General features: G+C 38.9%; 2 protein-coding genes across 7 annotated transcripts; one reads left to right on the top strand and one right to left on the bottom strand.

The window, feature by feature from the left end:
• Nucleotides 1–33,339: 33,339 nt before the first annotated feature.
• Nucleotides 33,340–100,577, top strand: HAPLN1 (hyaluronan and proteoglycan link protein 1). 2 transcript variants are annotated; one of them, XM_084882181.1, is made up of 5 exons: nucleotides 33,340–33,707; nucleotides 74,549–74,674; nucleotides 90,701–91,069; nucleotides 94,018–94,320; nucleotides 96,855–100,577. In XM_084882181.1, the coding sequence occupies exons 2-5, from the start codon at nucleotides 74,575–74,577 to the stop codon at nucleotides 97,142–97,144; spliced, it is 1,062 nt and encodes a 353-aa protein (XP_084738307.1). In that variant the 5' UTR covers nucleotides 33,340–33,707; nucleotides 74,549–74,574; the 3' UTR covers nucleotides 97,145–100,577. The 2 variants fall into 2 exon arrangements, with proteins under 2 accessions (XP_084738307.1, XP_084738306.1); XM_084882180.1 differs by having other exon boundaries at nucleotides 33,345–33,707; nucleotides 90,698–91,069; nucleotides 96,855–100,576.
• A 43,121-nt stretch (nucleotides 100,578–143,698) lies between these two features.
• On the bottom strand, nucleotides 143,699–246,476 carry VCAN (versican). Of its 5 annotated transcripts, XM_084882176.1 has the most exons (16): nucleotides 246,392–246,476; nucleotides 245,825–246,086; nucleotides 233,978–234,053; nucleotides 226,715–227,089; nucleotides 222,807–222,981; nucleotides 222,594–222,721; nucleotides 207,883–208,176; nucleotides 198,204–200,744; nucleotides 179,218–184,440; nucleotides 175,877–175,990; nucleotides 173,893–174,006; nucleotides 169,110–169,268; nucleotides 167,535–167,617; nucleotides 150,545–150,689; nucleotides 145,837–146,019; nucleotides 143,699–145,689 (listed from the first exon to the last, which is right to left on the bottom strand). In XM_084882176.1, the coding sequence occupies exons 3-16, from the start codon at nucleotides 234,045–234,047 to the stop codon at nucleotides 145,562–145,564; spliced, it is 9,732 nt and encodes a 3,243-aa protein (XP_084738302.1). In that variant the 5' UTR covers nucleotides 234,048–234,053; nucleotides 245,825–246,086; nucleotides 246,392–246,476; the 3' UTR covers nucleotides 143,699–145,561. The 5 variants fall into 5 exon arrangements, with proteins under 5 accessions (XP_084738302.1, XP_084738301.1, XP_084738304.1 ...); XM_084882175.1 differs by lacking the exon at nucleotides 246,392–246,476 and having other exon boundaries at nucleotides 245,825–246,357; XM_084882178.1 differs by lacking the exons at nucleotides 179,218–184,440; nucleotides 246,392–246,476 and having other exon boundaries at nucleotides 245,825–246,362.
• Nucleotides 246,477–288,358: the final 41,882 nt, after the last annotated feature.

The following is a 288,358-nucleotide window of genomic DNA, read 5'->3' as shown; positions in this document are numbered from 1 at the left end:
AATTACTTCAAATGTGAGAACAGCCGAGACCGGTTTGGCTCAGTGGATAGACCTTAGGCCTGCAGACTAAAGGGTCCCGGGTTTGATTCCGGTTTGGGGCATGTACCTTGGTTGTGGGCATATCCCCAGAAGTGGGTGTGCAAGAGGCAGCTGATCGATGTTTCTCTCTCATCCATGTTTCTAACTCTCTACCCCTCTCTCTTCCTCTCTGTAAAAAAAAAAAAACAATAAAATATATATATATATATATATATATATATATATATATATATATATATATTTTAAATGTGAGAACAAAGGGCTTTCTCTGTCATCAACTGCATCATTATCTGGTCATGCTCTCCTACACTTTTTCTTTTTTTCAAAAGAATAGTATAATTATGGAAAATTATGAGAGATACTTTTTAGAAGATGAATTCCATGTAGTTAACACATTTTAATTTCATGCTGAAATTTAAGCAATGTGGCTTTTTTCATTAAGCAGTTGCCTTCATTGTACTGTGTTTCTTACTGCCAGCTTCCAAAAGCTTACTTCCAAAAGCCAAAAAAGGAATCTGCTGTGAATTGTCAGAACACAGCAATTTTGAGGGAGATCCTTTCCCAGGATGAGAATGACCACACGATCTCTCTGGGAAAAGCTGTTTCAGTTATCTTTTGGACCTGGGAACTCCTATGTGTTACTGTGAGCCTTGGAAAAGTCTTGGAAGCTTTAAGGGTTATAACAGAAAAACCTTTTTAAGGGACAGACCCTGTCCTCTAACAATTTAAATCTGGCAATTTGGCATCTAGTTATACAATGAGAACATTTGTTTTGCTAATTTTCTGAGAATGATTTTTTTTGTGCATGATGGCATTATTTACCAAAGATAAATAGAGCCCTAGGACCCTAAACATCCCCAAAAGTCACAAGAGTGGAATAAAATTAATAACAGACTGAAACCCACATTGGCGTGCCAAGTGAAGAAAATAATGAGTACATATGTCATCAAGAAAAATTCAGTCTCTGTTATGTAGCTATTCTGAATATTACACTCATGGAAAGAAGGGAAATGAAAAGTTTTTATAATATATGACAATTTTCGGAAAGCAATCAGTAAACTGATATATTGGGTCCTCCTATTAATTGTGGAAAATACAAATATACTCCTTGCCCTCAAATACCTTATAATCTAACTAGAGATAGAAGATTTTAAAATATATAAAGCAACAAAGCATCATAAAATTGATACTTCAAAGTTTTATAAAATATCTAATTGTTGGGTTTAAAAGAAAGTATATACAACAATACTGAGAGCAGCTCATGAGAAGGGGGAAAACTTAATTTAAGTGGACCTTAAAGAAAGTGTAAATTTTTAATAGAGAAATGTTGACATCCTCTGGGTGGGAAGAAATAAGTGAGCCAAGACGTGGAGGGAAAAACAACTTGAAGGAAGAGCGATTCATTAAGCTGGATTAGAATGGAAGGCTTGTGTGAGAAAAGTAGACTGGCTCAAAAGGTATTGGGTCGGCAGCTAAGTAATTGCGGGTTTCACACATATATGGCTTCAGTTGAATTTTTAGGTTTGCAGACGTAGTACAAATGTAAAACACATTTTGTTATTTGATAGTTGGCTATTCAGCTGTTAATCAGTAAAAAAAAGTTTTTTGATCTGTTTTGTAGTTTTCGTTTGGCATTCGTTGAAAAATGGAAAATCAAAAGGAACATTTTCGTCATATTTTGCTTTTTTATTTCCGCAAAGGGAAAAACGCATCGCAAGCTCATAAAAAGTTATGTGCTGTTTATGGTGACGAAGCCTTAAAAGAACGGCAGTGTCAAAATTGGTTTGCCAAATTTCGTTCTGGTGATTTTTCACTCAAAGATGAAAAACACTCTGGTCGTCCAGTTGAAGTTGATGACGCCCTAATCAAAGCAATAATCAATTCGGACTGTCACAGTACAACACGTGAGATTGCAGAGAAGCTTCATGTATTACATACATGCATTGAAAATCACTTAAAACAACTTGGCTATGTTCAAAAACTCGATACATGGGTTCCTCACGAACTGAAAGAATCACAGTTAACGCAACGCATTAGCAGCTGCGATTTGCTAAAGAAACGTAATGAAAATGACCCATTTTTAAAACGACTGATAACTGGCGATGAAAAATGGGTTGTTTACAACAATATCAAGCGGAAAAGATCGTGGAGCAGGCCAGGTGAACCAACTCAAACAACATCAAAAGCTGATATTCATCAAAAGAAGGTTTTGTTATCAGTTTGGTGGGATTACAAAGGAATTGTCTACTTTGAACTCTTACCACCCAACCGAACGATCAATTCTGATGTCTACATTGAACAACTAATGAAATTAAACAATGCAGTTGAAGAAAAGCGGCCCGAATTGACAAATTGAAAAGGTGTTGTATTCCATCATGACACTGCAAGGCCACACACATCTTTGGTCACTCGGCAAAAATTAATGGAGCTTGGTTGGGATGTTTTGCCACATCCACCATATAGTCCTGACCTTGCACCATCTGATTACTTTTTGTTTCGATCTTTACAAAACTCCTTGAATGGTAAAAATTTCAATAATGATGATGATGTCAAATCGTACCTGATTCAGTTTTTTGCTAATAAAAACCAGAAGTTTTTTGAACGTGGGATTATGATCCTGCCTGAAAGATGGCAAAAGGTCATTGATCAAAATGGGCAATACATTACAGAATAAACTTATTTAGTTCCATGAAAAAATTGTCTTTGATTTTCTTTAAAAAATCCGCAATTACTTAGTTGCCGACCCAATATATAGAAGATAAATTGTGTGGGAGCCCTCCCATGCAGTATAAAGAGATTAAATCCCAAAGGTGGGGCAGGCTAACCTTATAAAGATGGATGTACGCAGGGTGAACTGGATGAGGGAAAGGCTGAAAACACAAGGAACATAACACGAATCTCTGTGTGGCCCCTTCCTATTCGGTGCAATTGATCTCCCAGCGGACGGAGCCGGCATGTGTCGGTGGGAATGGAAAGGAAAGGATGAATGCAGGAGATATGGCAAAGGAATGTCTGATTAGAGGAAAGGATATCGGCCTTCTGTGCCTGGGGGACTGGAAACATGTGATACAGTAGCAAAATGTGGACATCAAAGGAATGCTGTGCATAGAGGGAACGAGAAAGAATTTGATTCTAAAAACATGATGTCAGAGAGCAGCCCAGAGGGCAGCGCTGGAGCACTCTGTTTGATGTCTGCCTTCACAGTATTATAGGTAAAAATACATGGGTGGGGGGAGACCCAGAAGGGAGTGGGTATAAGGAAGATACTGAACTGTATGAATATGCTAGTCTCAGTACACCAAGCAAGAGGAAGGGGTGGCAGCGATGGAGAAAGAGGCTAGATGGACAAGTGGTGTAGAGAAGAGAGAGAGGTACAGGACGGTGAGCTGTGACAGAAACCAAGGGTCAAGGGTGTTTTCAAAGGGCAGAGCTCAGCCAAGTGTCCTTGAGACTTCAGGCGTCTCTGCTCTGTGGTAAGCTTGCAGGTAGAGACTCTGCCCTTCAGGCTCAACTATGCCAAGGTCCAGATGGATAAACTCATTCAGGGGAATATTTCAGATACATTTGGCTGCCCACCTAAAGCCACAATTATCCATTGTCCTCATCTATGGTAGCACCAACTTTATTATTATTATTATTATTATTATTATTGATTGTTTTACAGAGAGGAAGGGAGAGAGATAGAGAGCTAGAAACATTGATGAGAAACATTGATCAGCTGCCTCCTGCACACCTCCTAATGGGAATGTGACCACAACCAAGGTACATGCCCTTCGCCGGAATCGAACCCGGACCCTTCAGTCGGTAGGCCGAGGCTCTATCCACTGAGCCAAACCGGTTTTGGCATCACCAATTTTTTTTTTTTTTATCTCAATAACTGGCAGGAAAAGAGGAAATAAAGAAGAAAGGGAGGAAAGAGGGGAGAAGGAGAAAATATTAAATTACTTAAGATGCTATAGAAAATTTAAACAATGTGAGTATGTCGTTTGCAAAAAAAAAAAAATTCAAGGTCTTCTGAGAGGGCATCTGAAAAGACTAAAAATGCTGCATTTTTTAGCAGTTAAGTCCTCCATCTTCACTATAATAAGTCAGAAAGAAAAGAAATTTTAAAATATCTATAGCTCAATACATTGAATTGAACTTTGCAAATTTCATGAATTGTTATGATATCCTTTAATGTAATTTAAAAAAATACATCCACAATAGATTAGGCACAAATGAAGTTTTTGTAGCATTAATTTTGTGTAAATGAAAATGCAGGATGTATTAATTAGTACTTTATAAAAAGTTTTCTCTTTATTAATTTAAAAGTGCTGTAATGACTTGAGTTGCCATATTTTTTTTTCCAGTTAAAGCAAACACCAGTAGCTTCCTAATTGAATAGGCGTACTGTTGTATTTTTAAATATTCATTGAAAAATTCTCCGGCGTGGAATTGAGCTATTCAGTCTCTTTCCCCCATATGTCCTTTAATAATTAAAACTTCAATTTCACTTTAAGGAACATTTAACACCATCTTTCTCGCTTTTCTTCAAATAATAAATGTGATTGCTAAATCAACCATAGACTCATAAAGTTAAAATAAATCTCAGGATCATCAAGTCTTCGAATCAGAATAAAGGATATTACCTAAGCCATTGTAATCAGAGACACGTTTCAATAGTTTTTAAAATAACTTTAGGTTTTTAATATCTATTGGCTTTGCAACGGGCTACCAAGTTAGTTACTCCCATGTAGGCTCATTCTTACTATTTCTCTAATAGCACAGGTTCTTTGTTTACAATAAAGGGACTTAGAGATTTCCTAAAACACATTTTTAGATATAAAAGAAATGCATTCACATATAAACCAGCAAGTATGCCTATGCCAGTTAAAACTGGCTTGAGTTATTAACAAATGAATCCCAAAAGAATAGTGCATTTTATTTTTCTCATATAAAACTCTAGGAATGTGCAGTGAGGATAATTGGGCAACTTCTTCCAACTTTTATTTCATTTTATAAGGTCTCCATGCAAGATTTCCTCTTGTTCCAAGATGACTGCCTCAAACTACATTTGCCCAAATACTGGTAAATGTGATTTATTTATTTTTTTAATATATATTTTATTGATTTTTTTACAGAGAGGAAGGGAAAAGGATAGAGAGTTAGAAACAAGGATGAGAGAGAAACATCGATCAGCTTTCTCCTGCACATTCCCTACTGGGTGTGTGCCCACAACCAAGGTGCATGCCCTTGGTCAGAATCAAACCTGGGTCCCTTGAGTCCGCAGACCAATGCTCCATCCACTGAGCCAAACCAGTTAGGGCGTAAATGTGGTTTCTAATATTCTATATTATAAATGACTTCTCTAATGAATTCTATTACATGTAAACTTTGTTTATACCTCCCATTCTCCCTCATAATAAAGTCCTGCTGCCAAAACACCATTCAAACTGGCGTAACAAATAACTCCACCAACAGCATACAGCAGTGCCCTTTTTTGCCAACACATGCCCTTGACAAAAATTGCCTGTATCATTCTTTCAATTATTTGACAAGTGGAAATGTTTTCTGGTCATTTTAATTTATAATCCATTGGTCATAAGTGGCCTTGACCAACTTCTGTGAATACTAACTACTCATATTCATTCTCTTGCAAATTGACCTGATACTCTGATAATTTGTTTGAGGCTGGAAATGGAAAATTATATGAAAACTCTTTGCATATTATAAGGTACTCTATAAACATGAGAAGCCATTAGTGTCTTATTAATAATAAGAGTGTCTTTCCTTTCTACTTTTCAGATTACTCTTCAGATCAAGTAAAACATATGTGACAATGCTTAGAAAACTTAATATATTTTATGTGTGGAAATAAAATTTGAATATACTCAAAAGCTGCTAAATTAACACAGATGGAAGATGGGGGGGGAGGGGAAGGATGTGATATCAGTGTTTCCCGGTGTCATCGCTTTACTCATGCCACATCTCCACACTTATGCAAGTCCACATACATGGCAAAAGTACGTTTTCTACCAAATTCCCTTCAAAACCCCCATTATCCAGAGGGAAAACAGATTTTGGGGGTAGGGAAGGTTTGAAAAAAAAAATGGAGCTGCTTTTTAAACTTCTAAGAAGAAATTGATTGTCACTATGGATTTTGAAACTGACCTTACTTTTCTACCAAGAGAAAATAGAAGCTATGTTGCAGAAATCCCCTCAATATCCCTTCCTCACTTTATCTAAATCTACACACATCATGTCTTGTTTTCCTGGGTACTTAGGGCAGGAAATGCTTCTCTATACAATGCCATGCATGGTCATCTCAGGCCAAGGCTGCAACAACTCTGTATGCTTTTTGTCTCTCAAATCGATATTTCTAGCTAAATCACACTGCAGACCTTTGTATCTCAAATTGATATTTCTAGTTAAATCACACTACAGACCAGCTAACTTGGCATTCACTTCAAACAAAAACTGAATATTTTCTGCATTTCATTGTCTTAAGGAAGCGCATTATATACTAACACTTTGCCAAAAACATAATATCTTTTCTGTGTGTGGCAATAAACATTTAAATGCATATAATTCATGTTAACAGGATATGCAAATTTGGGACACAAAGAAAGGTAATGATGGCGATTCTATTTTGTTCTACCTTATTTATAAATTTTAATATATTTTAATTATGCTGTTTGAAAGTACAATGAAATACATTTAAATTATATGTGATTTGATCAGAATTTGAATAATGCTATTGGACTTATGCTATTTTTTTGGATGTTAATTTTTTTAGTATTACTTGACTTGTAGTTGCTGGTTATTTTGTGAGCCCAGTAAAAGAAATTAGAGGGGAAAAAATATCTCCCAGTACTAAACAATCCCAATATTAAATATGCTACACAAGAAATGAAATGGAATTAAAAAAATAATAAATAAATATTCTTGAATAAATCATAATTATTTTTGTTAAAAGAGTCCAATGTAATTTAGTCATTGGCTACTGAAAATTATAGGGACCTGTTTAAGAGCAATGAAATTTTCCTAAAAGGCTTTGCACCCATAGAATGCAGAGCACAACGTGGTTCGTTTTGCAGTTGGGAAAAACAAGCATAATGATTCAAGTGCCATCTATAGGAAATGTTCAAGTATGGTAAGAAACCTTGCAGAGTTGATTGATAAGTAACCTTTAGATAATATATTTCTTGTATAAAATAATGTAAGCCTTTAGACCTTAATTCTGAAATGATTAAAAATTTCTCATGCAAGATAAGCTGTGGACTTTAGTTCTGACCTTTCTTGCTATTAGAGATGGCTTCTCTATAGATTGTCTCCACTCTGGATCCATCACAGTGACTGCATGTGGCTACATCTGATGCATTTAGTGCCAATCTCCTCATGCTGAGGATGTGTTATGAGTGCCGCGTTAACAGCTGTGATTGTTGTTTGCAATTATCATTACTTTCCTCAGAGGTGGTCCTCCCCTGCTTCAACTTCTAAGCAATCATTCGCAATGTTGACTTCTCTCAATGCTGTGGTAGTCAGGACTGAACTGCCTCCCAATGGGTCTCTCTTAGGGAAAAATGCTTAAAGACTACAAATGTCAACTGTGTATTTCCTGAAGCTGCTGCTATTTTATAATATGTAAAATGGGAACCTAGATGTTTAAATAAAATAACTGTTTGATAATAAACTGTGGAAGGAATAACTCTAAACTAATGTCATATCTCAACTGAAAATTCTGATTTAGTAAGGACTGCCTTTGCTTCTACAGATTGTGAATCTATATTTAAGTCTATCAGAAAAACAGTTAAATATTCATTAGCAATGTCTACCCTCATTGCAAGGGTAGGGATTCAAATCTATTCATTTGGACTAAAGGATTCTAGACACATCTGATTGCCATTGAAAATATTATATTATCTGCATAATAAATGGTTTTTAAATCCATCATAAAGCAGTGTAATATATACAGCAGTAGGTTAACTGTAATCCTCAAGGCAGGGCATATGAAATAGATCACAAAGGAGTCTACACTCAGGAAGTGCACCAAATCACTTCAAATATTTCATCAAAGTCTTTACAATAAATTTTGTTAATCTCTAAGAAATCTTAGCAAGAAGTTTTTGTTGCTAAAATGAATGGCTTTGGAAATATATAGATTGACTACCATATATTTAGTCTCACAGGATATGTGAGATGTGAGACTAAATGAAGAAGGCACTAAAATTCAACAACCCAAATCAGGACTCACTTGAGATTCAGGATTCAAAAGGCCTTGAACCACTCCATTTTAAGGAAAACTCTGTTATTTGACCCCCATAAATGTTGGCTGACCCTGCCATCAAAATATTATTGCATTGGCCTCAGACTGAATATTTCATGCAAGATACCTATCAGAGGGGCTGAGGACAGAGACATGGATGTCCCAGAGATAAAAAATAAAATAAAAATCAGAGTATATACCTGTATTTGCTCCTGTTTACTAATAAATGTTTGTCTGTGAGGCAGAATAGGGGTCTAGGCTAAGACTTGCTTTCATCATAAAATATCACCAGGTAAATGAAAATGGGAAAAGAACATGTAGCTTTCCATTAAGGTGACGTTGTTTGCCAGTCAAATTGGCTTAGATTAGTTTACAAACAGGGTTACTCTTTTATTCAAGATGATTATCTCACCTTTCTATTTTTCTCAGATACTTTTTATGTGTAATGCTTGGTTAAAAATTATCTCCTCCTCCACCATCCTTCTCTGTACTTGTTCCTTGCAACATTTTTTTTACCTATTGTATTTAATGAGGCATTTAAATAGAATATAAGTTTGTCAAATTTTCTCATAGGTTTAAACTCAGAATTTGCAGTTTTTTACAGTTTGCATACGTATCTTAATATGGTAAAGGCATATCCATTCATTTTCACAGGCTAAAAAGTAGACAAATTTGAGCCACTTAAGGATAAAGCACAACAGGAGTTACAGTTTTGAAATACAAACTTTCTGCCAATCCCAACTCCAAAGCAATGCTGCTCACACAAATGAAAAGGCACATATGAGTTGTACATTTAAAATGTTCAGCTTTGTGTTTGAAAGAATACATTATTTGTTGTTGGATAATTATTGTGGTACCTTGTTACCCCAGCCTTTACCTTATATTAATTCACAGGTTAACAAATCAAGAACCTCTGGTTCAAGTGGTCCAGTTTAGGCAATGATAAGGCAGTTGGTGTCAGACTAATTCTTCCACAGAAAACTAGTCAAACCTTGGACAAATTATTTCTAAAAACCAAGCAGCTACTTGAAAGCATTAGGAGGGGAACAAAAAACACAGGCAGAAACTGAGGAAGGGAACTGCACTGAAGGATATTCATATTTAATGGCTTTTCCCCTGAAGAAAATTCTCAGCAGCAGGTTACACACAGGTAGAGCCCAAGCAGAAAACTGGAGTCTTTGGAGATAAAGAATCATGAGTTCAATTAAAGTTACACCATTTTATGTAAATATTATGAAAGTTGAAGTATAAGTTTGTCATATTAGAAATACTTATTATGCAGAAAAATGATCTTTATATGGGATGTCTTTCCTTTCAGACAATTGAAATATTTAACAAGAGTATTGAACATATTGATTTATAAATTGTATATTTGTAGGTGTTTATTAATTTTTAAACACCATCAAATATTATTCCAAAGTATTTTAAAAAGATGGTAAAAATTGTTAGACTTAAAAATTACAATAGTAAGATTTGTAAGCTTAAAATAAGAATTTACTCTTAAGGAAGAACTCAGCTTTTGAATTGTGACTTTATAAATTGAATTTGAGTTATTAGACTCAAAAATGAGCCTCTGGATTGTTTATGAAAAAATAAAGAAAGAAAGGAAGAACCTTCAAAGATACTAAAGATCTTACACTGTCAGAGACAAGGGCATGACTACTGTTAAGAGACTGCCGGATGGAAGGTCCAAAGTTCAAGCAAATGGGCAAGAGAGGATCTGAAGGCGCTAAGGAGCCAGAGGGAAGAAGGCAGGAAGAGACCAAATATAGCAAAAACAGGAAAAGATCTCGATAATCACCAAAGTCACCCTTTGTTTTAACCCAGGAGAAAAAAATAGGTCAATAGCCATCATTCTCTTCCTTTTTATCAAGTTAAAACATATGGAATACTGTAAGCACTCAGCTATAGGGGCAAGATAAGGGCCATAAGGAAAAACGGCACCAGAGTAAATGGATGTAACCCTACAGATGCATCATTACTCATTCTTAGAAATCAACTATTTCCATTCTACAGCAGAATGTAAAAGAGTTTGGACAATAAAATGTACTACAAATTGATAAAGTGAATGATGCCAACATGAGACCTAACAAGCTATTTATTATTATTTTCCTGAAATACTAAGACTCTCCTAGTCAACTTATGTGTATTTCTACAGACTATCTTATCCATGGTGGGCAGAATAACTACTTTCCCTTTACCATGTGACTTCTAACTTCACTTTTTGTCCTTGATGCTCCAATACATAGGAATGTACATAAGAATCTATCATACTTCTTACATATCTGTTTCATACCTGTTTTAAAATCCACTTTAAATTGTTTGGAAGCTTAAATTTTATATTTAAAACAAAATAATACAAATTATTGAACAATAGAGCCTGCCTTGAATTATTTCCATTTCTATCTTGAGATGTATTTTCTTTATATTAAGATTTTTTTTTTGCAAAGACTATTAGAACCTTCTGACTAACTATAATAGAAACTTGATGAAAACAACTTTTGATTTTCCTTTCTAATTTACTCATAATACCTGGTAATGCTGCATGTTCAAAAGCATTGCTGTTGTTCGAGTGATAGATAACGTTTATGCATAAGCACTATAAGTGTCCTCAAGTAGGCAGGACTTGTAGGATCAAATGTCATTCAAGCCCCATATTATTGATTTTAAAATCTAATGATATAACCAGCGGTTCTCAAACATTTTCCTTCCCTGAACTCTTAGAATATGTAATACATCTGTGTCAGTAGTTGGGGGTCACTATGGCTATAAGGGTCTGAGGTCAGGAGAATGAATTTTTAAAAAGCCTAGGTGATGCCAAAACCGGTTTGGCTCAGTGGATAGAGCGTCAGCCTGCAGACTGGAAGGTCCCGGGTTCGATTCCGGTCAGGGGCATGTACCTTGGTTGCAGGCACATACCCAGTGAGGGGTGTGCAGGAGGCAGCTGATCGATGTCGCTCTCTCTCATCGATGTTTTTAACTCTCTATCCTTTTCCCTTCTTCTCTGTAAAAAATCAATAAAATATATATTTTTTAAAAAGCCTAGGTGAGCCAGGCCAGTGTGGCTCAGTAGTTGAGTGTTGACTCATGAACCAAAAGATCACTGGTTCAATTCTGGTCAGGGCACATGCCCAGGTTGTAGGCTAGATCCCTAGTATAGGGCATGCAGGAGGCAGCTGATTGATGATGTTCCACTCTCATTGATGTTTCTCTATGCCTCTCCCTTCCTCTCTCTCTAAAATTCAATAAAAACATATTTAAAAAAAAAAACCCAAGTGATTTTTAATATTAATGTTCACTCCCACCTTTTTCAGAATAACATGTGCAAATGGTAACTTTATGGAGGAGGATGATAAGCAATTTAGGTGAACAATTTGCTTGCAGTAAAATGTAGAGATATAAAATAATCCTATTTCACAAACAAAGCATAGTGAGTTAGAGCTTGGACTCTTGAGCCCAATGATGGATTCAAAGATGCTACCACTTATATGTCCATGGCACTGAGCAAATTCTTAAGAGCTTGTGCCTCCATTTCCTCACTTTGTAAGACAGAGAAAACAATCAAGAAGATACCAGTTTAGTCTTGTGAGGACTGAATACATTGATACTAGCAGAAATTTTTGAGATTATGTTTGACATTCTATATAATAAAAGGAATATGCAAATTGTCCCCTGGACCAGGAGTTCAACTGGAGTTTGACCAGGGGTGAGGGCCAGCCCACCAACCACCCTTGGCCCCTTCCTCTCCTTCCCTCCCCCCTGCCAACCTCACAAATCCCCCCCACCTAGCCAGCCTGGCCTGATTGGCCTTGATCAGGACGGGCCAGCAGGACCCCACCCATGCACAAATTTGTACACTGGGCCTCTAGTAAATAAATAAATAAATAAATAAATAGACAAATTCAGTTAGTTTAAGCTGTTGTTGTAATGGTAGAGGTTGTTTTTTAAACGAATACTTGAACAGTTTTAAATTATTTTACATGTTTGAAGATGTATATATATATATACACACACTAACAGTAGGTCCTCAGGTTACATCAGAGATCTGTTCTATGGGCCAATATAATGCCATTTCACTGTAAGTCTGAACCCACCTACATAAGCACCTATGTCACTCACATGTAGCACATGTAGCATAGACACAGCACGAAGTGAAACAGTAAAAAAAAAAAAAAAAGAAAAGAAAGAAAAAAAAAGAAAGAAATAAAAGAAAGATAACAATTTCTGACCTTTACTTGTGGTAAAAAATAATAATAATACAGTAATAAAAACATAAAGCACATATATACATATGTCCAAATGACAGAACTTTTTTTAATAAATAAATGGGAGATGGCAACATAACCAGAAAATGACATATATATTCTCTCTCTCTCTCTCTCTCTCTCTCTCTCTCTCTTGTTTCCATAATAGAAATTTATGCTGAAATAAACCAGTCAAAGAAAGAAAAGTATGATATGATTTCAGTCATATGTAGAATCTAATGAAAAAAAACTGAACTAACAAGCAAATAATAGTAAGACTCATAGATAAGTAGTAGACTGACATATCATGGGCAGGGCTTAGTGGGAGGGTGAAAGGATTGACCAAAAAAAGGGAGAAAAAACTCAGTGTGGTGATCGCCAGGGGGTCAGGTGGGGAGGGAGGTGGAGGAGGGTTTGGTGGGGGAAATGGTGTTGGATGGAGATTTGACTCAAGGTGATGAACACACAGAACAGTGCACAGATGATGTGTTGTTGTAGAATTGTGCACCTAAAACCTATATATAATTTTGTTACCTAGTATCACCACAATAAGTTCGATTTTAAAAAATGGTAAAAATAAATAAACTAAACTATAGAAATTTATTTTCTCATAGTTTTAGAGAAAGGAAGTACAAGATCAATTGAGCCAGGTACCTCCTCATCCTCCAAGTCTAGGGAAGTCTTACTTCTTGGCTTGCAGATGCAGCCTTTTCCCTATGTCCCCACATGGCCTTTCCTTTACGCACAAACCAGAGAGGCGGGTGGGAAGTGCTTCGGAGAGGGAGGAGAGAGATATCTCTGATATCTCTTCCACTTGCTATAAATCCAATAACCCTATTGAATTAGGGCCCCATGTTAGGACCTTACCTAACCTTAATAGCCTCCTTAAAGACCCTATCTCCAAACACATTGGGGTTTGAATCTTCAACCTATGAACTTTGGGGGGGGGGGGGGGGGGGACACTATTCAGTCCATAATAACATATTATCCAGAAGGTAGGCACTTTTAAACAAAACACCACAATATTCCTTCCTACTAATAAGCCCATGTAAGTTTAGCTGAATTATTCACTAGAAGAAGAATTTTAATGGCATTGGAGAAATTAAATTCTTACTTCCTAACTTCAGCTAAAAAATAGTATTTTCAAATCAAACTGAATTAATCATAACTGTAATCCAATATTTTGCCTATATCTTACCCAAACGATTCCTAAGGAAGGGTGAGTCAAGCAGAGACAAGAGGCACAGCCTGTGGATAATTAAATAATAATCACATGACAATGAAATCAGCATTATCATGGGGAGCTGCCTCAGAACATACCTGCCTTTCCCACTGATCTCTCCAACTCCATTTGTATGTGGCTACCTTTGGGGACTATTAAAATATCTCCCTGGATTTATCCCATGGCCTTGCTCTCTTTTCAGAAAATTATACAACAAATATTTCCCTGCCAATCCCATTGGCTGCCAGAGTACATCAACTTCGCCTCCCAGCGAATAGCAAGCAGTTTTCTAGCAATTGAGCCAGATACCTCTTTATCCTCCAAGTCTATAAACCAAATTATTTTGCAAAAGAGAAGAAAAATATAATGAACCAGACAGTATCTAATATACGGATGCCACTTAGTTTTGTAAATACTTTTTAAAAATAACTTTTACTTCACCTAATGGTTGCTGTTAGTTTTCCACTACTATTTCAAGGTCTCTTCTTTATTTTTCAAAACACACTAAAAATGCATGATTCTAGAAAAACAATTTGAGTGAAAGTGTAATGCCCATGTTAGCATATTGAAATGATAATAATGCCCAAAGAGCAACAAAAAAGGGAAAAAATACATGAACATTTGAATGTTGATGGTGACATGGAGAGAAAACAATGTACTGTTCAATGTAATAAATAAGTTACAAAATTAACTTTGAGAAAATAGGCAAAATATAATAATTTATATATAAAATCAATGGAGATGGCTAATATTGGTTCACAAGAACTGATTTATTAAAATTTTAGGAGCTTTGCTAGCCAGTTGTTAAATCATTGGTAGCTTGAAAAATGACTAATATAGAAATATTTATACCACAAAAAAACAACAGGAAATTCTGCAAACCAGGACTTTTTCCCAAAGACCAAGTAGTTAAACATTTACCAGCATGCCACCATAATAGTCAGTGCAATTTACTTACCCATGTTTATGACCTTAGTTTTAAGCAGACTATTATATAAACATGACTTTTTTTTTCTTTTTTCCACATCTTTCCACCCCCAGTTCATTCCAGTTCATCTATACAAAACTCTCTTTTTTGTAAAAAAAAAAAAAAAAAAAAAATTGTTTAGAACAAAGAGGAAAGAGCCACATTGGCTTGGTAGCTAAGCTCTTATTTTGAAGTAGTGATATATCATAGTCCTGGCATGAAGAGAAATATGCATACCAAAGAATTCCTGTATCTACATCTGTAGCTTCTTGTGTACACAGACCCCTATGTTTGCCTATCAGTACTATGTCGAGTGCCCAGTATTCTATCGGTTAATAATTCCTAGACGGTAATTGACCTGAAAATCAGGCAAAGTCATTATGAAATCAGATCCTGAGATTTCCTTCCAGAGACAGCGAGGCTGCAAATCCAGGCTGGGATCCAGGAAAGCGACATTTGAAGGTGTCCAGTGACTGCGGCCAGAAATCCTCCGCCTCCGCCTAGGAAACACGGCCCTAAGGGGGCGCACAGGGTGAGGAAGCGTGTCTGCGGGCTTTGGTCACCTGGCCAGACATTATTTTGAACCTGCCTATTCTAAGGAGCAGTATTTGCCCAGTCTCTCTAGGTCAGATTTACCTTTTGATTTCGCATTTGCCTCTTCCAGGAACCCTGATCCAATTATCTTCCCTTCGGATTTGTCCAGATAATTTTACCTCAGCACTTTTCCTCTTTGAAAAGGAATATGTGACTTGCCAGTTGATTGCTGCTGGTTTTCTTGGCTCATGCTTACATTGTCGCCTCCAGCTTCTAAGTAAAAGCAGGACTTTGCTGGGTTGGGACTTCCCAGAAGATCACACTTCTCTTCCAGGACATGCTTCCCACTTTGCCACCTTTCCCTTGGAGCTCCTTAGAAATGCCCAACCAGAAATGTAAAGGCTTTTTAATATGCTTGGGGGGCTCCCTATGTCTCCCTGAGGAATGAAGAAGGAATTTAAACTACTTGCTATCAGTGCTTCATTATCTATGGGGTTAATATTTGCCTCACAACTTCAGACACCAAGCTAATCCCTTTGCTCATTGGAGCTCTGATGTGTGACTGGCACGGTGCTCACTGCCAGTATCTGATCCATTCCTCGATTCCTCGGAGACTTGTCTTATATGAATCCCTCATTCAGTTAGACTACGTGACTACATGTGCGCGCCGCTGTCTGCTACCAGAGGTAGTCCCAAATTGTTCTTTTGGAAGAGATTTTTAGAACATACACACAGGGTAGTAGTATATTTCTAAATTTAATCACTGCTTCTCCCTGTCCATACATCTGAATTTAGTGATTTCTTTCCAGAGAGAGAGAGAGAGAGAGAGAGAGAGAGAGAGAGAGAGAGAGAGAATGAAATTTTCCAAGGCAGGATCTATAGGAGCTACCAGTGAAAACGATGGGGAGGTACCAGGTAGAAAGAAGACAGTGGAGACACCACCAGCCCCTGGAAACTAGCGTTTCTACACTAAGTCGGTGTGCAGTTTTTCCGGTTTGAGATTCACTCCTTCGAGTGGCCATCCAGCTGTCCATGTGCCTTTGGTTTGTATTGACTTTGATGTAGACCCCAGAGAGACATCGCAGAGTACACACAACCCTCTCCACTCACTGCTCAGTCTGCTAGCGCTTGACAACAGAAAGCTCAGGATACTTGAAAGCTTCCAGAAGAGAGGCAAGAAGGTGTGATAGATGCTTAGAAAAATGCTTGGGAGGTAGAGAGGATATGAAGAGGAACCTCGCCCTCTGTCCAACAGGGCGAGGCTAAAAGCACAGTGCCTTGTAAAGTTCAGAAAAGTGCTTTTTCTGAGTGATTAAACGCAAAAAGGCACCACTCTTTTTTTTTTTTTAATATATTTTATTGACTTTTTACAGAGAGGAAGGAAGGGAGAGAGATAGAGAGCTAGAAACGTCGATGAGAGAGAAACATCGACCAGCTGCCTCCTGCACACCCCCTATCAGGGATGTGCCCGCAACCAATGTACATGCCCTTGACCAGAATCGAACCTGGGACCTTTCAGTCCGCAGACCGATGCTCTAGCTGAGCCAAACCGGTTTCGGCAAGGCACCACTCTTAATAGAGAAAGAGTTGCCTCCTCTGGACAGATGAATTATAAAAAGGCCCAGGAGTGCCAATCAGAGTAGCATGGGTTTTTCTTCAGCACATGGCTGGCTTTACATAGCAGACTGGGTCCATATTTTATTCCCTTATATACCTTGAATGCTTTTTTCTAGATACTAATTTAAAACTCTTGTATTGAGATGCCCCTATCTTGTGTCTGTATCTCCCTCTAATCTGTAAACTCGTCAAGGACAGAAACCACGAAGCATTGATTTGGGTGTCTCTATACCTAGCACAGTGCCCACTCTACAGTAGAATCCTAATAAATGTTTAACTGTCTGTCCCTTGCAAAGCCATGGCATATTTACAATAGCATTTGCCTCTCTGTTAAACACTTCTAACTAGAAGAGGAAAGCCAGTGGTGTGGAGACTTCTTTGACACACAAACACACACACACTCCATTCGACAGAATCAGTACAGAGCCTTCTCTTTAATTAGGCAAGTTTAAACAGCAGCATTTTGAATTATTAATGCACTCCCCTTGCCTTTCACATAAGCACACATTCAGGTAGATGCTTAAAAATAAACTCCTCCAACCTTAACCTACTTTGTAAAGTCCTGTGTTTCAGCATATCATTTGGAATATTAAGACAGGAACTAACTAGCTAACAGTGCTTATTTTAACATCTATCGCCTCGGACCAATGTTTTTCTTAAGTACATAAAAATGTCATGTCATCACTGTAATTGATGGGATTGTACTATAATTAGGGACACAATAATATGCATAGTAAATGTTTAGATTTATAATTTAGAACACAATAATCAGTAAACTAAATATTTGTAGTTGTTTTCAGGTATTTTTCCAAAAAGGTATGTGTTAGGAATTCCTAATGACAGCACGCCTTGAAACCCCACAATCTGCTTGAGTTTTAAAGGCAGGGATGTGTAGAACCCGGGCTGTTCTGATATCTTCATAATGTGTTCAGTTTTTGTAAGTAGTCATTTATGTCAAAAGGTAACAAAGCATAAAAGCTATGCTGGGGTGGCAGTGATTTTGTAAAACTGCCTCGACAATGAAATTAGTAATATACCTCACTGTTTGATAGCATTTCTCTTTCAGATGTTATCTACGTGCACTTTCAAAACCCTGGGGGAAAAGATATTACATTTTAATTTTACGGGTGAGCTACAGTAGGTTTACCATACATTAATTGAAATTCCTGTGTGCGTGGTCAACATGATATCCTCTGATTACCCAGACTTAAATTTTGAAACTTAATTTGTTTTAACTTTGTAAATAGGGAAGAAAGAATGAAAAAATAAAGTATGTGAACAAAATATAGTTATAAGAATAATCATCAGGATATTGCTTATATAAGAAAAAATAGAAAGTATCACACATGTAAGAGGACATAGGTTACATACATTATGGTACAGCCATGCAATAGACCACATGTGTCAAACACAAGGCCCTCGGGCCAAATCCAGCCCGCCAGGCCTTGCAATGTGGCCCGCACCGCGCTGTCATCACTGCACTCCGCTGTCAGTTTATGACATTGTCAGTTTATGACTGTTCAGTAAACCATTCGGCCCGCGATTTAGGCTGGATTTTAGATTTTGGCCCCTTCTCTGATTGAGTTCGACATCCCTACAATAGACTATACTATGCATCCATAGAGCAAAGGTTGCACAGTTATATCTACATTTTAAAGGGATGTAGTTTGTTGCTCAGTTTAAAAGTCCAGTTTAAGAATATGTGTACTATAATTCTTGAAAGTCTTAAAAATGATATTTCTGACAAAATAAGAAAAAGTTGAGACTCTTGTGACAATAGCTTTTTTCCGTCCCTTTTGCAGCTCAACTACCATAGTCTGGTTTTTGAGCCATTCACTTGACTGTTCTCACTAAGGATTAATGCCATCTATAGTGTCAACTCTACAATGAGGAGGTAGGAGGAGGAGAAAGAAGGAAGGGAGGGAGGGAGGGAGGGAGGGAGGGAGGGAGGGAGGGAGGGAGGGAGGGAGGGGGGAGGGAGGGAGGGAGGGAGGGAGGGAGGGAGGGAGGGAGGAAGGAAGGAAGGAAGGAAGGAAGGAAGGAAGGAAGGAAGGAAGGAAGGAAGGAAGACAAGGAAGGAAGGAAGGAAGGAAGGAAGGAAGGAAGGAAGGAAGAAAGGAAGGAAGGAAGGAAGGAAGGAAGGAAGGAAGGAAGGAAGACAAGGAAGGAAGACAAGGAAGGAAGGGAAGGTGAAAGCTGGAAATTCAAAAGGTGGATATTTAATAAGATTATCCAAGAGAGCTTGTTTGTTTGTTAAGTAAATCATTTAGCATGAAGTAGTTAAAAATCTCTGTGATTACAGTTCATGGCGTTTTTCTAATAACTTTGTTATTAGTTAGCATTATCTCATGTGAAACAAACCACTTGAGATACAAATTTTCTAGGAGGAAAACACACTAGATAAACTACCACTTTTATCAGAAATCAAAGGTTTCCTTTCCCCCCATACTTGAGCCAGCCAGGCAGATACCTCCTAATGCAATTTGGAGCCTTCAGGGGGTTCTTCTTTTGCATAATTAGCCACATTTTAATGCCACTACAGAATACATGATCACCTTTACCACGGATAAAGCAGAAAATAGAAAGGCAAACATAAAACAAGACAGTGACATTGGAGAACCTCAGTTCAGTCTCCCTGTGGAGGGAATAACCAGTCCTTCCTCCTGTGTTCCCCTTTCACTCTCGCACTATCACCCTCACACAGGACATGCACGCCCAGTCACCAAACGTGTGGAGGTTTCCTCCACACCAAGAATCAGCACCCGATTCCAATGGAGTGGGGGCGTTCCCCCGCCCACACACCTAGCACCGAGCAATGCTTGGGCATGAGCTGGGTATCCTAGAATTTAACTCGCTTCTGGCACCACATACCAGGTGATAGCATCATATTCCTCAGGTTAAGGTTCAGTCCTACAAGATTGCTCCCACCCCACTGCAGATACCAGCCCCAAGTCCAAGTTGTTTCCTGGGCTCCTGATGCAATGGCTACATTCTGGAGGGTGCAGTGACTCCCTCCAACTCAGAATGTCAGTCACACACCCAGATTGTTACTTCCACTTGACTGGCCAGCTAGGAAACCGGGATTCCCACAGCTCCCTTTGGGTTCAATTAATTTGCTAAAGCAGTTCACAGATCTCAGAGAAACGTGTTACTTACTAGATCACTGGTTTATTATAAATCATATAACTCAGGAACAGCCAGATGGAAGAGATGCTGAGGGTGAGGTATGGGGGAAGGGCTGGGAGCTTCCAGGCCTTCCCCCAGCAAGACACTCTCCCCACATCTCCACTCTGCCCCCATCCTTAGATGAGGTCCAAAAGTCACCCCATTTACAGTACAAAAGATACCTTGTCCCTTTTATCACTTAAGAAATTCCAAAGATTTTAGGAGCTCTGTGCCAAAAATGGGGATAAAGATCAAATAAAGTATTCCCCCATTGCCTGTGGGGGCCATATTTCAAGCCCCCCAGTGGACGCCTAAAACCACAGATGTTACTGAACCTTTATATAGACTATATTTTTTCTATACATAAATAGCTATGATAACATTTAATTTATAAATAAGGTATAGAAAGAGATTGACAACAACAACTAAAAATAATATAGGACAATTACCACAATCCTATCTAATGAAGAGAGAATATGCAAATTGACCATCACTCCATCACAAAGATGGCCACCATAGACACAAGATGGTGGCGTCCAGTCCTCTCAGCCCTGCCGAAGTCCCCCAGTCCTTTCAGCCCCTCTTGGGGGATGGCATGCACGCAATGCGGCCAGATCCACCCTCAGACCCCCCACCACCCAGGGCCAGCCCAAGGCCCAGGCAAGCCTCAGAGGGCAGCTACCCAGCCACCCAGAGCCACTCAAGGCTCAGGTAACCAGGGCTGGCCGAGGCTTACACTGCTGGCAGTGGCAGCAGCAGAGGTGTGATGGGGCATTGCCTTCCCCTGATTGCCAGGTCTCCTCCTGCCCTTGAGGGCTCCCCCTCCAATGCATGAATTTTCATGCATCGGGCCTCTAGGCTACTATAATAAAAGCTATATGACTGTGGTCTCTCTCAAAATATCTCGTTGCAGGTTATTGACTTTTTCATTTAAAGGAATCATTTCATGGCGTCTCTTTGGCATATCTGAATTGCCAGCATCTCTACTCTTGTGCTTTGGGACCCTTATTAAGTAAAATGAAGGTAACAAACACAAGGCTGCAACACAGCAACAGGCCATGTGATAACTGAGCCAGCTGCCAAGTGACAAACATGCACAGTGTAGAGACTGGTGAAATAGGGATGATCTACATCCCAGGCAGGACAGAGCAGAGCGCGTGAGATTTTGTCACAATACTCAGAACAGTGCACAATTTAAAACTTGAAAATTGTCTATTTCTGGAATTTTATATTTTCAAACCACATTTAATTGCAGGTAACAAACTAAAGAAAGTGAAACTGCAGATAAGGGAGGATTAGTGTATCTATTTCTTATTATCAATGTATTCACAATATCACAATCACCTTTAAGTAAAACACCCTCAGACCCACCTCTTCTTTGTTTCCAGGCTTAGGTGAATGGGCAGATTGTAATTACATAAACCATCCCTCCCGAAAAGGTCTCATTGCTTTGATGACCTTTGGGTTGCTAAGCAACTCCCTTTTCTCGCCCCCATGTCTGTCCCACTCATCAGTGCTCATCAAACTCTGGCCAGGTCATCCCACGCATGCCATAATAAAAACACAAAGTAATTCACGGAATTTCCACATTCCACAGGCTCTTTCAAGCTTTAAGAATATTTTATTTCGCTCTCCTTTTCTTAAACGTTGCAGAAACAAATCCTGTAGTTGATTTTGTTTTAATCTCTTACCTGCTTACCTTCCTTCAAGGAGTAACTTCTAGTCCTTTCTAAGGTTTAACATATCTTTTTAGAGTTTTTCTCATTCTTTCTCAGATTTTCAGGTGGATCATCTGTGCCTATGTAACAAAATGATAGCACATCATATTGTCATTTTACTGGACCAAGGGTACTCTTTCACATGATAAGCCTTAATTCAAAGCCCTGTCCTATAAAGGAGTTAGTGTATTATTTTGTTTTTACAACAACCAGAATAAATAAGTTTAAAACGGTCCTCCCAGGGACACTTTAACAACACCAAGAACAACAACAAAACAACTCCAGAGACGGGAACTCCAAATACTATGGCAACCAGACAGGAGGTATTTTTGAACTGACAGGCTGCTCTCTGTGCCTCAAATTATACCACTGGCTTTACTCTTTTTATAAGTGTGCTCATCCCAGCTCCAATACCATTTCTTATTAATAGATCTGGAAGGGAGATTTTTGAGGAGAAATGTGTAAATTAGGGTAGGAAAATTTTTTCTCTCAAGTGTCAATGCCATGCAAAGAGTCAATTAAGGACACCTCGCAGACATGAAATGCAATTTTAGTTATGAAGTTGTTTTTGTTTTTTTAATTTACTTTTAAAATAAAACAATTTTTGAAACTTTTGACAAATATTTGACAAATAACTTACAGCATGCTGGGCCCTAACGATAAAACAGTGAACATAATGGACTTAATATGTGCCCTAGGATAGTTAAAACTCTACCAAGGAAGGCAAGATATCAGACATGTCACACAAATACCATGTATAGAAATTCAGGACATTGAGGGAGTATACGACAGGGAAACTGAAGCTGTAATTCTTAAGAAAAAAAATTTAGATATCATTTCCTTGTAATTGTCTTACAGTTTCCATAGTTCATCATTCTTTCCAAAAAAAAATTACCATGAGGAAATACATTTGAAAAAAGAGAACTTAATCAAGGCCCTTTTCTGATTCTTGTTTGCATGTAATTCTACTCTTAATTTCTCAAAATGGTTAGAACTTGGTAGGTAGTAAACATGTATTGTAACTACAACAGCTAAAACCAATTTAAAATGTAGCTGTATTGTGATTGAAATTCAAAAACAGCATAGTAGAAATATTTCAGCATTTTGACAGATTAAGTGGATTTTTTCCCCCAAAAAAACACTATTTCTCAAGTACAAATAAGACCAGAAGTGATCACATCTTCTTTTACAAATATGCTGATATACACATCTTAGGAAGAGAGAATCATATGATGTCTCTGAGGGGGAAAAAGAAAAAATATGTATCTGATAAGGCAATTAGGGTTCTTTTGTAACTTTCCAAGCACCAAAATTTCCCAGGTATAAACCTTTCCTTCACAGAATATATGTTCTGTTGAACATGAGGACTCAAAAACCTCTGTAGAATATGGTTTGAACAATATGTAAAAGAGAAGCTCACCTAAACTATATATATACATACATATCAATAATATAGGCTTTACAAGTTTATATAGATACATGTGCTTATATATATGTGTGTGTGTATATATTCTATTTTTATTATTTCCATTGTCTGCAGGACAAGTGAATAAGTCAAAATAGCTTTAGTAACTGCTGATAAATATTTTGATGCAAGAACACAAGCTAGATGACTCAAAACTTTAAGAAGACATTATTATTTTATTTTATTGATTAAGCCATCAATTAATTGTGATTGCCTAACTATGACGAGGTAAAATCTGCTTTTATTTTGGAGTGAAAACAACGAAAACCTTGATAAAAATGTTCATCCCGTCAAAAAAACAAACATGGATCATGGATTATTCAAACCCTCCCTTCCTAAAGACCAAGTAAAGAAAGAATGGAAATGACAACCATGGATCTTATTACTTTTCTCATTCTTTGATAATAGCAGCATACAGAAAAATTATAGACATTAAAATTAGGTATTTTATTTAATAAATTTCTTCTTTTGTCCTAAACACTAAGGGGAAAAAAGATAGTGTTTGACAGCCAGAACTTTGAAGAATCAGTGAGGCAAAATATGCTTCAAGTTCAATTATTTTTTAAATGGTGCCAGAAAGTCATTTTCAGAGTTAACTTTAAAAGGGTAGTCACAAAATGATATAAATATTTCACATTGAGATAAAAATAATGCTATGAACCTTAAGTTCACATGAAATTATGCAGTTGAATAAAGATAATTAATTATGTTTCATTGAAATATTACTAAGTAGAAAATAACACCACCATAGTAAAGATTAAAAGAAGGCTAACTATTGCACATCAGTAGTAGTGAAGCAGCCTGCATAATAGTCCACGAGGCAGAAATGAAGCACTACTCTTAATAAAAGGCCAGGATTAGACCCCTAATGCATTGAGTTACTTTACCTCAAAACTTTTCATTTATACCCTTTTACAGAGAAGCTAGAAAATATTAGGACATATTTTTAAAAAAATAACACGTATTTTAAAAGCTCACAAATTGATGCTCTGTTATGTTTTCTAAGTAGTTTCTAGGACTGTATATTTTCATTCAGGATGGGATCTCACAGAAGCTCACTGTTAGCTTCTTAAAATATCTAGAGGCATTAAAAATGGAAATTCAGTGGTTGCCGGGAGTTAGGTGGAAGGAGGGATAAATAGGTGAAGCACAGAGAATGTGTTGAGCAGTGATAATATTCTACACTGATAATATTCTATAATGGCAGACATATGTCATTATATATTTGTCTGAATCCTTACAATGTACAACTCCAAGAGTGGATCCAGAAGTAAACTAAAGATTCTGGGTGATAAGGCTGTGTCAACATAGGTTCATCATTTGTAATAAAGGTATCCCTCTAGGGAGAAATGTTGATAATGCAAGACACTATCCATGTGTAGGAGGGACAGGACGAGTTTGGGGAAATATCTATACTTTCACCTCAATTTTACTGTGAACCTAAAACTACTGTGAAAAAGTTAAGTATTTTTTAAAAACAGAAATTCAACTCAGCAAAGTACACAGTTTTTTTAAACTGATATTTCAGTTGTGGGAAGGGCCTTCTGAACTCTCTACACACTATTCTGAGTACTCTATGAATAAGTAATACTCAAATAATACAAGCCTCTCCCCACCCCCCACACACATATTAGGAGTCACCCAAGTCTGATAAACAACTATATTACTCAACTTGATCCCAAGGTAGTTTCTCTGACTCCAAACAACTTAAATAATTTAAATAGTAAAGAGTGCCATTCTCAGGCCAAGTATAATAAAGCAGTGTAGGTTTTTAAAGTCTAGGTCACAAAACCAAATACAGGTTCTCGCTATCTGAAAGTATAGTGTTTTTATGAAACCTTTTGTAAACCAGGATAGTATACAGCAAAGAAGCAATTATCACCTATATATATAAAAGCCTAAGCAACCAATGACCGGACAACCGGCCAGTAGCTATGACACTCACTGGCCATCAGGGGGCAGACACTCAATATAGGAGCTGCCCTCTGGTGGTCAGTGCACTCCCACAGACAACCACCCATAGCTGGCTAACTTCCTTTGGTCCCAAACCCCCTTCCCCGCCAGCTGGCCCCAATTAGGACTGGGCAAGATGCCCCAATGGCCTGATTGATGGCCAGGCCGACGGATCCCACCCATGCATGAATTCATGCACCAGGCCTCTAGTTAATTCATATGGAAACATGTTTGAGCATACACAGACCCCAAAAATAACCTACCAAATTGTATCAAATACACTTAATCATGTCCAGTTTTATGCTAAGGGGAACACCGATAGATACCTTATGGCACAACTTGCTAAAGGCCTCACAAAAGAAATTGAGATAAAGCACAAACGTTCCCCATTAAAGCTATGGCAGCATGAGACTGAGATGCTGGGTGTGGTTCCCAGGAAGGAGCTGGAAGGTCACTGTCAATGCTTGGGGAGCCTGCTGCTACTATAAGGCTCAGTGCAAAACAAAGAAATGCTGGAAGTTATCTTCACTTTTCTTCTTCTTCTTCTTCTTCTTCTTCTTCTTCTTCTTCTTCCTCTTCCTCTTCCTCTTCCTCTTCCTCTTCTCCTTCCTCTTCTCCTCCTCTTCCTCCTCCTCCTCCTTCTTCTTGTAAAAGTATAAATCCTCTTCAGGTTTCTCTCAAGTATTGAAAACAGATGGTAATGTAATTCTTTCATTAAAAGTAAAATGAATTGAGGGATGCCTGTACACATCTTGGTTTTTTAGAGTTTGACTCTCCAACCAGCCGTGGTGAAAATGTTTTTGGTGAAAGAAGTGCTATGTACAGAGTTATGACAGAATGAAATAGCATTATAGGCATGAAGAACTGGACCCCTACAAAGGAGAGCTAAGAGTCAGGGAAGGCAACTAAGTTGCTATTGCAAAGAGTGGGGTTCAAATAAAAAAAGCATTATTCAAAATGAGAGAAAGGTGACAAGTGTGAGAAACATTTCAAGCTTTTTTATAGAGTCAACAGAATCTTGACAGGATAATTTCCAACTTGTAGGAAAGATCAAACATTTGTAATGCTAGGCATTGAGAGCAGAACTAACAGGGAAGAGGGAAGGACCAAAAGCCATAAAAATGAGTTAAGTCAGGTCCGCAAATCAAAACACATTGCTCTTTTTTTTAAAAGAAGATAAATCTGAAAAGTTGAACTAGAAATCACTTTCCAATTTTTTCCTGATAACATACTTCCTCTATGGTTTGATGGGATTAAATTCAATAAACTTTTCTCTATCCCTAAATGTACAAGGCATGGGAAGCAACATTGGAAGACTGAAGAATTAATTAGACATGAATAATCAATTTGCTCATAGTATAATATATAAGAGAGATAAATATATGCCTAGCTAGTGAACTTAATTGTACTAAGTTCCATAATAGAGAAATAAGGTAATAAACAATGAGGGGAAAACTAATTCTTAGCCATGTTTTATAAAAATACATTAAGTACAAGTGCATTCTAAATTCTTTGATTTGTAGAAATGGTTGGCAAACTTATAGACTTATACCAGGATACCAGGATGACATTGAGACAATTTCTTAATCTCTGTGTGAATTCTCAATATATTTATTCAGAAAGTCAAGAATTGTCTTAGCTCATTTTAGCTTACCTTTAATTCTAACAACTTTCTACTTCTATTTAACTCTTATTGAAGGGGATACAGAGAGTTTAGAATAGAGAATATTCAGAGGGAAAGACTTCCTAGAGATTAGATTCTAAAGTTACTGACAATTCTTTCCGTTACAAGCTGAGAGATAGTCATCTGAACTTTGTAAATTTTCAAAACTTTTCATGTTCCCAAATTACCTGCCTTTAAGCTCAAAAGAGATCCAATTCCAGGTGCTTGCACCAGCAAGCATTATCTAATTGACATTTAGAGCAGGATTACTGAAGAATTATTGTGCATTTAGCAAGATGGCTAATAGCAGCTAGACACATAGAGAAATACTTCCTCTTTTTCATTTCTTCATTTCTTCTAGTTTAAACTTTTGTGCCTTAATTTAGACATATGCTGAAACAACTTGATTGTGGTTAAGAAAGGAGTACAGGTTTCCTATTTATAGTAGAATCAATTGGCTGGGCTAGTCTATGAAAGGAAGTATTCAAGATAAATATATGTAGGGTTATTTCCACATGCACTGTTCAAAGACTTCTTCCAAAATCCTTTTACTTCCTCAATGCTTAAAATAAATCACAGTGAGCTTTCTAATGACCTCAATGCAAAATATATGACTTGTGTATATGTTTTATATATAGACATAGATAGGCACTTTTAGCAATTATTTTAAATACTGCCTAGTGTCTGCCTGAAATTTGGATGTCAGGAGAGAATGAATTTTGTATTTCTGGTGAGATGAGAAAAAAATTTGATTTTATCTATCAAGTTTAACATAGACTTGGAAATAACATTTCAAAAACATACAGATATTTTCTCAAAACCATTTAAATTAGAATTTAGTTAGATGTTAATATTCTCATCTAGTCTTCTGGTAGAACTGTCCCTAAACTTGACACTTGACTAATCTCTCCTTTTTGAAATTGTTTTTAATAGGTTTCTGATACAACACAATCCTGTCTTTCTCTGTATCTTTCTCACGACTCTAGAGTATTTTCCTTCCCTTTCAAATAATCAAAGCCCTGTACTTTGGTCTCTCCTACGTAGTCTTGCCCTATGCCAACCTTGATGCATTAGCTAATTCAAACTCATTTTATCCTAAGAAGGACTATATATAAATCATCCCAGCCCAATTAAACTTGGCTTCCTTTTCTCTGAAGGTTGAAAGAAGAAACAGTAAGAAGAAAATACGATAAGAACCACATTTACTGATAGTTATAATTGGTTTAAATTAAAAATAACTATATAAATGCAAGTGAAAAAAATCAATATTCTAGTGGCTGACAATGTAATTCTAAGATAAAGCCTTATTTTTCTACTAGCCTCAACCTATTTTCTTAAAGGAATAAAATATTTACCTTCACTGATTATGATTTATACCATCACTCATCAGCCAAGCGTGGAAGAAAAATATGTGTTATGTTTCTTTTAATTCTATGAGATCAATAACAATGACACGAATTATTAATCAACCTTTGATGATTTATTATTTATGCCATTGGCTATTAGATGCAAAATACTCTAAATTAAGTTTTTTTGGTGGTAATCACCTGCTGTTTTATTTTTAATCGAATTTATTGGGGGGACAATGGTTAATAAAATTAAATAGGTTTCTATAAATACATCATCAGTATATTTTATTGCGTATTTACTATCCCAAGTCACCATCCCAATACCTTCTTCTGCCTCCCCTCACCCCCATCTCCCTCTGGTAATCATCATACTGCTATCTGTGTCTGTGAGGTGTTTTGTTTTGTTTTGTTTTTAACTAGCTTTTTCAATAATGAGCTTTTCTTCTTTGTTTATATTTTCTCTACTGAATATTAAAAAAATCTTAAATCATCTTCAATAACAGCAATAAACATTTTTGGTAAGCTTCTAACAGCAAGGCTGTTCGATGAAACGTAAAGATGCAAAGATACAACTATCGTCCCTCAGAGAGTTTACAATACACTGGATTAAAACAACACACCACCTACAAGCATGAAAATACAAATAAAATACAAGGCAATATAAAAGTGGCAAGTGCATGTTCTCAGCAGTGAGTGATGTGGGATTCTGAGAAAGGAAGAGCTTTTCTAATATCAAGAGAAAGAGACCATGACAAAGGACTTAAAGCCGGAGCTTAGTGCAAAATTAGTAGAATCTGTACTAATGAAATAGACATCCATTTATTGGGGATAAAATGAAGAAATACTTTTGGCATTCTGGATAAAAGAAAAACATGAGAGAACAATTGATTACAAGAAAGGTGCTGTGAAACCAAACCAAACAACAGACAAGAAGGGGCGAGCAGGTCCTTATTCCCGGGAGTTGAGGAAATCTGTCACATGGCACGATATTCCTATGGCTTCACTGGCTTCTGAAAAGGCTCTGCTCTTAACAGTTGAACAATTTATTGCCTAATTATTTTGTTTGCCCTTTTGAGGAGCCTCTCTGCAGGACACTTTCCCAGAGTGAGCATACAAAAAGCGGGCTTCTGGAATGTCACCCCCACCACACACATACACACAGGCACACACTGCATTCAAAGCAAAATAACCTTTTATCAAATGCTTTGTGACCATTTAGAGAATATTGAATTTGTGTTTTAATCGTGGAGTTCAACAGGAATATAGCCAGTGGGAAGGACTTAATTACAAATTATGTCTTTCTCATGGTTAGGCTGGTGTTCTCAAGGGAAACCTAATGAAGTGCGGAGCCCTCAGACAGGAAAGGTCAAATGGCTCCCTCCCCACTACCCCAAAGTGCACATAGCTTCACCTTTACCCCAGCAGATGGCCTAGCAGGTACAATGCTAGCCTGAGGTGGAAATTCCAGGGAACTGCACTCACGTGGTTGTAGTTCTCTGCAATTCAGTGGATAACTGAAGAGCAGCCTCTTTCAGAGTTGGAAGAGGAGATGGTTTTAAATATTAATGCATATTTCATCCTAAGTGTTATATGCTGGAAGGAATGCCATTCTGCTGGTGAATATTCTACATATTCATGATATGTTAGATCGGTATTCTTTAAATGGTGAAAATGTTCCTGCTATGTTTATAGGATGCACATATTTAAGTTTGTATTAGGTTAAGCCCGATAAAATTGCCTGTTTGGATTGGTCAAAAATAGTTGAATGTTCCATTTTATTGGGTTCAGTCTGGTTACTCAAATTGTCTAACAATTAGCAAAAGAATACAAAGTTGCATTTTATAACACCATTCTTCTGATTTAATTTTCATTCTTAAAAAATACTTTTGTACATGATCTATTCAAAATGTGCAGATTCTATATCCATTATTTCTAACTTTGTGTTTGCTTTTTCAGAGCCATCTTGATTTTCAATTTTAATTTTTAAGCTTTATATCTCTACAATAGCCAGGTAATTTATAGGAAAATGTGACATAAATGTTAAGCACCTAAGTCATTTTAAAAATATTTGGCGCGTTTTTTTTTTTCTTGAATCTAAAAAAAAAAGATGGCCTTCCTGCCTTCTCCAAAGTAAAAGCAAAAACACCTAAATATGCAATGGAAAACATGGGTTTCCACATGAATTAATAATGTTAATAACTAGAGGAGATTCTTTTTTGTGTGTGGTGATTATTTTATTTTTTATTAAATTATTAAATAATTAAATAATTAAATTATTATCTGTGTACATATCTTACCATCCCCCCCCTCCCATTCATACCCTCCAGAGGGGATCTTTATATATAGACCACCCTTTTGATATGGTTTTCCTTTAAAAAGATATTTGGGGGAAAAGATATTTGGATCTTTAATATACTTTTAACTTACATCTTTGTAAAATAGTTGGTCATGAAAAAGATTTGTTTAACCAAAGCTTATTATGACTTTGCTTGATACATAATAATACTGACTGGTCAAAATAATGTGTTCCTCTGTAAAGCACTATTTAGTGGAACATTCATTAACAAAACACACACAAAAATATAAAAACTTAACATAATTCCAATGAAAATTTTCAATAATGAGTATAAATGAGCCCCAAAAGAATGAAAAGGTACATTAATAATTAAATTAAGCCTGAATAACACTTAAAACACACATATTGACACGTTAAGTATTTGTGATTAAAAACACGGGAGATCTTTTAACAAAGACCAGCAACCAGGCAACTTGGAAGCAGAGGTAGGAAATGAGGGTGAGGAAGAAATGACAAGGAACAACAGAGTGAGTAGCTGCCATTATTTCTTGAAACTTACCTCAAATGAGGTTTTTACCTGAAATTGAAAAGAAAAAAAAAAAAGTCATTGTGGTCTAAGTTGCGAAACAGATGTTTTTGTGTGGCTAACAATGTCTGAAGAGAATGCACTCTAAGTAAATATAGGGAGCAGACTGGAGATAAGGGGACAAAGGGCCATCCATGGGCCAGCTGATCTGATTTATCCTCCAGGCAATTCCCAGAAGTTGGTTTTTTAAACTGAGGGAACACGATCAGTACTTAAACCATCGTTATATGACCCCATAGCCATACACCACCAGCCTCGCCACCTTTATGGAGCTTTAATATAAAGGATATCTGTTTTTAAGCCTAATTCCTTTATGTCCCTTAAAATACATAATATCCTGGACATTTACAAGAAACTGCATAAACGCTCTTTTCATCCTTAACAAGTAGAGGTGTGTCATCTTCATACTGGCAGTTCATGTATTGCAACAGCCCTTGAAATAAGCACGAAATTAATGACATAAAATTGCAAATCCTTTAGGGGCCTGTGGGGAGAAACAAACAAACAAACAAACAAACAACAATGAAAAGAGGTGTCTTGCCTACTAGCTTCTGAAATTACAAGAAAGGGTATTGAATAGCCTGTTGGAGGATTCATTTTTAGTTATTTCATTTCGAAAATAACTGTCTTCATGCAGTGAGGGTTTGTGAGTGGTTGGTTTGTCTTTGGAATGAAAGCTTTCCAAGAGGCACGTGTTAAATTTCTAAAAAAAAAATTCCGAATGGCAGGCCGCGGAGAGCCCGGGCACAAGAACTGGACAACTGGTGAAACACGTCAAGGAAAAGCAGGAAGAGTTGTTATTTTTTATTATTTTTATTTATTTATTTATTTATTTAGACCTCCTTCCCGCCTCTCTCCAAAGAGGGAGCTGCCTGGGTGGCTTAGGGTTTATCTGTAAGACAATAGCGCCGCTAGCCGCCGCCTCCGCGCGCCCCTACAGACCGCCCGGCCTCGCCAGCTCCATAGCCCTGAGGGTCACCTGCCCCACGGATCGCCCTGTCTCCCTGCTCCCCTGTCCGGTTAACGACCCTTCCCTACTAGCCAGTCTGCCCGCGAGAACCCCTGCCCCATCACCATCACCCATCCCTGCCGCACCAACCCTCTAACCCTCTGCTCCCGCATCCTCTGGCCCGGGAGACCCGCTACCCCACTGGTCCCCCGGCCGGCCGGCGCCCAGCAGCAGCCGCGGCGGGGATGAGCCCGAGCCACCCCTGCCCCTCTCCCAGGCGGGTGGACCGGAGCCTGGAGCGTGGCCGCGAGCCCCTAGGAACCCCCCCCCCAGCCCCCCAATGCCCCCCGTGGGCCCCGCGCGCCCCGCCCGGCCGGGGCCCGCGGGCTTGTTTGCTTGTCCTCAGCCCCGGGCCAGCCCCGCGCCCTCCTCCCTCCCGGCTGCAGCTTCCACAGCCTGTGCTTCCTGCGGTGTGTTTCTCTTTTCCCCTCCTGGGCTCCATCAAAGGTGGCTCTGTTATTGAAATATGAAGCCGTTTCCTCTCCAAAACCCTTGGTTACTCAAGGCGGGAATCAATGGACCTATAGACTCTCCCAGGAGTTATAAATAAATGTCTATTTGTTCGGCAGGCGTTTTCCCCCGTGGCCCAGCATCTTCCAGCGGTTATTTTAGGGGCGAGGGCGTGTGTGTGTGTGTGTGTGTGTGTGTGTGTGTGTGTGTGCGCGCCGTGCGCCGTGCGCCCTGCGCCCATCTGGTCTAATCCTGGGGATGGATCCATAAGCCAACCCCACCCATCTCGTCTGCCCCTCGCGTTCCACACTCTATAAATAAAATCCAGGTTTCTGAGCTCAGTCATCCAGGGGTACAACCGCAGTTGTTTGTCTGTGTAAAGGGGATTCCAACCCAATAGCGATACTGAGTCCAGTAAACAAGAAAATACACCCCTGACAGTATTAACTATACCTCTGACAGCGGAAGGCCACCTCCAGCTCTATCTGCTGCGGTCATAACTGCCTCCCTACCTGGCTCCCCTGGATCTACTTTGGGGAACGGGAGGCTAGAAAGCCACAACCTCTCCTCCCCTAGAATTTCCCTTTTAAGCAGAAGCTAAACAACGAAGCGAAAGTTCAGTGTCCTGGGGCGTCTGCCCCACCCCGCTGGCCCCCAGATCACTTCACAGGGCCCCTCGCCCCCATCCCTCTGGGCACACCTAGGAGCGGTGAGGCTGCAGGAGGTGTGGTGTGGGTGCGGGCTTGTGGTTGAGGCTATTGCTTTCCCTGTGCTTGGGGCAGTCATCTAAGAGCTGCTGTTTCACAAGGTCTGGGCACAGAGCTGCCCCTCCCTTCCTCCCTTCCTCCCTGAAGTTTGCATGAAGCGCACGTTAGGCTGTAATTAGGGGATCTGGGAGGAAAACTTTCCTGGTGACGCTTTGCTTTTCTTCTGCTCTTAGTGAGAAAGTCCTCCTTCTTTCCTGGACCAGGACCTCTGCCATCCAGCGCCACAAAGACACATTCTACACACACACACACACACACACACACACACACACACACACGCACTCACTCGGGCGCGCGCGCACACCCTTGCCCAGAGACAAACTTAAGGTGAGGGCAAAGAGCTTTAGCTCCACTTGATCTCCAGGCTCCAACTTCAGCAGGACTTGGGAGCATCTGAACTTCGGGATTTCAGGACAAGGTAAAACTTCCACAGTCTTTTTTTTTTTTACTCTTTTGGCCAAACCTTGGTGCCTTTAAGATTTCAGAAAGCAATACACATCACAATCTATGTATACATTAAGATAAATTTTCTTATTATGTTCTCTTGACTGTAATGGGATATCTCATTTTTTATATATATATAATAGGATTCCTGTCACATAAAATACTGTATTGCAATAAACAAGCTCAGTTAGAATTGGGGTGAGGATTAACTAGTATCCTGGCTTTTGCCAGTGCTACTATAAATCTGGTAGACGTCTGGTTTCCAAGTAGTGGCTTTTTCATCTGTATTTCAACAGGCATTTTTATAGCACCTGAGATGAAAAAAAAAAAAAAAAGAGAGAGAGAGAGAGAGAGAGAGAGAGAGAGAGAGAGAGAGAGAGAGAATAGTATAGGCTGAAGGAAATGCTGAGGAAGGGTACTATCCATTCCAGATTTATGAGTTATGTTTTAGGGAATCTCCCCAAAATGCATCCACACTTTAACAGCTGATAGCTCAATTTTGAAAATGAAATGCATGTTCATAAATACTGCCTTTATAATGATTCAACATGCGTGGGTATATTTTTGGGGGTATCCTACATATATGTGTATGTGAAAATGAAAGTTATTATAATCATAGGTAATAGCAGTTAGGTAGATCATCTTTGAGATGTTACCAATTTTGGTCCAGGCCTTGCCAGTTAACTGTGAACTTAAGGTCATTGAATTATGATACATTTCATGTATTGAATCATATTAATAGATAACGTTAATGCACAACAATTTGTGTTATAGTTGTTAAGATTACTTTTAAAAGTGGATTAAAGAAAATATGTAAGTTTGAGACTGTTCACCACCCTAAGCAAATTTGAACTTTTGGGGGCTTAAATTAAGTTGTTTTCTTCCATTGAATATAACTGCTATGTTGAAAGTAAGATAGTTTATTATTTTGAAAGTGGATTATTTTATTCTCATTTATCACTGGAAAAATACACAAAGTGGCCAGTAAGTTTGGGAATTTTTAGGGCGGAAAGTGTTCCTGTGCATGTTCCAGCGTGATGTCATAAAATCAAACATACTGGCTGGCTCCTTGGAAGCTAACGGTTCTTAAGAAATAAAGCCTGTGAATTAATTTCTAAGTGAAATCTAATATTTATTCATTTTGAATGTAGTTTCTGGTAATCGTTTTTATTTGATTATTTCAGTGTGCTAACTTTGAAGTAATTTTATACACACTTCAGTGACTTCAATATTTTAATGTAATCATAAAATTGGAATTTTGTTCTACCAAAAATAGAGCATAGTAATTCTCCTTGGACAACTTTTAATGTAATGTTTCTTAATCTTTACATCAAGTTTTAACTTCATGTCCATTTATTTCTACCCATAAAGAAGTTTTTCCTCCCATTCTGTAAAATGGGATGTATGACAAAGGTGTGATGAGCATTTCAGCTTTAGTCTTTAGTTATTTGGGGCTATCTGTTACTAATTTAATTGTTGAAGCTAAGAGAGAATGACTACACTTTTGGTTGTTTCTTCATAAAACTGAAGACAGCTTAAAGTAGAACAACTAGATACAGAGAAGTAATTTTGCTTACTTTTCATTAAATGATCAGGAGAAAACCAACCGTCTCTAAGCTCAGTGGCCCCCAGGAAGAATGTACCCAGAGCCCAGTATTCCCGATAGGAGGCCAGTGAGCCTGGACTTTCCATGAGAAACGAGAAAGAAGGGAACATCATGTTCTTACAAAGAGAGCCTTTTATGTCAGCAAGACCCTGTCTCTCCGAGGAGTGAGGGACACTGTAATTTAGAAGCACTGAAGAGGCTTTCACAGATGAATCAGTTCATTATACACCTAGTGGTTTCACCTCCTTTTCATGCCTTTTGGAGCAAGTAACACATCCAAGATAAATGCATTCAGAGTATGTAGGGTTTGCGGAGATGGCCGTCCTACTTTTTAGCTTTCTGGGTGTGAAATGCTGGTATTTTTCTGAGTAGTTGAAGAAGTCTTTGAAACCTTCGGTAGCACTGCGCTTCACCTTTGTAAAGATGAACAAGAGTCATGTTCAGAAAATAACTCCCCTTGCCAGAAAGTACTAATTTTCTTTTTCTTTTCATGCATGTTTTATCTTCCGGATTATATTTTTAAGATAATGGTGCTCTACCAATTAAAATTCCAATAAAATACAAAACAAATTTGAGGGGGGAAAAAACTTGTACATTATAGTTTTTTGTCACCTCTGGTTAGTTTTCCAACAGCCTGGATTTACTATTCGTTACCATAGTACCTATGAGGTTGAATCACCAATCACCTTTTTTTTCAAGTGGAAAAAAATGTAAAATGTATTGTTTTCAAGTTTAAAGGAGTAAATACTAGTAAATACCTGCTCTGTGTTATTAAATGCACTTATCCTGTTATTTAAAGGAAACAAAGTGTTGTTGGGGGAAATGGGGAGGGATGGAAACCTGACTATACTTAGGATCTTAATCAATAGTGTTTAAGGAGGATTAGAGGAAGCAGCTGGTTAAATAAATATTAGGTGTAGAGTGGACGTGATGGTATAAATTAATAATGCAGCTCTTTATTTACACCATGAATGGGAAGGTCTGTGAAGGTTCAGTGTGTGAAGCACGGTCCCTGGGTGCCACCTAGTGGATGAGTCAAAGAAGGCGCTCTCAGCAGCCTCCTAAAAAATCTGAGACTTTCATTCTGTAGACTGCATGCAAACTCTATGCCAGACATCGGGGTAGGTGCTCAGAGTAAAACTACAGCAAGGGGCTTTTATATAATTTCAAAACCGAGGCACCACTTAACACTTGATTAAGTTCCCAGTGGTTGCATTTAAAATCAGTTTACTCTTTGTTGGGTAATTTACCATCAACTTTCTGCCTCCATCAGAATACAGTTCAAAAACTGAAACTTGCTTCCAATATAAGATTTGTGTTGTGCAGAGTGGTCATGACCTACCAGTTCAAAAAGAGTGGGGAGAGGTTGAATCACCAATCACCTTTTTTTTTCAAGTGGAAAAAATGTAAAATGTATTGTTTTCAAGTTTAAAGGAGTAAATACTAGCTTAAAAGTTTAGCAGGCAGTATCACATATTACTATGTACATATTTAGATTTTTTTCATTATATATATAAAAAGATAATAGTAAAAATTGCTTTTGGGTAATGAGGTTTGCTTTATATTTTTCCAAAATATTGCTCTCAAACTCTAATAATTAGCATATAGAACAACTTCCTCTATACCTGCTATTCATAGGTAGCTGTGAAGCAGGAACGTTGCTTCCATTAAATTGTCATAATGGGGGGGGGGGGGGAAATCCTAGACAGAAACAATTACCAAGAAAGTCGGTGTTTGAAAGAAGCTTCAGGATATCATAGAAGATTAATCCATCAGAATATTAAACTGAGAGTTTTGAAAAACTTTTCTCCAGGAGATATATGAATTATCACTCCAATTGGCTCTCAGCAAGATCTATGGCTTAATGGTAATAGTGTTCAGCACATCAGCATTAATCAAGACCAGCTCTGAAATTTATATGGGAAGGTAAAATGCCTCAGTCGGAGGGAAAAAAAATGATTAATTTGTTACTTGCTGAGTCTAGAGGTATAATCCATAAATCGGCCTGCCCAGGTGGAACGGAAGTTTCCTATTTAGAGAACTTTGGTTCTGTGTATGGCAGTGAGAAAGAAGGAAGCTGCTCATCAAGTCACACTAGCACTGTGTGCTGTAGCTCTCTCTTTATACCTGGAAAATGAATTCTATCAAAATCAGAAAGTCAAAATTTATGAAAACGAATCTAAAATATTACAAGAGCCTGGGTAACAGAAACAACAAAAAAAGTTCTAGGCTCATAGTTTTTGTTTTCGGAGAATTTTGAGGCAGGCATCTTGAAAGTCATTTTCACATGGTTGCTATCTCTTAGCTGAGTGGACAAGCGCTTTCTTTCTTGGTTGTGTGGGCACAGATGGGCCTGGGAGGGCAGCTCTGGCACTCCAGGGCTCCCAGAGGGCTATGCTTCCAACAACATGTCTAGTTGGACAGACAGGAAAAGCAAAAAATTCACTTGCATATGGTCACTGTCCTCCGGTTGCTACTAAAATTCAGACTGAGCACAGAGTGAGTTAGTGCTCTCTGTTTCACCAGGCACCATGCTTGGTGTTACAGAATAATTGGCTCAAGGAGTTCACAAGCTAGTGAAGAAGACAGATGGACACACATCATGAATCACTAGTAAAATTTGCCATGTAGGTGCAGTTTGCCTTCTTAATCTCCTGGGACTTCTTCCTTTGAACTTATCCAAACTTTCCTCCCCCTCTCCCCTCCCCCCACCTCATAACCTGAGACTCCTGCTCTCCCTTCAAGCCAGAGGATCTGGTTTATTGATTTCTTGACTGATTACACACTAAGTGTGAATGAGTTTCACTCATGCACTTACATTTCAAGCTTTTTATCTCTTTAAATGTTTTGTTTTCTGTAAAAACAAAATTTTAAACATCTGGAGGCCTAGCCATCTTTACACCAAAGGGTGTAATTAAGTTGATTTACTTCTCCATGGTCTTCAATCTCTCAGGGACTCCACTCCAGAGGGATTCCCTCAAGGCCTATTTATAAAAACCTGAAGGACCTGAGGTCCTGTTAACCACTGGCTCCTTCTAGCTGAGGCTGATCAACCTGTCCTTCCACCCTGCCTCTATCCCCAGGGGCATCCAAACCCACTCTTTTGAACCCTTTCTTTTCACTTTGCCATAATCTACTTTCATGTTCTCTCAGCCTTCATTGCCAGGATTGGGTTGCTGCACCTGAATAAGTAGACCACCTATGGCTTGTTATATTCTACTGTTTGAGCCCATATGCTACCCCAAGTATCTGGGTCTAGAGGAAGAGGACAATGAGAATTCGTATATTTGGTCCCAGAATTCCTCTAAGTCAAGGGGCTGAAAGAGGATGACAGTAATATATACAGGGCAAGCACAGGAATTAGCCGTCACATTGGAAATACTGGTCAAAGCCAACATCTTTTAGACATATGTGGACAGTTACTTAACTGCACTTCGTTTCAGAGACATTTGGCCATTGATGCTTATTGTAGATTCTGGAAAACTAACTGCAGAAAAAGGAACAGTGAAAACTTGCTGTAATCAGAGTCATTTTGTTTAAATTCCATTTTATATTTAACATATGGCATGACAGTCATGTTTTATTAACTGTTTCAGATTTATTTATGTTCTCTTTGATTATGTTTAGTGCTCCCATAAGATACTGATCTGGTCTTATAGCATAAAGGTGTGCTTCCAACTTTTTAAATTGCTAGGACTGATGGATGGGATTGAGAGATCGATTTCCTTCCCTTTCTATTCTGTAGCCTAGAGGAGAGGGATCATTGGCCTGCATCAATCACCACGTGGTGTGAAATTAAAGCGGGACATTGTGTAGGCACCCTATAAATGCTCATTGTTGTTATAAGTGCCCAGCACAGTGCTGAACATGAGGCCTCAGGGGTCTCCTTGTCTTCTATCCCAAGTGCCTATATCTCAAATGTCTGAACACCTCCAAAGCCCAGGCCATTCCCTGATTCTGTCTTTGTGTCCTTATCAGTTGCCTTCCTATCTTTCAATGGTGTTAAATTCACAAACTCTTCTCAGATTTAAATAATACTGATTGGTATAAAGATTTTCATGTGATTCAAATTACTTGATAATTTTAACAAAATTTAAGGAAAGTGAGATTGGAGGTGGAAATAAATGTAAGAGGAATGGGAACACTATGGGCACAAATTTAATAAGGCTGCATTGATTGATGGAGGAGAGAAGTCAAGGATAGTGTGAATGTTTCAAGAGCAGAAGATAACATGAAGAGGGATGCAATTGACTAAGATTGGTAAAAGTTTCTGGAGACAACGGTGAGTCTAATTTAGAAAATGGGACAGCCAAAAACCCATCTGAGTTGTACATATCTTAAGCCCAGGGGAGAGGTCATAACTTCCAAACATTTGGAAGTCTTTAGTATTAAAATGGGAGTTAAAAATACATGGAAGACCACTATAGAACAGAAAGAGTCATCTACCTGTGTTGCCAGAGCCAAGCACTAGACACTTGAGAATTGCAGTGGAGAAAGTGTTAGGGTTGTTGAAAGAGGAATGCACCAGGACAAAAGTGCTGAGGGATTATACATTTATTAGGTCATCTGGAAACCAGATGGGCAGAGCCCTAAAATGGCGCCAGCACCCAGGGATGGGGAGTCAGAAATTATAAAGGACCCTGAATGGGATTTTTCTGGATGGAAAATTTTCTAGACAGGTCTGGAGGGGAAGGATAATGGTTTTAGCAAGTGGAATGCGATCTAAGCTAAAGGGAATATCCATTGTAAAGTTGCCTAAAGGTCAGTTCTCAGTGGAGCAGAATTGATTCAATTATTTGAGCAAAACTAACAATCCAGCCAAAACCGGTTTGGCTCAGTGAATAGAGCCTCAGTCTGGGAACTGAAAAGTCCCAGGTTTGATTCCAGTCAAGGGCATGTACCTTGGTTGCAGGCATATCCCCAGTAGGGAATGTGCAAGAGGCAGCTGATTGATGACTCTCGTCAATGTTTCTAACTCTCTATCCCTCTTTCTTCCTCTCTGTAAAAAAAATCAATAAAATATATTTAAAAAAAAAAAAACACTAACAATCCAGCTTTTTGTTTTATGGAATAGGGATGAAGGACATATCTTCAGTAGTTACTTCCTGCTGACAGGGAACGTGGAGATAATAGGGGGATGGACTTTGATAGTGGTCAGCTAGAAAACTGTATAGATTCCTCATGGTTGTAGAGAGAGGTCATAGCAGCATGATTTCCCTGAGAGACGGCTTGGTGAAGGCTCAAAGTGGCTCTGAAGGAAAGGAAAAATGGCACAGAATACATGGGCCAAAACTGAAGATGAGGAATAGGAACATTAATGGTCTTATGAAGGGAAGTAGTCGGGTATACCAATTTATATATTTTAGTCAGTAGCCCCATGAATTTGCAAAATATGCCAGAGAAGTGGTTAAGCCCCCTCAGGCAGTTCCAAGCCTTGCTGTGATGCTGAGGGCTATGAGGAGAGGGATTATTTGGATTGCCCTTTTGTGTCAGATATAATTGGTTACAAGTACAGGTAAAGACTGATTATTGGGGTCTACATCTACATTGGATGAGAGATAGACGAGAGTACAGGGTCCTGGTTGGGAGGAAGATGTATGTGTTTTCCCCACAGAGGAAGAAAAATCCCGGATCACAGAGACAAGCTGAAAGGTGTAGGGAGAAGAGGTGAACTAAAGGGTGTGAAGTTCCTTTTCCAGTTCCGTGCTCCAAGCTAAAAGGTAGTCACCATAGCGCTATCGCTACCAATAAGGGGTGACAGATGAGTGGTTGAGATTTTATTGCAATGAAATGCTGGAATGGGTTGTTATCTAAGTGAAAGGGAAGGAAAGGAGCAGGGAAGCCTCAGGTATGGATGGTTGGATAAGAAGTAAAATAGACCATGTCCCATGTTCTGCCTTCCAAATTAAGACTGGCCCCATAACAGCACCACAGTAACCTAGAACTGGCCCCATAACAACTGGCCCCATAACAACAAATAAGACTGGCCCCATAACAACACCACAGTAACCTACAGGAAATAACCATTGTCTTCTGGGCAGACCTGGAAGTCAACCCATCGGGACCAATGGCGATTCAGTAGTTCTAGGTTACTGTGGTGTTGCCAGCTGATGATGGGAAATGGACTGTTGTTATATTGCCCTGTGATATATTTAATTTAAATTTGCTTTTTCCCTGTGACCTTATACAGCATAAAGGGGCTTGGGCAATTAGTGGGGTACGTAGAGTAATAGGACCTGGGCCTAGGATGGAGGAAGGAGCTACCGGTATTTTTAATAAGAGATTTGATATAAGTTTGGAAAAGAAGGGCGGCTTGATTTGCCTGGGCTGCAGGATAATTACCTAGAAGGGTATCTGTCTTTTTGAGAAATATGGTTCCCTTTTCCTTCTTATAAGCTAGAGTGATTTTTACCTGACTCTATTTCTTGATATGCATAGGGATGGTAGGATACACCGAAGAGGAGAGGGAAAGGCAGAGCCAGCAGTTCCTGGGTAAGGTCGATTGGTCTGGTTTAGGAGGGAATGAGCAAGGTTAAGTGTTTGTTCAAGAAGGTTCCTTATGGGTATGGGAGAGAAGGGCTGGAGTGACATGAGAAGGAGAGCTGATCTCTACTTCCAGGGCTGGGCTTGTCCCAAGTGGAGGAAAGGGCATGTATGTTCGGGGTCTAAAAAGAAGGAAATCTCACCCTGTAAAATGGTGCTGTTATGGGGCCAGTCTTAATTTGGAAGGCAGAACCATGGGACATGCCCTGATAGTTTAGCTGCAGTTGGGGTAGTTAGAAGTACCCAATAATGGCTTTGCCATCAGGGCTGTAAATTATTTGATGAATGGATTTCCTGTAGGAGGACCCAGTCCCCTGGTGTAGAGGAGCAGGGGGAATGGCTCCCATAAAAGGTTGAGGGAGGACCTGATCAGCAGGATCTCTGAGTAATTGATGGACAAGATTTAAAATGGGGACAGTCTCCTAGAGGAGTCTCTGTGGAAGGGAAGTTTCCTAATAAGAAGGCTCTTCCATACATGAGCTCAAAGGCACTAAGAAAGAGGGTGCACGGGGGGAACAGGGTAATAGAGAATTAAGGAATTCATCTTTTCTACCTTGCCTGAAGATTGGGGCCAGTAGGGGGTGTGTAACTTCTGGAGGGGAAGGACAATGGTCTCAGCAAGTGGAATGTGGTATAAGCAGAAGGGAATGTCCATCATAAAGTGGCCTACAGGTCATTTCCCAGGGGAGGGGAATTGATTCGAGTATTTGATCAAACCTAACAGAAAGATTGGCTGTTTTATTATGAATAGCACCATCTAAGAGGACAGGAAGCTAATGTTCAAGACTGAGACTCCCCAATGGCCGGCAGGAGACAGGTTATATAGGGCAAAATTACAAGAAATCCTTGGTTAGTGGTTAGGCAGCGTGCTGGGAGCTGATTGTTTGAAGGTGAGATAAGGGTGATGAATCAGGTCTTGAAGATAGTTCTGACCGTTTTTTCCTCTTTGTCTGATCTTATGGGAAAGTAGCCCTAAGGTTTGTTCCAACTTAGGACTCAGGAACTGATACATCACTTAAGTCAAGATGTTATTGTCAGCTACTGGAGGTCCAGATCCTGTGACCACTAGGCAGGTGTTCTGTTGATTATTCAGGGGAAAGGAAAAGTCCTGAGGAGGAGGAGGAAGAGGAGGAAGAGGAGGAAGAGGAGGAGGAGGCCTAGACTCAACTCCTTGGGGCTACACTAGGCAGTTAGGGGCTAGGCTCTGACCCTCTAGATAGGGCTCAACTGTTTGGAGTTAGGCTGGGTTCTCTTCAGCTAGGCTCAACTTTTGGGGATAGGCTGAGCTCTTTGAGCTAAAACTAACTTTAATCAAAGCCATAATGATCCTTGATTTTAATGCTTCTTTTTCTTTTGATCATTCCTCTCAGTCTTGAGGAGAAAGGGTGAAGACTCCTCTAGCTACTTCCTGCTGAAAATTCAGGGGCAGAGTGCAGGATTAGAGGAATGAAACTGTCTTATATTTAATTTAAAATATTTTTTAGTTTCCAATCTATCATGAATACTCTGTACCTTCATAACGTTTGCTTTTCCCCTGGGAGGACTGTCTTTAGTCCTAAAGATGAAATATTTCCTCAAAGACATGTGAGCTATAACCATTAGAAAACAATATGCTAAGGATGATCAATATAATTACAGTCCAGGAAAGAGACTTCCCATTCCAGAGGTAGCCAGGAAAAGAGATTACAGTGGGTCTTCCTTTCTCACATCTTGTAACTAAGTAGGCTTCTATTTTTTTCTGAGTCTGAACTTCCCCAGAGGTGTTAATGTAGGTGTAGCATATTGTGTTAGCTGCTGTAGAGACTACTTTTTCCAGAACAATCCTATTGTCTAAGCACCCACATGTGCTGAGGACTCTAAGGGGATCTGCTGGAATTGAGCAGTAGAACGGGTTAAATGGCTGACTGTTCAATTCCATAATAACAGGTATTTAATAAGAGCTATGTCTATGAAAACAAAGTAAAAACAGAGGCTAAGCAGAGCAAATTATAAACCAGCTTCTGGTCTTGCCGACGAGGCTCCGTGATTGACCTATGAACCAGGAGATCACGGTTCGATTCCTGATTCAGGCACATGCCAGGGTTGTGGGCTAAATCTGCGGTGTGGGGAGTGCAGGAGGCAGCTGGTTGGTGATTCTCTGTCATTATTGATGCTTCTCGCTCTCCCTCTCCCTTCCTACCTGCAATAATAAATAAATAAATAAATAAATAAATAAACAAACAAACAAACCAGCTTCTGAGTTTGTTTTTTTTAATATATTTTATTGATTTTTTTATAAAGAGGAAGAGAGAGGGATAGATGTTGTGGGGTCGAACCCTGGGTTCAAAATAAGACCACCGGAGGCTGGTTAATTTAAAAAAAAAAAAAGCAGGCAAGGATTTATTGAACTGGCCAGGACGGCCGAGAGAGCACCACACGCAGGTGGTCTCTACACAACTGCCCCGTTTCAGGGGTAGGCAGTCCCTTTTAAAGGTTTAAATCACAGGAATTTTCCTTTGTTCTAAATTTTAAATCCTAAAGACTAAATTCTAAAGACTGGGGACAGTCCGCAGGGTTGGTTCCCAGTCACATCCTGCTGGACATTGGAATGTGGCCCTATCTTGCAATAGTGATAACACAGAAGCAGAGCTCAGCAGTTAGACTCTAAAGGTTATCTACAGTTTCTATCCCTGAAGCTACTGAGTCAGTGGGAATCAATCTCCTGTGGTCCTGGTCCCAGGCAAGGGAAAATTGCCTTAGCCTCCAGGTCTCCACCTGGAAGCTGAGGTAAGTACCCTGTGTTTTAATCAGATGCAGGGGCCAAACTAGAAGGGTTAAAATTCAAATAGCAGTTTTTACCAAAGTATGGTTGCCACTATATTTCAATAGAGAGTTAGAAACATCGATGAGAGAGAATCATGGATCAGCTGCCTCTCGCACACCCCCTAACCAAGATACATGCCCTTGACCTGAATTAAACCTGGGAACTTTCGCTCTATCCACTGAGTTAAACTGGTTTTGGCAGCTTCTGAGTTCTTAAGGCTGTCAGTTGGGATTTCCAGATGTAAGGCTAACGCATCTTTGGTAGTTTGAAATGTCTCTGATGATGCCCTCAGGTGTCCAGGAAAACTTTCCTCGCGGCTTATACAGCATCAGTCATAGATTGTTCAAATGTGAGTTGTGGCAGTTTTCTCAATTTTATATCAAGCTGTCCATCTTTAGCTTTCATGGCTTTGGAGAAAGACAGTTTTAGTTCTAGACAAAGGATCAGAGAAAAGTGAAACATGTTTGGAGAATCATAGTAGATATTGTAGGAAACAAAAAGAATTCCATTTTATAAGCAGGGGGGTGGGGGGACACCAAAAGCCAATGAAATTTACTAGAATCTAATATCTACAATGTATATTACCATTTTCTACTACAGTGCTATTCTATTAATACTGAAACATAAAATTTTCCTCTCTAATAATTCCTTTTTGACCAAAGATAGCCAAACTAAGACTAAGTTATTTACAAGCTTGTGTAAGGTCAGAAAGAATATTAATTAATCATGTTGGCATTTTTAAATGTGCTTGGTTGGAATCTTTCATAAGGAATCTTCTGATAGAATTTAAATTGCCTCTTAAGGTAAAAAATAAAAAAATAAAAAATAATAAAAAAAAAACCAGGATAAGGACTTGCTGTTAGATGTTGCCTGCAATACCTTTAGATTTTGGGTGAGTTCCTCTCTTCTTGAGTCCCCAAATATCTCAAGGTTCAAGAAGTGACATTCTTGAATTTCATGGTAAGGCTGCTGGAAATCATGTGAGCAAGTACCAGACCAATATTTCCAAGGGTTTTTATTGTTTTCTGTAAGTCAGACTGAATTCCTTAAAGCTGTCTGTTCATATCCAAGTGTATGCATTTCCTTCTCAAACAAGACATTCCAGTCAAAGCCTTGATAATAAAATCCAGCTTTCAATTATGTCCTGTTATTAAAAGAACAGATTCTTATTGATCTTATGCAAATAATAAGTTCTTATTTGTCTTAATCATTTCGTGATTACAATTATGCCTTAGAGTTCTAGAAATCTTTATCCATTTTAAAGGCATAATATGAAAGTTTATTCTCAGAAACCTGTATTTGGGAATAAAGAATCCTCTCTATCTTTCTGAAGATGAAACATATTTGCAAAAGTATCAGAGTAAAACAATGACAAAAATTAATAGATCCGACTATAATGCAATTAACAAAGAAATTTGCTTTTTTCTGCAACATAACATTTTAAGATACCGATTAGAATTACAAATAAAAAATATTATATCAGGACTTTACAAACTCATGGAGAATATAATCTCCTGAATATATTCAGTAATAAGAACATATGCATGCAAATATGATATACTTATTTCTTTATTTGATAAATCTTTCCATGTACTTAGGTATCAAATAAGCCTAATTTGTTTAAATTTTGTCTTATACTAAGAGAGAGAGAGAGAACAAATCTCTGAGGTATAGCAGGCACCCACTAGAATTACCCAAATCAATATTCAGGTTAAAATAAATAATAATCTCCTTTTACCTCCTGAATCTTGGGAAGTTTGTCAAACATACTTGACCAGAAAAGATCACATATCCTTATGAAGCAATATTAAATTATCCATTTGCTCCAAATGAAAGTAAAAGATATCAAAGATAAACATAGGTAACCTATTATTATCAATGACTCAGTTCTTAGGATTGAGAAAATTGTTTTCTTGAGGGATCTAGCACCTGATTAAGAAAACAAAAAAACAACAACACAGAAATGTATTTAAATAAAATATTCAGTCCTTGCTTTCTGTGCAGAAAACTTTTCAAAACATCTGGGGCAGAATAATATAGGAAAACTTTATCCTTGTGACAGTGTGAAAGAACCAAACTCCAATTTTGTATTAGCTTACTTTAGGTATTTAAATTAACTTATTCTACTACTTTTATTTTAATGTTTTTTCATCTTGACCATACATAGATTTTCCTTTCTTAGGATTCCTTCTCCACAAACCTCTACAATTTTCCTAGTCCCTCTTATTCTTCTTATTCAGAAATAACCATCTGCATTTTAGGACAAACAATTTTCTTTAATTCCTTTAAAAAATGTATTTCCATACCTTATACTGTTATTCACTGAAACACACACCATTTCCTTCCATATTAATGTGAATGCATAACTCTTATAACCTTATTTTTTACTGACAACTAAAATGTAAGTAATCAGAATTCTTTAGATTGGCAAGTTTATAAATCATACCTTTAGAAACGTGGTCTTTAATGACAAAGAAAAAACCTTTTTAATTAGCTTGTAAATTTATCTTTTGGTTTCTCTGTTGTAAGAGGTCAATAGTAAGTAAACAGCCTGGCTGGCCTGGTTCAGTGGTTGAGTGGGCGACCTATAAACCAGGATTTGATTATCTGTCAAGGCCCATGCCCACGTTGCTAGCTCGATCCCCAGTAGGGGGCGTGCGGGAGGCAGCCCATCAATGATTCTCTCATCACTGATGTTTCTCTCTCTCTCTCCTCCCTTTCTCTCTGAAATCAATAAAAATATTTTTAAAAGAGACAAAAAATTGTCTTAAATGTTTTCAAAATTAAAAATTAAATAAAAATTCAATCCTGGTTCCATGAATTTTAATCAAAGTCATAAGGACACCCTCAGTTTCAAGAGGGAAGAAAATCATCTCAGGGAAGAACAATGGCAGATGGTGGACCAAGAACTGAAACTTTTGGGGAAAATTGTTAAGAATGCATTTGGCATGTATTTCGCATCATTTTAACCTTTATATTATGAACTCTAAATGTGCACTGAGCTGGATAACATCAATCTTTTATTAATTTTTATATCACACAGTCTTAGTCCTCTGCAGATAGAAGGTATCAGACATGTTGGTTGAATTAAATGAAATTAAAATGTCATTTCCCAGCCTTGATGCTCTAATGAAAGATTTTCATAATGATAACCCTGAACCTAAGTAAGACCCCAACATGTCTGAATTGTAGTTATTTATTCAATTCTGCCCAATACTGAGATAGCTTTAAATATATGTTGGTGCATTTTTTTTCTTGTTGTTTAAAAATCAGTAATCAATGTGTGGCGTAAGTGGTAATTCACCAGAGTACTTGATTAGCCTTAGCCCATGTTGTTTAGTTTAGCATATAAATGAGTTTGCCACAGAATGCAACTGAGTTAAAGTCCATTTTTAATTATTTTCCTGGCTCCTTGATCCTGAAGACCTCTAAATCTTAGATTAGATTTGAAGACCAAAATCCTAAATTTTTTTGGTTTCTCAAAAATGTGCTTCCCCTCCCCACCCAACTTTCCTTTCCACCACCCCTACCACTCCACTAGGTTGGCCATATAAAATACAACCAATAACTGAATAATTTTTAGTATAAGCATGTGTCAAACATTGAATGTTATATACTTATGCTAAATAAATTGTTATCTTAAATTCATATTTAACTGGGTGCCCTATATTTTGCAATGACTAAATTTGATAATCCTATCTATCAAGTTGAAGTTTCTATAGCTAGAATATGGCCAAAAAAAAAAATTTCTCCATGAGACTTCTAAACTCTCCTTCAAAATGTCAACAAATGAAATTACTGAATTTACTTTCATTAGTGAGATAAAAGTATTAAGAAATAAAATAAAATTATATAACTACAATATACCAACCAAATGCAAATTTATAAAACATTTATAACTATGGTGTTTTATACCCTATATTGTAATAGCTACCTTAAGAATGCCAGAAAGGTACATTAGTGATCATGTTTTAGTCTAAAATGTTTTTTAAATAATGTGCATTTTTTAAAAATTAAATTTTAACATGTTTACCTTTTCAAGTTGGCAACAATGACAAAACAATTTTAAATGAAAGAGCACACATTTAAAAATATATATAATGTAAAATGGATATAAATTCTCAAATATTTTAACTGCAGAATATCTAAAAGGGATCCTTTCCCTTGTTAATATGTTATATTGTAAATGTGCTGCCACCTTGTGATGTTTTGAGGTATGACAACATTAACTTAGTACATTCACATGTTAACAGATTGATAATTTGGTTAATTCTAAAATTATCCTGCAAGTGCTTAATTTTTTTTTCATTTTAACCAAAATTTTAATATGTTTTAATACCAAAGAAGAGCTCTTAAGTATTTAATTCAATTATTTTCTAGGAGTTTAATATATTATCTGCAAATCAGTATATCAGTCTTGAGATAGTTACTAAACTGTGTCATTTAGTACTATATTAATTTCTGTTTTATGGATGAATTTAGTTTGCATCTGCATGTGTGTTCAGTTCACTTGTCCTTTCAGCTTGAATTTCCAATAAACTGTTACTCAATATGTATAAAATGGAACTCATTATCTTTCTTCCACATCATGTAATCTCTAAATGGATATACCAATACCATATAATTTATTATCCAAACCAGAACACTTTTGGAAGTAGATTATATGCTTTACTAATTATTTCAGCTAAATAGGTATAGCCAATACTAGCTCAAGCAAACTGGTCTCATTATATATAAATAATTCTAATCACCAAACTAGAAAATTTGGAGTTACCGACTACTGGCTCATCTAACTGAGTGGTAGCCTCTATCTCAGACTTCCTATATTCCTTCTACCTATTTTCTCCCTTTTGTCTTCACTTTCTTCTCCATTGTCCATCATACTGGCCGACATTCTCAGTGTTCTTGTCCTGTTGTCCGCAGAGGGATCCGCCATCAAAAAGTCCTTTTCAGGGAAAATCGAGCTATTCACTTTCTCTGCATGTGTTCCAAACTGCTATAAACTGCTAGGAAGAACTTGTATCACCCTGAAGAATAGGAGCACCATACACCTTCTTGTATCTGACTTCAGCTGTTCTACCATATGTCTTCAAATTGTTTTTGCTTCTTGATCTCTCTATCGCAGATGTCCAGGCTCCCTAACTTATTCTGAAAATAGCCGCCAGCCATAAAGAACTACCTTCTCACTGTCCTGCCACCCGAACTAGTCCCTGATCTCTCGCAGCCCCTCAAGTTCCTTTTACCCTTCTATTAGGAGGGGAAAAAACAACAATGATCTCCTTTATCTCTAGAGTTTAAGGTGGACCTTGCCCCCTCAGCTCTGGGTCCATTTATCCTTCATCATCTCAAAAACATCCACTATCAACTAGCCTCTTTCCCTTATGTAGCTTTATCTTTCCCACTCTGGCTATTTCTTCCTATTGGCATTTAATCATGGTCAAATCTTTTTGTCTTAAAATAGGTGAATTTCTCTACTTTCACATACATTCTATCGACCAATCTTACTGCTACCAGAGCCACACTTAATGAATTACCTCTCTACCCCTGAACTCACCGCAGAGCGCTCTTTCCCTCACCTGCTCCACTGTAAACCTCCTCAGGAGACTCACCTGGGACTTGTTTCCCATGTTTTCTTCATGGCATTTAATGTTGGTGGCCAAGTTCTCTTCATAACAACCTCATGGCTTCTTCTTTGAAGATTTATTTATCGTTATGATCGATCGTATTACAGATGTCCCCTCTGTCTTTTTCCCATGGACCCTCTCTAACTGGCACCCGCCCCTCCCAAACCCCTTGGCTTCTGTGACATCGCACTCTCCTGGCTTTCGCCGGCCTTCTTTGAGGATTCGATCTCCGCCTCCATTTCAGGTATATAAGGAGAAGCCTACCTGCTCCTTGGCAGCCTGCATTCTAATAGCACAGGGCGCCTTGCCCTCACTCTGCCTACCCATTCTGCATCTGCTTCCCTGCATCACACCATCGGCACCTCTGTGCCCGTGACTCCCAGGCCACTGCCTCTGTCCACATTTTCTCCTGAGTGTCCAAACCTCAAGCGTCTTATGGCTGGGCGGTCTCAAACGCATCTCACACTCCATAGGTCCCAAGTGGGCAACTTTTCTTTCTCCTGTGTTTGGCTCCATTTCTTCTCTACTCTGTTTCCAAAAATAAAAACATGGGAGTCATCATGTTTTTATTTTATCTCATAAATATCTCTTGACTATATATACCCTTTTCTGTCTCCATTAGTATTGGGTCGGCAACTAAGTAATTGCGGATTTTTAAAGAAAATCAAAGACAATTTTTTCATGGAACTAAATAACTTTATTCTGTAATGTATTGCCCATTTTGATCAATGACCTTTTGCCATCTTTCAGGCAGCATCATAATCCCACGTTCAAAAAACTTCTGGTTTTTATTAGCAAAAAACTGAATCAGGTACGATTTGACATCATCATCATTATTGAAATTTTTACCATTCAAGGAATTTTGTAAAGATCGAAACAAAAAGTAATCAGATGGTGCAAGGTCAGGACTATATGGTGGATGTGGCAAAACATCCCAACCAAGCTCCATTAATTTTTGCCGAGTGACCAAAGATGTGTGTGGCCTTGCATTGTCATGATGGAATACAACACCTTTTCGATTTGTCAATTCGGGCCGCTTTTCTTCAACTGCATTGTTTAATTTCGTTAGTTGTTCAATGTAGACATCAGAATTGATCGTTCGGTTGGGTGGTAAGAGTTCAAAGTAGACAATTCCTTTGTAATCCCACCAAACTGATAACAAAACCTTCTTTTGATGAATATCAGCTTTTGATGTTGTTTGAGTTGGTTCACCTGGCCTGCTCCACGATCTTTTCCGCTTGATATTGTTGTAAACAACCCATTTTTCATCGCCAGTTATCAGTCGTTTTAAAAATGGGTCATTTTCATTACGTTTCTTTAGCAAATCGCAGCTGCTAATGTGTTGCGTTAACTGATTCTTTCAGTTCGTGAGGAACCCATGTATCGAGTTTTTGAACATAGCCAAGTTGTTTTAAGTGATTTTCAATGCATGTATGTGATACATGAAGCTTCTCTGCAATCTCACGTGTTGTACTGTGACAGTCCGAATTGATTATTGCTTTGATTAGGGCGTCATCAACTTCAACTGGACGACCAGAGCATTTTTCATCTTTGAGTGAAAAATCACCAGAACGAAATTTGGCAAACCAATTTTGACACTGCCGTTCTTTTAAGGCTTCGTCACCATAAACAGCACATAACTTTTTATGAGCTTGCGATGCGTTTTTCCTTTGCGGAAATAAAAAAGCAAAATATGACGAAAATGTTCCTTTTGATTTTCCATTTTTCAACTAACGCCAAACGAAAACTACAAAACAGATCAAAAAACTTTTTTTACTGATTAACAGCTGAATAGCCAACTATCAAATAACAAAATGTGTTTTACATTTGTACTACGTCTGCAAACTAAAAATTCAACTGAAGCCATATATGTGTGAAACCCGCAATTACTTAGCTGCCGACCCAATATAAACCTTATCCTTTGTTACCATGCTAGTTGCCTGAATTCTAGGAAAACTTGCCCATTGGTCTGTGTCTCCAGTCATGTCGCTTTCTCACACACACCCCCACCCCCACCCGCCCTGCGCCCCACTGGAGTTAGAGTAGTCTTTTTAAAGCGTAAATCTTAACTATTTGCCTACTTAAGCCCTTCAATGTCTTTGCGGTGAACATTTAGTGCTAGTGCAAATTATTTAATATAACTTGCAAGGTTCTCAGTGATCAAGTCTAGCTAACTTTTCCAATCTCACCTCTCCTCATCTGAAATAATCCAGCATACCAGCTAACAGGATCAAATAACCAAAATATCAAGACAAAAAACAGAAACAGATCAATATGAGATATAAATATTAGAGTTAGAAGATGCAGATTTTGTATGCGTAATATGTTTAATAAATTAGATGGTAAGAGAATTTTTCCAAAGAACTGGAAATGACAAGAAAACGATTCAAATGGAAATTCTAGAACTGAGAAACATAATAGCTAGAATTAAACAGTCCATGCATGAGTTTCTCAAAAAGTTCAGGCACATCGAGGAGATGGTTAGAAACTGGAAAATAGGTCTGAAAAAAAAAAAATAACCAGACTGAAATCTGAGAGGGAAAAAGAAGGAAATTACTGGGTGAGAGGTGGAGGGAAGAAGTGAACCTATTATGTGGGATGCAGACATTGGCATCCCAGAAGGAGAAATGGCGAACGGGACAGAAACAATCTCTTAGAAATAATAGCTTGTGACCAAAGCCCAACAGCCCCAATAGGATAAATAATAAGCAATCAAAAATAAAAAGTAAAAAACCATGCTCAGGCATGGCATCAAAAAACTGCTGACATTTCAGGCTCTTAAAAGATCCTGGAAACAAAGGACTTCAGATCAACTAACAAGCAGCAAAATTAGCCATTTGGAAATATTGCTTCTTTCCACTTTAGCAAATGCCAAAAATCAGCGGGTTGGCTTGACTGAATTCTGGGTAGATATGATTTGTGTGCTGTGCTGTCTCTGAAAGAGTGAAGTCTTCCAGCACAGAGGGCTGTAGTTGCACCTGGTACCCGGAGAAGCTGGACGGAGATATATGTTAGTGGCAGCCCATTTCTACAACTTGTTTTTATTTTTATTTTTTTATGTTTTTAAATATATTTTATTGATTTTTACAGAGAGGAAGGGGGAGGGATAGAGAGCCAGAAACATCGATGAGAGAGAATCATTGACCAGTTTCCTCCTGCATAACCACCCCCTTCTCACACACACACACACACACACACACACACACACCCGCCCCACAAGGGGATGTGCCTGCAACCAAGGCACATGCCTTTGACCGGAATTGAACCTGGGGCCTTTGAGTCCGCAGACCGACGCTCTATCCACTGAGCCAAACCGGTTTCGGCATACAACTTGTTTTTAGATGCTGTGCCATCCCATTGCTACCTAGGAAAAATTACTGAAGCTGTCTGGGAGGCTTATGCCCCTCTTTGTCACTAATGTGATTATTTGTTTTAATACCTCGTATTTCAAGAACTGGAGAAAGTATAAATACCAATTACTCAGGAAAAAAAAACACCAAACTTTTAAAAGAATAATTAAAAAATGGAACTCAATAAGTAATGTTAAAACATAAGATGCCATGTGCATTTTATAGTTAGTTATGTGAACTGAAGCAGGGACCCAATGGATCTTGTGAGCAGATTCAAACTAGGTATATGGCTTACATTTTTATTTCTGTTTTTTCATTTACAAAGGAGGAGGCTTCTGAACTTTGTAACATTGCCACTATCTGATGTTACTTTAAATTACAAAGAAGAAATTAATATGATGATTGAGAGGTGTATGATCTATGCAGGACATTTTTACAATATTATAACGATTACATCCAGTGCTCTGGAAGGTAGGCCTTCGGACTAAAAGCAACGTTATCACAAAGATTCCGATCATTTCCAGAATATCTTCTCTTCCCAGACACTCAAGAAGTTCAACTCCTCTAATTCTCAGCTAAGCCCTTCTCTTGGAAAGGACTCCCTTACCTTCTATCCTTCCCACCCAAAATAGGGCTAACACTAGCATTGCCAATGTAACACTTTCTCCGGGCAACCTTACCTTGTACTGCTGCCTGCTGCCCGGAAGTAGTCACTTATTTCTCAATTCTCTTTTAATATTCTGTATGCACCATCACTTCAGTTAGCATTCTTTTCTATATAGTTTTACTGTAATTGTTGAAATGTCTTTCTTTCCCTAATTTGTAGCCTCCTTGTTAGCCAATTATTTTATCCATTTCATGTCCTTCAGAGTTCTGACCTCAAAGGTTAGGCTTGGAATCCGAGTTCAAAGGACTAATCTGTTCCAACTTCCCACCCACCAGCGGGATCCCTTGTGTAATGTAACTGACAGATGTTTGTCGATCTGCTTCAACACCTGCAGTGGCAGAAAGTGCTCTGTCTTTCATGGGCAAGTCACTTTTCAGGATTTACAAGAATGTTCTTCCTCTCATTGAGCAAAATCATCTTCCTTAACTTCCATTCATGTTTCTGTGATGCTACATTGAATAATTCTAATATCTTCCCTGGTTCATATCTGGAAAATGTATTTCTAAATGCAAAACATTGTGTTTTGTTCTGTAAGATTTTATTATTTCAGGAACACAGATTTCTACTCTGCAGATCATTTTATTTCTTCTAGCTCCTGAGCCACATTGCAATTATTCTTAGTATTAGCTTTATCACCCAAGTACAGGTTTTGAGTCTTGAAATTCTAAGACTAAAAGGGGAAAAAACTCATTTATAATAACATGACTTGAGAGCAAACCTCTTGATGATTATGCTCAGAGAATTATAGAAAGGAATAAGATAACGTCTTTGTCACTGGAAATGTCTCTTTTCATTAAACAAATAGCAGGTGCGGCAGAGAAATGGAAAATAAATGTCAATGCAGAGTTGAAAACCTTTATTTTTGAAAACAGAAAGCATAGATTATCTGCACTCTTACTGTGACTTTATTTCATTACCAGAGGCCCAGTGCACAAAATTCATGCACAGGGGTGGGGATCCCTCAGCTTGGCCTGCACCCTCTCCAATCTCGGACATCCCTCTCGCAATCTGGGACCGCTGGCTCCTAACAGCTCGCTGGCCTGCCTGCCTGATTGCCCCTAATTGCCTCTGCCTGTTGGCTCGATCCCCCCTACCTTGACCCCCTGCTGCCTGATCAGACCTTGCCCCCCTGCTGGACCAGATTGCCCCTAATTTGCTCCCCTACCGGCCTGATCACCCCTAACTGCCTCTGCCTCAGCCCCTGGCCTAAACCACAGTCTGACCTTCCTCTGCGGGAGAAGACCTAGCAAATCCTGGGAAGGTGCTGCCCCCATTACCTCACTATGGCTGCTGCCACTGCCAGCCTGAGCCTGGGACCTTCACAGCTGCCAGTGACTGCCTGTGCCTTGGCCCTTTGCAGCCTCATGCTCACCCTCTGGAAGGCAGCCTTGCTGTGATTGGAGCCTGTGGGCCTCGGGGGAGGGCCGGAGAGGTGCGCCTTGGGCCTCATGGTGACTGGTTGTTTGGTGGTTTTGATCCCTCACTGCCCACTCTGCTGGCCTATTGGGTCATCCATCCAGTTGTGATGGCCCCTGGCTCTTTATATATATGGATGTATTGTTAGTATTTCAAATTAATCTTCAGGCAGCAGAATGAGAGGAGCATTGTACCATCATTAAATATCTGCATTCTCAAACAAGTCATGTCAAAAATTTAAAGCTAGCTTAATCTGATAGTTATTATTAATGGTAATGCATTAATTGCTCAAAAGTAAATGAAATAGTTTGATGAGTTTGAGATATAAACATTAAAGGATCGCCCACAACTGCCCTCCCCTGCTGGCCATCTGTGATGGCCGTCTTGTGTCCACATGGGGGCAACCATCTTTGACTACATGGGGGTAGCCATCTTGTGTGTTAGATTGATGGTCAATTTGCATATTACCTCTTTTTTTTATATAGGATATTTCCCCTTAAGGATAAAATCATAAGCACACAAATATAATAACTGAGGAAAAGAAAATGCAAGACCTGTTTTGAAAAGAAAGACATATGACTATATAAAACCCATATCCATTAACCCTAAAATGTTACAATGGTACCTATTAGAATAGCATTTACTTGGCTCTAAATATAAATTACCCAACATTTTCCTTATTCTAGGTTCCAATGTACTCCTCAAATATTCTTTTATAAAACCTTTTAGTTCCCATTACAGATGTTTCTTCCATGACCAAGCAGCTAATGAGAATTCCATGGCCTAAATGCTCCAATTTGAATAACATCTTATGCTTTCCCCAAACTCAGAAACTCATCACACTCCTAAAACCTGTTTCTACATCTGTGACTTTGGCTTGTATGATCTCCTTGGGTGGCTCATTTTGTTTCCCCCCTGGCATTTCTAAACCTCAAATTATGAAACAATGTCTCTGAAAAGAGGTATCAGAGATTCTAACTATTTTCTTGCTTTGGGTGTTCTAGGAGCAAACAGAGAAGACCAAGGCATTTCCATAATTTAAAATTGTCTTTTCCATTGTATCCAGCCCAAACAGATAGGACAGAGTACTGATGCCAGGAATGTGTCCCATGCAGCCTTTCTTTTTAAATAAGGTAAAGATTGCTTCCTCAATTAGTTGAAACTTCTGGGTGGTCTTTTAAAAAATACTTCTTTGAAGAAAGTAGTGAACTAATAATACTGTAAATGTAAAATAACATTAGTCCTTTCACTTTGAAGCTAAGAAAGAATGAATAGCAATTTAGTGTTTTTGTTTATTCATATAAAATTTCCTATCTCTGGCTTTTAAGAGGGAAAATTTCTACATAAATCCAGTAAAAGACATTTTTATTTAAAAAATATGTGTATGTAACTGGGCTTAGAATTAGCCAAGTTTAACTAATTGTGTGTGTAAACTACTTGGTTTGCTTCTTTTTCTATGTAAATAGATGTGTATACACATGCTGCATTCCATATTAAAGACAGTGTATGATAAATTTAAAGGATCTGGGAACATATAACACATAAAAATGTCTTTTATTTATGAGAAAGCTGGCCATTTTTGGCTTTACTTCACACATTTGATTCTTTCAGCTCTGAAATCACCCCTGTGTGTTCTCTTGATATTATCCTCCCATTAGTTTGCCTCTGGCAAAATACTAAAGTAGTTGAAGTTGTTTTTGTGGACATGCCATTTTCTTCCAAATACTGCTTTTCCCTCTTTTTGGTTGGTCATTTTTAAAAAAAAAAGTGTATTTCAGTTGTGAAAGCGTGCACTGACCTTTAAATATCCACTTAGGCAGCTGTGCCCTCCAGAGAAACATAGGACAGGCTGACAATATTTGTAATCTTTCCTACACAGACACCCATAACTGGGATTTTCCTTATGACACTAGCTATGTCTACGGAACAGTTTGACAGGGAAAACAGTCACCATTTAGGTGTTCAGAATGTTTATTTTGACCTTGGCTAAGTCCAGTGACCCCAAACCCTCCCCATCCAACCACCCCAAATAGAAAGGATAGTCAAGTCAGTTACAAAAAAAAAAAATCTACCAATAGGGGCCTAATAATTGGGATGACTGGCTAGTGGACTGAGCAAATTTAAATAAAACAGACTGTGTGCTCATTGTAGACTGCAAATCCTACAGGCAAGCTCATTCTAAACAACACTTTTGGCTGTGTAAACACAGTGTTGTACAAAGGATCGTACTTAAGCCTGAATGCAGAACATTGAGTAAAATTCCCCATGGTGCTGGGGAGTTCCATCAGCTCTTGACAGAACGGGCATTGGTTGGCAAATGAATGCTGTCAGGGCCTTCAGTTTGGTTTTCTTGGCTGTGGCTTTCCTAGTGGAATTAGTAGCTCTGCTTCCCTGTGCTTAAGGAGAAAGACCTTCCCTGCTCTGTTCGCCATTGCCGTTTTTTAGGGTTATTGTCTCCCCAGTCTATTTTAATAATTCCCATCTAATGAGCTTTCCTCAAATACCCATCTTCCAAAATTTAAAGGAAAAAAAATGCTGAAAGCTGCAGTTGGCAAATACTATTCCAGGAAATTATCCAAAATTGTGGGTGCCCACAAAGGAGGTCAACAACCATTTGCTTTTCATGTGCATTTAATTATTGGAGAGAATTTGATTTGCCAATGATGCTAGTATTTTGAAGCAACTCGATTTTACAATTGGGAATAGGAGTTCTTAAAGCGGGGACTGTGCCAGTGAGCTCATGCCAGATCCATTGTGGGCACCAAAAGTTCAACTTGTGCAGAGAACCAAATAAAGAATGGCAGGAACCGTGCTGCCACACAGAGATAAACACAGGCTGTGTTTCAGAACCGACAGCCCAGGAGGATGGTGTGATTCAGTGGTGATGGGGATGACTTCTTGGACCAAATATTTCTCCTGTTGCCTAAACTTTTCACTCTGGAAGATAAACCTTTGAATCAGAAACATTATTAGAGAAGCAAGAGGTTATTAACAAGCTAAAAAAGAAAGAGAAAAGAAAGGAAGTGTTGGTTTCAAGGAAAGAGAATCTGAAAGGAGCTAACACTTGAGTCAGGACAGCGGGTCTGAGGTGGGAGAGCCTAGAAAGTGAGGTCCGTCAGTAGCTAGAATATCTCAGACACCAAAGTGTTCTACGGAGAGAAAGAAGAAGATTGAAAACAAAGGAAGGAAGGAAGGGATAATAGAGCAAATTTACTTGGTCTCATCTGGCTTATTTTGTGACCTAGAATTTCTATCTATCCAATATTTGCACCTGAAGGAAACCAAGGAGGTAAAAGGAGCCTTGAAATGTTTCAGTTGAAGAGCAGTAATTACAAATGTTACATATAAATGCATTTGAGACTAAATATTCTAACACACACAAAAAAAATTAGTCAATCTCCCGGTGTTCTCCTTTTTTTCCATTATGTGAATTAAAGAATAGGATGTTCCAAACATTAACACTGACAGAAATAACTTACAAAATAATGATGAGGACATTCTTCCAGGCTACGTGCTGGAGATTCAATTGATAATATACAATGTGGGCATCGCTCTGACCAAAGTAGTTAGTACTTAATTGGGGAAGTTAAATGTCTAATCACATTAGGATGACACTGATGCCATCCAATGGGATTTAAAGAGGCCATTCCTGGTCATTCCATAATGGTGAGAGATATTTGGGGATATGGGTTGCATTTTATATACTTGCCTTTAAAATATTGTTGAATAAATGCTTAAATAAAATGTCAGTAAGTAGCTATTCTGCCTGTGCATGTGGCTAAATAGAATTTTGGCTATACTGGCTATTTTTCAAGGACCTTCATAAACTATTACTAAAAACGCAAATTGTGCTCAAGTGATTTCTAACTGAGGGCCATGCTTTTCTCCTCAATGAGAGAAACAGCAAGCAGATGCATTCTTGGGCCATTTACCACATTCAGGCAAAATATTTGCTAATTGTGCAGTTTTAAAAAATTGATTTTGACTAGATCAGATCACTGAAGTTAATGGTTCAATGAAATTGTCTTTTCCTCTTTTCCTGTTTTTCTTTTTTAAACAACCAGTTGCCCATTTTTATACGTTATGTTTTATATTATTTGAAGTACATTTCCTCTTTTGTTTATATGCCAAAATAGCCTGCTGGTGTGGCTCAGTGGTTGAGTGTCAACCTATGAACCAGGAGGTCATGGTTTGATTCCCAGTTAAGCACATGCCCAGTTGTGGGCTCGACCCTTAGCGTGGGGCATGCAGGAGGCAGCTAATCAATGATTCTCTCTTCCTCTCTGAAATATATATATGCCAAAATACCTGTCACCTTATCTACTTTAATTTTAAAATAGCCAATTTAATCCTCTTTTTAGTTTTTTGTTTGTTTGTTTTTTATCAATGGCATTTTTACAGAATGAAAGTCTTCCCTTGAAATTCAGGTATGAAAGAAAAAAAAAATACAACTACACCCATCCAGATGTGGAGAAAATAAACTTACCCTGTCCTTGAACTTCTCATAATTTAAATGACCTTCTTTTGTTTTGTGTCACTTTACACATCCCATCTGCTTTACTATCTTCTTGGACCCTTTACTTCTCTGACCCTTTAGCCCAGCAGTAGGCTCAGGAAGCTTTCCTAAGTTCACTTGCTGAACTGTGTCTCCAATGGCAGACGTGAGGTGAGATATAGGATGTATGCGCGTGTTTCATTTGTTGCATTGCATTTTCAGTCAGCATCAGCATCATACAGCCTGTGAATGTACTCATTGCTATAAATTACTCTCTAAAATCCAATGACTTTGAGCCTTTTTACCTCATTGCCATTATTACTATGAGCAATTCAGATAAAGTATGTGGATTTCACTACAGCATATTTTTTTCTCACACAAGCCAAGAGAGATTTCCATAAGCTTGGTAGGAAAGGAAAAGCAGAGTTCAGAAAGTCTTGCTAAGGTGATTGATTATATGTGACTCTGGTCTTATTATCCCTTCTACTGTTTCACCATTAATAACAACCACTAGTAGCTGTCATACCTTTTCCTAAGATGGAGGGCAAATAATCCTGCAAGGGGTGGATCAAAGTGCATGATCCTTAAGCAAATTTTAAATTAGAAAGTAAGAGGAAATGAGATAGGCAATATGGTCTGAAGTCTTGTTCTTTTCTTTTCCCCCTATTTGATTATATTGGTTTTGAGTGTGCCATTGGTGGTAGCACCATTTCAAACCCTCTCCAGAGTACCAGAAGAAGCAAAATAGGAAATGCTGATGAATATCAATCCCACTCTCACTAAGCCTTCAATGGCTAGCACTGTGCTTGTTATCCATCAGCCTGAACGTACTCTATCAATAAAGTGGGCTGGGCATTAGTGGTGGAGGTAGAGGAGGTAGACAGTTACCAAGGAGAGTCTATGTAAATGCCTTAGAAGCTCTTATCCTGTATGTTCCCCTACAAATGAATTTCAAGAACGTATATGGAGCCGAAACTGGTTTGGCTCAGTGGATAGAGCATCGGCTTGCGGACTCAAGGGTCGGTCCCAGGTTCGATTCCAGTCAAGGGCATGTGCCTTGGGTGCGGGCACATCCCCAGTGGGGGTGTGTGCAGGAGGTGGCTGATTAATGTTTCTCTCTCATCGATGTTTCTGACTCTGTATCCCTCTCTCTTCCTCTCTGTAAAATATCAATAAAATATATATTATAAATAAAAGAAAGAAAAAGAAAAAGAACGTATATGGAAATACTTGTAGAAAGGTGTAGGAATCGTCTGCTTTTGGCCAACAGTGGTCCTTGTATGTCAGAGTAGATTATTCTTTTTCAAATGAGCAGCAAACCTGCAAGATTTGCCCATGACAAGTTGAGACCGAGACAGGTTAGAAAGGGTCACAACGATCAACACAAAAGGAAGTTAACTCTCGTTCACCCTCCCATCAGCTGTGTTTTGGAACACAGAAATGCCAATCTCTCTTGTCATTCACTGAGCACTCACTGGAAACTCACTAGATGCCAGGATTGTAACAACTAATCAATATGGTTTTTGTCCTCAGGCAGTTTCAACTTTTGTAACACTTTCAGGTGCTTCATCATTCATTTGAAAATTATGATTTTTTCCTTACATTTGTATAAATGGTGATGATTTGTTTATTAGATAAGTTTTGCATTCATCTTTCTTTGTAAGCAGCATATATATGATATGATTAAGACAATCCTCTTTGTCATGCGCTTCTCTAACACAGATGTAATTTTAGGTGTTATTATGAGATATGTAAAGATAAGGTGGGCAACTCGTGGTGGACGTGGCACTTTGTCTAGATTGACTGCCAGCACCAGCCTGGTCTCTAGCCAGTCCCTCTGATTACCCTCCTCTCCAATCCCACTGAGCTACATAAATACATGCAGTCATACAAGTAGCCCAAGCCCTCTCCATGCTCATTTCCCCTGCAGGTGCTGCTTTGGTAGACAGCAGTATCTGACCCCTCCTCTCTCTCTAGCTCTCATCTTGCAGATCCAGCTTTGCAATCATCTTCTTTGCAAAACCATTCCTGCCCCCTCTCAGGCTGGATGAGGTGCCTGCCAAGGCTACTGCTCTGCACAACTCCAGGGGGCGTCATTCCCTTTGCCTAGTGGAGAGATCCTTCTCTTTCTACAGAAGCATCCTGAGTCTGCCTCTGTGTGGTTGGCATCCTGCTCTGTTCTACTGCCTTGTGGCCTCTCTAAAGGGGAGACTACGTTGGGATCTGAGCCTTTTTCCTGGCATAAAGTGGTGCCAGCGTTAATTACTTGGATTGTGGCTTCCTTTGGCACAGTACATAAATGAGGAGCCCCTGAGATATGTAAAGCTAGGTTTTCTCTCCCTGAATCTGTTCAGATTGTTCTCTTAGCCTCTCCGGCTGTCATTTTTCTCTCTTGTGATATCTGACTTTCAGGCCATTTCTCTCATTTCCGGTGGTTGTGCTGCTGACTGACCTTTTAGGGGTTCATTAGCACTAAGGGACTCTGCTTCTCCTCTTCCCAGATGCTGCATTTTCTTCCTTCACCCCTCCCCCTTGTCTGTCTTCTTTTTCTCCTCTCTTTCCTTCCCCACCCCCTCTCCCTCAGTTTCTTGTTCCACTCCTCTTTCATGTTCTCTTCTGCTGCTTCTCATTGGTTGGAGCTTTCACCTTTTAAACAATTCCTTACGAAAGCATTCATTTTTAGAAGCGAGTCTCTGAACCAGCCATTGACATTGTTTCTAAGATATTTATGTCTTTCATAGTTCTCTCAGTATTTGCCGTATTGCGTGCATTAAAAATTATTTTGGGGTATGAATAAAAATTATTCAGCTATTATCTGAATCTGAGGGTGAAGGTGTGTGTAGTGTATGTGAGGTTTTTCTACAACCTTTGAATGGCAGTTCCTTTTTTAAAGAGTTGTACAATGCTACCATTTCCCTTGCTTTCTAGGTCCTATATTCTTGGGATGCCATTTCAAAACCTATACAGAAATCCATCTATGCTAAGGTTTACAGGTGGAAGAGTTTATTCAACTATAATTAGTATACAAATAACCTTCAACTGTCATTTGCCTAGCATTGATGAGAATTGGGATCTTTAGTATAATTGTTCATGGAATGACTGTTTCTTTTAATGGAAATCATGGGAGAGAGAAACTTTGATTTTATGGTTGCTTCTTCTCTCTTAACATTGACAGGGCCCACCCAGAAGCTCTGTCACTCTCACAAGCATGGACTTTACAAAACCATGGTCAAGTTTAAAATAAAAAAGACCTTGAGGAACTTTGTGTTGGTAACTCTAATGCTGGGAATTTGGAGCCAGGTTAACAGAGAGAGTCTGTGGGAAGGGTGGGATGGTAATCTTATGGTATTTTGGACATTGAAAAACCTTTGAGATTTAGGGACACCTATACTGTCCCTACTTTTTCTTGTGAAAATACAGCCCGTATTTTTGTGTATAATACTAATAAATGATTATTTAGTTCTGAGTCAGTTCTAACTGTCTGGCTGAGCTTCAGTGCCTGTAAAGAAGGTGGGCCCAATGACCTTAGTTTGCAGAAAGAATAAATTCATCAGCTAAAAAAGATGTAAATGAGATTATTAAGTTTTAAAAACTTAAAAAAAAAAAAACACTCTCAAAGATTACTGTAACATAAAAGCCTATTAAAATAAATTCTGGGTTTGTGTCTTGCATCACAAAACTAATTTGGAAGCTCGACTTAATGAGCTTAACTGTCAATATTTGCCAAGTTAATTGGAGGATATTGTGGTCTCCCTTTTTGTGCTGTGTAGACCCTGGGGCTGAAATGGGTTTTGTTCCTCATAAGCCAATGAACTGAGTTCTGATGAGATCATGCTTTGACATAGGATGTGGACCAATGGTAAACCTGCTTCAGGGTCTTGGAAGATATCTTAAAAGTGACAGCCAAAATGGTGGGGTCTGCATCAAGCTGAGAGGAGAGGTTTTTGCTGATTATAGATCACTAATGGATTTATTTTAGTTTTTGTCATGACTTAATACAATCAGATACCTCAGTAAATCACCGATCATAAATTTCTTCCTTGAATTTAGAAAAAAATCAGATTTACAAATATTTAAAATCTTTCTACACCTTCTCAGAGTATGATCACCGTTTAAAGTATATGTGAGTTGCCTGATTCTTGTTTGTCGACTAGTTTAGAATTGCGTGTGGGGTGCAGTGGTGAGCTTAGAGATGAATTTGTATATGTAGAAAACTTTTTATTGTCACATTTGCATTGCCACCGAAGTGTCTTGTAAGATGATTTGTAGTTGCATTTTTAGATCCAGTATGAATATAATGTTTAACTGCCAGCTGTTGAAATTTTGAACTTTATTAGAAATGCTAAAATTTTAAATGAAATGGAATCTTAAAATATTGATTTTGTAGCTTAATTAGAAATATATCTGATTTAATTGAAGCTGATGTTATGAACAGTTTTCTAGCTATATAACCATTATTTCTAAATATTTTATTTTAAAAACTTTTGTATCCAATTATAAAGCCTAAAATTAAAGTTTGTAGTTACTTAGTAGTGTGTGTATGAGCTAGATGTTATACTCATTTTTACATAACCTACATTAAAAGCAGTCCTAAAAATTGCCAATTTATTTGTATTTGAACTTTAAAACCGAGAGAGGAGAGTTATTGTCCATGGTTTAAATGATATAAAAGAATAATAAAAAATGGAACTTGTTTAATTTTATTTGCTTTTATCTGCTTTGGGGGTTTTCTTATTTGTTAGTTAGAAAACTATGAGATAGCAATTTAAGCTCTTATTATATATACATATACATATATTCATATATATGCATTATTTTATAATGTTTCAGAAAAAAAAACTGTTTACAAAAGGGGTCTTTCATTCTTTTTAAAGTGACCATGTTTAAGTTCTATTTGAATTGCAATTCACTAGGAAATATTTCTACCTTGGTAGAGTTCTTAGTTTAGTACCAAATTCCTTGTCAGTGTTCAGAAATCACTTACTATTACTGATAATGACAATGAGTTATTTGATTTCATACATTAAGAAAAGTATTTGCAAAGTGTAATTTTGTATTTTTCAACATAATGCTTTGGGGTTGATGCTACCGAGATTTTTGATTATGGAATCAAGAAAGAAAGAATCTCTAGGATGATGTCCTTCCTACACAAGCATGCCTAGAAAACATACTCTTCAAGTGTTTTGCTAGAGTTTGTGGAGATTACTTTAAGCCAGAAACAAACAAAAAATTTTTTGAATTTTTCATTTTAGTAAAATTACACGTGGGCTTATTGCTTCCATAATTTAATCATTATCATAAAGTTGATACACCATGGCAGCATTTTTCACATTAAACTAAAAGACATTCTGAGTTAGTCTGAGAAATGACAGCATAACTAATTTATATTCTAATTGATTTAATCATCTTTTAAGACTAGTTCATGAGGTACTTTGATTTTTTATAATATTTGATATGTAATGACAGAAAATGAATGCTTTCTCCTGCATTCCATGAAGGATGCATTTTAAAGAATAGAGCAAAGTAACTATTATATTAGTTATAGTCTAATTTTTAATGTTCTATAATGTAGTTTGTAACTTACGAATGTCAGAATCCTGCTATTTGTGTTTCATTTGTTTATTTGTTCAGTAGTGCCAGACTATTAGTTACCCAGAAACAAAAATAGAGTCCAAGTAAGTCCTGCACTTAGTATGTACTAGTATATGAACTGTTTTCCCCCTGCATCCTAGATTTTCAAACACCACCACTAAGGAGCCCTTAAATATGCTTTGATTAAGTGCAGGATTGCAGAGTTTGTCCTAAACTATAACAATATTCTCTAAGAGAGAGCTGGTGATGAATAACCAGCCAGGAGCAAAGTGAATGGAAATGCTACTTGAACAAACATTATTGTTATTATCCTTTTAAAAATTCAGGAAAGTTTTGCTGAAGAATACAGTCCTAAAACTCAGTAGGAACAGAAGGGAGGGCCTGATATCTCCAATAAAAAAAAAAAACACAAAAACTAATATGCATAAAGCTTTGGCATTTGTCATCAAATATTCCAGTTGGTAGATAAAAAACTTGAACTTGAAACAGTTGGGTAGCTTCTCTCACAGTCTACAACTAGAAAGTGGCAGAGCAAGAAATAAAACTGAATTCTGCCTTTCCTCCATTACACCCACTGTATCGCTCCCACCTCCCTGGGACAGCTCCAACTTACATGTTACTATTTCCCATCTAGTTATAAATAGTCTCCTGTTCACTCGGTGCCCTGGTTCAGATGATGCATCATGTGATCATGTCAAATATCAAATAATGTAATAAATATAACAATACATATGGAAGAGAGAAGAGAAAAAAAAATGAAGAGTGAATGAGTCAGATTTATAGGCAATGAATGGAGAAATAGAAATATAAAATAAAAACAAGAGAAAAAAATAAAAGGATGGAAAATTTGAGGAGGAGGGTGAAAAGAAAACAGGCTAATTACAAACTGCAGAGGAGGAAGAGAAAAAGAAATGACTCATACATTTAAAAATGCAGTTTATTCTGAGAATCATGAGAATCCTACCCTGTTTCCCCCAAAATAAGACAGTATCTTATATTAATTTTTTTCTCCCAAAGTTGCGCTAGTCTTATTTTCAGGGGATGTCTTATCTTTCCATGCGCTAGGTCTTATTTTCAGAGGATGTCTTATTTTCGGGGAAACATGATAGATTTAACCTCTTAAGTTCTACCTCCATGGCACAAATCTATGACTTGTTGAGACTTCTGAGACTTTAAAGTAGAAAAGAACCCATATAAATAGTAGAAATATCTACAATAAAGAAATACTAAAGAAAGTGGTCATTTTGAAATGACCTAAGCAGTTTTTATACGAGTGGTAATTGTAGGTTATATTACAAATCTTTAGAGATTATAATCTTTCTTAGAGAAGCCATCTTAGGACATTCTTGGTTCTGGGAATTATAATACAGCACTCATTTTCCTGTGGCATTTTTATTTCCTCAAACTCAGAGACAGTGTGCCAAATATTCTCTTTGCTATTCCTTTGCTACTTTTTTTATTGCCCTTCTTGTTTTTAAGTGGCCTTTTCTCTCTCTTTATTTCCCTCTTAATATCTCCACTATAAATTCTTCTCTTTTCCATCTCTATCCACTTTCCACCACATTGTTCTTAGAGAGCAGCAATGGACCCAGAACTGGAGCAGTGAGGGAACTTCAACATTAAACATGCTGAATTGTCAGAAGTCCAGAGAGACTCAGAAAGTGTCTAAGACTGTTTCAGTATTGTGACGGTCATACCAAACTTAGAGAATATAAATCATGGCAAATAACCTTTTTCAATGCCAAATATATTTTTCCAACCATTAGCCATTTTTGGATGGAAATCATTACAAGTTGAATCACCTAGTTTTCTGCATTTTTAATTTTATAAACATAGCAATATTATGAAAAGTTTATAAAATAAGAGGAAAGTATCCATCTGTCTAATATTTTAAGAAAACAATTAGCATGTTTTGTGCGTTTCTTTCCAGCGTTTTAATGTAACTGTTTAAAAAATAAACACATGTGCACTGTAGAAAAAATGAGAGAAATTGGGGAATAAAAATGAACATAGGCAAACATTATTTCCAGGGATTTATGGACTTTCCGAAGCTCCATTGCAGATGAAAAGCACCCGGTAAAATTTTTTTCTTTTTATTAAATTTTTTGGGGGTGACACTGGTCAACAAAATTATACAGGTTTCAGGTGCCCAATTCTACGACACAGCATCTGTACACTGCATTAGGTGCTCACCACCCCAAGTCAAGTCTCTGTCCACCATCACTCTTTTTTTTTTTTTTAACCTCACCCGAGGATATTTTTCCATTGATTTTTAGAGAGAATAGAAGAGAGAGGGAAAGACAGAGGACCCTGCAACTGAGGTACTTGCCCTTGACCAGAATTGAACGTAGGACCCTTTGGTCTGCAGGCCCATGCTCTATCCACTGAGCCAAACTGGCTAGGGCTCCACCACCATTCCTAAAGGCTTTGACCAGTGGTTCTCAAATTTGAGCCTGTCAGACTCCTTTGAGGGAGGATGGGGTTTGTGAAATACTGATCAATAGGCCCCACCCCTACTTTCTGATTCAAGAGATCCTGGGTATGGTCCAATCATTTGCTTTTTCAACAAGCTTCCTGGCATTTCTTCTGCTCCAGGACCCATACTTTGCTTTGACACCTACACTCACTCCAAATAGTGGACTTTTAGAACTCACCTGCCTCTAAGATGAGGTGATCTTTAGGTTACTATTTTTTCTTATGTTTATTTATAAAAATTAGTCAGGTTTGAGGTGGGTCAAGCCAGCTCGAGAATAATAGTTTATTTAGTTTTTATACTTTTTTGAAAATACTTTTCACCCTGGGGAGCATTTATTATTATTATTATTACTATTTCGTGGGTGACAAAATTGAGACCTGATGTAATGGATACAAGACCCAGAGTAGAACTTGTGTTTTCTTCTTCCTGATCTAGGACTTTCTCCAGCTTTCTCCAAAGGCTCATGCCCAGGGCAAGGAAGCAATAGACTGACCGGGCCAGGTTAGAAGGTTACCATGACGACTATGGATGGACACCTTATTCAGGGCATCATAAGTGCTCTTTAGATGCTTCAGTAGTTTGCTCTTCGATAGAACAATGCAAGATGACAGAGAGAGTGCTACCTTCACTTGAAGTTTATATAGACCGACTCCCTGTTATATAGTTGAACAAAGATTTTTTTTTTCCATTCATGGCTTCTCTCTTGAGCATTGGGTATAGTTCAAGCAGGTCTGCATTCTTCGCCATTGTGTGAGTAAATCCTGGGGCTTACGTAAAGATCCAGCTGTCCTGCATACACTGAGCAATTCAAATGCATCATTAGTCTGAAGCCTTTGGCCATCATTTGGGTCAGTGGCCTGACTTCTGGACTGTACATACCTGTAGAGTTAAAACAGAAAACAGAGCTAACCAACAGCAACAAAGCAACAATGACCCAACATAAGGTTGCCATTAAAGAATAAAGTAAGGATAAAATAATCTATAATTTGAGAAGTCTAAAATTTATAATTCTATGGAATAAAGGTCTTTCTAACAGCAAAACAGCAAGAAAAGTAACTTCAGGGGGGGAAAAAGAACACTTTTAAAAAAATTGAGTTAATTTAACCCAATGCAAAAGTACATTTTGCAGTTTTTGTCATTGTTTTGTTCGTTTTACTGCACCACTGACCAGTTTTTAGGAACAAACTGGTCATAGGTCCTCTTTTGCCTGAAAGTAGATCAGATTTAAAAGATATCAAGGAGGAGAAGATTACATCTATTTTTAAATAATTCTGTCAAATAAAATTCTTCAGTTTAAGATTTTGTGGTTTCTTTGCTCCTTCAATTTCCAGAAAACTTTACATTAATTCTCATAATTTTTAAACTAAATTGCAAGCATTAAATTGAAACAGGTTTATGTCATTATACCCTTGATGGAGGAACAAATAACTCTTCTCGATCCTCCATACAATAAGACATGTAATCTTAAAATGGAGTAAAACCTCCCTCAGTTTTGGCTCCTTTAGTCCTTGTAACTGGTCCTCCTATTCATCCTTCCTTTTGGCCCACAGGAGAGTGCTGGGTGCCAGGCATGCAGTGAGGAAAGCCGTGGGACTTAGACTCAATGGAGTCTTGTGCAAACGGGGTTGTGATCAGTGCTACCCACCCACAGCTGGTGAAGAGGGATGGGAGGGGGGTGGCATTTGAGCTTGTGTGAGTGAAGCTTTGAAAAACACTTGAGAACTGGCCATGAAAGCTGGTGACATTCCTCAGGGTACACAAGACAAAGGGGGTGCAGAGTGCAGGCTCTGGGGAACACTGCCCAGACTCCAAGCTCCTCACTTTCCATGGTGGGGACTTTACCACTCTAAAGTTTCCAGAACTGTGAAAGGTGTGTGCTAATATACTTACTTCAACTGAGTTGTTCTAAGAAATAACAGTTGAATGTGTGAGACTTCAAGGACAGTGCCTAGCATGTAATGAAATATGCAACATTAGCTTTCCTGGCACAGGAAAAAGTATGCATGCCTTTCACTTAAGCTTATTTATCCATTATCAAACACAGGAATGTTTAAATAATAGATGCAAAGCCTCATATTTGGCCACCCATTGTTTGTATAATCTCTTTTAAAAGTAAATGCGTAACTTTATTTTTTGTTCTGTGTGAGATCTTAGCACATACCACATAAGCAATGTAGAATAAAATAACTTGAAAACATATATACTAGAGGCCCCGTGCATGATATTCATGCACAGGAGTTGAGGGGGTGTCCCTCATCCCAGCCTGCACACTCCTAAACCTGGGACCCCTCAAGGGATGTCCAACTGTCCATTTAAGCCTGATCCTGATAAAATCACAATCCAGGACTGCTGGCCTGCCTGCCTTCCTAATTGCCCCTAAGTGCTTCTGCCTGCCACCCTGATTACCCTCTAATCACTTGCCTGCCAGCATGATTAATGCCTAACTGCTCTTCTGCCAGCCTGATTGCCACTAACTTCCCTCCCCTGCAAGCCTGGTCACCCCTAACTGCCCTCCCCTGTAGTCTTGATCACCCCCAACTGCCCTCCCTTGCAGGCCTGGTCCCTCCCAACTGCCCTTCCCTGCTGGGCATCTTGTGTCTACATGGGGGCATCCATCTTTGACCACATGGGGCAGCCGTCTTTTGTGTTGCAGTGACAGTCAGTTTGCATATTACTCTTTTATCCTATATATATTTCAAAATTTCTAGTCCTTTAAATTGCCCCTTTTAAATTCTCTTTGGCAAATTTTTAAAAATGTTTTTATTGATTTTTAGAGAGAGAGGGAAGGAGAGAGAGAGAGGAGGAAAAGAGAGAGAGAGAGAGAGAGAGAGAGAGAGAGAGAGAGATCATTATAAGAGCAAAACTTCAATCTAGCCTGCAACCCTGGCATGTGCCCTGACTGGAATCAGACTGGCAACCTTTATGGTTGATGCCCAGGATGATGCCCAACCAACTGAAACCTCACCAGCCAGGGCTGTTCTTAAAGTTCAATTTTCTAGTTTCCTATCTTTTTCGTGAGACAGTTGTTATGCTGCCATGATGGCAAAGATAATTTACACTCTCTCCTACCTGGCATGTATTAATGGCAGTGGGGTACTTGGTAGTGTTCACTGATATATGCCTCATTCTAATCACAGATCACTGAAGAAGTTCTATATCCTCAGCTTTTTAAAATTGAGGATGGTGTGTGTGTGTGTGTGTGTGTGTGTGTGTGTGTGAATGCACGTGTGTGTGTGAATGCACATGTGTGTGCACACAATGAGCCACCAAGGAAGTGCTCATGGCACCAACGTGGTGACATAAGCAAGGCAGGGCACAATCATGCTAAGCAAATGCCATCTGACTTCTTACATGTAAGTTTAAAAAAAAAAAAAAAAGCTTGTATTCACTAAAACACAAGTCAATATTTTAAAATCATAGTAGGTTCAAGTTAAAGAGCATACTTTAAAAAGGCAATAAAACAAATAAGTTAAATTTATTTTATTTGGAAAATAAGTGCAACACAATGTGGGTATTGCTTTTGCTTGAAAGCAAATATAAATGCTGCTTACTAAATGTATGACCTTCAGCAAAAAAAGTGTGTCAGGGAAAATGGAAATATCTGTCTCATGGTATTATTACAAGGGTTGCATGAGCCATTGTATGCACAATCTTAGCATAGATTGCACTTGGCAAATAGTAGATATTCAGTTAAAAGTAGATACTATTATTTACTAGTGGCCCGGTGAATGAAATTCGTGCATAGAAGGAGGGTTCCCTCAGCCCAGCCTGCACTCCCTTCAATAGGACATCCCTCTTGCAATCTGGGACCACAGACTCCTAACTGCTCACCTGCCTGTCTGCCTGATTGCCCCTAACCTCTCTGCCTGCCTGCCTGATCACCTCTAACTGCCTCTGCCTGCCTGCCTCATCGCCCCTAACTGCTCTCTCCTGCCAGCCTGATCTAACCCCCAACTGCTCTCCTCTGCCGGCCCATTTGATTCTGATTGGTCAGTCAGTGTCAAAAGCTCCGCCTCCTAGGCAGCCAGTGGCTCCCCACACTTCACCCAGATTTGGTTCTGATTGGTCAGTCTCTATGCCAGTCAGCATCTCTAGGCCTATCAATGGGGCCTGTTCAGAAAGGCAGGGCTGATCAGCAGCATGGTGGAGGCCTGGAGAGTAATTGAGGCACTGCCGGAAGAGAGAGAGGCAAGTGCTGATCAACAGCTGCCACATAGACTACAGATCAGACTCTGCTTCTCTCTTCAGGCCTCTCTCTGGGCCTGATTCACAGTCCCCTCAGCAGTCAATGCTGGCTCACCGCACCTGCAGCCATAGCTGTCAGTGCTGGGTCACTATGGCAACTCAGCACTGACTGCTGGATTGATTTCTGGTTGGTCCAGCCTCCAGTCATGAGAGATCCAAGGTTTTTATATATTAGGATACTCCTATGCTTGCATATTTCGTTAAACCCTTGGACAGTTAATACCTTAACTCAATGAAATGAGCACTTAGTGGCATACTTTTTAATACTTTGGTATGGAATTAAAGGAGTTATATAAATTCGTGCTGGCTTGCTCATTATTTTATGTTTGTGTATATAATGTCCCAATTATATTCCAATTCCAAAAGAGTCACCTTTATTATATTTGTTCACCCAAACCATGTTTTGGCCTGAAAACAGATAATGTTATTAATCATATTCCATGGACAAAAGTCAGTAGCATCAAAAATAATCATTTCCCCCGCCCCCCCACCGCCCCCCCCCCCAAAAAAAAAAAATCCTCAGAGGCACAAGCCAGTAGTGAACTTCTGACAACATGAGTAACTCAGGTAGAATTTTAAAGGTGACACTTTGTTTCCTGGAAAAATAAGTTTCTCAGTTAGCTTGCCCATAATCTTCTTCCTGTACCACAATGAGGAAAAAGAAAAAGGTAAAAGCAAACATGAAAAAACTGAAGTCCTAAGCATCACAACAATGCCAATTTTTAGTGGGGAGACAGCAGAGAGGTCGTGGTCCCAAGAGAGACTCGGGATCTTTGCGGAGCAGAGGCTGGCCTGCAAGGACCTCAAGGAACAGGCTCAGGGCTCTTTAATATTTCCAGGGAGTCAGACTTTCCTGGAAAAAAAAACAAATTAGTGGCAGAAGCCAGTACTGTGCAATTTCAGTTTTAAAAATAGCCAGGCATTGTGAAGGCTGCTGTGTGCACGAGAGAAAAAGAAAGCCCTTGTTAATAGTTGCCTCTGCTGCCACACTAAAACAGCAGCTGCACTGACTTTTTTGCCCTGCAGAAACTGCAAAGGTCATAAGGTTCGTATCACTCGGAAAGACTTTTTGGTCCTCCCCATGACAAAGTTTGGGGGGGTGGATTGTGTCCTCTTGTGTCCCTCAGTCTTCCAATAGAGGACAGCCAGGTGACAGCTCTGCCTCTCACTCGGGACCAGAGCTGCTCCCCGCTGTCTGTTTCAGCTCTTCATTTGCCTAATTGCCTGGCAGGGACCTTCCTGCAGCTGTGGCTCTGCTGACTGCAGAGACCCTACCTGGCACTTGAAGATGGTGCGTCAGCATTTTAGGTAGAAATGAATGAAAAATCAATCAGGATGACTGCAGTGGTAGCAAGCACAACTATAACCTAGTTTGTCCACAATTTTCATCTCGTCACCCTAGACCCAAGCTGTGTTTAAGATGGTAACTGAATCTGTAACAAAAGTGCTGCTTCTGCTTAATCAAGCTTTTTTTTTTTTTTTTTTTTTTTTTTTGTCCTCTTTTCCATTTAGAACAAGCAAATCTAACCTGCTTAGGAAGCCACGTGGAAAATGAATGATGTCTAGTTTCATGTAAATATTCTTTATTTGCCCTGGTTTAGCATTTGGTGATAAATATCCAGATATGCATAAAATTGTTTTATTAACATATACTTCCAATTCAGAGGTTTAAACAGCTTTTTTAAAGTCGGTTCTATCCTTACCACATATCTCTATCACTTGCTATAGCACTCTATTATCAAAACTACACTGTCTTAAATTTTACAATTCTGCAAAGATAGAGTTAAACACTATTTGGACTCTGGCTACACGAGGGAAACTGAAATTGTTCAAAGCTGCAGTCCTCAGCTCCCAAAGACAGCTTACAGAAACTTTCTGAACAGATCGGGTTAAACGTTTTTACAGACCCATTCTGTGATGATAAGGCGGCAATAAGTTGTGCAGTGCAACACTCTAAAGGTTCCAAGTCTTACAAGCATTTGTGTGATGCTCTCACAGTGAAGAAGAGTCTTGGGGCTGCGAAGATGAAGAGCCTACTTCTCCTGGTGCTGATTTCCATCTGCTGGGCTGATCATCCTTCAGACAACTACACTCTAGATCATGGCAGAGTTATTCACATCCAAGGTAAGAAATTGCAGGTTCTCTTCACGAACGTCAAACGAATTTCAAGTTACTTAGAATTGAGATGCTGGGTTTGTGTTTCTTCATTAGTTCTGCTGCACTGACTTTTTCTTTTTCCTTTCTGCTAATGGGTGAACATGCTCCCTGGCTTTTGAATGCGAGAGCATTACAGTGGAGTTAAGAATTGGGGACAATTAAATTGGGATGGCTTATGAATGTCCAGCTACAGGGAATTGATGTAATTGTTCTGGGCTTTTTAGTACAGTTGCTATCTTTCTTGTAAGTAGTACAGAGGACATAAAGTTTATTTCAGTGCAAGGCAAAAGGGATGGAGAGGGGGGAGGGGAGAGAAATAGGAAGTAAAACTTACGTTGTAAGGTCATACTGCTAGAGTCAGCATTAGGAAAAAACGATGTGAAAATGAAAGTCAGACAAGCTAAGCTTCAGGAGAAAGTAGCTCACCCCATAAAATCTCCTTTGGTGAATATTTAGCTCCGATTGACCAGTATATTGCCTCTGCATGTTTCTGTTCAGCTCAGCTGAATCCTCAGCCTTAGGCTGTAGCAAGCTTTGGGGCTGCAGTACAATGCGGCTATTTCTTCAGTCCCAGCTTCAGATGAGGGACATCCTGCACTCAGAAAGCTAAGAGACTTATGCAATAAGGAAAAGATAGTTCAAAAGGAGCTGCTGCTTCTCTCTTTGCCCTTGTATGCTGAATAATTGAAAGAAGAATGACAGGATTTAACAGTTTAAACATATGATGACATTAATTTTAGATGAACTCAGTTTGGGGACCAGAAGCTTTATAAGTTTGCTTAGAGACATAAAACATCAAGTTATATCTTCAAGGTCAAAAGTGTAGTCTCAGAAAATTGCATCCATTGCTGCAAAGTATGAGTTGTGAAGGTCAAATGATAGTGTAAGTCTGGCTAGAAGTATTTTCCTGTGCTTATTATGACTATACAAATAGAGTTCTGAATTTGACAATAGCTTGCTGTTTTAGACATATCTCTTTTAGTTCTTTTTGCTTCTAACAGCTTTATGTTTTTCACGGGGCTGTGAAAAGGCATTATATAATCATAAATCTTACTATGCAAGCTGCTGACTCGGCTGATTTCTAATGTATACAGTAGAGGAATCCCAGATGCTATATTTATACAGAGAGATTTCTGATGAGGAACAACATCTTTTTAACATCTAGTGACAGAATTCAGTTCAGCCAAAAGGTTAATTCTGAGTCGTGATTAACAATAGCAGGTTTAAAGCTGATTTAAAATTAACTTTAGCTGTGGTTTCAAGTTATTATTAGACATATATATGTTATATTATGAACTATGTACAAACCATTTAGTCTAAAGTTCACCCAGAGTAAGAAAATATTATTTTGGGACTGTAAAAACACTTTAAAAATTACTTCTGGGGAGCCTTTAAATTAGACTTGAGTTTTGTCAGTGAGGAAAACTTCTGTGTCCCCAGCCTTTCCATCCCGTATACTCTGCTGGAATTTAGTGCAAAGGAATTTCTGACATGAGGCATCAGAATTATCCAGATTATTGCATACACTACCCATTTAAAAATAAATAACTTGATAGTTCATTTTAATTGTAAATTCATATTCTTAGAAAGTTACTCATAACTTTCAAGTAATAAAACTAGACAGCCTACCTTTTGCTTGTAGAAACCTATACTGAAATGTAATTTGAATCAGGATTATGATGCTATGTCCATACATCTTAATTTATTCTAAAATTGCTCCAAATACCTGTTCTTGTTATTTTTCACCTAATAAAAAAGTTGTCTTTTTTCCTTTATGATAGCATTTAGGTTGAACATTCATATCTTCAGTCCTCCAGAGAAACACCTCCAAGTGTTCTGGCATAATTTCTGTTGTCATTTACAATGCAAAAATAAAATGTATAGTACACGAGAGAAACATTACAGCAGATAATCTGCATTCCTTACTTGAAATACTAGTTTCTCATATTTAAACTCTTATTTGTCAAACATGGACCAAAATGAATTTAAAGGAGCTTAATCCCTCATAGAATTTTATAAGACTTTTGTAGTCAGATGATAAGTTAGTAAATCTGGCTTTCAAATTCCTGAATTGTACTGATAAGCAGAATGGGCTCCTCTCAGTGATAGGAAATTGTTCAGAATTCGCATTTCTGCAAAAACACCTTTTCTATCTCCCAATTTTCATTAAATTTCTATGTTTGTAGGCCCAAACGACATCAGGGCAATATACACAGTATTCCCAAATTATCCTAAACTTCTTGGATGAAGATGTTCAACACTTTGATAGTATGTTCTTGAGTCTCAGGCAAAAGAGTTACCTAATCATTTTTTGAAGGTTTCCTTCCAAATTTGTTATGGGAGAGTCTATAGATACATGGGAACAAAAACGTTTAATCTTGCTTTTTCTTTTTTTAAAAAAAGTGGAATTACTAAGAAAGGAAATGCAATTATAGAACCCTGTGCAGTGTTTCTGATGAAAAGCATGTGTCTGGTTATGAAAAAGGAAACTCTCCCAGTTTCCCACGGAGAAAGACACAGCCTTTGATAAAAATGCACATATATTCATTCATGTTTTTTAACTTTTTTTTTTATTGAAGCTGTTGGGTTACACAAGAAAGTAAGCTTTACTTGTCCATGGAGTCTGCTAATGTAGTTCCCAATGTAGAAGATAGTCATTTCTTAAAATATAGCTACAGCAAGAGATAGCTGCTGCTAATACTGTCTCTACAACACTTTCAACTAATGCATTACATCCCTCGTTTCCTGATATGCCTAGTCAAACAACTTTTAACTTCTTTGAAACTTGAGACCATCAGGAAGAATTTTATGTGGAGTACCAAATCACACAAAAGTGTCTTTTAAATAAATACTTGGATGGGGTCCAAAAACTCCTTCTGTATACCTTTAATTACCAGTAGACGTTCAGAGATAAAGAGTATACGTTTTTAAACACTGTTTTTAAGGGGACATAGATACCAGAGAAATCATATGACCATTTGCCCATGAAACAATGTACAAAGCAAAATAGTGAATGCAAAACTGCTGGACCATATTCAGGTCAGAGAGCAAATGCTTCCTTCCTCTGGTGGTCAAATGTAAACTTCTGATAAGTTTGAGAGTTTTTCCCCCCAATGCCACTTACTGACTTTAGATATGGGACAATTAATTTCTTCAAGTTTCCTTCCCCTCATCTATAAAATTGGGCATAATCACCATGCATTTCGTAGGGCTTTGTAAGAATTAAATTAGCTAATATTTGGATAAGTGCTTACTACTGAGCCTGGCACACAATAAACTCTCAATAGATGATGGTTATTATCATCATCATGCTTGTTACTTCCTCACTGACATGAAAAAGGAGGCACAAAGGTTGGTGGGAAAGCTCGGGCTTTTCAAACTTATTTGCTAACAGATTCTTAGTTCTAATGAAGTAAACGTTCTATAAGTTGCCTTCTTTGTCCTCTTTAGTTTCACAAATTAAAATTTCCCCCAACAATATTACATATTATCTGGTCCTTTTATTTTCCTTGTAAACACAGAAACTTTTCAAACTTAAATAACTTTCCTTTAATAGACTTCCTAGGTGAACGCAGATAAGCTAAATGTTGTTCTTTTATAATTTCAAAAATGGTTTTAAAATAATAAGAGTAAAATTGTTGCCCTCTATTAAATAAGTAAAATGTACTGTCACTTTCTCAAAAGATAAAACAGTAATAGTTTTTACGGGAAGCATTGTCAGAAGTTTATCTCTCTGGGTAGAAAAATAATGTATATTAGAATCCTTGGCAGAAGTGGACATTCCCCATCCAATGGGTTGGCTCTTTTATCCTGTGTGTCTCAAATAACTCCTCTGCCTCTGCTTAGCATGGGTTACTTTTTTGTTATAACAGCTCCCTTTCTCCATCAGATGGTCAGATTTTTAACACCACAACTGTGGAGTTGTGTCTGGCACATAGTAGGTGCTTAACATGTATATGTTTGTTGAATAAATGGATGAGTGTAATGGAATACATCCAAACTAACATTATCATAATAAGTATTTCTTAAATCCTGTGGCATCCATGGCATTTAGAAATGTAATGACATATTGTGTAGGCTTAATGAACATTAACTAGATGACTGCTTTCATCATAATGTTGATAAAAGCTAAACCATAGCTTAGAGAATTTAAGGACTTAAGATGACTTCAATATATGATATCTAGATCGATGTCCTATTGTACAAATAAAGAAATCAAGACCTGAAGATTTTATATTTCTTGTCCCAGGTAGCATGGCAAATGAGGAACAGTGTATCTTGGCTAATCCTTTCCCCTCTTCAAGTACGGGCCCATTTCTCACCTTCTCAATGAATTTTCCCTGACTATTGCACTCTCCTTCTCTTATGGACCCCAATCTCTCTCACATCTTTTTCTTTTCTCTGTAGCACTGGCTAATGGCTTTAACTATTTTACATAATAATCTGTGTCCATCTCAAGTTCAGCTTCACAAGGACAGAGATGTCTAATGTATCCAAGTCACCTAAATCAGTACCTGGCACATAGTAGATGGTCAGTACATGTTTATTGAATAAACCCAGGACCAAGATCCAGGTATTATTCCTAATTAAGTTCCAGTCAGTCTTTCCAAATGTCAAGGAAATAGTTTCAGTTCATAGAACAAGAGGCAGCAGATGAAGAAGAGGATTATGAGACTGGACAATAGGTTGTATGCATGGCTCCCACACTGCACACAGCATCTTACGCTCCATGAGGGTCCATCAGAGACAGGAGGCAGCAATCTTTCTAATGTGTGGATGCAGCTTTGAAGAGCAGTCATTTTATACTTGGTCACTGCAATGCTATCGTGTTCCTTATGTAATATCTGCAGAGTCGGGATCTGGTGGTACAGAGTGGATCAAAAGAAGTGGAGTGAATTCAACAATGTATGATCACAAACCATCCACTGAGCCAAAGTTTAATGGGAGAAGTAGATAAGTGCTACTCCCACTTAATTTTCTCTCCTCCACTTAAAACTCATTTGGATTCTATGGGTCTGTTATGAAAGGTTAAATTAATTCATTTTGTGTTTTTAAGACAGAGTATGCTATTTGCAGCCACAAATGCAAAATTCACAAATATCAAGTATATTTTCCAAATGGCATTTAGATAAATATATACAGTATTAATAATTCTTTCTAGAAAATATCAGCTATACAGTATTAGAATTTCATCACAAACTCATAAGAATTAGCAACATTGTATTAGATAATTAATTCTAAAATCTCTTTTACTATAGGACATGAACCCAAAAATGTCAGAAGAACCTACTACATTGAATACAGGCTTACCATTTGGTCAAACTAAGACTATCACCAGAAAAATATAATAAAGGAGTCCAGAAAAAAATGTATATGTAGGCAATTATGTTCATATGTAGAAATACTCACATACTGCACACATAGACTTATTCACGCTGTTATAGCAAAATACCATATACTCGCTGGCTAATAAATAACAGACATTTATTTCTCCCAGTTTTGGAGGCTGGGAACTCCAAAAAATATGGTGCTGGCAGACTCAGTATCAGGTGAGAGCTGGCTCCCCAGTTCAGATTGTCATTTTTTCCTCTGTGTCTTCAAATCACTGAGCGGGACAAGGGATCTCTCCCAGGTTTCTTCTATAAGAGTACTAATCCCATTTCCAAGGGCTCCACCCTCATGAACTAATCATCTCCCAAAGGCCCCACCTTCAAGTATCTTCACATTGGGGATCAGGTTTCAACACATGAGTTTGCTAGTGGTGGGGGGAGGGGAATAAACATTCAGTCTAGAGCAAGCATCTTTTATACATGGCCCTTGGGGGTGAAATGATGAACAGAACACATGGCTTTGTCTCTTGAAGCTTAGTCTAGTGAGAGACAGACATTTCTGTGAATTTAAAACTATTGACTGTGATAACTGCTATAAGGGAAATTATGAAATTCTATAGAGAGAAGATAACATCATATGCTATTACCTTTAACAGAAGCATTAAAAAAAAAAGCAGTATCTTTAAATTATGGATGTAAGTCAAACATGGTAATATCTTTCTTCAACTACATAGCTGCTGCACTAGATAGTACACATATAGTTATACCTATATACACATACACAATGGTTATAAATAGAAAAATCAAGGAATGAAATGATTATAGATTGAGATACAATTTTGGTTAGTTGCTGCTGGGCATAAATTAAGTTAAGGAAGATTGGGAGAACAAATTTGGGCAAAGGAGGAGAGACTCAAGTTATCTATTGGACATGCAATTTATGACCACCAGGCAGTTGGATTTACTAGGTTTTATGTTCAGGGGAAATGTACTACTAGAAAGTTTGGAATCGTTAGCAGATAAGTGGTATTTGTAACCATGGACTAGATGAGATCACCTGGGGAAGAAGGAAATGCAGATAGAGGCCAGGAGATGACTCAGGTCTGAGATCTGGTGACCTGCAGCACCAACAGGTGAGCAAAAGGAGGGTGCATAGGTTCCCAGATGCAAATGTTCTCCAAGTCAGAATCCTAATCACTGATGTGTGGCCATTTTTCCTCTATAATTTTTTCCAAAGTCTTAAGTTAGTTGCATATATTTTTAAATTGAGGATTTTTTTTAAACATTAAAACTTGTACTTCTTTTGTCTGTTGAAAAATTCAAAGATCCACTATCTTTTAGCCTGCATTCCCACTGGACAACATCAGTGGGAGCCAGTTCATGCATTAGGATGGGCATGTCCTTCCCATTCCCTGCTGTCCTCAGGACTGTGGTGCTCTCTCCACTCCCTCAGCCTTGCCCACCTGGACACTTGTGTTTGACTTACCTTTCATTTTATTTGAGCACTAAATTCAATACTCGGCACATTGAACGCCATCAATTCATGGTTGTTTATTAAATAAAGAATCACAAGATCCCTTTGCCTCCAGGATTGACTCTGTGACAGTATTATTTTGATAGATTTTATTCTAAATGAAGATATTAACTATATCTGTGTATAAAACCAACAGTGTCCTTTCTGCAAATTACAGATAGCTCGACCTTATACTTGGAAGTGGAAGTGGTCTGAGTGGAGGCAAGTAGATTTGAGATCCACTCTTCTACCACATGAAGACATTTCCAGTAATTAAGGGCTGTGTGGTTAATTACAACTTAATGAAGAAGAATGACTCATGCTAATGTTTTGGTTTCCCCATACCTTTGGAAGCAAGCCTCCAGTATAGTTAAAACCTTGCAAAGTATGTTTATATTAAGAATGTCATTCACCATGTTAGTGAAATGTTCAAATTTCATTTTCCAATTTATTTTCCTGTAGTGCATTCCTTAATCTATTTATAGCCATGCAAACCCAATTTGCTTATTCGAAGTCTAAAATAATAAGAATTAAACATATTTCTTTATCCATAAACCTTTGATAACATATCAGGGGTCTTCAAACTACGGCCCGCGGGCAACATGCAGTCCCCAGGGGAGTCTGATCCTGCCCGCCAGGTTTTTTGGGCAGTGAGCGCAGCCAAGGTGTTACAGTAGGGATTAGTAGTTCATATAGTCCGGCCCTCCAGCTCTCTGAGGGACCGTGATCTGGCCCCCACTTTAAAAAGTTTGAGGACCCCTGATAGATGAATGTACATCCTGAAAATTATTAACCAAAACAAACAACTCTGAGTTGACAAAAACACTAAGATTGTCTCTAGTTGTGGGACAAGTTGTGCTGGACATAGCCGTGGCAGTAATGTTAATATATGTACATTACAGTGTGATGCACAATGGAAAATACATTACCTGAGTCATCTAATTCAGTCCTCCCCTCAACACTGGATAAAGGTGGCTGTCTTCACTGAGGTTGAGACAGGTTCAGTCACTTGCCTCAGTATACGGTTATTATGCAGCGAAGCTGAGATTCAAGCTTAGGCACGCTAGCTCTTATGCTCCTCTTGCACAGGAGCCATACAGCCTCCATCTCCCCTTTCTTAGGACCTTTTAAGTAAAGCAGTGGGTAAACTGGCCCCCATTTTATTCCATTCAGTTAATTTCCAAAAGAAATCAAATCACTACTAAAAAAAAATCTTGCTCTAGCTGGCTTGGCTCAGTGAATAGAGTGGACAGAAGGGTCCCAGGTTCGATTTTGGCCAAGGGCACATGCCTGGGTTTTGGGCTCCATTTCCAGTAGGAGGTGTGCAGGAGGCAGCCGATCAATGATTCTCTTTCATCATTGATGTTTCTATCTCTCTTTCATTCTCCCTTCCTCTCTGAAATAAAGAAATATATTTTTAAATAAAAATAAAATAAAAATTAAAAATGATATTGGTCTTGGACTTGGGAGAAATTTTTCCTACAGGTCACCATGGAGATTTTTCAAGGATTAGAGGAATGAGGCAGGGGTGGGGTGGCAGCTGTGTAAACACATTCCACCCTTATCTCCCAATGATGACTGTCTGGAAGCCCCAAGGAAACTCAAGAGGCAGCAGAAAGAAGTTGGATATATAGATTCAGATAGATTTCTTTTAACAGCTTCTTAGTTGGTGGTCCTGAAATGCACTCTTGTCCTGGTGAGAACCAATGCAATTAGGGAATCATCAAGCATTGATAAGGTGTGGCTTTCTCAGAAATAGTAACTTCTAGGAAGTGTCTCTGAAAAAGCACAGGTAAAGAAGGCCGTGTGGAGGTAGAAGCTGCTGCACACCTGCCACTATTTGTTAGTCTGAGCCAGCTTTTCTGGGCACTCACAGTGCACCACGCAGGAAGAAGTGCTCAACATCTGACCTCATTTAACTCTCACTGGGATCCTGGGAAGAAGGTGGCTTACCTCTATTTTGCTGATGTGGAAACTGAGGCACAGAGAAGTTACGTGACACAATGTAAGGGGCATAGAGTATTTACTTAACCAATAAGCACTCGCTGTTAAAAAACAGATGAAATCATAATGAATGTGAAGAGATAAAACTCACATAGAACTTAATCAGCAGAACAGAGCTAAACTCACTTTTCTACTTCTGGTACAAAAAGAAAATTAAGAAAAAAATTTTTTTTCAGGATATTAACAGAGTTTCAAGTTTATATCTCAGCACAGTGATTTTTATTAAACTGTGTTCAATTGACCTTCAAGAGCTATTGGTGGGGGAGGGGGACTCGGTGCACATTTCAAGCAGAGAAGCTCACCTTTTGTCACATTTATATTGCAAAGGTTTGTCTAAAATATCCTTTGGGGAGAAAAAGTTCCACTGTTCCTGAATTTTTTTTTAATATTGCCATAGATCAACCTTTAGGCTCTAAAATAGTGATAGCATTTATCCTTATTTTTTACTTTGAAACTCGGATATAATAATAACGTGGTATACATTTGTGGTCTCCATCATCCAACACAATACTATATCTTGGTGTTGGGTAATTTCCCATTAGAGAAACGATTTAGCTTAACGCAAGGAAGGAAGATGGATATGGCCAATACCTAAGAGGATGCTTCATGGCACATCAGGTCATATGATGAAGGTTTTGACCGAAAGGACATATGCTGCTTAAAGAAGTTGTAAACACACAATTCTAGGCAATTTGGTTCAGCTGTACATGGAAGGGAAACAGCAGGGCACAAAGACTCTACCATGGTTAGAGAGAAGGTAGGGGAAGGGGATGGGGTGGAGGAGAGAAGTCAGTTCTTACTGTGAGACCAAAGGCAAGGTCACAGATGGTGAAAAACAGCAGAGAGCACTTTCCAGCAAAGAGCAAACTTTACTTATCCCCTTCTCAGCATTGGGCTTTTGCATTTATAGCTCAAAACTACACAACAGTGAGGACTTTTTGGCAATAGCATTTTTAAGGAACATGGAATCTGAGATATGTTTTAAAGACATATTTAAAGATGGCATTGTATTAACAGATCAATAGACCTTCTGCAAATATATACTCCTTCAATAATGACAATATATAGCAATTTTGTCACCAACTTCTTAAGTATATTTTCTAGGTTTGTTTGTTTGTTAAGTTCCATTAACTATTTAACTTCTTTTCATACCATTTTCATTTAGTTTGTGCATAGGTGATACATTCACATGGTTCACAATTTCAAAAATGTGCAGGTATACACTGTGAAACTCTCCCAAGATTCTAAGGCATGCATGTCAAATTTGCGATCCATGGATTTGCGATCCATGGGCCGCATGCCTTGTTTATTTGGCCCGTGTTTGCCTTTGAGTTTGATATGCTTGCTCCAAGGAGTTTTTCCTCACTTTTCTATAGGCTACCAAGGTTATTAGTTTCTGGTAAATCCTTTCAGATAGAGTGTATGCATATATACCTTTTTTTTTTTTTTTTTTTTTTTTTTTTTTTACAAGTGGTGGGAGCACCACATATTCTTAGGGCAGAGTTTGAACTGCCAATGAAAGCGAAGATAGGCTAAGAACAAATCCAAGGTCTCAAACTCAGGTAGTTGAGAGCAGAGGGCAAATTGGATCCTCAGTAAAGCTCCTCTCCTGCCCCCTTCAGGTCAGCCCTTCCTGAAGCATTGAGCCCTAGAGCGCCTGAGAGTCCTTCCTTTGCATTCAGGAATAGCTGGGGAAGAAACTAAAGCTCCGACTCTGACAAATTAAAAGTAATCAGCTCTCCAAAAGGACGGTAAAGCTCAGCCAGGTGGCTCAGTGGTTGAGTGTCAACCTATGAACCAGGAGGTCATGGCTAGATTCCCGGTCAGGGCACATGCCCAGGTTGGGGGCTTGATCCCCAGTTGGGGACACGTAGAAGGTGGCCAATGATTCTCTCTCATTATTGATGTTTCTATCTCTCTTTCCCTCTCCCTTCCTCTTTGAAATCAATAAAAGTATATATTTTTTAGAAAAACAAAAGCAAAAAGACACACACACAAAAGGACAGTAAAGGCTGGATAGAGGAAGGGGTGGGGCAGAGCTAGGACCAGAAAGAGGACTCTTATAAAAGTTTCCAACGCAAAGCTGACCAGACACATCAGAATTATAGCGAAATGATGGGAGCTTCTCACTCCAGGTGAACAACTTTAGGAAAAATTAGATTCATTCCAATCTGAGGGAAACAAAATAATTATAAACCGTTTGAGTTTAATGAGCAAGATACTCCATATTGTCTTCTTATGTACTTACCTACTCAAATGTAATGTGTAAGGTACAATGAAAGACCAATGTCTAAATTACGTCATTCTGCTTAAATATTGTATTTAACACCTCTATTTAATTTTTGAGAGCTAGCTACTAGTAATTGCATAAAGCAAAAGTAGGTGTCCATGTCTAATGCTATAGGGAGGCACAGGCTCTAGGCACACTGGTTGATTTCAGTCACAGACACTAGCCCGTGCCAGGCATTAGGTTGCTGTGAGAGGAACAATGTGAACAGGGCGTGGAGAGGGAAGCCTCGGGATTGTTTTCAGTGGATGGTGGCAAGCGCAGCAGTTAGGATACAGATCCATTCTGGCTGCTTATCCTCGGCAGCTTCGGCTACCCTAATGAAAGTAACAGCTTCTCAAGCGTTAGTCTTACACATTCGAACCCACCACGGTGATAACAGATGTCACGAAAATAAGGAACTGTTTTTAAAAACTGTGCAGTTTTTTCAAATGACTCATTTTGAAGCCGACAGTTGAGTCCCTGCCTCCCAGTTTGGAATATCAGGAAGGAATTAGCCTTCTGTTTGGTGTGATGAAAAGGTTTGGAAATAGGTAGGGGGGGTAGTTTCACAACATGGTGAAAGTAATTAATGCCATTGAAATGTACACTTTAAAAATGGCAATTGCTATGCATATTTTTCCACAATAAAAAAATTCAGATGATGGTGGGATAGGGGGGTATTTTTAATGTCCTATAGTTTAGTACCTTATTCAGCCATATTATGTTCCCCAATTTTTTGTTTTTCTTTCTTACATTTTATCGGTCTAGGAAGTCCAAAAATCTGTAGGCTACTTCATCTATACACTAGTGAGAAAGTAACCAATCAAGATGGGTTATTTCCAAATCCATAATTTATTTTGAAAAAAAAACCCAAAAAACAAAAAAAACCTTTGATCTGTAGCACCTTCTCCTCTTTCTGTTACCTTTACATTTTTGGGCAAGGAATGGCAAAAAAAAAAAAAAAAAAGAGAGAGAGAGAGAGAGAGAGAGAGAGAGAGAGAGAGAGAGAGAGAGATTATATTTTTAATAAAACTGAGAACAATAAATAGCCCAATGCCATATTTCTAGATTGTTTTTCTGCAGCTACTTGTGTGTTGTTGTTTTTTTCTATTTTAAAGACTTTACCTAAATTATAAAGCAACACAAAAATCATTCCTTTGGTCATGCCACTGCTTTTATAATTTGGTGAAACTGAACGGCGTCCTCTGGATTTCACAAAATTTGTAAAATAATTACGAGGTCCTGCTGTTTCCCCTGGAGACAACTGTGGTCTTTGAAGGGCATCAAAACTTTCAAGTCAGTGTCATTGAAACTCACTAACAGAAATAGGGGACTTGTGTAACTTACACACTGAACTTAAGGGAAATTGAAAACACCCAAATAAGCACATGTAAGCTTCCTAGTTTTATTATATTTATTACATATTGGTGGGGGGTTTTTTTTTGTTTTTTTTTTTTAAAAAAAAAGGAAAACAAGCAATGCTCATTCTGATTACCAAGATTTATTTTTATCTTTTACATTATATTTGCTTTGCAACTGCATGTTGATCAAACAGTTTTGATTTAAACATAAATTTAAGTGGTCCAGGTTTTTACATCCAATGATCAGATGCTAGACTTCCTCTAGGCAAGACAACGGGAAGTTTGTCTTCAGTGCTCAGTCCCCTTCCTGCTCTTTGTGCCTTCCCTCTTCCTCTCCAGCTTACTGTGTTTCCTGGCTGATCACTATCAGGACAGCTAGCCCTTGCAAGCCTGATAAGAATCTTAAACTCAAGATCTGTCACTCAAATAGACCTGTCACTCAAATAGCTAAATCTTGGTAGAGCCTGCAATGAAACTTAGAGCTCCTGACTCGCTGGCCAGTGCTCCTGCATGCATCCCACCTGTTCTACAACAGGCCACTCCCCATCCACCTTCAATGCTCTATACTTTGCACCGTGCATCTTCTAAGAACAAGCAAAACTACCAAAATACAATAGTCTCAACAGGTCAAATCAGGAGTTTAGGCTCATGAACATGGCTCTCAGTCACTCAATGTGTTGCAATTTACACATCTATCTTGGAGTTCTTTGAATTTCAGTCAGAGATTTCTGGCATTTATTACCTCAACACCTAGCCCCCCAAAAGCTAGAAATAAAAATGGTAGAAATTTGTGCATTCTGGCTGGTTAGAAACATTGTTTTGTGGAAAGCCAGTGGACTGTTGGTGTCTGCTCAATTCTCAATATCATAGCACAAAATCTACTCACAGTGCTGGAGTAAAATAAACAGTGCCTAAAAAAAAATCAGAAGCTTATACTTCTAAAATACTACAAGATGATTTACAGTTAACCACAGAAAAAAATTAGAAGTCGCAGTCCTTTGCACAAGAGTTTGATCTTTGCTTTAACTCTTTAATTTATAAAACACTCAGATCTTGTATTCATTCTGGAACACCTTATGATTATGCTAAACCACACAATAATTTCCAAGTTTCCTGTATAATGCAGGTGGTATTTTGTATATTTTTTACTCCACATGGATCAAAAATGTATAAGTAAATTACAATATAGGTTAATATATGCCAAAATTATTCTCAGTATCAGGCAGTGTCATATTTGAGAAATATTGTGGAAAAGATTTGCAGTAGGAACAGTTAGCAGTGAGTGGACACTTTGGGTCAGCCATTATTTTAAGTGCTTTATGTGTCTACTATATAGTAGACATTACCACCTAATACACAAATAATAAAGTTGGGATTTAGAAATTGCAGAATGAGCTCAAGGCTACACACCCAGTAAATTAAGGAGATGAAACTAGAACAAGATCTTTATCACATTAAAGCTCTTTGCCTAACTACTGTAATACCCCTATCCCAGTGCATTTGGGCATTAGTTTTGACTTTACAAAGCTTAGAAGAATCATGAAACTACAACCTCTTTTTTAAAATATATTTTTTTGAGGGAGAGGGAGAGAGAAAAAACATGGATGAGAGAAACATCGATCTGTTTTCTCCTGCACGCCCCCTACTGGGGATACAGCCCGAAACCCAAGCATGTGCTCTGATCTGGAATTGAACCAGTGACATCTCAGAGCGCAGGATTATGTTCAATCAATTGAGCCAAACCCACCAGGGCAAAAATGGCAACCTCTTGCAGCTGTGTGTCATGTCTAAACTCAAGTCCCTGCAGGAGAAGGCCCAACTCCCAAGGATCTGGGGAGATGTTCCCTGTGGCCCTCAGACATCACTGAGCAAACTTAGTCCACAGCTTTTTTTCCTCCTCCCAGAAAGAAGACTTTTCAGGTAGAACTTGGATGCAGTCATTGGGGATAGGGTAGGGGGGAAATTATATGTAGGATAGAGTGGGATAGATTTACCTTTCATCTCTTATAATTCTGTGGTCCTAAAATAAGGAGATAAAAAATAGAATCTAAAGGAAATGCTTAATGATATGTATGATTCATTTTAATTAAGCAATTGTCCTCTCTATTTTTTTAAATCTCTTCAAAGTGGGATTATTGATGGCTTTTTCAGTTTCTGAGGATTGGGGCTGACTTATACGTGAAATTATGTTTATTTTTCAACATTACATAATTATGTTTGCTATATGATAAAAATAAAACCATTGCATCTATTTTTGTACACTTTTATATTTTAAAATCTGACTCCTATGTTTGCCATTGAATAGGTTTTGAGATCTGCCTGGAGATGAGTGTCTACTCTTCGTGGCATCTTGTATATCTTAAATGATTCATGGCCAAAAGTTCCTCAGTACCTACCTGTCAAAGGCAGGAAAGGCTACATGAAAGGCAGTTTTGGCAGCCTTTGAAAGCTGTGTATAGATGAGAAGCTTTGTGTTTCCAGGAGTTCTTATATCACTTTCTCATTTTCAAATCTTGCACATCCTCAAGAGACCTTGTCAAGGTCAGAAGCACAATGAGCTAACCAGGGGAAACCCCAGAGAAAGCCAAGATCTGAGAATAGCAGCCGGCTCTCTGGAGAACCGCAGGCCTGCTGACTTGGCAAGCTTAGAACTCTGCAGTCCTCTCTGGAAGGCAATAAAGTCCTTGGAGGAGGGACGACGAGGAAAGCAAAAGGGCAAGGAAATGAAAGGCGGATGTGATAAGATAACTGTTAAGTAAGAAATAGCAGGAAACAAAGGGAGATGGAGATTTAAGGGAATAAAGAAGTAATTATTTGGAAAATAAGTATAACTTTGGATACACTTTTAACATTCAAGTTTTGAGGAATAGATTTCAAAATCTGGAGGCTTTATAAAGCCTTTGCTAAAAATACCTTTTGTGAAAATAAAATATGTACATGCTGCTTAAAATATGTATATGCTCCAGAATGACATTTTAATCATGGGTATATATTTGAATAGAGGCCATATGTGAGGCTATTCTAAGTTCTTTGGCCAGAAGTATAATAAAAGTTAATCAGGTTGTTTTATACTTTTTCCATAAATACAATACATATTTATTGTATTAGATAGCTCACCTATGAAGAGAAAAGTTTGCCTACAAAATTTTGGTTTATATTGATGAAATAGCCCCGGTACTTTGTGAGTTCTTTTCTTGTTTCTACATTTTTATATTTAAATATAAAAAATAAAATTTATTATGAAATCACCAAACTTCAGATGATCATATTTCTCAGTGATTATAGTGCATATTTTTCCTTTTATCAATGGTTTAAAAGACATAGCTACTTTATGCCCTCTAAGTATCAGAGGTATCTTTCTAGGTGGTTCAAAGAGACTACTGTTCAATAATGCAAAGAAGCTTATTACCCAATGTTACTGTTCATCAGATACCCTGTATAGGTAGCATATTTCATTTCATAAAAATGTCTGAACGCATATTAATTATTCTTTTCTTTCTTTTTTAATTACAGCAGAAAATGGTCCCCATCTACTGGTGGAAGCAGAACAAGCCAAGGTATTCTCACATAGAGGTGGCAATGTTACACTGCCATGTAAATTTTTTCGAGACCCTATGGCATTTGGCTCAGGAACCCACAAAATCCGAATTAAGTGGACCAAGCTCACTTCAGATTACCTCAAGGAAGTGGACGTTTTTGTTTCCATGGGATACCACAAGAAAGCCTACGGAGGCTACCAGGGGAGAGTGTTTCTGAAAGGAGGCAGTGATAATGATGCTTCCCTGGTGATCACAGACCTCACCCTGGAGGATTATGGGAAATATAAGTGTGAGGTGATTGAAGGATTAGAAGATGATACTGCTGTGGTGTCATTAGATTTACAAGGTAAGCATCTATAAATCATGTCAAACTTAGAAATTATAATTAATCATTACTCTCTTTTTCATGACCAGTGGTTACCATAAGGATGATGTGAGAAACCAAAAGTCCATTCATAGAATATTTTTCAATTCTTTTGCGTCTTATAGTCTGTCTATAATTCCAAGTTCCATTTTTGAAATGTACACACAATGGTTATGTGCAAAATGCACATTTCTCCTTCGTGCAAATGGCTTCGATTTTGCACATAATCATTGTGTGTACATTTCAAAAATGGAACTTGGAATTACAGACAGACTATAAGACGCAAAAGAATTGAAAAATATTCTATGAATGGACTTTTGGTTTCTCACATCATATCTCATATCTCATGATTATTTGACTGAAAAAGAAAATGCTTTTGGAAAACCATTGTATCTTCCCAGGCAATATTATACATTTAGCAAATGCCTGATACTATTCAAAATTTAAATCTCACTACATACTTAGTAAGAAATTCCAATTTGATACTTTTTATTATACTTCTAAAATTATCTTAGTTTCAAAATAATGACCATTTTTTGAAGGACATCTACTAACTGAAGTACATGCAATTGTATTCTGTAAAGTAACAATGAAAACTTAATTTAACAATAAGGTAAAATTTTATACATATAATACATTAAGTAGATTCAAAAACAAAAATGTATATAAAGCTAAATAATAAAAAGTGTCCTTGTCATCATCTGTGTCCCCTCTTCCCAAAGCCCACACACTCTAAATGCCCCACCAGTGGGGAAACTCACTGGTTTCTCACATATCTCAAAATTGAATCGATATTATTTCAGTAACATTCCGTGATTAATCAAGGACTAATTACTAAAGAAAAATTTTTTCCTAACACCCATGGAAGTCCACTAAATATACTACAGCAAATTTAAACCCAAAATATTGTCATGATTTTAAAAATTATTTTAAATTAAAATGCTCTACATTCTCCACTGTTACCATCTTGAGCCATATGAGAAATGGAACTCAAACCATATAACTTTTTCCTCTTTCCACATTGAGAGACTTCAAGATTTTTCTTTCACTTGATGTTTAGCTGCTAAAGAAATCTCTACTGGATAAGTTAAGCATTTTGATAGCAGCATTCGTGGGGTAGCTGAGGAACCAAGATGTAAGGCCCCAGGGGACAGGGCGCACTGTGGCCCTTCCTCAGGCTGCTCATTAGGTTCTTACCAGATGCCTGGACATGGCTCTTCTTAGGTAGAGCCACCTCCAGCCTTCCCTTCCGTCATCACTGCAGGGGGCACTGGCAACCCAGAGAGTCTTTTCCTCCTTCATCTGGCTCTGGTTCAGCTCACAGATCCCTCAGCCAAGAACCTGAGAAGGCAGGATGAGATCGGGAAGCCTTCCTGGATCTTTGCCTGCCGTGGGCAGTGCCAGCTGGACTGCCCCAGAGGGACAAACGTGCCCTGCAGAACCCTTTGGCAGACGCGACTTGATCCAGGCTATTGAAATTTCTGTAGAGTCTTCCAGGACAACTTATAAAAGAAAACATTTCCTCTGTACTGGTTACACTTTTAGTGAATTGCACATTCATCTTCAGTAGGGTCTGCAGTCTCATAAAAAAAAAAATAGCACATGTGATATAATTCACCAAATTACTGTCAGTGGGACAATGTTTTGTATTTCACATGGTAAAATATTAATTACTTCTAATTATATTCTAAAAAGCCAAGGGAACGACTTGAACAATTACATTAAAGGAATTATATTTCAGCAACTATGGAGGAGACATTTTGATGCAGTGGTCCTTCTTAAAGTCCAGCAAAGGGTACAACTTTGCTTTCATGTGTAATCCTTGTCTTTTAAAATAATTGTGCAGCAATTTGTAAGACAGCTCAATCACCTCTCATGATTATTTGACTGAAAAAGAAAATGCTTTTGGAAAACCATTGTATCTTCCCAGGCAAAGCCAAGTGCCAAGTCCCACCATTTACATTTGCTAAGGGTTCTGCCGTTTCAAGTATTTAACTTAATTCTTTGGCATTAACTGAATCAACAGATGTCTATTCTGTACGTACCATGTATAGGACAGGGGAGGGAAAAGGGATGAAGACTATAGTAAAAATTGAAACAAATAAGAGAGCTCTGATGCTTTTTATGGTGGTGTTTTTCCTAGTAAATAACTGCTTCATTAAGATGAAATAAGACGGTTTAATTAGATTTTTGATAGATATGCAAAAGATTTCACTTTTGGGTGTTTCCAAATTAGAAGCCTTCTAAGTGAAAGTTACTTATCTGCAAGTTTTTAGGTGCACGTATAAAACAAATTATATATCTGCATTTGAGTAACTGATGCTTGTTCTTGCATTTAAAATACAATATTAAATCAAGTAATTATATAAGAATAATTACTAAGAAAATAACATTGTGAATTTTGATAAATACCTTCTCTTTCAGCACTATTTCTACATCCCTTACCATGCTTAGTATTCAATATTGATTTTTTTCCCCAAGACAAAGGGAACTCAGGAATATACTTTTAGGTAGTAACCAGTAGCAGATGGTAAATTATCAAGGAGAGCTATTTAGAAAATATAATCTGCAAGTGAATAATTTCAGAAAGGAGAATTTCAAGGCTTGAGTTGAACTCTTAGCAAAAGAGATAAATCACTGAAGTTATCAAACCAAATAAGCACACTGGGACATGCTCAGAGCTGACCGGCTGTTTGAAGGGGAGAGGGACCATGAGATTGTTTGATTGTTTTATTGTCTGATTGTTATTATGAAACTAGCAGCCCTGCACACGAAACCTCATTTGACTCCTGTTTTAAGTTGTCCAAAGACTACTACTTCATCTGATGCAGATCCTGTTGCTGTGGGTTGTTTTTTTCCAGTGAAATGTGACTTGCCACTACCTGTGACTCTGGTTCCACTAATAACCCCATGCTTTCTCCTTTGGGCAGGTGTGGTATTCCCTTACTTCCCACGACTGGGGCGCTATAATCTCAACTTCCATGAAGCACAGCAGGCTTGCCTGAACCAGGATGCTGTGATTGCCTCCTTCGACCAGCTGTACGACGCCTGGCGGGGTGGGCTGGACTGGTGCAACGCTGGCTGGCTCAGCGACGGCTCCGTGCAATACCCCATCACCAAGCCCAGGGAGCCCTGCGGAGGCCAGAACACCGTGCCTGGTGTCAGGAACTACGGGTTTTGGGATAAAGAGAAAAGCAGATATGATGTGTTTTGCTTCACATCCAACTTCAATGGTAAAAAAATATATATATATTAACTGTACTGTCTTCTTCCCTATGCCATAGACGAATAGGTACTAGGATGCTACACTTGTCTTTCAATCCTATCTATTTAAAAAGATAAGAGCTTTGAAGTATTGCTCCAGTTTGAAAAGATATAAGAAGTTCTTTGATGTCCTAATTTTTTTTTTTTAAATCCACAGAAGTCAAGCAAAAGTGTAGACTCCCACTATTCTGAGGTTTTATTATGTCTGGTTGTTATTATGAAACTAGTAGCCCTGCACACAAATTCGTGTGCGAGTAGGTCACTGCAGCCCTCCTGTAGCTCTCCCATTGCTGTCCTGCTCCCCCTCCTCCCCAGCTTGCTGACTTGCCACTCCTGTAGCTCTCCGCCTCGCGCTTGTAGTTAGCTGCCCCACCCTCCTGCGGATCCGTCTGTGATCCGGTCGTTATGCAGTCCGTCATTAGGCCTCATGGCGTAATGGATAATCAGTATATTCCTCTCTTATTATATAGAGTAGTTTAAGCTATGATGTTGTCTGGGGTTTGTTTCTTAGTGCAAGGATGCTGCGGTTACCATGTGCTCTCCCTAGGCATGACATTCCAAGTGGAAGTAGGGGTGGCTTCTGTGTCATGTTCTCCTTCACTAAATTACAATGTCACTATATTCATTAAATGATCAACAAAGCTCAGGATGAAGAGAACTTTGCAAAAGGAATAAGTAGAAATGACATTGCCGGTGAAAGCAGAAGAGAAGAAATCCAGGTTGCCTCCGTCTTGATGACTGATTCCTCGTATTCAACATCACTCCCAGCTTTACATTGCTCCAGCTAGACACAGCCACATCATGTGGGGGTGAAAATGTTGGTTCCTTGATCAAAAATTAGTGAGAATTTTAAGATGGTGACAGCAAGGCAGTAAGCCAATCATGAGAGTATGTGCCACTGCACAGGCCACACACCCATGAAGTAAGTTCTGACCCCTTCATTGGTATATATGTTCCGCGTTGACGTGCTTTGAAAAAAATTGCAAGGAATCAGGGATCAACAAACTTTCTGTATGGGGCCAAATAGTAATTTTTTTTTATTTACTTTTTTGCTTTGTGGGCCTTCTGGCCTCTTTTCCAACTACTCAATCAATGTAGCTTTGTGTGTAGTAATTCAAAAGCAGCCATAGGCACTATTAAATGGAGGGGTGTGGTTATGTTCTAATGAAACCTCATTTGACTCCTGTTGTAGTTTGCCGGCCTCTGGTGTAGATGATAGAACTAACGCTAGTAGCTAATGTTCCGCTGGCCTCCACTTTCTCAGAACCACATAGTCTTAGTCTAGAAAGAATTGGTAAGCATTCATTTACACGTCAATAATCTATATTTAATGAGGGGTAGGAAGATATTACATTACAATGTATAATCAGATAAGAGAGTGATAAAATTCTAATTGAAATGAAGTCTGAGAAAATCTTCAATTGGCATATGTCACTTCAGTCAGTTGATGTCATATGTTATGTATTGTATACATATTGAAGGAATCTCAGTAACTAACACTATTCAATAAGTGGGTGAGACTAACTTACTCTTTCTTGTGAAATAAAAAAAACAACACACACACACACACAAAAAAAACAAACAAACAACAACAAAAAAAACACTTAGGTATCAGGCTCCTATAGAATGAAGTTGAAAAACATAAGTCATCCTCTGCTAGGGAGTGAACAGACTAGGTCCACATTCTGAGCCAGTATTATTCATGGCAAGTGACTTCCTGTCTAATTTTTTTTTTTTTTTTTTGCATTTTCATACTGTACCCTTTGAAGAAGAATGCCTTATTGATACCTGAAATGAAAAGGACTTGAGGGCTTTGATTTTTTTAAAATAGACTTTTATGTCAGGCATGTTGTTTTTTTTGATCCTTTCACATTCAAATGTTGCCTCTCCAGAAACTTGTGCTGGGGCTCAGTCCCACCACAGCCAGAATTTCAATAGCCCTTGCTTTTACATGGCCTTCTGTCTTCCTTAGCGCCACAGAGGGGCCTTTTAGTCACTAATTAGCGAACAGAAACTGCATCTGCCATTTCCCTTTTCTTTTCTTACAGCTATCAAAGGGCATGTCTGAGCATGGATTAAGGAGCAAAGAAAATCAGCTAATTTAGTGGAGAGCGAATCAGGGGCGCCTTTGACCGAGGATCCTAGGTCCCCAAACCTGCACAGGCATCGCTCCATCTCCCACTCCCCCTGCTTGGGGCTCTCCTCATATTCAACATCACCCCCAGCCTCACCTTGCTCCCTCTAGACTCAGCCACATCATGTGGGGGTGAAAATGTCGGTTCCCTGACCAAAAATCATTGCACATTTTAAGATGGTGACAGCAAGGCAGTAAGCCACTGCACAGGCCACACACCCATTGGTATATACGTTCATTGGTATATACGTCCCGTGGTGATGTGCTTTGGGGGGAAAAAAAAATTGCAAGGAAGCAGGGATCCACCAACTTTCTGTAGAGGGCCACATAGTAAACATGCTGACCTCTCCGCTCCCCTCCTCCCCGCAGGCCGCTTTTACTACCTGATCCACCCCACCAAGCTGACCTACGACGAAGCGGTGCAAGCTTGTCTCCACGACGGTGCTCGGATCGCCAAAGTGGGCCAGATGTTCGCGGCCTGGAAGCTGCTGGGCTACGACCGCTGCGACGCGGGCTGGCTGGAGGACGGCAGCGTCCGCTACCCCATCTCCCGGCCGCGGCGGCGCTGCAGCCCCTCCGAGGCCGCCGTGCGCTTCGCGGGCTTCCCCGACAAGAAGCACAAGCTCTACGGCGTCTACTGCTTCCGAGCCTACAACTGAGCGCGCCCGCGGCACGCCGGGCTGCACGTCATTAAGAACATGTGAAAGGTGTTTTGTTTTGTTGTTTTGTTTTGTTTTTCCGTATGAACTCATGCAAGTTACCAAAACTGTGATAACCTTTTTTTTTTTTTTTTTTACTTACTGTAAAGAGTCATTTTCATAAAGATCGATTCATTCATTTGGTTTTTTTTTTTTTTTTTTTGTAAAGCTATCATTCACTCTATATTACAAATTAATATAACTTTAAGGGAAGTCCCTACATCAGGAGGCTTTGAGCCAAACGCTTTAGGCTATCTCATCTCCTAAGGAAGCATCCTTTCCTGAGCGGGGCATGCAATCATTTGAGGATTACTAGGATTAGGTGAAGGAAAGGAAAGTTCCCCGGAGCAGCAGCTTTCACAAGCACAAATTTTACACATTTGTCTGATTTTTGAGATGCACAGGAAGCAAGCGAGAACAGCAGATTTGACATCAGGCTTCTTTACATAAACGGAGATTCTGAGAGGTCTCACAAAACTCGGTCTCACGAGGGGATAACCTATACTTTTCTAAAAGTTCCTATTGCAAGTCTACGATAGAATGTTTTACTCTTCCAACATCCTGCCTTTTTTGACCAAAATAAGAAGCAGCATTCATATGGACTTCAATGCATATTAAAAAAAGCACAGTTAAAATTCCTTAATGACCCCATTTATATGAAGTATGAAATTTAAATAAGCAGATAATATTTAACCAATGAGAGACTCTACCTTCTTCTAATTAAAATTACACATGCCTAAGAGGAATTGTGTTATCTTTTGAGTAGCTTTACTGAGTTATATTTAAATTCTAAGGGTCGTTGGCTAAGCAGCATTTAGCATCTACTCAGGGCAGTTATATAGATAAACTGCTGGACAGAAAAATTGTAAAATTTAGCAGCTTGATTTTATGTTAGCCTATGAAATATTATTGTCCTATAAAAATAACTTTAAACTATTTAATATTTCCTTCTTATTTACATTACATTAAAACATTTAAATCATAAAAGGAATGAATAACTGCACACTTTCCTAACCAAGAAATAAGGACACAACTTTCAAAATTCTTTTTTTTATTTTTATTTGTATATACATTAGAAAGCCCAACTGGTGCCTGTGGTTGGGAGGGGAAAATCAACCAAGTAGTTCTAAACCTTCCTCCATAAGAAAATGTGGTCCATGATATCACTTTCCTGGCTGGTCATCATTAGGTGTAAATGAAACACTGAAGCTGTCATCACAGAGTTTACACTAAAATCATCAGGGCTGTAAGGGAAAAGGTAAGACCAGCTTCAGAAAAACAACTTTTGCTTAGCAGCTCCGATCTTAAATAAAGCTCTGTTTTCCTATACTTTTTATGACTGTCGAGACCCACAGGGACCAATATTTGTATTCAAATTACATTTTATGGTTTCCCATTGTTTCACAATGCGTTCTGATAAATGGGATTTAGTATCATAATCCAAGTACGACATAGCTGGTGTGCTTTCATGAATGTTTTTTTATGTAGATTTTTCTTCCCTTGAACATGAGTAAATAAATCTATTTCCTGAATTGATTGTGGTTGCATATAAAGCTCTGTAATAATTCTAATAAATTTACTCTCTAAATGTAGAGTCACATGTGTGGAAGATACAGAACAGTTGGAAGTCAATAAAACCATAACTATACTTACATTATCTAGAGAAAACGTTGTAAATAAAAGTAGATTGCTTCTTTTATCAAAAGCAGAGCTGGAAATTTTCAGATGCTTTAATATTAAAAGATGACAATGTATGCATGCACATTTTTACATTAGGTTGGATATGCAAATTGTGCGAAAATTACAAATATAAATCCAAAGAGATTGTGAGGTTTAACTCAAACATTGCTGATACAAATAGAACTTGAACTTTTAAATTAAAAATATTTGAATGGCCTAGAATAAGATGAATATATTATTTAAAGATGGGACTATCTCCAAAAGAGTGATCCTATCACCTCACCTATGGGGGGGAGCTCTTTGGTGGAAGCCCATACTTGAATGATTATTACCCATATTATAAGATTTTTATTGGCAATGCAATTAGGAACAAATTTATATTGAAGATATATAATGTTCAGTTGATTGCTGCAAAGCTCTACCTTTATAATGTTAAGCATAGTAGTTACCATTTCTTAACTTTTGAATACTTACTAGTATAGGAACTGGTGCTGATCAAAAACTCTGGACTGACATTTAGCTGATTAAAATCTAAACTGATGGCACACCATTTTTCTAAGCTTGTAAAAAAATTATTTAAAAAATAAATACTGCTGGGCAGAATTTTTATCTTCTGATTTCCCCTAAAGGATGAGGATCTCCTTACCCTTTTGAACTTCTACTTGAATAGTTTTTGGTTTGTTTGTTTTTTTAATGTTATCATTTTCCATGTTTCCACCAAATGTCTATTTTCCTACTTCATTCCCTGAGAATATTGAGAAAAGAAAGGTTTTCTTAATACCTTTCTGAACAGAAAGTCAGTACCACATTGGCTAATTCAGAAATTGCTCCTCAGACTTGGGTATCAGAGAAATAAGATGGGATTCAGGGTTAGGAAATCTTGTTTTGATCATTTTGTCCATAAAAAACACTTGTAGCCCATATAAGCAACAAAGTTGATCTGCAAGTTTCACTGGGAGACCTACATTTGAAAACCAAACAATAAGAAAGGATTCATATAAAAAGACAATAGGAATGGAAGCAAGTTAATCACATTAACACTGGAAGCCACCTTTTAATGACTGCTGCCATATTTTAGCACAGTAATTTTTAGTCAAATATGATATTTGTAAATTTAAACTTTTTCGCATAGGAAGGGGGCCGGTACCTGTTAAAGTTTTATTTTAAGCAATAATATAGTCGCTTATTGTTTTGGCAATTAAAAGTAGACTCAAAGGAGATTCCAATTTGGTTGCTGGCAGCCATACTGGGTTTCTGGATTCAGTGCTCCAAATAATATGGTGGTCTCATGGAGTAGCTGAACACTAGTAGGGGAGGATTAAAAGGGAATTCCTATCAGTTCTCAGCATCAAGAATGATCAATGGATAACTGACAGTTTTGTTGAGAAGCTAACTATCACAGCTCACTACTGCCAGAGTAGCAATGATGTACAACAGGAGAAATAAAATATATAAAAGTCAGTAAGGCACCTGATTAAAGAAAATCAGTATTTAAAGGCATTTAATACCTACTGAGTACAAATCGGAGAAAAAGAACCAATCTGTATTACAAAAATAATGTTTTCATTTTCTGTAAGATACAATGAACTGGTAAACAAACATTAAAAGACAATTTTGTGTTAATGCAGTATCTTTTATTCTTCTGAGTTGTATAACCTTAGCTATTATTCTTTGTGTCAAATTCTATAAATACATTATTTTTAAAAAAGACATCTACCAATTTTTTTCTAATACATTTGAGTTCAAATTGTAAACACATAGCAATTTCCATTTCCTGGGGTTTTTGCAAAGTTAAGAACAACAATAAATAAATAAAAGAGTATATCTATGGTGTTGTTAAATCAGCAGAGTACTATCCCAAAATCTAACAGCTTTTTTCTTTTTTTATATGATGCAAAATATAATTTATTTTGCTCATTGGTTAGCAATTCCAGAAGTCTGTTGTGTTGGTGATTAGATTAAAATACTTGAGATAATTCATTTCTTCAATTATTAGTTCTGAATTAAAAGATCTCTGTTTACATAATAAAATTCTTCCACTCCAATAACCTAGGGACATATTTTTTAATATTTCCATTCCTTCCCTGAATTTTCAGAGTGGAACGTTGTTTTGGGATTTTCTTAGTACATAGAAATGGATTATTGGATGCAAGGGTCTATTGTTGGTACAATGACTTGAACACAAACACACCCCAAACATTTTGAGTCATTGATATTAAAAAGTGCACTTAAATTTTTTCTCATTCTAATTTGGAATACACTGAAAAACCTTGAAGAAAACTCAAGGATAACATGAAATTAAAGCATCTTCTTTTAGTGTTTAAATTCCCACACAGATGAAGTATATAATTTTTACTTTGCCAGCAAATTAACCTGATCATATACAAAGCCCACTGGGGTACTAATACTGAAGATTCCTATCGAGTTTCATCGTTAGATAAAAACAAGTTAAACTGTTCAGATGTGATGTGTTGTTAGTTCCCAGCCAAGTGACAAAGCTTAATACTAAGACTATTCGTGAGTAAAAAGGACCCTGTCCAAGAGAGTTAGATATGCTAGAAGAATAATAAAAGCAAAAGATTATTGGAGAACATGAGGGAGACATGGATGAACACTGAAAGTGTAAGAAAAGCATATTCCCTTTCCTGTCTTGATTTCTTGGACTGCCCACTTAGGATTGTTTAGAGGCACAATTTTAAATGCCTCTGTAGTCTTTGCTTCTTGTTTGATGATAGATATATCAGGACACTGACAGCAGTCTATGTCCCCAGTCTTAGGGAGGAAATTCACTACACACATTTTCTATGTCCTTAGAGAAGCAAACAAAACTTATTTTCTTCAAGCCAATAACAACTTGTCACCTTCATAGCCACTCATCACTTGAAACAACTTGGGTCAGCCTGGAGGGTGACTCCAGGCCTTTCTTGAAATCAACCAATTTCCTTCTTAGCTTATCTCTGACCATTGGGGCTGTTCAGCATCACCTGCCTCAGCTATTAAGAGGTGGCTCTTTCATTCAGTTGATACCTGACTGCAGCTCGAGCTCTGTTTATTAGAGCAGTCCTCCCCAGATGGAGAGAAAACACAGATTCTCCGTTACCTAACAGTGAAACTATTGGCTTTGTCAAAAAATGTAAGATGGTGATAGAATTCTAAGAATATTTTATTCCCATATTTTTCTTTCTAAGGAAGGGCTCATTCACCAGTTCTTCATCCTGTTTGAAACATACTTTGTTTTGTTTTTATGTTTCTCCTATTGATTTTCATCAATGTAAACTCTGCCTTCTAAAACTCATCTCTAATAATAAAAGTGTGATGTGCTAATTAGACTGGACATCCTTCCAGACAAAGCTGAGGTTACAAGGACTGGCTGAGGCTGTGAGGGCTGTGAAGGCTAAGCCCCTTGTATGAATTTTGTGCATTGGGCCTCTAGTCTATATATAAAAAAGGCTAATTATTGTCACTTCTGCAAAGATGACTAAACTATTTATACATATTCTTGACCAAACTCTTTCTCATCTAACGTACTATTATCGGAGGGCTATAACTATAAATGTGTAAAGTATTTGGGGGGGAGAATCAAATTCCACATTAAAGTCAATGTCTTTTAAGTTTTCAGTTATATCTTAGAAATAAGAGACTATTCCCACTGTGAGCTCAATATTACAAACATGGGGCCTTCAGGAAAAAAAGCCATCATAATGCTGGTGAAATAGAAAAATGGATTGTGGGTGCAGGAGACAGGGAAGAAGAGAGTTAGGGGAGGGATGAGGGAGAAGAGAGAAGAAAGAATCTACCTTTGCCCTAGGTAAGGATATATGGTTTGATAAAATCAGTTCACCAGGTGCTAAAGACAACTTTTTAAAACTCTAAGTATACACATTAAAATACATAAATACATCTGCTTTCCAAAAGCATATTTATTTTATGGTACATACACACGGAAACACACATTCCCTACTACTTATCACTAATTAACTTATCCACATAAAAGATATTGTCTGTTTTATGATCTGAAGACAGGATTTAATACAGTGGTTAAGAGCACAGAGTCAGAGTGCTGAGGTTCAAATCCAGCTCTGCCATGTATTGTCTTTGACGAAATCATATATTTCTTGACCTTGGTTTCCCCAGCTGTAGAGATAGTGACATCTGATTAATGCCTGCCTCACTGAGTTATAAAATTTAAATGAATTAATATAGTATTTTGGTAATAGTTAACACAATATACCACACTGTGCTAAATATTTTACATATGTAATTTATTTAATTCATTTAACCCTGTAATATAGATATTATTTATTATCTATATTTTTTAAATGAGGAAACAAAGGCCAAGAGAGTTTAAATGATTTCCTCAAGTTCACATCGCTTTTTGTAAGTAGCAAACTAAAGATACAAATCAAGATGGTTGAAGAAGTCACCCTCTTAACCAGTGCCCCACATTTAACCTCATAGGAAATGACGGAGCAGCTCCTGGTCTAGAGTAAACACTCTGTAAGTATTAGTTCTTATTAAACTATAGTTTATACGTAGATTCACAGGTCAAATAGACAAAGAAGCCTCAGGTTCCTCATCTAAAAACAGGGATCAGAGTACCAGCCTTATACCTTTTTTTCTCATAATTAAATGAGATTATTTGAAGTTCATTATAACTCATCATTAAATACTACCTTGAAATATCATTATTGTTCATTTTGTTACTATGTATTTCTTTAATATATAATTAAAATTTTCATTTGCATATACTTTTGGTTATTAAGCTAAATTATAAGTTTACAAAAACACAGACTACTAATATTAATTTAATAATTCTCCACTCTCACTTCAAAGGCTACCATAGTGCTATGGATGTAGTTTAAAAATTAATAACATTTTCTTATTATATAGTAATATATATTTATAATAAAAATACTAGAAAATACAGGTAAAAACAAAAAGAAAATGAAAATCATTCATAATCCAAATACTAAGGGAAAAAATAAATGTTGATTTTATTTAAAAGTATTATATTTTCTATGAAGTATGTGAATAAGTCATAATTTTTAATAAAAATTAGATCAAGAATATAGATTTTAATTAAATATTTGCTAAATTAATTATTTGATTAATCAACTCTAAAAAATGCAAAATGTATAAACTATCCTATATAATAAAGAGTTAATATGCAAATTAACAATCACTCCAACACACAAGATCGCTGCCTCCATGTAGTCAAAGATGGCTGCCACAATATGGCTGGCAGGGGAGGGCAATTGTGGGTGATCAGGCCAGCAGGGGAGGGCAGTTGGGAAGGACCAGGCCTGCAGGGGAGGACAGTTAGGGGCAATCTGGCTGGCAGGGGAGAGCAGTTAGGAACAATTGGGCCAGCAGGGGATCGCCTTCCCCTGATTGCTGTGTTGCTTCCTGCCCTTGAGGGCTCTTGGACTGTGAGAGGGAGCAGGCTGGGCTCAGGGACCCCTATCCAGTGCATGAATTTTCATGCATCAGGCCTCTAATCTTTAAATAATAGTCCTGGGCCCTAGTCAGCTTGGCTAAATGGATAGAGGATTGACCTGTGGAGTGAAGGGTCCCAGGTTTGATTATGGTCAAGGCCTCATACTGTGGTTGCAGTGAGCCCTGGTCAAGATGCATACAGGAGGCAACCAATTTATGTGGTGGCTCTCTCACAGCAATCTCTCTCTCTCTCTCTCTCTCTCTCTCTCTCTCTCTCTCTCTCTCTCTCTCTCTCTCTTCTCCTTTTGCTCCTCCCTTCCACACTCTAATAATCAATGGAGAAAATATCCTCTGTTGAGGATTAATAATAATACCTATTGACTGGGCCTGTATTGGTGTAGCCTGCAGACCTTTGGTGGAGTGAGGTAAATGCAGTTTGGGTAGTTAACAGGGAAGCAAACCTTAGGGATGGGGTTATTAATAATAATTTTTAAAAGGTATAAAATTAGTGTCTGCCAGAAAAATTATTATAAACTGAAAGTCAGCTGTGTAATGACCTAAGACTTGGTCATCTGTGTTCTGATATGTGGCACCTCTAATATAAAACACAAAGTTTCTTGAGCTCCAATAATGTCTGTTTACAGTTCTCCACTTCCTACATAGTCCTAGCTCACTGTAGGTCTCAATAAAGGTGCAGCTTGATTGAGGGGGGATAGTTGAAGAGGTGACTCTAATGTGAAAAATGAAAATAATTCTAAGATAAAAGTGATGTTTATTATTTTTTTAGTCTGCAAACTTATCTAAAAAACACCTTGACTTTCATTTATAGCAGTTTTCTTTATATAAGAACTCAACTACTGATAATGTGTTTCCCTGCCAACTGGCAAATGAGAAAGGTCACTCAGAGCAGAAGACTTTTTGGATTAATTTAAAATATACTTTACAGGCCTGGTATAATTTTAGGGAAAGAGTTTTTAATTCAATTACTAACAAGTGCTTGCATTCTTTTTAGTTCATGGAGCAAATGGTTCAAAATAGATCTATTCATCAGTTCTCGTTAAGTATCTGTGCATTGTCTGGGTTGCCACATTTTATGTCCCAATTTAAAAGTCATTCAAGTTCAAATTCTTTTTAGTTGCAATATGTTCAGGATCCTGGGGGAGTTTGTGAACCAGATGGCTGGCAAATATGCAGAGTTCCACCTAATCTAACATTTTATCTTAAAATAATTGAGTTTCTCCTCCTTGTGTACCCTTTAGTAAAAGGCAAACTATGTACTAGGAAAATGCTATCAATGTTGTTCAAGTATTTTAGGTGATTTAATACAAGCAGTCTTGGTAAATATGAGAAGAAATTGGGTTATAAGATGAATCTCCTCATCCACTGGAGCACCTCAGTTTACTAAATAAATGAGTGGGAATGCATGTGACTTGTCCTAATGGAACTTGTGAGAGCCAACAAATTTTACTAGTAAAAGCAACCAACTTCCAGGTTTGACTGAAATGGCTCCTGGTTGACCTAGTCAGGCAATGTTGTGTATTTCAGCAATTCCCTAAGTATTTTCTGCCATCTCACACACAACAAACATATGGGGGTTTATGATGCAACACAATAGTATTATAAAGTGTCAGTTTGCATCTTTCCTCCCAAATACTAAATGTGTTCAGTCACACACTGAGGGCTTCTTCCCTCCAAGTGCTCCTGTTGGACACAAGTCACCTATGCAAATAAGATATTCAGCTCTTCAACAACACTGGCCTACCTGGAAACTGAATCAGATGCATGCATTGCAGAGAAGGGTTACTGCTTCCCAGTAGGTTAGAGGGAGACAATGGGGGATTGTCATGTGGACAGAAGTGCAAATGAAAAGAACCAGGAAGTCTCTACACATTGCCCCTATTGACACAAAGGAGTTGGGTGGGCCTGAGTCAATGTGGTATAAAAGTTAAATGCCCTGTGAGGCCACCAAGCCTCAGCTTTTTCTGCCTTAGAGCTACAGAAGGTAAGAGGTGCTGCATATGCTTCCAGGGATACTTCCTGATAGCCAGGAGCTCTCCCCACTCTCAATGAGCAGGAACAGGGTCCTTGCTGTCAGTCACAGCACAGGCTCCAGCTCCAATATCCCACTTTAGAGTTGGCTTCTGTGGATTATCCTGGCAGCGACTGTCTTAGATCTCCTCTTGCTGACAGATCTACTCTGAAGTGTAGACTGGATGAAGAAAGTTTTAGTGTGCTCAGAAGTAACACTTGTGAGGGAGCAAGAGAAGTAGAATTGAGCTGAGGGAGAAGCTGAATGGCAAAGCTATTGCAACAGAGGCTTCACTCATGCAGAACTAGAATGAGCTGGGGTTCCTGTCCCAACCTTACAAAGGATTCAACAATCTGTAGAAAAGGGCTGACTTAAGAAGGAGTCCAAATACGAAACATAATTTTGAAAGGCATTGGGGGTCAGAGGTGCTTCAGCTAAAGGAACTGAAGACTAACCTTTGTCTAAGGACCCCATGCTATTTTTTAAAACAATTTGTCTTAAGTGCAAGGTGGAGATAATACACTTCAAAGGATAAGGTATCAAAGGATTTACATAGATTGTCAGTTTGGGGAATAGCCTACAGGTGTTTGGCCAACAGGAGGCAAAAATATGCTCTGAGCTGTCTAGCAGCAGACAATCCTATTCAGGTTTGGGGGAAGTGCTGTTTAGCCTTTCCAAAAGGTAATTACATTTGACTCAACCCTTGTTGAGCTTCCCAAGCTTCACCCACATTTTGGTGAAACTCTTGTAATTATAACATGCTGGAATTGGTTCCTGGCAAGGATGGATATTTAAGATTATTCTGACTTGAGGAAAGAAGCAGGTTCTTTGTGTCCCTGAACTAACCAGTCCTTGGATGTGGGCTGCTCCAAGAAGTCTCTTCAGCAGAGATCAACTTTTACTGAGGGACTCAAATGTGAGTTTTCTGCAGCCAACATTCCTAGCAGCTGGGAGAACAAGTACCTCCTAAAATAGGGTTCTTTCCTCCCTGACCTAGGGCCTTTAGTATTGATTCCCATGCTTATTCCTTGGTATTTTATTAAATAAGTTATCAAAGTCTTGCAAATCTTTTTTGTCAGCTCTTTCCACTCCAGTCACACTTTGTACTTGTCCCCCTGCATCATGCTGGGAGCTAACTGTCGTTACAGGTTGAGAAATGAGATGGAAAGGGCAGATCCTGAGGAGAGTCACCTTTGCAGCACAACTGTCTCAGGTGAGGTTGCTTCACGTTTCCAGGCAAGGCAGGACCAGCTTCATCTACAAAAAAGGAAGCCCTGTAAGGACTAGGACACTGAGCATCATCCAAACTGTTACAAAGTCTTCCTTTCCAAATTCTCATGCCTCCCTCCCTCCCAACCACAGAGTAGATCCTGTGAAGCTATACATTCAACTCATCTAATCATCACCAACTCCAAGGTCTTGTTTTAGCCATGACAGCCCTGTGGTATAAAAGTTAAAAATTATTTTTAGATAATCCTGACCATGCCTTGAGTCGAAAATTTAAAAATTCTACTTTATAAATGTTTTTCCCTGCAGCCCTGCAGAGCACTCGGAAGCAGCCAGCCCTTGTTAACATTTCTGCTAGGAGGAACGCTGGACCAATACTGCATTAACATCAAAGTAGCATGTCCGCACCATCACTGTTCACCAGAATACAATGTCCAAAAGACAATGTTCATAACTTCCACAGAGTATATTTAATCCACCTTATATGTCAAATGACTGGTTTCTATGATTCTGAAGTACATTAGCATGGCAATAAAACACTAAGCTCTGATAGATTTTTTTTACACGTTCTGGTCAAACAAATCTACAAATAGCTTCATAGAACAATTAATTATCTTAAAGATATAATTATTTTAAGTAAGCGATTTCCCTATAAGCACATATATGCATTTTTTAAGTATTGGGAGCAGAAAAACTTCCAGCCATTTCAAGGTAAATTCTATCCTTTAAGTATTGGCAATAGCCTCATGATAATAGAGGACTGGTGCTGAGCAGAATGCTGGAGAAATGAGATTAAGATGAACAGGCAGTCAGAGATACAAAACAAAAATGTTCAAGTAACTCAAGATTAGTCTAAGAAAGAAGAGATAATTAAGGGAAAAACCGATGTACCAAGATATAGTAATTTCATTGCATTTAAAAACAGGACTACTTGGATAATTTTTATTTATTAGATTCCCACCATCTTTATAAGAAAAGGGTTTAGGCATTGAATGCTACACAGCAACTGCGTAACTGGCCCTTTATTTATTTATTTATTTTTAATAAATTTTTATTGTTCATATTATTACAAATGTTCCCCTTTTTTGCCCCCCCCTCCATTGCTCTCCTCCACCAGGTTCCCACCCCACCCTCTGCCCTTTCCCCACCCCCCATGTCCTCATCCATAGATGCACAGTTTATGTTCAGTCTCTTCCCACATCCCCCTCTCCCCATTTCCCCAAGAATCGTCAGTTCACTCCCCTTCCATACCTCTGATTCTATTATATTCAACAGTTAATATTGCTCATCAGATTTTTTTTTTAATTTCCTTGGTTTTTAGATTCACTTATTGATAGTTACGTATTTGTTGTTCATAATTTTTATCTTTATTTACTTTCTCTTCTGAAAGAACCCCCTTCAGCAATTCCTATAATTCTGGTATGGTGGTGATGAACTCCTTAGGTAACTGGCCCTTTAGAACTAGCACTGACAGCTACATGGGCTCCTCTGACATTCAGGACAATGGCATTGCTGACACTAAGTTTGGTTAGGAGAAGGTGGTACTGTTTTGGAGTATATAATATTGTATAATTTTATGTGACTAAGTTTTTTCACAATTTAAAATAACTGTGTTTCTACATAAGTAGTCCCTAGGTAAAATTAACTTGGGATTTCATACTTAAACAAAAGAAAACATTGGAAATAATTCTGTTGCTGACTGGCGAAGCTTCGGGACAAAGTGTTTTCAAGGAACAATGCATATGCAGAGGATATTTTCCAAAATATTTTAGAAATCAAGGTTGAGTGCCAACATCCGAAGTTAATGGTCTATGATGAGATGTGAAGTTGAATAAGCTGCTTTTGAAAAAATGATCATAACTTGCTGTATAAAAAGTAAGGTAAAGATACTTTAAACCACCATGTAAAAATTACTTTTTTGGGGGGTAAATATTCCAGACAGGATTTCAAGTGGATAACTAAAGAATGAAAATTAAAAAAAAAAAAAAAAAAATAGAAAATCACTATTATAAACCACTTCTAAATATCCTTTAATTATCTAAAGGCCCCAGACTTGTCTTCGATCTATATCTACAGGGGTTAAGAACAGGTGTCAGACACCCATTTTTGTTCTTATATTTGCATACAGCTCTGGTGGGCAGAGAAAGGGCTGTCTTATTTTTTTTTAATATATTTTATTGATTTTTTACAGAGAGGAAGGGAGAGGGATAGAGAGTTAGAAACGTCGATGAGAGAGAATCATCGGTCAGCTGCCTCCTGCACACCCCCCACCGGGGATGTGCCCGCAACCAATGTATCTACATGCCTTTGACCAGAATCGAACCTGGGACCTTTCAGTCCCAGACCAATGCTCTATCCACTGAGCCAAACCGGTTTTGGCGAAAGGGCGGTCTTTAAGTTGAACAAAGCCTTGGGGTCCCCAGCTGACTGCAATAACTGTCTTTGTGAGCAAGAAGGATAGATGCAGTATGCCACATGAAGCTTAAAAGCAAACATTAAGAAAGCCTGTTCTTAAATATCTTTTGGCATCTATAGTGTTCAGTCACACCATGCCTCTGTCTCTTCATCTTTTCAGCTCTTTTCCCCAAATCCCTATTTCTTCCTAGACCACCACCACTCCACCATCTCTTTATTTTACTGCCCCCAAGATCTCCTATTCTACTCCAATCTATTATACAAATGATTTACCTAATAAGAACACTTTTTTTTTTTTTTAGCAGAAATTCCACTTCCAGTGGTTATGTTCATTTTTTCACTCCACTCCCCAAGCAAAAATCTACAGCCCACAGACAGATCTACCTCACTGAGGTTCAAATCTCTGGACATTGAAGATATTCCTGATCCTCAAGGAGATAGGCTCAGAGAAAGGGTCTGCTCAGGGCTGCTTCTGGCCTGGCCTTGTGATCTACATTATCGGCTTCCCCTCTTCGATGTCCCAAATTGGCCACCAAGGAACGTATCACATCTTTGGGTTGGGCATAATGCCTTTCAGCCATTATTACTGCAGCTTGGTTTTTTGTTTGTTTGTTTGTTTGTTTGTTTGTTTTTAAAAAGTCTATATTCAGTATGTCCGGAGCCCTGCAGGGCCAGACCCTGAGAGGTTCTGGTCTGCTAATTCCCATTTGCAAATGTTCCCTTTGGGAAAGGCCAGGAGGACTCCTGCAGGGGCATTTCTCTCTGAGGCCTGGCTAGTCACAGCCCACAGACTGCTGCAGGCCCTGGTAAGAGGAGGGCAACTTACAGGTGAGTGCTTCTTCAAAACCTCCTCTCCCTTCTAACAAGCCCTGTGCCTATAGCTTGTGAAATGTTACTGTGTGTCCTCCCACCTGCAAGACACTGGGGATCCTTGACTTAACCAAAAATTAATATCAGCAACACGCTCAAAGAAAACCATCGAGGGTGGCATTGGAAGAAACAAGGTCTGTGTCATCAAGATAGACTGCTAGAAGATATTATCTGGTGGGAAAAAACAAAAGCAAAGCAAAAGAAAACACCAGCCTGTACATCTTATATTGTATCATGGGAAAGAGTTTCAATAAAAGCCATATTCAGAGCAAAAACCTTCCCTTAGTTAAGATGGAAACCCTTGAGAATGCTGTAAACATCTTGACAAAGCCCTTCCTTTGCCTTGAGGCATCGGGATTTTCCCCTTGATCCCTGTTGATGTTGGCCTTGGTAGCGAGGATCCTGGGGTGTCTGCCAGGGTCTTCACTGTACACCTGCTGAGCTTTATATCCCGAAGTCTGAGCACTGGGAGAGAGACACATAGTGCCTCCTGGTAGTGGGAGGAAGGCAGAGGGGGTGGGAAGTGCTTTGGGATGACACAATTGCACCCTGTCCTTGAGGTTAGCTTGGACATGAGCAGTGAGGAGGAGGCGGGACCAATCAAAAGGGCTGGGCCTAAAGGTGTGGGCTGTTCAGAGAAGTCTGTATTGAGCATGCTCCACACCATAGGTGCTCTTCCCTCAACCCCAGTCTATGATGAGGAAAACATCAGAGAATCCAAAAGGCATACTTGAAAATACGGGACCAGCACTGTGCCTCCAGAAAAGGCCCAGGGGGGCCCTGAGAGGGGATGGCTGAAAAGCTTGGAAAAGAAAGACAAGAGAATGAAAGCTGCTTCTCAGTGGGATGCTGCTTCTTGAGAGACAGCACCCAAGCCCACAAACCGAGCCTTTATTTTTGTAGCAGATGCCTCGAGGAAAAGGAAGGGCTTGGTCAAGAAGTTTACAGCATTCTCAAGGCTTTCGATCTTACTCCATTACATGCACCTGATCACACTTGGTTTACTTGCAGCCTATATCACTCAGGCAAGTGGGGCCAGGTGTTCAAGCTTACAACTCTAGCTGTTGGATATAATTGTGCTGGGAGACTCTGCCTTCCAAGCTGTGACATGCACATGGCCAAGAGAGGACTGGGTCCTCTCATGAGTCCCAGTCTTGAACCTGTCCACATGCTGTAGCCCCTCTCCACACAGCACCCTCCAAGCTCGTCAAGGTCATTAAAAACAAAGACGACTGGGAGACATTGCACAGACGGGGCTAAAAGCAGTGCAGGGTTCTGGGTAGATCCTCCAACATAAAAAGGCTATTAGTGAAAGACTAGGGAAACACAAGTCTACAGTCCAGTTCAAGCAGGGCACCTGTGTTCACTTGTTAGCTGTGTTGGCGCCCAGGGTTATGGAAGCTGCGAACCACAGGAGGGACTAGCTATGCAGACCTGTGCATAGGAACCCTGTACTCACTATGCAATTGTGGGATAAATCTAGAATCATTAAAAAAATTATTTAAAAAATATATAATTAACAGCTCTGGCCAATTATGTTCAGTGGTAAGAGTGTCAGCCCAAGGACTGGTTTGTGGGTCTCACCCCTCAACAACCATTGGGTGAGTTTGGAAGTTGGTCCAGCCCATCAACTACCATTGAGTGAGGTTAGAAGTGGTACAGGCCCCTCAACAACCATTGGGTGAGGTTCCAAATGGATCACACCTCTCCACAACCATTGGGTGAGGTCGGAAGTGGGTCCCGCCCCTCAAAAACCATTGGGTGAGCATGGGGGTGAGTCCCGCCCCTCAATTACCATTGGGTGAGATTGGCAGTGGGTCCCGCCCCTTAACAATCATTCGTTGATGTGGGAAGTAGGACCCATACCTCATCAACCATTGGGTGAGGTTCAAAGTAAGTCCCACCCTTCAACAACGATTGGGTGAAGTAGAAAGTGGTCATGCCCCTCAACTCCTATTGGGTGACCCGCCCCTCAACAACCATTGGGTGAGGTTCAAAGTGGGTGCCACCCCTAATCCAATGTAATTATCTAAGCACCTCCCTCAAAATATTTAAGTTCTGCAAACTAAAACAATGAATCAAACATGATGTTTTGAACAGTGATAACAGCCAAATTTAAGTTCTTCACAAGCCAACTCTCAGATACTTACAACATTAATCTCAGGTTCTGATAGATATAATAAATTAAAAGCCCATATGGTAAGCAGCCCTAGGCAAAAGATACAAATGTCTGGGTTTTTCCTCAGAGAGACACAACTTACAAACAACTTTACAATGTTTAGTCTTGCATTCTTTGATCTATAGGCTCTGCCATCAGCTATGGGTTTAGTGCCTATTTCCCCAGGCATAAAGACATGTGAGGGGAAAGTATCCAGGAACATACTATTTGTTAAACTGCAAAGGAATTGTGGGAGAGTCACCTTTTCAAAAATAGCCATTGTACATTTGACCTTTACCAGGGAACAAAAGGGTTTCCTTTGGAACATAATTGCATGACCTAAACCACATGCACTCTGGGCAATGCCCTTCACATTTTATTCTTCATAAAATAAACTGAAAGCTCCCAGTTTAAATAAGCGAACTGAGAAGTGTGTCAGAGTCTAAGTTTACTGATGCCTTTTAAAGTCTCATAGGACTGGATTGGATATACAGCAGTGGGGGCTTCTTTCCCCTCTGGCTGATTCAGGTCCTTTCCTATGTCTCTGGGAATTGTCCCTGCATCTCCAACTCAGACCTCAGCCTGCATTGCTAGGGCACTGCTACCAGGCTCTTCCGTTCCCAAGGGTCTCTAGCTGCTCATCCTCCTCCTCTCCTCTCACACCCTGGCAGCAGACCTCTCCCCAAAACACATTTTCTCTAGGTGAACAACTACCTAAAGACACACACACACACACACACACACACACACACACACACGGAGGAATTGACCTGAAATCCCAAGTCACTTACCTGGGATCATTCACCTGACTCCAATGTCCCCTACCTGTACCAGGTCCACCACACCTACCCATTCACCTCAGGCCCCAAATTACACCCAAGCTCACATTACAGTCAAGAATGCTCATTCCCCCCTGTTCTTCCTACAGAGATTCCCCAGGGCCTTTTAAGATACACTTGAATATCACTTATTTTTGGCATATCTGACTAAACTCTCCTGGACAGATATAGAAACTCCTCATCCATCCTCCACATAATTCCCCTTACACATGACTATACACTGCTGTGATTGTTGTTGTTCTGAGTGCTTTCTACACACAGGTCTGCCTCTCTGTTATGTTATAAACTATAGGACAGCAGGGACCAGGCCTAATTATCTTTTGTGTTTCCATGCATCCATTTTATTGGGAAACATAATTTTACTTGATGTCTATTATGTAGGTCCTAACAGGAAGCTAATTCTCTCAAGTGACAATGAATAAGAAAAATATTCTGCTTTGAGGCCCAAAGTGCCTGTATATATCTATTAGTATACAAATAATATGTGAGTGCAATGAGAGAGGCGGGAGGAAAACAGAAAATAAATGGAATTAAGTGGTTGAATGAACCATTAAAGTCCCACACAAATTATGATTTATTTTGGAGGGGTCTTTGGAATTTTACTAATAGATATTATCCTTCTCTTAGGAAAAGGGAGCAGGAATGGGAAATATCTACAATACTATCAACAATAAAAATATATTTTAAAAAAGAAAAAGGGTCTGCTTGTACACATGAACATAAGTACACACACACACACACACACACACACTCCTTCAAGATAGCTTTAAGGGGTCTTTGCCCTTGAAATTCCAGTAGACAGCTTTTGGGCTAGTATCCTCAGACCATAGATTAAGGACACTGAGTTTTTGAAAATGGTGTGAGAGGAAAAATCCCTGTAATCCAATAAAGACTACAGTTTTAGGGGAAGTAAAAGAAAACAACAGGAAAGACAGACAGTGTTCCTTTAGAGCACTCTGACTCAGAAAGCTTTGCCTCAGCATTTGTTTGACTTTTATTTTAAGCTGTTTCTGGCTTATCATTTCAACTAGCTATTGAGGCAGCATGGTTTTTGTTCCAATTGTTGCTGTTTCTTTAGGACAAAAAGGTACAACTGATTAAAGGCTTCTATTCTTTTCAGCTCAGAAGGTAAAAGAGCTGAGATCTTTAGGAGCAAGTTGTCCTTGGGGAAAATGTCTAATGTGTAGGGCAGGGAACTGGAAGAAAAGAAGGTAATGGCTTGAATAGAAGAAAGGTGAGAAGTTAAGCTTATTTTCACCATTTAATTCCAAACTTGGAGGGGCTTTGCAATCCTTAAAACTTGTCAATAGAAGTAGGATTGAGTAGGGGCAAGCAAACATGATGAAATATGGAAGAAAAAAGGAAAAAAGAAAAACCAACAAACACAGCAAATGAGATACAGAAAAAAAAAAGTTGAAATTATATGAAAGGCTTAATAGAAGAAACTACTACTTAGAGCGGATATGACATGCTAGCAGTGTTTCCAGACTACAGGAACCACTGCAAAGAGTAGATGCTTTGATTGGAGTCACTGTAATTCAGCAAGCCCCAGGGTTTCTTTTTGGTCCCATATAGCCTGCAAGGACACAAAATTTATTCCTGGAGACTTCCAAAGATTCTGTCTGATTTTCACCACTTACCAACCTAAACAATGACAGGGCGTTATCGTTTATTTAGCACTCCCACTGTGCCGAATATTGATCCTTATACACGATTTCCCTTAATCCTCGCAACTACTCCAAGAGGCAGCTGGTGGTGGGGGAAAATGGAGGATAAGCAAAGGTTAACCTTCTCAAAGTCAAACAGCTGATGAATGCAGAGATGAAAGGATTTCTTCGCCCAGCACGCATGGACCTGGAATGCATTGCAGCCTGAACTAACTTGTTAGGGGGTTAAACTGAGACATGGAGTCTGGTGTGTAAAATGAATTTCCTAGCACTATGACAGGCCAGACAATGAAAATAGTCCAGCAACTAAAAATCATTTCAAAGTAACGTAGATTCTTTATTTGAGTAATGCTGCTTAAGCTCCCATTCCCTCCCACCCACCTTCTTACCATCCTGCAGCTGTTCTGGTCCTGGCTTCCACTAACTACCTAAAAATCCTCCTTTGTCAGTCCTTGCCATCTTCTCTCTGGCCTCTTTCCTTTTTCTTCTCTTGGCTAGACGTTTTAAGATTCTCCTGATTGAATCCAGAAAGCCAACTACACAGATCCTCTGTGACAGTGGGATAAGCATGCTGCCCTGGATGGACCAGCACCTCCTGGTAGGCTGCTCACCCAATAAAGCTCAGGCCCAGGTGACTTTGGGAAACCTCCAATCTACAGCACTGCCCAGCAGCTGTCATAGGACACTGAAAGAACTTTCCTGAAAAGAAAAACAAGCCTGGCTGGAGTGGCTCAGTCGTTGAGCATCAACCTATGAACCAGGAGGTCACAGTTCCATTCCCAGTCAGAGCACATGCTGATCTTGTGGGGAGTTCTGGAGATAATGGCCTTTCCAAGTTGTCCCATATTGTGCTGAAATGCCTGAGCCTTTATATATCAGTCAGTGAATGTGGGCCACCCCAGGAAGAATATGCACTTAAGTCAGGCAACAACACCGATAGCATAGGAATGACTTTAAGAGAACAATATCTGTAGTCTAGCTTCTCAACACCCCAGCAGGACTTCCTTTCAGGGGCATCTGAGTGGTGTGTTTTCATGTCAATCACATATACTTCCTGGTCTCGTGGAAGCTGCACTGTTTTGGACACTTGCTTGGAATCCAAGCACCACCACTATGACTGCCCATACTAATAATGCCTTCTGAGGTCTGTAGGCTTGAAGAGTACTGCCTTCCACCCAGTTCTTTTCAAGCCTACAGGCATCAGGTGGGTGATTATCATGAAGTACTGCTTATTCTAGAGTACATTAGCTGTAGCTTGTACCAGTCCTTTCCACCTTCTGCCCCTGTGTCCATCCTACTGAAAAGAGTCAGTTCTCTTCATTTAACCATATTCTTGCTTTCTGCAGCATTTGCTCCCAGTAAGAGCAGCAAATTCTCTATTTGGAGGCTGGTGCTATATACACTCATATGGTCACATTTAGCTCCAGCATATTCAGGCGCCATTCTTTAATTCTCATAGACACTACTCAAACATCAGGTTGCAACAGATTGTGTACAGATGATTGGGTCAAATGGACTATGATAGGAAGGGAGAATCTTGTGTCCACTTGGCAGGTTTAGTTATTTTAGGCAGAGTTCATCTTTCTTCTTTTATTTCACTGGACTGTCAGTAGAACGTTGGATAGGTTAAATTCCACTGGGAATGTATACAAAATAGAAGTATATTTTATAATGCATTCCCACAGACTCAAACTTAATATATAACAATAATGTGCTAGCAAAACTGGTACTTTAGGAAAATTGTTTCCCTAGGCAGACCTTTAATGCTATTCATTACCCAACTTCTTTTTCTTTTTCTTTTTTTTTAAATATATTTTATTGATTTTTTACAGAGAAGAAGAGAGAGGGATAGAGAGTTAGAAACATCGATGAGAGAGAAACATCAATCAGCTGCTTCTTGCACAACTCCCACTGGAGACGCGCCCACAACCAATGTACATGCCCTTGACTGGAATCATACCCGGGACCTTTCAGTCCGCAGGCCGACGCTCTATCCACTGAGCCAAACCGGTTTCAGCTCATTACACAACTTCTAATCCCATTTTGTTTTTTTGTTTTTTATCTGGAGGGTGCTTTCCTCCACTTCTTTTGAAGCCTCTCCAATGGCAGGGGCTGGGAACTGGAGCTGAGGAGGATAATGATCTATACTAGGAGGCATCTTGGGCTCTGAGTGTAGGCCTTGAGGTATATCAAGCACAGGAGTTTCCAGATTGAGGGACTTTAAAGGCCAGAAAATTTTCCTAAATTAGAACACAAAGATAAAACTGCCTTTTGATTTTGCTAATAATAATATTAAAATAAAAACTTCTACCTACTATTGTTATTTCATAAAATACAGGACATTTTAATAGCAACATAAAAGAAAAACAATTTTTAAAGGCCCAGTTCCATCCTTAAGGGATGTGAGGAGGTCCTCCAAACCCTGGCACAGATTATCACTATTACACATAGATTAGTGTGGAAACCACAAATCAAAATACTATAGATCATCTTCCCTTCACAGGGGAGAAATGCCACAGATTTGACCTCAATAACATGAAATCACACACACACACACACACACACACACACACACACACACACACCCGTCCCCTTATCCTGCATTGCCAGCATTAAGTGGAGACTTCTTATGACTTCTGTCTTGGAGTACTCATTTAAACAAGGGTGAAAAAGATGTGTAACTTTCTTGGGCCCTTGCTAAAAGGATGAACCACAGATATTACAAGCCTGCAATGGAGCAGTCACTCCAGCTAAAGAGGGATTAGAGCAGGGGTCTTCAAACTACGGCCCGCGGGCCACATGCAGCCCCCAGGGGAGTCTGATCCTGCCCGCCAGGTTTTTTGGGCAGTGAGCGCAGCCAAGGTGTTACAGTAGGAATTAGTAGTTCAGTAGTTCATATAGTCCGGCCCTCCAGCTTTCTGAAGTACCGCGATCTGGCCCCCACTTTAAAAAGATTGAGGACCCCTGGATTAGAGGAACCTCAGTTACTGTTCTGTTACCCTGATAACTAGCTATTTTATCAATATTAACCAGTGGCCTGGTGCACAAAATTTGTGCACAGAGGGGGATTCCCTCAGTCCAACCTGTACCCTCTCTAATCGGTGACCTTTGGGGGATGTCCAACTGCTGGTTTAGGCCTGATCCCACAGTTGGACATCCCCCTGGCAGTCTGGGACTGCTGGCTCCTAACTGCTCACCTGCCTGCCTGCCTAATCATCTATAACTGCCTCTGCCTGCCTGTCTGCCTGATTGCCCCCAGTTGCCTCTGCCTGCCTGATTACCCCCAACTGCCCTCCCCTGTCCACCTGATCTCACCCCCAATTGCCCTCCCCTGCTGCCTGATTGCCACAAACTATTCTCCCCTGCTGATCTGATCTTGTCTCCAACTTCCCTGCACTCCCCCACAGGCCTGATCTGCCCCCAACTTCCCTCCCCTGCTGGCCAATTTGGTTCTGATTGGTCAGTTTCTATGACAGTCAGCATCAAAAGCTCCACCACCGAGGCAGTATTGGCTCTTCACGGTTGACCCAGATTTGGTTCTGATTGTTTGGTTTCTATGCCAGTAAGCATTTCTGGGCCTATCTCCAGGCCTGATCAGAGAGATGGGGCTGATCAGCAGCCCCTGTGGAGGCTCACAGAGAAACAGAGGCACAAGCAATAAAATTGGGTGATGTAGAGAAGATGTGTTTCTGTCAGTCTAATCTGGGGAAAGTAATTGGCGAGAGGGGTGGAAGCAACTCAAGTGCACAAAATCTGAAGAATTCATTGCTTAAACTCCTAGTTAAAATTCCCAAAGAGGTCTCCCTCTCTTGTTCCTCTTGCTTTGCTCCTGCTTCCTTGCACTGGTTTGCTCCATGAACACACTAGCCTGCCATGTAGCCCTAGTCCACACAATAGACTAAAGCTGGGAACATGAACTAAGCTAGCCAGATGCTGGACTGTATTGGATTTTGATATGGAGTAGAAACTCTGGGCAGTGGCTTTGATTCTAGCTCTGCTAGAGACAAAATGGGGATTTTTCCATGGAGGGACAGAGGAAGACAGTACCTTGGAAGGAGACTGTCTAAATGTTACATCACCATAAATCTTTACATAGTACCTCACTCTCCTGTGAAGGCCTCAGGAGATTCTTGTCCGCAGGGCACCCCAAGAATTCTACTTCCACCAGCAACAGGTGGGGATGCATAGGAGACTCCATGATAACAGTTCCACATGTAAGGGGATTGGAAGTAGTCCTATCTATAAGTGAGGACCTAAACAGACTGAAAAATCAATAACATTTTTGGATCCATAAGAGAAAAGATGTCACAGATCAAACTGCTGCTCCCAAGATTGGAGAAACTGACAGGTGAATAAAAGGAGTCTTGGGAACCAGTGCAGAGTTAAGAACACTTGACCAATAATGGACTATTGCAAGAGGCTCAGTGTGAATAAGGCTGCGTTAAAATCTCCAAGGGACTGAGTCAGGGGGCGGGCGTGGGGTTTGCAATATTGTGAGATTTATTTCCAGGAGTTTGACCAGACTTTCGCAGTGAATATCAAAGGAAACTTCTCCCTTCCCAGGAGGGGCAGGAGAAAGGCACCACTTTGAAATATGCCAGAGCACCTTGATCTTAATGAAGCCTGCCCACAGGGGGATCTAGTTAACCAGAGGATAATCTGCTGGGATTTTATCAGAGCCTAACTGACCCTATGAAGGGAAACACCAACTCCAGCAGCCCACTCTCGCCATCCTGCCCCATCAAGAGGAGGAGAAAACTCTGAAGTTCACAGTCAGGAGTCACAGACTCACTAAAAGACTACGACCTAATCATAAAAACTTTAAGAATACTTCCCCTCCCCCCACACCTCACTATCACATGATTTAAGCCTCTGTACAGCAGTCCCTTGGACCTGGCACATCATGTCTGGCTATTAATTAAAAATTACAAGGCATACCAAAAGGCAAAGCCACAATATGGACAGACAGAGCAAGCATTAAAACTAGACATGGCAGGGACGTTGGAATTATCAGACTGGGCATTTAAAACAACGATGATTCATATGCTATAGAACTCAGATAGATAATATACACGTCATGCAAGAACAGATGGGCAATGTAAGCAAACACACGGAAATCCCGAGAAAGAGCCAGATAGGAATGCCACAGATAAAAAGCACTGAAGCAGAAATGAAGAATGCCTTTCATGGGCTTATTGGTAGACTGGACATGGATGAAGGAAGAATCTTTGAGCTAGAGGACATATCCACTGAATCCTCAAAAACTGAAAAGCAAAGATAACAAAGACCCCTGAAAAAAGAAAGGAAGGAAGGGAGAAAGCAGAATATCCAAGGACAGTTAGACAGCTGCAAAAGGTATGACATACATGTAATGGGGATACCAGGAGAAGAAAGAAAAATATATATTTGACTATAATAAAAAGGTAAGGGATTGCTAAAAGCAAGGGAAGAGGAGGAAAGATGAATAGGCCGAGCACAGAAGATTTTTAGAGCAGTGAGAATACTCTGTATAATTGGGTCTGTTCAGGCTGCTGTAACAAAATATTATAGACTGGGCAGCTTATAAACAACAAAAATTTCTCTCTGGAGGCTGGCAGTCTGAAATCAGGGTGCCAGAATGTACAAGAGAGAATCCTAAGGTAAACTATGAATTTTTTGGATGACAATAATGTGCCAGTGTAGATTCATCCTTTGGAAAAATATACCATCCTGGTGAGTGATGTTGAAAATGGGAGACACTATTTATGTGTTGGGGTAGAGGGTAGATGGGAAACTACCTCCCTCTTAATTTTGTTATAAACCTAAAACTGCTCTAAAAATATTAAGCTTTGCCCAGCCAGCATGGCTCAGTGATTGAGTATCAGAGAACCAGGAGGTCATGGTTTGATTCTGGGTCAGGGCACATGCCCAGGTTTCAGGCTCAATCCCCAGTAGGGGGCGTGCAGGAGGCAGCTGATTGAGGATTCACTCTCATCATTGGTGGTTCTATCTCTCTCTCTTCCTCCTACCTTCCTCTCAGAAATCAATTTAAAATATATGTATTTTTTAATTAAAATATTAAGCCTTTTAAAACAAAAGTGTGTTGTTTTTTTTAAAGAAGGATTTAGAGTCCGTCTTCATCTGTCCCTGCAAGAGAAACCACAGGGAACAGAGCAGAACACGTCCCCATTTGTGACACCTAGTGGCTCTGCCTCTGAATGACAACCTCTTAGTCAGAGAAGGAAATTCTGCCCTGAAAAAAACACTACAGCTCTCCTAACTTCCAGAAGAGTTCAGCAGTGCTCCAGTTTAAGAACCAAGTATATTAAAATATAACACGTTTGTCTCTGGGTAGAGCATTTATCTGGGTTCAGCAAAACACAGAAGCCAAAGTGCAGCAACGTGTAAAAATAATGACGATAGAGAACTCCTGTACTGAAAACCTGCTTCTCATCCTCAGGCTGTTCCTCAGCGCGAGAAAGACAATTAAGGAGCCAGCCATCCGCCATTGCACCGTCTTGCAGAGCGGTGGGAGGCCATCTTCAGAAGGAAGCTTCAGGCAAAATAGCTGGTGTCTTCATGGAGGCTGGCTCCCTGGGAAAGACCTGGGAAACGGACTCGGTCTTAAATCTTTCTGCAACCATGTTGACTTGGCTAGTTGCTATCCTCTTTGTGCTTTGCTAAATGGAGAAACTACAAAAATGCATATATTATCATAATATTTGATCCTCATAACAACGCTAAATTTGATCCTCACTAAATTTGATCCTCATAACAACGCTATAAGGTAGGTCTTTTCACTTCCTATTTTGGTCAGTGAGAGTGCAAAGGCTCAGGGACGCTAAATAAAACTCGCCCTACTTAGAGCTAGGAAGTGGCATTGTTGGCACCTGATGCCTCGTCTCTTTGGCTTCAGGAGTACATTTTTCTCTCTTATCACATTTATCTAGAATCGTAGTGTTATTAAACTAACTGATATTCTTTGTTTTGACTCCCTCCCCCAGTATATATTCTGGGTTCATTGCCTCAGGGGAGGGATGTGGCAAAACAGAAAAGAGCCAGGAACTATTTGGGATTTGTATCCCAGAAGTCTGAGTTGGTGAGTTAGAGGATCAGGGCATCAATAAAGACTACAGGGAGAGTGCCAGGAACTGAGGTGGAGGGAAATGGATCTAATATTGTCTTGTGATTGCAGAGGGGGATAAAGATGAAACAAGAGGTGCAGGTCTTGAGAAAAGAGGCCCCGAAGCCCTCTTCCCTAGCACAGAAGAGCCATCACGGCGATGACACGCTCAGTGTGGAAATGCCCAGAACACGTCACTAGGGGCACATGAGTGTAAGAGGCCTGTCTCAGACCCTCCTGCCCTGTGGAGGCTGGAAGTTGCTAGAGTCATCAGAGCTGCAGAAGCCTGGGTTAGGGTTAGATGTGCTCACCTTGTAGCTGACACAGCCCTGGGGCAGGGGGTGGGGGAGTGGCTAAATTACCTGTGTTGGTCAGTCTTTACCCCCTTGAAGAACTGAAGCACAAAATAATGTCATTTTCAATTCCAGAACCATAAAATCATACTTAGTACAGCCTTGTATTCGTTTCCCAGGGTTGCCACAATGAATGATCACAAAATGGGTGGCTTGAAACAACAGAAACTTATTCTCTCCGTTCCGGAGGCTAGACATACAAAATGAAGGTGGCAGCCAGGCTATGCTCCCTCCAGAAACCCGAGGAGAAGCTTCTTCCTTGCCTCCTCCTAGTCTCTGGAGGATGCCTGCATCCTTGGCCCCTGCCTCACTGCAGCCTCTGCCTCCCTCTGTCTCTATATGGCCTTGTTCTCTCTGTGTCCGTTTGAGTCCTCTCTTCTTATAAGAGCATCCATCCGTCACTGACTTAGGAACCACCTAATCCGACAGGACCTCACCTTTACTTGATTCCATCAGAAAAGATCCTATTTCCAAATAAATTCATATTCACTGTTACCAGGGATTAGGACTTGAACATATCTTTTTGAAAGTGCTCAATGCAACCCACTGCAACACCTGAATCTGTGGTCTTGTGGGAGGCAGTTAGGCAGACATGAGCAGAGCAAGGACGATGGACCAGGAACAGAGGGCACCAGGGAGGAAAACCCGGTGCCCAACAACAGGCAGAAGTAGGAGAACAGAGACCTCATCCCCAGGTTGACCTTTTCTCCCCTCACATATCCTTGGCCATGTGCTCTAGACCCCTTGACCTTTCAGATCGCTGGTATTCACACCCCCCTCCCCCCCTGACCTTTTCTTCCCTGGCAAGTGGCTAGTCCTGTGGTAGACCCCCTTGGAGGAGGGAAAGGGGCCAAAGAGTAGCCTCATGAGATTCCCATTCTTGCCCTTTCAGGACAACTCCCTTAAGCATTAGCCCCTTAGTGATAATATCTACACCTCCCGTTTGTTTCAGCTCTGCAGACAAGGGATGCCAGGTCGGCCTTAAGGACCAGCTACATTGACCAATGACCCTCTGCCCAGGTGCTGACCAATCAGTGGAGACCATGATCCTAAAGGACACACCTGGGAAGCTGATGAGTACTCTATTGCAGCGGTCGCCAACTTTCGGACCTCACAGACCACCAGAGGCCCGAGGACCATCGGTTGGCCACCGCTGCTCTCTCTCTCTCTCTTTTTCTCTCTCTTTCTCTCTCTCTCTCTTTCCCTTGCCTCTCACTTCCCACCATCCCCTTTTTGGAAGGCTCTTTCTTTGGAGCAGGCCCAGCCTTTCCCCACCCCTTTGCCCAGACACACTTTCCTTGCATCTCTCTTTCTCCTAAGCTCCAAAGGCCCTTCTTTTGCCTCTGTCACTTGTTTCCTGAGCCTGTTTCTTCTATGGCTCACCTCAACTACCCCTGTGACTTTCCAGATAAACTTTCTCTTACAGTTTGAGTATTAGCTCTGAATTCTTTCCTAGACAGAACTCAAGCATTGAGGTTGCAGGACCGGGGTCTGGTCTGACTGCACCTGTCTAATACCTGGTGCCATTTGGCTGCCAACAGTCTGGGATGTATACCACCTACACGCGTGGGTTTGGTATGGAAGGGGTGACACTTGCAGGGTTAAGAGCACTGATATCAGCATGGCTGGTCCTGCTCAAATGCTAAGGTGATGTGGGACCTTAAGTAAGGCAATCAGCCTCTCGTGGTCTTGATTTCCTCATCTCCACAGGGGCTGGGATGTTACCTATAGTCCTTTCTGGCACTGATATTTAAGGGTCCTACCCTGAGTGAAGGAGTAGATGACTCTGCCCCCTCCCCCACTTCTGCCCCCAGTGTGGTTTAAGAGTTATCACAAGATTCTGTGATCTGAAAACATTATCCGGCCACCTAGTGCTGCTTCCTTCCCTCCTGGCCTGCTCTGCGCACCATTAGAATCACAAAGAGATTAAATGACACATAGACAAATACCCTGTTTCCCCGAAAATAAGACAGTGTCTTATATTAATTTTTGCTCCCAAAGATGCGCTAGGTCTTTTCAGGGGATGTCTTATTTTTCCATGAAGAAGCATACAGTACACATTTATTGTTATCGTAAATGAAAATAAAGGAAATTTATTACCTGTATACGGTACAGTAGTACGGTAGTTGCAAACACAAACCAGACAAATTGTGAATCCTACAGTATCAAGAATTTACTCATTTATTCAGTGACAATCATGTCATCATCTTCTGGAACATCATCATAACAATCCAATTCCTGAATTTCTTGTGACTCCATTTCTTTCAGAATCAGTGGACCAAATCTCTCATGTTTAGCCTAGGGGCGGGCCTTATTTTCGGGGGAATGCCTTATATTTCACTCAGAAGGAAACCTGTAAGTAGGTCTTATTTTCGGAGGATGTCTTATTTTCGTGGAAACACGGTACATTATCTCCTGAGGCCACTGCAATAATAATCTGATTCTGAATTACAAGCAGTTATATTGACAACAGGGTTCAATATATTGCTAAAGCTGCAGGTAGATCTGCTTTGGAGGAAGAGATGGGGTAGAGCTACGTGGTTGCCAAGGGAAACCAGGACATGATTTAGAGGAGAGCACACTAAAGAGGCGACACAGGGCTTAGAGTCTGCATGATTTTCTTTGTTATAATTGCAAGAAAGAAATCAATGACAGAGAGCCAGAAGCCAAGGAACAAAGGCTGGCCCAGGTTCCTGCTATTATCTCCAGAGAGAGCTAGAGAGCTGCTAAAGTGACTGAACCCAGCCACCAGGAGGCCACGGAGATGTCTCACTCTGATAAGGAGACAGTCTCAAGGACTCCCACTGAAGACAGGTTTCAGAGGCGGGGTTCTGGCTGAAGTCTGGGCTGCTTTTCACTGCCTATCAGCTCTGTGAGTAAGAAAGCAGCAGCCACTGTGAAAGAGGAGAGGAACTTGGGATCACAGAGCCTTCCCTGGTCGGAAGCTTTGTGCCTTGGAGACAAGCAGCGCAGATGCCACATTCACTAACTCTGTGAGTTCAGACCAGTTTTTACCTTTGCTAAGCCTCAGATAAAATGAAGATTATTACTTTGCCATCTACCTAGAGGTGTAGTTGTGAGATTACATGAGATGGCGCAGGTCAAGTGTTCCACTGAGTGCTTCACTCAAGAGAAGTACCTGTAAGTGTTACCTACGTTACAGATGCAGAGCCAAAGCGGAGAGGTACTAAATATTAAGTGGCACTAAAACTACACAGGTAAACACCTCTGAGGCCCGACTTCAAGGTTCCTCACTCCTCAGTTCTTTCACAAAACAATAGAGAAACTAAACAGAAATAATCCAGGAATGCTGTATTTACAAACAGTGATCTTGTTTGCCCTGTGCCAGGCCCTATTCTGGGCACTTTGTGAATACTAAGCCATTTAAGCAGCCAAAGAAGAAGGCACTATTATCATCATTTTATAAAAGAGGAAAATGAAGACAAAGTAGGTAAGTGACTTGCCCAGGGTCACTCGGTGTCAGCAGTACTATGCTGTGTCTAGAGGGGTTCTGAAGCAAGTTTACTCTGACATGTAAGGGTATCATTACTTAGACCATTTCTATAGAAATTCTTTAGCTAAAACATAATGTTATTTTTAGTATATATTTTAATTCTCAAGACATACAATACGCAAAAATCTAAGATTTCCAGTTATCCATGACTAAGAAGAGAGCCTACAATTTTGGCCTATGTAGTGTAAGTTGATAGTCTATAGTATACATTTAGTAGACTCTATACAATTAATAGTAGTTTCACAAATGACTAATACAGTTCTATGAGATGATAACTATTTTCTGTAAGACAGCCTTACAAAATTTACTTAATAACCCACCTCAATAGCCTCCATATTTCTATAGTTTTCTAGACATTATTTAAAAATTAATCATAAATGTCCTAAGCATCTAAAAGAAAGTATAGAGAAGATAAATTAATATTTATTTGATTTTTTCTGTGAATTTCTATATCTACCCTATGCTGAGTTGAGATATTATGACATTTCATGGTTCACAGCCCCTACACCCTCAAATATCCCGAGGCTCCAAAACTATGCATTTGGCCCAGGGCAAAGCAAAGATCATCAGCCAGCAAAATAAAATGTATGCTCATGAAGTTGAAAGTCTGAGCAAAAGATGAGCTGCTAAAGCCTGATGTTTTAAAAATGAGAGGGAAGCCAAAACTGGTTTGGCTCAGCAGATAGAGCGTCGGCCTGCAGACTGAAAGGTTCCGGGTTCAATTCCGGTCAAGGGCATGTACCTTGGTTGAGGGCACAGCCCCAGTAGGGGGTGTGCAAGAGGCAGCTGATCGATGATTCTCTCTCATCGATGTATCTAACTCTCTATCCCTCTCTCTTCCTCTCTGTAGAAAATCAATAAAATATAATTTAAAAAATAATAAAAATGAGAGGGAAGAATCAAGGTTATTCCCAAGTGCCCGGCAAGAGTTAAAGGTGGGAGAATGGGGGTAGAGAATGGTGTCCTTTACTGAAAAGGAGCCTTTAGAAGAGGGGGTGGGTCAGCACACAGCACAAAAGTAGTTCAGCTTCAGACGTACAAAATTTGAAAATCCTTCAGTCATCCAAGTGGAGATTGCAAGTCAGTCATTAGATCTATGTTGGGAAGCTGAGAAGTATGGCCTAGACTGGAAATATAAATGTGAAAGTTTCCAGCTTATTGTGGCAGCCATTAGTTTGAATGAGAACCTCCTATGTAGAGGTTGTTGAGTGAGGAGGGAAGAGCATCTACATCTCCCCTCAGAGGAGCTGAGGAACTCCAATATTAAAGTTTGGATAAAGAAGAATTAAGTCAACAAAAATTACTGAGAAAAAACTTGGTCACAGAGGTAGAAGTAATATCAAAAGCGTAAGGTATGAAAGCCAAAGACAAAAAGTAGTTTAACTGTGTTAAATGTGGCTAAGAGATAAAGTATCTGAAAAGGATCCATGGAAGTACCACCATGGAAGCCTTTGTGACTCTAGCAAAAGTGTTTTCAATGGAGTAGTAGGATGGAAATTATATTATAGTACTAGAGGCCCAGTGCACAAAATTTGTGCACTGGAGCATGGAGGGGGGGGGTCCCCTCAGCCCAGCTTGTGCCTTCTCACAGTCTGGGAGCCCTTGGGGATATCCAACTGCTGACTTAGGCCCACTTCCCAGCAGTTGGACATCCTTAAAGCTTCCAAGGAGGTAGAAGAGGCTCCCGCCACTGCAGCTGAGCCTGCAAGCCATGAGCCCAGCTTCTGGCCGAGCAGCATTCTTTTGTAGGAGCACACTGAGCACCAGGAGGCAGCTTCTGCATCGAGCGTCTGCCCCCTGGTGGTCAGTGTGTGTCATAGTGACCAGTCGTTCTGCCATTCGGTCAATTTGCATATTAGCATTTTATTATATCGGAAGTTGAAGAGAAAAGGGAGACAATTCTGGCCTTGGCAGAGCATCATACCGGCTAATCCTATGACTGAAACTATTACAAAAACTAAATGTACATCTATAAAATATAATAAATATAAGTCACACAAAAATATACAAAACCACTGGTTGGCCCTAAAGAACCAACAACACAAATGCTGTAACCCCTGTGAGAAGAAATCATACACAGTGTGCTCCACATTATCCACCCCTGGCTTTTTCTCTAAGGTAGGTTTCCATGTTCAAACACGGAAAACAGAGCCGAAGCAGAGTGTGACTGATGTAAATTTGAAGTGTGAGAAAAATTCAGGAAAGGAGCCCAGAAAGTGACGCACGTATTCCCCACACGTTGTTGGACAATGCCTAAGCTGCACATGAGTCAGGTGAAACTCCACAAACCCAGATGAAAACAGCAGCTGGAAAGCTAAAAGCTGATCACAGATTTCAGCAGCATGCAGCCCTGAGACAGAGGTTGGAGTTTAATCCCTACCGAAGAGGAGGTGCGCCAGTAAACATCACAAAATTGTAGTCAGAATCTCAGATGGACATGTCCTAGGAACAGAGGAAACCCAAAAGGAATAAGATCTGCTCAAGAAGGTCAAATAAGGTAAACAAAATTAATAGTCTCTCCCTTATAAAGCCTAAATTCACACCTCAGCAGGATCTATCTGCTTGCCAAAAAAATAATTAAACAAATAAGACTAGCTCTTTCTGAAAGAAAGTAACATCCTCTACATTTTTTTTAATCCACACTATCCAAATTTACGAAACATGCTAATGCATAGAATGCACTAGGCTTACTAAAAAACAAGAGAGGTGGGGAGAAGATCCATGGGTGATTCAGATATTAGGAGAAAACGTTAGTTGAATAGTAGAAAATATGAAATAAGCAAGAGTTGGAATCTATAAAAATCAAATGAACATTTTAGAATGAAAAAAAATACAATATTTGAAATTAAGAAATCATTGGATGGGTTTTACAGCAAACTGAATACACTTATAAAACTGGATTGGTGAACTGGAGAACAGAAATAGAAAAAAAAATAGAGGAACTAAAGTAGAAAGAAACATGTAAGGCACAGTCAAAAGACATGCATGGTATAATTGGAGTACCTGAAGAAGGCAAAGGGGGACATGGGAGAGAAGCAATATTTGAAAAGATAATGATTTGTGCTACATTTTCTCCCTGTTTTTTAAGTCATCATTGTATCCTGAAATGATGTTTTTTGCTCAAAGTCTGATATCTGGAAAACAGTCTCTTGTATTTTTGAATACCTGCTGTCTTAGTCTGCTTGAGCTGCTATAACAAAATGCCATAGACTGGGTGGCTTGAAACACAGACATTTCTTTCTCACAGTCTTGGTGGCTGGGAAGTCTAAGATCAGTTCCTACTGAGGATCCTTTTCCTGGCTTGCAGCTAGATGGCTGGCTTCTCATTGTGTCCCCAGATGGTGGAGAGAAAGAAAGCTCTGGTCTCCCTTCCTCTTCTTATAAAGACACTAATCTTATAAAAGGTTTCACCTGATGACCTCCTTAAACCTTCCAGACACCATCACTTTTGGAATTAAGACTTCAACATATGGGGTTTTTTTTTTGAGGGGAGACACAAACATTCATTTCATAACACTTGCTATGTGCGCTGGGAGAGCTGAGCTTAAGGTCAGGTCTGTCTGATGTCAGAGATGAAGAATTGCTCTTTCTCCTGTGCTTTGATGCACCCTCCTCACATACTTACTGTCCCAGCTCCCAAGCTAATATATTCTCTATCTTCTATCATAAGGGTAAGCAAACTACAGCTTGTCACAATTGGTCTTCCATGTCATAACCCCCCCCTCCCTTTCCTACCCAATGAACAGCTAGGGTCTCCCGGAGATTTCTGGTGAATGAGATTTTCACAAGTCCAGTCTTCTAAGCAACTCATTAAACAAAATATTACAACAAAGCTAGCACCTAAAAGCTAGAGACTGATGTCAGGACACTAGGGTAATGGAGTACTGTGGAACAATAAGTTTAGATATTCTATTTATATCTAAATCCCAAGTTATTAAAAAAAAAATCTCTAGTTGCTGAGACCGGTTTTGTTCAGTGGATAGAGCGTAGGCCTGCGGACTGAAAGGTCCCAGGTTTGATTCCGGTCAGGGGCATGTATCTTGGTTGCAGGCACAGCTTCCAACGTGCAGGAGGCAGCTGGTCAATGTTTCTCTCTCATCTATGTTTCTAGCTCTATCTCTATCCCTCTCCCTTCCTCTCTGTAAAAAATCAATAAAATATATTTTTTTAAAAAATCATTAGTTGATATTCCCCATTTGTATTGGAGCTGGTTGTTCAGTCAAAATTGTTGGGAGTTTTTTTTTTTCCCCTCCGTTCGAGGGTATAATTAGGTTCTTTATGCCTTATTTCTATAAGTATAATAAAAATACATTAACTTCCTGGCTCCAGACCAGGTCTGAATGCAGAAATTGGCACCACAATCATAACAATTACCAACAAATAAGTCTTTTTCAAAGTTTTTCTCCTCTATTTCCCTTTCATTACACAAAGGATTAATAACAAAATTTTTTTTTCTATGCTCTAATAAAATCATCCATCTTTAGCTTTTTAACTGATGGAGAAAATTTGTTTTTTTCTAAGTAAAAATAGAAAGCATAGATGCTAGCAGATGCATTCATATATAATTATCCACTTCTCAGTGTGGGGAAAAGCAATCCCAGGATATTTAAATTGAAATATTCTCCCTAGAAATCAATGTAATAGAAGCCTGGTTTTGTATAGAAAATATTTCTTATTGTTTTGAGTCATATTCCAAATTTCCAAGTGTAAATGTCCACATCTACTCCGTTTCAGTATTTAAATATAGTTCTGGCAGAACTGCAGGACTCTTGCAACAAAAACTTAGGTTGATTCTTAGAACAATTAAATTCTTGCCGATATTAACTTACTGTGTTCCCTTTCCTAGCTTTCAGCTTTAAAACAACTTACCTGGTTTAGTGAAAAATGAACAGGATTTGTTCAAAGCATCTTGTAGGTTCACTTACTTCTTGGACTCTGAGTCTCCCAGAAGTAATCTATTCTGAGACCTGTCCCAGTTTTTCAATCAATCAGATCAGAAATAACAGAGTTGAGTGCTAGGAAAAGACAAAGGAAATTATAGACTCTTCAAATTTGTATTCACACAACTCCCAACGTTATGCATAGTGTGCCAGGAGGGTGGCATATTGATGAAGGACCTGGCATAAGAATGGAGAAAGAACACAATAATTTGTATGAATTGCCTTTATGTGAGATACTCTTCTGGAAAAGTCCATTTGACATACAAACAATCATTCTGGGCCATAAAAATCATGGATGTGGAATTATTTAGTTCCATCAAGATAGGGAAATGGAGATTTACTCTTTTGTTTTAAACAATCACCCTCCCCAGAAAAAAAAAAAAAACACAGATAAAATATATAAAATGATGGATTTTAAATATTGAAGAGCAGGCAGCACTAGACAGAAACCCCTGAAAGATGAGAAACAAATGAAGCAAAAAAAGATGTCTTCCCATCTGTATAGCTGAAAAGTAAAAGTAATTCACAAACTTCAATCATTCTTCTTTCATTTTTAAAATGTGAAAAAGCATCCACTTATTCATCAAATATGTATTGAGTCCTAGTATGCTACAGTTATAGGCACTCAGGGCTGGTAAGGGAGACAAGCAATAAACAATTAAACCAAAGGCCATGATAGAAGAATAAGATCAAAGTAGAAAAGCATTGTCTGGTAGATAATTAGTCCAGAATGGCAGGTAAGGGCTGGATCATGGAGGGCCTTGAGGGCTATGGAAGAAGCTTAGTCTTTTATTTCAAGTGGATTTTTTTTTTCTATGCTCTAATAAAATCATCCATCTTTAGCTTTTTAACTGATGGAGAAAATTTTTTTTCTTGGAAAGTTTTGAGCAGTTGAATGACATGACTAAATTTTCATAACAAATAATTCACCTGAACTTCAGTATGGAGAATGTATTGTATTGGGATACAGTTGAGTACATAAAGACTACATAGAAGGCAGTTTTGGGAGTAGAGCAAGAAGTGATGGGGGACCAGAATGGCAGCTCTAGATGTGGTAAGAAGCAATTGATTTCATGATACATGTTCATATTTATATTAAAACTAGAGGCCTAGTCCACGGAATTCATGCATGCGGGGGATTCCCTCAGTCTGGCCTGTATCCTCTCCAATTTGGAACTCCTTGGGAGATGTCTGACTGTTGGTTTAGGCCTGGCGGGATTGGGCCTAAACTGGCAGTAAGACATCCCATCCCCCTACAATCTAGGACCATTGGCTCCTAACTGCTCACCTGTCTGCCTGCCTGATCGCCCCTGACCCCTCTGCCTGCCAGCCTGTTTGCCCCTAACTGCCTCTGCCTGCCAGCCTGATCACCCCTAACTGCTTTTCTACCGGCTTGATCACCCCTAACTGCCTCTTCCTGGGCCCCCGCCACCGTGGTTTTGTCTAGAAGGAGGACCAGACAACTGGAAGATGTCTGGATGACCCGGTCTAATTAGCATATTACCCTTTTATTAGTATAGATAATTGCCAATACTGTGCTAAGTACATTCATGCAATGGCTTGTTTGATAACACAGCAACCATATAAGGTAGGCATTATAAGTAGTATGCCCATTTTACAGATGAGGAAACTAAAACATGGAATAGTTAAGTACTTAAATATTACAAACTATTAAGAGGTGAGACCTGGATTTGGCCTCATGAGCCTAGCTCTAGAGCTCTAAGCTCTTACCCATTATATCCTTGCTGTAGAACCCACAGGAATTGCCAATTTTTCACCTGTCACACTGCTGTCTTTTGGTTTATCCAACATGTTGTGTAGCTTTTGTTGAAAACAAAATACTGGAGGTTAGGGTTTACAAGCCCCTACAAGGATATTAATGAGCTAGAACTGAATTTTGTTGCCAATGCCCCAAGTTGCAAAACAGAAGCTGAAAAAGGTATAAAAGCTGTTATTTTCATAGCAGTATGACATGCCTGTACTAGGAAAATGCACACTGCAGATCTCTGGAGTCTTTCCTGCAGCTCACAGAGCTATGTTTACCAACAGCTATTACTTAGATCATGCTTTTAGAAATCTGCACATTTTTTTCTGCTCTTGTACAAGATGTATCAGTATAAGGGATGCTATTACAGGATCCAACACATCAAATGAACAATTTAGAAGCAAAAACCAGAAAGGAAATTATAGAGATAGATAATTTATATCATATCAGTGCATATTTATCATATAAACTATATTATTCATGTTACATATTTATTATATTTACTATAGGGTGTATTTATGAACTTTTGGTGATATGAACCCCATTGTTCTAAATGAGACATTTTTCCCATTAAAACAAAACAAAACAGGTGATCAAATTTTATAAAATAACATTCCATTTAAAAATTAAAATACATTTCATATTATTTTAAAAGAGTCACCATTTCCATTGAGGTTTGTGTTTGCAATCTCAGAATATTAATTCCGTAAAGAAAATTAAATATTAATACGAATGTGGGATGAATTATTTTCTTTTCTTTCTTGGGTTTAGAGCTTTGTTCTGATTTTCATGCTGAATACATGAGGTGAATGTAGATGAGCCAAAAAAAAAAATTAGACATATTAGCATGTCACAATTAATACCAAATGACAAAAAATAATTTCTGCATGCCAACTTGAAATGAGATTTTTTTGGACCCATTTTAATTATCAGTAGTTTCAGTTTTATTATTAACTACCAACTGCTGGAGCTGACTACAATTGGCTTCATTTGCGTTTTAAATAATTAGTGTTTAATAATGTATTATGCATTACACAGATATTCATAGAGAACCCGAGTTTCAATTACCTGTCACTTCAAATTATAGGTTCCCAGTAATTAGCTTCTGCCACATAACCTATAATGGAACCAACCAAAGTTAATAGAAAATGGGAATAAAACTATATAGCCAGTTAGGCATGAGTAGATTTCAAAATTAACCAATTCGTGTACCTTTTAATATATCTCTCTGCAAGAATTAAAGAGTTGTCTGGTTAACCTTTCTAAGTCTCCCTCATTTGTAATAAAAGAGATAATAAAGACAGTGTCTGTCACATACAGATTATTCATTATCCATACAAAGGAGTCTTGTTCAGTTGTCAGGATTTCATCAGTGATCTGCTTTAAAAGTCTTCTGAGTCCTTTCTAAAAGCAGAGATAACGAGTACATATTTAGAATAAAACCTGACATCCTCATCTGACCTATGAGGCCTTGAGAATGGGGAACGGGGAGTGGGGTAGATGGGGGATGGGGAATGGGGAATGGGGAGGGATGGAGATGCCTAGCCTGAGAATGCTTTGTACGTTTGCCAGATGTAGCCAAGTTTGAGGGTCACCACCATACATGATCATGTCCAGAGCTGTAAAGCCTGCAAAGCTATTAGAATGCACATCCCGAGGCCCCACCCAAGATCTACCCAATCCGAAACTGAGAACAGGGCACAATGTCTGTGTTCATTAGCAAGCACCTGGCGGGTTTGGATGCCCACTGCAACGTGAGACCCACCTCTCCAGGATCTTGCTATTCATGATGTGTTTTACCTGCAGCAACATCAGCATCGCCTGGGTGCTTGTCAGACACGCAGAACCTCAGACCCACCCCAGATCTCCGGAAACCAAATCTGCAGTTTAACAAAATCCCTGGGTGATCGGCAGGTACACGGAAGTTTCAAAGCACTTCGCTAAGACAGCGGTTCTCAGTCTTGGCTGCAAACTGGAAGTGCTTGGAGGGGCTGCAAAAATGCAGATGCCTGGTGAGCTGAGCAGGCAGCTCCTGGTTCTCCCCACTTTTATCCACTTTATGTACCTGTGTTTGAGATAAGCTTTCACTGTAAGAAAGGCTCTAACCACATTTGGCTTCAGCGACTGCCCTTTTCACTGGAACCACCTCAAAGAAAATCATAATCAATAAAATACCTAAATTAGTCTGATCCTGGCCTCTTTAGAGCTCACAGCGTCCTTAGCTCCCACATAGCCTCTGCTTCTTCCTGGGTATCTGGACATTCCCACTCCTGCTGCGATATGTTCCCTGCAGCCCTCAACGTGCCAGGGCCTCTCTACTCGCCCTGCCTCTCCCCTTAACTACGGGCCACATGTTGTCCCCCTGCCCTAAAGCACAGCACCGCATTGCCTTGGTTTCGGAGTCTCTAATAAAAAGAGTCCCTTCAGCTTCTGCCTCAAGTGACAGAGTAGGCGGGGTATGTCCCTGCCCCATCCTCTCACTTCCTCACCATAAGAATGAACCAGGAAAGCCACCCCTTAGTCTGAGCTAAACAAAAACCCATAGGAATGTGTTCATGAAACATGATTCCTGAGAATCATGTCTTCATGCTGCATCTGTCATACCACAGCCTAAGCACCACGTGCTGCTGGGAGCCAGCTGCATTATGTGAGCAAACTGAGTCTCCCAGGGACCAAGTCTCTAGAAGCCCTGTAGACAGTAGATGGAGAGGACTCCTCTGAGTCCTAGTTCAGGCAGATCTGCTTTTCACCACATGAATCTGCCCTGTTGCCTGTGACCTGGCATCACTCCCTGTCCCCGGGGCAGTGTATCCTCTGCCTGAAGCAGAGGTAGCCAGTTCCCCACTCCCAGGCAAGAAACTGGGAGGCGGGAGAGCAGGAGCTGCAGCACCATGTCAATAGACTGTAAAAGTCTACATACCATATGGCGGATGACATGCGTTTAAAAGAAATATTTGAGGCAATGTTTTCAAGATTTTTGTGCCACGAAATCATTGCGAACTCCTTGTTGCTTGAATAACAAATCTTCTTTTCTACCCCCAAACATTTATTTCCATTCTGAACTTACATGTTCTTTCTCGTTTTCAACAAAGCTTGCTTTGCTATGAAATGTCATTCATCCTGAGGCAAAAAAAAAAGAAAAAGAAGAAGAAGAAGAATGTAGAGTATTTTCAGGTGAAGGATATTTTCGAATCGTGTGTGGACAGCTGAAAACTTTTCATGTTTCAGGAGCAACAACTGAAAACCACCAGAGCCTTGTCTCACTGTGGTACCAATGTAATAACACTTAAGACGTTATTATAAAAATGAGAAAGTTTGTGCTTTTACATTAGTTGCCTAACTCTAGATATCAAAGTTTGTGAAAACTTGGAGCACATTATTTCCATATTTGTTTCTGCTCTACTTTCTTTGAAAGCAAAAAGGTGGATATTTAATCTCTACATTTACTTCAAAAATTCACATATTCACACACTTCCATAAACATTCTCAGGACACATGGTAAGAGCATACCAGTGACTGCTATGAATGCTGTAATGGGGGCTGTATTTGCTAATTTCACACAATAATTTATTGATATCCGGACCAAGTTCAGTGGCTGCATGAAAATATGCTACATATTTTCCAATTCTGTTTTGATGGAAATATCTACTTTGCTTAAATAGGCGAGAGTGAAAGTCACAATATACTGACATCCAGCATGAACTGACGCTGACATTCACTCTGACTCTGCAGGCTCAGGTAGACATAAAGTGCAGTTGTGTTTTTCTAAACATTCTCTTGTCTGATGATCTAGAGATCCCAGTCGTCAGTATAATTCTCCTCTGCTAAGCCGTCTCATCTGCATCAGCCACTGACTTAGGTGACAGACAACTGTGGACGGCATATTTCTGGAGCGGAGTGGTAAGACAGGGACAAATGCCCCCCCCCCCCTTTTTTTCCCCTCTGCTTCTGATATTGTTGGTTCATAGACCTGCTCAATGAATATAACATAACAGGTACTTGATCACACCTGTGGCAAGGAGGTTAGTTTCAGTATGGTGTTATTAACCTCATCTTGCTGACCTCTTTTCAACAGGCTCTCTCTCTAGCTAAGGAGGACCAGCCAAATATATTAAGTCCAAAGTCAGACTTGCTGGGTGTAGATCCCACCCTGTTTCCCCGAAAATAAGACAGTGTCTTATATCAATTTTTTCTCCCAAAGTTGTGCTAGGTCTTATTTTCAGAGGATGTCTTATTTCATTGTAATCTTGTGCATCTGTGTCTCCAGCAGTAAATGGGAATGCCAATAAAATCAACTTGAATAGTAAGACAGGTGATTGAGTCATTCAATGAGCAATTATTTATCAAGTGCCTGCTGCATGCTGAGCACCATTTCAGGCGTTGGGAACATGGCGATAATAAAAACAGGGGAATCCCTGTGCTCACAGAGCTTACATTCTTGTGAAAAGAAACAAAGGGCAATCCACGGATGAGCTTGACTGGCACACGATAAACTGTGCCTTCTACACACATAGTTACTGAGTTCTCTGTGACCTCAAGGCGGTATTCTTTTGAACATTTGCTTTTCTACTTGTGCTTTCTGGATTTTCCAACACAATTACAGGTAACAGGCATCACTTTGGTGAAGTATTAACAAAAACAACAAAAGAGCCATGGCATAAACTAACCAATATCTAAATGTGCTTCCGTGGTGTCTAATAGATTTGTGATTCAGATAATGATTCAATAGACATTACCTGCCCATGCTGTTTTCAGCCTGGAAGCATATTTTCCAGCTTTAGCACAATGTCCCATTCATTCTGTTATTTCAGCATCTCTCATTCTTTGGTCCAGTCTCTCTCCTGAACCTTCTCCTTTGTGGATGGACCTGACCATCATTGTTGTGTTTTCAAACCCTCATTTAATGAAAAACTATTCATTTTTTCATCTCTATACAATCAGAAACTCTCAAGCAAGCATTATTGCTAGTGAGCTTCACATATTTCTTGTGGGTTTTTTTTTTTTTCAGGTAAACTGTCTTTCTCATTTTTAGCATGAATGATTTGTAGTATTTCTGTTTTTCCTAACTCTGTATGCAGAATGTTATAATTAATATTTTTCTTCTTTCCTCCTTTCATAATCTGAGCATCACCAAATCCCGATGCCTGCTTTTTAATGACATGCCTGTCTCTAAAGAGATTAGCACAAGCTTCTAAAATCCCAGAAAGTCTTCTTCCTTTCCTAAATCCTTTCCCAAAACAGTGGTATTATTGTATTACTGTCATTCTTCTGGAATTACTTGGCTAATTTTCTTCCATTTATTTTGCTGGGTTACTTTTTTTTTTTCTTGCTTATGATATTCACTTTTAAATTCCAAAAATACTATTTTTGCCATGCATATCCTTATACAAAATGAAAGTGTCTGTTAATTTACTTCATATTTTAAGAAGAGACTCAAAATTAAAAATCAAAAGTATTACCGTATGTTAAGCATGGGAGATGTTACTTACAACAAAGCCTATGTAGGGCAGATATTAAAACTGTACACTTTCTCGGCCTCTACCAGACTCTGTAGGTTCCTCCACAGATCTCTACTAGAGGTCTTCTCTCTCAATTTCCGCACATCTGCCATCATGTTGCTGAAGCCAGCTTCTCTCCTCTACAGAGGAAGGCCCTTCTGCCAATATTTTCCATTCCTTGGAATCAAGACCCCAGAAAAAAAAATAGAATATCTTTATGTAAAAGTTTACTCTAAAAATACAGCATTTTTAAGAGAAGAGAATAACATCTATTTCATAATGCAGAACAGCTTAGCTCCTTCTTTTACGAATTCCTTCCAAACAAAGTAGGATCTTGATCTTAAATTTGTATAACTTAAAGGTCCCTTGGAACAGCTCATCCAAACACAAAGGGTGGAAGTCTTCCCTGAAGGATAAAGACACACCTCTATCTAAAGAAACAAAACAGGCTGGCTGCTTTCAAATATCCATCTCCCTTCCCTCACTTCCCACGTTCCCCACCTACAGCCATAAAGCTTCAAAACTATTGGGGTTCATTCCCAGAGAAACGTGTTATGCACATGTATAGCTTGACTCCAACTCTTTGCTCCTAATTGTGAAACAGTATTGAAAACTGGACTTGACTGTGATCTCGAGCTGAGGAGTATGACATTTTATTTTGGAAATGTAAGCCAGAGAACACAGCCTCGGGACCAACCAGTCTGCAGTATGGCTATGTTTATGCAAAGCTGAGGCTGCAATAATCACCTGTTTAGTGTTTAGTGGCTGTAAGGAAGCAGCTAAAGACATGACCTCATAAAACACACAAAAGGATGCTAGGGAAGAAACCCAAGAGAACCAAAGTGGAACTTCCAGCCTGTAATGTAGCTTGCCCTTCCTATGATTGGTATGAACTGGGTTGATCTCAAAATGTCCCTATAAAATGCATTTATAAATGCTTTGTCAACTTGGAATCCAGCAGGAAACAGGTGACGCAATCAAATTGGATAAATTGAAGAGAGCATAATGAAGGGACTGTTAACAAAGGTGGGCAGCTTGGGGAAATCACAATTTATAGTGCAGCACCCCTGGGCCAGTAACAGTGGAGAGCTCTTACTACCCCAGATCTGAAGGGTCAAGGTGAGACAGCCATGGTGGAACCAGCAGGCGGAGAGCTCTCTGTGGAGATGGGGGCCTGCTAAGAGCTAATGATGTTTCTGTAGGGATAGAAGCAGCATGTGGCAATCCCACAGGACTGCGAGGGAGCCAAGGGGACCCACGCCGCCATCACTCGTCTCTTCCTCTGATCTCCTGCCTTGTTTGCTCCCCCGTGGCTGAACCCAATAATAGCAATCTACACAGTCAGCCCACAGGCACAGGCAGGAGGAGAAAGGTGGAGAGAGTACCTGGAGAGGCAAATGTCCCACTCAATAGCGTGTCTGGCCTTCCATTTCTGCTTTGACTTCCTGTTTAGAAACTGAACAGGAAGTCAAACTGATCTAATTCTAAGAGAAAAAACTAAAACTTAAATTTAATGGCTGATTTATTTAAGATTACTAAATCAATTTACCCATTCTTCTTAAGTGCAAAATGCCTAGAATAGGTGATCTTCCCCTGCCCCAAAAGCATTTTGCTATGCCTACGGAATTAAATTTTATGTAGGCAATAGGTTCTGATAAGTTCTGACATAGAGAATGGCAGGCTCTTTTGCATATTAGTTCAAAAGGTTATATCTCTAGATGCATCTAGAAATATTAATACTATATTAATAATATACCAGATATTAAAGAGAGTGGAATAGAGAGAAGATGATGGCTGTGAGAATAGTGGAAGTATAATTAATAGAATTTAATGGCTGATTGAATATTGGTTTTAAATTATAAGTCCAGAGTGACTTTTAGACTCCTAGATTTTTTAAAATGTGTAGATGCTTAGGAAGAGGTTTAGATAATCATTCAATGTGGAACATACAGAGTTCAATTTACCTGTGAAATCCAACAACTGAATATATATCCATCGCACAAAAGAAAGAGATATGTAAGTTACCATACGGTAGAAAAGTGTTTAAGGCCATGGTTGTGAAGGGTCAGGTAAAGATGGAGAGCAGAACAAAGAGAGCTAATAATGAAGGCTTTAGCAGAAACATGTTGAGAAATCAGCTCTCTTCCTGCGTTAGTGCCATTGCTAATCTTTCCCATTAGACTGAAAGAGCCATTGAGGACAGGAACTTGGCGTATCTTGCTTGTAACAGGATCCTCAATATCTAGCAGAGTGCCTGGCAGATGGTAAGAACTCAGTATGTGTTACTGAATGAACAGTGAATACCATCTGGCTAGTGGGAGAGGGTGATTGGATTTAGGAACTGGTGTTATTTAGAGATCAATTCTCTCCCAAGGATGATCCCACCTACACCTCTCTCAGGGCTTCCCACTGAGTTGGAAGTCCTTTTTCCTGGCTGATGGTTGCTGGGAATTTACTATATATATATATATATATATATATATATATATATATATATATATATATATATATATATATATTTTTTTTACTTCTATTTCTCAATTCTTAAATGTGTCTTGATTCTTGCATTTCAAACTTGTTTCAGGACTATCCGGTAAGAAACAATACATTTTAATCATGCTGTTGTATTCAGTTTTCCCCGTAGAAAAGCTTTTCTGACATGTAAAACCAGAAGCCCATTCTAAGTTTGGAAAGCAATCACCACCAACTGATAGGACACATGCTTATAAATACAGATGGATAAGACACTAAAAATCTGAGCGTACTTTAAGGACTGTGTATCTTAAAGCAGTAGTCTCCAAACCAAGGGGTACATGAGCTCATAAAGGGGAGCAATTTTTAATGGATGATAGTAGTATTCAAATCATTATGGTATTTAGATTCTACTGAGTGTATTTATAAGTGATATTACATATTTATTTTAGAATAGCAATATTTAAAATGTGCCTCCAAAATGACATCCTTTATAATTATCTAACTTTATGATGAAAACATTTTTGGTTGACAACTTATAAAAATAATGGAAATTTTATTTTGAAGCAAACACTTTAAAAAAATCACTTAAGAATTACTGCCTTAAGGCAGCACTTTTAATCTTCAACAGGGAAGATTATATGGAACTCTGAGTTAAATTCCAATTTAAAGCCATCATTTGCTTATTCTGTAAACACCTCAACAAAAACCATTTTTGTTCTTGTTTGGCATTTGCTCTCTCTTGTCCAGCTGGGATCCAAGCACACAGAAATGAGTAATAATGGGAAAAGATTATGCCATCTTGAATGACTCATTCAAGGAACTTGATAAACTTTCAATTTAGGCTTGTTTTAGAAGAGACTTATTGGGTGAATGCTGGTTTGTTTAGCAAATGGCAATTGCAGCACAATAAAAAGAGGATGCACACATATCAGCAAAAAAGTATCACTGTGGACCTTTTACTCCAATGCATTTGTAATATTAGGAAAGATAAAGAGAAACACATTAAAAGATGTTCAAGTTATCATTGAGTCTTTAGCTATCCGTGATAACATTTCCTTGCCTTCATCTAAGATACATTTTCTCCTGTGGATTCTTTTCTTGGCAGGTATTCATGCACAGGTGATGCCCAAAATCAACTTTGCAATTCTGTGTGACCTATTACATTATTTTTCTGTCCATAACTTTATTTTACATGTTTTATGACTTCTGGGCTTTTAGTTCAAGGCTAATTCAGTTTTTACTTCCTGCACAGTATTGAAAATTCAGTTAAGATTGACAAAGTTTCACTTGTTATCCCATTAAAATGATGTGCCTTCCCTATACAATCTCTCTTACCTCTTTTCCATTTCAGTTGCCCTGAAAGGTCACCTCTTTTTAAATAGCCACCTATGTAGGGGCACATTCTTTCCCCCCTTCCCTCCAGGTAACCTTGTTTTTAGACATGAATAGAAAGCCATCTCTAGCTGACATTGAGTAGTGCAGGGCTCCTTAAACTTCTCACTCTGTCCAGTATTTTGGGTGATGGAACATCTCACAGTCTGTATTCTGTGCACCTAGAGCAATAAATATTTGCTTGATGAAATTATTAACATGCAAATTCTTATATATTCTTTTGGGCAATTTGTGTTTCAAGTTCTGTGTAAAATATATGACAGATTGCACATGAAAAGGAAAAGCTCAGCAAGGAAAGGAATCTCTTATTTTCTGAATCTATTCCTGCCTTACTTTCCATATACCTTTGACGTTCCCAGAAGGAATCCTTGATATAAGCTTCAGCTCACCTTTGTTCTTTATTCTTCTGTACCACTGCGAAGCATATAATAGACTTGTTCTTCCAAGTTATCAATAAAGATGTGGATAGAATTGGCTGTAAAATAAATCCCACAGGTTGTACCCAGTATAAAAATTTATGTAGGCAGAGACTGAACTCATTCCCTGACAAGTCTCCAGGGCCTAATACAGTGCCTGACACATAGTAAATACATAATAAATAGTAAATGAATGAAAAATGAAGGAATGGATGGATAGGAACTTGACATCTTCTGATAATTACTTAGATATTATCTTTTAACCAGTCAAATTTACCTTGTAAATGTGTGATTTGGAACAGTATATTTCATAGTTTTCTTGAGAATGTTATTCAGGCTCTAAAGATTACCTGCATCCACTTCAAAGTGATTATGTAACTTTGGAAAATGACTTAAGTTCTCTGCACTGGAACCCTCGTCAATCAGAATAACGGCTCCTCTCCCACAGGCTTCTTGGGAGAACATGCACAAAAAACACTCAACCTGGTTCACGGGAAGCATTTAATAAATCTAAGCTATCACTTCTCCTACTGCACATTTCTTTCATACTTGAAATTAAAGCATAGGTGTGTAGATATAAACAGTATTGGAATCATGATGTCAGGGACATATATAACCATCTCTCTGTTAGCCACACAATCACTTCATGTGAGCAGCTTTTCATGTGATGGGACCAGAAATGTAAAATTGTTGGTGCACATCAGGACTTAAAAGTTGTAAATAACCAGACCAGTCACAGTATAGTAAAAGAAGGACTTTAGGTTTCTTTGGTGAAACAAAAGCAGGTATAAAAAGTTACAAAGTTTTTAGAATTTCATTCACAAAAAAAACACACACACAATCATTCACATTTTACACTATACATGGTATAATATAAATACAGGAAGTATTCTGTGCATTGTAATAAAAGAGGGAAAAGTAAAACCTAGTAGGTCCACACACTGTGGCTCTGGAACACTCGGCGGTGGACTAGTTAATGCAACAACCGGGAACTTGCTCAAAGACCCTGTGAATGATTGCAGCCACTGTGGTTCCTTCTCAGCCAAAGAAGGTTTCTTGAAAAGAATCAATGTCGGGGCTATTCCTTTGCTGTTTGCATTTCATAAGTTGTCTACTTTTCTCAAGATCGTTCTAACTGAAATTAGGGAAAGACTCCTAAATGCCTTCTTTTCATTACAGATTTTTATTTAAGCATTAAATTAAGTGGATAATATAGTTCAAAGTCATCTTCGGCAGTCAGTTTATTCAAATAAAGAGGAGAAAATGGGTGGGAAGTGATAGGAAGACATTTTAACACATACACCTAGTTACATATATATATATATATATATATATATATATATATATATATATATATATATATGCTCCTTGCTTAGAATTGGCAAACACTATTTGCTGAAAGCTATACACTTTTCCACTCTTTTCATAATAAACACTTGATGCATTCTATCCATCACATTATTGAATCAGGGACAAAGTACCTAAGATTATATGGTTCCAAACTGTGTGAGAGAAGCACAAAGGCTAACACTGAAAAATAACTAGCACACTATGTCAATTTTCAGGTTTAGGGGAAAATAACATCCAATAAATTAAATCAGTATGGCTTACTTCATTTATTTATGTATGCTTCACAGCTGCAGCATTCATACATGAACATTCAAAACTTTATAAAAGATTAAAATGGTTATATATACAAACTTTCTTTCTTTGAATGTGTGTTGTTTTAACAATTCCCCACCCTCCAGAGCCCTGGGTCTATATCCATTTGAAATGTGTTGATCTGGAACCTTGCAAGTTAGTGTTATGAAAGTCACTAAAAAGTAGACCTGGTTGAGTTAATAATTAGCACTTCGACCCCTAAAAAATGCTCCTGATCAGAGAAAAGTCCTCCATTCAGGCCTTTCTTGTAAGTGAAGGAAAAGGAATGCAGCAAAGAAGAGTTCCACATTGCGGTCCCTCATCCCATCAGGTCCCTTTAGCCAGGCTTCAGCAGCACGTGAAGCCAACTGCAGCTAAGGCTGAGATGGTGCAGTGTGGCCTACAAGACTTTGTGTTTGTTAGTTGTCCAGGAAAAGCCGTCCTCAGTCTTGCTGACAGGCAAAGGGCATGTGAAACCATTTCCAGCCTAAACAAACTACCCAAAGCAGCCAAACCAATGATTAAAGACCTTGGAGGCTCCATAATCATCATTAAATATGCCAGAACTCAGTGTGACTTCTTATTTTATATACAGGATTAAAATCAACATTAAATCATCTTATTTACATTGCCATTGGTGCTGAAATGGAGCTTTTTAAATAGTACAGTAGGCTGGTACACATTATAGAACGGTCTGCACTGGAGGCAAACAGAAGACTGAAGACCTCAGATAGGCTGCAAATGGTTTCTCTCTGCCCTTGTTCTCTTTCACATCACGTGCTTTCTTTTTGAACGCCAATGTTTTCATTGAAGATGTTTTGGGAGCGCAGCAACCCCAACTGACTGGACGGTGATCCATCAATCCAGACCAACGGATAATACTTCTCGAGGTGATAGGAAAGGCACAGGAAGTTAGGACTTTGGCTGAAATGATGAAAACACATGTTCGCCATTATAGGGATCAGCGCCTGGACTCCTGCCACCTCCGGCTCCAACGGTGATCATGTTTTGATGTATTTATTGAATTGTCCTTTGATGAGGAGGAATTTTTTAAGTATTTCTTAGAATAAGTCCTTTGGTATGCAGATGCTACATGGAAGGAAAAAGAAAGAAAGAAAGAAAACACAACAACATTACTTGCTCCATACCCTAAACTACCAGAACCGCAGCTGTAAAATGAAGGTGTCTAGTAGCCGTTATTGCACGGTTGTCCATTCCTTGTAAAGTACCACTTACGGTTCATGCAGGTAATTTTAGGCATAGCCCATCTTCCATTCCCTAGGCAACGAATAGTTGGAAGGTGGCGTTGAATGAAACCATCTTTGCAGTGGTATCTAATCAGGGAGTTGATCTCATAGCGAGGTTTCATTTTTCCAAAGGTCTTGGCATTTTCTACAACAGGGGGCTGGCCGCAAGCAACTAAAGAAAAGTAAATCAAGTTATTTCCAAAGAAACTAAATATTTCCATCAGTATGAGTCTCTTTTTATCTCTTTCACTCCTTACGAAACCAATCTGGCACCATCGTAAAAAGCTACCACTTAGAATTCACAAATTGAAAATATTCAAGAAAAAAAAGTAAATATTGAGGCTCTGGGCCCCGTTTGAATTCCAGATTATGTCATCTTGGATTGCATTTTGTTAAAGAACCATGAGGCTAAATGGTCACTTTTCTGGAAAAATTCCAAATTAAAAAGTACCAGTTTCATGTGGCCAGGTGGTACTGTCTTCATCACTATCCCAAAGTTTTTATTTACTCCCCATCTTCACTTGGAGAAATGATGAATTTGTGACAATTAACTATTACTGTCACTTCCCTAAAAATACTTAAAATCTAAAATAACGTCATAGTTTCAAAATATGGGTAAAACATGGCCAAATATAGACTCTTAAGTATCAATAAAGTATTTCTGGTTCTATTTACCCTTTTTTGACTTCCCTATGAGGAAAAAAAAGGGAAAATCAGGAGTTAATATTCCTGGTCAGTTTCATAATTATCTTAAACTTTAAATTATTGAGAAGGGTAATGAAGATTAAATTTTGGAAAATTTATAATTTTTAATTTATAATAAAAATTCTAAATATCAACAAACTTAGCAATAGTAAATAATAAAAAAGCAACAAAAGTAAAAGAAACCTTACAATCTAAAATTCAAGAGGCTGGGCAAATTGATTCAACTGAAATTGAACTTAAAGTTTTATTCAACATTGGTGTACTTGTTCTAAATGACATGCTTTAAAAATTAACATTTGTAATTAGCAGAGAAAGTTGTCTTTAATGAAACACAATCCAAGCATCTCTTTTCACTCACATAAGACCTGCACTCAGATAGACATAACCTAAAAATGGATTATAAAATCATACTCTATATAACTAAGAAATTAGAAATATTTGTACATGTATTTTATCTTCACAAATTCCTAAAGCAGAGATTTCTATAATAACATATCATTTTCAATTAATAAACTACACAGTGCATGTGGTGTAGTGATAACTCAATCTGGATACCTGCACTTCTTTTATTATACTATGAAAACCCTATACCAAGGTTCAGATACTATCAGATAGAATGAGACCAAACTGACATAGAAGGTGAAAAGTTATGAACTAGATAGTTCATTATACTTAATTTGGTGCTATGTTGACAAATTAGAAGTTATCTTTATAATTATGGGGAAAGCAATGTAGAGATTTCTCTAAAACTAGTTATATATGAATACTTATATGAAAGGGAAAATAGTTCAGTGAGTACGGTACTGGCAAGGACAGCAGATAAACTAGTAGATCCACACATATAAGCATGATATTTGACAGAAGCAACATGGCAAAGCAGTAAGGAAAAGTAGCTTTTGCATTTGGACAATTGGGTATTTTTATGGAAAAAGTTTACTTGGTTTCTTACCTCGGAGAATACAAGGAAAATCAATTCTAGATGGCTTAAATATATAAACATAAAACAAAAAACTATAAAACATTTAGAAAACAACATAGAATATCTTTGTGATTAAGGTAGTAAAGATTTCTTGAGATGAAAAATGGTTTAAACCATAAAGGAAAATGTAATTAATTGAAGAATTATGTTCATCAAAAAATAGGTAAGAGTAAACACAAGCTAAAAATTGGGAGAAGGTATTTTCAAAATATCTAATTGTCAAGGTATTCATAATCAGAATATAAAAAGAACGCCTACAAATCAATTTATAAAAGAGAAGCAACTGATTTTAAAAAATAAGTGAAAGACATGAACAGAAATTTTACAGAAGAAAATCCGTGAATGACCTATGAGTGTATGAAATAATATTAAGGGGAAAGAAAATACAATTAAAATCACAGAAATAACATTTTATACCCACCAGACTGGCCAAAATTTCAAAGTCCAATAATACCAAATGTTGGCGAAGATGTGGGATAACAGGACCTTCACACTTTGCTGGTGGGATTGCAAACTGGTACAACCACTTTGGAAAATAATTTGGCTGTTTTCTAGTAAATTTTATGGTACGTATATCCTATGACTCAGCACTTCACTCCTGGAAAAATACCCTATGAAAGCTCACAAAAGTCTACCAGGAACAAGTTCAAAAATGCCCACAGAAACATTGCTTACAATAGCAAAAAATACTTACTATAGCCCAAATGTCCACTGACAGGAGAAATGGTAAATACAATGTTATATAGTCATACAATGAAATACCAGACAGCAGCAAAAATGAAGAAATACAGCTACATGCATCAACATGGATAAAGATCACAAACATAATACTGGACCAAAAAAAGCAAGGCACAAAATACATACAGTATTATTTCATTTATATAAATTTTAAAAATTTGCAAAGTTAAATAATGTGTTGTTTACCCATACAAACATATGTGGTAATACCAAAAAGAAAAACAAGGAACTAAGTCATCATAGATGGTTGGAATTGGGGAGTAAATAGATGGGACTGGAAGATGCTACAGGATCTCCAGAGAACTGTGGATAGTATTCACTGAAGTGTTCTTTCAAATATAAATATGCCTTGTGTATATATTATAATCCTCCTTTATGAGTATTTAATTGAAACTAGAACTATTTTGGTCTGTATGTTTTAAGATGCCTAAATTATCTGGAAGGAGAAATGAGTATGTTTTCATAAAAGTCTATAGACATTTATAAAATTCACATAGTTCCCCAGAGTACTAATTAACAAAGAATTAAATTCACATAAATAAAAAACAGACAATAGGGAGATAAAATACAAAGATCATTTTGTTTTGTTTGTTTTTTCCTTTAACGAGGTAGAGCCAACATTTTATGAATCTCTTTCCCCAGTGGGATATGTAAATGGTGATGCTGGTTTTGTGAATCCTTTTTAATTTATAGGACAGTGGTTCTAACCTGGAGTCGTTTTCTTCCTCTCCCTCCACAGGGATGGTTGCAATTTCTAGAGGCAATTTTAGTCACAGAGCAGAGGAGAGGGGCTTGCAGTGGAGAGAATGCTACTGACCTTCAGTGAGAAGAAGGCAGAGGAGATGCCCAACATTCTGCAATGCCCAGAACAGCCCCTCACAACTAAGAATTATTGGACCCAAAATGTCAATAGTGCTGGTGTTGGGAAACCTTGCTACAGGAAAAATTAACATAGCAAATATCAGAATGTTAGCATCATAAAATGAAAAGCATGACTCCAGGGGCCATTTGGAAATCTGAGAATGCAAACATGACATTTGGATAAAGACAAACAGTTCATTAAAGACTTCTTACATTACAAGCAGGGAAAACAGACACTTGATTTGCTATTTTCACAAGTCTCATTGCAGACGTGCTGAGGTAATGCACAAAGGCAGGAAAGCGGCTCATGTGGAAAGGCTATCCACAACAAATTCTACTTTAGATCAGAGAAGAGCAAAGTAATCACAAATAATGGTTGAGTTTTATCTGAGCTTTGTGTATCTTAATGTTCTCTTTGTTCTAATAGCATTTCTCATTTTTGAAGTTTTCTAAAATATTTACACAGCGTGAATTTGTAGTTTTATTTTTATATTTAAAAAAAATCAAATGGATTTTATATTTTGCATTTGTAATTTGAACTCTTACTTGAGGTCTAGCTCTAGGGACTAAATATTCATGCTTTGACACCATTGAAAACAGGTTAAAAATATTTATGGAATTCCTATTTGTTTAAGGAAGAAGTCTATACAGAATGCCTTAGAAATTCACACATACTGGTCAGTGATAAACACAACACATTTTTAAAAAATCAGCATTCTTAACTTTATCTATTTAATGTCAACTAAGCAATTTTCCTCATGATGGGACTTATATTACAACTGTTTTTACTTTATTGAATCTAGAGGACATTCAACCATTTCATGGTTTATAAGCATACAACAAGCTTCTAAGGAAATGGTTAAAAAACTCAAAGTCTACAGAGACCAGGCATTTAAAAACCGAGAGACCTGAGAAAAGCCCTCACTGAGGAGAGCAGAGGTTTTTCAGCTCCAATACTTCAATCTACGGACAAATTTGAAAGGGTCAAATGGGTACCAGTTGTTTTTTTCCTTTAAGTAAAAAAAAATAAAATTAAAAAATCTATATTTTATGGCATCTTCCAATTTTGAAATGTTGACAATCAATTTTTGTAATGCTTTCTTCATCAAAATAAACAGGTCTTCAACCCTTGTGTTGGCTGATTTTTGTGTGTTTGTGTTTTTAAAGATACATGGAGGTAATTTTTCTGTATAAATACTACATTGTTATCTTCAGCACCTGAAATCTATGGTGTCAACACTACAGAAAACAAACTTTTCAATTGCATGGCAAGAATGAAACATTCCAGAGCAACAAGAGATGATGCACATGACATATCCAGTTCGTATTTTAAAGAAGGAAGCTTAGTGTTCCTGAGTTTACCTGATAATGAAAAGGTTGATTAACTAGACATTATTAATGAGGTAATGATTACCTGTTCCTTTCTTGCAAGTATAGGTAAGATGGTAATTGCAGGGAACATCATTCCACTCGCCGTTCTCATGCCAAATGATGACAACACAATCTTCGCCAGCAGAAAAGAAGCTGTCTGGCTGGTTGGGCCTCCAGTTCTCATATTGCTGCAAAAGTGGAGGGAGAAAATGACTACTTGATAGTAGCATATTATAAGCATGACAGTGGCATTGAGTCATAATCAAATTCAACTAGGGGTGTCGAACTCAATCAGAGAAGGGGCCAAAATCTAAAATCTAGCCTAAATCGCGGGCCGAATGGTTTACTGAACAGTCATAAACTGACAATGTCATAAACTGACAGCGGAGTGCAGTGATGACAGCGCGGTGCGGGCCACATTGCAAGGCCTGGCGGGCTGGATTTGGCCCGCGGGCCTTGTGTTTGACACATGACATGTGGACTAAACAGTTTCAATTTAACCATCTAGCTAAAGTGATTTTGGTGGTAAAGAAAAAGACTTTTATACTTAAATGGATAATATATGTATGTATCTCAATGTCTCTCTTCAACAATTATGTATTTTTCCCTTTGTCAAAGAGATATAGCTGAGGAATTTTATTCTACATTTCTAAATATATAATCAGTGCTCACTTTAATAACTTAATCATGTTATTATTGTTGTTAATTAACCTGTCTTTAACAGGTTAATTAAGGTAGAATAAAAATAATAAACAAAAAAGTTGAAATGTCTTAAAAATAACAAAAATCTATGTTTAATACCTTTTATAATCAAAGATTCCAGACCATCTTAAATATTTAATTTAGATTTTGGAGCTCAGTACTTTCTAGCTTACTTTTAATGAACCTCTTACAAGCAACTAGAAAATGTCCTCAGAAGTGGAAAATGTACAAAAATCCCAATAGTGTCTGTACAATGCTTCCCCTTCCTTTTCCCTACCTACCCACACTGCTCATCTCCCTTTCTTGCTTTATTTTTCTTCATAACACTTATAGTCTAACATCCCACATGATTTATTCATTTATCTTATTCTTTCTCGCTAGTAGATTATAAGCTCATTGAGGACAGGAATTTAGAGTTCTTTTATTTAATACTATACTCTAGATGCCAAGAACGATGCTGGACACATACTGGTGTTGTTTAATAAATAATCTGACACTTATAAATAATGAATCACAGAGTGTGTTGCATTCTCCTCTACCTATGCCTACCCTGAATTGAAGGTGTTTCTTGCTGCTGGCTAATAATGGGTGAGACGGGCAATCCTAGAAGCAACTGATAGAAGTAAATAACTTCTCTGGAAAACAGCTAGCAATCCATATCAAAAGCCTCAAAGAGTTCCTACCCTTGGACCCCACAATTCCGCTTCTAAAATCCCATCCCAAAGTAATTATAGCTGAGCAACACTTTGCCTAAAATACTATCTATACTATTAGTAAATAGGAAACAACCTGTAGAGTGAACACATATTCAATAAATTGGGGTATAGCCAAACTAATGGAATACTGTATAACCATTAAATATCCTCTCCTTGAAGAATATATATATAAAGGGACGGGATATACTGAAGTGTTAAGTTAAAATTCAAAAGAAAAACTCTAAAAACATACAATGAAAGAAAAACTCTAAAAACATACAATGATCCCAATTTTACACATACCTTCTGATGCAGCTGTGTGTGTGTGTGCACATGTGTGTCTTCTGACGCAGCTGTGTGTGTGTGCACGTGTGTGTGCGTGTGTGTGTGTGTGTGTGTGTGTGTGTGTGTGTGTGTGTATAAAAGGCCAAAAGGAAATGCCATAAGATGTTATAAAGTTTATATCTGGGTGATCTGAGATTGAAATTTTATTTTATTTTTTTGTATCCTTACATACTTTCCTACTTCCCTAGAGTGAGCGTGAATTATGTTTCTAATAATTAAAAATGAGTATTGTGAAAGGATCTCTGCAGCTATCAGAAAGAACTGACAGGTTTCTTAGCTAACCCTTTTTCAATCTAACCTCAACCAGTATCCCTTCACGTTAGAGTCACTGACTGCCCTGGGTTTTGCAGCTGACATGTCCTCCTGATCTGAACAACCATCTCATTTTCACACTGAAATGAGATTCAGATTCTCAGGGTGCACGCTGCCCAGACTCAGCCCTCTGGTAAAAGATTTAATTGTTTTTGGTGGGAATTACATTTGGCTTGCAACAATGATTTAAAACGTGTGTTCTGTGTTGTTGCTTGGCAGAGCTGTGGCTTAATGGTGCAGGACCAAATTTTAGGTCTGCGGTTTTTACAAGAATGTCTGATACCCACAAGCATGTCACACTATTACCTCATATCTGATAGCTCCATTGTGCAGATTTATTTTGGCCGGGATGCTTTGATTCTGCCCCATGTTATTGCCAAACAGAGTTAGCAAAGGGAACTCCAGTTTTCTGAACAACTTTCTTTGTTCCCTCATAAATGCTTTACAGTCTTATTTAACATCACTTGCAGGGAGAAAGAGCACAAAAAAATATAAATCTTTGACTTTAGGTTTAATAATAGTGTGTGTGTGTGTGTGTGTGTGTGTGTGTGTGTGTATTTTCACAACAGTTAAATGTGAGGGAGTGATCTCTCCTCAGGAAAGCAGTTCAGAGTTAGAAAGATGTAATAGAGCCTCCTTCACACACACACACAGGGCTTCATGCACAGAGAAATAAAGATTCTTGGAATGACAGAGAAAATGCACCACTCCCATATGGATGTTTCCCGCCTTCACTTGGGATTATAAGCGTACATCCTGGGTGAGTTAGCCTGGATTGACTTTCCTCTAGGGCTGGATAAGAAAACTAAGAATTATTCCAGAAAGCTAGCATGATTTGGGGAGAATTCACTTTACCTTCATTGAAAAAAAAAATAAATGCTGATCAGTCTTACCCCCTGTTTATCTGTGTCTCAGAGACTCATGTTCCCCACCCCAAACCCCGAATTCTTGCCATCTATCCCAGAGACCAGGACTAGATCAATACACCAGAAAGAGGAACCTAAATTACTTTCCATCGCCACTTTCTTCTGATGGCAGAGAAAACTATGGCATGAAACTCAAATAGTTGATTTGAGAAAAGCCAGGTAAGAAGGAACATGTTCTACATGCTCTGTGACAAACTAGCATCTTATTAAGAGGAAATATGTGATAAAGTTACTGTTCTTTAGAGTTCCAATTAAATGACTAGCATTTTCTACCTCTAAAAAAAGTGGCAAAAGAGACAATCATTGCAAATTGTATTTAGTAACTTCTCAGTTACTGTTTTCTCTCTGCGCCCCCATCCCCATTGGATTCAGGCAAGTCAGCTGTTAAAAGCATAAAATGACTAAAAAAACAAAACAAACAAACAAAACAAAAAAACAAAGCTAGCCAAAATCGAACATCTAAGTGCAGTTTTCTCACATGAAAGTTGTCTCCATAAACCAGAAAACCCATTTTGAACCATTCCTGATACTAAGAAAAACTCAGAGTAGACCAAAGTTATTCATCAAAATCTATTAAACTTTATAAAAGCGTAGGTTATTCCAAATAATCCACATTTCATTGTCAAAAATGTGTTTCTGTCTTACATTGATATAAGAGGGAAGAGTTACTGTGCAGGTCTACGGGAGTACACAGCACTTCCCTGCCAGACACATTCTTCACTCTCAGAGACTGGCTAGTTCCACAGATCTCACAGGGAATTTACTAATTTTTCTCAAGCAGAATAGCAAGATAGCTATTCTCTCCTTCCTAGCTCTTCACAAGTCTCCAACTTGATTCAATAAACATACTACAGGAAAAGTGTGTGTAGGAGTGGAGTCTCTGCTTTAAAAGTTATGGGCAATCTACTAAAGTCAGACAGGTTTACATCCTTTCAAGGTGAATCTCAGATTATATCGTGACTAGGAGTCCCAGCTGTGATGCAGAGATGCCAGACATCTTTTATCTTTAAAATACACATCCCAAGGCCATGATCTCTCCGCAGATAACTAGCATTATGTGTATGAACACCACAAACTGATGATAAAATGTAAGGTAACCTTTTTGACCTTTTCCTTATGCAGCAATACATAACTGCCTTTTCATACAGTTAAGAAAGCATTATTTCAGAAACATTCAAGACTTAGAAATAAGCCAGGAGTTTTTCTTTGCTTTGCTTTTTTCTTTCTTTCTTTCTTTCTTTCTTTCTTTCTTTCTTTCTTTCTTTCTTTCTTTCTTTCTTTCTTTTTTTAAGGCGTTTGCTTGGGTTCAGTTTTGAGCTCTGCTTTCAGTTAAAGGAAACACAACTCACCGGTATCAGTCAGTTACTGCTGTGACAGTCACATCCCAGCTGTTCCTTTAAGTTTTATAGATATAAGCGAATTGATTTATGAGGAAATATGCAAACAGCTGGTGGTGAAAATGAAAGGAAGTAGGGAAGGTTCTTGCAGTATAGAATGGCTTATTCTTATCCATCCATGCAACATCCCAAAACAGTGCTCACTTCTCCACATAAAGATTTTTTTTTAAGTATTTGCAAAGTATTATGCTGACCGAAATAAGCCAATCAGAGAATGACAAGTAACACATGATCTCACTTATTTGTGGAATCTAATGAACCAAGAAAAAAAAGTCTGATGAACAAAAAAGGTCCAGAGATATTGAAGCATGCAACAGACAAATGTATTTCAGAGGGCGGGGGTGGGGAAGTGGAAAAAGATTAACCAAAGAATTTGTATGTATGTATGCATAGCCTATGAACAGAGAACAGTGGGAGGAAGGCCTGGGGTTGAGGATGAGTTGGGTGAAGGGATCAATGAGGATGTGGGGAGGGAGGGTGACATCTGTAATACTTTCAATAATGAAGATTAAAAAAATTTTAAAGTCTTTGAAATAGAATGTCAATTCAAAAATCATAACCATGAAGATACAGGTCATGCTTCAACCTCTACCAGAGAAAGAATTCCCAGAACATTAGTCTTATTTTTAAATTCCTTTTTTCAGCATCTTAAAGCTAAAAAGTTTTCTATCCAAACTTAATAATTAGTCCTTCTTCATAGTATTTGACCCATTTCAAATCCTTTTCATTGCAATTTCTATCATTTCTTAACTTGATCAAATAATTACCCTATATAATAAAAGCCTAAAACACTAAGTGTCCTGTTGACTGGTTGGCTGTTCAACCAATCAAAGCATAATATGATAATAATACGCTAAAGGCTGCTCAACCACTCACTATGGCATTCACTGACAACGAGGGGCCAGACAGTCAACCAATTGACCTGTTGCTATGACATGCACTGACCACCAGGAGGCAGATGCTCCGACTTGTAGGTTAGTTTGCTGCTCGGGTCTGGATGATGAGGACTAGGTGAGATGGGCCAGACAAGCCCTGGAGCCCTCCCACAGTCCTTCCCAAGCTGGCCAACCTCCTGTGTCCCTCCCTGGCCCCAATCATGCACCGGTGGGGTCCCTTGGCTTGGCCTGCACCATCTCACAATCCAGAACCCCTCTGGGGATGTTAGAGAGCTGGTTTTGGCGAGTTCCCACAGGCCAGGCTGAGGGACCCCATTGGTGCACAAATTTGTGCACCAGGTCTCTAGTCTATACAATAAAAGCCTAAGTGACTGTTACAGTGGAATGACCAGGACAACTGGTTGCTATGATGTGTGATGACCACCAGAGAGCAGATGCTCAATGCAGGGGCTTCCCCCTGGAGGTCAGTGCACTCCTATAGAGGGAGTGCCACTCAGCTAGAAGCCAGGCTCATGGTTGGTGAGCACAGCTGCCATGGCAGGAGCCTCGCCTAACTCCGTGGCAGCAGGCACAGTGGGCCAGGATGAGCATGAGCAGTGCCCAGCCCCAATTCAGGCTCCTCCCTGGCCACCTGCCACTTGGCACACTGCTACATCCCCTAAGGTGTCCTCGACTGCTAAAGGGTGCAGGCTGGGCTGAGGGATTACCCACCCCCGAACTTCCCCACAATGCACAAACTTAGTGCATCAGGCCTCTAGAAAGGAATAATCAGTGAGCACTAACTAGTTCTTCTAAAGAAACATTCTGTTTAGAACCTCTTGGTTTCTTTTCCTCTACTAAAAGGAAAAAAGAGTTTTGTGGGGGTTTTTTGTTTTGTTTTTTTTAAAATATATTTTATTGATTTTGTACAGAGAGGAAGGGAGAGAGATAGAGAGTTAGAAACATCGATGAGAGAGTTATCGATCAGCTGCCTCTTGCATACCCCCTACCGGGGATATGTCCACAACCAAGGTACATGCCCTTGACCGGAATCGAACCTGGGACCCTTCAGTCCCCAAGCCGATGCTCTATCCATTGAGCCAAACCAGTTTCGACGGAAAAAAGAGTTTTGATAGATACTAGATAAAATTAAAGGTCATCTTTTTGTGTGTCATAAGTGTAAGGTTTACCACCATGTCTGTCTCTTTCTGTCTCTGTCTCTGTCTCTGTCTCTGTCTCTGTCTCTCTCTCTCTCTCTCTCTCTCTCTCTCTCTCACACACACACACACACACACACACACCCTGTGTAGTAGATAAGTTCCCACCATAAATACAATAGAGAATATACAAATGGTTAAATGATGAGTATAGTAGACTGCAACAGAGCCCTTAAGAAAACTAGGCTGTGCATTACAGACTCGATAGCTAATCAAACAGTTCTCACACACTAACCTGCTATTGGGTTCCAGACTGAGCAAAAGGTACCAATCATCTCATGTTGTAGCTCTTCAGGGGCTCTAATATATAACTGAAACTGCAAGTCTTGAGCCGGCAGCTGCCAAGGTCTACTCCATCTGCCTATGTATCACCTACCTATCCTAAGCATATTTAGATATAGTTTTTCAGCTGAGATGGAGTCACCTTTTACTCTTTAAAATTCACTATAATTTAGATAGCCTTTGATGGTCAATTAAAGACTATATTTTAGAACTATTATTAATATTGTCAAGCACATATGAACAATAAATCACACACATGCCACTGAAAACATTCTTGACATTTGCTCAGGGAACCTATTCTATGACATCATTATATTATTGTAATTTGGGGGAAGAATTTACTAAAGCATCAAGTAAGAATTTGGGTGTGTTTTGTTTTTTTTCCATGAACTATCCAATCACAATTTTCACCTACTCTGCCTCCCCACGAACACTACTAATTTAATTCATTGTAAAACATTTTCATAAGAAAACCAAAATAGTACTCTAGGTTCACATACCAAAGGAACTAGCCAAGGAAAACTTTCCACTGGTTTATTATTGTGTATAAGTAAAGATACTGGGAAGACTAGTGCTAATATTTTCCTCAGTTGCTAGGATTTTACTAAGCACGTGACTCCCTGTGTTTGCTTCGTGCTGCGCTCGAAAATCATCTTTTTTACATTTAACTTTCAAGTTTACAATATCAAGCAATTTGTGCTAGAATTTTTAAACTCAAAGCTCTAAGAACTTAATTCACAGAGACTATTATTCCTGTATAGGTTTAGTTGGCGGCCCGGGAATGTGAAGTTTTAAAACGCAAAATATGATATGGCCACTAGGTGGAGATAGCCATCCATCAATCTATTGTGCATTACCAACTCACTGGTAACAAAACAGAATTTATAATACAGCCCCAGAAATCATTTCATTTACTACATGGGGCAAAGAAAGATTAAAGGATCATCCGCGATATGTTTGTGAGGGAGAGCATGATGGAAACCCTTTGCTGGAAGAGGGGCCTCAGCCAGATTCTATTATTTGCCAACCTGATTGCATTCCATTCTGTTCCAGGCCACTGTAGCCAGAATCAGGATTTTCTATTTGACTAAAATGTTCATCTACAACAGTTTATTATTCTGCACTTAGCCTTTTTAAAGTATCCAATCGTGAAATCATATCAGAAGCAAAGCCAAATCTATAGTATCCACCTAAATAAGATAAGAGATTAACTGAAGGGCTTGTAGGCATGCATATAAGCATAATCAATGGACGCAAAACACTGTGGGATGAGGGCATGTATGGGAGTGGGGTGGGGGGAGGCAATGGTAAGATATGTACACATATAATAATTTAATAAAAAATAAAATGAAATAAAATGAAATAAATAAAGTTAAAAAAAAAAGCATGAAATGAAAAAAATAATAAATAAATAGGATCCTTAGCACAGGGCAGGCCATGAACACCTCTGCACACCCATGGACGTTGGCAGTGCGATTCACATTTCGTTTGGCTTTAGGTACAAACTTATCTGGAGTAGCTGTAACAACATGACACCTGTACTGAAAGCTGGCTTCCCTTGTGTGCAAACTCCTATCACCTGTGCTCCCACAGCTACAAATGACATCCCAACGCAGTGCATGCCAGGGGGAAGCAGATAACCACCAAAGTATAAAAGCAAACGCCAAAGAAAAAACACTTTGCCAAGAGGCCAGCTTGCTGATAAGGACCCACACCTCTTCCCTAAATGAGGAACTCAGAATGAGCACGCTGGGTTCCCCCTGCCTTTCAGAGCACAGGTCAAACGTTTATCTGAAAGAAAGCTCGGGGGAGTACTTATTACAGAAATCAAAACATTTGGGAACTTTAAAATGCCCTTTCGCCCGCTAGATGGCTGTGGGACACAATAGCCGTTTGTTTGCAGTCTGTGGAGGGTACATTAAACTTTGTTTTATTTAACTTGTTTGGGGCAAATGACCTCCCTGCAAGGTAGAGATAGACCCTCTACTGATCCCGGTAGTTGCTTAAGGTTACTCTGGTCTGGGTCCTTATTTATTTATGTTTTAAGGGAGGTTATGATTTTGCTGTTGTCTTTCAGTTGAACAACCGAAGGGAAAAGAGCAGCTTTGTTTCAAAGGAGAAAGACACATTTGTTTTGGTGTCGCTGCCTTAGGTTGGCAGCCGAGAGACAGATCTTGCAAACATGAATATGCCGAAGGGAAGAAAAACGAACTTGGGGTCTCCTGATAGTTGTTAAAGTGGCAGTGTGCCCATTATTTTGCTAGCTGGCAAACCTCTGTGTGGGAGAGCCTATCTGCCAGCTCTTGAGTACAGACAGCACTAATCTTGTGTAATAGCGTGAGCTCACTGGCCTACAAAGGCAGTAATTATCAACAGCATTTTCCAAAGGATGCGAGTTCCTCCCACTGTGAGACCACTCTGCCCCAGGCAGAGCCCCTCAGTGTCACTCGCTTTCATTCAGGGGCTCCTTCACCCCAGACTTGTTTGCACAGGTCTTGGGGCAGGAAGTGCTAAGTGATCCAAATGCAGCTGACACTGCCAAAACTCATTCAACATTTTTCTTTTGCCTTTTGGATGGTGATGCATTGCCTTAGCCTTATTAGCTATGACATTTTTATGTCTGTTATGTGACTTTAAAGTTTCAGGGAGCATGCCGGAAGAACATCTGTGAGAAGGAATGACAATGCATTGGTCATTTACTTATAACCTTCTCAATTAGGACATGATGATCCGGGGATGGGTAAATGTTGTTCTTCCAGTGTTTGACCGGTCACTAGCGACCTGCACTCAAGGAAAGGCAAGGTGGAGATGCAGGTTTTGTGTTCCAGAGCTACTCTATCGTGCCTCATGTTTCCTGTGTAGAATCAGGAGGACCAGGGCTTGGTTTCAAACCAAACTGAGTTGCAACACAATGAAAAATTGTCATTAAGAGCTCGGCGGTCTTCTGCAGAAAAGAGACTGAGAGGTCTACTACTGAGGAATGTGTTCAAGGCTGAGGACACGGCATACGTTTTCCTTGGCTTTTAGGTTAACATAATGAAGCCTGTGAGGTTTGACATAATTACATCAACGTCGACATGCAGAATGACTTGTTCACGGAGAAGTGGCATTTGGAGCTAAAACCCACACCACAGCTGACACACATCCATCTGCAAATACTTTCTAGCAAGCCTTCTCAGATTTTCAGGTGGCAAGAGGAAAACGTAAGTTTTGGGTTTGAGGGTTTTGTTTTGCATTATTGTTCTGCTAAAGCATGCGCAATCCTTTTAAACAAGCAGAAACCTACAAACAAGCTTAGAAAACACCAGGAATTAGTTAACGCTCCCGATTCTCTTTTCAATGTCCAAGACATCTGGGAGAGGGAGGAGGCCAGGGCCTTTGTGTTTATAAAGGGTAATGACGATCCGTTCCTGCAAGAAAGCAACGGTTTATAGCCTGCAATTTGTTCCTCCTCCTCTCTGCCCCCTTTCAGTGTCTCTTCCTGGGGTAAGGGCTATTTCTTTATTGTTTCTACCTTTTTCAAAGCTGGTTTTTCCTCACAATACTTTGCTTGACAGACTGATGTGTTTATTTATGAAAGAAAAAAAAAAAAAGGCCCTCAATTTAAAGTCTGCCGAAACTGGTTTGGCTCAGTGGATAGAGCGTCGGCCTGAAAGGTCTCGGGTTCGATTCTGGTCAAGGGCATGTACCTTGGTTGCGGGCACATCCCCAGTAGAGGGTGTGCAAGAGGCAGCCGATTAATGATTCTCTCTCATTGATGTGTCTAACTCTCTATCCCTCTCTCTTCCTATCTGTAAAAAATCAATAAAATATATATATTTTTAAATAATAAAAATAAAGTCAAACCCACAACTAGTCTGGCTATTCTTACACATCAACTCCATCCAGGAGGGCGAGTGGGTGCCCCAAATCATAGGTGTGCCAGCTTGCCAATGTTGGACCATGCTTATTCAATGAAACAAAAATTCAGTTATGTTCTAGAAATATTTTAAAGTAGGATATTTTTAAGTAGCAAAGGCTATCCATTATCATTTTTGTAATCTATATCCTAAATATCAAGGAACAAGATGAGTTGGCTAGACATTGATGGATCTGTGAATTTAGCAACTTGTTCAAGATTACTGATACAGGAGATTCAGACAGGTGCAGAGGAGAGGGGGTCTGCACAGACAGGGATACTGAGGAGGAGGAAGAGAGGAAAGAGGGCCTGCATGGACAGGGAGAGTGAGGAGGAGGAAGTCGTGACTATTTCCTAGGAAGCCCTCAAGCCAGCAGCCTGGCAGGGGTCAGCATAAGAGCGAACCAAGTGAGATGACTGAAGGGAAAATGTGCAAGAGATGCAGAAAGTGTCGAAGAATAAATTCAGGATTCGGTGTGTTGTTTTTAACCAAACAAATCAAACATCCCTAAAGCTCCTCAGCATTTTAAACAGGGAACTAACGGGGCTGTCGGTTCTATTCAATCCTGAACCTCTGGACAATGCTATTGAAGGTGACATTTTCCTTTCAAGTCGCTGTGTCTGATCCACTGAAGCAGGGGCTCTCCCGTGGTGACGGGTTAGCTTTGAAGGGTGGGGAACTCAGTGAAGGGATGAGAGGAAGGAATTGCCTTCCTGAAAGCCTCATTCCTGGGGGTCAAAAGTAGGGGGGAGCAGGATGGTAACAGCTTTAAATCTCTGACGTCCATGGGTTGATTTTAAAGAGGGAGGTAGTGTGATTAGGGCACTCAACTGTTCCCAATATCTCCCTGATTGTGCTGTCCATGGACATACTTTAGTTCAAGGAAATTTCATGTAAAAATGAATTGGCTAGAAAGTAAAAATGTTTCCATAGTGTTTCCTGAAGTCTGTGCTTAAAAGGACAGCCACAGACAGTAGATGAATAAAGGAAGCTCTGTCCAACCTTAGGCAACAATTCATCCTCGGTCAAACCTGCAGAGGGGCCGCGGTGGAAACGTTTGCTTTCTATCTTTCCTTTCCAAAGCTTGATTTAACACCTATTTCCTTTGCGTTCACAACTTTTGTAAGACACATTATGCTTGGCTATAACTTTCTGTTTGTGAGGAACATTGTTTTCCTGTCACCCTATTTTGAAATTTTACCTATTATGTTTTAATGTTTTTCATATTGGTACAACTTTAAATAAAATAGTTAATTTAGATAAGCAAGAATTGCCACAGAGAGATTCAGCCAAAAGACTTCATCGGTCATTTCAGGATTCAAAAGATAACAGTGAGTTGGTTGAACAACGTATGGATATTGATTACCACTCAAAAAACATTGATTAGGTCTCTATTTTTGTCAACAACTCTGCTAGGCATTGAACCAATAGAAATGAAAGTTAATCTCTGCCTCAGAAAGCACGGTGTCGCCGAAACCGGTTTGGCTCAGTGGATAGAGCGTTGGCCTACGGACTGGAAGGTCCCGGGTTTGATTCTGGTCAAGGGCATGTACCTTAGTTGCAGGCACATCCCCAGTAGGGGATGTGCAGGAGGCAACTGATCAATGATTCTCTCTCATCGATGTTTCTAACTCCCTATCCCTCTCTCTTCCTCTCTGTGAAAAATCAATAAAATATATTTTAAAAAGAAAGAAAGAAAGAAAGAAAGAAAGAAAGAAAGAAAGAAAGAAAGAAAGAAAGAAAGAAAGAAAGAAAGCAAGCAAGCACGGTGTCAGGAAATTTACCCCACAGGGGTCTGAGGCAGGTCGGGAAGAGGCGCAGGAACCACAGGAACACAAAAGATGAGCATTTAGTCACACCCAGCTTGGAAGGCTTCCTGGAAGAAGACCTTTAGCTAAGCAAGGTATTTCAATATTTATTAAATAAAATTTAACCAGGGGCATGAACATTCTAAGCAATAGGGCAAGTGTGTGCAAAGACCTGCAGGGGTGAGGGGTGCTGGCTTATTCTTTGAGATGGGATTGCTTAGGAAGTGGCAGATGGAATGCATGGACTCGGTATGCCATGCTAATGATTAGAACTGTTACAGAAGGCAATAAGAAGACTGAAGAATTTTAAGAAGGGAGTATCAAGAGTTTAGAGCAAGGAGAAAGGAAGGTCGCAGGCACTGCAAACCAGATCTGGGGGGAAACACTTCAGACTAGTCATTCATTTAACAATTAGTTAAAGCTAGAACTTAAAAGTCTGATAATAGTATGGAAGCTAGATAAGAAATATTTGTTTAACTTTGCCAGCTTTAATGTGTATTTAACTTGGAAGGTTTAATTAGTGTCTTTGAAGACATTACTTGGGTGACAAGTAAAGTAATTCATTATTGAGGTTATTTGTCAAGGTTTCCAACAAAGCACTTGAGGCATTTCACTGTTAGAGATCAATAGTCAAGTTAAAGAATAACTGGTAATAGAAATAACCGTTGGTAGAAATAACTTAGTAGAAACCCAAGTGACAAAGTGAAAATGTAAATGTGTTACGAGAAAATAACCTCAATAGAAATCACCAGGGGAAGCCTGTAACCAATTTTATTCATGAGTATTCTTTTGTGAAATTTATTGGGAAAACATATCAAATAAATAATTTTTTAAAAGATGTTTAAAATATAACAAAAGCAAGAGTTTTGCATTTTGTTAATTATATCAACATCCTATTATAGAGACTAGGATCTGAAGAAGACAGGCAATTTAGGTAACTTGGGCAAATAGCATTGTTAAATTAGTCTGAGCGTGTAAATTGCATTAGTTTAGCTGTAAAGCATGTTAAATATGATATAATTATGCTGCATGTTGATTGGAAGCAAAGTTTAATTATTTCAAGAGAAGAAATTATTGAAATTGAGACCTAATATAAACTTGTTTTTACTGAATATTAGACTGAGTAACCAAAGATAATATACGGTAAATATCAAAGGTTCTTTTTGTTTTAATACTGCTCTACCTCCCAAGAAGGATAAGCAATAATAAATCTTTCAAACAAAAAATGGGGGAGGGGAGCGGCAGCAGTCACTCTAAAACATAAACAAAGTCTTTAAAATTGCACACAGTCAAGTTAACACCATTTCCAGGGGTAAGCAGATACTGCTTTCTCCGATGAAGAGTTTACTATTAAGGGTATTTTCAAAAGCAAGACACTTGGAGTAAACAGCGAAACAAAGGAGAACTATTTTATTCAGAGGCCTGTGCACATATGGAACCTGTTAAGGGGATGGTGGCTGTAGAAAGAACTATAAACGAGGGTGAGAGACACCTAGCCTGTCTCAGAAAGGAAGGGATGGAGGCAAGAGTGGTTTCAAAAGCAGACAGTGGGCCAGAGATCAGACAGATGGGAGGGGGACAGGCTGTTGGGCAGAGAGTCTTTTCTGTTCCAAAATGTTCAAAGTTAAGGGACACTCCTTACCACACTTTTATTTCATACAAAGAATGAATTAAGAGGAAACCAAGGGCCAGTCAGAGTTTTTTTCTGGAGTTACTGTGTCATTTCTTTGATAAACTTTGCTTGTCTGTGTAATTCATTTCCTGCCTTCTTCAAACCAAGGCCCTCACTTGGGGTGCTCTCCATTACCCTTAGCTTTCAATTAAAAAATGTGGATTAATTAAGAGTAAGGTTCCTGTTTACAATATACAGTTATCAATGGTAAATTATCTTCCTCTGGAAATTCACGGGAAAGATCAATATTTTTCGACTTTGGCTTATTTACCAAGTTTAGGACTGTCTGACTATGAAAATGATCGTTTCACAATCCACTGAAAATTAATGGACACAGACAAAAAAAAAATGGTTAAGTTGGCTTGCTTTGGCTACATGGAATAATGGCATCTGATGAGCCAAGCACACTGGACTGGCACCTGACAGGGAAGATAAATTTCCTAAGATATTTTACAGGTCTTACATGCCTGCCAGCTATGTCAATATTCAGTCTCATTAACCAAGTTCACAGAACTTCTAGGACCTTATCATGGACACCAGGAGAAATAAAATCAAGCAAGAGAAACACTTTTTTGAAGAACTGAACTGCTAATGGAGAAACCAGAATAAACACTTAGTAACATGCAAAAATGGTAAGAATGCAAGCATACAAATCCAACCAATGAGAGAGTGCACATAGTCAGGGACTTGGCCCAATCAGGTGAGCATGTATGTTGCAAATGACAGGCTTTACATACATTCCACCCAGCCAGCTGCAGCTCTTCTAGGCTTAGGGCCAGACATACAGGGAGACTCTGCGGTCTGGCTCTGCAGGGCACAGGAAGTACCAACCTGAATGGCCACCTGCGCCTTTGGCATTCTGGCTTCTGTAATACAGTTGGGAGCTCACAATTACCTGCACTTTTCACTGGGCTACTTATGAAGGGAAGTTTGTGAGAATACCATTGTTGGGTATTCTATAAACCCAGTTTATCCCAAAGAGAAAAGTATGCATCCAATAAGAGAAAACACATTAAATACCTATACTATATAATCTGCATTAAGAGAATTATGAAAAGTTTTAACTATTGTAATACACAGAAAAATGTCATTTTAATTTTTATATTCACTTATAAATGAATAAAAACAAAAGTCTCTCTTCCATAAAAATAAATATATAAGGACTTATGTCATACCAACCACTAATAATCTAATTGATCAAGGTGATTCCCTTAGGTCATTGTTTCTCAAAGTGTGGTACACGTATCCCCAGAGGTACGGGAAGAGTTTGGTGAGGATACGCGTTGCACCGGAGTTTGGTGGGGATATGCACTGCACCGTGCTTAGCTGCGCCTAATTCTACGTTCTCATGAGTACGAGGGGTACTCAGCGTTACGAAAAGAAGGGGTACACATGTCTAAAGTTTGGGAAACACTGCCTTAGGTACAACAAAAAGAAAACATACAGATGCAAAAACTGCAGATACACCATTGAGCAAGGACAATTAGAAGAAGACAAGACAAATTGACCCAAGAAGTGTGGTTCATCTATCTTACTGGGAATACGTTTTATGAACAATCTACTTTCCCTATTATTTCTGAATCCTGCCAAAGAACCTACTTATGAACTTGAATGACAAACAGTGCTGATTAAACATAAGGAGTCATGACAAACAAGGGCAAGCTTTATTGCAGGACTGCTAAAGGTCTGTGGTTTGGAGACAGGTCTGAGTTCAAATCCTGGTTTCACCGCTTACTAGCAATGTGACTATGGGCAAATATCTCAGCCTCCTGACTTTCCCTGTCTTTTCCTGTCAAACACCCAATGTCTCCCTTAGAGTTTATTGTGAGGCAAAAACAAACGCAAAGTGTTTCATACAGAGATTGACACAGATGAACTAAGGAGTGTATCTACAAGGGCACCAAGAAGCTTTCTTGAACAGAGTACAACTTCCAAAAACAGAGGTTGCTCTGGCATTTGTTCTGAGATGAACTTCACATTTTGCCAAGCTCTTTAGATATAGATGAATGGCAGGTAATGAATGAACTACAAGCAGCTGAGTGATTCATACCCAAGAAAGAGCTTAACAACTATTCTCAATTTTTCTCCTTATTTATCTAAATTAGAACTAAATTTACATTTACTGTCTATCCCCGTGGGTCCCAAGTTTGTCTGCACTTTAGAATCCGAGGTTCTGCTGTAATGACTTTGGGCTGAGGCCTCGGCACTGGCTGTTTAATTGCACTCTCCTGATGATTCTAACAGCCGGGGCCCAGAACCAATAGTATAGCTAACCACGCTGGAACTATTTCTAAAAAGCAGCTTTGCCAATCCTAACTTAAGAACCTTATTCCAGCCTACTCAAGACTGTGGCCAGTATAACCAAATCACTCCTTTCTTTATGACGTAGAGAAAGCTAAAAAGCATATAATTAGTCAGCAGCATTTGAATGGAAGGAAATTCATAAAATCATCATTAAAAAAATTTTTTAAGATAAAAAAAAAAAATAGGGCATTTTGCTGGGATAAAAATGAGTCATGCCTTTTAGCAGATTTACAGTGCAATTATTTAATAGAGAAAGGTATCTTTTAAAGGCATTTTATTTTACAGTTATTCTTCCCCTTTTTATGGTGAAGCTATGCAAAGCCAACATAACTATCTGAAAGACAGACTTGAGGCAATTCTGATTATGTGGCTTCCCAGCTCAATGGAAAGGTGATCCAGTCCTCTTATCAAGAGAGCCACAGTGATTGGAGGACTGGTGGTTGGATCGGTTCTCATGAAACTCTACTCTAACTTCCCTCTGTTTCACTGAGTGACCCTGAGTAAGTGTCTAAACTGGTCTTCAGTTTAAGGTGCCCTCCACACAATGCAATCAGCACACAGTACCACGTTCTTAGGAATCATCTTCATCAGCAGCTTACCAGTGTGCTGCCATCAGTCCAACGGAAGTCATGCTCAAACATCTTGTCATTGAGGCCTATCCACTGGTAGTCATGGCCCACACCTGAAAGATGGTAAATAATGCGGATATTTTATTACCTTCCCAATATATGGGTGAAACACATAAAAATATTTTCAGAATGAATCATGCATCTTCTTTTATGGCTGTATTTTTGTTTAGTTATTCATACAAAATTTCCATAGTCTATCTTTTGTCCTTCTGCCCAATGTGCTTTAAACTAAAAAGCTACAAACATTGTGAAACATTAAAATAACAGACATAGACATTATTTTTCTAGCAGTTTATAATTACTTCAATGGTTTTCTTCATCCTTACTCATGATAGAAACTTTTGATTTATTTTTTTTATTAAGTTATGCCATTGGTGCCCAGTGGTTGAGCATTGGTCTATGAACCAGAAGGTCACCATTTGATTCCTGGCCAGGGTGCATGTCTGGGTTTTGGGCTTGATCCCCATTAGGGGGTGTGCAGGATGCAGACAATCGATGATGTTTCTCTCTCATCGTTGATATTTCTATCTTTCTATCCCCCTCCCTTCCTCTCTGAAATTTATATATATATATATATATATATATATATATATATATATATATATATATATATATTTTACACCATTGGCAAAAATTCAGTGACCTAATAAAACATGACAGATCTTACCCATGCTAGCCTCACTTTGAAAGCCACAGATATTTCTTCTCAAAGCAGTTTAGACAGTGAATATCTAGATCAGTCCTGCAAAATTTCCTCAAAATTAATGGCTTTCACCATATAATGAGTCACTGGCAAGAATACTATGCAAAAAAGTTAGGTGAACCTCTATTCAGATTTTAAATTAGCAATCATATTTCTAAAAGATAGGAGGCATCATGAGAACATATTTAACTGAGCATCAAATAATGTCTCATGAGCAAAAAAAAATCTACATATTTGTTACATGAAAGCTAGCTGCCCTCATCTTTGCTATAGTTTAAAGAGTAAGTAAACAGCTTAGGTAGTAAGTTTCATTAGCATTGTCTTATCTATTCATGTTCTTAATATGAAGTTGACTTGCTATGGTCTAAAATAATAGAATCTTGGATGAGAACTAATTATGCACAGGGGATAAGAATCAGGTTCTACTAGCAATTCAGTTTGAATTACTGGGACAAAAATAACTGAAAGCAATTTTCTCTTTAACTTTAGACAACATATGCATGTGTTCTATAATAAATAGAGTCTATGAATGTAACCATCAGAATTAGATTGAACCACTGATGCAGCCATTTTTGTAAGTAAAAACTGATCAAATAGCATACTATTTCACCTCTTATTGCAGGCCAACCAAGAAGTGCCTTCCTATGTTATAGTTGAATATTCCCCCAAATGGGGGACTCATCCCAGATATAAGATTTTAAGTAATTCATAGATGAAGGATTTAATAAGTGGAATCACAACTGAGAAAGCTACTTATTCTTTATAGTTAGACGGGAGAGAAAGCTAAGAAGGTGGTGAGAATGAATGAAGCTTCAGGAAACCAGTGTATGTTTGGTACATACGATTCACAAACATTTGTTCTTCGTGAGACAGAATGCTGGTGAGGTGGGCGCCTTGCAGACGGCATTCCCGTTCGGCTGCATCCCATGTGCGTCGATGCGCGAAGTACTTGTAACACTGCCCTTGGAATTTGTGCCAACCGTAGTCACATGTCTCAGTGTCTGGGGAGAAATAAGTAAGAGACTTCTTAAACACATCTACATCATCTAAAACTGGCTACTGACCCAAGGCAATATCCATGCAATATCCCCGCAGTAACGGATCCATAAAATCTGGCATGGTGACAAAAACATTATGATAAAGAGGACAAATGATTCCTGCCAAGTGGATGGCTGTACTGCAGGTCCTCGAATAAGATCTTGTTCTGTTCGACTTCATTTTGTTATAACATAGATGGGATGCTGTAGGAACTTAATTTGTTGATTATAACAGTCAGCCTATGGTTAGACACAGGCCTGACACACTAACCTGAAATAAAGACATCATTACACTGAAAGTCTCAGAACCTATGGAGGGCGTTAAGTGAGAACTTACTGTGCATCTTTGGACTGAAAAGCCAGCATCTAACTGCAGTGTCCTCTCTTAGAGCCAGAGTTAGCAGGAGAGAAGACTGGATGAGAGGTCAGCCAAACCTCTCAGGCTGCAGTGTCTACTGACTACCTGGTGAAGCAGTTGGGGCTAATTCCTTACCAATGCACCTTTTCTAAAGAACATCATTTAGTGAAAAGAATTTGGCTAATAGGATTCTGGATGCTTGCATGAGGACTTCAAATGTCTGGAAGTAGGAGCAGTCCTTTCCCACTTCCCAGAGAGATATCTGGTGGCCAGTCTCTGGCCAGGTAAGATTTACAAAGAGAAAGGAATTCTCCATCAGTAGGCAGCTTCTGGGATACAGCTAAGGCTGTGTGTCTTCTTCCCAAAAGGACAGAAATATAGGTAACTGCAAGTGCAAATGTATCTGGATTTAAGTTTATTACAAATTATAAAACTTAAGTTCTTTGACTTCATTCCCAGTATCCCACTAAGCTATATATATATTGATAAGATGAAAATATTTTTCCAATATATCTAGGTTATACACTGGCAGTGAGGGTCAGCTATTCTTTCTAGATTGCCAGTTTTGATGTGTTTTCATAGGAAAGCAGCCTTATTCATAGCACTGCATTTTCAGTGGTAATCTTCCTTCAGACTCACCCACTGGCAAATGAGGTCAAATTCTGTATTTAATCATAATTAATTGAAATAATTTTTTTTTTATTTCTACAAAGCCATTCTCACAAATATATTTAGTTACATGCAAAAACTAGCAAAACTGTAGAGGTGGTAGCATTTTAAGCACCAAGAATCCTTTCTAGATCACCTAATGACCACCCATTCCTCCCCTCACTTTCCTGATCTAGGAAGAAAACAAAACTCTACTCCATGAAATCAATGCTTGTTTTATCTACCAGACTTGATGGCCAAATTGAAAGTCAGATTGCCTCTGGACTGTCACTCCATTTACTCCACTTTCCACAGTTGTGGGAAAGCCTGTGGCCTGAGAGATTACATTTACTTTTCCCTGGCTTCAGTGACTTAGGCCATAATCACACGACAGATGCAACTGATCTCTGAGAACAGTCTTTAGTTCAGTTTAGTCTAACTGGCCTGTTGTTTAGTTACAGCCAGCTGACTAATTGATTTAAATCATGTGCACTGGAAGCTTTGGGTCTTATTAAAGTGCTGTACGGAGACCACCAAATCTCATGGGAAAGGACGCAGGACACAGCGAGCTCACTTGGAAGGAAAGTAGCACTCAGTACCCACGAATGAAGCATATTTTGTCACTTGGATGCAGCAATTTTCTTTTTGGGGAATTCTCGTGGAAGCACTCAGAGCTGAGCTATGAGAGGTGGGGAAGAAACCGATCTTCATATATGAGGGGTTAGTTTACATGGGAGGAGAACTGGAGAAGTTTTTAGAACATTCTTTCTGCCAAAGTCAATAACGTGATATTATAATAGCATAGTGTTCCTTACCCTTGGAAATCATCATTTATTTTAAGACACACAGCTTAAAATTCTGGAGGATCCCTAACTTATTTATTTTCTGTGGATAATGCATCACAAAAAAAATTCTTCTATAAGCTCTTTCTTATCTTCTATTAACCCAAATGATTTTCGTCTGGTTTTATCTTTTATCATTAAAATATACTACCACTATATTTCTTTTACCCCCTCCCCCCCAAAAAAAACATACATGATCATACTCTTCTAAAAGCAGGTATCAAAAGCAATCTGTTTATCCCATCTTACCTGAAAATAATGTAACACAGATTTCATTTCTTAAAAGACTTCTCTTTTGGGTATATAGTCTTAAATTCATCTGATTTTAATACTTCTTGTTTTAAAACTACTATAATGCATAGGTTGTATCACAAAGTGTTGGATTTTTGTTGTGCCTGTGCATGTTTGGATTGGGTTGGAGGAGGTATGACAATTCCTGCTCATGGTCACGGAACATGAAATTATTATTCAAACAACCTCACACACAAAAAAATCGATTTGGCTTATGATACGCAGGCAACGTTTTCAACAGCTCTGACATGTAGCTGTAAAGTCTTAAGAAGTTGTCAACACGTGGGCACTTCTCCCTGGCAAGCTGTCCTTGACTTTAGCGGGGAAGGAGGGGGGCACCTATGTGCACAGAACTGTCTCTCCAAGGTTCTAAGACCCCCTTCCAGGTCTCAGATCTATTATCATTACACCAAGTTGCAGCCCCGATTCCAGAGTTACTGGGAGTTGGGATGTTACTAATGAGAGAACAGAAAAGGTCAGCTGAAGAAACAACAACACAGTCATCACTGAATTTGGACAGAAAACTGTTTAGACAACAATGCTGCTGTGAATGAAGAAAACATTTGCTCTTAGGCAACCTGAAAAGAGCAGAAAAACTCCTTCAGAGTCCTGCCAATAAATCACAGGAGCACAGCTGCATTTGGTAAACAGACCGGGATGAATGTTGCTCATCGTGTGGATGGAAGTTAACTCACTGTAAGAAAGTAGGGAATGCACCTGAAAGTTAGGTGGCACCGGAAAGGAGAGAAAACCCAAAACCATTTCTTTCTGATACTCCTTTAAAGAGATGGGAAAGGTAACTGGCCCCACAGTCCCTCTCAAGGATGTGTTACCACATCACGTACAGACTTAAATAAAATGCTTACCTGTGAGAGTTACTTTAGAAGGGCAAAGAGATTGAGAAAAACCTAGGCTTTCAAAGGCAGCTTAGGTTCATGTTCCCCACTCAAATTTAATAGCTGTGTGATCTTGAACACACATATATTTATTTCTCTCTAAGCCTCAATTTCTAACCCATTTACTCATAGAAATACTGTGTCAACTAAATGAAAGGATGTACCTGGAAGCATTTGATAAACTATAAAGTATCCCACAAGTAGTATATCCTTTCATTCTCTGACAAGAATTATGCTGAGTCGCCAAGATCAAGGCTGAGTTCGTGGTGTTCAGAGCTCTATCTCCAGTGCCCAGGACAGTGCCTTGAAAACAGTGGGTGCACCATAAACACCGGTTGAACAAATGATTTTTTTTAATTGCCCCGTGTATTTGGAATAAATGGAGCAAGAATCATGTAAACAAATTTTAATAACTCAAGTATATTACCCTTTGTTTTCTTTAACAAATAGCATTTTCCTCACTGTTTTCATCTAAGAAGGGAAACAGTGAGAAATTGCTTGGTCAATTTGCATATTTACCTTTTAAAATTCTAAAATAAATAGATTCCTCCTTTGCAATAAAGAGAAAAGGGAAAAAAATCTAAAAACTCAGCCATCAGATATCCCCTTCCATTGGCAGTTTAATACAGGCTCCTTTTAGTTTTGTTTTTTAATTGTGGTGATGTCTGGATTAACACTGAGAAGTAAAATGTAGGGCTATCCCAATGTATCTGAGTGTTTAACACATTTTCATTTTGTCTGGTGGAATGGACGTTTGGCACTACGCACTTTTGTCAAATCCAAATCACTGTATGACTTTAAATAGAGGGAACTGGCATTCCACAGCTTAGTGTGCTGAGAATGCGATCTGTTTCTGATGCACAGACTAAGAAATGTTACCTTTAACCACCCAACATGTACTCTCAGGTGGGCCATAAAATGCAAATTACAGGAATCGGGAGATTTAAGCCATCATCAACAGAGGCCTTTCTTTCATTCATAAAAAGTAAATGCTTCTTCAGTAGGAAAATCCCTGTTGAGCAGATTCACAATATCTTTTACATAGTGTTTGCCAAGTCCAAGTCAATGTGCTCTAACAACTATATAAACTCATTCTCCGGAGATGATTGACTATGAAAAATAAGGCCCTGGAGTCTCAAGTGCGTAGGGGGATAAAATAAAGGCAACTAACATTGAATGCAATTCTACTTGGAACAAACCATGAACATGGATTAAGGTCTATTCCTAATTTGCCCTTTGGAATAATACATATAGCAATGTTCCTTTTGTTGGCTGGATGGTTTTAAATTTGCTCAGCGTGCTGTCTGTAATTGTATGGTATCAGTGAAATAAAAATGATCAAGTCAACTCTATTGTTCAGGTGTTGTGAACTATGGACACATAAGAAAACCCAGCATAGTTAGGAAACCTGTGAATTTTCTCTGCAGGAAAGAATACGTAGTATGGCCAAATGACTAAAAATATCCAAGTCGTTATGACAAAAGACTTTCTAGAAGTGACATTAGAAGTGAAATCAATAAAGTTCATCCTATAAATGTTGCAATAGCTCTTACCTTGCTCACAAAGTGCACCAACATAGCTGGGAAGGCAGAGGCACCTGAACGTATTAAAGCCGTCAACACACGTGGCTCCATTGCGACAGGGGTTGGAGTGACATTCATCAAAGTCTGAAATAAAGTCATAAAAGGCCACAAAAGAACTTTCAAAAAACAATCCAAGGATTCTAATTACTGTGAGGCTGCTAGGTAAAATACGAGATAGCCAGTTAAGTTTGAATTTCAGATTTAAAAGAAAAAGGTTTTTAGTATAAGTATGCCCCATTTTATATTTAGGACATATAAGAGTGAAAAATTATTCTTTTTTTAATCTAAGATTAAAATGTAACTAACCTTCTTATATTTTTTATTTGCTAAATATCTGGGAACTCTAAGAAAATTTCACCAATTTAGAGTAGGATCACTGTGTCCATTTCTTTTAGATGAGTCACATGAGCCCTAAAATGGATCAAGTTTTAATCTAGCCTACCCACTCCCTATCCTGGTTCATGCTCCAATTTCCTCACTCCTGAAATACTGAAAATACCTGGCAGGCCTCCTACACCCTGGGCCCTTCCCTCTCCAATATATCCCTCACTCTGAGATGGTCGCCTTCTTTGGACATAGTCATAATTTTATTCCTTGGCTTTCAAACATCCCATAGATCCCAGCTGCCCAGGACAAGTGTCCTCAGAGTGTGGTCCTGGGACCAGCCACAGCAGCATCACCTGAGGATGGTAGAAATTCACACCCCCAGGCTCACCCCAAATCCAATGAATCAGATACTGGGGCTGGGATAATAACAGTCTATATTTACCCAGTCCTCCAGGAGACTCTGATGCACACTAAAGTCTCGGAATCACTCAACCAGAGTATGAGGTACAACTACTGAGCTATTATTTTAAGACAAGCACTCTTTCAATACGAATGTTGGAGATTTTATCCCAATATTTCTGTGAGCCTTCTTTACTCAATCATTAAGAGAAAAGCATCCTGTTACCTCTAAAAGAAGCACCTGACTGATATAATATTCCATCATTTCTTTCATCAGACATATGGTCTACAATTAGCCAAATTTAAAAGCCATCAACACACGTGGCCATCAGAGACAGTCTTGCCCTAGCTGGTTTGGCTCAGGGGATAGAACATCGGCCTGGGGACTGAAGGGTCCCAGTTTCAATTCCAGTCAAGGGCACATGCCCGGGTTACCAGCTCAATCCTCATTGGGGGGCCTGCAGGAGGCAGCCGATCAATGATTATTTCTCATCATTGATGCTTCTATCTCTCTCTCTCCCCCTTCCTCTCTGAAATCAATATATATATATACAATATATATATACAATATATATATATATATATATATATATATATATATTTTTTTTTTTTTAATGGAGTCTTTTTTTTAAGAAAAGGAAATCTAAATAAGAATGAGGACAAAAGGAAATGATTTGGTAAGAACACAGTTATATTCTTTGGAACTAGAAAGAGAGGAGGAGGCCTGCAATCCATACCTCCTGGAGGTGAAGGCAGGGGAGGCTGGCTGCTGGGGACAGCCAGGAAAGGCTTTCTCCATTTCACAGCAGAGGAGCAAGTCATCTCAAAATGTTACAGCCAAACTCCCTCATTTCAGCTTTGGAAAAAATTGCTGTATTTACATTGATTATTTATTGATATTCAGATTTGGGGGATAAAGTAAAAAAAAAATTGTTAATATTTATGCAACTTTACATTTGTAGGAAGCCTATCTGTAAAATCCACAAAAAGACATAGCTGACCTGAGTAAGCTTCACTGAGTCTTGGGTATATTAACAAAATTCAGTCACCATCTGGCCCCATTTCCCAGAATCTGCTTATTAAGTCTCTATGACTTTAACTTCATTGAACATATAATTCATCTACACATGGATTTCTCTGAAATCCTCTGATTGATTCAAGCAATATAAATACCCCCAAATATATCTTTTGTAAAAGCACTACACCGTTTCAGGCAAGGACATCTTACCAAGTTCACACTGGTCCCCAGTGAATCCCGGCACACAGGTACACACATAGGAAGTTTCAGTAGCATAGCAGGTGCCTCCATTGAGGCACGGGTTCGTTTTGCAACGATCAAGTCCTATTGTGTTCAGGAAAATAAGAAACGCAATTAGGCCCATCTCTGACTCTCAATGTATTTTAGCATAAAATGCCACTTATTGCTACCCTGACATATAAGCTTTACTGTAGCAATTTAGAGATACAACACACAAAATTTAATATTAACTTTACTCTCTGGAGTGTTTCTTGGCATAACTAATTATTACAAATTGGATCTAGTCATTTCTAGGATTCAATCATCATTCTTTTTCAACAATATTTTTCGCACAGTATCTGGCAACTAAGATAGTCTACTGCAGATTTAGTTGGCATGATAATGGCAATTGATTTTAGTAAAAAATGATTACACATATGTGCACAGTGAATGGAAATGTATTCTTTTACACGAGGTTAGTTCATGTGAAATGGCTGGATAACACAGAACATGCATTCTTTTTAGCAGATTGGCTTGTTACCATCATTTGAATTATTATTGCCTTTTACCACTTAATGCTCAGAAACTTTTTCTTCGAAAGTGTGCACTGAAGTCTCTTCTGCTACATTAATATGCTTTTTCCAAAAACACGTTCCAAATGTACTCCTTTAGACTATACTTAAAGAAAAGCAACACATGGATTAAACTCTACTGTATAAAAACAAACCCAAACACAAAAACCTTATCTAACACGAAACCCCCAATTTTTATTAAAAATTTTCTCATTAAAACAGAAATAAAGTCAGCACTCCCAGCCGATAAATATAAAGACCAGAGCCACAAATTTATGAGGAAAAAACAGCTTTAAAAAATGTTTTTATATGGCAAATTCGAAGACTTCTACACTTTTTGAAGCACATATATTATTCTGTAACAATTCTTGAATAATTGTCTTTATATTAATAGCTTATATTTATTAGAGTTTGAATATTTTTCTAGAGTTGCCTGTTTCAAAATGTTCAAGAATCCAAATAACGGTTTAAAGTTTTACAAAGTAATTGTGATAAATAGGTTACATATGAGCTACAAGTTATGTTCAAGAATCTTAAGACCCATAACCCTGAAATAATTTCACATGAAAAGAAGACCGTCTACTTATGAAACATGAACTTCAGGAACATTAGGACAAAGAAGGTACTGCTAGTAGTAGAAGATAACTGAGTCTCTTTCATATAGGAAACTCAAACAAACTCTCTGAGTGTTAAGTAAATTCTAGACTGCTAGAAAGACTTGACAAATTCATATTTGCATGTGTGGGTTCAACTTTAGGTTAATTCAGATGATACCAACTTCAAAAACTACCCCAATTCTTCTAAGATTCTTTCTCATGTAGTCCTAAAAATATTTAAAAGCTCCCTAGCCATTTTAGCCTTCTGCCTTTCAAAGCACTCTGCATAGATTACGAGGCTATGGTCAACAGCACATCTACACACTGCCCTCAGTGCAAAATCAACATGACACTTGGGAGAAGGCGCTTGGTGAAACTGTGATGTGCCATATAAACGTGATGCACTATTATTATTCCCTCCACAGACACCAGATACCACGCTGAGAGTATGGGACAAGGGCTTGGCAAGAAAGTGGGTCTTTCTGTAAACACAAAGTAGCTTAAATTAGAAAAAAACTATGTTTATGATTTTTATTCTTCTGTACACAGTTCGAATTAATCTCTGAAAGTTATATCTGCAACAGATAGAACAGGCAATACAATACGATCATCCAGTTACTGAATTAACCTAATGTAATGATCTGTTTTACAATGAAGACGCAACATTAATTCTAGGTAAACACTGTGGACTGGATAACTGGTACATAGTTCTTAACCATTTGTCAAACTTAATTCTCTCTCAACATTACCAATGACTCCTATATCATATTTTCACCAACCTGAAGTATATTGAAACTAAATTACAAAGGGATAAACGTTGGCCAGATTACTTGCTGATCATTTACTGATTAAATATAGAATGACAACAAAAATGCATCGGACACCTTTGATCAATTTTATTCATAAAACAGTTCAAGTCATTTATAAAAAGTTGCATGCTATGACTATTTTACTCTATCTGAAGCACAACAAACTGAATTGGCACAAAAGATAATACTGCAATGTTACAGCCATGCTGTAAAGCATATTCATTAAAATAAAACTTATTTTGAACCAACATAGCCTTTAAAGTGCTGATACTTTGTTGTTGTTGTTTGTAGTGGCTAGGTGATGATGGTTACTTTTGGATTCCATTGAAAATGTTATTTAAATGATGTTCCAGAAAACACCATTGCAGCAGACTTCTCAACATTATTAGGCTAGAGTAAAATGAAAATAAGTTCTACAAAATGAATAGTCTAAGATTTCTGGTTTACATATCATTAACTATCAATTATCCACTTTTGTGCTATAATAATAGGAAACCAGCTAAGAGCAATGGAAAGACCGTGGACTTTGAGTGGGGCTGATCTTGGTTCAAATCCCACTTTTCCATGTTTGTGGCTGTGCAACCCTGGGCAAATTAAAGAACTCTTAAAATGAAGGAGAGCTGTACATGCTATATAGCCTTTTCGTGAAGATCAGACGAGACAGTCTATATGACCTAGTATAAAATCCATGCTTTCTGTTCATTCATTAAAAAGAGAAAAAAAGAAAAAAAAAAACACAAAAAACCAGAAATCCTCTCTTGACTGATGGAGCTCGAATAAACACTAAATAAATACCCACTGAGTTAGAAGCATTGTGTGGACTACCTGAGGCAAGAAAATTGAATAAAAGTGTAAATGGATAACTGATATTGCATGAACTATGTGAAATGTTTATTAGCGCTATTTACTACTGTCAAATTTTAAGGGCCTGACAAATTTTGATATTATCATAATAGCACTTTTCATTAAGAGATTTTTAAGAATATATTTTGTTTCTGTGTTTAAAACTAAGATGTGTGACTATGGTACATATGACAAAACAATACTTGTGAGTAGAATGACAATGAATTTTTACACCACCAATATGACATTTTTTCATGGTGCAATTATACATTGTTTCTAAAACCCAGGAAAATAAAAGGAACATCTATAAAGCTCGAAAATGATCTATTCTTGCTTCCTTTGCCCCTCATTATGGACTCAAAACTGTGTGCTGATCTACTGTTATGTGAACAATATAGAAATCTCCACTGATTTAACATCACAATAAAAATTATATAGATATACATATGTTAGGACCAAGGAAGGGACTGTTTCCACATTTGGAAACAGATTTATCAATGTCGTGACCTTACCTGGTAAATAGACTGCTGTGCCTTCCACTGACTCTTCATTCATGTCAATCAGGAAGCCGGTTTCATTAGAAGCTTCCAGAAGGTAAAGTGGTGGTGTTGGAAGTGAAATCTTTAACTCTGCAGTGCGCACTGTTGTTGCTTGAGAGTTGGAATCAAGAATTCTTGTTGACGCTTGCTGTGCCCATGCTGTCACTGTGGAATCCTGCCCTCCGGTCAAAGCTGCCTGCGTTTCAGAGTTTATTTCCAGAGAAGGAACCGTGGGCTTCTCAGAAGTCTGCGGGCTGGTCTGAGGCACCACACCTGCCCCAGTCCCAGTGGATGCAGAAGCGGAAGTAGGGTGTGGCCCCAGTGTAGCACCTTCTGACTCAATTTCACCTGCAGCCGTGACAATGGTTTCAGCCTCAGGGGTTCTCACACTAGAAAATACTTGGGTTGTTTCTCCAGAAAGTTGAACATTGGTTTTGTTTGGGGAATCTTGGAGAATCTCAGATCCTTCTTCAACAATTAGTTCTGTGGGGAAAGCTTCCATTTGTTCTAAAAAGTTGGGTTTCGTTTCGTCTTCTGAAGATTCTGGCTCTGTGTTAGGAGGTGAGAATGGAGGCCCAGTTATGTGAGTGTACTCTTCACTTGACGGTTGGAAAGTCACCTCAATATTTGCCAATTTTCCTGGGGGCGTTTGAGATGTGCCAGGATCTACACTGGGCAGAGCACTCGGCTGGGGGCTCTCTGTGTGTTCAGACGCTCCACTGCCTAAGGGGACAGTGAACGGAGATGATGTCTCAGGGGACAGCTTCACAAAGGTCAACACTGGTGATGTTGTATCTGTGTAATCTGGGAGATTTGATCCTTCCACCACATGAGGTGCTTCTGTTAAACTCTGAGACGTGAGGTGGACAGTACCAATACTTACATGGGGTGTAGAATCTATTAGTGCCTCCCCAGCTCCTGAAGACAATTCTGGCTGAAAAGAAGGACCAACATATTTCTTCTCTTCATACTCTTCCTGTGTCCTTTCCAAATGACCCGATGTTGATATTACTTCACTTTGGTCAGCAATAGCTTGACCATCAGACAAAGTGCTTGATTCAAATATGTCTTCCAGGGCTTTAGCTTCAGTTTTTGGTTCTTCAATATTTGGGCCAACTGTGACAGACTTACTAGGAATGGGTAGGGATGTTGCTGTGGAAAGAAAAATATCTAATTCTGTTTCTGTGCTTGGGATGGGGATCCCAGTTGTGAAGATAAAGCCCATGTGATTGAACTGGCTTCTGTCTTCAGAAGTCATGGATTTGTTATGTGCCGCCTGAGTGTAGCTAGCCAGAAGAGCATCACCAGAACTTTCAAATGGTTCCACAGTTAAGGATAGGTTGGCAGCTGCTTCGTGCTTCTGTTGAATTTGAGCGCTGTCTTCATTATTGACCTGTAGTCCTGACGGTGTCTCTGGGTCTATGTCCGTTTGCATTCCAAGGATGTCTTCATACATGGGTTTAGTGTGATCAATATCTATGATAGTATTTTTATCTGACGTGAGCTCAGGTAGAATTTCAAGTATGGTACTCTCTGTAATTGTCAATAACAAATCCTTGTCCTCTTTGTCCAGATCTATAATAATATTTTCAGTGGCTTTTTTTCTGTCAGGTTTTAAGGTGGAATCCTCAAATCCCCCCAAGTGGTGATGGAAACTATCTGCACTCTCGGTGGACCTCTTATATGACACTGTGTTGGACACTGTGATAGTTGGATCTGGGGAGCTTTCATTCTGCTCTAGATGAAGAAGTGGCACCATTGAGCCTGTTGGAAACCCGTCAACAGTAATGGTTTTAGCACTTGGATCCTCAGGATGTTTCTCCAGGGGCCTATTAGGAACAAATGTGGTGCTTCCTTTTCTGGTTGCCTGAGTAGTTCCAGAAGTGTGGACTAAGTCTACTATATCCAGTTCCCCAGATCCTTCTCCGGAATATTCATGAAACAAGTCAGATGGTTTTGTTGTGGGTGTAACAGACCCTCTGGCCATTCCAATACCAGAAGTTCTAGCCAGAAAGTCAGTAGAAGACGTTGCTGTTTCTCTAGTTTCTGCTACTGAAGAATTCTTGTTAGAGATTTGCTCAGTGGTAGGTTGTGGTTGACTAGTCTGAATTTCTTCTTCCCAACTCTGAGTCTGATTTTGAGGCTGTTCAGTGTCTGCAGAGAAGGTGAGAGTTGCTAAAGACGGTCCTTCCGTTCTGGTGTCCCTTAAAATTTCTAGTAATGTTGTGCTGGATGCTGTCTCACTATATTCAGAGATGTTGTCTGTTTTAGAAATGAGTAGTCCAATTTCACTTGCCACATTTTCCATTCCCTCATAGTCTTCAGTGGGATCACTTGAGATGCTAGTTTCTAAGCTGTCCACTTGAGGAGCCTTGGGATATAATGTGCTAATGATTTGTTCCATTTCAGTAAAATTCACTGACACTGTGGTAGGCAAAACTTCTTCTCCTGATCCCAGGCCAGAGAATAAATTAGTATCTGACTCTTTAATTACTGGCTTCATAACTTTGGGGAAGGGTTTTATATTTTCTTCCTCTTTGATTGATGAATCTGTAACTATACTTCCATCTAGTACAGATTCAGTCACTGAGGTAGTAGCCAAGAAAAAATGGGATTTTTCAGTAACTTCAGGGAGAGTAGTGTAGGGTTCCACATCCTTTGCTCCTGGACCTGGAGTAGACATGTCAACTATGAAAATGCCTTCCTTTTCCATTTCCTCATCAGCATCATAAGTTTTCTTTGTTGTTAGTATAGAGTAATCTGTGGTTGGAAATCCAGTTTCATGAAAAATGGTTTGCTCTGGTGCAACAGAGCTTTGGGGGGATTCAAAATATTTTTGTTCTTGAATCTTTTCCTCTGACGTTGTTTTGATTTCAATTTCTTGTCCTACAGTAGTAACTCCTTGCCTGGACCACAGTTTGGTTGGCTCTATCATCTGGGAAAAGTCCACTGAAACTGTGCCATCAACCTTCACATCCCCCTTTTCTGTTAGAGCTTCAGTGCCTTCAGCTTCTGCTCTTGGTAAACTGGTGGCTCTCTTATCAGCTTCTTGGGTAGTACCTTCTTCTCCCAAAACTTGGTCAACAAATGGAGATTCTGTACCAAAAACATTTCCCACGGCACTGGGAAACACTTGGTCAGCAGAGCTGCTGGCTGAGACCACTTGCTCACCTGAGCCCTCACCTGAGGCTGTGAACTCTTCCCAAGGGAAGGCTGAAGTGCTGACAAAGCTGCCACCAGGTCCTTCTGAGTCAGCTGTGTGATTGATGTGGCCTGAAGTAGGGATTAACGATGGTGAAACCTGGGTATCTTTAAATGCTGCATCCCCAGAGCCTTCCATCATTACTGTTTCTTCTTTTGTTACGATTTTAGAAACCGTCGAGTATTCTCTAAAGTCACCACTGAAGTCTTCCTCCAATGGAAAATCTGTAGAGAAGCCCTTTATTTCTGTCCCATGATTTGATTCTACTGAAACCTCTGACATAAGGCTTTCCTTGGATGTTTGGCTTATAACTTCAGTAACCTCTCTGTCCGTTACATTACTCAAATCTAGTCCTGGTGGCTCAAAAGGTAATATAGTTTCCACAAGGGGAGACATAGTACTACCTATTTCCTTTTTAACTTGAATTTCAGGCTCTACTTTTAATGAAAATGAAGGAACAGTTGTGGTTGCTGGGTCAGTGGCAGCTTCTCTTGAGCCCTGCTCCATAGAGAGAGAGCGGGGACTACCTGGCACAGTGGCCTGTCCTTCCTGAACCCCAGGTTGACTGCTACTGCCGGTCTTGGTGGTCTGTGTCCCCAGATTGTCTAAAACATCCGTTTCTGGAAAGAAAGGATTAGAACTTGTCATTTCCCTTTCAGACTGTGTGGATGTTGTTAAGTACATGACACTGTTCCTGGTAGCAGATGCTGAATCACTAGATGTAGCTTCATTTGTGTTTTCTAATGCAGAGGATAAAACTAACTGGTCTGATCTCTGTGTAGGCATATGTAGCTGAACTGTAGAAGCTGTAGTTCCCTCCTCCTCCTCACCTTTCCTTTGCTTTCCCTCAAGAGACGTACTAAAAGCCCACTCAATCGTGTCTGTTTCCTGTACCAATTTTGTGGGCACTACTTCTGTAGAAGGTTGTTCAGAAACCAAGTAAATGGCAGTTGCAGGGACATCAAAAAAGTTGTCTGTGGTCATTGTTTTGCCAGTGTCTAAAGTAACCAGTGTACTGGTAGAATTTCTTTGTGATGAATGGGTTACCATGGTGAACATTTGATCTTTATCTTCTTCTTCCCCAGAGCCTTCTGGAATCAGAATTGAAGGATTCCCAGAGAGCTCTACAATTTGTCCAGGGGTTGATTCTCCCCAGTTTTCCATAGTGGCCAATGGATCAACAGGCCTGTGGTTTCCTGTTAATGTGACTGATACTTCCTCCAACACATTTGCTGACATAGAACTTGAAACTGTACTTGGAATATAGGTGATAGAAGTACTTTTTTCTGCCTCTTCACCAAGTGTTACTTCCGTGGTCCTTGAAAAGATCATTTCTGAGGACTCTTGGTTGACCTCAGCATCTCCTGAAGACTCTTCAGAAGAGAGGGATCCAGGTTCAGTATGTTCAAGCACCAGACTATAATGCTCAGGCTCAGGACCTTTATCCGAGACTGATTCTGGTCCCTCTGTGGCTTGGCCCTTGTGTGATGATGGGACTGTGGGGAAAATATCAGGCTCACCACTTGAAAAATGTTCTGGTGTTTCAGGGTAAGTCTCAGGCTTCCATGTCATTTCAAGCGATTCTGTGGTTTCTTTAGATTCACTTGGCTGCACAGAAATAGATGGTTCCCTTTCAGACATGGGAAACTCAGGGGTGTCACTCTCACTGCTGTCTGAAAAATTCTGAGAAGGTGCAACACTTTCAAACTGGCCACGCCTAGCTTCTGCTGCCTCTGGGTCCTTGGGCACAGTGGTGACTAGGTGTTTCCCATTTATGTACTGCACTGATGGGGTGGTCGTGACGTCAGTAGCATTTGCACAGTCTTCGTCTTCCTCCTCGTCTTCCTCACTGTGGTATATATCTAGGTCAATTAACTCGGGTAAAATGGCAGCAATTAGGTCGTGCTCTGAATCTGTTTCTTCACTACAAGGTTCATCTTCTTTAGATTCTGAATCTATTGGATGACCAATTACACTCAAATCACTCATTCGACCTGAAAAAAACAAAGAGTTTTCACAATACTTAAATAGAACAGTTGGCAGCGTATGACAGAAGAAACTGATAGCAAGGCTTGCAGATCACTCACACACAAGGGAGGATTCAAATCTTTTAACATTAAGTACAATCACCCTTCTATACATAATTATCGGTCTTCAGATTTGCTGTTTTACATTAACAATGGGAAAAAATAAATAATCCAACTTAAGATGATAGAAACAGGGTATAAAAATTATTTAACACATTTAACAATGCAGCATTGTAAAATGAGACAAGAAAGCACATATATACATTGTAATTGTAATCGTGACATGCAGAAATTCATCTTTGTGTGAACTGGAAAAAAAAAAGAAAAATTTCACCAAATCATACAGAAAAAGTAACTGATTATTGTCGTTCATGTAAAGGGATGCACAGACACCCTTACTCAATGAGGAAATGAGAAGAGATTGCTTCTGGGCAATCGTGTCATGATTTTTCCTAAAGAAGACCTTTTAGAAAATTAGAGGCGATGTAGCCCTTTCACAGCACAGTGACCACCCCTCTCAAAGCAAGTGAGACTAAAGTTAGCTGCCTAAGCTGCAGCCACCTCCCAGACACAAGGTGGGGGGGGGGGGGGGGGGGAGGAGCCTGGGCGCCGTGTGCATGGGCACAGAGAGTTCCCGGAAGCTTAAGAGAGGAAAAACCCTCCACACTTTTACACCTTTATCCTTCATGACATGACAGAGAATGGGTCTATGACAGTTCTTTTTAAAACATTTCCTCCAAAGGAAGTTTAAGGGTCCCATCTAAACATTTGAGCTAGCATATTTTAATAACAAATGTCCTTAGAATATTCCCTAGATCACAAATTGCCAGGGGGTACAAACTACCTAGTTGACTTTTCTGCCTCCAACGAAGGTCCTTGTCTGGGCACCAGGAAGGAGGAAATTCTGGGGCCTCACTCTCATTAGTGTGGAACTCAGTTGTCCTGGGAAAGGGTCCTGTCCCTACAGCTGCTCTACTCCTAGCATCACAGCCACTTGCAAAGGTGCCCATGTGTGCATTGACCCATGAAGAAGACAGAGTAAAGCAAGGAGGATTGCACAGTCTCACTCCCAACCCTCAGGAATACTGTTGCAAATTATTTTCAGCCTCGCCCTGATCCATGCCAGAAATGCTCAGGCTGAACCTGAGAAGCTTACAGGAAAAATAATGACTGCGGAGCCACACCTGTCCCCATCGGTAAGGCGATCCTTGCTGTTGTAAGACGCTGCTCCCTTCTACATATGGAAGACCAACATCTAGCATTTACTGACATTCAGAAAAGAGGGGAGCAATGGAGGGGGGGTGGGGAAGGAACATTTGTAATAATCTGAACAATAAAGATTTATTTAAAAAATAATTAATAAATAATAAAACTAAAAAGAAAGAAAAGAAAAGCCCCATCGAGAGGGAACCAATATTGCTTACATCAACATAAACACAGACATATATGAACTATCAATAAAAATTCTACAAAATTTCTTCTGTTTTTAACTATGATTTGTAAAAAAAAAATGCACAAGACCTTTATGTAGCTAAAAGACATCTACTATATTTACATTTATCCTTTTCACTCCAATAAAAACAAAAAAGAAAGCTTCTCTGTATCCCATCTTCACTGTATGATCTCTATAAAATACTATTGTGTAGGTTTGGCTTATTCTTACCCCAATTACACATCCTTACTCATTAACTGTCACATATTACAGTTCATTTTTTATATCTCAGTCCCATCCTATACCATACATCCAGCCTTTTAACTATAGAAATGATGGCTTATGGATATTCAAATAAATGAAAAAAGTATTTCATAGGAGAAGTGAAGTCAATGCATAATGCTAGTGTATTATAAAAATATTAATGGAATACAGATGATATCTGACATAGGTTTGGCAACTACTTACTGCCAAACAAGAAAATGACTAAATGCCTTACCTTTTTCCAAAAAGCATAATCTGAGTAAGATTGGTCAATACTGCGTCACTAATGATACAGTGATCTCATAGTGCCTCATATGTATATGTTTTAAAAAAGGACAATAAAATTTTCAGGTAATAACAGTTTAAATGACTTGTGGTAAAGGCTACCTTTTCACTATGAAAAACAGAATGAGAGAGAAATAGGCACACGTGTGAGAGAGAATACATTTTAAATGCCTTTTGTAGGAATTAATCTCTTGAAATATTACATCAATAATTTTATCTAATCATCAAATTAAGTAGCCTCTCACTGCTAATACTATTTGAACATAGTTGAATTACACTATTTTGCACTTTATAGATTTAACTGGAGCCTCAAAAACATGCCTGTCTTCATGTTTATATCTTTATTTAGGTATAAATAAAGCTAAAATTCGCATTAAGTATCACACCACAGGCACTAAATTCACACAGTAACTTTCACTTGAATACAGAAAGAATTTTAAATAAGAAACATGGATCTGTGTCAAGAATACAAAGAATTCCCACCACATTCTATACCTTTTTATCAATAAGGAGATAAAACTAACCAGCCACGCTACTCCAGCCAAATGCAAGGATCAATAAAAAAATAACTGTTCAATATTGTTTATTTGTAAATTCTTGGGCCAGGAATAGGAAAACGTACTGTTATTATAGAATTTTTATGGGTTTCTAAATAAATTCCTTACATTAAAAAATAATATTTAAGAAAACAAAACATATAAACATATACCATGAATGTCTTGGTGAATAATTATAGAGGAGGTTCCATCAACTATGATGTTGGTATCTCTAAAAATAAGTAGCGTGAAGAAAAGCAGAGAAAAAATACTAAGGTTATCAGGGTGTCAAATATTAACTTGTCAAAGAAACTGACACATTATGATGTTTGCTTAAACGTTCTACCAAAGAATCAATAACTTTAAAAAAAAAAAAAAAGGTGTTTTTCTAGAAGAACTCTAATCGAGAATAAACAACTTATGTAATAATTTGATTGGCTATCAACTCTTATTAATTCAATTAAATAAAGACCCTGGCATTCATTTTACATTCTCTACTTTTAGCTCCAATGAACAAAATATAACATTCCTTGAGTCCATTTTCCACTTGGATCATGAATTCTAACATTTCTGATTATTCATTAAACTATAAAGATTTCCCCTAGCACGTTAAGCCATCATATCAGAATATTTCACCAAAGACTCAATCGTTAGGTGTAGTATATTCCATTTCCTAATCTAAATAAACATCACAATATTTCAAACACAGTAATATAAACATTGCGTATTCTTCATAAACACTCAGCTTCATACTTGTTTTGCACACAGTTTTAATTCACTACCAAAACCATGCATGTCACCCAACTGTATTATCTCTTCAGGAGCCAATTGATGGCACAAAATTTACTGAGTACCTCTTACCTACCAGATGGTACAACAGACATTTGCCTACTAACTTTATAGAGACCTAAGACTTCCAAGGTATCTTCCAACTCTCTCTCGCCCTCTTGGGAACAAATGCTATTGCCAATAGGTTAGAGAAAGGACCTTACTAAACTCTTCTCAAGCTATTTTAAAAGGGAACGTTTGAGTGTACATATTGCAAATGCTCCAAACATTACATTAAAACTGTAATTTCTTTTTCCATCTGCCTCCAAAGTATCAACTCTCGTTTGCCTTTACAATAGTATAAAACACTGAATCATTTTAAGCTCTTTGATCTTATTCTTCTCACTATACCACAAAGCTGGCAATGACTAAAGAACTATCAGCACATCATAATGGTGATTTAAGAGAAAAGATTTATTTTTTAAAGTGTTCCATTTAGAAATTCTTAAATAAAAGAGATAAAATGAGAGCTGAAATTATTTGTGTTCTTTTTCTTAAAGGAATATTCTCACAATTAAGCAACGTTTTTGTCAACTTCCAAATGGTTCCATTGGATTTCTTAATAACGGTTTTAGGGTTCAAGAACTCTTGATTGCCTAGGGCTTTGAAGTTAATTTTTTTCTGCCAAAAGATTCTCTACAGGTCAATTTATATTTTATTATCTCAGTATAGCCAATTTGTTCTCATACTTTTAAAAGTTTTTAAATTATGAAATCTTTCTAGTGGAGACAGGTGAATTCTTTCTGCCACTGGTCTCCTGTCATTGCTGCCTTTTGTCTATCCCCTACTCCTATTTGCTCTCCTTAGTTTATTCAGCTGCTGAAATTACTTCTTCATTCCCCTGTCTTATCACTACACCTCCCACCCACCACACACATTATCCGAAAGCTGCAAGAGCTATAATTATTGCAAACTAGCAAAGTCTCTTTGTAGTGTGTGGCAGGAGGGGGGCGGGGGGGGCACCTGTGATAGTGTAAATGAAGGTATATCATTGAAAATTGTGATCTGCTCTCTGTTATACTAACAGTGCACCCTAACAGAGTAATTAACATTCCCACCTCTTGGGTGGACAAGTTCTTATAAAAGGCTGCTGTATTTTAGAATTTTATTCTAAGAGTAATATAACTTTTATTTGGATTTCAAGAGTGAAACCACAGAACTCTACACAGTGTATGTATAATCTCTTCTATGTTTATATGAGTGTATTTTAACAGCTTGACTTGAATATACTGGTACCACGGTTAATAGATTTTTTTAGTGCCCTTTCACACAAAGCTTTATTGCTAGCTGACCTCAAATTATTCAGCAAGTATTTTGAAGTACTTCATGGTAGAGTTTTGTAGACATAGCACAAGTCTCCCTGTCATTCTGTTAGCAGACACAAAACATAATTGCTAAGATGCATAGGCAGCTGGCTCAAGTTCATGTTCTCTTCAGGGGATTTTACAATTTAAGTTTAAGAGCTTTCAATGAAATGTATGCATATAGCAATCTACTCAGCAGGAATATATTAGTATCGCATTTCTTTATTAAAATTTATTTTATTTTAATGAACAACAAAAAATATTTTGTTTCCTTATCTTAAAAATACAACAGACAGCCATACTGCAGTGTGTGAGAAATACTTATGGCATTTAAATAGAAAAAGCTTGAAGCTCTTTAATAAGTTTGGATACGTACCTGTAGATCCAAAAACCAGTCTGAAACAAATGCTTCTATTTAATTCATCTTTGAGATGTTCTTAATTAAAATAAAAACAAACTGGCTTCATATGAAGCAAAGAAAACCACCTAATGTGAATTTCAACCAGATTATCTCAGACATCCTTTCCTCAACATTTTCAAAATTTGAGACACTAAAAATGGTGCCAATTTGGGATATAAAAATTTTTTACATTAGTAATCAAGATATATAATAAATACCCTCACAAAATTTTATCAGATATTTTTGCACCTTTAATCACCATAATGATTGGAAATCATGTGGTACTATAACAATACTCAATTTCCCTAGCAGTGAAAGAGACTGAACTAAAGATTGGGGGATCAATAATGGATTACGTGACCCATCTCTCTCTATTACTTCTGCTAGCTGGAGTATGCTTGGTGTGCCACCTAGGCATGTTATCTTACACTGACAGCCCCCTTCTTGCTGAGTGAGCAGCTCAATGTTTCTCAACTTATCAGGAATTACACCCAGAAAGGGTAAAATATAAGTATGAGCAATAGAAGCATTTCTGATGACCTTACTCTTTCGAGGCAAACATATTATGGGGATGATAAATGGGAATCCTCTCCTTTCCCAACTTCAGATAATCCTCTAATAATGCTGTTCCCTCAAGTGGAAAGAATGAGTTTGGGTACAGCCATCTGGTCTAAGTGTGCATAAGGAGATATCTCTGAGAGTGAGCTTGGGCTTACAGGAAAGGCCCAAGCCACTTCATGACTTCCAATTAAACAGTAAGGGCTTTGCTGGAGAGCATAATCAAGTAATTTTGGGAGCTTCAAGCATTTCTGAACAACAGCACAAAGAGCTACATGAAAGGGAAGCGAGCCACATTATTTGGTTTTTAAATGTTTCCTTAAAAACAGAATAAATGAAAAATAATCAACCAAGGGCAATACTTTTCATATCTTTTTCACTTTAGTTATCTAACATTGTCAAAGCCAGTTATAGTTGGTAGATGATAGATAGGTAGCTAGCTAGCTAGCTAGATAGATAGATAGATAGATAACCAGATATCCTAACATCAGAAAAACACTTTGGTCAGATTCATGGATTTATAATTTAAATAAAAACTTTGACTAATGTAAAATGACTGCCTCATAAATAAATATGGGGGGGCGGGCAAAGTAGGTTTATAGTTGTGAGTACAAAAAACACAACGAGTTTATTATTGTATTATTACTTATTACTTATATATTTTCTATTGAAATAACTGTAAACCTATTTTTGCCCCATCATGTATACGAGTATAAACTTATTTTCTAAGCCTCCCAAATTATGGCTACTAAGTTAAACTTCACCAAACACAAATTTTTTTTTTTTAATTATGCCACTTCTTTCTTCAAAAGTTAGTAATAGTTTCTGGTCACCTACCATCTGACTTCTTCAAAATAGTGTTCAAACATCTCCATTAACTCCCCACATGTATCCTCTTCCTTCCGTTCTCTGTTATTCTCTGCTTCTCTCCCTGGAGACCATGCCCTTATCTCAACATTCTCGCTCCCTTCTCAGATGTCCACTCAAGAAGAGCCCTCGCCGAAACCGGTTTGGCTCAATGGATAGAGCGTCTGCTTGGGGACTGAAGGGACCTGGGTTCGATTCCGGTCAAGGGCATGTACCTTGGTTGCGGGCACATCCCCAGTGGGGGGTGTGCAAGAGGCAGCTGATCGATGACTCTCTCTCATCGATGTTTCTAACTCTCTATCTCTCTCACTTCCTCTCTGTACAAAATCAATAAAATATATTAAAAAAAAAAAAAAAAAAAAGAAGAAGAGCCCTCTTCCCCCTACTTGGAATGCTTTCTAAATCCTCCTGTGTTCATCTCCCATGCATTTACTAGTATGAAAGATCCAGCTGAAGCCCTCCCTTCTCCAACATATCTTCTCTAAAATTCCTCAGCCCAAATTGGTGTTGTTTTTTATTTGTATGTCAAAGGACTCTGACATATTGTTTCTTATATATAAATCCCCTCATTGTCAATGGGGGGGTGGGGGTGGAGAGACATATGTAAAACTTTCAACAATCAAGATTTTTTTTTAAATCCCCTAGTTTTTATATTTTTATCTCACCTCCCTTACTAACTTCTATATTCAGTAATTAAAATGAAAGGTTCCTTTAAATATGTAATGCTCCTCAGACTCTGGCCACTTAGCCCCTCTTTGGGGAATTTTGTTGGAAGAATGTCTACACAGTTATTTATCATCAGGAATGAAAAATTTCATTCTACTTGTTTGATGCTCCCTTGAGAAGATTTACATTTTAGCCTGAAGCAATGGTTATTCTTTGGCTGCAGTAACAGCCCCAATTCGAAACTATAACTAAAGAACCATACAGATGACTCAAACACTAAAAACTCTGAGAGTTACAAAAATTCAGGTAATCTAAAGGTGCAGGCATAGTCTCAATACTTTTTAATCATTCATTTTCTTTCGAAGTCCAGCGTTCTATATAGGTTTATATCAGGGTGATAATTCCTGTTTTCCTCAAATTAAAATATATACTTGTATACTATATACATCATCCTTACACCAAAGCATAGTTCCTTTTAATTTCCATGTTAATAGAGAGAAGGTAACGTGGGTACAGCCAAGTGAGGTATGCAGTTCTGGGTAATTCGAGATATATTCTCCACCCTTCAATATTACTTTGACTCAATTACAGCTAATCCTGAAACTTTAAAAACATATGTCAATGTTATACGAAATATGTTTCATATATTCCTCACTTACAGATGCCAAGATTCGTTTAACATTTGTGACAAAAGCGACACTTCCCACAATATGCTCAAAGACCACCATTTTGTTCAGACATAATTTTTTTCCTCCTTAAATTTGGCCAAGTACATTTTAAACGGGCAGAGTCTTAAAGCAACCCCCCTCCCCGGGAATTTTTTGTATTTCAGCCGCTGCCTGTAGGCAGAAAGCCTTCAGTTTATCAGTGGTTTTTGAACCCTCCCTGTGCATCAGAACTCCTGGGGCACATTAAGAAATACAGATATTAGTTTTAAAATGAAGCAAAATTAAGAAAAATGGCAATGCCTTAGCCCCACCACTAGAAATCCAGATTCAAGTTGTCTGATGGGAAGTCAGGTGGAGGGTGTTTTTAGAGATTTTGAGACAGCCAGGGTTGAAAAGCAGTGTGGGTAATACTGATGTACTGGGTGCTTCTCTGCATCCTGGCTGGTTAGATGCAGGGGCCTGGCTGCTGCAGCTCTGCAGCCTCCCAGGTAAGCTGTGTGGTTGCCTAGTGAGGGGACAAATGCTCAGTTTCCTGGAAGACCCATTCTGAGACTTTGCCATGTAAGGATGCTTTTTATACTACTCAGTTCTTATTACCTCTATTTTTCCTTTTACTACAGCAAGCAATTTTCCTTCATTACATGCTCTCTTGCTTACTAATTATTTCAAGTTGCCTTCTCAAATAATCTATAGATTGTATTATTTTCTTTCCCCTAGCAACATTGCAGCATGATTGAATGACTATTTCAATAACCCTCTAAAATATGTCCTTGAGGGTGGGTATGAAGAGATAGGCAGAGAATGTTTTATCTTCAGGTAGTAAAATGACTCCCCTAAAGAGCAGAGGAAGGGTAAAATTGCAAACTACTGAAATATGATCATTATACTATATTTCATTAAGCTACACAGAGTTATACATTAGTACATTTCCTTTTCCTGTTCTCAATTTAGAAAAGTCAACTTTCAGAAACCTAGTATATGCATCATATGGTCAAAGCGACAACATTGTCCTGTGAGATACTGGGAATGCTGTGGTGCAATGCCCAACAGTGAGGACACTAGAGGCCAGTTGAGGTGGTGTATACCGATTATACGTGTGTACAAGCAGGTCTGGGTATAATACCACGACACAATAAGTCAAATGTTCATGGACATAGATGCTGAAACACAATTAAACTGTCCCTCTCCCTCCAGGGATTCTTTCCAGTTCAAAATCTCATACTTAAAATTCTAGCAAGTATTTAGAAGGTTCTTCATAATTTATTTTCTTCTCAAGAATAAAATTACTCTTTTGAAGAATAAATATAGTCTTCTTGTTAATAGCTAGATGTTTCCCTCCGAATTCATATTCAAGGTATAAATCTTGGCAAATCTCTCTAAGAAACACCATTTTTAATGCAATCAAGTAGATTTTCAGTTGTCCACATGATGCCTTAGGATGAATGTTTTACATTTTTCTATCACTTCCATTATGTTGTAAAAAAAAAAAATTCGAAGCACTTCAATATAAATGAAAAAATGTACAACAGTTTTCACCAAAACACATCACCATCCTTACAGCCCCCAACTAGGGTCATTCTTATCATCATTCCATCCATAAAAGCATTGAATAACCAATTATTTTTTTGTACTTGACAAACCAATCTAAAATGATAACTTTTTTAAAAACATAAATTTTTCAGCTTTATCTTATTACAATGAAACCTCAGACAACATTTCTTTTATCCCTATTGTTCCTCTCCCCATGCACGTCTGTCCCACCAACCCACCCCCCTCCAAAAAAGTGCTGAACACTGTCTGGGCCTGTGAATACATTTTTTATTCATCGCACAAATGAATGATCTAAGAGCTATTAAGAAAGAAGAATGTAATCCCTGTGTAGAAAACTAGAGGGTTTCCTTGACAACAACAAAAAGACAGCAGGGAATGCCCATGTGTTCTATGAATATGCAAGGAGAGGCTAGGCCCAGTACCTGCAAAAATTCATAAAGAATTCAGAAAAAGCTCTTTTTCTCTGTAAAAAAAAAAAAAAAATGGAATTGGTAGTTATGAAAGTCATAAGCCCGTTTTTCACACACGAAAAAGCTAATGAACTGTATGTGCCAGCCCTATAGAATCAAAACTATATTCAAATACCATGTTATAAGAAGGGCTACAGCTGCTTCTGATCGGCACCCTCCTGGCATCACCCACACAGACACTGTCCTTAGAGGATTAAGATGCTAACAAGCTCCTGCAGTCGAGCAGATACTGCCGTTTAATTACAGTTGGCTCCCCGAGGTATAAAGCATATTGAGTTTTAACTGGCTTCTTACCTATTTAGTACAAGACAGTCTACATTTTCCTATATTTAGAAGTTTAGCATAAAGTAATTCCTACAGCGGAGAGGGGGCTGATTTGTGCCACGTGGTTCCCTTGTGCCAGGCACTGTGCTTGCAGCAGCGTTCTCATGGGAGACACTTCTGAGCAAGATAAGCAATAGGTAAGCATGATTTTCAACAGGGGAAACCGAGCAAAGAAAGTTCTGATTTAGTGCCAAAATTATCTTACTTAATATCTCATTGATTTTTGACATCATTACATTAATCATTTTATATATCTTGATATCTATATCATTTTAGTTTCATACTGGCTTTACACTTGCCTTACACTCAGATTTAGAATGATATAAAATATAAATGATAAAATGAGAAGAAAAAAAACAATCTGGCAAGACAAATAACATCAAGCTTGGCCTGACAAATAGTATGTAGTTTATATGCACTTGTTTAGAAACAAAACAAAACACTAATAAGCCACCCTAGTTTAAGGCTATCACTGTGAGCATCTGCATAATCATGTTTGCATATGTCCAAGGTATTTTTGATTTAAAGATACCAGTACATCATTGCTTTAAAAAACATTCACAGTTCTGTTACACCAACTTGTGACATTTCATATGATTTAGCGGGGTCGGGGGGGGGGGGGAGTGCATTCTTTAAAAAATAAATAAAAGCCCAGAATTGAAGGAACTCTTCCTACACCATTAAACCCCGTAAACTCCATACATGTTCACAAAGAAAACCTTTTAATCATTTTTCAAAATGCAGGTGTGCAAATTACTCCTGAAATAGACAGGAGTCATGTTTTCAGTATCCCCCAAACCACTGTTAAATACACCCCATAGCATTTTTCAGCTCATAAAACTTTTATGAGCTGAAAAGTTCCTTCAGATTTTTTAACTGCTAACTCTAGCTGCCCTCTGGCAACAGCACCCTACGTTGCCATTAAGATCCATTTGAACAAATATAACATAAACATGTCCTGAGTAGCATGTTTTGTTTCATAGTAGTAAAAAATACATATAAAGATTTATAAGATTTGCTGAGTGCAGAGAAAAATTATGAATGTCTTGGTTGAGTGTAGCATGGGTGGTATTTTTGCTTACTTGGATATACAGTATACATAGAGATTGAGTCTATGTTTGTGAATAGATTTATACAAGTTCATACATAGACCAAGGATTTTCCAATCTGGAAAAAGGTGCCTTGATACATAAAAAAGGGTTGCTTTTTTTAGGTGCGTATGTATTTTTTTCTTTGTTAAGGTACACCTGCCTTAGAACTCATTAATTTAACATCTGCTTTAGGGCTTTCCCTTGCCAAAGTTCAAAATGCTTGAAAAATTAAGTTTCACATAGGAAACAAATAAAAGTAAGCAGTTGTATCTGAGCTAACCTCATTGTCTTAATAAGGCCATAAATAATGCTTTTAGTCATAAAGAGAATGGCATATATAAACTCTACAAAAATAATAAAGGGGGGGAGGGAGGAAGAGAGAGGGAGGGAGGAAACTAGGTAGATGTAGGCTTACCCCACGCACCCGCCCATCCACGCTGACCCTGAAATCCTGTCCTGATGAAGGTAGCCACATCATCTCTTTCCCCAGAGTTTTCTGACCATTTATTCTCAGTGCTGAACAAAAATTAATTTTAAGACAAATCTTGGTCCCATGCTTTAAACGTGGAAGAAAGAAAAGGAACATCGAGTCATGTCTCTCAGACTCAGCTAAATTAAGTTCACTAGTCAAATATAAATATGCACCTTTGTATAAATGGCTGCTGGTGAGGTTACTAGACCCTCCATTTCGAGTAACTGTTTATAGACTTAGATTTTTTTTTTTTTTTTTGCAACTGCCAATTCTTCCAGGGAGATAGGGTTTCACTTTTCCATTTTTGTAATGTGATCACTCTAACTTTAACAGTTTCCCGTTTAGAAGACTTTTTAAATGTAGAACATTCTTTACTGTTTTCTAGATTATTTGATTCAATTTAATAATCTCCACTAACAAAAAAGAAATATAAATTTGGAAAAACTGCTGTGTAGTCAGTCATTCACTTAGTGCTGGCAGTAGCTCCTTTTCATTTCTCTTCCCTTTCTATTCATACCTTCTTTTCAGCTTTCCCAGCTGCTAACAGCAATCCTCCTTCCCTCTCCTTGGCATCTCATCTTCGCTCTCCAACTCCAGTTCCCAGAGGCAGGAAAGGCATGTGGGAAAAAGCTACGACCTCCAAGAAACAGCATTGTCACTAGAAAGAGAATGCTCCAATCCTGGCCTCTTTCAACTGTATTAGAAAGTGAAGATTAACTTCAATACTCTGGGAATGTATTCCCTTCTCTCCTATTATATTTACTGTCCCGGCAAGAGTTTGCACACTGAGAGAATTCTGGACAGCAGAGCTGTGAAGACGGTAGAACTGTAAAATCTCCATCTACAGAGCTGATGTGACAACAGAGCGACCTGTTTGATCCCAAAAAGTGCCATCTAATGAAGATAGACTCACTCTTAAGAAAAAATAACACCTTGTGTGGACTATCTCAAGAGTAAGAGAGAACACACCACATTCTTCTAGTCTGACTTCCCAGGGCCATGTCAAGGAAAAACAAGTAGCTATTCATTTCATTCACACATTAGCACTAGAATATAGTAACTTAACTAAAATCAAGGATCTTGACTCCTAACTTAGAAAGAGACAAACTTGATCTATTGAACTGTGTAGTAGTCTAAAATCAGCTTACCAAAATTAAAAGATGATATGGTTTTTAAAAAGGAGCATCTTATGTTTGATAATGAAAATTGCAAGTATTAATCAATGTAAAAAACAAACAAACAGCTTTTAAACATTTCCCCAGAGAAATAAATAAGGCATCCCTACAGATGAAATGATTAAATCATAAAATAATAACACAATAACCTGGTTTTAGGAAACAGAGATAACGCTGCCATAGCCATCTTCTGAAATGATATTTGATACAATGAGTTATAGCAATACCTACAACTGAGCCAGGTTGCATTTGTTCTAAATATTTAAAGCCTCATTAAAATGCCCAAGGACAACAACTTAAAGACATTTGGAACTTGCATGAAATAACATTTAAGCAGCAGACTTTTACTCACCCCTCAAGTCATAAAACAAAGAAAACCCATAGCAAACCTTTAGGTGTCTTTTTGTCAGGCCTAGAATGCAAAAAGGGTTTTAGCTGTCCACAATGTAAGTACTGAAGGTTAATAGTTAAAGACCAATGGAATGTTAACACAGTCTAGTACTACATTGAGTGGTAATGCATGGAAAGACACTGAAATTAACACACTTTGTTCTGCATGTTCTGAAGTGATGTAACGGAATGATTTGGTTATATTAGATGACAAAGCAGGGCTTCTTATAACCTTTAAAATACAATTGTATCTAACATTCTTCCAAACGCTTTAACATATTCTTCCAATGCTTGTACAAACATGTGAAGCTAAAACACAGAACTTTTTCACACTCCAGTTATCTTCTAATGGCAGCATTTGGTAGGTTGACTTTTTTTCCCCCAAAAAGACATTTTCAAGATAAAATGCTCATTGCCTTGACTGGTATGTCTAAAAAGCAAAGACTTACCTGTCTTGTTTTCTCTGACCTCAATAATGTAAATATTTATGTCAGAGTGGAATTTTGTCCCCGTTGGGGGTTCTGGAGTGAAAAGTGCCTGAGGACCCAAGGCCTCTTTGCCTTCCACAGTGGGTGGCCTCGCTGGCTGTGTGACAGAAGGAGGACTTGACGTTGTGAAATACTCTCTATCGATATCGGTTTCTGTTTCCTTATCCTCAAGGGTAGTGGTAGGAACACGGGCTGTTGATTCTGCAAGGATTACCATGCCACCGGTTGTCTCTGCACCGGGTTCTCTGTCGATGAGGGGCGGTTCCTCAGTGGGTGCTGAAGAGGGCTTCCCTGCTGAAGTTGTGTGAAGTCTGTCTACTGAGCTGAAGGCGGTAGTCATCTCACTTGGAACTGTGGCTTTAATTGTTGAAAATTCTGGGAGTTCTGTGACTTTGGGCTTCTCGAATAATTCTGAACCTAACTCAATATAATCTCTTTCCTCAGTAGTGGCTTCTTCTTCTGTTTCATATTTTTGTTCAACCCCAGGACTTAAAAATACCGTTGGCCCCATGCTTGGTGTTAGCCTTACCACTTCATCTGTTTTCGCTTTGTGCTCAGTGTCAGCACCGGGTAGATAAGACAGAGTGTGCTCAACTTTCCCAATTGGAGTTGTTTCTAAAATTGGGACTCTCTCAGAACTCGTCACCCATCGGTCTTCAGCAACAGTGTACGCTGACCCGTCACTTTCGTGTTCATCCAAAGGCGGTGCCGCCTCCTTGGCTGTGCCAGCTGCAGAACCAAGGGCAGGGACTGGTTTTTCTGGAGTCTGATCTTCCCAAGGAAATTCTTCCCGAGTGGTTCTCTGTGCAATTTCTGTTGTCGTTTTTATAGTTTTAGGAGAAATTGTTGCTTCCAGGTGAGTCTGATCAATGGCACGGATGTCTTGAGAGGGCTCACCTGGAACTTCACTTTCTGAGGGCACAGAAGGTACCAACACTCCCCATTCTGCCTTGGGACTTACAGAAAGAGGAACAGTATGGGAAGTGCTTACATAAGTAGACTCCTGGGTGCTACTATAATGAATGAATGTTGATCCTTCCATATCTGAAGTGGGTGCAAACGGAGGGGCAGTAGACACAGGCTCAGAGACATCCATATCTTCTGCTTTAGCCAAAGCACTTCCTTCTACAGTTGCATGAGCAGCTCGATCTTCCATGCTTGTGACAGGGGGAACTCTTTCTTCAGCTGTAGACTTTTCTGTAATGCCAGTTGATGTAGTTGGCTGAAATCTAATTGTGAATTTCCCACGTTCTGTGGATTCTTCTTCAGTAAACTTCTCTAATGGCATTTGAGTACTATCTGGGATAAGATTAAATTCATCTCCTTCATCCTGAGTGAAACCTGGGGTTTCTTTATCCTTTCTACTCACTCCTATAGTGGTGAGTAAGGCCGGGGGCAATTTTGGAGAACGTGCATGTTCTGTGGACTCTAACGGCTCTGAGGTTATATTATCTTCATCCCATGACCATTTTGATACAGTAACTACCTCCACACTTGAAGTGCTGTGGGTTGAATGCACTTTTGTCATCCCCTCATCATACTGTGTAGTGGCTTGATAGCCATTTGTTTCTAATCCAACTGGCGTTCTTGTAAAGTCTTCCTCCACATCTCTTGCCCCTGTTGGCACAACGCTTAGCTTTGCTGTTGTCAGTGTTGGTGAATCAAAGGATTTGGTCGTTTCTACCAAAGACTCTGAGGAAGCTGTAGAGAACTTCATTTCAGAGAAGTCTTCTTCCTCTATTTTTCCTATAAATGGGTCGATGGTGACCTTTTCCTGTATTTCATCATTGGTATAAGTACCTGTTCTCAATGCTGGTATTAGTTGACTGGGAGTGGTGTCTTCTGAAGTCTTTGACACTGTAATGACTTCAGGTATTTGGCTGAAGACCAAGGTGCTCTGGCCAGATCTAACTGTAGATGTTCTGTCTTCACCACCATCACCAGCTTCTCCCAAGGTGAAATAGCGGGTTGTGGTCACTAATTCAGAAGTAGTGCTTACTCTTTTCTTTTCAGTTTTGGGTTCCATTGTAGATACAAAAGGTGTTTCGGTTACAGAGAATCCTGTGGAAGGAATGTGCTTTGAGATTTCCATAGCAGTTACCAAGGGACCCACTTCTATTTGTTCAATTTGTGTAACTGATTCTTGTGTTGGCATATATTCCATGATACCATCCCATGAATCAGTAGCATGACGGGAGGTGGCAGTTGTACTCTGGGGCACTTCTTCCTTAATTTCAGATATGGTTCTCCCAGGAGGTGTGGGTGGATCAGTGGCTAATCTGTGTGTGACCACTGGAGACTGAGCAGTGGATTTTTGTTCAAAATTGGCTATGTTTCCCACAGCAGGGAACTTAGTTGTAATGACAGGTAAGTCAGTGGTTAAGGGGGTGATTGGTGTAGTTCTGTCAGGTACTGTTTGCAGTTCTTTGGATAAACTGTGTGAGGCAGTTTCTGTAAGGATATTCAGATCGATGGTTGTAGTTTCTGATATGTTCTGTTTGGCTAGAAAATAATTTCAAAGAGTTGATTAGACAAGGCACTAATAAAAAGTTGCACGTCCAGTGTTTGTTAAATGCTGCTGTGTATTCTGGGGTGACCCAAATGTGTTCTGTGGTGGAGGGGAATCTAAAAACTATACTTAAATGAACCCAAAGGCAACTGAACATTTAATAGTCACCAACTGATCACTTGTTTTAGAGCGTAAGGGTTATCACTGCTTTTACCCATAGGGTGAATGGTTCTTGGTTAAGGAAAAATGTGTGTTATCTGGTTTTAAAATACAGAGATGTCCAAAAAAAAAAAAAATACATGAATGCAGAGTTTGGAAGTAGTAGATAGATGATTTATCAAAAACTACAGCAGCAACTTGAAGCCTAGTAGGAGAACTTAATGTTACTCTTCTGGAAGCTTCTGTACCCAGCCTCCAGGTTTCTCTCTTCTTCTCCGGCTGCACAGTGACTCAGGGGAGAGGGAGTGCCTCAGATTGCAAAACAACCAAAAGTCACATCAAATGTCCCCAAGTTACACATAAACTATCACATTGTCCATAATGCGGAGGGGTTTCATAAAAACAGGATATTAAACTCTTAAAACCACTCTTCCCTTGATTCCAGGTGTTGGACATTTGTCTTCCTCCTCCTTTCAACTCTAGCAGATCCTCGTTCTAATAAACAATAAAATGTTTTTGGCAGAGGCTACTTGGCGTTTGTTGTATTTCTACATTTTGTCCTAATGTTCTACACAATGTGCTTGTAACTTTTAAACCCTGGTCTTAGTTCCAGGGTTACTTTGGCATGAAACACAAATGTAGAACAGGAAGTAAAGTACCCACATGATATATTTTAGGTCTGTAATTACAAATCACTGGAAACAACTCTGAGCATCTGAAAGAATAGGCTCGGGCAATAAAAAGTAACATGTCATCAGAAAATGCTACGTTAGAAGGCATCCAGATTTACAGAGAGTGGCTTGGCCTGCTTAAAGACATTTAAATTGTGAGTAACAGCGACAGTGTTGGAGACAGGATTCCTTCTTAACATAGAGGGAAAGCAGCAGCTTAATACAGAAAGATTCTGAGTTGCATTAGCAGGTATGGCTCAGTGGATAGGGTGTCGTGTCGGCCTGCAGGTTTAATTCAAGTCAAGGTCACATGCCGGGGTTGTGGACTCTATCCCCAGTAGGAGGCATGCAGAAGGCAGCCAATCAAAGATTTTCTCTCATCATTGATATTTCTATCTCTCTCTCCCTCTCCCTTCTTCTCTGAAATTGATCAAATATATTTGATTTTAAAAAAAAAGAAAGATTAGATTCTGGGTTATTTGTGTGCTGTTTGTTAGTTTAAATTCAGACTTCAAAAGTCAAAAATTAGTTGCCACTATACTCAGAAAGAACTGTTCTGAGGAAACCTTAGTCATTGGTTTGCTATATTTTGTACAACTTAAAACTAGTTGTATGGGTAATGCCTGTTCCCCCTGATAAGAGTTGTAATATCTGTAGTATTTATAATATCTTGAGTCTTACTCTTAATCCCAAAACAGGAGTCCTTGGAAAATGAAATTGTATATTTTTGGGCTCCATCTAGTCTGTCAAAATGTAATGATATTAGATCAGTGAAATTGTTCTAATACTAGAATGGTAAATACATGTCATTATATATTTGCCGAAAATATAAAATGTACAGCACAGAAAGTAAGCTTTAATATAAACTATAGACTGTGAGTGATTATGATGTGACATGTGGGTCTGCAACTGTAACAAATATAAGGGGAATGCTAATAACGGGGGAGGGGTGCCTGTGGGGGCAGGGGGTAGATGGGAAATCACTGCATTGCCTACTCAATTTTGCTGTGAAACTAAAACTGCTCTAAAAAATATTCTGTTTTTAAAATTTCATGATAAAATGATGTCTTTTTGTTTAAATCAAACTTCAGCTATAATAGCCCAAATTAATCAACTTCATAATAAAAACTTGGTGACTATATTACAGTGCATTTAAACAATTTTTAAAGTCTGTATCCTCCTATAGTAAAACAAAACTAACTTTAAAAACAGAATTGAACCCTGCAAAATATATGAAATATCCTTTTTCTCCTTGCCTTTTTTTTTTTAAAGATTAGCTTTTTCTAAATTCATTTATTAGAAGAAGCTTTAATCTATTTTGATTGACATGAGCGACTTAAGGAGCCAAAGCGTGGTTAACTATTTTTCTTTTGATTCAATTCTCTATAGCCTCTGAAATTCCATCACTGTTACCTCATTTAACTGCCAAATATCATTTTTGTCTTATAACCACATTCTTTGGGAAAATAGTAAAATGTACAATTCAAAGAAAGTTACCATGGAAACATAATAAAAACACTTATACTACACTGCATATTAGAAAAAAATTAATCATATTATTAACAACAACAAAAAAAGGGAATTTTGCTTTTTCCCTCTGAGTATTTCATGGCTGATGAGATTACTTTTACAAGAGGTGATAACTGCATTAGGGCCAAACGGAGCCTGTGAATCTGGTCTCCTTAGGTTCCAACCCTAGCTCTGTTCTAGCAACTTCTACAATGCTATGAAAAACACTTTGGCAGTGTTTGAAAATGAAGGACTCATTTAAAAAATTAGCTATGTCATTGTCAATTAGGACGATACTATTTGGTGTTGGCTTCATTTAAGTCCTGGAACACAGTGAAGAGAGTCTGAGAGAATCTCCCCTACAAAGCCGGGATTTATGTGATTTTTAAAAAGAAAAAGGTTTTCAATAATTTTAGAGCCCTGTTAAAATGTCTGCTTATAATTATCTTAATTAATTATACTACTTGGAATGGACAACCTCAGACTTCCTTTTTGGGGTTGGGTAGATTTTTCATCAGTGTAACAGCCGGTTCCCATCATAACTCAGCATAGCTCCTCTTCTGGGCCATTTGTTTCAACCACTTGCCCCACCCCCAAAAAAAATCTCTTTTTAAAAATGCAAATATCTTTGAAGAGGGTTGAAAGTGTCACTGTATGAACAGTGATCATTATGAAGGTGAGAACACAGCTCTGGGCTATCCTTTTGGTGTCATTCCAGAAGCACTCATATGGAGACGTTTACGTCTTGGAAAACTACCCGCGTCCCCTCGGCTTCATTGCCGAGGGAGCCGACAGAAACCAGCATGCTTCTTTTCCCACAAAAGCTCCTTTCCAACCTTGCAGCTGTCTACCACACAGACGTTTCACATCACTGTCCTGATGGCATTTTATGTTCTATGGACTCTCTTCTCCATGCTTTTGTGGGGAGACATCTGGCAGGTTTCTCTAATAAAATATAAGAACCCTATTACCAGTGTGATAGTCAATTTAACTCATACCCATTAGCCTATGTTATAAGGAAAAGACTAGCCTCAAATTAGTTCTTCTAGATTAAATGTTTTATACAGAAATAACTGTTTAAACATTGGAATCACAAATAAAGTGGATTCTCAGTGAGTTGATTCCATGTAACAGTTGGGGGGAAAGTAAAGGTGGAAACAATGAGATTAAAATGCAAAACTTTTTAAAAAGCTTTATAAGTGAGTGAATGCTAACATATTCAAATTCAATAAACAGAAAACATGTTAAACATATCAATAAGGGAAGAATACGTTTTGGTGCGATACTCATTATGATCTTTTAGGTCACACAAAAAATAAGCTGACCAAAGGTTAGAAGGGCAGGCCAAATTTAAAAGTAAATAAATATTGGGCCTGGCTGGAGTGTCCGCCATGGACCAGAGTTAGGTTTGATACCTGGTCAAGAGCACATACCTCGGTTGCAGGCTCAATCCCAAATCCCCAGTCTGTGCACATGTGGGAGGCGACCAATCTATGTCTCTCTCACATTGCTGTTTTTCTCTCTCTCCCACTCCTCCCTAGCCCTCCATTCTCTCTAAAACGATCAATGAAAAAAAAAATATCCTTAGGTGAGGATTTATAAAAATAAAAGTAAACAAATATGGAAGAAATAGCATATGAAGTGATGGGTACTTATCTAGCCTTCTTTAGGCCACTAATTTAAGTTCCATATTTAATCAAACAGATGGCTATAAAAAAAAAAAAAAAAAAAAAAAAAAAAAAAAAAAAAAAAAGGAGGGCTCAAAGCAAGATCAGATAGATGATTAAAGGCTCAGACATTGAAATTTCAAAACAAGGAAATTATTTCAGTTAAGGAAGAAATTGAGGGACAATTGAACTATGTTTAATAAGAGAAACAGCTGTTATTTAGGTTTTGATCTCCAATTTAAAAAGGAAAAATGGGCTCTAATTCTAATCCAATGGATTTATATAATTAGAGAAACTATCTGGGTGACGGTAATAAGATATTAGAATGGGTTTTCTAGGAAACAAGTTCAACTACCTGTCTAGAGAGCATTAATAACATCAAATGAGAGATTATCATGAGTCTTGAATGCTTTTGATTCATTTAAGTTTGGGGATGTATTGGGTGAGCTTTCAAAGCCCTGTATAACCCTCTAACTTTCACAGAACTCACTGAACTCTGAGGTCAGAGAAAGATCAAAAGTGCACAGTTTAGTTTAATTATTACAGGGGAAAACAAAGGAAAACTTTATTTTTACAACATAAATTTACTTATATTTAAAATTTATTTGACAAGAATAGATTCTAACTATATTTATCACCAGCCATTATTAATGTTCTAATCAATTATTTTTAAAGGAAAAGGAAATTATAGCAAAGTAAGGTTGGGTACTGTTCATTCACCAAGAAATAGCTATAAAAACACTTCCTACATTTGGTAAAAATAAACAAAAAAATATGGTGATATTTCTACATTCCTCTACTTTACCAACCAACTGTACATCTTTGAAATCACTTTTGGAACTGTCACTAGAGCCACAATGCCTACAAAATTTACCCTACAGAATTTAGCCACTACTCAACTATGTGTGAAAAGTGAATGACAGTCAAGTTATTTGAGAATATTTTTAAGATTAATGTGTGTGTGTGTGTGTGTGTGTGTGTGTACACATCTCTATACAGGGTGGGGCAAAAGTAGGTTTATAGCTGTTCATACGGAAAATAATATAATAATTAATAAATAATACAATAATTATTAATTAATAATAATTAATAAATAATAATTTAAGTACTCACAACTGTAAACCTACTTCTGCTATACTGTGTATATTAAAAGAATTTTTGAAAAATACATTAGCAATTTGGGAAAGCTGTTGGTATTTCATGTGCTTTAAGAAAGGTTTTAATGTCATGATAACATTCTAAGATTTTTATGCACTGAATAAATTTTGAATGATAGGGTCTTAAAGGTAGGGAAGAAATAAAAAAGAATCTAGCCTTTAGCTTAGGTTGGACAAAACCCAAAATTTGAACCATTATATTTGCAATATTTGCAAGTTATATATTCCCAAGTTATATATATTCAATTGAATTAGAGAGAAAACAATAGATCTAAACTTTCCAATTTTTTAAAAAGATTTTCACGTAGAGTTTTAGTAGGTGGTGTTTCTATTTGAATCCAAGTAGCTTGTTATTTCATACATTTGTGTGAATTCCTCATTTAAAAAAATAATTTAAAACACATCAGGATGGATTATTCGTAGGTACAGACAGGCTTTGGTTTAAATTTTACCTCTTGGAGAAAAAAATGTTTAAAAGTTTTCTAGTGCCACAAGAAATATATGTAATCAAGGAATGTAGTGAAGTTGAAGAATTCTACTCTTTCCCTGATTTAACCTCTCTAACCCGTCTGTCCCAACACACACCAATCCAATTTTGTTCCTTAATCATGTCAGTCACAATGTAAAACTGATCATTGAGCCTGAACTACTTGAAAATCACTGTTATGAGAATGTGACTTAAAAGAATGTTTATCTTTCTAACTTTTAGGAATAGGTTTTGTCATCATTGTTTTCCCAAAAATTAGCAAGAAAGACTTTCCTGTCGTTTCAGGGTTTAGAAACCAAAGCTGGTATGTTCAGTGGCTTTTCATTGCCCATTTGTACTGTGCTAATACACAACATGTGGCTTTACCACTCAGAAAGTTGAGGAGATCCAAGCAGAGGCCTCATAGTGGGAGGCAGTAATGTGTGAAATCACACCTTTCAATTGTACCAATATCTATTCTGCCGACTACTCAGATCCCAGCTGTTTTTTTGATTGATGAAGAATGCCTGTGTATTTCACTTTAGAAACCAATTACATTAGCTATTTTATACTCATTTCAGTTACATATTGCCATAACAAGATGTATTAGAAGCTTGGTAAAAAAAAAAAAAAAATTTCACTCTATTTCAATATAACATAGCTTAATTCAAGGTCACCCAAAATTTTGGGAGATATTTGTTTAGCTGTCACAATATACTAGTAGACCTGACAGTAAATACTACCAGATTCTGGATTACTTCCTGGTTTAGTATATCATGAAACTACTATTGATAAAATCATTTAAGATCACTTGAAATTTTTAAATAAATATATCATGAATATTGAAAATTGTTATTTAACACCAATTTAAGTAGCAAACCTAATGAAGATAGCAAAAACCATATATTGTATGTCAATATGATTCTAGAGAATTATTATAAAACACATTTCCCTTACTTGAAACAAAATGGGATAAAAGAAGATTTTAATTTATAGCATGGTTCATTTTCAGACATTAATTGAATGCTATGATTATCTACGTCAGTTCCAAGTACTCACCTGCAATTACTGAAATTTTAGTTCTCCACCATTTCAAAGAAAGACATACCAAACAAAGACAAAATAACAGACTCAAGGTCTCAACTCAGCCACAGTTGGCCTCAGCATTATAGCACCAATTATCTAATTGCATTTAAGGACTGAAATTAATATAAAATAATGACTCATGCATGTGTTCTGTGGTGCAATGGGGCACCATTAAGACCTTAACTTGCCATTTCTTCATCCCCTTTAAAAAATCATTTGTCTAACTTCCCGATATTTTAACCCTATCAGTGCTGTTCCATTTGCATGCTATGCTTTTGAAAATTACTGTACTGTTTCCATTTCATGCACACACTGCAAGATATGGGATCCATCCCATTGGCTAGGTGAACATCAATGCATGCCTTCGAAGTATGTTTTTAAAATCTGTAACTTTTAAAAAGGTATCAAACACTTACGTTTAAAGCAGTAGGCATCAAATCTGCTATCAGGGGAAGGGAAGCCTGTCTGGTTCTCAAAACGATACAGGGTTCTCACCCCAAGTAAACCACCTCCACACTGGGCCTTGGCCACAGTCACAGGGTGGCGAACGCTGGCATCCATCAGCCACCCGTAATCGCACTGGTCAAAGCCATTCCTCCAGGCCGCGTGGAGCTCCCCCACTGTCGCCAGCCGGGCATCCTGGTTTTCACACTCTTCCTCGGCCTCCTTGTAGGAGAACTTATTGGGAGCCGTGATGTGGAACACATCACCTGAAATGAGAAGAGGAGAAAAAGCCCTAAGTTTTATTATTCATTCCTTTACAGTCTAGGGCAGTAGTCGGCAAACTCATTAGTCAACAGAGCCAAATAGCAACAGTACAACAATTGAAATTTCTTTTGAGAGCCACATTTTTTAAACTTAAACTTCTTCTAACGTCACTTCTTCAAAATAGACTTGCCCAGGCCGTGGTATTTCGTGAAAGAGTCACACTCAAGGAGCCAAAGAGTCTCATGTGGCTCGAGTGCCGCGGTTTGCCAACCACTGGTTTAAAGTAATGGCGGGGGTGTGGGTAAGGAAGGAAAACATGTAATACTTTCCTATGGCACGGTACCAGCTTCTGACACTTTAAAGCAGCAGACATAACGGTTATTTAATTTTGTTACCATTCACGCATGATAAGAAATAGCACAGCACATAAGGGAAAAGTTTCATATGTACACTTTCGTATCCAGTCATTGGCCTATGGGCATGCAGAAGCAGTTATTTGATAACAATGTCATGATCATGAAGATGAACAAACCTTTCCAAGTGGACCTTTGGAGTGTTGTCTAGGAAACGAGTTTCCTCTTTAAGGAAAGAGCCAGTGATGTACTTACTAACACTGCACGCTGGGCAGGGAACGCTGTATTGAACTGTCACTGAGGCTGTTTCACTTCGTTTACCCTAAAATCAGTCATTCTCTGACCCTCCTTCTCATGTACCACTACCATCAAAGCGGATTAACTCCCATCCAATCAAATAACAAAATAAGAAAACCTCCAGGGTTTGAAGTCAGGAAGGGATAGAAGCAGAGTTGAGTGCCCTTGCCTGCCCTCCTGTCCCAGGCACAGGGCTGCAGGGCTTTGGCATGGGGGTCATTGCTGCACATGGTCAGGACCAAGACGGAATGGGGACCATTAGCTCCCACTCAGCCACCCAAAGGCACCAAAGGCCTCCCAGGAGGAAGGGGGATCTTTTCTCCAACCTGCTCTGCGCAGGGTAGATACTTTGCAATCTGTCTGCCCGGAGGACTCCTTTCTCCAGTTCTCACAAAGACCCCATATGTTCTAGCTAGCAGGGGCTCTAACGAGGTTTGAGAGACTCTTCTATCTGCTTATTGACTAACAACGAAAGACTGAACATTTACTTTGTTCATCCCCGGGCCCAATTAGTGGGGAATATGTTCATTGTCATTTTACGTGCATTAGTAAAATACTCTGGAAATGCCAGTTTATTATATTGGAATTTTCCTTGGGTAAACTAACAAACCAATTGGCTGGAATCAATTCAATTCAAATGAAACGATGCTTTCCAGGCTTGAACACAAGTGGCCTTTTAAAAGACAGAGGCAGGATTAGAGAACAGCTAAGCAAATACAGCAGGCAGGAGGAAGAACATAAAATGAAAGGGAGAAGGAGCTAAAATACTGATAGCCCATCATTGTCGTAGCTGTGGGTCCTGTTTCCATATCACTGAGGCCGTGCTGAGCCCAGGAGATATTAGACAACAGGGACTTCAGGGCTCTCACAATTTGGATCTTCTTCAGCTGAAGATCCAAATTGTGAGAGCCCTGAACTTAGCTATAACAAGCAGTTGTTTAAAATGCATAGAGCCATCGCTCTCTCTGTGTGACGGCTTTATAAAACAAGAAAAATCAGTCGTAGGAAAAATAGCCAAATCACACATATCAGCTTTTCTCACTATAAATCTAAAATTGCTACTGATGAAATTCGGCCAAATCCAAATAAGAGCTATTTGAAGAAGAGAAAGAAAAATGACTTCTAGCGGACTGAAAAAAATAAGGTGGGAGGTGATTACGGTTGTCCTTAATGATCTAGTCTAGCAAATTCAAAAATACACTAGCCCAACTTGCTGTCTCAGTGATTGAGCATCGACCTATTAACCAGGAGGTCGCAGTTCAATTCCTGGTCAGGGCATATGCCAGGGTTGTGGGCTCTATCACAGGAAGGGTGGGGGATAGGGGGGGTGAAGGAGAATACAGGAGGCAGCCAACCAATGATTCTCTCTCATCATTGATGTTTCTACCTCTCTCTCCCTCTCCCTTCCTCTCTGAAATCAATAAAAATATATTTTATCAATCCATAAATAAAAAAACAGTATAAGAATATAAGTTCCCCCTGCCTTCCTTCAATATCACTCTCCTTAGTAAGGTTTAAGAACATAAGGGTCACAATGCCAGTTACAGAGAATGCATTCCGCCTATTTGTTAAATAAGTGCCATTTCAAGTTCTCGTTAAGGAACAAGGTGCTCTTTCTCTCCCCTCCTTCCCAAGCAGCACATTAACTAAGGCTAATCCTGCGGCAGGGCTGCGGGGAGCTGCTGTCTGGGCAGGTGATTGATCTCACCTATGGGTTTGGCTCAGAGCTACAGGGGGGAAGGCAGACGGAGAGGCTGGTCTGAGCTGCCCTGAGCAGCCTGGTTCACTCTGCATTACACTTGCAGTAAGCCTGAAAGGAATGCAAGTGTGAAAGAGGGCAGCGAGCCAGCCCGCTTCCCTCCGAGGTGGGACTCCTGGCTCTGTTATTACAGCTGGCGTATCATTTGTGCTGCCTTCGTTTCCTGCAGGGCCAGGGGCTTCTACTCTGAGGCCAGACTACTGTTCCTCTTAGGTAACAGTAGTGGTCAGCCAACCAGAGCAGGGCCACCAAATATAATTAATTGAGTCAAACTGCTTCTCCAAACAGCTATGTTAGTCGATCTGTTAGGGGAAATCAACTTCTCCAAAGGTGGCCAGACCAAAGGGCTAATGAAGAAGAATGACGGCATGATCTCAGGGGTAACTGGTTTCCCCGTCTCAAACAGCATCCATGTTTGGGGTATGAAAGAAAAGAAAGGTTTCAGAAGGGGGTGGCAGGTTAAAAAGAGAATTCTCTTATTATTATTATTTCATAAAAGTCTACTTAATGAAACTATATAGAAACTCTTGTTAAATCTGACTTTATGTCAAAATAGTAATTATATAATTCATTTTTTTTTTTGGAGGATACAATTTCCATCTACCTATCCAATACCTATAAAATAAAAATTGTATGCATTTGATTAAATTCTGTTATTCCTTACAGCCACTTGTTTTTGTTTTTATTTTTCAAACATGAAAAATGAAATTTTAAAAATATATATTGAAAGATACATCGCCATTGGATTTCATGTATCTCAGACAAAAAAAGAGGAAGGTTTAACTGGCATTGAGTTTACTTTAAGGTGAGAATTAATATATGCCCTAATTGTTGTTTCATTTCAAAATAATAAGAAAAAGAAACATTTCCTTTAACTCAACTCCAAAAAAATAAATATCTAAGACTCCTAAATCACAACTGCTTAACAAGAACATCACCTTGCCCACTTAAAAAAACCAATGATATAGTGAGGCATCCACATTATAGAATTATCTTGCTATAACTTGATATTCTTATGATTAATACTAAATCAATATTCAAAGTGATAAATCCAAGTGTCCAAACTACTAAGGCCAGGACATTTTGTGCTTTTCTAAAATATGCCAGACCCTCTTGGCATCAGTTTCATTCTAAAACTTAAACCACACACACACACACACACACACACACACACTCAAGTAATTCAATGGATAATGCACAGATAGCAGTAACTGAACTAATTTATATTACTAAGAGTTCTGGATTTCTAAGTCATCTATAACTTTCTGTCAAGTTTTTTGTGTGTGATTTTATTCATTAGATGCCTGAATTTGGTTAGATAACCCTTTGACGTTGCATGATTTTTATCTAACATAATGCAAATGTAGATTAAACATAATGCTGTTTAAGTCAGAAATAATCTATTAAAAACTTGTTCCTGAAGATGTGGATCGGAAATATTGTTAACCTACAGTTTAAATTCTAAGAACATAACTTCCAAAAATGTCTTCCACAAAAAACTGGTGAGCTTTGACCTGTAACTAGGTATTCCAAAACAAAGAGTGCCATACACAATTGCATTTAGAAAAACAAATACAAGTCATTTGACAGGTTTCATTTAAAATGCTACAGTATTAATTGGGAGACCCATGCCATTTGACCAGGTAATTCTTTTTTTCGCAGAATACTACTCAATAGTCCATGATCTGTCTCATGCAGTAGTTGAAAAACATTGCTCTAGAAACATATGTGTTTCCATGAAGAGGAACCTCAATTGATCCATAACTATAACTTAGTTATAAATCTGGTTGCCTATCTGTCAACCTGCTCAAGATGGGAGCAGAGTAAGTGGATCAGGTAACCACACACAATCAAAGCAGGAGCAAAAAAAACTGAGGGGAGTACAAAGCAAAGGGCATATTAAGTCCATTGCCTCCCAGGGTTGCTTCAAAGACTGCAAGTGAGCAAAGCTGGGGGTGGGGGCAGGGCTCTGGGGCGGAGTGGTGATGAAGCCTCTAAGGCAGCTTTAAAGCCAAACACAGAAGAAGCTCATTTCCTAAAAAGAAGATCTTTCTGCAAAAATTAAAACAAGATACAACCAATAAATGCATTAGACTTTCTCCTCTATAATAAACCATTGGCACATCTTTCCATACCAAATCACACACACACACACACACACACACACACACACACACAAAAAAAAAAAAAAAAAAAAAAAAAAAAAAAAAAAAAGGCAGGTTGTGGGCTAATACTGACTGCTTTTATACAGTCAAAATATTAAGATTTTCAAAAATTTTATTCATCTACTTTCAGTGTTTAAGTCCATAGTCAGAAATTATATACAGCTCAAATTATATGTTCTAAACTACAGCATAGTGAAATGGAATTAGACAGATATTAAGTCTGGGTCTGTAACAATAAAGTAACTCCAGTCTTGGCCCAAAAATGAATGAGCACAAGAGGATGCAAGAAGAAATAAAAATCTAAGGTCCAGAGGCAAAGCCAATTCAGAGACCAATGAATAAGAGAAAGAGAAAGCAAACATCTGAGAAGCAAGCAAAGCAACTCACCACCTTTGCTTAATTTCTCTCCAACATGACTTAATTGGCCATGTTGTGTAAGTTCCTACCCTAAGGGTATCTTAAAGGCACCTTTTTGCCTCTGATGTAGGCAATAAACGTTCCCTCTGAATTTTTATCCCAGTACCACCTGCAGAGTGAGAAGAGGGGACTTTCTGTGAAAGAAAATCCTGCTTTATTAGCACAGGACAAGGCTGTGTTCTGTGTCTACACCTGAATACTTATAACTAAACAATTTCATGTTATTTTGGATTTACTAGATAATTGCCTTTTGAAAGGAAACAACACTTTCATAAGTTGAACCCACCATTAAGTTCCAGAAGCGCCCTCATCAAAGCAGCTAACACCTATAGAACACTTTTACGAAATCTGTAACTAGAGTACAGATTTGGAACATGTCTCTAAATGTTGTCTACCTATGAGACAATATTTCATTTTTCTCTGGATACAGAGAGCAAATAAAATGTCAGAAAATAAATACACAAAATATATTTTGTAAGTAAGAATTCATCCAGGTGTAAACATATGGATTCACATTAATATACATAAAGTATAATGTAGAACAGAAGCTTTCACACACAGACAATTTGCATATTTCATATAAAACATATGTGCAGTATTCTTAACCCATACTTTTCCACATTTTCTAATAAAATACTGTGACTCTGAATTACTCCCCTTATTTCAACTTTCCAGGGATATCCTGGGAGAAACTGGAAGACATTGCTGCTGAGACATTAATATCTGTTGACTCCCACAAACTCAATTCATCTTAATCATAGGAATTAGCATCATCAGAATCATTAAATGTTAGACACACATCACCAGAATCATTAAATGTTAGAGAGAGAAAAAAGACGCACTTTAATTTGACAACTAACTGCTCTAAGACCCCCTGGAAATTTGACCACGCATATTCTTTTCCAGCACTTCTGATTGCTACATGAAAAGCTGTTTCCTGGCCAACTCAAAAATTACACATACTGAAAGGGCAAGCAGTGATAACAAACAAATCAAAACATAAAAAGTGGCACACACTGTTCAAAAGTATGAGTTTATACCCAGGAGTAAAGCAGAAAGATTAACAGACCAGGTTTTAGCAAAAGTGAAATAGCCTCTCTCCCCTGCTGACAATTCCTTGTGGTCACAAGGTGAAAAGGGGAGTTGGCATTAGCAGATCACAGATAATACTCAATTCTTTCCTGGACTGAAGCTGATAGGCTGCTTTCTATGGCAGTCCAAGCTGAGACCTCACCACAGCCTTCCAGCTGGATATATTTGCTAGGTAGTGTGATAAATGTTTATGCTTCTTCTGTTTATCTGGGCTCATACGCCTTCTTGCCTGAACTATCTGGTCTGAGACTTAGTTCTTATAAACTAATCATGAGTCCCTTTGTCCATCTGAGAACAGAAATCCCTGATTTTTTTTTCCAATATAAGGAAGTTCAAGGTTTGTACATTTCCTTGCTATTTGGATCAAAAGGGTATGTAAGTAGTAAATGTGTACAAAAGTGCATATGGGGTGAGCTGCAAGTAGTCACATGCAATGAGCTTCTAAATGCCATGCAGTAAAACCACTTACAGTATATGGCAAGTACCTCAGTGATAAAAACAATTCAACATAATTATTATTTGCTTTGAAGTTCTGGACTTTTAAGTTTTTTTCAAAGGAGGTTTCCTTTTCTTTTCTTCCTCTTTCTTTCTCTCTGTCTCGTTTTTGCCTAAGTCAACATACACAGATCAAAGCAATGAACGCTAATGCTCATTATCCTCTGGATCATGAAACCCATCCGCTATACATGTTTGGTGAACACCTAACACACACACTATAGAACCTTTCAAGGGCCAATATTTGTAGATGATTCAAGAGCATGTCAAACCCCCCTCAGATTTGATCTACTCGCTTTCACAGAGAACACCAACCTTTTGTTAACAGTCACAAGAAAACCTCCGGGTTCCCTCCATTTCTAGAGTTGGGCTGGTGATGTTTCTGATTTGAGGGGCAATGAGACTAGGAAGCTAGGCCAGCACCTTCTCAGCTTCTTCTTTGCTTTAGGCTGAAGCAGAAGCATAATGTGGCTTAAAGAGTAGACTTTGGGTTCTGAAATTTGTAACCTCTAATTAATTATTGGAGAATTGTCATTAGTCAACCTTGGTAGCCAGTTAACATTATCTGCATCAGATAACATTCATGGGGGAAAGGGATTCATGTATTTGTCAATGTGCTACTATTGGGTCGGCAGCTAAGTAATTGCGGGTTTCACACATATATGGCTTCAGTTGAATTTTTAGGTTTGCAGACGTAGTACAAATGTAAAACACATTTTGTTATTTGATAGTTGGCTATTCAGCTGTTAATCAGTAAAAAAAAGTTTTTTGATCTGTTTTGTAGTTTTCGTTTGGCATTCGTTGAAAAATGGAAAATCAAAAGGAACATTTTCGTCATATTTTGCTTTTTTATTTCCGCAAAGGGAAAAACGCATCGCAAGCTCATAAAAAGTTATGTGCTGTTTATGGTGACGAAGCCTTAAAAGAACGGCAGTGTCAAAATTGGTTTGCCAAATTTCGTTCTGGTGATTTTTCACTCAAAGATGAAAAACACTCTGGTCGTCCAGTTGAAGTTGATGACGCCCTAATCAAAGCAATAATCAATTCGGACTGTCACAGTACAACACGTGAGATTTCTGAGAAGCTTCATGTATCACATACATGCATTGAAAATCACTTAAAACAACTTGGCTATGTTCAAAAACTCGATACATGGGTTCCTCACGAACTGAAAGAATCACAGTTAACGCAACGCATTAGCAGCTGCGATTTGCTAAAGAAACGTAATGAAAATGATCCATTTTTAAAACGACTGATAACTGGCGATGAAAAATGGGTTGTTTACAACAATATCAAGCGGAAAAGATCGTGGAGCAGGCCAGGTGAACCAACTCAAACAACATCAAAAGCTGATATTCATCAAAAGAAGGTTTTGTTATCAGTTTGGTGGGATTACAAAGGAATTGTCTACTTTGAACTCTTACCACCCAACCGAACGATCAATTCTGATGTCTACATTGAACAACTAATGAAATTAAACAATGCAGTTGAAGAAAAGCGGCCCGAATTGACAAATCGAAAAGGTGTTGTATTCCATCATGACACTGCAAGGCCACACACATCTTTGGTCACTCGGCAAAAATTAATGGAGCTTGGTTGGGATGTTTTGCCACATCCACCATATAGTCCTGACCTTGCACCATCTGATTACTTTTTGTTTCGATCTTTACAAAACTCCTTGAATAGTAAAAATTTCAATAATGATGATGATGTCAAATCGTACCTGATTCAGTTTTTTGCTAATAAAAACCAGAAGTTTTTTGAACATGGGATTATGATCCTGCCTGAAAGATGGCAAAAGGTCATTGATCAAAATGGGCAATACATTACAGAATAAACTTATTTAGTTCCATGAAAAAATTGTCTTTGATTTTCTTTAAAAAATCCGCAATTACTTAGTTGCCGACCCAATACACAAGAGCTCATGTGTGTCAATTTGAAGGGCTGAAAGACAAAGGAAAGCCCCACTAAATTTTAAACATACCTGTATTTGTATGTTTTCCAGGATGTTATCTCATTCTTTCCCATTGACAGAGCAGTTAAGATTTTAATTAAGGTGAGAAAGAAGTTCTAAAAAAATGTCTGGGTGTCTGAGTCTTCAAAATATATGAGAGATTGAACATGCTATTTGGTCTGACAGGCACAGTATAGCTGCAGGACAACACAGGAGGATCAGCCTTGGTTTTTTTTGTTTTGTTTGTTTGTTTGTTTGTTTTGTGTGTGTGTGTTATGTGTTTTGTTTTGTTTTTAAGTTTCTTATTTGAGAGGTAAATAGCCACTGTATTTTCAAAGAAGCTCTTTGAATTCAGAACTCCAGGAGACCTTGACATCAAAACCTTAAAGCAAATGACTATCATATGCTTTAAGGAGTTTGTCAAGCATTTATACTTTTTTAAATGTAACATTATAAAATGGAAAAAAAAACTATTATAGAAAATTCTAAGGATTCCATTAAAGAACTATTAGAACTAATAAATTCAGCAAGGTTACAAGATACTAGATACAATATCAATATATAAAAATCAATTGTATTCCTATACTTGCAACAAACAAACAGAAAAAGAAATGAAGAAAAACTCATTTACATTTGCATCAAAAAGCTAAAATTTTTAGGACTAAATTTAATAAAAAATATTGCAAAATTTACACTCTGAAAGCTAAAAACATCATTGAAATAAATTAAAGAAGACCTAATAAATATAGAAAAACATCTCATGTTCATGAATCTAAAGAATTAATATTGGTGAGATGGCAATACATCTCAAATGGACCTAGAAATTCAATGTAATCCCTATTAGAATCGCAGCTGGCTTCTTTATGGAAATTGACAAACTGATCCTAAAATTAATATGGGAACTAAAGGGACCAGGAATGGCTAAAACAATTTTTAAAAGAAAAGAACACAATTGGTGGTCTCACATTTTTCAATTTCAAAATGTACTCCAAAGCAATAGTAATTAAGACAATGTGGTACTGACATAGAGATCAATAGAATGGAATGGAGAGTTCAGAAATAAAGCCATATATTTATGATCATTTGATTTTCAAGGGGGTGGCCATTAAATGGGAAATAATCTTTTCAATAGATGGTGCTGGGATAAGTGGACATATACACACAAAATAATGAATTTGGACTCTTAACTCACACCATGTATAAAAATCTGAGAATCTACAGGCAGGAAATCACATAATTTCCAGATTTGATATCCCATTCAATGACATTCAGGCCTTTACCTAAAGTTTTGCTTTTCACATCTACACGAGCTCATACAATAACAAAACAAAAAGGTTATATTTGATTCTATGTCAGTCACGTGGATGAGATGGAAGCATTAGACAAGTCCAGAGCTATCCTGGATTTTGACACGATGGAGAAGTAGAAAAATCAACAATAATTCGTGAATAGGTACAAAGGAACCAATCCCAGAGAGGACTGCTCCAGAAAGGGGAATTATTGTGAGAGGCTGGAAAGGAGGAAAGAGTGTCTCTGGGAAGGAATTCTTTCTGAGACATCACAGAAAAGTGAGAGGAGATATTTAAAGAGAAAAATTAGTATCATGATGATACAATAAAAGTGAAAAAAATTTGGTGAACAAAGCTTGGCACTTTTTCGAGATATTAAAGAAATGGAAGGGTGGTGGAGGCATTCTCAAAAAAGACAGTTTGGGGAAATAACATAATTACCACCAAGTATTTCTTGAGTAATTATTATGTATCTATTACGGGAATAGGTCCTTCATTGTGGTTGAAAGTTATAGAGGACATTTCTTGCCAGGAGTTTACAGAAGTTTTGCAGAAATAAAACTAGTGGGTAATATTTTGTATCTGATGACTATGAAGCAATTAGGGGATAATTAAAAACCAAAAATACGTGGAATTCGGTCTAAGAAAAGTGGGAGTTCAGAGCCAGGAATTCTCCATGTGAGCTTGGAGGGCCAAAGATGGGCTCTTGGAACCAGTGTTTACAGGCACAGGGATGTACAAGCAGAATGTTGGGAAGTCCAGGAGCATACTATGTTCTCTGAGGACCAAAGAAGAGGTGTGGGGAGGAGCAAGCCCAGAGTCTGTAAAGGATATTGTATTCATTTGCATAACTGTGTTATAATCACCACCTTAGAGTAAGAACCAGATTCACTTTCCTCTTTTATAAAGAAATACATGTCAGGATGAACATGGTATTATAAAACAAGAAATAAGAAAAAAACAAAAGGTTGACATCCTGTCAACTAAATATCTTTGGTAATAAGTAACTACATTAAAACAAAATTAATTTTCCTTTTGAACTAGATTTCATTTTATACTTCACTGGATTTTTCATCAGACCATCTAGAATAATATAGTTTCTAATTTGAAATAATTGTACCTTATTTGTAACTGTGTCTGTGTTCCATGACACACATTCTGAATACATCGATATCTTTCATCCTTACTGCCCTCACCACCTCTCTCACTCACACATGGCTACAATATAATATAGGTGGGAATTATACTACCCATAGCAATATAGCAATTAATATATCTTAGGAAGAATGTTGGCTTTACTTCAAATAATCTTTTATCAATGTGGCACTGAAATACCAGATATAATTTTATATTGTTAATTTTCCACAAGAATGTTTATCAGTTCACAATTTAGCCAGTAGTTTTTACTTCTGAGGGAAGACACACCCTTCAGTAAAGGAAGGAGAGAGGCCTCACAAGAATGGTCTTGCTATCTTCTTCTTACATCATCAGTCACAAAAGTCACTCGTTAACCTCCCCACCCTACCAGTCCAATTTCAAGTTAAGAGAGAAAAGCCCAGTGACCCAAAACTAACGAATTATTTCGAGGGACAGAAAACAAGGATGAAAACATTTCAATTACAACATGTCATTGTAAATATACTATCTCCCAACTTTGTTGAGTTCCTTCTATGGAACAAATAAAAACTTTGTCACTCTGCTGGTACAACCTTCAGTCAGTGCTTGAATTAGTAATTATACTGATTCTTTTATCTTTTCTTCCAACTTTTGTAGACTAAACCAAGAAGGTTCAGATTCTGTTGCTTTGATATAAATACCTAAACTAAATGTATGCTATATTGCACATATAAAATTTCAGCTATCACTATGTGCAGCATCTGTCCCAAGAAACTGTATAAAATACATCTGGGTTACATTCAGGCATAAACTACTTTTACGAATAACAGTTGCCTTCAAAGTGCCGTTTACTCCTGTAGACTGGTAAATCCCTCTGTTTGTAGTGTATATGCACACTCTTAGAGCTACTCTCCCCACAAGGCCCAGTTCCCCTCACACACGAGTTGCAATATCTGAGCAGACAGTGGGGAAGCCAGCTCTCAATGTTTCAGGGTGGCTAAGGATCCCCAGTGGTCCTGTCAAAAGTACTGCAAACAGTATATTTGTAGAGGGCATGGAATTTTTAGGACTCCTGGAGAAACAGAAAGTCCTCTGGTCTCTAAAAAAATGTAAGGAGTCTGTAGCCTTAGAGAGTGGGGTTTCGGTTCCAGGGGTCCTCAAACTTTTTAAAGTGGGGGCCAGATCACGGTCCCTCAGAGAGCTGGAGGGCCGGACTATATGAACTACTAATTCCTACTGTAACACCTCGGCTGCGCTCACTGCCCAAAAAACCTGGCGGGCCGGATCAGACGCCTCTGCGGGCCGCATGTGGCCCGCGGGCCGTAGTTTGAAGACCCCTGGATCCTGTTCCATCAGGATAAGACTGAAGAATAGACACACAGAGGGACCCTTAGGCGACCCATCCCATAGCACTGTGAGTACATAAGCCTGTTTCTCCATCAAAAGAGGCTGGCTTGTGATCATTTTTTTTTTACATATATTTTTATTTATTTCAGAGAGGGGAGAAAGAAAGAGAGATAGAAACATCAATGAGAGAGAATCATGAATTGGCTGCCTCCTACACACACACACACACACACACACACCCCACCCCCACCCCCGCTGGGGATTGAGCCCGCAACGTGGGCATGTACTCGGACCTGGAATGGAACTGTGACCTCCGTGTTCACAGATCAAAGCTCGGTCACGGAGCCAGGCCAGCCAGGCTTGTGAGGATTATTCCTGTTTGGATCCGGCCATGGATTTGTACCTGAAAGCCACCATTTCAATGATGTTTGGGAAAGCCGTTTTAGGTAATTATTTTCAAAACTACCTTTGATTCAGTTCTAGTTTTACCACCATTCCAGAAATTTTTATAATTATCACTCTGATAGATACTATTCTAAATTAAAACAACAGTGATTTTAAAAATTCCACGTTACCAAATTTGGATACAAATTTCCATCTTTCTGAAATAGCAATAGCCAAATTCATTTCCTAGAACTAGATTCTCCTACCAACTTAAAGTAAAGGACGAAAAAACAACAACAACTATGTCATAGTTTAGACATGTATTTTTTCCTCCTTGTCCCTATATAAATGGGAACTTTTAGCATCTGAAGTTCTGGTTTAGAAAATACATTTATCAGCCTAAAATTAGAGTTACAATAAGAGTGTTAAGATGCTGGGGAAACACACTTCTTGTAGGCAGCCCCTCTGATTCAAAATTAGTCAGGGCATCAGGAAAATGTAAGTTGCTTCTTTTCAAGCTCTCAGTCTCTGAGTTTGTTTATTCAATTCATAAAATCATAGAATTATAATTTTGGAAGAGACCATGTCCATTGTCTAGTCCATTCTCTTAATTTTACAGATAAGAATAAAGATATCATTCTTTTTATGCGTACCCAGCCAAAATTAAATGTATCATTCAATTCAATACTTCCATTTACATATTTGGGCTCCTAAGATATCTGTTGATATAAATGAAACTCCATTTCTAAAGTCACAGAAACTTGTATTCCGTATGTTTAATAATAAAACTTCATTGCTTTCCTAAGATAATGTTGACCACTATTGAACTTGCCTTTGTCTTTAGGGAACTCTAACTAATACTAAGTGAGAAATGATGGTCTAAGCATCTTTAAAGCAATGCTTATAACTTACCTGGCTTCACCTCCCTAACAACTAGCAGAGTACCTATCACAAAGCAGGTAGCTTTTTTAATATGTTGATTGGCCAAATGAATGGATGATTGCTCTGAATATCTGCGTAGCAAAATAAACAGAAGTGTAACATGACCACCCTCCTGGGCTATCTAAGGTTATTTAGTTGAGCTTTAGGTTGTTTATCAGCACTTGGATTCACAATGGTTTGTCATCACAGGATTTTACCTGAAGTTCTCACAAAAATAGGTACCATCATCCTTACAGCTTTCTATTCTTAATACTCTAAAAGTGTATTGGAAATGGTCCAATAGCAGCATGACTGAAAGAAAACCTGCTATTAACTGAAGACATTTCTAACCTGCATAAGCATTTACATACTCCTCCTTCTCTTTCCACTTCAAGCTTATTTCACCACAGAATCATATGGTCATTTAAACTAAATGATGCTGTTTGGAATCCAAACAAGCGTAAAGACTTATTTTACTCTAACACAGCGTTTTTCAACCGCTGTTCCTGGTGTGCCGTAGGTGCAGACAAGACAAGAATTTTATAATTTTTCACTATTTTGTTTACTTAATATTTCATAATAAAGTAATTATAAAATACTTTCTTTGTGTTTATTTGATTCCTATTCAAGAGAATTACTTTATATATAGTCAATATAGGCACAGAGTTAAATTTTTTAACATTTTCTAATGGTGGTGTGCCTCGTGATTTTTTTCATGAAACAAGTGTGCCTTTGCCCAAAAAAGGTTGAAAAACACTGCTCTAACATGCTCTCTGTCTTTCCTCAATTTTCTTAGTTCAGATGACACTAGATAAATGTAAACATCTTACCATCCAGATGGTCCACGTAGCAATACACGTCATAAGTTTCATGAGGAGAACGGAATCCATAGGTCCTGACACCTTCCTTCCCCATCATATCTCCATAACAGCCTTCTCGAGGAGTCCGGATGGGATACCTGGGGAAAGAAAGGAATAATAATTAGTACTTTATTCTCACTCCCAAATAGATGAATTAAAAATCGTGGCTCCCAGACATCTTACCTAACAGTCTGATCAGACAGCCAACCTGCATCACACTGCTCAAATCCATCTTCATAGGCAGCATTGAGCTCCTCTGGACTTGCTATGACTGCCCCAACATCCAAACAAGCCTGCTGTGCATTCTCAAAATTCAGAGTGTACCTGCTGGTTGCCGCCCTGTAGTGAAACACAACCCCTGCAAAGATAGCAGCAAACCATCACCAACATGTTCAAATCTCCCACAACAATGTGCAAAGTTTCTTACTGGAGCAATATATCAGATTAATTGCTAACATGGTAATAACACCATGATAATTCTTTATTTTTATTTTATGTGAAATGATGCAAAATTGTGGTGATCTGAGGAGCCCCAAAATTGCCATTCACCTAGGTATTCCACTTTGCTCCATTAGAAAGTTTCCTAGCCACAAATTCTCTGTTTACACATAAACAATCTAAGATTTAAGCCACTAAATCCCAACAAGTGCATAGTTGTCTTAATGCATGTAGTATTTAGGCTATCATGGGAACACTGGACAACTAAAGGGAGTAGATATTGCAATAGATACAAAGAATTAAGGGGTCACAAGACCAGCTTCTACTTCATGACTTTTCTCAGGGCCAACTCAAGAAAAAAACAAACACACACACACACAAACAAACAAACAAAAAAAACCCCCACACACATGGAACATTCAATAACATCACTTCATAAACACTCTAGACATAAAACATAAGATATTTACTTCCATGACACTATGTATAAGTGAGAAGTCTTGTTTTAACGCCTAATTAGCTCCTTGATCACAAACAAGTCTCTACTCATATATTGAGCCTCACTTTCCTCCCCTTAAAGCATAATTAATATTGCTTATGTTATTTGACTAATATGACAGTCAACTTAGGTAAAGGATTTTAAAATGTTGGATAGGCTACTAAGTACTATTCAAATGTATATCATGTTCCCTAACTGACCAGTATAATTTAGGGTCTCCTCTATTACAAATAAAATGTAGGACTTTTATCCCAAGGAAGTCCTGAAATAAAGTTCTCCCAATTCAATGGGTAGAAGTCAGGAATCCTGGTACTTGCCTCAAATTCCATTTTGTTGTAGTTTAGGAGCTGCATAAACTAGTAGCTCTTGCTGAGGACAGAGGGCTGAGGGTAGAGCTGGAGGTCCTCTCCTCCCACTTCAGCAAAAGCATCTCCATTTTTTTAAAAATATGTTTTCATTGATTTTTAGAGAGGAATGGAAAAGGGGAGAGAAAGAAACATCAATGATGAGAGAGAATCATTGATCGGTTGCCTCCTGCATGCCCCACACTGGGGGGGGGGGGGGGGGGGGGTGTCAAGCCTGCAACCTGAGCATATGCCCTGACCGGGAATCGAACTTGACCTCCTCATTCATAGGTTGATGCTTAACCACTGAGCCATGTTAGCCAGGTGAGCATCTCCATTTTTAACTGGAGTAAATATGATGACTTATTTCTATAAGTCTGCAAAGTGACTCAAGCTAATGTGCTTGAGAAGTCACTGGAAAATAGAAATTGGGGCAGCTGGGTCTCGGGTCATCAAGAATGAATTTGGTTTCTGAACTATCTTCCTCTCTCCTTTTATTCCTAGTAGTTTACTGGGGTTGACAAGAGTCTATCGTTCCCAGTCTGACTTCTATTTATAAGAATCTCCCATATGCCCATCCTTAGATTCTCTCTCTGAGGCATGTGCCAATAAAATAACTATGGGGCAACAGACTAGCCATGTCATAGATAAGCACATCTGGTCAAGATCAACACGAAAAGACCTGCATAGATGCACTGACATCTAACATTTGTTTTTGCACTTCTAATAGTGTAAAATAAAAAAAGTCATCAAATGCCTTTCGGAAAATTTGTACCTTTGTAGAACTACTCTGAAATCGCCAAGAAATATATATGGTGGTATGGGGTAAGTATGAGACATACCCTGTTTTCCCAAAAGTAAGACAATGTCTTATATTAATTTTTTCTCTCAAAGTTACGCTAGGTCTTATTTTCAGGGGATGTCTTATCTTTCCATGCGCTAGGTCTTATTTTAGGAGGATGTCTTATTTTCGGTGAAATACTGTAGTTGATAATAATCCCTAAGACTTAAGCAAGAATTTGAACAGTTTTAGATTAGTCTTATGTTGACTGAAGCTTCAAATAGTCTTCTTGGTAATTAAAAATCTTCCATGTGCACTGACGATTGTCAATAAGGGGACACAACAGGGCCTGCATGACCAAGGCAGGGAATATCAGCCTGTACAAGTATCTGTAATTGTTGGGATAATTTGAAGATCTCATGGGGCTAAGGAGATTAAGCAAAGGATTTTCATTGTTTCAGAAGGGCAAAGGGCAAATCCATTGCTAATTCTTTTTTTTTTTTTTTTTTTTTTTTTTTTTACAGAGAGGAAGGGAGAGAGATAGAGAGTCAGAAACATCAATGAGAGAGAGTCATCGATCAGCTGCCTCCTGCACACCCCCCACTGGGGATGTGCCCACAACCCAGGCACACGCCCCTGACCAGAATCGAACCTGGGACCCCTCAGTCCTCAGGCCTACATTCCATCCACTGAGCCAAACCGGCCTTGCCATTGCTAATTCTTTAATGATGAAAATTGTAAGAAGTTGTTAAACTCCTTTGCGGAATATATATATATGTTTATATTTATGTATTATATATTTATATATATTATTGTATAACTTTATATATAGCAGGCATCTTACACTATTATCCATCTATCTAGAGAAACAGTAATAGAACAAAACAATTCTATGCTAACTAAAATAAATGATAAAAGCTTAAAAGATGGAAGAGCCCATTGTATTTAGTCTATGCCGGGTAAACATAAAAATAGATTTATGGGAGAGAGCTATAGAATCTGATTGTAAAAGGATGTCCAGAAAATTAACTTGTTGCATTTGAAATTTAAAGTATTTCCTTTTGGCTATACAAGAAAGAGTTTTAATAAAGCCCTTTGTATATATTTCTAAAAGGTAAATATAGGGAAATGGAGGGTTGGAAGAAAAATATGTTCCATCATGTCTGGGTATGAGAATTTTGCTTAGTAACTTGCCAAAATATTCTTCTTCTAAGAGCTATGGCATTATGAGTGTACCCAATTAAAACAATTTTTCTTTGCCTTGTCTGCTAACTTAAATTCAAATGACACATAAACCACTACTGAAAGAAGGCTAAAACCCAAATGTTTCATGACAGGATTTAATGGATAACTAATGTATTAACCTTAAAAAAATTCACTGAGTTCTTGTTTTGATCCAATTCAAATATTTATTGAGCCCTGACTTTTTAAGGCACTGTGATATGTACCATGGTACTTATTAAGTGCCTTCTATCTTCAATGTAAATTAAGATAGAATTTATATTTCTTACATGTGAACTCAGAGATTTTAAATCATGTTAGGAATGTGAAGAATAAAAGAAGGAAAGGGGGTTTTATCATGTGTGTATATACATGTATATGTGTATATGCATATGTGTATAGGTATATGTGCATACATACACACACAAGTAAAAATTAAAACAAAATAGATTAGCCTTTAGTCTTAAAAAGCTATCATTGATAGGTCTCAAAAACAAAGTAATGATCTTGAACTATATACTATGTCTTCATACTCATTATTTCCAGAGTACAGTGAATCATTGCACATCATTTACAGACTACATAGAATCATTGAAGTTGCTGTGGGAAATGTCACCTTTCTGGCTTCTCTACCCTCGATAAATAACAGTTTGTTTTTGGTGAAAGACATGGACTTTTTGGGTGACTGATGGTTTTTCCACTTGCCCAAACCCCAAACAATAGTTACTACGTTTGAGTTACTGTTTCATAACACTTCTGAACCAGGTATCATGTTTTACCACTTTCTTATAGATTCCAAAAGCCTTACCGTCCACGGTCAATGGCACCGCCTCCTGTGTGTCTTCAATCCCGTACATGACATCGCAGCGGTAGAGGCCCGCGTCACTGGCAAGCAGTTTGGCCATGGTGAGTGAGGCATCACCCTCGTCCTCGGGATGTGTAGGCACCGACACTCTCCCCTTGTAGCCCTGGCCAATCTTGATATTCCCATCTTGAGCCACAAGAACAGTAGTCTCCTTTAAGTCCTTTCCACTCTTGTCCAATTCAATCTTAGACCATTTGATTCGGAGGAATTCGCTGGTGTTATAATTAGGTGGTAAGGTAGGCATGGTTGAGAAATGACAAGGTAGGTTGACTTTTCCAGAGAGGGAGCCCTTCACAGGTGGGCTTTTTTCCATTTTGACTACAAGAAAGAGAAAATACCAAATTAACATTCCTAAAAAAGCCCAGACTGAGTCCATTTAATATGTGAGCGGATAAGAAACTCTTATCCATATCCTATATAATAAAAGCCTAATATGCTATGTGTCCATTTGTCTGGTCATCCTCTCAACCAATCAAAGTGTAATATGCTAATGATATGCTAAGGCTTCTCAACCGCTCACTAAGACATGCACTGACCACCAGGAGCCAGACAGTCGACCAGTCGCTATGTCATGCACTTTCCACCAGGGGGCAGATGCTCCAACTGGTAGGTTAGCTTGCTGCTGGGGTCTGGATGATCAGAACTGAGCAAGATGTGCTGGATATGCCTTGGAGCCCTCCCACAGTCCCTCCCCAGCTGGCAAACCTCCTGCACCCCTTCCAGGCTCCAATGGGACCCCTTGACCTGACCTGCACCCTCTTGCAATCTGGGACTCCTTGGGAGATGCCTGAGAGTCAGTTTTGGCTGATCCCACTGGCATAAAAGGCAAATCAACTGAATGGCAGAACAACAGGTTGCAATGATGTGCACTGACCACCACGGGGCAGACGCTCAATGCAGGAGCTACCTGTTGGTGGTCAATGTGCTTCCACAGGGGGAGTGCCACTCAGCCAGAAGCTCTGAGCCAAGCTCACAGCTGGCAAGTGCAGTGGCAGTGGCAGAAGCCTCTCCTGCCTCTGCAGTAGCGCTAAGGATGTCTGACTGCCAACTTAGGCCCACTCTCTGCAAGGAGCTGGCCTAAGCCATCAGTTGGACATGCCCTGAGGGTGCAGGTTGAGCTGAGGGACCCCACCCCCTGCCCCCTAGTGCATGAATTTTGTGCACTAGCCCTCTAGGATGAAATAATGAGAATGATTTTCTACACAGAGAATAGTATATAATTTCAATAATGTTCATAACAAAAACAGGAATAAATAATGCTCATTTTATCCACCAAAAATATGACATTAATTTTAAATCATTTGTAATTCAGTGCTTAACATGAACAAATAAGTGGTACTATAAGGCAATTATAGAAGAGCAAGCCATCAGGCCAAAATAAGACTAGAATGAGCCATGCAGGTTTAAAGGACTAAAACAATTGCAGAAAGAGCAGTTAAAGGTAAATTTATGTCACAGGTCAGAGGATGAAAAATGTTTGTTAAGATAACTGCCACATTACCTTAAAGGAAATGAAAATAAAACTCAAAGAGGAAGTGAAAATTAAAAAAAGTACTTCTGTAGACTGGATCAGGGGGAAGTCTAACACTTGGAGGGACCCTTTTTGGTTCAGGGTTTGAACCAAAGGCTTTCATCATAATGACAAATCCAGCTGCAATCACTTTGCAGTGAAACATTACCTCTAGATTATATCCTGGGGGAAAGTTGGCAGCTGTTCACATAACCGTCCTAAAGTATTAATCAGCACAATGTCTTTCTGTTTAAGCCCTTAAACTCTTAATGAGAAAGAAGGCATTGGCTATAATTTAACACTATTACATGCAACAGAAATTTTCTTTCACTCCTTCCCCATCCAGCCCCTTCTTCCAGTGTCTACTAATTGGCTAGACAACATTTTGGTAATAACAATAGAAATTATCATTAATATACAAGCAACTTACATTTAATGAAAATATGATAAACAATAGTAGTCTCCAGGTGGAGTGAAATAATGATTTTTAATTAACCAAATGATGTATATCTAAGAGTATGTTAATAGTCAAAGGTGTTGTTATCTTACATGTGAATATGGACATGCATCAGAAATGATATAGCTGTCAATATAGCCCTGTGGATTCAGTTTGGGATAATTCATTTTGAAAATTGCAGGAGATATTACGATCTTTAAGAAAAAAATACTCCCTATTGCTAGAGATTGAAATTTAACTTCAGAAGGACTGGCCTATAAAATCCTTCATGTGACACAATTAAATATAAAATAACTAATACAGTTTTATATTTACTGTATTGATGATAGAAACCAGTAACCATTCCAAATTTATAATAATCATTGCTGTCATAACTTTATCACTTTGTCAAATTATATTAAGCTTGTTCAAAACAGGATTGAAGGCACTCAAGATTAAATAAACATTAAATGAAGTGTGCTATTAGCTGAACTAACTTAATCATTAAAATGTTACAAACACTATTAATATTTTAGAATCTAATAGCAATGGAATAATTCTATTTTTAATGGCCTCCTTGACTTACAAAATAAATTATCTTACTTAAAGCTCATCCTGAGTGAAAATGGTCCAATCCTTCACTAAGGATGCTCCACTAAGAGGAAGTGACACTGGAGATCGTAGCTGGCTGGTGACACACCTGGGCCAGAACACAGGTCTCCTTACAGCTAATCAAGGAATCTTTCAGCTTTGGTATCTAGTGGGTTCTTCCCCTGTCCCTGAATTAGTTTTGTTTCCTTTACAGAATCTGTACCTAGCCTATTTCTAATCTATCCTGGTTTTTTTTGTTTGTTTGTTTGTTTTTTGTTTGTTTTTTAAATATATTTTATTGATTTCTTACAGAGAGGAAGAGAGAGGGATAGAGAGTTAGAAACATCGATGAGAGAGAAACATTGATCAGCTGCCTCCTGCACCCCCTCTCCCCCCACTGGGGATGTGCCTGCAACCAAGGTGCATGCCCTTGACCGGAATCGAACCTGGGACCTTTCAGTCTGCAGGCTGACGCTTTATCCACTGAGCCAAACCGGTTTTGACCCATCCTGTTTTTTAAATATCTTTCATAACCAAAAACTGTTAGTAATTCCATGATCTTTAAAATAAATCTATAAAGTCCACAGAAGACGCCCAAAGAGAAACTACTACCTGGTACATAGACCTCTAAGTCAGAACCCATTAGGGAGATAATGACTACATTATTTTTATTATTATTTATTCATTTTTTGCCAAGAATAGGAGTCCTGAGAAGGGAAGTGATGAGAATTCTGCGACCTAAGAATCTCCTAATTGATATTTATCATATGTTCTAGAAAATCTTATCTTCCTTTCTGAAGAATTATTATATGATTGACTTCACCAGAAATAAAGCATTGCTTTTTATAATGGAGAATAAACAACTTTATCATCAACCTCAAGGATGGTATAAATTATAAGATTCTTTATCACCTCCTTAAAAATGATTCTAGGATAAGTGACTTACAGTTTCTTAATATTTATTACTAAATGATAGTTCTTTCCACAGTTTTAGATGTGTTGTGGCAGATATGAGATTCAGCCCAATCTACCCAATCAGGAGGTTTCAAGAAACAGAGCATTCCTTAATAACTCTGCTGTAATGAAAAGACATATTGGAACAAAATTATGTCAAAAGGCAAACTTCCCAAAGGCTATGTATAGACCTGCATGTTTATAGGTACACGAAAATTAAAAGCTCTGGTTAGATATAAATATATATCCCATATAGAACCCAGGATTAACAAAAAGCTGTGTGGTCAGCTCTTTTGTATATGAAATGCTGGGTCTTAATGTACTGGGTCACAATAACTAAGTTCACTAAATCTAAATATTTTAAGAAAGAAATTAAGTAGTTCAGAGGATAATGTTTATAGACTATTCCTGTTTAAAAATAAAATTGCTACCTGCAAGAACTAGTCTGAAACTCTGACAATCCAAGTAATAAAAATGAATGCTAAAAAAAAGTTCACTGTTCCCACCAGATGGTTAGTGATCTAAATGAATACAGTAATAGAGAAATAAATAAATAATGAATAATCAATTACCTTTCATTCTCTGTTAGTAAATTTGCAGAAGAAGGCTGATGTGAATTCCATCTGCATCATTATATCAAACACACATATAAACACAGAGACCTTGGCCAAAAACATGTCAGATTGAGAGTATGGGAAGTTATCTCTTTCTCCGGTGATAAACATTATTCTCTTGTTCATTTACTTACTCATGACTATGCATGACTCCATTTATTAATATTAGGAGAATATTCAAATAACTAGATCAGTGCTAGATAATCAATATAATGGGTGTTGTTAAAGCAAAGGGCTCTTTGGATATTAAAATAAAGTCAATAACCGGTACTCAAGATGTTCCTTAATGTTAGTTATTGTCTTTTTGATGGCCTAAGAATAAACAGAAAAAACTCAAGGTGTAAGTACTTGTGTTGACTCACAACTATACACTGCTGTGTGCCTAAATATGAACTTGGTAATTATGTTTTATGCAGATTTTATGTTTTCAACTTTTGCCTCTCATATAAAAAATTAAGTTCTTGCCCTAGCCAGCTTGGCTCAGAGGATAGAGTGTCAGCCTGCGGACTGAAGGGTCTTGGGTTCGATTCTGGTTAAGGGAATATCTGGGTTGTGGGCTCAGTTCCCAGTGGGGGCATGCAGGAGGCAGCCAATCAATGATTCTTTCTCATCACTGATGTTTCTATCTCTCTCTTCCTCTCCCTTCCTCTCTGAAATCAATAAAAATATATTTTTTTAAAAAATTAAATTCGCCGAGACCGGTTTGGCTCAATGGATAGGGCGTCGGCTTGGGGACTGAAGGGTCCCGGGTTCGATTCCGGTCAAGGGCATGTAATTCGGTTGCGGGCATATCACCAGTAGGGGGTGTGCAAGAGGCAGCTGATTGATGACTCTCTCTCATCAATGTTTCCAACTCTCTATCTCTCTCCCTTCCTCTCTGTACAAAATCAATAAAAAAACATATTAAAAAAAAAAAAGTTTAAAAAATTAAATTCTTCTGAAATTAGCCCCAACTAATTGCATCTCTTAATTCTGATAACAGATTTACAAAAAACAAACAAACAAATAAACAAAACAAAAAAACACACTTATTTTTGGAGTAAAGTATATAACACAGTGGTAGATATATATGAATGGATGGGGGTGGATGGGTGAATAAATACGTGGATGGATGGATGGAGTGATATTTAAACTTTGACTAGATAAGTTGAAGTAGAACTGTAGCGAACAAGAGAATGGACTATCAAACAGAAAAAATTACATGTGAAAAAACATGTAATATGAAAGTCTGATGGAATTATAAATTAGTTCAGAGAGTTTGAAGTGTAGAATGAGTTGAGAAAAAAGTGGAAGTTAACTCTGGAGAGGTACAATAGGCAGGAGTAGATCACTGAAGTTCAAGGCAGTATCATTCTTCATGGGCCATAGTCCATGAATTTGGGATTATAAAACATTCATTTAGGGGGTAAGTAATTTAAAGCTAAGAAAAACAGTGCATGTGAACTTATCCAGTTACAGAGGGAAGTAGGGAAAAAGGGGAGGGGGGGGAGAGGGAGGGAGGAAAGGAAGGAGGGAAAGAAAGAAAGAGAAAAAAGAGAGAGAGAGAAGAAAGGAGGTAGGGGCAAATACGTGGCTTTCAGTCTTCTCTTTTATTTTCCTGGTCTTTCTCAAAATCTAGTCTTCTGAGAGTTTGCTATTTTTTTTTAATAGGAAAGTCTTTGAGTAATATTGAAGAAGATGGAAAAGTTGCTTAATGGCATATATAGTTGGCCCTCCATAACTGTAGGTTCTGCATCCACAGACTCAACCAACTGAAAATTGAAATTTTTTTAAATCTTATATTGTTGCTGATGTGTACTATGTGGTTAAATTTAGATGGTTGTCTCTGTACTGAACATGTACAGACCTTTTTTTCTTGTCATTATTCCCTAAACCATACAATTTAACTATTTACATAACATTTACATTATATTATATTAGCAATTATAAAAAATCTATACATGATTTAAAGTATATGGGAGGATGTATATAGGTTATATGCAAATATATGCCATCCTATATAATAAAAGGGTAATATGCAAATTGACCTTAGTGGAGGACCAACCAGAACAACCGGTCACTATGACACACACTGACCACCAGGAGGCAGATGCTCAACGCAGGAGCTGCCCCCTAGTGGTCAGTACACTTCCACAGGGGGACCACCGCTCATCCAGTCATCCAGAAGCCGGCTCATAGCTGGCCAGCTTAGAGGTAGCGGCGGGATCCTTTCCCACTCCACAGGAGCACTAAGGATGTCCGACTAAAGGCTTAGGCCAGCTAAGCCTTTAATTGGACATCCCCTGAGGGCTCCTGGGCTGCCTGATCCCCTGGGGTGCAGGGCTAAGCCAGTGTTTTTCAACCTTTTTTGGGCAAAGGCACACTTGTTTCATGAAAAAAATCACGAGGCACATCACCATTAGAAAATGTTAAAAAATTTAACACTGTGCCTATATTGACTATATATAAAGTAATTCTCTTGAATAGGAATCAAATAAACACAAAGAAAGTATTTTATAATTACTTTATTATGAAATATTAAGTAAACAAAATAGTGAAAAATTATAAAATTCTTGTCTTGTCTGCACCTACGGCACACCAGGCAACATCTCGCGGCACACTAGTGTGCCGGGGAACAGCGGTTGAAAAATGCTGGCCTAAGCTGTCAGAGTCAGACATACCCTGAGGGGTCCCGGACTGAAAGAGGGTGCAGGCTGGGCTGAAGGACTCCCCCTGAGTGCATGAATTTTCATTTAGTAGGCCTCTAGTTACATATAAGGGAATTGAACATTCTCAGATTTTGATATCTGTGGAGGGTCCTGGAACCAATCTCCTGTGGATACCAAAGGATGGCTGTAGAAGTCTTTTTTGCACAATCCGCCAAGTCATCTGGGACATTATTGAAAGCCCACCTGTTTCTTTTCATTGTTTTGTTTTGATTGATTCATGGATTGAAAACCAGTTTTCAGCCTAATAATATTTTAACTAAACATTTTCAGCACTGAATAGATTTTTTTTTTTAATTCATCCTTTATTCTAGTGATTTCACATTGCCATTTCATGCCCCAATACTCAACTTTTTATTTTGCTTAGCAATAAGGAAATTGTTACTGAATACTCACCTTTACGTAGTGCATGGGTTGCTATTAAGGTAGAGCACATCCATAAGATGCTCTTTATATTAATCAACATCTTGTCCTGAAAATGAAGACAAATACAAAGTAAATCATAAGCATTCAGGCTTAGCATGGGCCATAAATCACATGCTATTTGTACGTAATAAGAGTACAAGAAGCCGCTCCCCTTGGATTGTAAAAACAGAAGAGAAATTCTAATAGGAGAAGCTGTCCCAACACTTTAATGATTAGTTTGACTCTCTCCCAGTGCAGTAGTTACCAAAATAATCCCAGAACCCGATTTGGGGGACATAAGAATATGAATGTGTGGGACAACCACAACTGGATAGGCTGTAGAAAGAACAGTAAGGACCACAGCCTTCAATATTAGTGGCTAGGAACTGGCACAAGAGAGAGGGTGGACCACAAAGTCTGTTTAGAAACAGGAAATTGGTCATAGATGGAACAAAAGAAGGTAGGGAAGCAATAGGGAGAAATCTTGAAAGAAGAGGATTTTCATCAAATGTGAGGTGAGCCTGGTGGTCCATGCACATGATATCAAAGCAGAATAAAGACTTCAGCAGGTTTTTTAAAGAACAGACTCAATTTAGTTTCTAGAAAGCTGAACAAACAAAATACATGTATTTGAGGAACTGTTAATTAGAGAGAGAGAGAGAGAGAGAGAGAGAGAGAGAGAGAGAGAGAGAGAGAGAGAGAGAGAGCGCAGTGCTTGCCATTCTAATAGTTCTAAAGTATGAGGGGTAAAGAATGAAAGAAAACACCCTGGTCTAAGTCAAGAAACCTACCCTTGCTCTGACATGAATTTACTGTGTGACTTTGGAGAAGTCATTTTAACAAACAGACTCAAATGGTCTCTTCCAGCTCAAATTTCTAAGAAGCTGTAATTATGAAGAGGGAAAGTACTGGTGTTGGGGACTATCCAGAAATCAAAGAGCCAATCTCTGAAGAATTTCTAAGATTATTTGATCTCCACAGTCATTCCATTCTCAGCCACATTTAGAACTATTCTATAGGAGGCCATGTCAGTCAGCTAACAAGTAGCCATTCTCCTTTCTCCTTTCCAACAATAATCTGCTTTCATTCTAGTATTTACCCTCCTTCACACAGACATAAATCATCTCAAACCCCAGCCAAGAGATGATCCTGACTGTCCTAAGGAAATCCAATTCCTGTCACCAGTGATCAGTTTTGAAATAAGTATAATGCGATTGTGGCCAATGAAATGTGAGGAGATCTCTGCAGGGGTTCGAGCAGGTGCTCCTGGGAAAGGTATATTCATCTTAAGAGAACAAAAAGAAAAGATGGTTGCTTTTCTTCACAGCACATATCATGATAGGCTAATTCTTCTCAAGCTGTTGTAGCCATTCTTTATCCAGGAGTGTGTAAGATAGCGTTAGGGCGTGAAGCTTAGAAAGACTCAGGAGAAACAGAGTTTAAGCTTAGAGTGAGCCATTCCTTTGAACTTTCTTTTATATGCGATAATAAATTCCTTTCTTATTTAAACCCAGTAAAATCAGGAAATTTTGTTACTTGTAACTGAAGGCATCCTACTGACACATATTTGAGTTGGTGTCCTAAATAATTTCCTAACACTTTCCTTACAAAACATCTAAAATCTGTGTTATTTAGGAAACCTAGATTGAAAACAACCAAATGCTATAAGAATCCAAGTCCAATTTAAGCTCAGTTTCAATCTCATAATTTATGCCAGCTATTTATTTGTCCTGGATGTTATTCTCCATTTGATTGCTTTATTTTATATATCTTGAAATAAGTGTGGAAACAAAGCTATAAGATTCCAGATATTTCCTAAAGAACATTTTTAACCTAATACATTACATGTGTATTTTTCATCTATAGACCATTTGACAAATTACAATCAACAGTTGATAATTTTAAAGTTACCTTGACAATTAAATTTACAATTTTGCATATAATTGCTGGGATATGCTAATAAACAGTGTCTAACACTAACTGAGAAATTTAATTTCTTCATTTATGGAATTATTATAAGATACCACAGCAAACAGAAAGTATACATTTATATCTCAGTGCCATTACAATATTTCAGGTAAAAATAAAGATAACAGTTTCACATTCTCTATAGTTAAAGTTTCCATAAAAATGAAATTTTAAATCCTATCTAATAAAATAGTAATATGCAGATTGACTGTCACTCCAACACACAAGATGGCTGCCCCATGTGGTCAAAGATAGCTGCTCCCATGTGGACACAAGATGGCCACCACAAGATGACCAGCAGGGAAGGGTAGTTGGGAGGGACCAGGCCTGCAAGGGGAAGTAGTGGGGGTGATCAGGCCTGCAAGGGAGGGCAGTTGGGGGTGACCAGGTCTGCAGGGGAGGGCAGTTAGAGGCAATCAGGCTGTCAGGGGAGCAGATAGGCATCAATCAGGCTGATAGGGGAGTGATACACAGTGTACTCAGTACTCAATATTATTGAAATTACTAATTCAGTCTTTCTACAGGTGTTCTTTCCTTGGTTTCATATTACTAATAATAAGAAAAGTATTTGAAGCTATTAGATTTGATTATTATAACCTGGGTTACTACTATAGGAGATGTGTGCAATTCTATGCTTACAATAAATTGTCCTATGTGCTTTGAATCAGCACTTGGAAACATGTTTTATCCCCTTTGTAGACCTCACTCTGGCAGGTAGAGCTAGTACCATATTCAATTTACCAATCCCCACAATATTTCCACAGTGCCAGTTCTAGAGTAGGCCCCTGAAGGAGATTCATACATCAACCAAATGCATAATTAATGCTTCCATATTCTATTCAGAAACACACTTTTAAGCAGCAAAGTGCCAACAATCCCTTATGAATATGGGCAAGTAGGCTAATTAATATTTGAATATTTACCATGACTCAATAATATCTGATGTTTGTCAATATCTATACAATTGGATCTCATAAGAAACCCAGAGAAGAGATGTGATCCTGCCCCAGGAATAGATCTTCTGCATCCTAATCTATTCCAAGACAGATACTCAAAGTCTAACTCCATGTATCATACTTCATCTACACAAATAAAAGAGATATATGCAAATTGACCATACCATCACGACGTCCACCAGCCAATCAGGAGTGGGTATAAAATTAACCCAACAAAGATGGCATACACAGGCTCTGAGTGTTCTGTAGCGCCCCAGCCTCTCTGGGCCTCTGGGCAGTGTGAGAAGGTGGAAAGGTGGCTCTGGGCCAGAGCTAAGGCAAAAAGGGGGCTCTCGCCAGAGGGAAGACAGTGCCAGCAGCCAGGGGAAGGAAGGCCCATTCTTGCATAAATCTTGTACATCAGGCCTCTAGTCCTTAAAATAAAAAGTATACTCACCACTTGCCTTAAAATTGCCCCTAAGACAAAGATAAGGAATGAAACTAGTGCACTGAAAATATAAGGGAGAGACACATTGGTCACATTTTAACTACATTTGTAAAATAATGTTTAAATAAGTTGCCAACATGTAAAACTTTGAATTTTCATACGAAGTCTCACATTTCTGACTTTTTTTTTCTTCTTTTAATTCAGATCATCTTCCAGCTGGCCAATCATTAGCTTTAAGCAATCAGCAGCCTCCCACCTGGGCTCTGTGTGCCCAAGATTATCACTGACCCCATTTGGCTTCTCGTCCATTTCTACTACCCACATTTACAGCCCCATGGCCTAAAGGATGGTCATTATCTCTTTAGTAAATATCTCAGAGTGGTTTACTGAGATAGTTAGTTGTCTCAGACCATGGGTGTTCATTCATTTCTCTAACTTTCTTAAGGCTATGTCCAAGAGCATGGTTATTAAGGCACACTATTTCCCTTCTGTTTGATCCTGCTAATTGAGAAACTTATAAAGCCTCTTTTTTTTTTTTTTTTTTTTTTTTTTTCTTCCAGCACCACTCAAACCACCATTTCTATTTCTCTGCTCTTCCTGTCAGGCTTGTAAGCGTAATCTAGTAGTGATAACGAGTCTGTCTACATAGAAAGGCCTGGGAGATACGGGAACCAGTGCTTATATTTAGCATTCTACTCCAGTAAAGTCAATGAGAAGAGGAGAAAGTCTTTGAACAATCAAGACACAGCTGACTGTGGCTGTTTAATTGCCTGGGAGACACAAGAGACAAGGTCAACCAGACTCCTATCCATGAGAAATGACTGCAGTGAAAAAAGGTCACTCCAGGAATGGGCTGCCTCAGAGAAAGAGAGAGCCAAAGTTCTAGCAAACAGACTTTTAGTATTCTCCCTTGATCCTGGGGAAGCCCCACTGAGCAAAGGGTGACTTGAGGACACAGATAGTGGTTTTGTCTTCCAGTCTTTGAATTAGTTACCTCAGACAACCAACTGTCTAGGACACTTCAGCCACAAAGTGGATGTAATGAGCATTGGCTATTACATTGATCCTGGGTGCTTTCTTGCAGGAGGAGTTGTTGTAATACAGAGAGAAATCGCTCATGGTTTAAACATGAACTCGCATGAATTTACTTCACTGGAGTAAATTCACTAACCTGTGACTGGACTCCTAAACCTGGACTTGGCTAAGCTTTGTCATGTCACTGCTTGCCCCTAAGTGCTGCTCTGTTCTCTGACTGGAGAACTTTTTTTTTTATCAGTCTATGGAAAACAGACAGCACTTTCTATTCCATTTCCCATGCTCAAGTTTCATCATTGCCCTTTATCAACATTTTAGGTTATGTATTTGGAAATTGCTTTTTTCTCCACACCATAATATAAGCTCCAGGAGAGCAGTCTTTGGTGTTGGTTTACATACACTTTTTGGTATATTACTTTCTTTCTTTTTAAAAAAAATATATTTTATTGATATTTTACAGAGAGGAGGAAGGGAGAGAGATAGAGAGCTAGAAACGTTGATGAGAGAGAAACATCGACCAGCTGCCTCTTGCACACCCCCTACCGGGGATGTGCCCGCAACCAAGGTACATGCTCTTGACCAGAATCAAACCTGGGGCCCTTCAGTCCTCAAACCAAGGCTCTACCACTGAGCCAAACCGGTTTTGGCGGTATATTACTTTCTTTACGTAATATTCAACATATCTTGGAGAATGCTCCAAGTCAGCAAATATAGTCTTTCTGTTATTTTTAGCTACATAGCATTTCATTAGATAAATGTAGCATCTTTTGTTTCACCAATTCTATGATGATCCCTTAAACCAGCGTTTTTCAACCGCTGTTCCGCAGCACACTAGTGTGCCGCGAGATGTTGCCTGGTGTGCCGTAGGTGCAGACAAGACAAGAATTTTATAATTTTTCACTATTTTGTTTACTTAATATTTCATAATAAAGTAATTATAAAATACTTTCTTTGTGTTTATTTGATTCCTATTCAAGAGAATTACTTTATATATAGTCAATAAAGGCACAGAGTTAAATTTTTTAACATTTTCTAATGGTGGTGTGCCTCGTGATTTTTTTCATAAAACAAGTGTGCCTTTGCCCAAAAAAGGTTGAAAAACACTGCCTTAAACACCTTAAAACTTTTTGTTATTAGAAAAGGTACTGCAAAGGTTATCGTTGTGACATTTGTTCCAGTATCTATATGACAATATCTAGGAGAGGAATTGCTGGATCAAAGGTTATAGGCATTTTTTTCAAAATTTGATAGCTATTACCAAATTATTTTCTAAAAAGATAAATCTATTTACATTGCCATAGTAGTATATAAGATCCAATTGTCCCACAACCTGGTCAACACAAACTTCCATCTAACTTTTTATTTTTATTGCTCTGATTGATGAAAAATGGTATAGTAGATCATTATTGTTTTAATTGCTATTTCTTTAATTATGAATGAAGCTGAGCAATTTCTCATAATTAAAAAACATTTATGCATATTTCTATTTCTTCCAATTGCCCATATATATTTGCCTTTATGTTACAGATAGTTTCCAAATGTGCTATTTGTTTTAGTGTAAATAAAATTTATTATTTAGTCAGACTTATCAATTTTTTTAGAATTGCTTCTGGGTTTCATCTTTTGCTTAGAACAGGTTTATCTACTCCTAGTTTATAATTTTAAATATCCCACGATTTCCTCTGGTTCTTTTCTTTAAATGTAATTCCCCACGTTTCATATTTGATCCATTTTAACTTTATTTTAAGACTAGAGGCCCGGTGCACAAAATGGGTGCATGGGTGTGTGTGTGTGTGTGTGTGTGTGTGTGTGTGTGTCCCAGCCCAACCTGCACCCTCTCCAATCTGGGACCCCTCAAGGATGTCTGACTGCCCATTTAGGCCTAGTCACCCCTAACTGCCCTCTCCTGCAGGCTTGATTGCCCCCAACTGCCCTCCCTTGCAGGCCTGGTCCCTCCCAACTGTCCTCCCTTGCTGGCCATCTTGTGGTTCCCATCTTGTGTCCACATGGAGGCAGCCATCTTTGACCACATGGGGACAGCCATCTTGTGTGTTGGAGTGATAGTCAATTTGCATATTACTCTTTTATTATATAGGATAAGAAATGAGGTAGAAATTGACTCTGACTTTGAATGAACTGATCAATTGTCCCCAGGCCATTTATTGAATAATCGTTTTCCACTTAATTTTCATGTCATTTCAGTGTATTTCTGGACTCTGTCTTCTGTTCAATGAAACTTGACAGTTCTTAAAACAATATACCTCTATCTAACTCATTTTATATATTTAGTAGGAAAAACATGATTTATGAAATACTGTCATTATTGAAGTTATACAATCAGATCAATCTGAATCCCCCATATATACTATAGTAACACCACTTATTTTTATAGTTTTCCATTTGCAAAAGCCTTCCCACAGGTATTCATCCCTTTAATGTTTATAGCTGTATATTCATTTAATTGATTCTGACACTAAAGGTCTAGAAAGTGTGTCTTAATCTGGTTTTCTCAGCCCAGTGGTCATCCCAGTAGGCTGAGAAAACCAGATAAAACCACAGGTTTTATCAACTCAGTGATTTAATAATAAAAAGATTATAACTTACATATTATATGTATTTATCATAAGTGATATAATCTCATTTTTATAGACATAAGGACCTCTTAAAATTCTTAAGAGAATCATGTAGAAGATATATATATATTCTGTATATATATGAGCTGTCCAGAGGAATTTCAGGAAACATAATTGACAAACATATTAAACAAAGGTAATTTTCACTAACCACTGAAATTTAACCACTACTGGCATATTCAGTGATAAGAACTTAGCAAAGTAAAAAAATATATATCCTGGAGAACATATGCATATATATGTAATTTACCAAGTCTAGGCTACCAGAGGAAACTGACAAAAATTCACTCATTGAAGTGGAGCGCAGCCAACTCATTAATCTCTACATCTCCTTGTTCTGATTCCAAACCAGAGAGAGTATGGGCTTTGTGTTTTCTGGTAAAGTACAGACCTATGCAACAACCAGCATGTTTTCTTAGACCAGAGCTGGTAACCCCCAACAATGAGGGTTTGTGAGTTCAAACTGGTTTCTCTAGGTGGGTGGTGAAATAATAGCCTACTACAGTCATTCATTCTTTCCCTCAAATGAACCATGTGTCTTGAAAAGTTCTGCTCAGTCACAGGGTAAAATCTTATTTTAACTACAGTGTCTAGGTATGTTTGCCCATGAAGAAGGTCAATAAACATGTGTAAACCCCACTAGGAAAGGAGAGCTTAGTTTTACAACTGTTGGGAGACAGCCTTAGCTGATCTTTGTGTTCTCAAAGGCTCTGATGCTCGATTAGTAACCAATCATTAACCATGAAGTACTTAAGCATAAAATGTGAGGAAAGAGAAAGCAATCACTGTCTTTAATATCAATTATATTCCGCCTTAATTTAGGTCTTTTCCAAACAGAATTTACAAGGATGCAGATATAGATATCTTAGGATATTAGAAGCTTTTCCAAACAGAATTTACAAGGATGCAGATACAGATATCTTAGGATATTAGAAGCATTCCCCTCCATTTTGTAAGCGTAAAGTTAAAGAAATCTATTTCTGTAAACATATGTAAATCCAGGAGGGCTCTTTTCAAACTTCATTTTTTTAAAAGCCAGAAATGTAGGAATAGCTTTTTATTTCTTTTAAATCTACCAAGAAAAAACAATAACTTTGAATTTTTACATAAATTCTTAAGGATTATCTTGATTCTCCATCCCTCTTCCCACCACCCACAAAGAAGATTAAGGACTGTGGACTTCCTGCTGGAGGAAGTGATTGCTCAATCACTTTGGAATCCACTGGAACCCTTTGCAATATTAATTAGCCAAGACAGGCATATGCAATTGTAAAATATTCCTTTCTTTACTCAGACCTCAGAACTAGAAGTCAGTGTCTGATGCCTTCTGCCTGATATGCTGACATCCCAAGTTACACACTGCCCAAACTGGGAACAGATCTTATCTCCGAAAACTAATTGTGGCTTCCGTGGGTGCCTTCCTATTTTTATATTAAACTCACCATACACTTTATATGAATATCTGCAGGATAGATTTGGCATCATTGCCAAGCAGCACTTGACATAATCTACGTCACGGCTTTTAGGAGTCAAAAAGAGAAAGAGGGTTAATTAGATGCCAGCATATGAGATTGAAGAGACCACTAAAACCCTGCAAAGAAATAGGAGAGATTCACATACAGCTCCAAGTGGCAGTGTCTCTCATCTGCGCCACATCCCCTCAAGTCACCAGTTCAGTCATTTCATAAATATGCGCTCAGCTCCCTCTATGGGACGGGCCCACGATAAGGCCCCTGATGCTCCTAGAGCGCCCCTACACCCACTCAGTCCCAAAGGATCTGCGTTCATGACATTCTCTAAGTTCTGTCAAAAATGGCAATTGCTTGTTATTCCAGACGAGCTCTGCATGACAGTAGACCGTGATTATCCTTGTAACAACAACAGAAAGTGGTCTTTAAAACGACCCCAGACGTACTGCATTCAGGAGTCTCATTTTTTCTGCCCAATACAAAAGAGTGTGCTTGGAGTAGGTCTTTGCTTCTTCCCAGTCACAAAGCAAAAACTCCTACCGCTCCAAAGAACCAGGAAAAAAAAACACACACACACACACACAAAAAAAAAAAAAAACACAAGCCAGTCTTTCAATAAGAGTGTTCAGCGCCGTCTGGACAGGAGCCGGTTGCCTACAGCAGAGCAGCCAGCACACGGGGCTGGGGGTGCACACGCGGAGCTCCCACCGCATAGCCGGCCCCGCCTCTCCAGCTCCGCCAAGCCCCGCCCCCAACCCCCAAAGCCCCGCCCCTATCCCCAAAGCCCCGCCCCTGGGTCTGTGGGCGGGGACTTGGGAGGCGCCCCGCCCGCCTCCGGGCTGAGCTGAGCGCCGGTTCACAGAACCGCTGTCTCCGAGCCCGAGCAGTCACACCCGCCTCCGGCCGCCGCTGCAGCCCCAGCCCACGTGGCGGCGGAGAGGGAACTCCCCGTCGGGGACCACCCCAAACCCTGATACTATAAGGGGCTAGTTCCTCCCCTCCTGTCCCACCCAGCAGGCGTTTCTGGTCGCTCGTGAGATTTAAAACAAAACTATTTTAACAAGAGACCTGAAATTCAGCCCAAAACTTAGAGACCTTGCCCGTCTGCTCCCAGCTGTTGGTGTGCCTCAGCCCCATCGCCGGTCCTGCCTCCTTCCCCTCGCTCCACTATCCCCTTCCTTTCTCTTTTTTCCCCTTTGGCTCCCTCTTTCCACATCTCCGACTTCCATGGAGGCCCTGAAGCCGAGGAGGTTTAGACTTTGGATGAGGGACCCTTCTGTTGCAATGTCCTGGGGCAGGGTCCTGGCATTGGGTTCAAATGGTCATGGGACTTGGTAAAATTCCCAAAAGGAAGGCATTCTGTGTTACCTTCCTTAAAGCTCTAGGGCCCAAACTGAACATCAGCCCTCATCCCCCTGAAACCTGGATCCTGAGCTCAGCTCCAGACTCGCCTAACGAACTCGGAAAAAGGCACTTCGGGGCTCGCAGAGTCAAGGTCCTTCAAACCCTAAGATTTATGTCGCAGAACTTAACGACTGGAGAGGAGGATAGCGTCCTCCATCCGCTCCTTCCCCTGGGTGGGTGGGGGGGTAGGAAGAAGAGAAAACTCGCTTTTTTTCCCCTCCACTTTGCTGGATTTCTCCATCAGGGGGCGCCCACACCCGCCACAAAGCCCCCTATTCCTAGACGTCTGGGTTCGGCGAGTCCCTAGCTCGCCGCCCCCCTCGCTCCTAGCTCCTCCCTCCGGGCCGGCCTCGGCGGGCACTGGAGGCAGGGGGTTCACCCCAGTCATTCATTCGTCAGCCTTGGGGGAGGGGACGCAGAGGGAGAGAGAGAGAGACGAAGCGGCAGAGGCTGGGAGAGGGGAAGAGAGGCAGAGAAGATGGAGACGGAGGGAGAGACAAAGATGAGCCCAGGGACTTGTCTTTCCGCCTGTGAGCGCTCGCCGGGCGGGACCGCTCCCAGGCTCCGCGTCCCTCCGTCCTCCCTCCCGCAGCATCTCCCCGGGACCAGCCGGACTGGCTGCGGCGCGGCTGGATCCCAGAGCAGAGAGTGTAGGCTCTCACACTATTTTCCTCCCTCGTTGTCCTCTGCCGCACACGCTGACCACTCCACGCCCAGGGACACAGACAGCGAGCCGGGCACAGCCCTGATGTCCCCTCGTCCGCGGGCGGCGGGACGCTCAGCCCGGGGCGTCCCGCGGGGGCTCCCGGCGCTCGCTCTCTCCGCGGCCGCGGGACCCGCCAGCAAAGTTGCTCAACTTTAGGGCCGCGAGCTGGGAGGGGGTGGGGAGGTGGAAGCAAAAGGAGGCCAGCCGTCGCCCGGGCGGGCGAGAGGGCTGGTCCGGGAGGCTCCAGATTCGAGTCCCCCCGCCCCGCGCCACCTTTGTCTGCGGAGCGCTCGGAGCGCAGGTTTGCGCGCTGAGACGGGAGCGGCAGCCTCCGCTTGGCTCTCAGGGAGATAACATCCCCGCACATCCCATCCCCGCTGGTTCAGGGAGAGCTTTTCCCAACCAGGCGCCTGTCTCGCAGACCTCCGCGGCGCCCCCACAACCCCACCCCCATCCCCGGCTCCTTCGCGGCCGGGCGCTGCGCACCGCGCGCAGGACAAAAGGACCCGGAGGCACCGGGGAGCGCCTTGACAGCCCCCCAGTTACCAAGGAGACGCAGCCCCCGGGCCCGGGACCTCCCCCGGCCGGACCTCCTCCAGACTGCCTGCGGGCTGAGGGCGATCAGGTCCGCACACAGGTCCCGGGCTGCTGGGGCACGGGGTCCCCCTGACAGGAGCTGCCGGGAGCAGCTTTCCAGGAACGCAAGGGAAGGACCGCACACCCTGGGCTGGCAACCAGGTGGCCGGCACCGAAGCGGCTCCGGGGACTTGGATGTGGGCAAGTCTAGGAGTCCCCATTCAAACTTTTGCCTCCGCAGGTTAATTTAAAAAAAAAAAAAAAAAAAAAAAAAAAAAGATCAAGATGCACCAGGGTCCCCTCTGTCCTCTCCAGCTTAAGACCCAACGACTTTTCTCGGGGTTCTCCACAATTCTCCTCCCTCCCTCCCCCCAAATCCGTTCGTACTTCTTCCCCCACCCCACCTCGGGCTTCTTTTGTCTGCATCTTTTCCAGCACCCAGGTCCCTCCGCACTCTCTGCAGGAGTCCCTCTGAAAGTTACCTGCATTGTTCAAAGTGCATAGATTTTCTGAACGTCGTCCCACACCTAGTTCTTCTCTTCGCCTTCCTTAAAGCTTTCTACCCATGGCCATGTATCTGTTTTTTTCTACGCTTGCTTTCCATAAGTTTTTTTTTCTTTCTTTCTTTCTTTCTTTTTAAGGGGAACAAAAGAAACGTGATTACCTTGAGAGGCGGCTTAGTGCAGTTTGTGGGCTGCGATTCCCCGCAGCGCTGCGCGGACGGGCTCGGCGCGCCCGGGCGGGTCACATAGGAAGCGCGGTGGCCGGGGAAGGGTGCGGAGGCGCGGGACGGTGCCGGACGATGCGGGAGGTTGCGGGGTTGACCACGGATCCAAGTCCCAGCGCCTGACGGCGCTTAATGTTCGCGGCTGTTTCGCCCGGCCCCGCCTGGAGTTCCTCCCCAGAAAGGCTTTGGGGAAGCTCGCCTGCAAGTTCAAATGCGGGTTGTGACACCCTTCGTCATCCTATCACTGTACCGTCAGCGCCGAGGAGGAGACTCCGCGAGGAGGAGGAGGAGGAGGAGGAGGAGGAGGAGGAGGAGGAGGAGGAGGAGGAGGAGGAGGAGGAGGAGGAGGGAGAGGAGGAGGGCTCATGCACAGGCTCCTGATGGCTCCGCTGCTCCAGCCACTGCGAGGAGCCCAGGCTGGGAAAGCAGCGGAGGGGCGGAAAGGCAGCTCCCCGCGCCCGCTGCAGGGACCGCCTGCCTCCCTCCCTCCCCAGGCACTCCCACCTCTCGGCGTTTCTTCCAGACCAGTACCAATCGGCTAGGGGACAGCAGCGCTCCCCATTCAGCGACTCACCAAGTACCATCGCGCTGGCCGTGCGCAAGGAACCCGCTGCCCTCCCGCCCCGTCCCCACCCCCACGTCCCCGCCCCCGCGCTGCCAGCTCTGGGGTAGCGGGGGACGAGCCCCGGGCTCCGGTGGGGCAGGCCAGCACTAGACCATTGAGTGCCGTCAGCTCTTGGGAGCAAAGGAAACTCTTGGAAAATCAGCAGAGAACTTGGCTGCAGCGTGTTTGCGCAGCCCCCGAGCCTCCCCGTCCCACCTGAGGGGAGTGTCAGGCTCTCGGCTCCTGCCAGCCTGACACGCAGAAAGGGGATCCTTCTGGAACGTGGAGGGAGAGCAGAAGAATGGCCCGCTGCCTTCCGCGGGACCTGCCCAATGGGAACACCCCGGCGGCGTTGTGCAATCTACAAAGACCCTGGGCAGTAAAGGGGCTGAACAGGAAATCCTCGCCTTGGATTCCAACAGATCCTCTTCCTGGGACTCAAACCTATCTATGTCTAGAGTCTGCGTTCTTCCTTCTTCTCTCCCTCCCTCTTTCAAAGTGTCCCTCAAGGGAGAGTATTTAATAATTTTTCTGAGTGACGGGGACTCCTTGGGTATATCATATCAATCACCTTCCTTGTGATCAGAAACCATAATCATTCATATGGGTGTGATTTTTGTTTTCAGCCAGGCCCACCCAACTAGGTAAATAGCACCAACACAGGGAAGAGTGGTCCGCATTGTGTTACAAAAGAGTTCCAACAGGATCCTAGAGAGCAAAGGGTCAACCAGTTGACACAAAGGATTCTGCCCCTTAGAAAAAGAGGGACTTTGTCTTTTCCTTTTCTTTGAAGTCAAGTATGCCCATATACAATGGAAACAAACTGAGTCCTAGGTGCACATCAGTTTAACTCTGAGATTACTGAAAGGATAGCAAATACTTCTTTCTGCACAGATAGGGAAGATCTTCCTAATTCTCTCTGGTCTCTACTTAGAAATTTATATCAAACACAATACCTCACAACAGTGATGTTTGAAGAAGATCTTTTTTTCACGCTCAATTCTCCGAGTAGGTTGGCTGAAGTTCATATTTTAAAACTTGTAGTAACCAAGGTACTTGTCCAGTGCACAATTATGATATTTCTTTTATGAGTTTCTTTTGCAAGTTGTATGTGTCCTGCATTACAGTTTTTAAGTAATAAAAGGTAGGTTTCAATCTTCAAAATGGACATGTTTCATTTCTTTATCAGTGAATAACATGACTATTAATTATAGAGCATAGAAATCAATTTGTTTCCAGAATGATTTATTCTTATGGTTATTACACCACCATTCCTAACATTGAAATTCTATTTCATTAAATATTTAGAATAACAGTTATACCACAGAATTGGACTTCAATCTTAACATTTAACAGATAAGCAAACCAAGGCCCAGAATGTGACTTTCCTCAAGTCACATGTTTAACGGCAGAGCTGGAACCAGAATGTAAATCCTGACTGACTCCTGGTCCAGTGATCTTTTCAGTGCTCCTCATATCAATGTCATAATCAAGATGACTTTGCTCAGAAAGGGAGAAAAATGAAGTAAAAGAATTGTTACTGAAATTTATATACCAGAATCAGCGTAGAACTTTCTCTGAAACACTTCAAGGTATGCATCATTCTCATTCTTAAATTTGAGTAAACTTAATCAAGTTCCAAAGAGTTACATTTCTTGCCCAAGGCCACTTTCTAAATGGTAGATCTGTCAACCTGAAAAGCTCATTTTCTCTCTGGTTCCCTGCTCTCCCTTCATAATAGAGTTAAATAAAACATTTCTACAAAGGAGATCAACAGTAGAAACCAGCAACTAATAGCAGATTATATCCATTTTCAGGAAAACATTAATAGTTAACATTCATTATAAATAATGTCAACTGTTTATGATGGAACATGATGAAAAATTATGGGTCAGATACTCCTTACATCCTGAGATACTTTCCTTTATCTTGCCAAATATGTTTCTATAGTCATCCAACATTTATGGATCTCCATAATGTCCTTCCATAGACATTACAACTATTGACCAAGTAGTTCTACAGGACAAAGACATTTTCTCAGACTTAAATAGTCAGAACATGGATCTTGTTGAAAAGCTTTATGCTACCTGCCCTTGCTCTGACTTGTTACATTATTATTTAGGAAACCAGACACTTCTTCAGGCTGTTTTATAACTGCAGTGGAATGACATCCCTGAATATCTGATTTCTTTCTCTAAGGCATATTTTTACCTCTAGCTACCTATAATAGTGAAAAAATAAAAAGGAGGGAATACTAGGTACATTCAGAATAGAGACTACAGCTGTATTATTTCTGTGTAACTGTCCTTGAGCGCGCGTTCTCTCTCTCTCTCTCTCTCTCTCTCTCTCTCTCTCTCTCTCTCTCTCTCTCTCTCTCTCTCTCTCTCTCCTTTCCTTCTTCCCTCCCTTTTTCCCATCTTCTTTTTTATCAACTAAAGAGAATAAGAGAAGAGTTATTTCTGATTGCCCCATGTCTGAAAAATCATCAAACATTTTTGAATGGGAACATATATTGTTTGTTTTTAACCAAAACTGTGGTTGCCTACTATACCCAAGTCGGAATCAAACAGTAATTCAAATAGCCCCTTTATATCCTGTGTACTCCCTTTATATCCTGTCCTTGTACTGGGGACGTTCCCTATGTAAACTCCACAGTCTAGGTGTAGATAAAGCAAGATCTTCACTCTTGGTGCTGGTGGCGACAAGAAACCAGAAGCCAGAAAGTATGTGCCTTGCTTGCTTCCTTGCCTTGATCTTGTCTTCAGGAACTTGGCTGCGGTCGGTGGCAGCCAGCCAGGGACGTGAAGAAGGGAGGTGTAGTTGGCAGGTTTGTCTCCAGGGAATTTCATTATCTCCGTCTAAAGCTCCACCTGAGGGCCTTTGGGATCGCATGTCAGTCTTCTCCTTTTTTATTGATCAGGTGAAGTGTTCTGAGACACGGTATTATCTGTTGCTGCACTAGGGATGACAAGGTTTCAGTCTCATCCGCATTCAGACAGCGGAGTTCACATTTCAAGTCCCTGATCTGGCTGGTCCTAGGTACAAGCAAACATCCTCTCTGGATGGGGAAAGAATGTGACCGGTTAAAAATGCACCTTTAATGAACTCCAAAGACCCTAGAAAGAGGAAGCCAACCCTCTAAGATTGCTTCATTAAAAAAAAAACCAAAACAAACAAAAAAAAAACATGTATTTTTTAATTTACATATTAGAGACAGATATTTTATCCAACATTTTAAATCTCCTTTGGTTTTTGAGAAAGTGCAGAAGTAATGTAAGGTTTTTGTTGTCTTCTTTAAAAATTAAAAGAAACCCCTCAAGAGGCAAAGCATGGTGACAATCTCATGATTACACTCTCGCCTGAAGTATATAAATCACTTAGAGAAATTAAACACAGGCAAATATCCTTGAAAGCCACACACACAAAAAAATTGATTTCTTTCCCAGAAATCAGATATGAAGCCTTTGCTCCCCAACCCCCAAATCAAAATGTTACAGTAAAATGTTTCTTTCAATATAAAAAGATTCCCCCTCCCCTCTCCCTTCTCTGCTGCAAATGTCTTGTTCATGGTTGGGCAGATTTCTCCAGGACTTAACTGGAAGACCATCTACATCACGGCAGAACTATGCAAGCCAAAGCCAAGTTCCAACATGGAGTGATGGGAAAAAGGCTGGGCTGCTGTGAGATGACTTCATTAGGGAGAAAGAGGCTCTCTGATTCTGTCCACGGGGCAGCCAAATGGCCCAGCACATCTGCACTCACCCCTGGGAGGCTGCCTGGAGCACAGTATCAAAAACGCCATCATTTTTATAAGGAAAAGACCAAGGCGTAAATAAAGCAGCCCCACTAAAGTGAATCAGCCTTACTCCACTTCTTAGTCACTTTCTCAAACTCCTTTTTTCCTCCTCCCCATCGCCTGAACAATATAGGTCATGTTTTATAAATCATTTGGCTGAACCGTGACAAAATGAAGAATCTGTTTTCAGAACACAAGGAAGCGGCAGAGATCTTGGAATCTGTGTGGCAGGGCAGAACAATGCCGAGACTTTCTTAGGAGGCAAAACTTTCGCAGTTGCTGTTTATTTTCAGTGAGTACCAGACTCCATTTATTTAATCAGAGGACAATGGGACCCAGGGACAAGAAGCTTAATGAAAGCACTATGGAGGCTGCAAGAAAGGGCCACGGTGGCATCATTAGTTTCTCTGGAGAGCAAAAGTGGAAGTCAAGACAGGAAGCAAGGAAGTTCTAAATAGTGAGAAGCATGTTTGGAGAGCTCTAATATGGGAATCCAAACAGGGCGTAGAACCAACACACGGGCGCTTCCTTTTATTTCATCAGTAAAAGGAATTGCAGGACTAGTTGAACATTAGAGACTTTCTGCTCTTGCCACAACATATGAGTGATCACATTTTAACCCTATGACTCAAAGGAGATCAAATATTTGTTATAACTCAAAAAAAAAAAAAAAGAGAGAGAGAGAGAAATATGACTCAGCAAATACCACAAACAGACTGCACTCAATTTTATTATATTTTCTTTGTTCAATCCAATATTTATTGAGTACCTTCTACATGCCCTGTTTAGACCTTAGGTATGAAGGCATTATTCAACAGGTAAAATACTCCTGTCCTAAAGGAGTTTATAATCTCTATAGAAAAATTAACTTTTTAGAGTAACCAAGGTTATGATTTATCTACATAGCGACTAATGAATTTAGAGGGAAAACATATTTTGTGTTGCGTCCATTGGTTGGTCTAGTCAACCATCTTTTACAAACATGCCACTGACTATAAATGGATGAGGGAGAATGGTTGCTCAGTGAATCTTTCTTTACTGGGAAATCTCTTTCACGTACATATCCTACCAATGTTAAATCCCAAGCATTAATCATGTTGTATATGATGAAACTGGGTTTCTTCTTTTCCCCTAATAGAAATGTTTGCTTAGATGACATACTCAGGGTTCAGTTTAAGTTTCCAGAAGTCTTCCAGAATTGATAAATCAAACCAAAGTTGAATGATGGAAGGAGAGCATTAAATTTCATCCCAACAAGGAGAGGTCAGAGACACTGATCATTCCAAGGACGCCAGGGTCTCTGTCTGCTGGGCCTGAGGATCAGATGTGCCCATTAGAAGACAAGAGGAAAGAAGAACGTGCTGAAATTATTATTATTCCTAGTCATCATAAAGCTGAAACAAATTGATTAAAACATGGTATTGAATTTACTGACTCCTCTCAAAACTGCAGTTGTCAATGGATAATGGCCCTTCCTAGGCCCTGTTTGTGACACCTTTGAGGCTTTTTTGTCTATTTTTTCTCTTTGGTGGTAGCTTCCTCCTCCCTCCCATATGTATCCCCACCCCATTTTTATTGATATATAATTAACATGTGACATTGTGTAAGTTTACAGTGTAAATGTGATAATTTAATACATATATATATTGTGAAATGTTTACCACAATATAAGTTGTTTACGACATCCTTGCCTCACACAATTACCTTTTTGTTGTTGTTTTGGTGAGAACATTAAAGCTCTGCTCTCAGATTTGCTTTCAAGTATATAATACGGTATTGTTAACCATAGTCACCATGCTGTTTGTTAGGGTCTCTGGAGCTTACTCATCTTATAACTGAAACTTTGTACCCTTTGATCAGCATCTCCTTATTTCCCCCACATCTTCAGCCCCTGACAATCACCATTCTATTCTCAACACATTAAAAAGGCCATATATGACAAGCCCAGAGCTAAAATCATACTCAATGGTGAAAGGTTGAAGGATTATCCAAAAAGATCAGAAACAAGACAAAGGTGCCCACTCTTGATAATATTAAAAGTCCTGGCCAGTGCAATTTGGGAAGAAAAGGGAAATAAAAGATGTTTATATCAGAAAGAAAGAAAAATTGTCTTTGATTGCTGATGACATGATTTTATAGAAAGAAAATCCTAAAGACTTCATGAAAAAATGGTTCAACCTGATAAATTTAGTGCTGGTTCAGGCTACAAAATCAACATACAAAAATTATTTGCATTTTTATACAATAACAACTATCTAAAAAAAGAACTAAAGAAGGCAATCCCATTTACAGTAGCAGTGAAACAGTACAATTCTTAGGGATAAGTTTAACCAAGAAAGTGAAAGATCTATGCACTGAGAACGGATAGACACCATAGAAAGAAATTGAAGAAAATACAAGTGGGGCATCATCACATATGCCATATTCCCAATCTTGTAGTCACCATCAAGGCTGACGAGGATTGTGGGACTGGCTACAACAGGTTTCCTACCTTAGTTGAGACAAGATGAGGTGGCAAATCCTAGCATATCAGGGAGGAGTGTGAACCTGTTCGGGGGCTCTTCCCCACTTCCCAGGGCATCTTCCCAGCCCCACACCCAGGACTGCCCTTCAGCAGGGTCCTCAGCCTGAATCTCAGTGCCTCTTCTCCCACACAGATCTGGTTTGACTCCCTCACATACACGTCCACTCCTAGAAAGAACCAGCCAAATGAGGCTTGAAAACTCTTGTCCTGAGAATCATAAAGGAACCTTAAATTTATGGAAATTAAAGAACAGAAAGGCTGGTGGAAGCTCCGTGATGATGCCTGCGGTTCCTTAGCCCAGGCTGGTCCAGGCAAGGTGCTGAAGTACGTGTTGAACAGAAATGGAATGCCTACATCTGTCAAGTGTTTTCTGTGTCCTGAGAATATCAATAGAGACTAGAAGTAGAAGTAGAAATAGGAATACAACATACTTTCTGCTTCAAAAAATGTGGCAAACTCAACTGCATTACCAAGGTCATGAGGATACCATAAAGAGTGAAACAGGCAAAGAATTAACAATAGAGAATGGTGAGGAGTGTGATAAGCAAGAGAGCCCACTGCTACTTAGTTCCAGCCACCGATGAGGTGGGACTGTTGGTTCAGTGCTTCCAACTCTTAAAACATCAAATAGGCCAAACAAAAATGGTCTTTGGGCTGAATTCCACCGGAAGGATCCTAAGATTGTCCCCACATATTTAAATGTTTGAAGGGTAGGCTGATGGCAAGCAATTGTATGTTGATTTTGTAGCCTTTATCTACTCTTTCCTTTTCTTCTTTTTTATTTCCTATCAGTAAACACCCTTATGAGCTCTCAGGAGGCCAAAGTGTTCTCCCAGAGGCTTAGGGAGGGGAAGAAGCAATGACAGGAGGAGTTCAAGAAAGGAAGGGGACTGGTACATGGGAATTTCTGAAGAAACAAGGAAGGCTGAGACCAAACTGTGGCAGACGGGCAAGAAGCCCCCTTACTTCCCAGCTCCCTCCCTTGAGCCATCTGACCTCACCACATGCCACCAGCAGCCCTGACTACGCTGGAGCCCCCATTATGGGGCCAAGAAAGTCAACTTTCCCCTTTGGTGGAGGGATCCACACCTCCAGCATCCCAGTGGCAACAGTGGTAGCATTTGCCTAAGGGGTCTGGAACAACAGCTCTGCTGACCCTGCCCAGCCTCCATCAGTAGGCTCCAGAGAATTTGATACCTTGAGACAATGTATTCTGAATCTAAAAACAATGTGAAACTGCCACATGAGGCTGCAAATAAGATAGAAAACAATACCTATGGTGGCCTAAGACTGTTGCATTTTGGAGGGGAAAGAAGTGGGGAGCAGATTTCACAGTACTCACACCAGAGGAACAGCCAGGAACTTGATAATGATTAGGAATTATTTCCTAAATTTTATCCAAGTAAAATTTCAATAATCTGTGGCAGAAATTTTGATCATTGTCTTCCCCACTAACACTCAAAATGAGGAAAGGAGACTCCGTGGCAAGTATCTAAAAGTTGGAGAATCCACCAACCATTCGGATCAGATTTCACCTTTCACACCTCAACCCCAGCCATTTCTTTTACAGTTTCCTAAATTAGAATAAAAGTTTGTGGTGAGGGATGTTAATTCCAACTACAGGACACAAGGGACATTAAGGTTTGAAATTATCATATTAAAGGTCTACTCTTGGGTTGCATAACTGTCTTTACATTGGGGTAGAACATTAGTATTTTCAAAGTTAATATATATTAAGTCACAAAATTAGTAATCTCTAGTTTACTTAGTCCTTGAACTATCCCTGTGTAGTATATGTGGAAAATATTAATAGGTCCTCTGACAGATACTTCTAGTTGCTCCCTATGTTAAAAATATACCCAGGATTTGTTTTAATCAGGAGTGGTAAGACAGCAGACATGGAAATGATCATCATCTAGGGATTCACAGATCCCTAGAAATACAATAGATGCACAGCATGCCATGTCGGGCCATATGCAGAAGGGCCAGGGACAGTCAGGGGCCAGAAGAGGTATGAAAGCAGAGCCTGACCCAGAACCTTTATTAGGGTTTGGGGGTAACCTATACCACTGAGTTGCCATGTACAATTATGCAAGCATCTTTCACATTTTACAGTGCACACAACCTCTGCCTTGTATAGCACAACCTCTGTACTGTACATGGCAGCCCTGAAAACAGTCCCATTTCCTAGATGAGGACAAGAACTCTCAAGGAGGTTTGGTAGATCCAAAGCCCTATAAGGATTATAGAGTCAAAAACAGATAATTTGCCAGTTTCAGTATAATATGAAATACAGTAGTACATCAACCTTCTTAGGCAAAGGTAAAAATATGTTAAGTACTAGAATATTTACTTACTTAAAAGTGATAAATTTAAAGAAAAATGGAATTGGATACAAAGGAACAGGATACACTGTCTCCTTAAATCCAATAGCCAAGTGCCAGGCCCTGCACAGGGGCAGTTATAAGCCTGTGTGTGGGTCTATCATTTGCATGCATTAAGATGGAAATTGAGCATCCATATTTTCCTTACACGTCCCAGTGAAGTGATTGCACTTCCCAACATCCCTTTGTACTCATAATTACTTGATTTGTGAACCAAATGTGTGGTTTGAGGATGGAAATAGGTATACAGTAACTCCGTTTGGGAGGTCCAATTTTGACCTCACTGATGAGAATTTTTTATAAAAGAAAATTATATATAGGATTCAAATGTAGCTTATGTAAGACATTCGGTATTTTGGAATTCATTTACTTTAAGAGTCCAATTTGATTTTCTGCACTTAAAATTGCTGGGAGATGCAGTTAAGTAATAATTGAAATATTTAATTTTCAATAAGGAAACAAGTACAAAGTATCATTTTTATCAGTAGGATATATCATATCAACTCTGCAGCCTTAATAAAAATAGTGTCAAAATTTTGTATTTAAGTAAATCATAACAACATTCTATTATTATCTGCTAGTTGTTCTAAAACATATGTGCATGATACTAACCATTGCAAAATTGAATTGTACCTCCACAGACCTATCAGATTCTTTTTAAAAACGACCTGGGATTCATAGTTTAATTCACATCAGTTTTTCCCTTCCTTGAAAAGTCATTTTTTTCCCCTTGTGCATGTATGTTCCATAGGAAATGGAATAGTCTTAACAGCAAGTATTCTTTATTGATTCAGATGTTGTCCTACCCATAACTAGTGCTGTATTACCATAAACATAAACTGTTCTATCTACTACACCACAAGTTGTAATTAGTAGAGGGCTTTCAACTGCTCCCTTATTGCTTAAAAATTTGCTTTGCATTTGCAAGGCAGAGATGGCCTCCACCCCCCTCTGAGAGCTAGAAGTGAGGCCACCTGTGGCCTGTGGGGAAGACCCCTGGGGGTGCTGGGCACCCATGGCTCCTGGTGGCTGACATGGGGCAGTGCTGGGGCCATCTTGAAATAATGATTTTGGAACAATTTCAAGTTAAAATGCTGGGTAAAGTTACATTCAAAAAGTTTGCAGCCAGCAGACGTTTTTTAAATTGAATAGGACAACCACCATTAGGTTTTTTCAAAGGATGTTCTCATTTGACAAAGTAAATGCGCAAGGCTGGCCATTGATTTCTAACTTCTGTTTTGGAGACAAATCTAATCTTGAAATGATCTCTCCGTTATGGAGACCAAAACATTTTGCTTCCAGGAAGCATTTATCCAAAAGATGCTACAATCTCAAAGGTGCTTGTTTTAAACTTCTCTTTCCTTCACCAAATATTATTATGAGAGCATAAACATAATGACAATAATAGAAATAATAGCCACCAATGTTGACCAGGATCTGATCGATTCCCACGGCTCCTTCCCTGTACACTGTACCGTATTAGTCTTGTATACAGTCATCTATTGCCACGTGTTTTGGAAGAGGTGAGAGAAAGGGGCTGAGGTTCAGAAAACAAGAGCCAGATTACAGCACACAAGCTCAGATACGTCTTAGGAGAGCATAACAGTGTGGATTTAGTGTGATGAATGTTTTTCTTACGGTCAGACCTGAGATATCATCTGGTACAAAGCATAATGCACTCTAGGCCAGCGATTCCCAACCCTTTTTCTTCTGGCACACATAAACTAATTACTAAATTTCTGTGGCATACCAAAAAAATGTATATTTTGTCCATCTGAAGAAAAGAATAGGTATCATTTTGATGCATTCACACCAGACAGCAATTGTGTTGGCTGTTGTCATTTCTTTTTTCTTTTTCTTTTTTATATTTTATTGATTTTTTACAGAGAGGAAGGGAGTGGGATAGAGAGTTAGAAACATCAATGAGAGAGAAACATCAATCAGCCACCTTCTGCACACCCCCCACTGGAGATGTGCCTGCAACCAAGGTACATGCCCTTGACCGGAATCCAACCTGGGACTCTTCAGGCCACAGGCCGACGCTCTATCCACTGAGCCAAACCGGTTTCGGCTGTTGTCATTTCTTTATTTGGCGACTGAAGGGGAAAGAGGCCAGTGTCCCTGACTAAATAGTCAGATATTGAACGTTTTAAAAATTCTTGAGGCTGAGGATCAATCACCCTTCAAGAAAAGGTTGCTTTTGATTTTCCAAAGAGTAGATACGCTGTAACTTCCCAGGGTGTTGTTGCTATTTGGGGAAGGGGCCACTTTCCCCCTCTCTCTTTGCTAAGCTGAAGCTGAACAGAACATGGACTGCCCAGCCTCCACTCTCTTAAAAACAAAACCAAGAGGGGAGGGGAGGGGAGTTTGTGGCAAAACTACTTATCACACTCAAGTGGCCTCAGACTTAGTTAAGTGCTCTGCCAATCCTTACCATCCTGGACGTTCTGATAAACACTGTTCTGGGGACATTTTATTTTGATTTTGATAATGTGTCTTATACCTCATGCAGTCTTGCTAATGAACACAGAAGAATCAATTGCTGTTTTGTTCCATTGCTTGTTCAATTAAAAGCTTCTTTTTACCTTCCTCTACACCCCTCCTCCCCCCAACCATGCTTCAAAGTAATACAACCGGATAGCATCAGCCTTGGGTTTGAGCCCTCACAGATAGAAATGTTCTTGAAATCGGCTCAGTAGGACTTTTTGTAATAACTTTGCCCATGTTCTCAGACTCCTATCAGTCCCAGAGGTAGTCAAAACAAACATGATCTGAAGCTTCAGAATCTTCAGGAAATTCTGGCCTTTAAGAAAAGAATAAAGAAAAACTGTCTTTGGAGGTTTCTCCAAAGCCAATGCAATGTTTACAAACTGGGTCAATAATCTATAAAAATAAAACCAGGGATTATTTTAAAAGATAGCTAAGAAATCTCTGTTTATACAGTACTAAAAAGCATAGAGAAAAATTTCCAACAAAAGTAAGACAGTGATTTCATAAGAATAGGACTCCTTATTGGAAACATGAACATTAAAATGTTTGCATTTCAAGTGTTCTTACATAAAGAGAAAGTGCGATTTAGAAAAGTAGTTTATTACATTTTCATGAAGCTTATAAAGCATGTTTAATAAACATCAGTTCATTAAAGGTGTTCTCGATGTCATGTAACACTTAGCTTACCAGGAAAAGTTTAGCCCAGACCCAAATCATTTTCATTTTACTGATACACCACTTTGAGATACCATGCACTTAGCAACCCTAGGTCACACACACTGTGCCCTGACATTATATCGCTGCTGACCTCCTCAAGTTCATCTATTTTTGTTACTTCTAGTTCACAAAGCACGATGGGGTTTATGTTTTGTTATTTCTGGAAATTACAATAGCCTAATACACTCCTAATGAACACTTTTCATGTTCCAGAAACTTCCAAATCAATGATTTTTCTTATAATAAGTTGACTTAGAAGTTAATTTCCCTGTGGCTTCTACTTTGAAAACATCTGCTCTTTTATAGCATCCTGCTTGCCTTCATATGGGTTGTTTTATAACCTGTAAACTTCTTTCCCTGCTCCCACCTTTGTTTATCTGGGGAGAAAAAAAATTACCCAAATTTCAAGACCTGGATTAAGCTTGGTACTCCGTGAACTTTTATTGAAGTGACCTCCCTGATGTACCCCAACCTCAACTCCTCTGCTGGCTCTCAAAAGAGGTAGCTACCGTAAATCACATGTACTTCTGTTATTACATTTATCCCAGCAACACTACGATTCATGGATTACATAATTACATGAGACTTTAAAAGCAAGGACCATTATTTTGTTGTTTGTTTGTTTTCCTTGTACTTGTATCTCAAAGTTTTGGAGCAGTGCTTGATACCTAAGTATCCTAAAAAACTACTTGGTGAAAAATAAAAATGAACGATGAGAAAGAACACACCTAGTTTCTATTTCAAAGATGTTTTTGTTCTCTTCTCAAAATGAGGTAAAATCATTAGTGCACATATTTCACCATTAAAAAATCATGCATGATTATGCTAAGCACAATAAGCCAGTCAGAGAAAGACAAGTATCACATGATCTCACTCATATGTGGAATCTAATGAACAATATAAACTGATGAACAAAATAGATCCAGAGACACAGAAGCATGGGACAGTGTGTGGAATCTCAGAGGGAAGGGAGGGGGGTGAGTGGATAGGTGTGTGGGTGGGAAGACATCAACCAAAGAACTTGTATGAATTTTATGCATAGCCCTCATGGTCAGACAATAGTGTGGTGAAGGCCTGGCTGGGGCCGGGGGGGAAAGGGGGTGTGCAGATATGGACTAGAAGGGGTCAATGGAGGAGAAAATGAGACTTTTATAATATTTTCAATAATAAAGATTAAATAAAAAATTATCCATGGACATATAAAGGTTGAAATAGCAATAGACTGCCTAGGTTTGAATCATGGCCTCACCATTTTACTAGCTAAATAATCTGAAAAAGTGATCTAATTCTACTCTCTTCCCCAAAAGAAGTCCTCAATCTACTGATGCATAAACTAGGGAGATTATAACACTACTTACCTAAGGGGGTCTTAGCCCAAGGCCCAACACATGGGAGCAGCTATTATAAATGACCAGGTATCAGGCCAGCAATCTATTCTCCTTTCTAAAAGCTGAGGGGAAAATCCTCATTTTGTGGTGGGCTTCCCTCCTCCTCCTTGTTCTCCTTTTCCTCCACTTCTCCTTCTCCCCCTCCTCCTCATCCTACAGTTTTATTGAGATATGACTGACAAATATATTGATGGGTACAGAGTTGCAAGATGAAAAAAATTCTGGCAATGGTTGCATAATGATATGAATGCATGTTGTGTCACTGAACTGAGTAGTTCAACATTATTAAAATGGTAAATTTTATGCTATTTTACCATAATTTTGTACATTTAAAAATATTTTAAATGACATACAATAAGCTTCACATATTAAAAGTTTACAATATATTTTGACAATTTTTGGTGTATATATGCACCCATGACACCATTACCATAGTAAAAACAATGAACATATTTATTATCTCCAAAATATTCATTGTGTCACTATGTAATCCTGCCCTTCCTCCATCCCCTCCCCCAGTCAACCAGTAAGCTTTCTGTCGCTATAGATTAATGTATATTTTCTAGAATTTTACATAAATGGAGGCAATATGTACTTTATTTTGTCTGGCTTTTTTCTTGGAGATTTATCCATGTTGTTATGAGAATCAACAAATCATTCCTTTTTATTGCCTAGGCATATCCTATTGTATGTATTATATCACAGTGTGTTTATCCACTCATCTCTTGATGGACATTTGGGTTGTTTCCAGAGTTTTAGCCATTACAAATAAAGATGCTATGAATCGTTGCATACAAATCTTTCTAAGGACATATGTTTTCATTCTCTTGGGTAAATAACCAGGAGTGGAATGGCTGGGTCTGATGGTAGGTATATGTTTAACTTTTCTGAGAAACTGCTAAATTGTTTCCCAAAGTCACTGAGTGTTTTATACGACCACCGGCAGTGCCTGAGACGTCCAGGTCCTCCATGGCCTGGGCAGTGGCCCCATGACTTGGAAATGCTCTCAGGCAGTGAACTGGACCCACAGTAAGGCTTAACTTGTTTATTTCCTGTCCATCAGGAATCACTATTCTTTCCTGTCCGATTGTCCAAACACTTGAAAGCCAACGTGTCATATATTTTGTCCAGTTTTCCAGTGCTTCTGGAGAAGAGATCTAGGCCCTTCTATTCCATCTTGGCCACAAGTGTGAGGTCTTGCATGCCTTCATTCGACTGGTGTGAACAGTTCAATTGACCAAGTAGGCCAAGACAGTTGTGACCATTAAATGAAACCGCAGTCATATTTCATGCTTTCTAATAGTTCAGTTTACAATGGGCACCAAATGATTAGTCTACTATTTATATTGTGTTACATGTGGATGTTGGGTCTCTATTACAAAGTACATGGAACATCAGAAGATGCAATTTCTTACCTATTGGTTTGGGGAGAAGAGACACAAGGGACATGCAGCCCTTTTGCATGGCCACTATGCTGATATCATACCATTTGCACATTAGCACCAGAGAAGACAGTGGGGTATAGAGTGCTGCACCCAGTCAGTTGAAAGAACTTAATAAATGAAGATGCTTGTTGATTCAGTTTGGGTAACTTAGAACCCAATCACACCTAAGCTGAATTGCAAAAGCTACTTCTAAAGAATTTTCACTTTACACTACTTTACCTCTGGTGAGGTTCATCAAGCAACTCTCTCATTAAATTGGATTTTTAGAGAACCAGCTTGCCTTAGGAGCTCTGCTGGCTGATTAAGAGATACCACCTTATGCTTTGCATCTTTTCTGGTGTCAACGGGGTGCTTCGTTTGTTAAGAGAGCATTTCCTGGCTTTGAGGAGTTAGTGCAAGCTTAATGCAGTCTTCCCACAACCCGAAAGGAAGGTCAGCCCCGGATACATTCTTATCTAGGCCACTGGTTATCTGTGCTTGGGAAGTCAGAGGGGATCTGAGTGTTCTAATTAGTGCACATTTTAAATACCCATTTCCTTTATGTTGTCCACCTCTACATCATTTCAAAAGCCAATTCAGAGGAAAATTTATTCTAGCCTGGGGGTGAAACAACCAATGCACACATATCTGAGGTGGTGGAGGAGGGAAGTGGAAGTGAGTACAGTTTCTGGAAGCTTGAGCAGCCCCCGGGAGAGCCTCGCCAGGTGGGGAGTGTCCCAAGACAAAGAGGAGGCCTGACTACAAGATGCTCATTTTCAGTAAATTCCTCCAACCTTAGGTTCAGATGGGGATGAAACTGGGGAAGTGAAATACCCTCACTATGTACTAGACCCGAAGAGAAATGAGCCCACTTCTCAAGAGCTTTAAACATTAAAGTTTTTGATGCCTACAGCCCTAAGGAAGGCAAAACAAAAATAATAGTGAGGAGTGAAAAAGGAGACAAAGCTTAAGTTGTGTAGGCCAAAGACTTTAAAACTATCAACTCAATATTTTATAATTATTGGAAAATCAATATTTTAGTATTTTTCCACTTTTTTATTGTGGGAAAATACACATATCATAACATTTATCACTTTAAATAGGATTCAGTGGTATTAAGTACATTCATGTAATTGTGCAACCATCACCTCCACCCATCTCCGGGACTCTTTTTCATCTTGCAAAACCGAAATTCTTTAAGCATTAACCATAACGCCTCATTCCTCTGTCCTAGCCCCTGGCTACCGCCATTCTACCTTCTGTCTTTATGATTTTGAGTATTCTACAGACCTCAGGTAATTGAAGAGTTTAGCTTTATGCCAGTGCCATACTGTTTTGATTATTGTGGCTTCGTAGTGTTTGTTTTTTTTGTTAGTTTGTTTGCTTTTATTGATTTCAGAGAGGAAGTTAGAGGGAAAAGGAGCTAGAAATATCAACGATGAGAGAGAATCACTGATCAGATGCCTCCTGCATGCTCCACACTGGGGATCAAGCCTGCAACTGGGCATGTGCCCTAACTGGGAATCAAACTGTGACCTTCTGGTTCATAGGTCGACATTCAACCTCTGAGCCATGCCAACTGGGTTGTAGTAAGTTTTAAAATCAGAAATTATGAGTCTTTCAGTTTTGTTTTTCTTTTTCAGGATTTTTTTTTTTCTTGGCTATTTAGGATTCATTGAGATTCTGAACAATTTTAGCATAGGTTTCTCCATTTCTGTAAAAAAAGTCATTGGAATTTTGATAGGAATTGCCTTAAATCTGAAGCTTGCTTTGGATAGAATTGACATCTTAATAATATTAAGTCTGATGGGGGACTCAAGAAGTTAAAACTTTTTTAGTTTTAGATATGTAGCTACCAATAGGCTTGGTGATTAATGTATAAAGAAAGCTTTTGTTCCAGGGGCCGGAAGGCATGACTGGACCAGCTGAGACTTTAGCAGCCTGGGAAGCAATTGACTTTCGTGCCCCAGGAGGACTGCAGGTGATGGAGGTAGCTCCAGGGAGAGAACATCAACAGCATTAACAGCGTGGGTGCAGGTAAAGAATCACCAGTCAGCAGATGAAGAGATGCTAGAAACATCTACAGACTGCAGCTTTTATCTGATTAGCCTTCTCCCTGAATTCCAAACCCTTTACCTACACTTTTCTTCTCCTTCGGAAAAGCGTCGGCTTGAGATGAGATGTCAGAGGTCCTTTTTAGGTTGCATAACCCTCCCTCTTCTCAGAACCCAGGCCATATGAATAAAGCGCCATAAAGATTCAATCCTTGCCCTGGCTGGTTTGACTCATTGGATAGAGTTTGAGCCTGTGGACTGAAGGGTCCTGGGTTTGACTCCAGGGAAGGGCACATGCCTGGGTTTTGGGCTCCATCCTCCATCCTCAGTGGGGGGCATGCAAGAGGCAGCTGATAAATGTTTGTCTCTCATCATTGATGTTTCTATCTATCTCTCCCTCTTCCTTCATCTCTGAAATCACACACACACACACACACACACACACACATATATATATGATAAATGATTCAATCCTGTCTCCTCTTGTTGGTTCTGGGAATGACGGGCAGCAGGAACGCCAACTTTTCTGGTTTCATAAACACAACACGTCTTCCCATTTACCTGTCCACTTTAATTTTTTTTCAGTAATGTCTTTGATTTTTCAATGTACAAGTCCTTCACCTCCTCAGTTAAATTAATTCCTAAGTATTTTATTCTTTTTTGGTGCTATTGTAAATCGAATTGTTTTCTTAAAATGTTTTCAGATTATTTTTTTAGTAGTTTAAAAAACCAATTTTAACACCAAATTAGAAAAAACATGAATAGCTCTGGCCACGGAAATAACTTAAATAAAATTGGAGCCAATTCACAAGTTGTGAATTGAAGCCAACTGAAAAAAACAAAAACAAAAACAAAAAAACCTATTAGCTCCCTTAGGTATGCCGGGTTGAAATAAACGAGGTAATTAGTGTGTGCTGGATAACTCCTTACTCTTTCACTTCCTGGGGTTACAATATTGGCTGGCTGGCTGGCAGGAGTGAAGATGGACCAAAAATATCTTTACATTCAGCAGATTTAAGATGCCTCACATTTTTTCCCTTAAAACTACTTTGTCAACTTGAAATCACTAAGTTAATCTAATCATTTCCCTTAAAGACTATAACTAGTGCAAGCAGATGTGGATTATCATTAGAGGGAGGTGTGTTTTGGATAACAATAAGAAAAGCATTCTTGCCTGGTCAGTGTACTCAGTGGTTAGAGCTTCAACCTGGACACAAAAGTTCCCAGATTTGATTCCTGATCAAGAGCATGTACCTGGGTTCTGATTTGTTCCCTGCCTTGGTCAGGGTGCAGGTGGGAGGCAACCAATCAGTATGTCTATTTCACATAATGTTTCTCTCTCTCTCTCTCTCTCTCTCTCTCTCTCTCTCTCTCTCTCCCCCCTTTCTGATTTAAATAAAAAAGCATTATTTGGGGCGTGTGGCCAGTATTGATGGTGTTTAACTCTTGGCTCTCAGGATTAGAGGTATGGGATCCCTGATTTATAGTTTCCCAATTTCCCTGCTCGATTTCAAGTTACTAATGTAAAATGTCACTGAATGTGTACGTGGCAAGAGGCACACCCAGTTGACCCTGTGCTGGACGATACAGCCAGGTCCGGCTCACCGAAGGGTACACCCGAACTACCGTTCCAATGTGAAATGGTTGCAAATTTTCTGTAAGAGATACAGCTTCCCCTCTGACAGCCTCCTCTAAAGATGCCTGCTCTCCTACTGCCCCCACGCTTCCTTAACCCTGGCCTGTTTCTTACGGGTCTCTTCTATTGCCAGGCTCTACAGCCCAGGCTTAAGCCCATACCTCCCAACTTTCTAATCTTTATATGCTATCCTCTTAAAAATGATCCTTTAAAAAACATTATGAATATGAAATCCTTGCTTCAATACATATACTTCACAGGGAAATTAATATAATAATGAAAAAATATTACTAGTTATGTCACTCTTCAGAGATAACCACTGAAAATGTTTGATATGTAGCTTCCTAGGCATTTTTGTTTACATATTTTCACATTAATGTGTATATACACATATTTTAATATATTTTACATACTTATAAATGCATAAAATAACAAAAATACTACACCACATGCAATGTTTTATGATCATTTTTTTAGCTTCAAAAATTATTTCATAACTGAGGAACATAGAATTAAAAGGGGAGGTTATATGGTAGAAAGCAGATAATTCAAATTTGTTTCTCAGAGAGCTAACTCCATTAATTACGTCTTACAAAAAGAATTTCCTGATTCTATAAACATTAAATACTAACCCTTCTTTGAAAATTCATAACATACGTTAGCATAGTAACTTTTTTAAGTATTCCTGTTTGTTTGACTCAGTGTTTACTAAGTAAAATTATTAGAACACCAAACACTAATGCTATTAATATAACAATATAGCAATACTACATAAAATAACTTCTTTTTCATGAAATACCTATTTCACAGAACATTTTAAAAAATTTTATGTTTCTGTCTGGCTGTACAATGACTTATTAATCTAGTCCTCTACTACTGGTTATTTAGGTAGTTCCAATTTAGGTGTACTGGCGCAAAGCTGGGGTGGACATGCTGGAAGCAAGATAGCAAAAGTGTGCACACTTCGCATTTCCCTCCAGAAGTTTACTCTCCTGTGCACTCTCTGAGCCCTCAAAAACAGTAGTTGGAATATGGAATATTATTTTTAGTCTACACAATAGTGTTTTATTCTCCTTCTAATGAGCATTCATTTGCTTACTAGTCTCCCAACTTCATCTTCAGGCTCAGTATGTGGGAGCTTTATTTGTTATTGTCCTTGTTTGGATTTGGTCTGAGACTTGTTGATTTTTTTTTTTTAAGATGTATTTGCCATAACATCATTACTACTAGCATTTGTTAAGTGGGGATTGTTACATTCTGGAAACATAAGTCATTGAAATGAAGATAGCTAGAGCAAAAAACTTAGAGCTATAGCAAAAAGCAGAGACAAAAAGTGATTGTATCCCTGCATTCTGCTTTCAAACACAATAGCTTCTTAAAAGAATTTCTAGAGCATACAACTTATGCTTGAAAGTAGCTAAAATTAATGAAGAAACAGTAAAATATTAGAAAAGAATTTAGTAATCTAAGCTTAATTAATATGCTTGTTAATGCATGAAGATGAATGTATAAAAGCAGCTGAACATCACCTTAAAAGTTATTATGCATAATTCATCTTTGGGAAGCCTAGATGCCTTTTGGAAAGCTTTGAAAGTTATTTTTTGGAAAGCAATTTTTCTTATGAATCTAGTTCAGGCTTCTTATGTTTTATACCTATATTTTTTTCTTTTTCCTGAGGGGCTATTTTTCTTAAACCTATCTTACTTTTCTACTCTAAATACATTTCATTTAATTGCTTCCTCATTTAATCCCTCAAAAATGAATAGATGCTTGGAATTTTTTTTACTAAAAAGAGCCGAGGTAGTTGAAATTAGTGAGACTAGATGAGTTCATGGATACCTTTAAATATCTTTGTAATCCGAAAATTGGCTACAATTACTATACTCAGTGTCTGACAAGTCAGGAAACATAAGGTAAATCTATGTTTAAAGAGTGTAAAGATTAGGTTTCCATATAATATGCACAATAATACTTTTTCTTAAACCTCTGGACAACTTTTTAGATGCAGTATCTCTAAATTCAAACAATGGGTCCAATTGATCATCTGTAAAAGAACTCTTAATACACTATTTTCTCTATACTTCCTGACTCAAGGATATTAAAACACTTGAAAAGCCTTCAGTTAAACACACACACACATATTGTTTAACTGAAGGCTTTTAAGATCTTTTAATAACTTCTTTATGGAAAGAAGTCCTGAGGTCATGGACTTCGTATCCTAGCACTAACCAAGGTATTTATCACTCATAGATGTCAATAATTATCAGCTGGACGAATGAATAAATGAAGTTTGGGAACCAACTAAATCTGTTTGGTGCCCCACTTAGGACAGTGGTTGGCAAACAGCGGCTCGAGAGCCATACACGGCTCTTTGGCCATTTCTTCAAAATAGACTCACCCAGGCCAAAAACCAACTTCTGTGCATGGGCCACGAAGTTTCAATCATACTGTATGTGCGTGCCCGCGCGTGGAATTTTGTGGAAGAGCCACACTCAAGGGGCCAAAGAGATGCATGTGGCTCGAGAGCTGCGGTTTGCTGGCCACTGACTTAGGACGTAATCATAAAAATTTAATTACAAATGAAACTTGTATTGACACCTGGAACAACCCAATAATATGAGTATCCTTTGTAGCTTTCAAAATCCAGTGTAAGCCTCACTCCCTCTATGACTCCTTCTCTTCCTATTCTAGTTGTCATCAATCTTCTCCTCTGAAATGTTATAGCACGTTTAGTCTCCACCACAAAATTTAGCGCTGAATTATAGAGTACCTTAAAGAATTCACGACAGTATGTTTGATTTATGAGTATTTGACTTCTGGCTATGTACGTATTTAGTGTTCTGTGAATTATAACATACATGCAGTGTGCAAATAAGCCTCACAATTATTTTTGTTGTATGACTAATAACTGTACCCCTTTATATTGCTAAGGTTCATTTAAAACTATTATATTATTTGGTTGCACAATGGTGTGGTGGATATTGGTGAAATTATCCCCATTTTATAGATGTAGGAACTAAGAACCAAGTAAGTTAAGCAATGTCCCAGTGATTAGATATCCATTAGATTATGGGCTAAAGCCCAGAATGCAAAACCCATTTACTTGGTTCCCAGTCTGTTTTCCGAATTGCTAAGGTAAGCCTTCTTCTGACATTCAGACCCATCCAGTTCTCCAGCCTTTCTATCCCACACAACGTTTATCCCAGCCACTAGTGCCTAGACAATTAGCGATTCATGAAGAAGAAGGGAGAGAGAGAAAGATGAAACAGAAAAGAAAATATGACAGAAGTAGAGAAAGGAAAAGATGCTAAGATGTATAGACCCAGACTGGAGGCCTGGAGGACTGGAGGCCTATCTGGCCAGCAGATGTGTTTTGTTTGGCCATCACAGAGCATTTTTTTTTTTTTTTAAGTAAATTCACTGCCAACTTTTAAAATGGCAAGTGTTCTCATCTATATTTCTGGCTCCTCTTGAAAATATGAAACGAATGGCAAATTAGGCTCAAATTTCTGCATGGTGACAATTGGCTCCAGCTGAGTAATGGCTGCTCCTGAAGGTAGAATGTGTGCCCACTAGGGTACTTCAGTCCCAACCTCCACTCATGTAATTCCAGGTAGCCGCACTCTTCCAGCTCTTCCGGGATTTGTGGCTGTTTCTTCAGCATGAAGAAATAAGATCAGCCTTATTTTATAGTGATCTCTGTCCTTCTGTAGCTATCTTTAGCTTTAAATGGATTTATTTCAATATGCACAGCTTATTGGAGGGCTGCCTGAAGCCAAACGCTTTTTTTAGCTGAATAAATTCTTTTAATGAAAAAAAAATTATTGAGTGCCTACTATGTACCAGGTATTGTTTAGGAATCAGTCTCATTACTTCAAAGGTATAGCTTAGATTTCCACTAAAATGAGAATTGATTACAGATAATATCCAGTAAAGAGTCAGTTTTATGACTAAGATACAAACATTTTTAATAATACACAATTTGGGATCAAATTTAAATAACAATTTAGTTATCAAATCTAAGCATAGCTTTAGGGATTCCAAATGATGAAGTAACACTATAGTAGATCAAAATGCTCAAAAGGGTTGATTTGAATATTTTAAAGATTTCTGATGTATTCTCAACTCTGTTAAGACACAAAAAACAATACAACTCTTTAATTAGGTTTGCCTTAAAAAGCCAGAAAAACTTTGGTTTGAAGGTAAACAGATGAGCCAAAGCTTATTACCCAATTCCTTTATGTGTTTCCCAGAACTTTAAATGAAGAACAAAGTAAGAGCAAAGCAGATACACATAGGTAAGCATCTCTAAATCACATCATCATCAGACTTCTCATTACAGATGCCATCACACTCATTGTAAAAACTACTGAATTTCATTAATCCAATGTGGCTATGCCTTTAATTTCTACCTTAAGGATACTTGTCATAGGATTTAAGGCCTACCAGGATAATCCAGGATAATCTCATTTTAAGATCCCTAGGCAAAGATCCTTTCCCTCCCAAATAGGATCACAGTCATAGGTTCTGTAAGATGTGGAAATATTTTTCTTTGGGGAGGGTCCACCATTGGAGAAATCATGCCATGTTTTACTGTTTGAACTCTTTATACACCTGGTAGAAATGTTTATATCATACAAATGTACTATTTACACTTAATTCAATGTACTGTAGTACTCACAATTAATTCTATAAATGGCTTAACATCAAATTCTTGCCTTAATTCTGCCATTATTTCTATGAAAAATTAAGTGTGATTTATTACATGCTTGTTTATCTGTATTCCATGAATATTTAAATATCAGTTTTTCCATTTAAATAATATTGTAAGCTCTGAAAATCCAAGAAGTGTGATTTATATTTACTTATGTTTTCTCCTCAATACTTAAAATAGCCTAATACATTTAGAAAGATATTTATTGTGTGCTTATTGATTAGTACATTCATTTTAAAATTAGTCTTCACCCATGGTCTCTGAAGAGATTTTGCTAAGAGTATGAATGTACTATAAGAGGAAGAGCAGCTTTTGTACTACAGTACATTTTCCTTTGGGGACAGAGGGTGGAAGGCTAGCTTATGGCTTGGAAGTTATTATTTCCCACAAATAAGTCCTTGGCTGATGGAAATGACCTACATATCTGCTACTAGAAAATATAGGTAAGAAGAGTAAGCCTGTGGTCTGTACAAGAACGGAGGTACTAGAGCATGGCTTAGGAATCTTGACAGAATCCTATGAGTGATTTAGTTAGCAGTGAGGCTCTACAGAATTGCCTCTGGGAAATGTCTATGGAACGCATGGAGATCATATTAACACCTTAGAACTGTGTTGAAAGATTTTCTTGGAAGGAAGGAAGAAAAGAAGGAAGGAAGAAAAAAAGGGAGGGAGGAAGGGAGGGAAGGAGGAAGATAAGGAAGTAGAAAGGAAGACAAGAAGATAGAAAGGAGTGAGGGAGAGAGAGATCTTAGTTTGAATATATATTAGAATCAATAGAAGAGTTATTTTCAAAATTTTTGAGACATACTAAGAGATGTCAGAGAAAGAGAAATTAAACAAAGTCTTTAGAAAAGTAAAGAACTCTTGCACTGAGTTGGTAGTTGCAGAAAACAGAAATTAAAATAGAATTTTTATGAGCTTGCTGCAGGCACTTAAGTAGCAAGGAAAAGTAATGAAAAGAGAAAATGTGTTTGTGGAGCAGGCTGGAGAAATAAAGAAGCTCAGAGCTGCTCAACATGAATATGTGGTCAATCTGAGTCTGCTGGAAGGAGTCATGAATGTTTCTGCTGCTCAATAATAAGGTACATTCGAGGTACCTAAAACTGGGCTGAAGTTTGTAGCAATCCTCTTAATATAATTAACTAAGACCACTTTCTCCTAAGCTCCTTTAAGCCTCCATCAACAAAACTCATTGATTTTCTTTTCTCTCTCCCTCTTTCTCTCTCTCTCTCTCTCTCTCTTTCTCTCTCTCTCTCTCTCTCTCTCTCTCTCTCTCTCTCTCTCTCAGAAAGAAAACCTAGTTTAATCATATTTTTTGTTCATTTTAAGTAGAGGTCAGTTAGATTCCCTTAAGTTCAGTGAAAACATCCAGGCAAAGATTCCACCTCATACTATAATAACTCTATTAATCTAAACCCAATATGAGCCTCTCAATGGTTTTCCTTTAAATAAGAAAAATTGTAAAACTTTGAGCATGTGGTGAGGAACTGGATAAAAGGTTGGTTTCCATGGACAGTTCTGCTTAGGAGACATGTGAACTCTACTATTCCTTTTCTGTCCGTCTAGCCAAGGCGTCTCTGAAGGCTCAAGGACTGTTTTCAAACCAAATTGATAAGAGACTAAAAAGACCCAGTCTGAGTCTTCTAGACCTTATCTTCTTTCCTTAAGATGCCCGTCACCCTGTGAATGTGAAAAAGAAGTAGGTAAACATTAAATCAAACATGGTCAAAAAGACATTTCCTCTTCCCACAATGAATAGCTCTGAGATTTTCTGGAAAGCAAAAGCAATGACAAGGTTGAGATGTGTGTCTGGTGGAGAAAGGAGAAACTATGGTTAGGATCCATCGATCGGCCACAGAGAACAAAGCTCCCTCTTATTCTGGTGGGGAAGGCAATGCCCGGGAACGTGTCCACTAGGTGGCGATTCATCTCCTACATTAGTCCCATCATTGGAGAATCTATCTGCTCAGCATCATGATGGGCGTAAGAAAGATAAATATGGATTGTTTGTTTTTAAAATCACTTTTCTCTGAAAAATCGCAGTTTTGAATAGTGGTGAGCACAATCCAGATCACTCTTTTAGGAAAAAAAAAATTGATTGTTATCATTTTAGAAGATTTCATAATCAAGGTTCTGGGTATGAAGCAGAGTTGGGCCTGAAAGTAATCTTAGCTATGATTCCAGCGATCATCCTTGTTTAGAGGATGAGATACAGAGAGCCAATGATATCAAATCAGTTGTCTCCAATTATGGTATTAACAGTAAGAGGACCAGAATTAGATTCCATGTCACTTGAGTTATCCTGATGATCTAAGTGAAAAGCTTTAATCAATAAAGGTGCTTATATGTAGGTAAAGTCCTAGACACAAAGCTGGATGCTGAAGATGCAGAAACAGCATGTCTTAAATCAGCCCTTGTGGTATAGTTGGAGAAACAAATAATCTAACAGGCCACAGCAATACAGAGAATGCATTAAATAGTGACCAGCCACATCTGCCCACTGCTTAGGGCAGAATACGTCGTGTAATATAGCCCCAGCAGGCTCTAAAAGAAGTGAGGCAAAGTTAAGTGTCTGGGAGAGGAGATGAGTTCAGAAGCTGACCAGGGACTCAAACAAAGGCAAAGACCAGGTTTAGGAGCCAGGGTTTTGATTCCATTAGAACACACAGCTCCCGAGGTAACAGTGCAGCTGTACCATACCGGGCTAGCCCCAGCACCCACTTGGAGTCATTTGCAGCACACAGCGAAAGCCTGGGCAAGCGGGCAGGGACCAGGAGTTCAAATCAGTTGTCAATCAAAGGGAAGTCAGAGGACCAGGCAAGGCAATGAACAGAAAACCTTGACAGGGGAACTGAGCGGCCCTTGATCAGGTAACTGAGTAGGGACACAAGAAGCTGGGGTGCAAGCCCATTGTGCCCTAGTCAGGAAGCGTCTAATGTGCTTTCTGCTGGAATAAGAAATCCTTGGAAGATTTGAGCAACCTGGAAGCTGCTGGCAAGCCCACGCAAGTAGAGCTCAATTCATTTGTTCTTTCTTTTTGTTTTTCTTGATAAAAGTATGTAGAGATTGAGTTCGCTCACCCGACAATTTCATCTAGCTATGGTGTTATATTTATCAAAAGTTGAACAAATTCAGGTTGCAAAATTTCAAAAATCCATGCTCATCTGAAAACGTGTTTAAGGAGATTTGGGGGAAGGCAGGGCGAGAAGTAGCATTGCAGTAGGTTCGTGGCTCTGGTGAGAAGAAGTTGTCTTGGAAGCCATTTGTGAAGAATCTCTAGCTGTGTGTGACCTCCACGTACGTGCTGCCAGGAATAGTTTTTAATAGAGAGGAAGCACCGGGTCCTGGGAAAGGGGGAAGCAAACACACAAAGTAAATGGTCTGCGAGAAAGACAAGTTCTTCCTTTATTCTAGAAAGTGAATGCTATTATTAATCCACTCCTACACAGATTTTGCCTCCAGACCTTACAATATTTGCCTTTTTATTCTGACAGGAAATTGGCTTTTTGGAGCACAGAGAAAGCCCCTATGTGGGCCTCAGATCCTTATGGCGTAATATCAATGTGACGCAAGGCAGCCACTAGGGCAGAGCTGAGTTTTCTGTTGGATGCTGACTGTATTCATTATCTCTAAGTCCTGTACTGAAATGTTTCATTCAAACCAAATATAAATCTTGGCTTATTGTTAAATTTATCAAAATTGTTCAAAGGAGCCTAGAATATGCCATAAATTTCTGAAGATATGATTTACAATGTTTTTGTCCTAAAACCATTATGGGTTTGTTTTAATAAACAATTCAATATGCCATGGACCTTGGGAAGGGCTTGTGGGTTGCCGGCATTGTTCTATTTCTTGGCCTATGTAATGGTTCCATGGTATTTTTGCTCTGTAATTATTTACGTTATGTTTTATACTTTTCTTCGTGTCTATGTTTTTGAGTTTGTGAGGCCCTTCAAGAAACACAGTGAAATGCTAGCAAACTCAATACAATATTCCCCCTTATCTATAGCTTTGTTTTCTACAGTCTGAAAATATTAAATGGAAAATTTCAGAAATGAACAATTCATAAGTTTTAAATTGTGTGCTGTTCTGAGTAGCGTGATGAAATCTAGTGCTGTTCTGCTTTGTCCCACCCAGGATGTGAATCATCCCTTTGTCTCCATGCTGTATATGCTACCTTACCATTAGTTACTTAGTAACCATCACAGTTACCTGGTCAGTTAAGAGAGAGAGAGAGGGAGGGAGAAAGAGAGAGAGAGAGACAGAAACAGAGACAGAGAGACAGAGAAAGAGACATACTAAACAGTATATTGTTATAATTGTTCTATTAGTAGTTATTTTTGTTAATCTCCTTCTGTGCCTAATTTATAAATTAAACTTTATCATAGGTATGTATCTATGCATCTATGTGAAGGAAAAACAGTATATACAGGGTTTGTTACTTTGGTGGTTTCAGGCATCCACTGGGGGTCTTGGCATGAATCCCCCGTAGAGAAGGGGAGACTAGTTTATCGGTGTTCCATGAGATCCACTGACAATGAAAACCTGGTTTCCAGCTCTGTGATAATAATTTATTTTATTGTGCATTCTTCCACTGTCTTTTTAATGACTTTAAAACACTTGACAAATATCTTTTTGCTTTCACTCCTGATACCTGCAGGCGAGGGGGTGTTGGCCCAATCAACCACATGGAAGAACTTAAGAAAATGAGAATTCTGAAAGCAGTTGTTTCATGTGTAAACTCTATCTTTGGGACTCTCACATCTTGGTTTTGGGCTTTCTCTCTGAGGAGGAATGTGTATTTGGCATAGTATGCCATTCATTCACCTCAGAAAAGTCACCTGACCTCCAAAAGCATTTGTCCTTCTGTTAACCTACTCCAGGTGTGTTAGTGACAGAACATGAGACTCAGGGGCTCCAGATTCATGTTCACTACAACAGACCTGCTTTTAATCCTTTCCCGAATGTTCTGCTAGTTTAAACTAGCCTCTGTCAGCCTTTGTTAGACAGTGCCTACATATCTCCTCCATATAACACTAGAAACAGTTCTTGTGAGTCTAGCACTGCCAAGTTTAGATACAATCAAAATTTGTGGTTTCTGTTTCAAACTGATCCTGAACCTTCAGTGTTTGGGCATGTTTCATCTTGGCAAAGATTTGCTTCTTGTTTCTAAGAATGAACTATTATTAGGCTCATAGACTTCTTGCCCATCTAATAATTCTTAGAAAGGAAATTATCATTTTGTGAATGAATTTAGCAGGATAAACATTTATGATAACAAAATAAAGTCTGAAAGGATCAAATAAAAAACAACAACACAGCCTTAACCGGTTTGGCTCAATGGATAGAGTGTCGGCCTGAGGACTGAAAAGTCTCAGGTTTGATTCTAGTCAAGGGCATGTATCTTGGTTGCAGGCACATGTCCAATAGGGGATGGGCAGGAGGCACTGATCAATGTTTCTCTCTCATTGATGTTTCTAACTCTCTATCCCTCTCCCTTCCTCCCTGTAAAAAATCAATAAAATATATATATTTTAAAAACACACACACAAAGAAGATGAACTTGATAAAAATCATTTGTATTTAACATAAGTCTAAAACATTCAACATAGCTCATAATTTATGTATTTAAAATGCCAAAGACAAAAATCAAGCCCCTGAAACTGACTTCTAAAGTGTCTTTTATTGTCATGAAACTCAATGAAATAACTTTTATTTAGTTTTATTTTATTTTCAGGCTGGAAATTAAAATCTCCTTTGCCAATAATAAATAGCTACTTGAAACTTTGCCACTAATTTATTTAGCTTTTTTTTTTTTTCCATAATAAGTTAGTGCCTTTTGTCTTTTGGTACCAAAACACTTTATTGAAAAGAATGGTGCAAATGCAGGAAGTAAGGAGAGGTGCGTGTTTTGGTAAAGCTGATAGAAGTTGTGAAGGTGACACAAATGTTAATGTTCTGCATTACACACCATGGGAAGTTGTCCCCAGAGGCCGTGGGGAAGCCAGCCTGGGGCTTCACTCCCATTGTCACTGTCTCCCAGGAAGTGCTTGTTGGAGATATAAACTGTGATGGTGGAAGTCAGAACTCCTCTCTGGCTTTACCAGTATTTACATGATCACCCATTTTAAAAACGGATTTGCCTGCTTATTTAGATAATAAGTCTCAAGGAAGTCAAACAAATAGAAGTCATTTTTGTCCGCAGCTAGTTTTTCACTTCTAGCAATAAGAGATCCAGGTGTCATCTAAGTGCTATGCACACTGCATTGTGATCAGCCCGCTTTCCTGTCATTGGGGTTGGCCTTGTTGATATCCTGAGGCAAACCTGTCCACCGTTTTGGTTCTGCAGTCCTGGTGTTCTTTCAGGGCACCTGCAAGTAGGATGTGGTCATCGTGTCAGGCAGCTAAGAAGAGGTGGCTGCTGCCTGGTGTTGCAGAGTCTAGAATGTGGTGGTGAGGTGGAGGCATGTCTCTGAGTGGTTGATCAGGACCAAGCTCTAAGTTCCAGCCAAGTATGGCTGAAAGAGGAAACTCCAGTCATTTTCTGCAGCTAGCAGCTGCCCACTCACTACAATTTTCACATGTAGTTTTAATTGAGAAGAGGATGATAGACTTCTGCTTCTGGCCATGATGTGGTAGCAAAGACAAGATATATCTTTTTATCTTAAACAACTAGAAAACATGACAAAATAAAGGAAACAATAATTTTACAACATTGGACAGCAGGAATACAGGGCCATTGTTCCAAAGAAGGGCCACAAAGGGGATAGCCTATTGCCTGGAGGCAGTTCATAGGCCATCGCACAGAGCAATGTGCAATATACAAAGCACATCTGTTTCATTGAGTTGAGGAGATAGAGACCAGGGTTTAGGAAAGCCAAGGAAGTTAGAATTCATGGGACAGAGTGTCAGAGGAAAAATATGTAGAGAAGAAGAGGAAGGGAAAGGGAGAGGGAGAGGAAGAGAGAGAACAAGAACACACTTGGGATATCTAAGATTCAAGGAGTCCCTTGAGTCTTGGGCGGAGTACTGCTCCTCACAGCCATAAAAGGAAAATAATCAGAACAAGGGAAGGAACCACTAGAAAGCAGCATGCTAAACCATTGCCAGAGCTCTCACAAGGCTGGGGATATTTCTTGTTTTAGCCAGTTAGAGTAGAAAGATCACAGTACACAGTGCCTTGGGTAGAGTCCTCTGAAGGATATTGCCTTAGTCATGGGGCTAAATTGGCTCTACACTAAATGTTGTTCTACACCCGTCCTACAAAACCATAAGAGACAGGATTTTGTTAACTAAGTGAGTGAAAAGGTTTGGTTCAGACAAACTGAACAAAAACTTGATTAAAAGCAAATCAAGAAGGGCTCAGCCCATTTCTAGTATCTTATCCGAATGCCAGAAAAATATTCTTCAAAGAAAAACAATAATGTGAAAACCTAGTAAACAATAATGTGAAACTCATACCATCTATTATCTAGTAAAAATTTTCTAATCATAGAAAGAAGCAATAACTATGATCAACAACTACGAGAATTAATTATGGAAACAAACACATGTAACAGAGATGATGACATTACCCTTTATACAAGGATATTAGGACATCCATTATACATATGCCCTCAAATTCAACAAGGTGGAGGAAACATGGACACGAGGATGAGAGAAAAGAAAGATGTAAAAATTACCCATATAGCATTCATAGAGCTGAAATAAGTATCTGAAATAAGAAATAGCATGGATGGGATTAATAGCTGATTAGATGCTGCATAAGAAAATAACAGCAAACTTGAAGTGATAGCTATCAAAACTGTCCTAAATGAATGAAAGAGAGAGAGAGAGAGAGAAGAAAACTAAAAGTAATAGTCAGAATCTCTTTAAGCTGACACATGCTGTATAAATTATAGTCTCAGAAGAAGGGGAGAAAAGGGAACAGAAAAGTATTTTAAGAAACAAAGGTAACATTAAAGTCTGTTTTTAGACAAATAAATAATTTATTATCAGAAAAACTAAAGGAAGTTCTTCAGACAGAAGGAAAATTTGGATTTGTATAAAGGAATGCAGACTGTCAAAAACGGTGGATATACGACACATTTTTTTCTCACTTTTAATATCTTCAAAGACAAATATTTAAAGCGAAAGTAATAACTAGGTGCTATGCTAGGTGCTATTTGTGCTAAGATAGAAAAATGAGCAAAATTAAATCCAGTCCTTGCCCTTGAGGTGCTTACACTCATCTGGGAGGATAGACATTGTTTCAATAACCACAATAAGTGATATGAAGCAAGAGGAGGAGAAAAGTGCTCTTCTTATAAAGGATCTCTATACTAATAAAAGAGAAAGATGCAAATTTACCATCACTTTGTGATGCTCGCCAGCCAATCAGGAGTGAGTATGCAAATTAACCCACCTCTTTGGCAAGCTAATTTGCATATGCAGGTGCCCAGTGGCCAGACCTTGGGAGCCAGACTGCTCTGAGCCTGGAGGCCCAGAGCAGCTGGGATCTTGGAATGACCCCTGGCCATTCTGGGCCTACATGTGCATGTGCTGCTGAGCTGCCAGGGTTGGCGTGGGAATATCCCTAGGACCCAGGCACTCCAAGACGGCACATGCAAGTGGCCAGGGGCAGGGTGGGAACATCCACCATAGCTAAAGTGCAGACAGCAGGGCCCTGCTTGCCCCTGGCCATCACAGCGAAGGACAAGCAGGACCCCATGGAGAGCAGTCACCAGGGCCTACAGCAGTGTCAAGCAGGCAGATCCACAGAGAGCAGAGAACCACGGGGAGCAAGCCTAAGCCGTCAGTAGGACATCCCTTGAGGGCTCCCAGATTGGAGAAAGTGTAGGTCAGACTGAGAGACCCACCCCCTGTGCACAAATTCATGCACCAGGCCCCCAGTGTGTTCTATAAAAGAATAGAACACAAGAACCTGACCTAGACTGAGATAGTCAGGAAAGGTTCCCTGAATCTGAAATCTAAAAGATGAATGGGGTTAACTAAGTGAGTGAAGAGGTTTGGTTCAGACAATCTGAACAGCTTATACAAAGGCCATGTGTCCAGTGTTACTTTAGGGAGTTAAGACTAGTGCATCTGAGAGGAAGAGCTCAAGGGAGCTGATGGCATGCAGAGGTCTGGCCATCCAGAGTTTTGAATGATTTAAAGCGCTCTGGTCTTCATCCTAAGAGCAACAGGAAGCAATAAGTGGGGTTTTGGGGAATGAACTTTGGGGGAAGGCAGGTGGAGAGTGGCTTAAGCAGAAGAGAATTTTGAAAATGTCACCCTATTTGCAATATGGGGAGAGTTGGAAGGGATAGGACATGCAGGGTGATTGGCCAGTAGATTTTGCCAAATAGACTTGGTGGGAGAAAAAGTCTCTGTGCCAAAATGTTGTAGAATGAGAGAAATAAACTATTGTTTGAGATATTTCAGAGGTAAAATTGACAGGACTTGATAAATTTGAATTGCGGGAGGTAAGGAAGAAGGAAACATCAAGGATCAATTTCAGAATTTGTCTTGCATAACTGACTGGATGATGATGCCCGCCAAAGTGGGAAACACGACAAAAGGATGAGTTCTTAGCAGAAGATCATGAATTTAATCTTGGGTAATGTAAGTACCAGTGCCTTTGCAAAATCTAAGTGGAGGTGTCAAATAAGCAATTATATTTATAGTTCTGGAGCTTAGAGAGAGTGTTTAGTAAGACAGCTATCTAAAGTATACAGATAAAAACTGTTGGGGCTGGGGGAGTAGAATAAAAAGAGAGAGAAAAACAATTATGGCCATGCTTGAAAAACCTCCAAGTACAAAGTGTCTCTTGCCTTACATATATAAGCATTCAGGAAATATTTTCCAACATAAACAATATATAAATGAATAGTGTACAATCGGTGGATTCTTAGATCTATTTGTTTGTTATTCTAATTTTTTGAACTTGTTCCTCAGCCAGTCACCATTTCCATATCCTGAGCTTCTAGGATCGTATAGAATTATAAACAGGGAGAATACGTACTTGCCTGTTGCTATTACTCTCATTGCCTCCTGCTTCTCCCATAATGACAAAGCCATGGATTTTCATGCCCACAGTCTCTCCATGGACACACCCATAAGATAGAGAAATTCAATATTCAAAAACCAGGAGAAAGTGCATTATCCCCAAAATAACTGCTTGGTGTTTTTTCCATTAAACCACTCTAGTTGCCATTCCTCAAAATTCCAATGTCTGGTGGGCTTTTCACTACTTCTATCCTGGAGAGCTGTATAATAATTTTTTGTTAAAAATAGTCAGTTTGTTGATACCTAATAAGAGCTATTGTTTCCTACAGGCAGTGGGACCATTTTGATCAATCTTAGTGTTCCCATCAGTCCTGAACAGTGTCTTATACATGATAGAATCTTGTTTACACACACACACACACACACACACACACACACACACACACACGTAAATACACTTACTGTCCATGTAACACATTTCACAATAAGGACAATAATTGATTTCATTGGTTTCCTGTCTGTAAAACAGAAGGCAGTTGGGATTGATTAATAGAAGCCCCCACTATGCTTTATTTAATTTTTCTACAGAAAAGGGGTCTGGCCAAAACCGGTTTGGCTCAGTGGATAGAGTGTCGGCCTGCAGACTGAAAAGTCCTGGATTCGATTCCGGTCAAGGGCATGTACCTTGGTTGCGGGCACATCCCCAGTGGGGAGAGTGCAAGAGGCAGCTGATCGATGTATCTCTCTCATAGACATTTCTAACTCTCTATCCCTCTCAATTCCTCTCTGTGTAAAAATCAATAAAATATATTTTAAAAAATTTGATAGTGATTTATATAAAAAAAAGAAAAAAGAAAAGGGGTCTGTATCTCCCACTGAACCAACAATTTCTGCTTCATTAAATTCTCCTCTCGTCTTTGCACTTCAGGTACTTCGATTACATAGCCGCTCTATTTTGAATGGCTCATTCAAGCGTGTCAAGATGCCACTGGGTATCTGGAGAAGCAATAGAATTAAAAGCACCCTTTACATCTGGAAGGCACTGCCTCTCATGTCTTACAATACTCAAATGAACCCTGTGGTTCATAAATATTCATAAGTCTGAAAACAATATCTTAGACAAATGAACAAACATCACAGAATTCCTCAACCAGTACTTTGAAATTAGAAATTATTTCTACAGAAGTGAAATATTTGCCTCATCTGGCACATATGATGTGGCTGAGAGATGTGTATTTTTAATTTAAATATGCATAGAATATTAACCCTTTAGTGATTAAATGTGACTCACAAATATATAAAGCTTGCAATATGTAAAGCTTGAAAACGTTTTATTTTCTGAAATTGAATGAAACACTATATTTAAATACTTTCTTTGAAATAAGTTAAATGTCCCCACTCCATATATGAGGCATGCTTTTATATTCATATATTGACTTGAATTTACATAAATAAGGAAGTTTTAAATATGTGGGGATAAGATTTTATCTAAGTTTCTTTGCCATTAACATAACTTCTCAGAGAATCAGGCAGCCTATGTAAAAAAGGTGAGAATCTTAAACTTGATTCTCTTTGAGGATAATTAAATACTAAAAGTATTACTGGTTATTTTTCCATTAAGTCGTTACAATATTTTTAAGTTGTTTATATCCACGAGCCAACCAAGTCATATAAAATGATTCTTCCATCTCTTATGATTTCAGTAGACAGAATTTTTACCCAAAATGTAGCTTTCATGACTGGACGTTCGTACTACTTAAAAAAAGGAAGTCCCCATTGTCCCTGGGATTTCTTCATCACTTGCATGCTGTCTGACAAAACACCTTTTCAATTTGTTCTCTAACTTGCTGACACCCGATTACCTTGGAAATTGAGCTGGTAGTTATGGTGCTCTCTTTGCATCTATATTTTCTCTCTCAAGGTGAAAATTAGGGGGTTTTAAAAGCATTTTAACCACATTTCTCAGTGGTACTGGTTAATTGCAGAAGAAATTCAATGGAAATATAAAGACTTTCTGAGAGAAAATGGAAAAAACCCAAAAGAAGGTTGAGATGGATATCAGTGATGCTCAGGAATCCAGCCTTGACTGATGGATTTAATTATTCAAAGGCAACCTTACAATTTCACTGTCTTTCCTCTATGACTGGGCAAATATTTTTAAGGAAGAGTGTATCTTTACTAGTAGTTCATTTACTATCTTGCATGCACAAAAGGCCTTTGAACTACTGGCAGTTGTTTCACATGATGTGTCTCCTTTCTTTCAAGGAGCTGCTATTCCCCACTTCCTGCCCCTACAATACTCTCCTTAAACAAACATCCCTTTTTGTTGTTGTTGTTGTTTAAAGGAAAGAAAATCTCCGCTCTCCATTTTTGTTTGACTTCCCACACATCACTGTTAAACTTGCCCCAAACACAGGTTAAAAACAGGCTTGGGCTTTTCCACTGATGGCTTTTCCACAAGATCGCTTCTTTTGAAATATTGTGATTTGCTCTTCTGAAAAGAAACTGTCCCTTTTGTGTTTTTCCCCTTACCAGGAATTGGTTATTTGTGAACCTTAGCATTTTGGCAGTAACGGTCTCCAGTGACAAAGAATACACAGAGGGAAATGGCCAAGCGTACACAATTCATGTGTCCCTCATTTGGCATCTCCTAAGTAAATGGAAAGGGTCAAAGATGGAAAGAGAGAAAGAACAAACCCACCAAGCATCTCTGATTAAAGGAAGGAAGCATGCATGCAGAGGAAGAAAATGACCCCTCCCATTCTTTATGATCCACAGTCTTTGCTTTGCCAAGGAGCCAAGAAGGGGGTGGGCAATGTGCTTTCAGGTGTGGAATTATTTCAGGTTACAGCTCAGCTTGAGTCTGCAGGCATGTAGTAAGGACACTGAAAATTCACAGTGCCTCTGGAAAAGCAAGAAGCTTATTCTTAACTGTGAGGCGGGGAGGGGACAGTTGAAGGGAGGATAGACTTTATCACACAGAGCAAATATTTCCAACACGAGATCATATAAGAATCTACCTAGCATGATTTCAAAATTATACAAGGCTTTTACTTAGAAAAAAAGCTTAATGTAAAGAAGAAATATACGGTTGAGCGAGTATCCTGAAACTAAAAGTTTATAAGAGCCTTACACTTTGGATCTGTCACCATCAACCCCTCCTATCTTTATAAGTTTCCTTAGAATTAACTGTAGGTTTCCTTGTCATGCTAAAGTGTGTCCATAGGTAGATAGGTAGGTAGATAGATTTGTATAGAGAGATATATATTATATGTTGATATATATGGAATTCAATATAGGGTAGAAATTCTCTCTCTCTCTCTCTCAATATACAGTATATAGTCTCAATATATTCTCTTTCTTTTCATGTAGAATATATATATATATATATATATATATATATATATATATATATATATATAGAGAGAGAGAGAGAGAGAGAGAGAGAGAGAGAGGAAGTTAATAAATAAAGATTCACAGGATAAGGATTCTAATTAATTTATTCTTAAACTCCCTTTCTATACAATTATGTGTGTAAGAAAGTATGGTGCACCCTATATTAGTGATATTTTGTTCACAAAATATTTTATTTTCTTCTTCCAAATACAAGGTAGGAGAGCCTTTCCCTGCCTCTTTGAAGTGAGATGAGGCCATTGACCCGCCTGGCCAGTGAGATGTGAGCAGAAGTGGGGTGCTCCACACCCAGGTAGAGATCTTGAGAGCCACTGTTTATCTCATCACATTACCTCTCCGTTGCTGTGGCGACCATGAAAGTACATAGTGACAGGAAGTCTTTGGCAGTCTGGGCCCTGAGTGGCCTGGATAAGCAGACTCCTGACAGCTGCTTGGGCTTCAAGTGTCAGCAGAAAGTACAACGTGGCTGGCTAGGACCACTGAGACATGAGCAGTGCTACCGCAGCATAACCTAGTGTTTGCTGTGGTAGCAATGTTCCACATATGAATATGCGCGCGGCCTACACCTGCCCTCTTACCTGGCTGCCTAGAAAGGGAATTCTTCCTCCACTTACTCCTTTTCAGGAGGCTCAGGAGAGGCGATTATCATCATTTTTTTAAGTCCAGATAGTAAATTTCTCCGTTCTTTTATTTTTTAACAAACTTTAAAAACAAATTTCTTAGCTTCCAGACTGTACAAAAACAAGTGCAGACCAGATTTAGCCCGAGGGCCTCAGTTTTCTATTGCCCTGGCCTCGCCTGTGCTGTGCATTAAAGTTATCTTCTCTCTGCATCGCTTTCTTTAACTGTGAAATAGAATCCACATGCCTTGAATCGCCCAAATCAAAGTGCCCAGGTAACAGCACTGAAAATGGGTCCAGAGACCTCAGCTCAAGTAAGAATTTTCTAGCAAGTAACAGCGTGACATGAGATAAGTTACTTAACCACACTGAAAGTATGAATAATGATATCCCTCTCCTTGAACTTGTTGAGAAGGTACTTACAGATCATCCATATAAAAGCTCCTATATTGTGGCTGACATGTGTTATATTATGTGCATAATAAATGTAGATATGAATCTGGGTCAGTTAGTGTGTCTGAACCAAATTGTCACTGATTCAAAGTGCACATATCTTAATTGCCCTTTAAAACCATGACTATAGGGCAAGTTCTGAGGGGGTGAAAATGTGTTTCCTCGCTGTGTTTGGGCTGCAAATTAACCAAAAGCCAGACTCAAACAAGCTTAAACTATGATAAAATGGAGCTTTCTTTTTCCTTGAAGAGGAAGTGTAGACGTCAGGGATGGCTGCTTCAGCAACTTGAGAATGTCATGAAATACCCAGGTCCTTCCCCTTTCTCCTCTGCTGTCCACCGTGTTAACTTCATCCAGTGGGAGTGGAGGTAGCACCTTTCAACCGTGGGATGCCTCCACTGAGTCTTATTGGGCCACTTTAAGTCACGCATCCCTGAGCGAATGACAGCCTCCGGGATGTTGTGTTTGGATGGGGTAAGCATTGATTCCTCAGACAATTCTGGCAAGGAAGATGGGATTGTGGTTTTAGCTTAGTCCTGTCAGTATCTATCCCTGGGATTAGAGTCACCTCCTAAGTCACGTAAGGGATGTTTTTTCAGGGTCACCCATGCTAGCTCCATAACCCAGCTTTTTCTAGAAGGCACATACAAATTGTTTTAATTAGTCTCCTAGCAGTCACCACTTCACCTTCAAAAGACAATAGTTCACTCAATTTTGAGTCAGGAATTTAAAATGTGATTCTAAAAATGATTTCTTCTTACTAGTAGTCATCCCGTTGGCCCAGACCATGCAATCAGGAAAGAAATTTGGCTTAGTTTGAAAGAAACCAAGTTATAGGAAAGACATAATTTTTTTTTTTCCTATTTAGGGATTACAGTATATTCCAGTACTGTATTTCAACACAGGATCTACATCACCAATTGATGTACCATAAGTTTGATGTAGATAAATAGAAAAAGCTTTGGCCATGTAATAATTTTACCTGATGGTATTTTAGGATAGAAACCTGATGTTTGAGTCTTGGTGCTTCCACTTCCTACCTTTGCAACTTTCATCTTGCTCCTTCACTGCTCTGCAGCTCACTTTAGTGCAATGTGAAATGGAGGGGAAAATAGTAGCTATTTTTGATTGGGGACTGACATGAGAATTAAATGATTTAATATGTGTAAAAGTTTTAGTACATGACAGGCATGTGAAAATAAGATAGAAGTACTTGCTATTATTATCATGTTACTGTAACTATTTTTTTCTTCTATTTCAAAACAGTGAGCTGTCTACTGAGGATGTTTCAGGGTAGACAAGAAAAATTGACGTGGAGATATCAATGTCTTTTCAAGATTGTTATAAAAAATTTGCTTTTAACCAAAGTATATAAAATTTAGATAACTGATAAGATTTGTGGAAAACTGAAACCTGGAGAGACATATTTAATGCAAAATGAGGAAGCTCATGACTTCATTTTTGTGTGTACCCTGAGGCTGTAAAACTCCTCAGGCCGCGCTCCTGTAATGCCCAAAGCTTAAGAAAGAATCCAATGTGTTTTAAATAGTAATTGGGTCTAATTTTAATTGTCAGTTGTTCATAAATTTAGCTTCACTTTGAAAAATAAAATAATTACCTGGAATCTCTTCTTCAACCTATGATAGAATAACTGTCCTCAGACGATTGCTATTTTGGGAATCATCCAATAGCTTTGTAAGTGGTTTATGTTGTTCACCAATACTATGAATCCAAATGTTATTTCAAAAGTTGTTAAAATAGTACTTAATCCAATTAAAGGTCTAATAATACAACAACTAGGACATAAGCATAGGCTCCTTGGTATAGTTTGCTAGAGGGCTGAGCAAAGGAGGCCAAAGTTACAGATTCTATTTAAGTATGACATGGTCTAGTTTGAAAACTCTGTTCTATAACCAGTGAACTTCCAGGCACCCTCCACATGCCCCCATCTCCCCACCCCCTTACCCCGGGACCATGGGCTTTTGAGGACATGGGAGAGACGAGGGCACAGAGGATACAGCCTGCCTCTGTGCAACTATCAGTAATCCAGAGCCCTACCTTACAGATGGGGGTCAGTGGAATTATGAGTGATAATAATCATGACAATTGCATTTTATTGAGTAGTTATATGGTTATTTATATGGTTATATTTTACTAACCATATTTTCTTTTCTTTAATCTTTACAATGCCACAATGAAGAAGGTATTACTAGCCTCTTTCCAAAGGAACCTTGGAGAGTTAAAGAAGCTTGCTCACAATCACAGCTAATCACGGGTAGTGCCCTAGCTCTGCATGTAAGAAATGCTCTTCTTTGAGGAAGATTGCTGAGGATGTGCCTGCAGGCCTGATTGGACCCTGAGCTTACTCAAGCGTTTATGTTGCTGGCCAGTATTTTTTTTTTTTTTTTTGAGCTACATTCTATAGTTGCATCAAAAGCCAGACAGCTGCATCAAAAGCCCGGGGGGGGGGGGGGGGGGGAAGGTAAAATAAAAATCCCCTGACTTTTTTTCTTGGAAGAGGGCTGGCTAACAATGGCGACTGTGATAAAAATAATAGGTATTATTGAGTACCTACCATGGGGCAAGCATATTTAATCCTCTCAGCAACCTCAAGTATGAGGTGGATATAGTTTTCTCTCTTTCTACAGATGAAGTAAGTGAGGATAAAAAGGCTAAAGATTACACAAATACCAAAAAGAAAATTTAGGACTTATGTAACCTCCACTTAAGGTGAAAGCCCATGCTCTTCCTGAGATATTATATTGGCAAAAAACAGCCAAGAAATGTTTACATAATGTGGAGGATTTGTGATTAAAATTGCCCCTAACTCCCTATTACTCCATCTAAATTTATGTACCCCGATTTAATAAGAATGACTTAATGGTTTCCTGGCATAATATAGGGTGGGGATAGAGTGGGTTTATGGTTGTTCCTATGGAAAATAACACAATAATTAATACATAATAATACAAGAATAAATGGTTTTGCCTACTCACAACTCTGAACTTCCTTTCACCCACCCTGTACATTATGCCTATAATGAAAGCCTCTTGCAAAAGAAAATATTTCCTCAGAGACAAAAATGTGGGGAATGGGACATATAAGTTCCTCACACCTTTTGAAGGGGATGCAGATTCTCATCTCACTAGTGACAAGTCATAACTGTGTTGATACTTCCCCAAAGTAGCTATGGTCTGTATAAGATGCTTACATTCATTTAAGGCATGTGTGCATTCTGCCATAAAACAAAATGGAGAACAATTCAAGTTAAATTTCATCATTTGTTCAAATCAATGTCTCTTTGGTCACACCTTCTTAATGAACAGTAGCAGACAAGCACACAGCTAATAAGTTATTTTAATAGGGTGATGTAACGGCGTGTGAACTGTTACCTCCTGGGAGAGTGAGTGACAGATTCCAGTTCTCATTCCTGTGCAGATTAGTCTCCGAGAATTCATTAGTGCCCAGGGTGGCAGTTCTGAGTGCCCTTAATTTGGAAAAAGAGACAGGAGGCCTATGTGCCCAAGAAACTCTAAAGACAGATGATCTGAAATCGAAGGCTTTTAGAGCAAAGGACTCTCCTGAGAAGGTGGCAATTCTTCCCCGAGTTTTCCAGGCGGTCAGTGACAGCTCTCTTCCTCTAGTCTACCTCGGAGGAACATACAGAAACCAAAGAGGGTCCTGGGCTGCCCCTCACCGTGTGGAGGCAGGTTCAATGCAGGTACCATACATCCACATGACTTATCTCCATCGTAAATGACCTTTTCATTTTACAGAATGACAGGGAGCAGAAGTAGAGAGAAAAATGCAACCTGTCAATTATACTGATATTTCATTTTTAGGTAGTGGCTTTAACCCTTTCTACCAAACGGCCAAATAAGCTTGGTTTTGATGGATTCAAAAACCTTGTATGTGCTCTTTCTGCAACATGCTGATAAAGATATTTCTTTGAACTAGATTCATAACAAACACGATGTTCTGACTTCTGGGCAATTAAAGGTGCCAATACAGCACTCATTAAAAGCTTTTAGACCTGGCTGGTTTGACTCAGTGGATAGAGAGTGTCAGCCCATGGACTGAAGGGTACTGGGTTCAATTCCACTCAATGGCATGTACCTTGGTTGCAGGCTCAATCCCCAGCCCTGGTCAGGACATGTGTTGGGGAAACTGATAGAAGTATCTCTTCTAAAACAATGTTGAGAGATGAAAGAAATACATTCTCAAGTATAACCATGAAAAGCTGTGGTGGGACATTTCATTGACAGA

Source organism: Pipistrellus hanaki (assembly GCF_964339955.1).
Source record: "Pipistrellus hanaki genome assembly, chromosome: 4".
NCBI classification, from domain to species: domain Eukaryota; kingdom Metazoa; phylum Chordata; class Mammalia; order Chiroptera; family Vespertilionidae; genus Pipistrellus; species Pipistrellus hanaki.
Note: the sequence above shows the minus strand (reverse complement) of the source record. Positions and strands in the feature narration are given on the sequence as shown.

Coding starts and splice junctions, on each gene's coding strand:
- HAPLN1 (XM_084882180.1), top strand. CDS start 74,575: ATGAAGAGCCTACTTCTCCTGGTGCTGATTTCCATCTGCTGGGCTGAT. Junction 74,675..90,697: donor CAGAGTTATTCACATCCAAG/GTAAGAAATTGC, acceptor TTTTAATTACAG/CAGAAAATGGTCCCCATCTA. Junction 94,321..96,854: donor CTTCACATCCAACTTCAATG/GTAAAAAAATAT, acceptor TCCTCCCCGCAG/GCCGCTTTTACTACCTGATC.
- VCAN (XM_084882176.1), bottom strand. CDS start 234,047: ATGTTGATTAATATAAAGAGCATCTTATGGATGTGCTCTACCTTAATA. Junction 222,722..222,806: donor CTGTCTGATCAGACTGTTAG/GTAAGATGTCTG, acceptor TTCTTTCCCCAG/GTATCCCATCCGGACTCCTC. Junction 150,690..167,534: donor GGACTGATGGCAGCACACTG/GTAAGCTGCTGA, acceptor CCACTTTTGCAG/CAATATGAGAACTGGAGGCC.